Source organism: Antechinus flavipes, chromosome 4 (genome assembly GCF_016432865.1).
Source record: "Antechinus flavipes isolate AdamAnt ecotype Samford, QLD, Australia chromosome 4, AdamAnt_v2, whole genome shotgun sequence".
NCBI lineage: Eukaryota > Metazoa > Chordata > Mammalia > Dasyuromorphia > Dasyuridae > Antechinus > Antechinus flavipes.
The window spans coordinates 147,956,899-148,164,312 of NC_067401.1; the positions used below are offsets into that span (position 1 = coordinate 147,956,899).

The following is a 207,414-nucleotide window of genomic DNA, read 5'->3' on the forward strand; positions in this document are numbered from 1 at the left end:
AAAAAAAAACACAAGGAAAAAAAAAAAGCAAACAACAACAACAAAAAAGGTGAAAATACAATGCTTCAATCCACCTTCAGTTTCCATAGTTCTCTCTCTGGATTCAAATGACATTTTCCATGGGAAATTATATTTGTGACAGATTAGCTCAAATAGGTATGGTTTTGGTTTTGCCAACTTAATAGCTTAGACCTGGAAGTATTATTCTGATGGCCCATGGTGGGGAAGAGAATGAGGTTATGGACTTTTGATTAATATAGAAGAGTAAGACTTTTTTCTGAGAGGAATCTACAAGATTTAGGCTGTTCCATGTTTTTTCCTTGGGTTTTATCTTCTAGAAAGAGTGACAACCCTTACTGAAAGAGGGGAGCTGAAATTTAAGTTCTCATGGTCTTGGAGCCAGAGCTGAGATACCTTTATCTCATTCTTCCAGAGTGCAGCCTCTTCCATGCAGATTATGTGAGAGCCTCTTTTTCTCCTTTCTACCTCTTGGGAAATCAGGTGGCAGAAAGCAGGGAGAGAAGTGATTGCATGGGAGACAGCCAGGGAAAACACCCAGAATCAGAAGATAAGAGTGTGAGAAATATCAGAGTCCGGTGTTATTGTGTCACAGTTACAGGAGGGCAAGGAGTAAGAAGACTGGGAAGGTGTGACTCAGGCTGTGGAGTGGGAAGCTAGGTGGCGCGGTGACAGGCCTGGAATCAATCAGGAAGACTCTTCCTGAGATCAAAACTGGCCTTGTCTCTTTAACTGGAAAATGAGGATGATATTTGTAAAGTACTTAGTATAGTGTCAAACACATAGTAGAAGCTTAATAAATGCTGTTTCTTCTCTCTCTTTTTTTAAAAAAACAATAGCTTTTATTTCAAAATATATTCATTCTTGCAAAGCCTTGTGTTCCAAATTTTTCTTCTCCCTCCCTCTCTCCTCTCCCTTAACAAGTAATCCAATTTATGTTAAACACATGCAGTTCTTCTACACATATTTCTGCATTTATTGTGCTGCACAAGAAAAATCAGATCAAAAAGGAACAAAAAAATGAGAAAGAAAAACTAACAAACAAGCAAACAATAATAAATAAATAAATAAAAGTGAAAATACTGTGTTATGATCCAACATTCAGTCCCTGTAGTCCGCTCTCTGGACCCAGACTGCTCTTTCATCACAAGTCTATTGGAATTGGCCTGAATCACCTCATTGTTGAAAAGAAGCCCATCCATTTGGGTTGATCACATAATCTTGTTACGGTGTACAGTGTTTTCTTGGTTCTATTCACTTCACTTAACATCAGTTTATTTAAGTCTCTCCAGGGCTTTCTGAATTCAACAAATGCTGTTTCTTGTAGTTCAAAATGTCACAATAGATAAAATAACTCCCCCAAAAGTGGAAAAAAAAATAAAAATTAATGCTTGTTCTTTCCTTCCAATCTTAGTTCTGGAACCATGAATTATTATCAAAACGACTCTGCCATCCTAATATGGATATGTTTTGTATAATTTCGTATGTATAATGATATTGTATTTTTCTTTTTAATCTTCTCAGTGGTTGAGAGAGCTCATAGAGAGAAAAAACCTGGACCTAGAAGTAAAAATTAAATAAATAAACTACTGTCATTGCCTTTCTTTTGCCCTTCTTAGTATAAATTTAACTTCTTGAATAACATTGCCTCTTTGGCTATCACTCCCTTTGGTTTTCTCCCATTAGAATAAGGGCAGTTAGTTTTGTATTTAATGATAATAATAATAACATATATAAAATGTAATTTTTATATTCACACATATTCTACATTTACAGATTGGAATGCATATTACTATATGTAGATATGTATCTAGATACATATTTATATAGTTCTTATATATAGATATGTATTTAGATATATAGCTATATAGAGTTCCTCTACATAGATATGTACATACATATCTATATAGAGTTCCTGTATATACGCTGTATATTCCTTTGTTTCTGTATGTTCCTATGTGCATATTGCAATTCTCTCTTTCTATGTCTATGTCTGTGTATGTGCAATTTGTGTTGCTATAATGTCCCAGAAGGCTTAGTGCAACTTTTAAGCTTAAAATTGCAGTCAGATTTTTGTGACACCCAGTATATCAGGGCTATACAATATATCTTTTATTCTTCATATTCATATTATTATATGTTAATATATAGGATGATTTTGGGGATACTGCATCCTTTATACTTGTGCTGTTATATAGGCTAGTTTTTGGTATAGTACGCATATATTATTAGAAATAACTCTGGGGCAGCTAGTTGGATGGAGCAAAAACCCTGGTCATGAGGCCCTGAGTTCAAATTTTACCTCAGACACTTCCTAACTGTGACCCTGGGAAGTCACTTAACCCCAATTGCCAAAGAAAAAAAGACTCTCATCTCCATGGTCAATTTTCCTTATCTTTATCTGAGTTGATTCCATTCTTTAATTGTCGACGCCATATTTTGCACGTCTCGGGGAAGGCAAAGCCCGCCTTCCAACTTTTCGGGAAGTCCAGCCAGACTCTCCGCAGAGAAAGCTAGACCCACCCGCCGCCAACGCCATGCTGCGTTTGCAAAAAAGCAAGACTAGAGGAAGAGCAATTTTCAGGGCAAAACGGAACAAGCCCGGGACTTTAATGTCCCCGGGTCTCGGCTTCCTCCTCTATAAAACCGGGGGACTGGACTAGATGGTTCCCAGGGTCCTTTCTGATTACTGGAGCTAAGTCACGTCTCCACAAACACAGACGCGATCGTTTACTGGGGGCCCGATGGCGAAGATGAAGTTACGCATGCACGCGCCCGCCCGCACGTCTGTCTCGGGGGAGAAGCGGGGCGGAATTCGATTAGGGGGAGGAGCGTGAGCGCTTGCGGGATAGAATACAGACTAGCAGGGTTCAGATTCCCGGCCGTTTCGGGGGAGGGGCGGGGCTAGTGCTGCTTGGGGCGGGGCTGGTGCTGCTTGGAGCGAGGCCAGCTCGTGCGGGATCGAGAGCGCGGCGCTTTGGCTCCGCCCCATAGCATGCTGGCGTGATTGGAGTGGCTTGCCTTGCCCAGGTCCTGTTCGCTTCTGTTTGCGGCGGGGAGAGCACCATGCCTATTTCTCGGTACCCTGAGGTCCGTGGGGTCTTAGAAGAGGCCCGCGGGACCTTCCAGAAGGAGTTCGAATCTGAACCCACCCTGGCGGTGTCTGCCCCAGGCCGTGTCAACCTGATCGGGGAGCACACGGACTACAACGATGGCCTGGTGCTGCCCATGGTGAGGATCCCGGAGCTCAGGGGTGGTTGGGGGGAGGATACCTGTGAACCTTGCAGACCACTGCCCCTCCGACCCCCTTCTTTCCCCCGTCTTTTCTCTTAAAGTTTCTTAAGGAAAACTGCCGCCCCCCAGTTACTGTGGCTAGGGAAGGCGCTCTTGTGCGGGGGAACGCCGACTCCTCGTGCTAGGGGAAAAGCTCCTTCGGCGAATTGGGCGACGATCCCTCTTTGCATACAGTTTTGGTGTAGAGGAACTCTTGTGGGTGAGGGCCAGCTGGGCGAGTAACTGAGCTGGAATGGGATTGTGGCTTTCCCCCGCCATATCATTGGGAAGGAAGAAGAGAGATTTCCCGGGGAAATAGAAATTTGCAGGGGGAAAAATGTTTCGGGCTCCTACGGCCGAGCCTCTTCCCTCACTTTCTGTGGGCTTTTTTTTGGTTTTTTGAGGTTTTTTTTGCGCTGAGGCAATTGGGGTTAAGTGACTTGCCCAAGGTCACATGGCTAGGCAGTGTTAAGGTCCTCCTGAGTTCATGGCTCGCGCTCTATACACTGCGCCATCTAGCTGCCCCTCTGTGGGCTTTTTTTTTTTTTTTTTTTAAGAGGTCGGGATGAAATTCCTTCTGTCTCTGGATGCTAAGGGTCTTATACTTTAGAATAAAGTCATTATAAAAAGCTGAAGGGGGTTCGAGCAGGTTTCTGTTACGGGAGGGCATTTTATGTATATATATGTATAATGGCTGTATCTGTACTGCGCCATATTTTGCTAAGGCTTGGGGTTAAGTGATGTGCCCCGGGTCACACAGCTTGGAAGTGTTAAGGGTCCGAGATCAGATTTGAACTTAGACCTCCTGACTTCAGATCTGGTGCTCTTTCCTCTGCACCACCCAGCTGCCTCCGAGGCCTTTCTTTTATCGCTGGCTCGCTGGAATTCCTACCTTGCGGGTCCTGTATTTTAGAATAAAAATTTAAAGCCCCAAGGGATTTGAGCAGGCTTCTGTTGGGAGGCCTTTCTTTTATCTGAGGCTCTGTGGTGAGATAGATGTGACCTAGAAAGCCTTCCTAATCCAAGGTCTTTATGCTATCTCATGTTTAAAAAGGCACATGTGTAGGTTCAAGGTTATCCTCCCCATTCAAGAGATCTGGGCCCCTTTGCTCCTGCTCTCCCTCTGGCCTCTTCCGTTTGCAGTACCTGGAGCCCCTGCTTCATGGGGCAGAGTCCAGATCTGTGATTATTGTATCCTTTGGCCTCATCCCTGAAGACCCAGGAGAGGTGGGGGAGGGGGAAGGGTTAGAGCTTCCCCCATCAGTTCAGTGATTTTTAACTTTAAGTAAAATTTTAATGTTTCTGGGGACCAGTCGCTCCCCACCCCCATGTCCCATCAGGTTCCCATTTCAGCTGGGAATGCAGAAAAGTTTGGTGGAAGGGGGAATCTCAGGCTTGGGCTCCCTGGATTGTCTGTCTTTGGCACTCTTCCAGTTTTTAAACCCTCAGGAGGAGCTTAATGGAGACGGTGGGCTAAGGCTTCTCTGTTCTTTCTCCCTCACAGGCTCTGGAGCTGGTGACAGTGATGGTAGGAACTCCACGGACGGATGGGCTCATCTGTTGTGTGACAACCTCCGATAATGCTGATGAGCCAAAGCGGGTGGAGTTCCCAGTACCCACTGCAGAGAAGCCTCTGGAGCCCGGGGAGCCTCGTTGGGCCAACTATGTGAAGGGGGTGATACAGCATTACCTAGGTCTGCGGCTGGGAGGAAGGAGGGAGATGGTTCCCTTTGGACATTAGTTGTGAGACAACACAGTTCATAATGCCCACTTACTAGGCAGGGTGGGAGGTAGCTTTCCCAGATCCCAGTCCATTCTCCTCTCTAGGGACATGCAGTTCTTTTACATGCCAGTCACTATTACCTAATATCCCCTAATTCTTTCTCCCTAATTTTTTTCTCTAGCAACTGGTCCTCTCCCTGGCTTCAACGCAGTGGTGGCCAGCTCAGTGCCTCTGGGGGGTGGGCTGTCTAGTTCTGCATCTCTGGAAGTGGCCACTTATACCTTCTTGCAACAACTTCGCCCAGGTACCGTCAGGCCCCAGCTTCCCTGCCTTTTCTCACTAGGAACCCCCTAATTACTGGAGAAACCTTATTCTTACCTTGGCTCAAGGTTGGGGTTGGGAATCTTTGCCTGAGTTCCCCACTTTGGGGCTAGCTCTTCCCCTTACACCCCTTTTCCTGCCCTTCTCCCCTGGACCAACACTAGACAAGGGATCCCTAGGACCTCCTTCCTTGCTCCTGTGTACCTTACTTAGCCCCACTTTTCCCACTCCACCCATCTATGTGCCATAGACTCTAGGACAGCAACCGAGCGTGCCCAGGTGTGCCAGAAGGCAGAGCACACCTTTGCAGGGGTGCCCTGTGGCATCATGGACCAGATCATCACACTGTGCGGGCAGAAGGGCAACGCACTGCTCATTGATTGCAGGTCAGGGACTTTGTTCCTCTTCCACGCTCTGTCCTCCTGGCTTCCTCGCTGCTTTTCTCATTCTTGTGTTCTCACTGGGCCCCCAAAGGCCTATCGGTGACTTTTCCTCTGCCTCTAGGGCCAGATAGTGCCCCTTAAATGGGAAAAAAATGGCCTTTTTTTCTCCCCAGGTCCCTGGAGACGAGTCCTGTGCCTCTGTCAGACCCAGGGATTGTGTTTCTCATTGCCAACTCCAATGTCCGTCATTCCCTCGCTTCTTCCGAGTACCCTGTCCGGCGCAGTCAGTGCGAATCGGCTGCCAAGGCACTGGGCAAGAAGAGTTTGCGAGAAGTAGACATGGAGTATCTTGAGGGTAAGGACCAGGTGTTTTTGGGGAAAGGAGCTTCCCTCCTGAGCACCACTTACCCCTTGTCCTCCTGAGACCGCTTAGGGGCCCTTTTCCTAATTGCTGCTCAGACACTGGGGAAGGAGACTGGCTCCCTTCTTCAGGGTACCCCATGCACGTGAGGATTTGCTGAGTTCTATTTCCTCTTAGCTAAGAAGACGACATTGACCAAGGAGCAATATCGGCGGGCCCGGCACGTCGTGAGTGAGATTCAGCGCACCTCGGAAGCTGCTGTTGCTTTGAGCGCAAGTAACTACCAAGATTTTGGCCAACTCATGGTGGAAAGCCATAACTCACTCAGGTAGGATTGGGCGGCTTCCCACATCCAGCCTGGCTAGTTTCCCTGAGCCTGGGCTCTCCCTGGCTCCTTCTCCCAATCTCAGGTAACTTGTGCCTTTTCCAGGGATGACTTTGAGGTGAGCTGCCCTGAACTGGACCAATTGGTGATGCTGGCCCTCTCGGTACCTGGGGTGTATGGCAGTCGAATGACCGGAGGCGGCTTTGGTGGATGTACAATCACCCTCCTGGATGCTGAGGCAGTTTCCAGAACCGTGCAGCATATCCAGGTAGGTGGCCCTTTGGGGTTGGGGAAATGGAGAAGCAGGTTCTGGGCTCTTGTACTCAGGCCCATTTTCTTTTGCAGGAACACTACAAAGGGACTGTTACCTTTTACGTCTCAAAAGCAGGTAATGGAGCTAAAGTGCAGCCTCTGTGAAGAGTTCGACACCTCAGATCCAGGATGACCTTTCCCTGGGTGGGTGAATTAGGGCAGAAGCCATCTGTGTATGAACCATTAAATTGCAAATAAATGTCTACAACTTTGAGTGTTTTATGTTGGGAAAGCAATTGAGGGACGGGAGAGGGCATGCTATCAAATGATGGGCTCCTCTACTCCCAGGAGCCTGCCATCTTGTTGGGTCCTGAAGCCATGACGATGGAAGAACCAATTGGTAGCAAAAACATTTATTATTATTAAGTGGCAAGATGAAGATTAGAGGCCCCCCTCTAATCAGCTATTTGGTTACAGATTGAATTTGGAGCTGCAGGCCAGACCTGTTGGATAGTATTCTGTACCCTCATCTCCCCTCCCTCCCCCGGGAGTCTGTACCCCCACTTTGTCCCCTCGAGGATAATCAGGGTAGGGTTGGCAAAGAGCAATGATTCCCTCACTCTTTGGAAGTGCCATAGGCTGGTTTAGGGGAAAGAAGGAAGAACGGGGAGAGGTGCACTGGTGCCAGAGGACCTCTCATGTTTGGAAGAACTGGCGCTCGAGCTGCTTGGTCAGGGTCCCGCTAGACGTTAGTGTTCGGCTCACATATTCCTGCGTCACCTGACGAGTGAGGGAGCCTCCGGCCTCAAGCTGCTGGGTCCCTAGGACCAGTCCGTCTGCAGAGGACAAGTGGAGGTGGAGGTGAGTGCTCCCGGCCTCTCCCCTGTGCTTGCTGTGTCCCCCAGCCAGAAAGAACCAGGCCTGGCCAGGTGCAGCCCTCCCCCAGAGACCTGCCTCACCTGCTAAGAAGGGCTTGGTGATGCTAGAATGGGTTGCTGTGGTGATGCTGCTGTACTCTCTGGGAAACTGAGCCACCTCCTGCTGAAGCCCAAAGTGCCCTCCCAGCTGTGGAAAGGGACCTGGAATAGAGGCAGTGGGGGAGGTAAGAAGGGTATTTGGGGCTCAGCAGACCAGGCAGAGGGGCAGATCTGGGGGTGTTCTCGACCTACCTCCATTCTGAGATTCAATAGTGATGATGCCCTCACGCTCTGGCCCAAAACCTTGCGTTGTCTTTGCCTGGACTTTGAATTTGTAAGGCACGTTTTCACTCAGACCCGGCACTGTCAGCCGGTTCTCCAGGTGGTCGCCTTCCACCTGGAAGGTAGTGGATGGACCTGAAGAGAGAGGTGATCAAGAGCAAGGTTAGGAGCTCCTCCCCTTCTCAGATGTCCCCTCCTCTCCTATTCCCATTTCCTAGAATCCCTCCTTTTTCTCTTGAAGAGAGTATAAGTGTAGAAAAAGTTTGGGAATTTTGAAGCCATAGACAGCTACCTCCATGGGCCATCTCACAGGTCACCAGGTACCCCAGGATGTCCCCATTGGGTCGGCGAGGTCGTTCCCAGCTCATCTGCAGTGAATCCGGACTTAAGGCTGTGAATACCAAGGGACCTGGGGCACTGGGAGTGCTCAGAGTGAAGGGTGAACCTGAAGTGGGAAGGGGGTGAGATTCAATCAGTAAATAGAAAGGCGTAAGAGAGGGAGTAAGGAGTCATGCTTAGCCAAGCCCAAGTTAGCTTCCCAAGAAAAAATGGGGCAGGAAGGTCAGTCTCACCTGGCAGAGGAGAGAGTGGACTTTCGGGGTGCACCTGGGACTCAATGGTGATGACACCCTCACGCTCTGGACCCCAGCCTTCCTGGCTCTGGGCCCGGACCCGGAAGATGTAGGAGTGATTAGGCAGGAGGTCTTCCACGACCACAGAGGTCTGGTGAGGGTCATTGATGTGTAGCCTGTGCAGCTCACCTTGGAGAGGGAATGAACAAAGGGAGTGGGTCTCCACCTACTTTGGAATCCAAATCCAAGTGAGGGAATGTTTTCTTCCAGTCCTTTTCACTTTGTGACATGCTACCTAAAAGATGGAACCTAAGATTTTTATTTGTGAGCAAGTGGGTTGAAATTACTGGGGTGGTACTGGATCCAATGAGGATCCTTGAAATGCAAAATGAGAAGAAAAAGGAAAGAATAGTACTGGAAGAGGGAAAGGAAGACCAGAAACAGGTAGAAATGGGAAGGAATAGGGATGCCTTGGAGAATTTTTGGAGACCTTTTTCTGAAATCTGCAAATGAAGAATTCATTTCATTCTTCCCATAAATTTCTATGCTTAGCTCTGGGGCTTGCTGGTAGAAAGAAAAGTAAGGTGCAGTCTACTCTCATCACCATTTTGTTTTCTTTGTGGGTATTTGTGCCCAATCTGTGGCAGAGCATTCTAAGCTTGTGTTGGTCTGATCACACTGTAACTTGACTCTAACATTAGTGATGTCATTTTGGCTCTCTTGAGGAACAAAGGACAACCACCAGCCGGAGAACTTCATTAAAGCATTATGAAATCCAGGTTGAGAAATAAGGAGCTAATCTCACCATCTTTTGGCACATGCTCCCCAGAGCTGTACTGGGAGATTCTTAGAATTACAGAATTTCAACAGTTGTCAGTTCTGTCACATTCCCGACCAGGAGTCATGTAAAGTGAATATTTCCATGAGGAATCTTACTACCAAGGATTGTTATCTTGAATATTTCATTTTCTCATCTGATCCCAGCCCTTAGGGCTTCAGTAAAGTCCTCCAGAAAGTATCTGTTTATTGCCTGGCAACTTGTGGCCCAAATAGCCAGCCCTTTGATCTAGATTAGGAGCCATTAAATTTACTCTTTACCCCTCCTGTGTACACTCATATAGATCAGTCTGAGGCATTAAAATATATCCATCCTACACTTAACACTTCCTGGCTGTGTGACCCTGGGCAAGTCACTTAACCCCAATTGCCTCAGCAAAAAAAAAAAAAAAAAAAAAACTCCCCCAAAAGTCCATCCTATAGGGTGGCTCTAGGAGTCCGATAAGGTCCTGTTGGGGGACCCTTACCTCCACTCAGCAGCTGGTACTCCATGCTGTAGCCTTGCAGGGCCCGATCACATTGTGGCTCCTGCCAGCTTACTTTGAGGGATGTTGGTCCCAAGGCCGAGAATACCAGGCGGGTGGGGGTGTCAGGTACCCCAGACGGCAGACGGGATTCTGGAGGAAGGAAAAGTGGAGGGTAGAATGGGGAGTTGGGCAGGCAGGGAGTTTGGAGTCAGCTCCTATAAGAGGCCCCCTCATTGCCACGGTGGGCTAGGATCCTGAAAGCATCTTGCACCTGTGACCAGTCCAGGATGGCTCATTCGCCTAATTAATAACGCCTTCAAAAGGAATTGGAACTTGTGCTTGCCCACCAGTCTGTGACCCCTCCCTCTAGTCTGCTTTCCATAGTGGAACAACCACTAAGGAAGGCCCCCCACCCCTTCCTTAGGAAATAGCTATCAGAGTGTCATTAGGCTGGCAGCACAAGCAGGAAGTGAAGGGTTAGCTGCTCTGGTGGGCCCAGCGTGGAGTCTGCCAATGGAATGAGGGGTTGGAACAGGTAGCTGGGGCACAGCAGCCAGTGTGCTACAGGGCGGACCGCTGCGCCTCTACCTGGGCCCCAGCGTGCTGCTGGTCTGCTCAGAATTACAGAATCCTGAAAGCCACTGTAGGAATGGACACCCTTCACCCGGACTCGGTCCTTGGGCACAGAAACCCGAGCCCCGGGGGGCCTGCTCCCCCCATCTTCCTGAATGGGAGCCAGGCCTAAGATGGATAAAATGGAGAGAGTGAGTAGTTGGGGCAGTGTCCGGCCGCTGCGTCAGGCCTGTGGAAATCTAGAAAAACAGGATTAACAGGAGGACAGCCGGCGCCCACATGAGCGCTTGCCCCTCCCTCGCCCCGCGGTGCGTCCTGGTCACTCACCGTAGGAAGAGACGGAGGCCAGTGTGGAGTAGTCTCGGGGGAGGGTTGCCGAGTGCTCTGTGCGCGTCAGGGAATGGTAGTCTTGGGTGAGAGTGGAAGAAGTGCTTAGTATTCGGTGCTGTGGGTGGGGGCTCAGATGGGTGCCGTAGTTGGATGTGGTGGTGGTCATCCTGTGCAGTGAGTTGGCACTGCCCGGGAAAACGAAGTCCAGCCTCCCATTCAGTAAGTGCTCTGTGAAGGGAGGGCAGGGGACCATCAGGCAGTCCAGCTCGGGACTGGGAAAGGATTTCAGAACTCATTTGGCCCAGCCCTCCTGATTTTACTGATAAAGAAACTGAAGCCCCCCAATTTGCCCAGATTTGGCTCCACACTAGGGCGTCTTTCCCCTCCAGCAATGTCTCAGCCCAGTGTTTCACCTGGGTGAACTTCCAGGTTGTAAAAACCTAGAGCTGATTCAGGTCAGATTACTCTCACTGGGGCATGGGGGAAAGGACAGGGAAAAGCAGAGAACCAGATTCCTGAGAGTTTTTGCCCCAAATCCAGTTTTCCTGGAATTCTCTGACCTTCCCTAGAAACCTGTGGGGTTCTGATTTGCTTTGTGTTTTGGATAAATTCCCCTCCCAGGGAGCTGCTTCAGGCAGGCTGCACACTCTCCTCTGGCTGCTCCTGAACCATTCTGTGAAGCCCTGGAAAGAAGGCTTTCATTCGAGCAGAAAGGGTTGGCAGTGACTTCAGGGAAGTCTTGCCAGCCTCTGCCTTGGTAGCTCTGGGACTTAGAGATCAGCTCTTCTCGTGAGCCAGTCTTTGGTCTTCCCCCACACCAGCCCTGTTCCATCACCCAGAATACTGTGACCATTCTGTCTGGGGACAGGGAGTGGACGTGTGTGTACCAATGTTTTGTGGGTATGTGCGGGCGCTGCCAGCTGTGCCAGCTTGTCCATCACATTACAGTGTCAAGGGAAGAGGAAGTGGGGAAGCTGTTTAAGGAGCAAAAGTCATGTGTGCCTGACTCTCGGACAGCAGGGCAAGGGCTTCCTCTGTCACCTGCTGGGGGGTGGGGGGTCCCCCTTCGGGGAAGACTGTCTCCTGGGTTGCTATCATCCTGGGGCAGGATGAGCCCCTCAGCCTCAGAGGAGAGCCCGCTGCTGCTGGACAGGCGGGGGATGAATTCTGGGGGCAGCTGCCACGTGATCTGCCGGAAATTCAGGTTCTCCCCTGGCAGTGGCTCGAACTTCCAGCAGGAGCCTTGGGAACAATGAAGGGGCAGGTTGGCACTGCCCCCCGGGATGGAAATAGATCTGGATTGATAGAAGTGGCGACCTATAACTTTTTGTCAGAATTGGGTCAGAATTAGCTACCTGCAGTGGTTGGACAATTAGTATCCGAGTCATCCGCCCATCATTTGGAAGGAAAATGCAAGGGGTTTCTACATTTGATTGTTGATATGAAAGAAAAGGTCTTTTTTTGGCAATAACACCAAAAGGACCTTGCAAAAGGATAGACAAAGAGGGTAAAAGATTGAGAGTGTTTTCTCCTCTGTTTGGGACCAGAGTCCTGGAATATTGTAGCTGTGGGAGTGAAGAAATAGGCCAAGAGGGAAATTACATAGTCACACAGCTAATTATTATTAGAGTTGGGACTGGAATTCTCTATCCCAAACTGGGGCTCTCCACCATTGAACCCCAGTTTCTTAAAACAGATCAGCCATCTTCTTTGGCTCAAATCCCTCCCCATAAAGCTAAGCAATGCTTATGGAATCTCCTTACAAGGCCAGAGGAAGTTGAGGGTGGTCCTGCATATTGGCAATAGCACTTTATTCTCTTAAAAATCTTTTCAAATCTATTTTTCCCCATGTGGTAGACAGGAGAAATGTTACAGACGTTGGAATCCTCCCAGAGATAAAAGTGATCCTATTTAGAAAGGGGTTAGAAGTGATGTCAAGGGTGGATCTTTTTGCCACTTTTGGCAGACAGGAACAAAGGGACAAGAGGAAGGCAAAAAAAGAAAGAAAAATGTGTCTATGGCAGTGAGACTGAGAGTTGTCTCAGATCCTGCTAGGAATAAAAGACTGGCTCCACTCCCGAGGCTCCCAGAGCCCTCCCCGCTAAGAGCCTGGACAGGTGTCCTGTTGGAACTGGAGACAAGTTGGGAAGTCTGTTTTCCTGCCAGCTAGGGCAGAGGGACTTTTGCTATGTTTCCCTCAGATCCTCCTGCTTTGGCTACTGGTGAATCTGAGGGTGACAGGCAGGTGTTCTCCCTGAATGAATCCCAGGGTCCTTCTACCGGTCCCTTCAGGCTATGTGTGCTTCCTCTGTTTCCAAACACAGCCCACTGTCCGTTTACGGGATGGGGTACTCTGGTCCCATGACAGCTCATGAGGGGTTGGAAGAATGACCAAAAATCAGGCGCTGTCCTCCCAGTTCTGCCATCCGTCTGCCCTCCTTTGTCTAAGAGTCTCCCCACTGGGATCTCCCCCTCCCCGCCCTTTCCTTCCAAGCTCAACGTACCTGTGTCGTCAGAGACACTGGGTCTCTGGCTGCTGGCAGGGGAACGCAGAACATCATCGCTGTACATGAGGAAGCTGTCGTAATCTTCCCCACCTTGGGCGTCCACGATGGGGATGTCTGGGATGATGGGGACTAGGGATGGGAGGGGGGAGAAGTAAGCGGGGTCCATCCTGCTATCCCTTTCTCCCTCTTGGCCTCCCGACCTAGGCCATCTACTCACTGGACATGGGCCGTTTGGGTTGGGTGGCAAGATTGATGATGGCTTCTCTCTCTGGCCCCCAGCCTGCCCCATTGCGGGCCTTTACTGTATAGCGATAGGGCTGTGATTCTCGAAGGTTCTCAATCAACAATGTCCGCTTCTTGGGTGTATCCACCAGTACTTTTTTCATGGGCCCGATGGGTTCTAGGACAAGAAAGAGAACATCATGCTTTGAATCTTGTCTTAGTTCTTTTTTTATTAATTAAAAAAAATTTTTTTTGGTCTTAGTTCTAACATAGACTAATTAGGGGACCTCAAAAAAGTAATTTCAGCTCTTTGGATGTCCATTTCCTCCTATATGGTAATGGAGTGAATAAATGCTGATTTTGCAAAAAATATCTCCTTCCCTTTCCTTCACATATCCTATGTGTATTGTCTTTCCTCATTTGAATGTAAGTTCCTTCGGAGCAGGGGTTATCGTATTTGTATTTATATATACTTAGCGTAGCGCCAAATACATAGGAAGCACTTAATAAATGCTTGTTCTGTCTGTTTCTATATATGTATCTATCCATCTATCTATATTTGTTTGTCTATTAGGAATAGATAGAATTAAGTTCTATATAGTGAATATATAATAGTGAAGATAGAATTAAATTGGATTAAAAATCAATATAAAAACAAAGGGCACTTGATTACAGTCACTCAGTTTTTACTTGATTCATGAATTTGCATGATATCCTTGTGTAGGGACCAGGCTAAGTAATCTTCTCTGCCAAAGCAAACACTTGATGCATTCATCACATCATCTATACAATTTCATACCAGCTTCCTTATGGCTTTTCTTCCCCCTCTATGAATCCCACTTTTTTCTGCTCCGGCATGATTCAGTGTAATAGTACTTGACCCTAGATATGTGACCAAGCAGAGCCAAATGTACTGTAAACTAATAAGAAAACAACAACAGGGAATGCATTTCGCTCTCTCAGCCCTATGATTTCTGGATTATAAATCAGTCAGGATTAACTATAGCATTGCCCTCTCCACAGAGCAGAAAGCTAGACACGCTGCTGCCATTAGACTCTTGAAGCTTCAGCTTCTACTCTTCTTCCTTCTCTCCCTTCCTATAGCTGCGTATTGAGAGGCCCGCCATTCTTCCTGCAGGGCCTTGGGTAGTGGAAGCCGGCACTACAGGTTTTGGAGGAGAGGGTCGGGGACACAGAATCCTTACTGTTCTCCTCGTTGACTAATCCGTAGCAGACCTCGTAGGCTGTGATCTCCCCATTGGTCTCAGCAGGCTCGGCCCAGCTTAGCTGGGTGACGGTGGAGGAAACAACGTTGAAGGCCAGGCGTCCAGGTTCACTGGGGACTGTGGGGGAAGCAGTCAGTGGTGGGAAAAGGAGCAGGGGTCTCTAGGGGTCAGCATCCCTGAGAATGTGGGGAGTGAAGACAGAAGGGCCCGGACTTCCGAGAGCAGGTATCAAGGGGAGCCATGGAGATGAGGATGGGAGGAATTTACTCTTGCTTTTAGACAAGAGACAAGAGAGTTAGGAAGGAACAGCCTATGCAAAGAAGTGGAAATTGCAGGGAAATTGCCCATCAATTGGGAAATGACTGAATACATTGTGGTGTATGATAATGCTGTAAAACTATTGTGCATAAGAAATGATAAGCCCAGTGATCTTAGAAAACCATAGAAATAATGAACAGAACCAAGAGAGCATTGTATATAGTAACAGCAATATTGTTTTAAGAAGGACTTTGAGAATTGTGCATGTTTAAACTATATTGGATTGCTTGCTGTCTTGGGGAGAGGGGAGAGAAGAGAGAGGAAAATTTGGAATACAAGATTTTGCAAAGGCGAATGTTGAAAACTATTTTTACATGTATTTGGAAAAATAAAATACAATTTTAAAAAAAGAGAAAAATTCATGGACAATATGGTTCATGGGGTCACAAAGGAAAAAAAAAAAGGACTTTGAATGAATAAGTTATTTTGACTATTATAAAAACCCAAATTAGCCATAAAGGGCACTATCTAAAGCAGAAAAAGAACTGATAAACAGAATTGTGTGAGGAATAATTTTGAATAGATATACTTATTTATGTCTAATGGTGGTCATCTCTAGGCAGGGGAGCAGGTGAGGAGGAAAGAAAAAAGAAATTTATATGATAATTTGTTGTATAAAAGGAATAACAAGTTGCACATAGTTTTCCTATGTAATCATCTTTGTTATTATATTTGTTATGGAAATGTTTACTTTAGTCTATATATTAAAAATAAAAGTTTTTTATTTTTAAAGGAGCAACCTTGGTAGAGAGTCTGGGAAAGACTTACCTTCTTCATGGGTACGACAGGATACCAGGGGACTATAAGGTCCCTCACCGGATGGCCCATAAGCACAGACCTTCATCTCATAGTCACAATATGGGTATAGGTTGTTGAGCTCCACTGAGGGTACTTTGCAATCAAGGAACCGAGCCTCAGATTCAGGATCACCCTGTATCCAGTATTTTACCTGTACCCAAAGTAAAAGATGTCAGAAGGAAAAGGACCTTCTCTTGGATTATCATATATAGTGGCTTATGTATAAAAGGCCATACATAAGGAAAGAGCCCAGGACCATCCATCAGTCAATCAATCAAACATTTATTATACCTACTCTATGCTAGGTACTATGCTAAGTGCTTATACATTTCCCGAAGGAATTCACAGTCCCCTATGGGACTTCTTCTATAGGGCAGGGCTTTAAAAATGTGGGGCAGACAGTAGCTTAGAAAAGGAAGCACAGAAATGGAAGAAAACAACTCCTTTAAAAATGAATTTGGTAAAATGGAAAAAGAAAAAAACTTTTTAAAAACTAGTATTGGCGAACTGAAAAAAAGAAAATAATTTAAAAAAGAACTGATGAAATGGGAAAAAAAAAATCCACTGAACAAAACAACTCCTTTAAAAGCACAATTGGCTAAATGATTTGGAGATAGGAGATAAAACAGTTAACTGAAGAAAATTCACTAAAAATTAGAATTGGGCAAATGGAAGTAAATGACTCAATGAGATATCACCAATCAGTTAAACAAAAATATGAACAAAAATGCTCACTCAAAAGTGATTCAATTGAAAGCAAGTTAAAATAGTCACAGGACCACAGATTTAGAGATCATCTAAACTAAACTCCTTAATTTATAGATGAGGAAAACAGAAGTCCAGACATGTAAAACCATCTATTTTAAGCCAGAATGGTTAGCCAGTAATTGACCCAAGGGGCAACTAGATGGCGGAATCTTCTTCCTTACCCTGTATCCAGATGGCTTGCCAGGAGGTGGTATCCAATTGAAATGGATCCTACGGGAACCAACAGCCTTGGCATTGGGGTTCTGAGGGGCACCTGGTTCAGCCGGGGTGAAATATGAGGAAGTCGTCTGTCCAACCAATCCCTTATCCAGACTTTCTGCAGTGAATGGGAAGAGATATTAAGCACAAAGCACCTAGAATTGGGTCATTTCTGTGCCACTAGTGGGAGCCAGACTCTCAATTGATGACCCTACTGGGCAAGGTAGGACGGAGTTGTCTGAGGGCTCTGTTTTGGTTTTGAATCTTGTTCTTCAGTAAGGGGAGGCTCTCCGTGTCAGACAGTCTCAAGATCCCTACTACCTATAGGGCCCCTAAGATTTCAAGATGATAAGAAGCAAATTTTGTTTTTAGCTCCTTTATTCCATAGCTCTGATGGCTTTCCTTCCATTACTCAGGACTTGTCAGTTTTTTCCACCTTTCTCTAGGGTCTCAAACCCCCTTAGTCATAGGGCATAAAGGTATTCAGAAGTAAAAATGGCTTAATGTAATTCACCTTTCTTTAAAGGGGGGAGGGGATCAAAGCCCCTGGTATTTGAGGCATTTTCAATGGGAATTTGGGAGGTAAAATCCCCCAATTACTCTTCCATCCAGGCAGGGTCTTCCCCAGAGCTTCCCTCTCTGTCCCTTCATCATTTAAATTACCGATGAGGACCGTGGCAGAGTGCTGCTCGCCCAACCGAGCGCCATACTTGGGATTAGTTAGATGGATGTGGAAACGTCGGGGTTGATGGCCCAAAAGGAGGGAGTCCATTTCCTGTAGATCCAGCAGTTTCACTTGCAGCTCCTTCTTTGTCTCCCCTGGCTGGAAGAGCAGATCTCCTTCTACAGGGATGTAGTCCTGGGGAAAAAGTAGGGTTAGAAGCATAGTAAAAACTAACATTGGGAATGTGGGCACATGGGGAGCAGGAGAAATCACAGAGCCACCCAGAGACACTCATCCAATCACACCCAGAGATGGCTGAGTGCAGTCACAGTCATACATAGTGCCCTTCGCCTCTGCTCTTGCTATGGGGCTCAACTTCACTCTAAATGTTCTTTCTAACCTTGTTTCTTAATGATGGTGAGATCTCCATTGGCAGCAGGGACTCTCTTAAATAAGTATTTGAAAACACACATACATAGGAAAAGTACATCATAAATTTGGTGAAAGGGAAAAAGAAAACAACTTCTTTAAAAATTAGGATTGGCAAAATGAAAAAAAAAGCAAACAATTTAAAAAATAGAATTGACGAAATGGCACGTCTCACTGTCTCATGAACAAGCCCTGCTGTAACAAAGTTCTTACCCGGTTGGCCCGGGCTGTATTATCCTGTGTTCGGTAGGAGACTTGACACTTGCCACTGTCCATGACGCGTCTGGTCACAGGAATCCGGGCTACCTGGTCCATGTGGTTGAAGGAATACTCTGGCTGATCAAATGATACTATCCCGCTGGCTGCAAGAAACCATGGCAGTGGGTGTGGGCCAGGGGAGGTCTCAACCTTCCTTTACCCTGTATCTCCTAACCTCATTTCTGAAACCCCATGGGCAACCACAGAAAAACATCATCATTCCCATCGAAATGAGATGAATGATATAACAACAAAATAGGTCGAGACCAAACTTGTAATTTCAGTGGATAACAAAACTCCCAGATGAAGAAAAGTTCCTTTAATCAATGCAGGCTGATACCCTCCTCTGCAACCTAGAGAACTGACAGGTTAAGTAGCTTGTCTAGGGGTCATACAGACAGGATGTATCAGAGGGAGAACTTGAACTCCAGTTCTTCCTGGCATTGGACAGCTTTCTCTCTACTGTATCAAGTATTCATATATATATATATATATATTTTTAACATACATATTTATATATTTTTATTTATATATAAATGTGTATACATATATATATACACATATCATACACAATATGTTTTATACACATATTACATATACATGTTTAAAACTATATACATTATCATTTGATCTTCATAATAACCCTATGCAATTGCTACTCCAGACATGGAAACTGAGATTTGGAGAAGTTGTGACTTGCTCAGGTCAGGCAATAAAGGAAGTGTTGGAGGTAAATTAATATTCATCAGAAGTGGGAAGCAACAGACCAAGCATTGAGACAATGAGTCCGATAGCAGCCAAAGAACCAGGCCCATAGAAAGTGGAAGAAAGGGTCCTATGCCCTTCTCTCCTCCATCCTGCCACCATGTTCTATTTCACCCTGAATGCCAGTTCTAACCTTGTTCCTTTATGATGGTTATGTTGACCAGGCGACGCCCAATGGTGGCAGTGCCCACGGGTACATCAATTGCCTCTACCACCAGATGCTGATCATCATCATTATCTGGACGGATGAAAAGAGGGACTCGAACATCTACCAGCTCTACTCCTTCCTGAAATTCCACCATGCCCCGGGCATCTGGATGGAGAAAGTATGGAAGGGGGAAGATACACTGGATCAGAGGAGCGAGATGGGGGGGAAAAAGGCAAAGAATATTGTTGGAATCCTTACAAACTGCTAACTCATTAGAGTTGATCTAATCTTACAAGAAGATGTTTTGGGCAGAACCTGAAATAAGGTATACATGGTATACGTAAATCCATCAATATGGGAGGCATTATACATAATTTACATAAGCACATAGCAATATAACACAGGCTAGTAGTAATGTAAATAACATGAATCATCTGAAAATTTACACATGTCCATAAGTCCTAGAAACAGTCCATAAGGAATCCATTGTCCATTAGTTCATGTGCCAGGAATCTAATCATTCCTGTAAGCTCTGAAGTACTGCAAAAAGTCTCATCAACAATATTTCATCTCAAGGAATCCAATGATTCTTGCTGTTTTTTTCAAGAACTAAAACAGTTTCATCTTGTGTTAGGAAATCCAATGATTCCTGAAGATTTTAAAAGTCTTTTTAACAGTCTCATTGTCAGCCATCTGACTCTCCATCTGTGGAAATATAAGCAGATCCTCTTCCCCAAGCAGTTAACCTAATGTATTTTCTCTCTTTTTGACCTGAGGAGTTGAGCTCTTCAATCACAGGATATGCATTTATAAAATCAGATAAATCGAGTTATCTGATTTTATAAATGCATATCCTGTGATTGAAGAGCTCAACTCCTCAGGTCAAAAAGAGAGAAAATACACTCCTTTTAATTTGGAAAAAATTAAAGATTTGAAAAAGGGTTGCACTCTTTATGGGGCTACATCATCTTATGTGAAGATGTTACTGGATAATTTGTCTTATGAAATCTTAACCCCGAATGACTGGAAATCCATAGCGAGAACATGTCTAGAACTGGGACAAAATTTATTGTGGCTTTCGGAGTTTCATGAATTATGTAGGATTCAAGCCCAATGCAACAGACAAACAGGAGCTATTGGACAAATCACTTTTGACCAACTAACTGGAGAAGGTCAGTATGCAGAGAATTCAGAACAAATTTATTATCCCATAACAGTATATGAGCAAATTTCTAAGGCTGCAATAAAAGCTTGGAATTCTCTCCCTGGACAGAAAGATGGAAATAATGCTTTCACAAAAATAGAGCAAGGTCCCAATGAACCTTTTGCAGATTTTGTGGGACGTTTACAAACAGCTGTAATAAGAACCATTGGAGATAATGCAGCAACAGAAATAATGACTAGACATTTGGCTAAGGAAAATGCCAATGAGGTTTGCAAGAGAATTATATGGGGGCTAAACAAAGATGCTCCTTTGGAGGAGATCATAAGACACTGTGCCACAGTGGGCACAAATGCTTATTATACCCAAACTATGATGAATATGGGAAGACAGGGTCCCTCTTGGCAAAGGAATTCTAGAGAAACTCGTTGATGTTTTCAATGTGGAAAAGTTGGACATCTAAGAGCCCAATGTAGAAATGGAGATAGAGTGAGAAGACAGGGTGAGAGAAAACCCAAAACCCCATGTCCAAAATGTAACCGAGGCTTTCATTGGGCCTCTAAATGTATATTGACCCAGAAAAATGAGAGGCAGGGCCCAGCTCCAAAGTATCAATCAAAGGACAGGTGGAGCATGATAGCAGCTGAGGTTACAGCCAGAGAAACTTTAGAAATTCAGAACTCTGATGTCATCAACCAACAGAAAAGCAATCAGGATTACAGTTGGGAAGAATACAGGCCTTTTAAGACAACAAGGCAATATCCAGTGCAAATGGCTCCAATGTAATTACCAGATGATGAGGAGAAATCCCAAATTTGGTAAATAGAAGGGAATTAGGTTAACTGCTTGGGGAAGAGGATCTGCTTATATTTCCACAGATGGAGAGTCAGATGGCTGACAATGAGACTGTCAAAAGAACTTTAAAATCTTCAGCTTTCAGTTCCTGAAAAAAACAGCAAGAATCATTGGATTCCTTGAGATGAAATATTGTTGATGAGACTTTTTGCAGTACTTCAGAGCTTACAGGAATGATTAGATTCCTGGCACATGAACTAATGGACAATGGATTCCTTATGGACTGTTTCTAGGACTTATGGACATGTGTAAATTTTCAGATGATTCATGTTATTTACATTACTACTAGCCTGTGTTATATTGCTATGTGCTTATGTAAATTATGTATAATGCCTCCCAAATTGATGGATTTACATATACCATGTATACCTTGTTTCAGGTTCTGCCCAAAACATCTTCTTGTAAGATTAGATCAACTCTAATGAGTTAGCAGTTTGTAAGGATTCCAACAGAATATCATATGATAGGATTGGGAGAGGGGCAGGAGCTTTGATTTTGATGATGATGATGAAGAAGAAATAACAGCCAGCATTTACACACCATTTGCAAAATGCTTTACAAATACAGCTTCCTCTTCTGGGATTCCACTGTCCATTAAGAGTTTTGGGACACCCTGAATTATCTCATTTATTCTCACAAGAATCAGGTGCTATCATTATCTCCTTTGTATCAGAGATTGTGTCTTTTCCAAGGTCAGAGAGGTAATAGTGTCTGATGTCAAATTTGATTCCAAGTCTAATACTCTTATCCACTTTTCCATCTAAATGCTTTAGGGACTCCAACCCTCAGTTTTATAGATGAGGGAAGCAGCCTCGAGACTTGGCCAAGACAGCAGATAAGAGATGCCAGAGGCAGGATTCGGATTCGGGACCTCAGCCTGCCATGCAGGACACTCAGAGGACAGCGTGTGGTCAGCATCCTCTCTGTGTGGCCAGGCAACCTACCCTGGTCTCCAGTGAGGGTGTAGTAGCCAGGGGCCACCTTGAGCTCATGGAATGCTCCCTGGGAGACTTGCTTCTCTGTTAGCTTCAGCAGAGGCAACTTAGCTGACCGGGGGGCCATCAGCACTGTGTCCACAATTGTGTGGTCCTGCCTAATTCCAGGAGAAGAAAAGAAGATCACTGAGGTCCAGATTCCATGTGGATATCTTATTGCCACCCACTAGAAGGATCTGTAAGATGGGCAACTTTCTTATTCTTTATCAAGGATCAATACAACCCAGCACTTCCTAACATAGTTTCTCTTGGATAGAAGGAACTTAATCCAGGTTTGTTGACTGACTCTCAATTCTGTTAATTCTTCCCTGATTTTCTGACTTCCTACCAACACGAATGTAGGTCACCAACAGGGAATAGTGGGAGGTCATGAGTGAGATACTGGTTGCTTTTCTTGCTAACCTCTCAAAGAGAAAGAAGGAAGAAAGGAGAGAAAGAAAGAAATAAAAGAAAAAAAGAAGAAAGGAAAAAGAAGGGAAGGATGCTAACCTGTTTTTTGGGGGGCACCTGAGAAGATTGTTAAGGTCCCTTGACATCCCTAAGCAATTCTTTCTTGGTGGAACCCTCTATATTTCCCATAATCAGACATATAATGACATACAGGAATGCCCAGGGTCTGGGACTAAGAAAACAAAGCATTGTGAGGGTTCAGATGCCATATGCTTTTTTGGATAATGCTGCCAGACACAGGACCCCTCAGTTGGCATGAAATTAGTGGAATGCAAGCTTTCTACTGCAGCTGTAGATCCATTGCTCTTTTCTTTCCCTCACTCCCTTCCCCACCCCCAAAGGAGAGAAAATGCTAAGGCAGATAAACAGAGAGATAAGCAGGATAAAGGGACAGATGCCCGAGAGTGATGGTCCTAGGGCTACCAGCTAATGCTCTACTCACTTTTTCCCAGCATTGGGCTGTTGCCTGTGGGAGAAACAGAAGAAATGAATGAGCTGTGTTTTCCTTAGCCCCTTGAGAAGGGCTGGAGGGAGTGGGTGGGGCAGGGATATTCAGGACTTTTGGTGTTTTCCTGTACTAGCAGCCTGCCTCATAGTCTACGACCAGGGTGGCAGAATTAGTATAGGGCCCATGGGACGGGCCATCTTCTGACATGCCATCCGGAAAGCCTGGATCAGCATGGTACAGGCAACCAATGGGCCCAACCAATGGTCTTTGTGGTATCTCTGTCTCTACAGGGATGTTAAGTACTCACCGAAACTTGGTGTGCTGAAGCTTATGAACCCCCGGAATCTGTCTGTAAACTTCATTCAGCTGGAAGAGAACAGAGGAGAGGGGGGATGAGGGTGCTCCTGGGGACAATCTGGCACAGGAAAACCATGGCTGCCTTTGTTCTCACTGTCCTCGTGCCTGAAATGCCCTCCCTCTTCACCTGTGCCCCTTGGCATCCCTGGCTTCCTGGGACACTTAGGAGGCCACGCCTTTCCCTTTCTTCCCTTCCCCTCCTTTTTATTCCTTTTTTCCCCCCTTTTGAGCCTACATCTCCCTACCTCATCCAGCCTGGAAGGGCAACAGCCACTCATAATAGGCTTCCTCTTGACACTGATCAGTAGGGAAACTTTAAACTGCTCCATTTCCCTGACTGGCCCAAAGCATCTCCCCTGGTAGCCTGGTTGCCTTTTGCCTGCTGCCATTGGGAAATCCAGACCCCACGCGGTCCCCCAGCCTCAGCCTGTCCCACGGAAGGAGCTCCAAGTGTGCACCTCATGCCTTTCTTGTTCCCCTCAGCGGCTAGTAATCTCTTCTCTAACCTTTGCACTTTTTAAGTCGCGCACATCTCTCCACATTGTCTCTCCCTTAGAATGTCCTTCTTGAAGGAAGGACAGTTTTTGCTTTTTCTTTGTATCTTTGTGCCAATCAAAGAGTAAGCAGTGAATAAATGTTGATGAACGGATTCAGAACCAAGAATGGACCCGCTAATCAGAATCCTCCCGGAGCGAGCAAGGCCAGGGAGCAGAGTTCCCAGGAGCTCAGACCATTGCAGCTTCATGTTTTGGAAAATGCAAAGGGCAGATTCCCTAACAGGAGCCTCCTGTTCCTGGACTAAGTCTCCAGAAGAGGCCTCTCCTTGAGTCCTCTCCTTCCCACAGGCTCTTCTCCTCCCTGCCACCCTTGCCGGGAGAATCTCCATTCTTTCCCCTCCCGCGGGCACTGCCCTCAGTCTTACATTCTCTTCCACTTCCTGGCGCAGCTGATCGCACTCCCGAGTATCAGGTTTCAGCAGGTTCTCGGTGCAGAGGCGGGCAAGGCGCAGGGATAACCTATATGGGACTGGGCGGGAAAGGGACAGGTCAGGCCTTTCCTGGAGCCTAGAACTCTGTCATGGGCCTGGTGGGATAATAAGCCTGGTAGAGGGCGGGGATTTTTAGTGGCAGGAGGAAAATGGAAGTTGGTGCCACAGTTGGCTGCTCTTGGCTCTTAGAACTCTGTCAGAGGTCCTTAGGGAATTAAGATGAGCGTCCTTTGGAGCCCCGATTCAAGGCAAGCAGCATCCACAACCCCCCTGGCTCGGGACGCCTTTCTGAGACGGGCACCCCCGGTTACCCCCTTACCCAGCTCTTTGGGATTGGCAGCATGGCTGGTGATGCCATTGTTGATCTTCCAGCGGACCATGTCGCGCCCTTTCAGGTTTCCACTGCGTACCATTGGCGTGTCCAGGTGGTCCGAAGCCATGAGGTTCTCCCTCAACACGTAGTGATCTTCCTTGAAGCCCACCATGTGGCCTGCAGGAGGGGCAGAGGGATTTCAGTACCAGTGTCACCTTCATGATGCTTATGGAGCCCAGGAGACCAGACAAAGGTATCTGAAGTCACTTTCTCAGCTTCCATTATGCTGAGATTAATCTACCATCCCATCTGGGGATCCCTGCTTCCTCTTTCCTCCCTCTGCCCTCAGGAAGTGAAAGTCTTCAGCCAGAGCCCCCCATCCCCATGCCAGAGGCCCCCATCCCCATGCCAGAGGCCCCCATCCCCATGCCAGAGCCCCCCATCCCCATGCCAGAGCCCCCCATCCCCATACCAGAGCCCCCCATCCCCATGCCAGAGGCCCCCATCCCCATGCCAGAGTCCCCATCCCCATGCCAGAGGCCCCCATCCCCATGCCAGAGGCCCCCATCCCCATGCCAGAGCCCCCCATCCCCATGCCAGAGGCCCCCATCCCCATGCCAGAGCCCCCCATCCCCATGCCAGAGGCCCCCATCCCCATGCCAGAGTCCCCATCCCCATGCCAGAGGCCCCCATCCCCATGCCAGAGGCCCCCATCCCCATGCCAGAGCCCCCCATCCCCATGCCAGAGCCCCCCATCCCCATGCCAGAGGCCCCCATCCCCATGCCAGAGGCCCCCATCCCCATGCCAGAGCCCCCCATCCCCATGCCAGAGCCCCCCATCCCCATGCCAGAGCCCCCCATCCCCATACCAGAGCCCCCCATCCCCATGCCAGAGCCCCCCATCCCCATGTCAGTGCCCCCATCCCATGCCAGAGCCCCCCATCCCCATGCCAGAGCCCCCCATCCCCATGCCAGAGCCCCCCATCCCCATGTCAGTGCCCCCATCCCCATGTCAGAGCCCCCCATCCCCATGCCAGTGTCCCAGCAGTACCTTTGTTGCAGCAGGGGAGCAGGGCCAGGCAGGCCTGTGAAATAGAAAGAAGGAACAGAAAGGGAAGAACGCTTAGAAACCTGAGCTGCTCCTGCTCTGGGTTACCTGCTTCTTACCTCAGGGGCAAAGTAGTGATCTCTCTCTTGAGAAGCCTGGTAGTGCCAACTGGTGCCAGGGTATTAGAAAGCGGGTATTAGATATTATGATGGCAGGAGAGGACAGAAAAATGTCCATGAAGGGCTTGTCCCACTTCACCTAGCCTAGTCTCTATCCTACCATAGGCTCTCCAGGCCTTCCAGGTTATTACTCCTGTTCTGCCTTCCCTTTCTCCCCTTCCCAGACCCCAGCCCTTAATTAACCAAAACAGTCTATACTGCTGCAAAACCCTGAAAGCCTGCTGAGCTCTGATTAAGGCAATCCCTAGTTGTGCTTTCAGGAGGCCAAAGTGAACCATGCCTCTTACCTCTTGATAGAAAGGTGGTATAAGTGTGGAAGGGGACATGCATTTTAGTTAAAGTGTTTATTTTGTTAACTGTACTTTATTGTTACAAAAGAGGCTTCTATTGAAGGTAAGAAGTAATCCTTGGAAAATGAGAGCAATATAAAAACATCAGTAAAACATTGAAAAAGAGAATCCTTTTCCCTTCTCTTTGAAATGATCTTGAATTTTCTTTGTACATATTTTTAATATCCCTATAGAAGAAAAAGGAAAGAAGGAAGAAAGGAAGGATAGATAGAAGGAAGGAAGGTAGGAAGGAAGGAAGAAAGAAAGGAAGGGAGGGAGGGAGGAAGGGAAGCATTTAAGTGCCTACTGTGTGCCAGATACTATGCTAAGTGCTCTATAAACATTGTCTCAATTGATCCTTACAATAACCTTAGGAGGTAGGTGTTATTATTATCCCCATTTTATAGATGAAGAGACTAAAGTGTCTTTGCCCAATGTCACACAGTTAGTGTTTGAAGCCATTTTTAAATTCAAGCCTTCTTGACTCCAGGTTTAGTATTCTATCTACAATATGTACCTACTATCTTCCTTGGCTAGATTGTAAGATCCTTGTATTCCTAGTGCCTGGTACAGTGTCTGGCACATAGTAGTTGCCTAATAAATGCTTCCTGATTGACTGACTAAAGGATGGATCTGTGTGGTCACAGCTTCAATGGTACAGATTGCAGCCCATCCATACCTTTACATCCTAAACGTTTTATTCTTGAATCTTTTCATTGTGTTTCCTATCACTATCTTTCCTCACCAAACTTAGACCATTTCCTCACCATCCCCCCTCCTCTGCCCTTACTTGAGCTGACTGAAGGAAGTCATGCAAGCCAACTGACTGGGTCTGCTACAAACTGATTTTATCTATTAGATATGGATCGTATGGATCCTCCCTATGGTAAGGAAATATACTCCTCCCTGACTGATCCTCTAACTCCTCTCAGCTGCCGATCTAAACCCTTTTTCCCTCTGCTCAAGTCTCCTCTACTTCCCCTTTCTCTCTCAATTGACTGCCTCATTCTTGAATGAGAAAATCATGGCTCTCTCTTCTCACCTACATCTCATAAGTTTTTGACTTCACGCTTCCATCTGTCCCCCTGGAAGTCTGATGGTTCTTATCTTCACCAGGACAAGCTAAATATGCCTGATTCAAACCCTTCTTATCTTCTCAAGCAGAATGCCCCACAATCATCTCCACTGCTTCTCTAATCTTCAATCTCTCCCTATCTTCTGGTTCCCTCCCCACTGCTTGCAAACTCGTCCAAGTCTCCACAAAACCAAAACCCAAAACTAGCCTATCAAGCCCATCTATAACTTCTCTCTTTCTCTCAAACCCCTAGAAGAAGATGTCTACACTCCTTGCCTCTGCTTCCTTTTAACCATTTGGTTTCTAATTTCACAACTGGAATGGCTTTCTCCAAAGTTGTCAATGATCTCTTCAGGACAAAATCTGATTTGAATGGCATTTTCTCAATCTTCTTCCTATTTGATCTTCTTGATGCTTTTGATTATCTCTTGTTTTGGATACTTCCCTCTCTGACCCCAGCCTACTGGGGTTTTCCTGACCCTGTTCTCTCTTGGTTCTTCCACTTTTACTGCTTCTCAATTTCTTTTGCTGGATCATCATCCCCTAAGTGGGATATCACACCCCCAAATGTGGATATTCCCTGAACTCCCTGAAGAAAAGGACCATCTTTAATTTTTCTGTAGATTCCCAGAATTTAACCTAGTGCTTGGCACATAATAAGTGCTTCATGGGTTTTGTCCTTTATCCTCAGAGGACCAAAATGTTCGTTGATGACTGTGGCTGATGAATGCTCTGCCGCACGTCGTACAGAAATCGTCCCTCTGAATATTTGGGATGGCTTTTCTAACTCTGCAGATCTCACATTTTTTCAGAACTAATTCACTTCTGCTTTGCTCACAGAGCACAGCACCTTCTCTGATGAGGGCACATCATGCTGGAGGTCCTGTGTCCGGGCTCCCACGTCACATAATCAATTCCCAGTCACCAATGGAGTGAAACAAGACTGTGTGCTTGTTCCTATGCTTTCTAGCATGCTGTTTTCAGCCAGGTTATCAAAAGTTTTCATTGTAGACAAACATTGCATATATATGCTTATCGTGGTAAGTAAATACTTCAACCTGAACAGACTGTGAGCCAGAACTAAAGTGGAGGGAGCTTTGGTGCATGGTTTTTTGTTTGCAGATGATTGTGCAGCCTCCAAAGCCAAGATGCAACAAGGTGTGGTAGAGTCCCTGCTGGTTGCACCAATTTTGGTCTATCAATTAACATCACGAAATCACAGGTACTCCATCATCCAGTATCACACCACCAGCTGCTTCATAAATGCTTATTGCTGGTTAGTTGATGCATTAAGCTCTTGATCCCATGAGCCCTTCAGTCTAACCCCAACCTCCTTTTAAGATGTGTTACATCTTATGCCTTTTCATTCAGTCTTTAGTCTAGCCAAAATGGGCCACAATGCCCTTGTGTCCAGTTAGTATTCTCTCCTGATCTTTACTTCTTAGCTCCATAATTTTCTTCCGGGCTCAGCTGAGAGTGCCTTCCCTGATCCCCCAGATGCAAAGCCTCTGTCCCTCCTAACCTTCTACAGAATCTTGTATTATCTTTACATGTATTTTATATATGTACACATGATTGCCTCTGGCTAATTCCTTGCATATCTAGTACCTAGTATAATGTTTGGCACATAGTAGGCTCTTAACAAATATATATACACATGGTTGCCCCTGGGTAATTCTTTGTATAGCTAGTATCTAGTATAATGCTTGGTACATAGTAGGTACTTAACAAATGCTTCCTGAAATAGATCTAGGAGAAATAACCTGAGGATCATTGGACTACCCAAAAACTATGATGAACAAAAGAGCATAGATACTAATTTACAGGAAATCATCAAAGAGAACTGCCCAGAAGTAATTGAACCAGAAGGTAAAATAGGCATTGAAAGAATTCATCAAAAACCTTCTGAAAAAGACCCTAAAATAAAAACTCCAAGGAATGTTGTGGCCAAATTTCAGAACTATCAGACTAAAGAAAAAATATTACAAGCAGCCAGGAAAAAACAATTCAAATACCGAGGTCACAATAAGGGTCACTCAAGATCTGGCTGCCTCAACATTAAAGGATTGAAGGGCCTGGAATCTGATACTCTGAAAAGCAAAAGAACTTGGAATGCAGCCAAGAATAAACTACCCAGCTAAGCTGAGCATTTTCTTCCAGGGAAGAAGATGGACATTTAATGAAACAGATAAATTCCATTTGAAAAAACAGATTTAAACAAAAAATTTGATCTCCAACCATAGGACTCAAGAGAAGCAGAGAAAGGTAAAAGGAGCTCTTGAGAACTGTATTTCTGTTGTAGATGTACATAAAAACCACATGTATGATTTGGAAAAAACAAAAAACAAAACAAAACAAAACAAAAAAAAACCAAATGCTTCCTGATCAATGGATCTGTTATCTGATCAGTTTGGATACAGCTTTCAATGGTGCAGGTTGCGACCATCTCTACCGATATCACATCCTCAATGACTCTTGATTATGTCTTCTATAGGTGTCTCCCCGATGTAGTGAAGCTTTCCTCTAGCTCTCTTGCCATTTCGTGGGTACCAGTGACACGTGTGACTTGACCACTGGTTATTCCTTTTTTGCTGTATAAACCACTCCACCTCTTTTTTCAGTCTTACATCAAAGAGATATACCTTTTACACCTTTTTGCTACTTTTTTAAAGTCTCCTGTATGCCCATCTTCTGTAACCAACAACACTGATTTCTTACAGGTCAGGAGCTACATGTCTTCCATATCCCCATGTAACTTGGCAGGTATCTTACAAATGTTGTTAGACTGACCAGCTGACTGATCTGGGATTGTAGGAAAGGACACAGTAAGACTGGTCCCCAAGGTCAGAATGATAAGGTGGATCAGGTCGGGGGCTTACCTTGCAGCAGGCACAGTACTTCCAGCAGAGCAGCAGCAGCAGGGCCAAGAGCAGCAGGAGGAAGATGAGCAATGGGATGAGCCACCAGAAGGTTCCAGGAGGACAGTCTGGGACGGGGCAGAACACAAAAAGGGACGAGATGGGGAGGTGTGGAAAGGAACCATGAAACAGACTTGTAGAACTGCAGAATAATAGAGACCTTGGAAAGCATCTAGTCCAAATCTCTCATTTTAGAGATAAGGAAACTGAGGAATAAAAAGGGAAGTAAGTGACTTGTCTAGATTGACCAAGAGTGTCTTTGGGAAACCTCTTGGGGAAAAGCAGAAGGAAATCAACTTTGTTCTAGTAGCCCCTTGGGACATCCCATCCTGCTTCCTTTCCCACGCGGGACAGGAGCTCCCTCCTTCTCTCCCTTTCTCTCTCTAGGCCCCAGATCTAAGTCATTTTTCTCTGTGGGTCTCAATGGCACTCACCTTTTTTCTTATGCACAAGGACGGTGCTGTTGGGTCCGATGGCTTCGTTCCCTTCTACAGTATAGCTGTATGTGCAGTCATCATCCTCATCACGGAAGGAACAGTATTCCAACACTTCTTCTGCTGTATTCACCACAACATGCTATCCCGTTAGGTAGAGTCCCTAAGAGCACGCTGCTCCCACCCTTCTGCCTCCTAATTCCTTCCCCAGGGAGAAAGATGAGGTAAGGAAGTAAGCACCATCCCGGAGAGCAACGGACAAAGGTCCAGGCCTAGGAGAATCTGACTTGGGTAAGCTTTCCTGAGTGGATGAGAGGGGCAAAAGTGGTCTGAGCCCCTAAAAAATGCCCAATGTGGATGCCCTGGACATATTTTGAGAACGACAAATCACTTTAATATGTAGAATTACACTAAGGTGGGTCCCTAGCTTTGCCTAGGGCCATTCTGAGAATATTCCTAGCCTATAGGGAAGAGCTTGCCTAGCCCTGAGATACTATGTGCCTTGTCCCTCACTCTCCCAACCTCCCTAGGATATGCTCACAGTGTTCCTATTACCTTTTTTTTTTTTTTCCTATTACCTTTTGGTTGTTGTTCTGCTTTATTGTATCTTGATTTCTCATACAGTCATTAGATTCTATTTGCTCAATTCTAATTTGTCTTTTTTCCCTCTAGTACATTTATTTATTTGTTTTTAATATTATTTCTTTTTAATTCACACTATTTTATGGATCATGTTGGGAGAGAAAAATCAGAGCAAAAGGAAAAACTATGGGAGAGATTTAAAAACAGAAAAAAAGAAGTGAACATAGCATTGTTGATTTACATTCAGTCTCCTTAGTTCTTTTTCAGGATGCAGCTGGCATTTTCTGTCCAAAGTCTCTTACCTTTCTTCAGCTCCTCCACCATCTTCACTTTGAAGTTACAGTTAGCACACTTCTGCCCCTTCTTCACCCCCGTGCCCCAGGCTTGGCACTGAACACAGGAACGCAGGTCCTCACATACCCCTAGGAATGCCTGAGAGGAGAAGCAGTCAGACACAGTGATGGAGGGGTGAAGAGGCCCCTGGACCCCAGAACCACCTTCAGGAGAGGGTCAAAGGCACCCACTGCCACATCCGTTCCTTCCCTCTGCCCAGGCCCTGTCCGTGCTCACTGCAGAGTAGCTGATCTCACAGGTGGTATCAGTGTAGAGGGAGACTTGGTCACAGTGGCAACGTCCACACTCACAGCGCCCTCGCCCGTTACACAGGCCCTGGAGAGAGAGAGTCTATTAGCCTGACCCTCCCTCAGCAGCCAGAGAGATCCGAGTTTGGCCAGCCGTCTCCTGAGAAGAGCACCCCGCGAACCTCCACTCTCTCCCCAGAATAAAGCTCGGTACAGTCCTCCGGTATTTTGCCCCAAATTCTAGGAGACTCCCAACCCCCATCCCCAAGAAATAGCTTCAGTTCATTCCAGCGACACGTCCAGAATGACTGGGCCCGTCCAGCTCCCAGGCGTACCCCGTTGCTGTCGATGCAGGTGGCATTGCTGAGTGGACACTCACAGCTCTTTCCTGTCCAGCCCCTTTCACAAATGCACTGGCCCATGGAGCAGCGGCCCCGGTCTGCAGGGAGTGGGGAGCAAGGACAATAGAACTCATACTTCCAAAGTGGCTGGCTTAGTTCTTTATTTTTTGTTGAACTGAATAGAAAGGCTATAAAACAATCTTCCCCGTAATTCATGGCCCTTTATGCCATTCCCAGAGTCCCAATGCTTCAATCTCCCTCTCTCCCTTCATGAGCAACTTTTTTTCCTAATCTCCAGGAAAGCTTGGGAAGTTACTAGTCTGTACTGCTGATATGCCCTATTCCACCCTCTCAATACCGGAATGTCTAATCTCTGTGTCATTACCCAATCTCCCTAGATTTTTCTCTTTTTCCCCCCTTTATTAAAGCTTTTTATTTTTCAAAACATATGTGTGGGCAATTCTTCAACATTATCCCTTGTAAAATCTTGTGTTCCAATTTTTCCTCCCCTACTCCCTCCTCTCGTTGGCAAATAGTCCAATATATGTTAAAATGGTGAAATATATGTTAAGATTTTTCTCTTTATAATTACTATCAGAGTTGTCTGCCTCAAGGAGATTTTAATCTTGAGGGAAAACAAGAACTATCTGACAAAATAACAACAATGGGTTAAAATGTGTGCAAGAAGAATTCAGAGCAGGGAAAGATTGATAGTGATTGGAGTAATGAGAGGAGACTCCCCAAAGGAGGTGAGATTAAGAACCACAGAATATTATAATTTGAAAGGACCTTCAAAATCACTAATACTAGGATGTCTTAACTTTTTTTTTTTAAATCATAGAACCCTTTGACAGTGGTGAAACCTTTCTCAGAATAGTGTTTTAAATGTGTAAAATAAAATAAATAGGATTACAAAGGTAACCAGTGATATTAAAATACCTTTACAAAAATATATTTTTTAAAGAACAAAGTTCACAGACTTCAGATTAATAACCTATGGTCCAAATCCTTCACTTTATAGAGGAGGAAACTGATTTGTCCAGAGAAATACAGTAGTTAGTGGTAGGGGCTAGAATAAACTTAGATCTCCTAATTCCCAGTTTGGTATACTTGAGGTAGCCCTTCTTAAGAAAATCTAAAATTTGGACCAATGATTAAAGGCCATAGTTGGTACAAGATCCCAGTATTTAGCTGACTTCTTTGAACATAGTAAGTGGTTTAATAAATATTTTTTTGTTGAACTGAATAGAAAGGATATAAAACAAATACTTCACAGAAGAGGAAGCATATATATTTAACATACTCGAGAAAATGTTCAGCATCAATGCTAGTTATAGAGATGCCAATAAAAACAGCACCCATTAAGTGGAAAAATTTGAAATATATATATATATATATATACACACACACACACACACACACATATATATATATAATATATATGCACACATATTAACTAAGGCAGAAAAGAAAAACCTACAGTTATCAGGGTTATAAGGAAACAGACACATTCAGAGACTGCTGATGGTTATGTGAATTTTCATTATCTTTCCCAAAAGCAATCTGACTCTGTACAACAAAGCCACCAAAATAGTCTCACCATTTGATTACATGGTTGTATTGCTGGGGGTAATGGAAGTTGTGCGAGTAGAAATAGTACTTTATATTTTTGGTCATGTGGGTTGCAAAGAAGTATAATTTTCCCAGAAACCTAAATGGCAGATATAGTCTACATTTCAACACTTTAAAACTCTCCGATTTCCATTTGTGTGTGTATTTGTATGCCCTAAACAAACATAAATTTCAATCTTTTTCATGAATTTTTGTGAATGATAAAAGCACCCCAAATGAAGGCAAAGAAAAGAAAAATCTATTTGTACAAAGATGTTTATAACTATCATATTTATAATAGCAAATGAATAGAAACAAAGTAAAATCCAGTGGCTGGAAAATACTGTACTGTAATACATTGATGTATGAAAAAGGACAAATATGAGAAATACACAGCTATGTAAAATGTCCACATTTGGAAATAATGCATCAAAATTATTGTAATAATATCTTGTAATGTGTAAAAATTATGTATGTATATATTATATGTATATAAATGTAATCCTCTGTCATCAGCAAGGTCTGCTAGAAAATAGTTTTCCCAGAGGGAAGAAAACTGAAAAATTAAGAGATATGGGAAGCAAAGAGGAGAGGAGCCTGGGAAACTATGGGTTTCTGTGGAGAAGTGAAAGGAGCTAGGGACGCAGGTCAGTAAGGAGAGTTGACTAGAAATGAAGGGCTGATTGATTAAAGAATTGATAATTCTGAGAAACTAGAATTTTGGTTCACTTATTGACTTAAGGAATGATATCTGGACAGAACTTGTTTTTGCCTAGAGTGTTCTTAAATGCTGGAGACCTGGTGAAATTATCTACTCTTTACCTCCTCTCTCTCCTGCCCTGCCTTATTACTGCCTGGCAAACCAACATTGCGTTATTTACTATTTGGGAGTTTTCAGTTCTTTTTTTATATCTTTTTTTTTTTCTATTTTCAGTTTAAAGCTTTATAATGGATTTATCTAGATAAAGATAAGCTGACACTGCATTCTGAGTATTAGCTCTGGAGGAATAAGTACTAAGGGGAAACACTGTAGTTAGAAGAGATTTTTTTTCTCCCTAAATGTACTATAGAACAATCCACTTTCTGCTCAGTGGATAAGGAAGATAAAGATTTCTTCTGTGATCTAGGAGCTCTGACATGACTGAATACCAAGAATTTGAGGTATAACTCTATCCCTGAAATAGCAGGAGTAAGAAGAGGAAGGGAGAAAAGTGAACCTACATATCCTGGACTTTAAAGATAAATATTTTGAACTAATAGTAAGGACATAAAAGAGAGTTTTATCTTTTATTGACACACATGTGAATGTATTGTTATGATGACTGGAAGAGATTATAGTATTATCTATTAGTTAGCTGCTATTGATGACTGCATTGGGAGTTTATTAAGGCAGAAAAGAAAAAAAAAATCTGATGAAGAGGTAGATCTAATCACCATAGCCAAGCTTTCTATTGATACTCTTCTTGATTCTCAGTTTCCTCATTTATAAAATGAAGGGATTATCCTGGATGGCAGTCCTGGATCCAGCTCTACATCTGTAATCCTGGGGTCCTACTCTCACTTTTTTCAGCAAATTGCTCTTATATAGTCACCTCCTCTTTCTCTCTGGTCTTCAATCTCTCCCTATCCAATGGTTTCCTTTCCACTGTCTACAAATCTTCCAAAGTATGCCTCATTCTTTTTTTATCTTTAATAGTATTTTATTTTCCCAAATACATCAAAGATAGTTTTCAACATTCATTCCTGCAAAATCCCTGTGTTCCAAATCTTTCTTCTTCTGTTTCCCCCTCCCCCCTCCATATTTCCATATTTGTCATGCTGCACAAGAAAAATCAGACCAAAAGGGGAAAAAAAAACCTGAGAAAGAAAAAAAAGCAACAAGCAAACAAACAACAAAAGGTAAAAATGCTATCCCTTATTCTTAAAAAAAATACAACCTAAAAAAAACCTCACTAAGTTATCACTGTATATTCTCTTTTTTTTTCAGTCAAATTCTTAGAAAAAGTCATTTCTATTCCTTCTCTTCATTTCCTCTTAATCCTTTGTAATTTAGCTTCTAACCTCATTACTCAACTTAAATTGCTTTCTCCAAGTTGGCCATTGATCTCTCAATTGTAAAAGCTCATCTTCCTTGACCTCTCTATAGTCCTGGATACTTTTGATTACTTCTCTTCTTGGATTCTCATTCCTCTCCAGGTTTTCCTGACACTGATTTCTTGGTTTTCTTCTTATCTGTCTATCCCTTCTAAGTTCCCTTTGCAGAATGATGATCCAGAGCACCCCCTAAATGAGGGCAAACCCCAAGTCTCTGATCTGGATCCTGATCCAGAGCATCCCCTAAATGAGGGCAAACCCCAAGTCTCTGATTTGGATCCTGATCCAGAGCATCCCCTAAATGAGGGCAAACCCCAAGTCTCTGATCTGGATCCTCTTTGTTTCTCTATACTTTCTTGGTGATCTCTTCAGCACCTCATGAGTTTCATTATTATCACTGCTGTTGACTCCCAAATCTATACATCCAGTCTTTATCTTGAGCTCCAGTTCTGCAACATCACATTCCTGTCTCACATTTTGAACAATATGTGACTCAGGTGTCTATCGCTCAACATGCCCCAAACAACTCATTATCTTTCCCCTTCTTCTGAACTTCTCTATCTCTATTGAGTGCAGTCAGTTGATAAGTGCCTACTACTTTATTAAGTTCTGGCCATACAAAGAAAGTTAAAAGAAGTCCCTATCCTTGAGGAACTCACAATCTAATGGCAACAACATGCACACAATTATTACAAATAAGATTATTGTTTTTTGGTTATTTCATTCCTCATGACCCCGTTTGGGGTTAGGATAAGTTGGAAATAACCAACAGAGAGAAGGTACATGCACTGAAGTAGAACAGAAAAGGCTGATTTGTAGAAGGTGAGATTTTTAAATCTGGGACTTGAGGGACTTTAGAAGGGCAGAGTATGTCTCACTGTCACTGGGTCACAGAGTACATGGTGCATAAATTGCAAGAAGATTGGAGCTTGGGTATGAAGGGCTTTAAATGCCAAAGAGAGAATTTTATATTTGACTCTGGACATGATAGAAAGCCACTGGAAATTACTGACTAGAAGGCAGACATGGAAAGACACTTTAGGAAGATTAATTTGGTAGCTGTGTGCAAGATGGATTGGAATGGGAAGAGACTTGGGATTCATGAGCTGAGTGAGAAATAATGAGGGCCTGTACCAGGATGGTAGCAGTGTCAGGGAAGAAGAGACATCTATAAGAGATAATAAGGAAGGTTCAATGAATAGAACTTGACCACAGATTACAAATGGCAGCTGAGAGAGAGTGAGGAGAATGCTTTGGTTTTGAGACTGGAGACTGGGAGGATGGTGATACCTTCAACAGTAATTGGGAAGTTCTGAAGAAGAGAAAGTTTTTTGGGGGGAATAATAAATTCAGTTTTGGATACAGTGAGTTTAAGATGTTTATTAGACATCTAGCATCTACGAGATGATTTCATCTATGAATTGATGAAATCAAAGTGAAATAGTATAGAGGGAGTGGAATAGTGTCTAAGACATAGTCCTAGGGGATATCCACCTTTATTGTATGTGTCCTGGATGAAGATCTAGTCAGACAAGAAGTGAAGATGCAATCAGACAAATAAGAGAAAAGCCAGGATAGAGTAATGTTGTGGAAACCTAGAGAGAAGAAAGCATCAAAGAGTTAGAAGCTGTAGAGAGGTCAAGATGATAATGACTGAAAAAAAGGCCGTTAGATTTGGCAGTGAAGAGATCATTGATGACTTTGGAGAGAACAGTTCCACTTGAGTAGAACTCAGAAGTTCCACTTCAGTGAGGAACTTATAGAAGAGAGTGGAAAGACAGGAAGGGGAAGCATTTATTATAAACATCCAGGCCTGACATTCTAATCTATTTTGCTATCCTGCTGTCCCAGTAAATTAATTAGACAGGCACAAAGGATTGCCTTGCAGCAGTGAGGACCCAGGTGAATTTAGGTAGCATCAGTATGCAGTGGACCCAGGCTCACGATTTTGCGATTTTCTCCATTTTTGTTCATCAGCACTTGAGTATCTACTCTCCTCACCCAGGTTTGCCACCTCAGGATCAACCTCCAGACCTCATTTCTTTTCACTAAACTAAAGCAAATCTTGTTGCGCAAGATCTCTTGCATCTGTCCCTTTTTCTCTATCCCCATTTCCACTATCACCCAAATTCAGGCCCTCACCATCTCTCACCTGTATTACTGAAATAACCTCCTAATCCTCTCTGCCTCAAGTGTCACTCTAATGCTTCCTCCACACAAGTGCCAAAGTGATTTCCCTAAATGTCACTTCTCTACCCATAACTTCCAGTGACTCCCTATGACCATTAGGACCCAAATGGAGGCTTCTTGGTTTGACATTTAAGGCCCTTCATAACTGGCCTAAACCTAATTTTTCCAGTTTTCTTCCTTTACATACACTATGGTCCTGTAAAACTGGCCTTCTTATTCTTCACGTATAACTTGCCTTCAGTCAAGTCAACAAGCATGTATTAAGCACCTATTGTGTGCCATTTGGAAAAGGTGGGGAAATTCCTGTGTGCCTATTTAGAGAGCAGGGGATCACCATTTGTTTCCCAGATTTCGCTCACTAGGGGATACTGAGTATGTCATTCCATGCCTCCTTCATCCTATTTCTATCATTCTTTCTAAAATCAAAATCAAAAGTCTAAGAGCGTGCCTTACTAAAACCACCCTGGTTCTCATCCATCGACAAACAGGTTTTCAGCCGAGCCCCACTTGGTCATTGTTTGGGCCTTGATTGGCTCAGAGTGAAAGTAAATAGCAATTGTTTCTGTTTTGGACAGAAATTCTAAGGGTTTTCTTCTCCCAGATTATGTGTTTTTTTTTTTTTTTAAACTAGGGAAAAGAGGCCATTCTCTGCCTCATTTCTTATCTTGCCTTAATCACTGATTGGTCAAAATGAGAACTGGGAAAGACATTAATTTTAAAAAGCCAAAGTCTCCCACTACGTCCAAGGCCATCTCCTTTTGTCCTGATCTCTATCTGGCCACTGGACCCAGATGGCTCTGGAGGGGAAAGGAAGGCAGGTGACCTTGCCCAGACCTCGCTCACAGTAAATCTCCCTGAAGTCATGGTCGTCTTGGAGAATGAAGGATAAACAACAACAACTATGTACTAAACACTGAGCTAAAATACAAAGAAGAGCTCTCAAAGATGTCCCTTCTAATGGGGAAAACAACATGTTAGCAACTATAATCAATGATTTCTATTTATACACACACACACACACACACAACATTGATTTAGGCCGCCTAAGATCCAAATTGTGAATTCCCTGAGACTTTTGTCCTTGAGCCCCCAACTCCTAGCGTAGCTCCTGGCACATAGAGGAACCTAAGAGTACTTGTGGATGTAGTGACTGAAGGAAGGCATGAAGGGAAGGAGAAACGTGGAGAAAGAATGGGAAAGGAAGAAGCATCACGAATGAGTCTGATCATGAACGAGGGAGCTCAGGGTACACAGGTACTCTTTGTTTCTTGTTCTGATCCCCAGCCACCCCCCGGCCCCGCTCACCATTGCACAGGAAGCCCGAGGTCCTAGGACACTGGAAATTATCATGCTGGCAGAACTGTCCCTCGTAGCGTCCGTCTCCATAGCACACGCAGCGCCCACACTGGCATTCTCCTCGCCCAGAGCAAACCTTGTCCTCCCCCTCCGGGATGCAGGGCTTTGTGTCGCTCAGGGAGCCCGTAGAGCAGTTACAAGACTTGCCACTCCTGGGAGGGACGGAGGAAAGACCAGCGTTCAGATGAGGAGTCCCTCCCTTCTTTGCTTCCTCAGTCTTACCCACCCCGAGACCTGTCGGAGTCACAGCTTCTGTGCCCTGCGTCTCTTTTCATCAAGGGCAGGGGATAAGCTGGGCCGCCAGTTGCCCCCTGCCCTGCCCTGCCACTCACCAGCCCTCCTTGCACACACAGTGGCCACACGTGAAGTTCCCGTGGGAGCTGCACTTGGTCGACAGAAGCTCCTTTTGCTGTAACAAGATTGGGGACTTTGATGGGACTTGAACCTCATTTCTCCTGCAGGAACCAAGCCCAGAGCCAGGGTGGCAGCCGGCAGCCGGTGGCTGCCACAGGAAGGGTGGTCATTGAAGACCCCCCTCCCCAGTTCCAAGTCCTCGGGTGGTCTCCCCCACAGCGCTCACTACCTACCAGCTCACAATCACACACATCACAGATGATGCTGGCGTCGATTCTGAGTCCGTCGGAGAAGGAGGGCTTGAGATGGATTTCTCCTCCCTGGTCCTCGGGAGGTAGCAGGCACACATGCTTCCCGTCCACTTGCTCCACTGCCCGCAGCTGCACGTGGTAAGTTCCCTGTAGCGGCAGAGCTCCATCAGCGAAGCTTTCCTTCCCCCAGAGGGACTCTGGAGGTGCATGGACTTGGGGGGCTTTTTCTAGACAAAAGGGAGCTCTCAAGATATATTCTGCCCCCACTCTAGTTCTCTGAAGTGGGGACTGGGGGTAAGGACTCCTTACTATCCTCAATCCTGGAAAATAACTCAATTACACTCAGGAAAGAAATCCATGACCACCTACTCTTTATCAGGGCCTGATTCTGCAACAAATTCCTGCCCCGACCCTGTGGCCAGCAGGTCTCTCACAGGCCAGCCCAAATGGAACATACCACTTCTCCACGCTGGATTTGGAAAGACCCGGCCTTTGTCTTCTCGTATTTTTTGGAGGTGACTTCGGTCCGCAGGCCCCGGGGAGTATTCAGAGCCCTGATATCCAAGTTAGATTTGATACGCTGGTGGGGAGATATAGGAACACTAAAATGAGGAAGGAACAACCCTTATCCTACCCTAAGTCTTTACTGATAGAGTGACTATTTTTTTTTTCAGTAGTATTTTATTTTTCCAAATACATATAAGGATAGTTTTCAACACTGACCCTTGCAAAACCTTCTGTTCCCACTTTTCCCCTTCCCTCCCACCCCCTCCCCTAGATGGCAGGTAGTCCAATACATGTTAAATATGTTAAAGTATACAACATTTACTTTTGTAAAATTTTGTTTCCAAATTTTTTCTCCCTTTCTCCCCAAGACAACAAGCAATATGATATAGGGTAAACATGCACTAATCCTTCTAAACATTTTTCGTGTTTGTCATGTTGTGCAAAAAAAATCAGACCAAAAGGGGGGGAAAATAGGTTAAACATGTACTAATCCTTTTAAACATTTTTCATGTTTGTCATGTTGTGCAAGAAAAACCAGACCAAAAGGGGGGAAAAACAGGAGAAAGAAAAAGCAAACATATATTTTCCATTCCAAGTCTATTGGAATTGCCTTGAATCATTGCACTGCTGAGAAGAGCTAAGTCAATCATATTTGATCCATCTGGAAAATGCCATCCACATCTAGAGAAAGAACTACAGAGACTGGATGTGGATCAAAACATGGTATTTTCCCTTTTTAAATTATTATTATTGTTTGCTTGTTTTGTTTTCTTTCTCATGATTTTTTCCCTTTTGATCCAGATTTTTCTTGTACAAAATGACAAATATGGAAATATGTTTAAAAGAATTGTACATATTTAACCTATGTCAGATTGCTTGCTGGTTTGGGGAGGAGGCAGTAAGGGAAGGAGGCAGGAAAATTTGGAACACAAAGTTTTACAAAAATGAATGTAGAGAACTTTATTTACCATACTACTATCTAAATTTATTGGAACTGGAATGATTAACTCATTCTACAATAAATTTCTGCCCCAATCCTGTGGCCAGCAGGCTGTTTTGGGGAGTTCTCCTTGCACACATGCTGCCCACACATTTATCTTCATCAATAAGTATTTCTAATCATTCCAATGAAAACCGTAGCCTCCAATGTTAACCAGAGATGCCGCACCACCGGAGGGTCCGTGGTACTTTGGGTAGATACCGGAGCCTCTAAGGCAAGAGAAATTGGAGATGGGAATGTCGGTTTTTTTTTTTTTTTTTTTTTTTTGCTGAGGCCATTGGGGGTAAGTGACTTGCCCAGGGTCCCACAGCCAGGGAATGTTAAGTGTCTGAGGTCACATTTGAACTCAGGTCCTCCTGGCTTCAGGGCTGGCGCGTTACCCACTGCGCCCCCTAGCCGCCCCCGAGGGGATGGCATTCTTTAGAGACTTGCAGTCCTGGATCTCAGACTTCCCCTCATTAGACTGAAGGTGGGAGCCCTGGGTAAGGGTCTCGGCCGAGAGCCAGCCCTTCAGAGACCGGGGATCAGCTCAGCACAGGGAGAAGTCGTCAGGGAGAAGCATGAGGATGAAAGTGAGGCTCCCCCGCCCAACCCCCCTCTCTGGCCCTCACTCTGAGCCCCTGGCCCTCTCAGCCCCCTCTCAGGCCCCCAAGCCGCCTAATCCCCACCCCCTTACGTAAAAGGCCTCTTCCAGTAGTTCCACGATGTTGGCAGAGTCCTCATACAACAAGCCCAGGGAGGAGACTGGGAAGTAGCTGTGCAGCTTCTGTTTTTAAAAAAGGAGAAAAAAACCTGGTGAGGAAGATGAAGACGATCTGGGGGGCTTAGCGGTCCACATGAATGCATTTTGGAAGTCGGCGAGAAGGGGCGAACGGGGTCTCCGCGGGGGCTGGGGGAGGAGGCGCTCGGCGCGCAGAAGCCCCGCGGAAGTACCTCGTAGTAGCTGAAGGAGTGGTTGGTGACGGCGAAGATGGGGATGATGTTGTACTGCGCCAGCACGCGCACGAGAGTGGGCACGGACGGGTAGTCCTGCTGGCTGTACTGGGTGTAGGTGCCCGTGGAGTCCAGGTGGCACTCCTCGCTGTTGCGCTTCATGATCCCTGCCAGCACGTTGGCGCCGTCCGCCTCGTAGTGGAAGGCCGACTCTGTGGAGAACACCAGCAGGTGGGTGCTGTCCTTCCTCCAGCCGATCTCCTTCTGGGGAGGGCAAAGAGAAGCGAGCCCAGTGAGCGGCGCCGAAGCGGCCCCCGGTGTCTCCGGGGCTGGGGAGCGTCCGTCCCTCAGCCCGAACCGCTAATACTGCAGTGTGAGAGGCAGGAGAAGCCCAGGTCCCGGTCAGCTAGCGGACGCTGCAGGGGCTGCAAGTAGGAAGTCTGCAGTCCGAAGTCGGTCTCGGGGACTTGGGCTCTGCCTAGAGGCCCAGGGGCTAAGAAGCGGCCTCCGGCTCGCTCAGAGTCGGGAGCTCGGGCCCCTCGCAGAGAGGGGGTGCGCAGGCCGGGGCTCACCGTGCACACGGCCGTCTGCAAGATGGCATCAAAGCCGCCCTCGGGGGCGTCCAGGTTGCCCGAGATTCGCTCCCTCTGCAGCTTGTGCCGGAACTCCTCCAAATCTTTTGTGAGGCTGATCACGTTCTTGAAGGAGAAGGGAGGGTCACTGTTGGGCCAGGGCTCCTTCAGCCTGGGGTGGGGAGGACAGAGGCATCGGGTGGGAGAGGGTACTAGACCTCTAGGTCTCCTCCCTGCCCTCTCAGGGAACCCTTCCTTCCACTCCCCAAAACGGTCCTTATTTGTTACTATTATTTTCTGAGGCAATTGGGGTTAAGCGGCTTGCCCAGGGTCACACAGCCAGGAAGTGTTAAGTACCTGAGGCCGGATTTGATCTCAGAGCCCCTGACTTCAGGGCTGGGCTCCATTTACTGCCCCACCAGCTGTCCCATCCCTTACTTCCTTCTGCAATGGGGTGTGTGGGAACTGGAGAGCAGAATACCTGCCCCTCTACTTTTCCTTGTCCAGCACAGCCATAGGGCCTCCTCATTCACCCTGTCTCTAACTATTATGGGGCAACTGAGGCTTGGTCTCCAGATCAGTTCTCCCCGAGGGACTTCCACAGGTGGGACAGGTTTTACCCCGTGCTGGGGACTGCCGGAGAGGACACCTGCTGGCCCCTGAGGGAGGGAGTCCCTCCTTCGCCCCCTCCTGGGCAGCCACTCCAAGCATCCCCCGCGGGCAGACTCTGTCTAGCAGAGCACCTCTGTGGTTGGTCTGCCGGGAAGGGGAGGATGGGGTGGGCGCCCCTGCCCGGGGACCTCCTATTCCAGGGACCAGCGATGGAGGGGAGTAGTTCTCCCCCAGTCTTACCTCAACTTGTACCAAGGGTAGGAGGCTTAAGGTGAGCTCACTTACTTGGCCGGCCTCATGTCTGTCTGTGGGACGCTGACTTTATCCACAAATTTCCCAAAGCCAATAGTGTAGTCACTGGTGAGCTGGCTCAAGACCCGGGCTGAGGATACAGGACAGTGAGAGGGGACAGGGACAGAACCCCACTCTGCCGGCTCCAGCAGGACAATGGTCCAGGGCTAAAGAGTCGGGACCCTGCAAACCCGCCCCCCGCACCCCAGGGACCTCAGGGACCCCCACGGACTGGCCGGGGGAGAAACGCGGGGAGGGCTGAGTCTCGGGGGGGACAGGGGGTACGCGCCCAGGTACCGCCCGCATTTCCTCAGCTGCGGAAGGAAACAGCCCGACGCTTTGCCCGTGGCCTGGCCCAGGAGGTGACGCCCGCCCCCCGCTTGCGGCCAGGTGCCCCGACATACCTAAGTTGTGCCCCATCTGCTTGAGGTTGGCCAGATCGTCAGACATGGAATAGGAGAAGTCCATGAGGATGTACAGGTCCACGGGGCTCTCCAGGGGTTCAAACACTTGGAACTGGAAGCTCTTCTCCTCGCCGGGCCTGAGGCGCACGTGCATGGCCTGGGGGGACACCTGGCTCTTCTTCAGGGTGGTGTCGATCTCGGTGTACTGCCAAGGAGGGCAGAATGTCGGTGAGTGTGTGTGTGAATGTACCCGACCCACAGGGAGAGACAGAGCCCCTCTCCTGCCGGCCCCTCTCCTGCCGGCCCCTCTCCTGCCGGCCCCTCTCCTGGCGGCCCCTCTCCTGGCTGCCCCTCTCCTGCCGGCCCCTCTCCTGGCGGCCCCTCTCCTGCCGGCCCCTCTCCTCTCCTGCCGGCCCCTCTCCTGCCGGCCCTTCTCCTGGCGGCCCCTCTCCTCTCCTGCCGGCCCCTCTCCTGGCTGCCCCTCTCCTGCCGGCCCCTCTCCTGGCTGCCCCTCTCCTGCCGGCCCCTCTCCTGGCGGCCCCTCTCCTGGCGGCCCCTCTCCTCTCCTGCCGGCCCCTCTCCTGGCTGCCCCTCTCCTGCCGGCCCCTCTCCTGGCTGCCCCTCTCCTGCCGGCCCCTCTCCTGGCGGCCCCTCTCCTGGTGGCCCCTCTCCTCTCCTGCCGGCCCCTCTCCTGCCGGCCCCTCTCCTGGTGGCCCCTCTCCTCTCCTGCCGGCCCCTCTCCTGCCGGCCCCTCTCCTGCCGGCCCCTCTCCTCTCCTGGCGGCCCCTCTCCTGGCGGCCCCTCTCCTCTCCTGCCGGCCCCTCTCCTGGCTGCCCCTCTCCTGCCGGCCCCTCTCCTGGCTGCCCCTCTCCTGCCGGCCCCTCTCCTGGCGGCCCCTCTCCTGGTGGCCCCTCTCCTCTCCTGCCGGCCCCTCTCCTGCCGGCCCCTCTCCTGGTGGCCCCTCTCCTCTCCTGCCGGCCCCTCTCCTGCCGGCCCCTCTCCTGCCGGCCCCTCTCCTCTCCTGGCGGCCCCTCTCCTGGCGGCCCCTCTCCTGGTGGCCCCTCTCCTCTCCTGCCGGCCCCTCTCCTGCCGGCCCCTCTCCTGCCGGCCCCTCTCCTCTCCTGGCGGCCCCTCTCCTGCCGGCCCCTCTCCTGCCGCTGCACTTGGCCTCCCTCTCGCTTTGGCCGCTCCTTCTCCGCACCCAGCGCAAAGCGACCCCTTCCTTTCCCATGGACGGACACTCTCCTCTTCATCCCTCTATGGCCCCTGAGGGAAGCTGCCCAGGAGAATGTCACAGCTCGGGACAGAAGGTCACAGAGGGAGGGCTGAAAAGGACCTGGAAGGTCAGGTAGAGATGAGGAGCCTAGAGTTCCAGACAGACCAGCTGCCTTGGCCTTGACCAGGGGCTGCTAGGAGCAGAGCTGAGCTCAAACTGAGCCGTTCTTTTCTAATCCATTTTACAGAAGGGGAAACTGAGGCCCAGAGGAAGGAAAATGACTTGTCCAAAATCATCTGATAAAATCATCTGACAGTAACAGAGCATGGGACTAGCCCTAAAATCTCTTTACTCTCTAGGCCAGTGCTTCCTCCACTTGATTAGGTTTCTTCATCATCTCACTTAAGTCTTTTTTTTTTTCTTTTTAAAATTTTTATTTAATAATTACTTTATATTGACACTCATTTCTGTTCCAATTTTTTTCCCTCCCTCCCTCCACCCCCTCACTTAAGTCTTTTTTAAAATTTTATTTTATTATAACTTTTTATTAGAAAATATATGCATGGGTAATTTTTCAGCATTGACCCTTCCATTCCAAATTTTTCCCTCTTTCCCTCCCCCCCCTCCCCCAGATGGCAGGTAGTCCAATACATGTTAAATATGTGAAAATATATGTTAAATCCAATATATGTATAAATATTTATACTCATTTAAGTCTTATGCAAAAAAAAAAAAACTGGGAAAAAAGGCATTATTATGACTTCCATTTTATATATGTGGAAACTGAAATCAAAAGGTTAAATGTCACAACAGGTAGGCAATATTTAAGGCAGAATTTAAACTCGGGTCTTTAGACTTTGACATTCTTATCCACTGGGCCACCGGGTTGCCTCTAAGGATATGACTTCTTATTTCTAGTGCATGACTTCCCTTTCACAACCAGGCTGACCCCTCATCCCCGGATCTCACCTCTGTGATATGGAAGCTGCTTTCCTTGAACACCACACTCCCGGACTCACAGCCCATGGCCAGCAGTTCCTCTCTAGTGTTACAGCGACGGTCCTTGAATGTCTAGTCAGTGGAAAAATGGATAGGATAGTTCTCAGTGCCTCTTGCATCCTCAACTACTTCTCCATCCATACACCTGGTCTTGGCTTTCAGCTGATAACCTCCCTAGGAGCTGTAGCTAGGGCTTTGTACCCAGGCCACCTGACACTGGAGCAAGGGAACATATATTTCATATTTCAGTCTTTTTTTTATTGAAGCTTTTATTTTCAAAACATATGCAAGGATAATTTTTCACCACTGACCCTTGCAAAAACTTGTGTTCCAATCTCCCCCACCCCTTCCCCTCACTTCCTTTCCTAGGTGGAAATATATATTAAACATGGCAAAAACATCATATTTCAGTCTTTTGCCAACTCTGAGCCCAGAACCCTCCCATATGAAGCATGATTATCTTTTCTCTTCCAGTCTTAGGCTATTATATTATCTGGAATATATACTATTGCATCCCTTTTCTTTTCTGGGGCTTGAGGCCCAGTGTTGAAGAACATGCATACTGGGGGCTCTTCTCCCGTAGGATCTTGTTTGCTAGAACTGGAAAATGAATAGATGCCCATTAACTGGGGAACGGCTGAAGAATTTATGATATATGAAAGTAACAGAATATTATTGTTCTATTAAAAAATGATGAGCAAGCTGATTTTAGAAAGATTTACATGAATTAATGCTGAGCAAAACCAGCAAAACCAGGAAATCTTTGTACACAGCAACAGCAAGACTGTGAAATGATCAACTATGACAGTCTTGCTTCCTCCTAGTGATTCAGTGATTCAAGGCAATCCTAATAAACTTTGGATGGAAAACATCATCCACATCTAGAGAGAGAACTATGGAGATTGAATGTTAACTCAACACATGATATATTCGCGTTTTTCTTTTTCTTATGTTTTTTTTTTTCCTCTAGTGGTTATTCCCTTTTTTCTTTCCCAACATGATTTCATAAGAAAACATGTTTTTGTGTTTTTTTAAAGTAATGTACATGTATAATAAAAATTTGTTTTTAATCTGTAATTGAGGAAAAAAATTAAAGGATCTTTTTGCTAAGGAGATTTCTCCTGTAGTCTTCTTTATTACCTTTTTTAACCCTCTGCTTTCCACAGGTGTCAAAAATACTAATTATGGTTCTGATCACTCCCTCCCTTTACACAATGTATTGCAAACACATATTTTTTCCTTGTTCTGGATTCTATCCTGAGCACCACAGTCTTGTAGAGGGCAGGAGAAGTGTGGATCTGGCCACAGGTTTGTAGGAAGAAATGTGAGGGAAAGCTGGAGTCCTGCCCCAGGTTTGCATGGGAAGGTACATATCCCTGCAGACCTCCCGCCAGGAAGGACCAGGTAGGTAGGGACAAGGGGTGGCTGGGTTCTCACCTCATCAGTGCAGTAGGCACAGTCCTTGTCTATACGGATGCACTCGGTACAGCTCTTCACCAGGGCCTTCTTGCAGCGATTAGCTAGATGGGGAATGGGAATTAAAGGCAGGGATGAGGACAGGCCTGGGAGGGAGAGACCCCTGGGTCAATCAGCCACTTCCATGGCTGAACAGCAGGGTACCTTAAGCTTCAGCATGGCTTTTTACCTGTATAGCAGTTTCCTGGTCATGTAATGAGGCCTCTAGCTGACCATATGGTACTTTGAGATATTTGGGAAGGGACTAATTATTGTACAAATGATCTACCTCTTTTCCCTCCTCTGAATGCCTATAGAACTTTGCTAATTCCTCTCTTATGGCACTTACCACATTTACTCATCTCTTAATTTTATTTATATATCTTCTAAATTATATATATATACATATATATGTATATATATACACAAATATAGAAGATATTTATTTATCTTCTAAATTAGACTTTAAACTTCCTGAAGGGACGGCCTTTGTCTTATTCATCTTTGTACTTTCACTGCCAGACTATATACAGGGAGTGTCTGGTGGGTAGATGGAAGAATGAATGAATTAAAGTGGTGTGGGAGGCCAGCTGATCAGACGCTGGGTAACCCTAGAAATGCTTAAGGGGAAAGTGTCCAAACAGAATCCTCTAACTTACCCGTGTTCCCTTGGAGGCTGGTGCACAGAATTGCCCAGAAGAGCAGCCCAGCCCATGCCCCTGGCCAGGGCATCCTCTTCCTCCTGAAACAACCAGAGTGTTCATGCTGTTAGCTGGCGTCATGAGCACCACATGGCACACAGTGCCATTCCCTGAGATCTCCTGAAGAAGCCCCTCTGCTCAGATAGTCTCCTTCCTAGCAGATCACAGACTTGCAGAACTTTGACTCCCATGCCCAGCCGGGTTTACATGTAGGTTCCTACAGAGTCACAGCGTGGCCTGGGAGAGGGAAGGGCTGGGACTTCTCGGGAAGGGCACAGGCTCCACCAGTGGGCTGCTTGGACCATCTGCTCTTCAATGGGAGGGGCAGTTCCAGAAGGGTTTTGCTCAAGGATTTCCCAATGTGATATAAGGACCAAGGCGGGGAGGTAAAAGAGAGAGAGTCAGTCTGGTCATGGGCTAGCTCAATAGGATGAAACCTAGTGTTTGCTTCAAGCCTCTGTGCCAGCCCCAAAGTGGAGAGTAGAATCCCAACAAGACATTGGAGAGAGAAAGAGATTCTTCAGAAAACAGTCGGATAGAGATGGAGAGAGACAGAGAAAGACACAAAGTCAGAGAGACAGGGAGACAGAGAGACAGAGATGGAGAGAGACAGAGAAAGAGAGACAGAGATGGAAAGAGACAAGGAAAGACAGGGAGACAGAGAGATAGAAATAGAGACAGAGACAAAGATGGAGAGAGATAGAGACTGAGACAGGGACACAGAGAGACAAAAAGACAAAGTCAGAGATGGAGAGAGACAGAGAGAGAGATGAAGGGAGGCAGAAAAAGACAGGGAGACAGAGAGACAGAGATGAAGAGAGACAGAGAAAGACAAGGAGACAAAGACAAAGAGAGAGACAGAAAGACACACACACACAGATACTCAGATAGAAAGACAGGGAGACAGAGATGGAGAGAGATAGCAAAATAAGGGAGACAAAAAGAGAGAAAGAGACAGACAAATGGAGAGAGACAGAGTAAGACAGGGAGACAAAGAGATAGAAGAGAGAGACAGAGACACCCAGAGACAAAAAGGAGCACATTCTTTCCTCCAATGGGCACACCAGCTCTGTTACCCAGTGACATCCCCATGTTGGGCTACTCTTTTATAGTAACTCTTACTCTTCCACCTTGAAGATTTATCTTTAAACAACCAGGAAACCACAATTTCTTATTTATTTGTTTAAAAGAACATAGGGGATTCTTTGTAAAAGTTGGGGATTATGAGTATGAAACAATACTACATATACATTTAGAGCCAACTGATGTTGATTTTACTAATCTGCTTCCCTTTCATTTCCTTTTTATTCTTTGCTATGAGTAATGGCTCGATGGAGAGGGGGAGGAGGAGGGAGGTGTATTTCCAAATTAAATTGGTGGAAAAACAAAAGACATCAAGGAAAAATGTTTTTTAATTTGAAAAAAGAAAAAAAAATGAGAGAAACAAATTAGGGAAGCCCAGTATAGTGGAAGTCAATGGTGAAAAAAGGTATTTTTGAGATTGCTTTAAAATATAAACCGACCTGGGCAAGTGCCACATAGGCTAGTACAGTTGAAAGAAATTTAAAAAAAAAACACAAAAAAAAAACAGAGTACCCTACCATATTTTCCTAGAACCCTTCTTCACAGAGAGACTATATAGTCTTTCCATCTCTTTCTTGAGGATAGGTTTCTAAGTAAAGTCAGGTTATAGTCCCTGCTGTATCTCTATGAAAAGCATGAGATGAATAGGTTTTGGTATCCAAGGTACCAAAACAGGTGGGGTATCACCCCTACTGCCACACCGACTGTCCTTTCCATCACAGGACAGTTGGCTGTGCTGCTATAACCCATCTCCCTCTAATGTTTTTGCCCTGAATGAAAGAATTCCTAGTTCCAGCTCTAATCTGTGGGGTAGGGATCCTGAAAATATAAGATTAAGGACTGCAAGAGATCAGAGATTATCTGCTTCGGCCTCTTCATAATAGCAGCAATTTATATTGTCCTTTCAAGTTAGAAAAGCACTTTAGGGGCAGCTAGGTGGCACAGTGGATAGAGCACCAGCCCTGAAGTCAGGAGGACCTGAGTTCAAATCTGTCTCAGACCACTTCCTATCAGTGTGACCCTGGGCAAGTCACTTAACCCCAATTACCTCAGCAAAAAAAAAAAAAAAAAAAAATTTAAATTGTTGCTGAGCAATTTGCCTAAATATTTGTTGTTCAGTCATGTCTAGCTCCTCCCAACCCCATTTAGGATTTTCTTGGCAAAGATACTTGAAGTGATTCGCCATTTCCTTTTCCAGATCATTTTACAGATATGAGGAAACTGAGGCAAACAGGGTAAAAGTGACTTGCACAGGATGACACAACTAGTGTCTGAGGCTAGAAGTGAACTCATGAAGTTTTCCTGACTCCAGGTCTGGCATTCTCTTCATAGTGCTTTAAATAGATTATTCCATTTCAGAAAGAAGGGGACCAAGTCTTAGAAGAAGTGACTTACTCTCCCCAGGTCACCTAAGCTGAGAGCAACATAGTAAAGATGCTTAATTCAGTGAGAGAATTCTAAATTCTGTAGCCTGGGCCAGCGGTGAGTGGTGTGTGGCTGAAGATTCAGGAAAGAGGGATTCAGTTTCTTGAAAGGGTTTGGGTCTAATGGGAGTGATCCCTTCAACTCCTGTCTAGGTTCCAAAGGGCATGGAGGCGGCAATGACTGTATTAATATTATATCCAATCTAGAGAGAGAGGGAGCTCTACAGGGCCAGAGAGCAGGAAGGGGAAATAAGGCTTTGCCCAAAGGTGCCTAAAGGTGCCTAAGGGAGCAAATAACAGTGGGATGGGTAGTCCCAGAGCTAGTCAGGGTGTGGACTCCAAGGCTAAATGACTTCCTTGCAGCCAACGAGTTTGAGAAGGGCCACACCCATACCCACCCTTACTTACACTGAAATAAGGCAGACACATACCTACAGGCAGTATTACTCAAGAATCCCAGGATGTCAGTGTTGGAAAGGACCTTAGAACTCATTTAATTAAACTTCTTTAACAACAACAATAATAATAATTAACATTGATATAGTTCTTTAAGTGAGCAAAGAATTTCATATTTTGTGTAAACTTCTTATTGTATAGAAAAACTCTCAAAAGGGTAAAATAGTTTGCCCAAAAGGGAGGAGGTGGGAAGGAAGGGAAAAAATTTGGAACACAAGGTTTTGCAGGTTTGAAAACTATCTTTGCATGTATTTTGAAAAATAAAAAGCTATTATTTTAAAAAATAGTTTGCCCAATGTCACCCAACTAGTCAGTCCCAGAGACAGGACTTCTGACCCCAAGGGTAGAGTTTTTTGCCAATGTGCCACAAATTTTCACAATAAACTCCTAACAAAAGTGTACTGCCCTTTACAATCTACAAAGCTCTTTCATGGGCACTGTCTCATTTAACACTCATAACAAATCCTGTGAGATAAGCAAGGGCTAATCCTATTAAACACCCATTTTCCAGATGCAACCCTTGTCAGAGATAGTTTTTCCCCCCTGATATGCAGGAGCTAGGTATATTCATATTATGGTTCAGTTTTTTCAGTTTTGTACTACTTTTCATGATACCATTTGAGATTTTCTTGCAAAGACACTGGAGTGGTTTGCCATTTCCTCCTCCAGTTTGGAAGCAAACAGGGTTAAGTGACGTGCCCAGGATCACTCCTGTGCCATATACTGCACCATTTAGCTATATTTTAGGGGTCTTTAAAAAAAGCTGCAGACAGAACAGAGCCTAGATGAGAACCTTGTTTCTTCTCACTTTCATATATATAAAACATGGGAACACACCTATAGGTGACATACAAACTTATGTCTGTGGGTATATGGCTCTACCAGAGAGACTAACAACTGAAGTTCTATAGGTAGTCGTGTTTGCCGAGTGCTTCTCACACGGAACTGCAATAGGAGGTCCTCTGGGCATTCTTACTCCCATTTTACAGATAAGGTAACTGAGGCTCAGAGAGGTTAACTACTGGCTCACAATAAATGTCAAAAGTGAAATTTGAACCCTGATTCAGGTCTAGCACTCTGTGACTTCTCTGTGGTGGGGGAAGCTTCCTTCACATGCTGGCTCTGTCTGTATAGGTGTTATGGGCTGAAATCCCTGAGTTAGGAAGGGTACTTAAGAGGTGGGCCTCTTGAAGGTATCAACTGCTCCTTCCTTTATTTCCTAATCCCCCTCCTCATACAGAGATGTTCTGCAGAACCTCTGAGAGGGGCTGGCTCTTAGCTGAACCGCAGAGGATTGTCTGGGTCTCCATCCTCAGCCCCCTAGAACTGCTTCTCTAACTCTGGGACCCCGTGGCTAAGGTGCTCTTACCCATGTACCCTCAGGAAATGGAACTTAGCAACAGCAGCAACAACATATGACTTCCCTCCATCTTCCATTGCAGAGGTTCTTCATGGATCCCTTCATTCCCTCATCCCAGCTTCATTCCATCCCGTGTTCATGGGCTGAGGTTAGGAACTTCCTCCAGTCAATCTAACTCCTCCTCCCATACTACCCCCTAAATCCCAGAAGAGTACCGGGTCATCACTTTCCAGCCTTGCCTAGAGGAGTAACTACAGCTAGACAGAGCAGATATGAGGCTGGAGGAAGAGAAGCGGGTCTTCCCCTACCCCGCTGCAGGGGGCTCACCATCCTGTGGGTGCCCCCACATAACCCACCAAGGCATCCTCTTCAGTGGGGAAGGGCCTTTGGAGAAGGCGGAAGGTTCCTGGAGTGGGGGGGAGGTGTTACAGGAATGACCCTAGGGATGATAGAGGGACGGGGTGGGTAGGGGCCTTAATCTTGGAAAGCTTTTCGCAGTAGTGAGTCTGGAACAGATTTTGAAAGAAGAGGAGGAGGTTTGGCAGAGGGGAGAAAGGGGTCACTCGGTCAGAGCGGGAGCTTTCTCCAACCACGGGCCCCTCTTGGGCTTGTCCCATGTACGGCCAGTAGGGCTGGGCAGGTCTATCTTGTTCCTTGGTAAAGAGCCCCATGGGCAGCCGACTCAGAGTCCCTAGCCCTAGGCAGCTTCCTCGGTGACTAAGTCCCTCAATGCTTCCTTCCAGGTGAGCCACCTTTCCCTGCCTTCTCACTCCACCAAAGAAAAGGCATAAAGTGCTAGACATGAGTCGGGTCAAATCTCCCTTTTGACACTTATTGTGAGCCAGTAGTTAACCTCTCTGAGCCTCAGTTCCCCTATCTGTAAAATGGACTAAGAATGCCCAGAGGACCTCCTACTGCAGTTCCGTGTGAGAAGCGCTTGGCAAACTTGAGTTTCAGTTGTTGTTCTCTCTGGTAGAGCCAAGGAGCAGGGGCCGTGCCTCTTCCTCCCTGTTCCCTCGCCATCCCCTCCCCTTTGAGCGCCCAGCCCCCTGGGATGCCCAGATCAGTTCAATACCGAAGCCCTCCGCCGCTCCCCCATTATCTGTTGGGGACAGCCATTACTCCGCTGGCAGGACCAGCCACAAGGTGCCGGGGCCACTGAGCACAGGGCGTTGGCAAATGCCAACCTTTCAGGAAGGAGATGAGGAACAAAAGACCCCGTCAGGGATCTCGGGAGCAGAAGAGCGGTTGGGGAGCAGCTTTACTCCCCTTTGGGGGGGTAGGGTGGTAATTAATAGAGTGGGCGGCTAGTTAAATCCACCCACCCACCTTGCGTGCGTGCCTGGACTCCCAGGCAAAGTTCCTGCAGGAACTTTCAGCAGGCAGCCGCCGCCAAGCCCGGTTGCCCCCAGCCTCCCCGGTGCCTCTTCCACCCCAACGCCCTTTCTCCCTCCCCCGCCCCAGTGCCCGGCCCCTAGGAGAAGGGGGGCAGCAGCTGGCAGACCCCACATACCTTTCCCGGGGTCTGGTCCCTTTTGCTTCTGATGATCTTCCCCCCTTTCCTGGCTAGTGGGAGCCGCTCTCCTGCGTGTGAGTATGTGTGCGTGTGTGTTAAAGAGCGAGAGCGCCCGACACTGTCAGAGAGGGAGGGAGGGAGGGAGGAAAGAAAGCAGGAAAGGAGCAGAGAGACATCGGGCGGGCAGAGGAGAGGCAGCTTTATCCGGCCCAGGTACGAGGGCGCTGGTGAGTCACCCGGCGCGCATTCCTGTGCGATGCTCACCTGTTCAGGCAAGAGTGGAGCTCGGCAGTCTGCGCTAGGCTGACCCCCCTCCCCTGCAGGAAAAGGGTTGGTGTTGCAGCAGGGCATCACCCCACCCTGTGGGCACTGGGAGGGAGGGCGGTGGGAGCGGGGCTGTGCAGAGGGGCGGGGGAGTGCTCCCTACTCAGGGGGAGGAGGAGGAGGAGAGAACAGAGGAGGAGGAGTCAGCCTTCTCTCTCCCATCCTTTCCCCCGGCTTGGGGACTCACCCAGCAGAGACTTCCCTGTTAAACTTCTGGGCCCTCAGCTCAGGTACCTGGGCTGTTCTGACTTGCTGCCAACTTTTTGTCTCTCTTGCTGCTGGACTTTGTTGGTAATATACAGAAATGTTGATAACTTCGGTGGATTTATTTTGTATCCTGCAACTTTGTTGAAGTTGTAAATTGTTTCTAGTAGTTTTTTAGTTGATTTTCTAGGGTTCTCTAAGTATACCATCAGCAAAGAGAGATCATTTGATTTCCTACTTACCTACTCTAATTCCTTTAATCTCTTTTTCATCTCTTATTGCCAAGGCTAGCATTTCTAATACAATATTGAACAGTAATGGTGACGGTGGGCAGCCTTGTTTCACTCTAGTTTATCTCCATTACATGTGATTTCTGCCAACTTTTGAAAAGCTCATTTGCTGCTCACTGTCCCTCGGCTCCTCCTCAGTGCTTTTCCTCCAGACTTCCAAGGCGGTGCCTGGGATAATTAAATGTCTCCCAAGACTATGTTCTGATGAGTCCCGACCTTTCAGCTCTGAACTGTCATTAAAAGGTGATCTAAGTGTTTGGATCCCACTTTCTGTTGGAGAGGGATGTTGACAATTATGCCCCTTTCCTCACCTTATCAGTCTGAAAAGGGAGCTTGGATTTACCAAGGCTGGTACAAAGTCGGGGAGTTTGGGATTTTCCATGGGGAACTGGTATAGAGTTGAAAGAACATTGGAGTAAAGTCCCTGAAGAGGTTATGATCTCTAAGTCACTTCATCTATAAAATGGGGACAATATTTCCTCTGTCTGTCTCATAGAACTCTCTGGTGTGGGGAGCAAATGAAACGATGTATGCATAGGAACCATGATAATTTATCTAGCCTTTTACTATTCCCCTCCATAGATCCCATGAGCCAAACAATCTGGACTGTTCACTGCCCCTTGCAAATCTCTTGTCATTTCCTGCCTCTATCATGCCTTTTACTAATGCTGTTGCCTAATGCAGACAATAACATGCCCATTGAATTTCTAACTATTCTCAAAATCCAAATCGAATGTTACCCTTTCCAGAAGCTTTCTGGGTTTGCCACTTGTTGGGAATTAGTATTTGACCCTCACCTACTATACTATATTGCACCTGTCTTATGCACTTAAATAATATTTTGTTTCATAGTTTTCTGTGTTCTACAGGCATCCTGTATCTGCAATGCACTCCTTCCTCACCCCTACTCTGAAGAATCCCTACTTCCTTTAAAGCATGGCTCAGGTGACATTCCTATAGGAGGTTTTGTTGAGTGCCCCATTATTTGGGCTCTTCCTCCACCAAAATTACTTTGTAGTGCAGTGGATAGAGCACTGGACCAAGAAGAACCTTGAGTGCAAACCTGTGTGACTCTGGGCAATTCCTCTAACCCTTGCCTCAGTTTCCTCATTTGTAAAATGAGGATAATAATAGCACCTATCTGTCAGGATTGTTGTGAGGATCTAGTGAGATGACAGTAAAATGCAAGCGAGCTTTATATTTGATTCTAAAAGTAACAGTAGAACAGGAGTGACATATTCAGGTCTAAATTTTTTTTGAAATTAAATTTATTTAATATTTTCCTCCAGTTATATATAAAAACAATTTTTAACATATATTTTCAAACTCTGAATTCCAAATTCTCTCTTTTCCTCCTTCCTCACTCTCTCATTGAGAAGGCAAGCAATTTGATATAGGTTATATATGTATAATCATGCAAAATATTTCCATAATAGTCATATTGTGAAAGAAAAATAGCCCACACCCCCCCCAAAAAAAAACTCAATAAAAATAAAGTTAAAAAAATAGTATGCTTCAATCTGTATTCAGATATCATTAGTTCTTTCTCTGGATATGGATAGATGACAGAATGCATATCATAAAATCTTCAGAGTTCAGACTATACTTTTTCCCCGCTTAATAGTACTTTATTTTTCCAAATACATGTAAAGATAGTTTTCAACCTTTTTTTTTAAACAAAGGCTTTATTTTCAAAACACATGCATAGTTTTCAACATTCACTCTTGCAAAATCTTGTCTTCCAAAATTTTCTTTCTCCCTCCTTTCCTCCTACCCACTCCCCTAAACAGCAAGTAATTCAAAATAATGTTTAACATGTACAATTCTTCTATATATATTTCCACAATTATCATGCTACATAAGAAAAATTAGATTAAAAAGGAAAAACATGAGAAAGAAGTAAAATACAAGCAAAGAACAACAACAAAAGTGAAAATACTAATGTTTGATTCATACACAGTCCCTATATTCTTCTCAATTGGTGCATATGTCTCTCTCCATCAAAAGACCACTGGAACTGGCCTGAATCACCTTACTCAATATTTATTTTTGTAAGATTTTGTGTTCCAAGTTTTTTTCTCCCTCCTTTACTTTCCTTCTTTCCCAAGACAGCAAACAATCTGATATAGGTTATACATGTACAATATTTTAAAACATATTTCCATATTTGTCATGTCATACCAAAAAAAATCAAACCAAAAGGGGGGAAAAAAACATGAGAAAGAAAAAGCAAACAAAAGGTGAAAATACTATGCTTTGACCTGCCTCCAGTCTCCACAGTTCTCTTTCTGGATGGGGACGCCATTTTCCATACCAAGTCTATTGAAATTGTCTTGGATCACCATATTGCTAAAAAGAGCTAAATCCATCACAATTGATCATCACACAATCTTGCTATTACTGTGTACAATGTTCTCTTGGTTCTGGTCACTTCACTCACAGTTCATATAAGTTTTTCCAATATCAGCCAGCAGATCTACATTTTAGCAAAATTCCTGTGGCAATTGAATGGAGGATAGATTTGGGTGTTAAAGACTGGAGGCACAGGGAGACCACTAAAAGACTATTGCATATAAAGAACTGACTCAAATCTATAAGAATACAATCCATTCTCCAACTGATAAATGGTCAAAGGCTGACAATTTTCAGATGAAATTAAAATCATTTCTAGTCATATAAAAAAATGCTCTAAATCACTATGAGTCAGAGAAATGCAAATTAAGACAACTCTGAAGTACTACTACATACCTCTCATATAGGCTAAGATGACAGGAAAATTTAACGAAAAATTAAATTTATTTAATTGGGGAAATTGGAACACCAATCCATTGTTGGTGGAGTTGTGACAACCATTCTGAAGAGCAATATGGAAATATACCCAAAGAGCTATCAAACTGGCCATACCCTTTGATCCAGCAGTGTCTCTACTGAGCCTGTATCCCAAAGAGATCTTAAAGGAGGGACAAGGACCTGTATGTGCAAAAATGTTTGTGGCAGCCCTTTTTGTAGTGGCCAGAAACTGGAAACTGAGTGGATGCCCATTAGTTGGAGAATGGCTGAATAAATTATAGTATATAAATGTTATGGAATATTATTCTGTAAAAAACGACCAACAGGATGATTTCAGAAAGACCTGGAGAGACTTACTTGAACTGATGCTGAATGAAATGAAAAGAACAAAGGGAATACTATACACAACAACAAGATTATGTGATGATCAACTCTGATGGACTTAGCTCTTTTCAACAACAATGAGGTGATTCAGGCCAATTCCAATAGACTTATGATGAAGAGAGCCATCTGCATCCAGAAAAAGGACTAAGGGGCTGACTGTGGATCACAGTATAATGTTCTAACTAGTTTTCTGGAGGTCCTCAGGATCAGCCAGAGAAGTGATGAAGGCAGGACAGCCATCACAAGGCTGGTGCAAGATGGACTGTCTCTTTTCCAGTCCTTCTTAGCCCTTATACACCTTAATATAATTACATCATTACAGCATTCTGAATATGTGTGAACTAGAGAACCATTACATCACCATACTAAGTACTAAGTATATATGTGAATTAGAGAACCATGATCTCATCAATTCCACTTAGTTAACACCTTGTTGTAAGTATCCTTGTTCAAGTATACTTCTCCAGAGTTCTGGCCCTCTAAATCTCCCACTTTCTTTTGTTTTAGAACACAGGTGGTCATGCCCTCCCTAACTTCTCAAGAAGAGAGGTGAGAACACCAAAAAGGAGGTGAACATGTCCTCCCTGACTTCTCAGGGAGGTGAAAACACCAAACCAGATATTGTTAGCAGGTTTCTTCTGGGCTGAAGGGTCTTACTTGAAACAGGTATACACAAATCCATCAGCATGAGAGGTATTACACAAGTATATAGTAATATAACACAGGCTTGTAGTGATGTAACAAATAACATGAATCAACATGAGGAATTACACATGTCCATAAGTCCTAGAAGGAGGGTATATAAATAATAATCACACATACATCTCTTTCAGCAGCCAAGAGATAGTCCAAAACCAATCTATTGTCCATTACTTCATGTGTCAGGGAATCCAATGATTCCTGCAAGTTTTGAAGTTCTGCAACAGTCTCATCAGGTGTTAAGGAATCCAATGATTCCTGAGGGTTTTCAAGTCCTTCAACAATCTTATCATGTCTCAGGGAATTCAATGATTTCTGTAGGTTTTGAAATCCTGTACCAATCTCATCAACAATTTTTGATGCTCATGAGTCAATTGCCATACACATAGGGTTAACTGTCAGGCTCTTTCAGTGGCACATGTTGTCAGAGATGGAACCACTTGATGTTTCTTGGGTCTTCTCCTTTATTTCAAGGGCCTTTTCTTTTTCTGTCTCTCTAATGGATAAGGCGAATATGGCTTATTGGCACCCATCTGATTCCTTCTCCATCTGTAGACATACAAGCAAACCCTCTGTCCCAAGCAGTTAACCTATCTGGTCCCTTCCATTCACCACTTTCTGGATCTCTCCATATCACCTGGCAATTATCTAAAGATAGTGGAGATGCTCGCACTGGACACTGCCCTTCTGGCAGGTTATAAAACCTGTCTGCTGGAACCAGTGCATCTTTGTCAAAAATTTAAAAAAGTAATGTAAAGAGAGCCAATTCATGAGTGAAGAAACTTCTTTTATTATTGCCAACTAGAACCTTCTCTGCAACTTACAGTGTTAGGAAGTTGCCTAGAGTGCTCAGAGGTTAAGCAACTTGCGAAGGGCCACACAGACAGTCTATTTTATTTTTATTATTTTTTTTTAGGGTTTTCTTTTTTTTTAATATTTTATTTTATTTTATAATAACTTTATATTGACAGAATCCATGCCAGGGTAATTTTTTTTACAACATTATCCCTTGCACTCGCTTCTGTTCTGATTTTTCCCCTCCCTCCCTCCACCCCCTCCCCTAGATGGCAAGCAGTCCTATATATGTTAAATATGTTGCAGTATATCCCAGATACAATATATGTTTGCAGAACCGAGCAGTTCTCTTGTTGCACAGGGAGAATTAGATTCAGAAGGTAAAAAACAACTTGGAAAGAAAAACAAAAATGCAAATAGTTCACATTCGTTTCCCAGTGTTCTTTCTTTGGGTGTAGCTGCTTCTGTCCATCATTTATCAATTGAAATTGAGTCTTTGTCAAAGAAATCCACTTCCATCAGAATACATCCTCATACAATATCGTTGTCGAAGTGTAAAGTGATCTCCTGGTTCTGCTCATTTCACTTAGCATCAGTTCATGTAAGTCTCTCCAAGCCTCTCTGTATTCATCCTGCTGGTCATTTCTTACAGAACAATAATATTCCATAACATTCATATACCACAATTTACCCAGCCATTCTCCAATTGATGGGCATCCATTCAATTTCCAGTTTCTAGCCACTACAAACAGGGCTGCCAAAACATTTTAGCACATACAGGTCCCTTTCCCTTCTTTAGTATTTCTTTGGGATATAAGCCCAATAGAAACACTGCTGGATCAAAGGGTATGCACAGTTTGATAACTTTTTGGGCATAATTCCAGATTGCTCTCCAGAATGGTTGGATTCGTTCACAGTTCCACCAACAATGCATCAGTGTCCTAGTTTTCCCGCATCCCCTCCAACATTCATCATTATTTTTTCCTGTCATCTTAGCCAATCTGACAGGTATGTAGTGGTATCTCAGAGTCAGACAGTATATTTTATTTTATTTTATTTTTATTTTTTTAAATTTAATTTTATTTAATAATAACTTTGTATTGACAGAATCCATGCCAGGATAATTTTTACACAGCATTATCCCTTGCAATCACTTATGTTTCGTTTTTTCCCCTCCCTCCCTCCTCCCCCCCCCAAGATGGCACGCAGTCCTATATATGTTAAATATGTTGCAGTATATCCTAGATACAATACATATTTGCAGAACCGAACAGTTCTCCCGCTGCACAGGGAGAATTGGATTCAGAAGGTAAAAATAACTCGGGAAGAAAATCAAAAATCAAATAGTTCACATTCATTTCCCAGTATTTCTTCTTTGGGTGTAGCTGTTTCTGTCCATCATTTATCCAATGAAACTCATTTAAGTCTCTTTGTCAGAGAAATCCACTTCCATCAGAATACATCCTCATACAATATCGTTGTCGAAGTGTATAATGATCTCCTGGTTCTGCTCATCTCACTTAGCATCAGTCCATGTAGGTCTCTCCAAGCCTCTCTGTATTCATCCTGCTCGTCATTCCTTACAGAGCAATATTATTCCATAACATTCATATACCACAATTTACCCAGCCATTCTCCAATTGATGGGCATCCATTCATTTTCCACAGACAGTATATTTTAAAGGTAGGTCTTGAATGAAGTCCTCCTGGTCTCAATGCTGGTTCTATGTCCACCATGACACATTTCCTCAGGCGAATCATGTAAAGCCACTCTCTTCATTGCTCCCCAATTGCAATCCCTTTTCCCCATCAGGTTGCTTCTCAGCTGATTGATCATGTGGAAGTACTGAATTTCTAAAGACACTCTGGGTGGCTGCCATCATGCCCCAAGTGTTTTTTTTGCCTGGGGCCCTGCAGCTGAGCCCAGCTTCCCATTTCCCTGAATCAATCTATATTCTGATGCCCGATGGAAGCCTCTATTGCATTTTGGACATAGGGTTTTGGGTCTTGTTCTCCCACCCTGTTTTTTATGCCAACATTGAGCTTTCAGTGCCCTACTTTACCACATTAAAAGCACTGATGAGTCTCTCCGGAAGTCCCTTGCCAAAAGGGACCCCATCTTTTCATGTTCTGCATATAAACCTCATTAGCATTTTCTCTAACAAATTAACTTATCATAATTTCTGTTGCTATATTTTCACCAATAGTTCATATGACAGCTGTCTGCAAACGTCCCCCAAAATCAGCAAAGGGTTCATTTTGACCTTGCACTATTTTTGTGAAGGCTTCCCCACTATCTTGTCTTCCTGGGAGGGTGCCCCATGCTTAGATAGCAGCAGCAGCAATTTGCTCATATGCTGCTGTAGGATAATTAATCTGCACTAAAGTGTCTGCATAATGACCTACACCTGTTAGTTGGTCACATGTGATTGGTATATTAATTCCAGGTTGCCTATTTCATTGGGCTTGTATTCTTTAGAATTCATTATACTCAGAAAGCCACAACAAGTTTTGTCCAGGTTCTAAACATATCCTTGCTAAAGATTTCCAGTCATTAGGGATTAAAACTTCAAAAGTCAAATTCTCTAATAACATCTTGACATAAGACAATGTAGATCCATAAAGAGTGCAACCCTTTTCCAGATCTTTAATAATTTTCATATTAAACAGAATGTATTTTCTTTTTTCTTGACCTGAAGAGTCAAACTCTTCAATAACAGGGTACACTCTGAGTCCTTGGTCTTAATGGAGAAGTGATGAAGTCAGGACAGACACTAGAGGCTGGTCAAAGATGAAATGTCTCATTTCCAGTCCTTCTTAACTCTTATATATCTTAGTACAATTACATCATTACAGCATACTGAATATGTGTGAACTAAAGAACAATTACATCACCATACTAAGTACTAAGTATATATGTGAACTAGAGAACCCTCATCTCATCAATTCTACTGAGTTAACACCTTGTTGTAAGTATCCTTGTTTCAAGTACTGGCCCTCTACATCACAGCATGGTATTTTTTATCTTTTGTGTTGTTTGCTTTTTGTTTTCTTTCTCATTTTTCCCTTTTTGATCTGATTTTTTTCTTGTGCAGCATGATAATTGTGGAAATATGTATAGAAAAATTTCACATGTTTAACATATATTGGATTACTTGCTGTTTAGAGGAAGGGGAGGGGGAAGGAAGGGAGAAAAAATTTAGAACACAAGTTTTGCAAGAATGAATAATGAAAATTATCTTTGCATATATTTTGAAAATTAAAAGCTATTATTTACAAAAACAAGTCAATTTAACTAACAAAAAAAAAAAGACTTGCAATATTCTAGGTGAAAGGCAGTAAGAACTAGGACTATATGTGGCCATATAAATGGAGAGAAGGGGATGTATATGAGAATTGTTGTGAATATAAAAATGCCAAGATTAAGCAAATGATTGGATATGTAGGGTTACAGAGAATGAGGAACCAAGGTTACTAGCCTGGAATAGCTATTGGCACCTTCAAATGTAATAGAAAAGTTGGGAAGAATTTTTAATAATGTTGGATTTGAGTTGGGTTGAGATTGAAATGTCCAACAGGCATCTGGAGATGTAGGACTGGAGCTCAGGAGAATCAAGAATATATAGATCGGGAAAAACATTTTCAAGTAGTTGATTATTGAACCTCAAGAAGACAATATGTGCTACCAATTGGGTGGTACAGGAGATAAAGCTCTGTGTCTGGAGTCAGGAAGACCAGTGTTTGAACCTACCCAGAAATACACACTAACCTGTGAGACTGAGCTAAATTACTTAATTTTTCTCAACCTCAGATTCCTCAACTGTAAAATGGGGATAATAATAGCACCTACCTCACAGGATTATCTGGAGAAGCAAAATGAGCGATTTGTAAAATAAAATGGTTGGTACATAATAAGTGCTTAATAAATGCTCATTTCTTTCTTCCCTCCCATAGGAGAGATTAAAGAAAAAAGATCACAGGATCATCATGTGATGCCCACCCTTAGTGGGATATGATGAATATCCAGTCAAAATGACTGAACAGTCCTAAATGGTAGAAGGAGAACCAAGACCAGAGGGGAGGAAGTATCCAGGTGATCAGAATAGTAAAATGAGGCAGAAAGGTTAAGTGGAAAATGAGAATTGACAAATAGACTTGTCAATTAAGTAATTCTGGAGAGAGTTTGAGTTGAATGAGAAAGTGGGAAGGGGTAATTAGAGGGGGATTTAGGAGCTGACAGAAAAAGAGGAAATGGAGGTCAAATATATTTGACTATTTTTTTTTTTTTTTTTAGCTAGGGGAAATTCCTTGAATAAATACAGAAATATGGAGAGCAATTTGGAATTATGCCCAAAGGGCAATCAAGCAGTGCATGACTTTTTATCCAGCAATATCATTACTAGACCTGTATCCCAAAGAGATCATTAAAAAAGGGAAAAGGACTTACATGTTCAAAAATATTTATAGCAGGTCTTTTGTGATGACAAAGAATTGGAAATAGAGGGGAAGGCTATCAATTGGGGAAGGCTATCAATTGGAGAATGGCTGAACAAGTTATGGTATATTGACATAATGGAATACTATTGTGCTATAAGAAATGATGAGCAGGCAGATTTCAGAAAAACCTGGGAAGACTTACATGAACTGATGCAAAATGAAGCAAATAGCATCAGAACATTGTACACAGTAACAGCAACATTTTACAATAATTGGCTATGATTGCCTTAGCTCTTTTCAGCAATATGATGATCCAAGACAATTCCAAAAGACTCATGATGGAAAATGCTATCCACATCCAGAGAAAGAACTTATGGAGTTTGAATGCAATTGAAACATATTATTTTTGCTTTATTATTTTTTTTCATTCCCCTCATTTGTTCTGTTTCTTCTTTCACAACATGACTAATATGGCAATATCTTTTACATTATTACATATATATATATATATGTGTGTGTGTGTGTGTGTGTATGTATATATATGTGTGTGTATATATATATGTATATATATGTGTGTGTGTATATATATTTGTATATATATAAAACCTATATCAAATTGCTTATCATCTTAGGGAGAGGGGAGAGAAAGGAAGGAAGAAGAAAATTTGGAACTCAAAATTTTATTAAAAATCAATGTTAAAAATTGTCTTTCAACTCTGAGATACCACTACACACCTCTCAGATTGGCTAAGATGACAGGAAAAGATAATTGCGAAAGTTGGAGGGGATGTGGAAAAACTGGGATATGGATATATTTTACATTATTACATATATATATATATATGTGTGTGTGTGTGTGTGTATGTATATATATGTGTGTGTATATATATATGTATATATATGTGTGTGTGTATATATATTTGTATATATATAAAACCTATATCAAATTGCTTATCATCTTAGGGAGAGGGGAGAGAAAGGAAGGAAGAAGAAAATTTGGAACTCAAAATTTTATTAAAAATCAATGTTAAAAATTGTCTTTCAACTCTGAGATACCACTACACACCTCTCAGATTGGCTAAGATGACAGGAAAAGATAATTGCGAAAGTTGGAGGGGATGTGGAAAAACTGGGATATGGATATATTGTTGGTGGAATTGTGAATGGATCCAGCCATTCTGGAGAGCAATTTGGAACTATGCTCAAAAAGTTATCAAACTGTACATACCCTTTGACCCAGCAGTGTTTCTGCTTAAAGGAGGGAAAGGGACCCACATGTGCAAAAATGTTTGTGGCAGCCCTCTTTGTAGTGGCAAGAACCTGGAAACTGAGTGGATGCCCATCAATTGGAGAATGGCTGAATAAATTATGGCATATGAATGTTATGGAATATTATTGTTCTGTAAGAAATAACCAGCAGGATGAATACAGAGAGGCTTGGAGAGACTTAAATGAACTGATGCTAAGTGAAATGAGCAGAACAAGGAGATCATTATACACTTCAACAAGACTATATGATGATCAGCTCTGATGGATGTGGCTCTCTTCAACAATGAGATGATTCAAACCATTTCCAATTGTTTAGTAATGAAGAGAATCAGCTATACCCAGAGAAAGAAATATGGGAAATGAGTGAGGACCACAACATAGCATTTCCACTCTTTCTGTAACTGTTTGCTTACATTTTTCTTTTTTTTCCCTCAGTTTCTTAAACTTTCTTTCTAGAGACGATTTTTCTTGTGCAGCAAAGTAACTGTATAAATATGTATACATATATTGGATTCAACATATACTCTAACATATTTAACATATATTGGACTACCTGTCATCTAGGAGAGGGGAAGTGGGGGGAAGGAGGGGAAAAGTTGGAACAAAAAAAACAAATAAAAGTTTTATACCCCTCCCCCCAAAAATTGTCTTTATACATAATAGGAAAAAATAAAATATTCTTCAAAAATATTTAGTAGTATTTTATTTTTTCACATACATGTAAAGATAGTTTTCTTTTTTTGTAATATTTTGAGTTCCAATTTGTTTCCTTTCCTCCCTCCATCCCTCCCTTTATCCCTTTCCCCAAGATAGTAAGCAATCTGATGTAGATTATACATATACAATCATTTTACAAAACTTTTGTGTTCCAAAATTTTCTCCCTCTTTCCCTCCTCTCCTCTCCCCAAGACAGCAAGCAATCCGATATTGGTTAAACATGTGCAATCCTTCTAAACATCCAAAATACTATTTGAAAGGAAAAAATAAACATAAAAACAGCACAGAGCAAACAGAAGGAGGGAAAATCTTTGTATTGCAACCTAAACTTCCCAGCTTCAATATGTTTGAGTAAAATATGATTTTGAAAAATGGAATTTACAATTTATTAAGTATATAGTCATTCTGAAATAAATCATTAGCCACATTAAACTGTATGAGGAACCAAAACCCAACAATTTTTTAATATTCTGCTCTATTTTCAAGTACCAGAAATGAAGCAATCTATGTATCATAATAAGATTCAAGAAATAATAAATCATTCTGACAGTAATTACAAGAATGTGCTTGTTTGTTTTTGTTTTTGTTTTTCAGATTCTACATTCTTAAAGATTTCAAACACTTTCCATGTTACTTCACCAATTCACTTAGATGACTTTTTCAGGTATAGTAGAAAAATAACAGAAGCAGCAAGGATCATAGGATAAGTTTTTTGAGGATGGGGGAGACATAAGTATGTTTGTAATCATGAGGGAAGAGAAATAAAGATGAAAGGGGATAAACGTAGGGACAATCTGCTGGAGAAGATAAGAGGAAATGGAATCAGATTCATCTGGAGGGGTTGGCAAAGAGAAGGGTTACCTCTTCTCCAGAGACTGGAAAAATATGGACAAGATGATGGAGTATGTCAGAGGGATGAGGTGAGAAGGGGGGAAGAGGAAGCCCTTTGTGAGTTCCCTCAAGCTCTTCAGCCATTTATGAGGCAAAGTTCTCAGCTTAAAGGGTGGGTTTAGACTTGAAGACAGAGAAGGAAAGTGGGGGAAAAAAATCAATTTGGCAGTAGAATTATTTTGATGTAGTCTTTCCCAACGTGAGGCTGGATTAGAGATTTGGGTTTTTGTTTTTTTTTTCCTTTTTTTTTTTTTTTAGCTGAGATCATGTAAATAGGAGTAAAGAAATCAGATAAGAGGAGCAATTTTGGATTGGGGTTTGGCAAGGTGTGATTGGATTAAAGAAAAGGGGAACAAGGAATCTGATGACTTATGTGGGTTTATTTTGTATCCTAAAGGTGTGGATTGTTTCTAATAACTTTTTAGTAGAATCTCTGGGGTTCTCTAAGTATATCATCATATCATCAGCAAAGAGTGATAATTTGGTTTTCTCATTGTCTATTCTTATTCCTTTAATCTCTTTCTCAACTCTTATTGCCAAAGCTAGCATTTCTAATACAATATTGAATAGTAATGGTGATAGTGGGCAACCTTGTTTCACTCCTGATTTTATTGGGAATGGTTGCAGTTTGTCCCCATTACATATGATGCTTACTGCTGGTTTTAAATACCGTGTTTCCCCAATAATAAGACCTATCCCGAAAAGAAGCCCTCCCCTTACTGTGTAAGATTCCTCTAAAATAAGCCCTGTTGAGATTGCTACTGTAGTGAAGGTGATCCCCTGTGCTACATGCTACATTATGGTACCCTCTGTATGCACTGTCCCTCTACCCCCTCCCTTCCCCCCCCCCCCCTTGAAACGCACGCCACGCTCCAAGCTGCATCCAATCAGAGCTGCAGCAGTGAGCGCGTCATCCTGTTCTTCCCCAGTGATTTACTTGCTGGCGCCGTTGAGAGCAGTGCCACGGAGGAGAGCTGAGGCAGGACAACATAAAAAGCCGGTATGTAAGCGGGAGTGAGGGGGCATGATGGAGGATAAAAGAAGAACTCAGGGGGCATGATGGAGGATGAAAGAACTCAGCCAGCACTCACCGCGCTAAAGAAATGAAGAACTTCCTTGCAGAGAGAAGAATAGATCAAGTAATGATTCCTGCAGGAATGACTGCCTATCTCCAGACCCTTGATATTGCAATAAACAAGCCATTCAAGGACCATTTGCGCATGGAAGTCAATGACTACATTGAAAATAGAAGAAATCAGTGTGGAAACTTTGTGAAGCCCTGTCTGCAAGAAGTCAAGACTTAGGTGAAGAAGTCATGGGATAAAATTATTGATAGCCGTCGCCAAGGCACTATGAGCAGGTTACCTGGACAAGACATGTTCATTTAAAGAGAGCTATATTGCTGGACATGACAGATTGGGGCCACTTCTTCTGAAGGAAATAGAGGCGCAAGACATCCAGGATGGAATTCAGGGTATGGACACTTATGACGATGTTGTTGAAGAAGATGACATGATCATTATTGAATAAAGGTACTTTTTTTTGTTCACATTTACCTGTTTATTAAAATTGCTGTCAATGTTCATTAAAATAAGCCCTCCCCTGAAAATAAGCCCTCTGGTGTTTTTCTGTCCAAAAAAATAATAAGACTGTGTCTTATTATCGAGGAAACACGGTAGATACTACTAATTATTTTAAAGAAAAGTCCATTTATTCCTACATTCTCAAGAGTTTTTAATAGGAATGGATGTTGGATTTTATTAAATACTTTTTCTGCATCTATTGAGATAGAACAAGGAATCTGAGAGGAGAGAATAGTGTTGAGCTGAGCTGGCTCACCAAAGAGCTTAGAATTGGGAAGAGGAGAGAGTACAGTTGGATTAGGGGTCATGGCTTGGGAAAGAACTGCAAGATGGAGAGACTGGAGATCCAATAAAGATGAACAGGATTAGAGGTCAGAAGGCAAAAGGAAGACAGAATGATAACAGATTATAAAATAAACATGGAATGTCGTAGCAAGACCAAGGATATGACTATTTCTGTGTATTGCTTAGGCTAAGAATTAAGAGTTGAGGTAATTATGTGGAGGAACTGGGAAATTAAGAGTATTTGAAAGAACCTAAAGTGCATGCTGAAGTCTTCTAGAATGAGGGCATGAGTTGAGGTGGAAAGACAATGAGCTCGACACTGATCTAAAGAGAGTGACTTGGGAGTTTGATATGGATTGGATGACAAATTTAGATTATATGAGCCTCAAAAGTGAAGAAAATACTGAGTGGTGGTGATAGAGGGACAGTCTCAAGTATTGTGGCAGAGTATTGTGACTCTCCATCATGACCAGTGATTTGGGGGTATGAAAGTAGGCAGTGCCAAAGAGTAGCCAAGAAAGCAATGTTCTCAGTGAGTGCCAGAAGATAAAAAGGAAGTTTCAATTGCAATGAAGTTTGTTAATTATAGAGCAGGCATTCCAGTGGGAAAGGGAATAAGTATTTATATGGTACTTACTATGTGTTAGGCACTATGTTATGCACTTATACAAATATATCATCCAATCCTCTCCACACTTCCTAGGAGGTAGCTACTATTATTTGTGCTATTTTACAGTTAAAAGAAACTGAGGCAGAAGTCGGGACATGGCTAGAGTCATACAACTAGTGTCTGAGATTGGATTTGTACTCAGGTCTTCCTAATTTCAGGTGCAGCACTTTAACCACTGTGCCAGGAGCTGCCTCAGGATACAAAGATCTGGCAAAATCTAGGATGGAACACTGGGATTGGAAAAGTGTTGAGATTGATGGAAGGAAGGAAGAAGACACCTAGGATAGAAGAAAGGTATGTGTTCTTCAGCAGCCAGGTGTTGGGAAGGGATGGTGTAGGGACTATTCCCACTCTCAAACTCTAATACAGCCCAGACATAAAAAAAGAAAGGACAGCCAAGGGAAGAATAAATGGCAGTTAGAGTAGGTCAACTCTAGCAGAATGATGTAATTCCAGTAAAGCAGACGATTCAAGATTGTCCCTCTCTATTCCTTGGGATGTACTGTTGTGGTGACTCAGGAGAAGGTACAGTTCAGGGCATTTTGAGAATACAGTTCTGTGGCAAGTGGTAATGGTATCTTGCTGGAGCAAATTGAAGGTGTACTTTGGCTTTAGGGTTCCTAGGTAAACTTAAAACTCCCTAGGACAAGCAACAGCATGGATTAATGTGCAAAGTCAGGAAGACATATGTTCAAGGCCTATCTCTGATGGTGGTAACCATGGATAAATTGCTTAACCTTTCTTGACCTAGAAGATTCTCTGAGCTTAGTAACATAGGTGTGGGCAGCATATTTTATTAGGGTGTGCACTCAGGGAATTTTCATCTTCCTTGGAAAAAATTCTTTTTGCCACCAAGAAAACATTTTCATATACAAAATGGAACAGAAAAAGATGTTTAATATATGAAACAATCTCTTGTCCATGTCACCAAGCACATTAAGAAAGTATATTTATATATTTAACACATTTTAAAATTCAATTTTATTTTCATTTTCAAATTTCATCCCAACCTTCTCCTCCATTCTTTGAGAAGACAAAAACAAAAACATAACCTATTACAAATGTGTAGAGATGCAAAATAAATTTCTGTATCAATCATGATGTTAGGGAAAAAAATAGAGAATATGCTTCAATCTGCATTCTAAGCCCAGCTTTTTATTTGAAGTTGTATATCATACTTTATCACAAGTTCTTTGGAACTGTGATTGGTTATTTGTTGAGCAGAGTTCAACATATTGCTTTCAAAACTGTTCTACTTGTTTAATTCTAAATTTTTGCTATTTACTTTGTTTGTTTTAAAAATGCTTCAGTGACTTTTCCTCCTTTGGGGGGGGGGGCAACAATATCACTAACTTTCCTTCCTTTCTGCATATTGAATCCATCTTTTTCTCTGAAAGTTGAGCATATATTTCATCATTAAGTCATCTGGAGTTACAGTTGGTCATTCCATTGATCAGATAAACTTTCAAGATTTTCTTTACAATATCATTGTATAAATTGTTCTCCCAGTTCTGCTCATTTCACTCGACATCAGTTCATACAAATTTTTCTAAGTTTCTATCAAACCATCTCTCCTTTCACGATTTATTACAGTGTTCCATTATCAATCCGTAATCATGATACGTGACTGTAATCCACAATCTGTTCAGTCATTCTCCAGTTGCTGTTCACTCAGTTTCCAGTTGTTTTGTTGTTTGAGCAGAGCTGTTTAATGTTTAGGTTTAGTTCTTCTTTCTGTGATCTCTTCAGAGGACAGGCCTCAAGTGCTATTGTGGGTTCAAAGACACAGTTTAATAGTTTTTGTGGATAGTTCCAAATTGCTTTGAAGAGTGGTGGCACTAATTCACAACTTCAACAGTGAATCTTATAAGCCTGTGAACTTCCCATAGTCCTTCCAACAATTGTCATCTTTGTTAGTCTGAGAGGTGTGAGGTGCAATCTAAAAGCTTAATTTGTAATTTTTCTAATTAGTGATTTGAAGTATTTTTTTGATAGAGCTACTGATAGTTTATAGGTTGTCTTTAGAGAATTATCTGTTTAATGTAAAGGACTGCTTGCCATCTGGGGGAGGGGGTAAAGGGAGGAAGGGGGAAAATCAGGACAGAAGTGAATGCAAGGGATAATGCTGTAAAAAATTACCCTGGCATGGGTTCTGTCAATAAAAAGTTATTAAAAAAAAAGAATTATCTGTTTATAGCTTTTGACCATTTGTTTATTGGGAAATGCTTGCAATTTTTATTTCAATCAGTACATCAGCTCTATATAGATAGGTATGCAGCTACAAATTAAATTAAATCTTTATCTGGGAAGTTTGCTGCAAAGCTTTTTTCCAATTAATTTTTTCCCCTCTAATTTCAACTGAATTGAAATGTTTGTGCAAAATCAATTTCATAGAATCAAAGCTTTCCACTTGTTCTGTGATTGATCCTCTCTATCTTTTGTCTTATGAATTGGTTATAAACTCTATACTTGTTAAAGGTATTTTCTTCCTTGTTCTTGTATCTTGTAGCTGGTGAGGGAAAGAGAATAAGCATTTATTAAGCATCTACTATATGCCAGGCACTATGATAAGTGCTTTACAAATATTTTCATCTGAACCTCACAATAATCCTATAAATTGGTGGTATTATCCCTACGAAATAGTGGATGGAACTGTGTTAGAGGTTAAGGACTTGCTATGGGTCATACAGTTCATATGAGTCTGAGGCTGAATTTGAACTCTAATACCTCCTCTAATTTGTTTATATGATGTTTTACATCAAAATCATAAATCCATTAGGAATTTATTAAGGCAGATAGGTAGAACAATGATAACACTAGACTTGGAGTCAAGATGTGATTTTGAATCCTGCCTGAGACATGTATGACCCTGGTCAAGTCACTTAATTTCTCTCAGCCTCAATGATTTCATCTATAATAATTGAAATTATGTAAATAAGTACAATAATAATACTAATTCTTAGGGTCCCTGTGAGAATCATTATTATATTATATATATTAAAGCACTTCATTACATAAATGCATTATTATATGGGGGGAGATCTTGGTCTACACCTCATTCCTGTTATTTGCTTATTTATGTGCAGACCTAATCTGTCCCACTGATTGACTTCTCTATTTTTTTTGGCCAGGACTAAACTATTCGAATGATTACTTCTTTGTCATATTGTTTGAAATTTGGTACTGTTAAACCTCTTTTCCCCATTATTTTTCTTGGGAGTATTTTTAAGGCAAACATTTGTTTTACACTCAATAACAAACATTATTTTTATTCATCAAACCAGAGAAATTAAAATTTAACTAAGCTTATTTTCCAAAAAAATAACAACTAAACTTTGTTTTAAAAACAAAACTTGAAAAGCAAGACAAAATATCAAAATGTTGTGAAACATTAGCATCTGCCTGGGCAAATCTGCCATACCTCCAACCTCTTGAAAGCAGATGTGAATTGTTGCCACCTGCATCTGGTAAAGAGAATTTCCACATGGGGAGTTTAAATGACAATGACAATGACAACGAAAACAACAATAGATCACCAAAGCTAGAAAACACATGAATTGGTTACAGGAATTCAGGTCAGTGCTCAAACTCAGAATGCTAGGAAACACTTACACCTCTGTACTTACTTAGTCTGGTCATAGGTTCATAAATTTAAAGTTGGAAGGAATCGTACAAGTCCTTTCTTTTAAGGAAATTTCAATGCCTGCAGTCTGTTTCTATATATTTTAAAAATTTCCTTTCAATTCAACTATTTACTATACATCTCTATTTGCAAAAACAGTGTGCTAAGTAAGCCCTGGGAAGGTACAAAAATAAAAAGACTCTTGACTTCAAGGAGTTTCTACTCTTCTAGAGACGTGCACACAGATAAGTAAGTACAAAGTACAGAAACAAAAGGTGGTTGTGAAGAAGGGGGAGAGAGAATATAACTGAAGCAGGTGAGGGAAGTGGTGCAAGGAGGAGCAGAAAAGGTCTTTCATTGATGCCTTTTGTTTTATGAGCAGGGTGATGGCAAAGTAGAACAAAGCATTGCACTTGTAGGCAGGAAGATCTGCCTTAGAGATTTACAACCTGTGGGACTTTGGACAAATCACTGTGCCTGTCTCAGTTTCCTCCCTGTAAAATGGAGACCATAATAACATCTACCTTCCAGGGTGGTGAGGATAAAATAAAGTATTTGTAAAATGCTATATAAATGTTATTACTGTTATTTTTGCACCAGTTATTTCTCTGTTCTTTCATTATACCTTTTCTTGTAACAGAAAAAGAAGAAAATCTACAAACAAATGTTGTCCCTTAAGTACTGATAGTCTCTTGCCTCACTGCCAAGAGAAAATAATTTCATTATCTGTGTCTGAGATTTTTCAGGTCATTTTCATTTATAGTATTCTAGCTATTTTATTTTTCTCTTGGTTTTTCATTCTGCAGTACTTCTTAAATGTCTTTCAACATTTCTCTGAATTCCTCCTATCATTACTCAAAACATAATAGTTTTTCATTACATTCCAAAACTCCAATTTGTTTAGGCATTTTCCAGTTGATGGGCAACCACTCATTGTCTAGATTTTTGCGACTTTGTCTATTTTCCCTCTTGTATGTGGATGAGAATCTAAGCTCTTTTCTAGAGAAATAGCTAGTTCCTGAGCGATGACAACATAGGTTTTTCTGTGCTTCTTTAAAGACCCCTCTAACAATCTCATTAAAAAAAAAAAACAAAAAACAAAAAAAAACTAGTTCACAAGGATTAATCTTTGCACGTAGCCTCCTTCAATAGAGTGAGTTCCTTTAAAGTAGGATTTTTTTTTTTTTTTTTTTTTTTTTGCTTTTCTTTATATCCTCAGCACTTAGCACAGTGTGGGCCCATATTAAGAATGGGACTTTATTAAGAATGCTTGTTGATCCTGAGAAGGGTTATTCCAGAGGTAATGAACTGATGGCTCTGAATCCTTTAGTAGTATGGATGTAACTGCACTTGGTGGAGTTAACATTTCTTAGCTCTCTTGAAGTCACATAGGACTCTTCCTTCCCTACCTCCTAAAGACATTTGATGAGAGCTTCCTCAATTTCACTCATGTGTGCCTCAAAATCTGTCCTCGCTGACCTGACTTTCTTCTTGAGAGAACTATTATATTCTGGACAAAGACTCGTCTGTGTTGAAGATTTCAGCTGGCTTCTGTCCAAATCCAGCCCAGGATCTGAACAGCAAACTCCAACCCCTCTGCTAGGAGACAGATCTAGAATAAGCAAACCTTAATTCAGACCTTTCCTTTTTAATCTTGCCTTCTCTTATCTCCCTATCTTAACTTTACAGCACCCCCAATATCTGCAATAGCTTCTCCCTTCCCCCAGTTTTCTTTCCTTCCTTCAAGTCTCACCTCCTGTCAAGCTTTCCTGATCAACTAGCTGGAAATGCCCTAATCCTCCTTAGCTTTCTCATAGCACTTTGTATGGACCATTCCAACTTAATTTGCATTACATTGATGCAGCTCCTACTGTGCCAGATTGTAAGCTTCTTGAGAGCAGGGATGCTTATTTTTTCACTGCATCCTCTGCCCCTAGCACAGTGCCCCACAATGTGATTAATGTTTCCTGAACTAAATACTCATGTTGATGACATAGACTGGGGCTCACTGTATCTCAACTACCACTCCTAGCTTTATTTCACAGCCACCCATCAGGAGAATTCAATCCAATTTATTAGCATTTATTAGCCTCCCTTTACTTGTAAGGCATTATGCTAGTCACTGAAGACACAAAGACAAATAACAGACCTGCCCTCAAGGAATTTACATTCTACTTAGAGGGAAGGGAAGAGATAATAAAATATATACAGAAAAGTAAAGAATATAACCAAAAAAAAAAAAAAAAAAGGAAAAAAAAATTTGGTGGAAGAGAGCATTGAACTAGAGAAGTTGTAGGTAACATCCTGATCAAAGAAATCTGGAGTTCCCATAAGGCTGAGGGAGATGGGGGAAATGTGCTTCTAGCAAGGGGTCAGGAGATAGAATGTTGTGTTAAGGGCCACACAGCAGGTCAGTTACAGGGAGCAAATCTGACAGTATAGGATGGAACCCAAACTGGAAAGCAACTTAAATGGCAAAAGGAGAATTCATATTTTATTTTCAGAGGCATGAGGAACTTCTCCTGCTTCAATAGGGAGCAACATAGTTGGACCTGTGCTTTAGGAATGTCAATTTGAGGCCTGTATGTCAGGTAGCTTGGAAAGGGAATGATGGACTAGAGGCAAGACAACTATGGAAACTCTGTTAAGGAAACTAAGCATTGATAATGGCTTAAACCAGGATGGTGGTTGATGGGAGGGAAGAGATAGGGAATCAGATGTAAGAGATGAAGAGGCAGAATCAACAGAATTTAGCAACTGATTGGAAATAGGGAAGGAAGGGAGGGAAGAAGGAATTGATTGCTAATCTGGGTGGCGGTATCTTCAACAGAAATAGGGAAGGCTTTATTTGATGATGAGTTTTCATGACCTATGGGACACCCAATATGAAATGTTCCAGTAGGCAGCTGAAGATCCAAAGCCACACCTTCTAACTACCATAAGAATTATTCCAGCTCCAAGATATTGAACTCTGAAATTTTCTTCTCCTCACACAATCTCCCACACCCTTTATTCCCACAGCTGCTGCTGTTCCCTGATCCTCACTTATCTTCCAGGGACCCCTCCCTCTTCTCCCAGTTCATCACCCCTATTTGGCTTTACTAGCCTCCCTACCCCATTCTTGACCTCTTGGTCAATTATTTCAACAATGTACTTTTATCCACCCTTGAAACTCTGGTCCTCTTGACCTTCCTCTCTCCCCATGGACCATACAAAACCTTCTCTTGGCCTAATGTAGGCAGGGCTGACAAGCTCTGCTAGAGAATGATGAAGATAGGTTGACTGAATCTACCACACCTTCATGCCACTGGAATTTCATATGGGGGAGCTCACTGCCACATCTCCACACTTAGTCCTTAAAGTCTTCCCCACATCAATAGAATTTAGCCATAAAGCTTCCTTTCTCCAACCCTTTTCTTTTTCTCTTTATTGCACATGGCCTTGCTTCCTACCAGAGCTATCTGATGTGAACCCCCAAGCCTGTCCTTATTCCTCTGATTTCATTTCAGACCCAATTTTTAGCAATTCTTTTATTCCATCTCATGTCTTTGATCTCCTCCTTATTCTAAAGATTGTTTTCTGAAAATTCTGTTATAACCTTAAGCTACTGTGATCCCTTTCACTGGCAAACAGCCACAGAGAGAAATCTCTGCTTTCCCAAGAACTTGGCAAGGCACTCCCCCACCTCATTCCTCAGACCCTCTACCCAGGTTTTAAACCCAGGTTTGACACGCCCTCCCTGCCTCCCCCACATCCAGTTACTTAATCAAGCTATCTGTCCCAATGCATCCTTTTACATTGATTGCTCCTTTCCTTTTCCATCACCACCTTCCTAAAAATCAGGCTTGGATTCATGGCCTCTTGCCTTCTATACCATACCAGTAGGTTTTGTAAATGGTCTCTGCTTCCAACCTCTCTTCTCCCCAAAGAATATTACACATTATTGGCAGAAAGTCTTAATGTACAACTTTGATTACAAGCTCCCTTGGTTCAAATCTTTCTCACACATTTAACACATATCTTAATTATACTTATTTTACTTTTTTATCTTCTCCATTAGATTAGGAGTCCCTTGCGAGCAGGGCCCTAATCTTATTTGTCTCTATATTCCTGCTGGTGCCTAATATAGCTTATGAAATGTTTTAGTTGAGTTTTTGCTGTAAAATCTGTAAAATGAAGGAGATGGGCCAGATGATCTGGAAGAACTTTTTCAGTCTAAACTTCTGCAATCCTTCTGGGGTCTGGAAGGGTGGGCAGCAGCACAGTAGTCTCTCCAGAACTAGATTCTTATCAAGAAGTCTGAGACTGGGAATCATGTATGTGGGAGAAGTTTGGGAAGGGACACTTCCTCTTGTTGCCTCTGGTATCCAATGGGTGTGGGGATGGTGTCTGGATTTCAGGTTTTGATTTGGGTCCTTCCTGGGCAGATGGAATAAATACATAAATGGAGCCAAATAAGCTTGTAGGGACTTCTGAATTCCCCAGTGAGCAGAACCTGAGTCAGCTGTTTAGATGAAACACATAATCCCCTAATTTTCTGTGTTAGACAAAGGGAAAAACACTGACTGTTTTCAGACCTTAATTAGAAATACCCATAAGCCATAGACAACCACATCCGCAAGGTAACTATCCATATCTAATGAACTACCAAGAATGCAACTCAAGCCAAAACAGCTGGCAGTGTAGTGCTTATCACAAATGCTGTGAATTCTCTCTCCAACAAGACAGTAAGCTCCTTGTGGGCAATGCCTTTTTGCTTGCCCTCAAATACCACAGGTAACAGTGGTCTACACATACTTAGCTTGACTGAATTGTTGCCAGTGCGAAGGGCAGCTGCCATCAGTCACTGGCCTCCATACAAGGTAGCAGCTGAAGGATGAGTCAAGTCACAATCACAAAGCAGACAGGGATGCTCGGCTGGATCACTTCTTCAAGAGAGATTTCCAGGCCAGGCTGGTACATGCCAAGTGAGCATGGGGGCCAGCTGAATGGGGGAAGAATGATGGGGAGTCAGAAACGAGAGCTGGGGTGCCAAACAAGGCTCTGGCCCCGGGTACTGCATAAGGCCTGCTTCAGGAATGCACCCAGGCCTCAAGCGGGGCTCTCTGCATCATGGAAATGATACTGTTCTTTACAATGGAGCTTCCTTCACTTGACACTCGGCTTTCCCCCCAAAGTGCAAAGTTTAGTTACCAGAGAGAAAAATAAAAATAAAAGATTTCCCTCCGGGATTAGGCTGGGAAACCTCATTTAAAACAGGGAACAACTCTAGAGGTTGCTGTGGGGCAGAGATAACATGGGGAGAGGAAGGGTGGGGCGGCTAGGAATTCTCACATGAGATACTTTTATGTAAACAATGAACAACTACCCCACCACAGCGGAGGTGATTCATCTCCCCAGCTACTTTAGAGTCTGAAAGGCCAGGAGCACACTGGGCATCCAAGGGCTCGGGAGAGCAATATCAGCAATGAAGAGAAGGCCACACCCTTCTCCTAGAGCTCTGTCGTGCCAACCCCACCTCCCAAATTATACCTGGCTTTTCATGGACAATTAGGAAGCCTCACCTACCGTGAGCTGGAGATGTGGCCAGGGCAGCATCGCCAAGACCCCAGAGGTGGGGAGGGGGGAAAGGAGAGGGTTCACTGACAAGGTTCAGTGTTCAGGATATTCCGTGAGAGAAAGATCATTGGATTGTACCTGCTCCCTCCTACACCTTCTTCTTTATTTTCAATTCTACCACCTGAGGTGGTAACAGGAGCCTCTACAGCCACTTTGCTGGCTGCTCTTCTCCCTAGCTTGCCTTGCACCCAACCACCTCCTCCAGAGCCATGCTTCCTCTTGAGGTCCTGCACGAGCCCCACCCCAATCCCCATGGAAGCACAAATGCTGCCCCCCACATTAGCAAGATTCTAGAGCGCTATTTCACATCTGTTTAAAGACTGGGTCTGTAGAACAAGAAACTACCTGGGATGCTGGGCTATATTGATATAGCACTTTTAATAGAGCAATGGATGCCAAATTAACATGGCTGCAAGCAGTCTGTACTACCCCGATGGGCAACAAGAGTCCTTCTGGATGACTGGGCAATCGATTCTCTCGCTAGGACTAGAAAGAGAATGTTTTGTCAGGGTTGGCAAGACAGAAACCCGTCCCTCGTTGATGGGAAGCTCTTTGGAAAGTCTAAGTCCGCTGCTTGCATCAGTTGATATCCAAAGGGGCATTCCACATCTTGGGGTCACAGTCTTGGCAGGGTCCCAGGGTAGCGTTTCCTGTCCTTCCACAAAAAGTATGTCCAGCACCAGGCCCCCGCACCAGGCCCATCACTGCTTGGCCTTCTTCACAATGGTGCCTACGGCTGAGATGACTGTGGTCTTGGAGCCACTAGCACTGGTTGTCACAGTGACCACGGCCGGCAGGGTAGCTGTAGTGGTGAGGATGGTGGGCTGGGCTATTGTCGTCACTGGGATAGCAGAATCCCATTTACTCTTTCTCTTCTGGGCATCTAGATGAAAAGCCAAAGAAAATGTTTAAACACAGAATACACAAAAACCAATGTTCCTTTTTGTCGCAGGGGACCTGCCCTGTGTAATCCAGACAGACCTCAATGTCCCGTACTGATGTCCCCAACACTGGGCCAAACCCAGGCACCCAGGACTCCCTGGGATCTAATTTTCCCTTTGGTGACCTGGGATAAGAAGGGGGCCTCAAGGGAAGACACTATCTTAGAAAGTCCCAGGAAAGCTGCTTGTCACCTGTGGCTGCGGTGCTGGCAGTGGTGGTGGTGGTGGCAGAGGCATTGGTCGTGGTGCCCTTCTTGGTGCCTGTTACAAACTCAATCTAGAAAGGGAAAGGGAGGAAGAATGAGAGATGTAGAAAGTTATCTGTTCGTGTCCTCTTGTAATCCATCTGCTCCCAGGGGACAAGATTTTGGAGTGGTGTAATATAGGAGACACTGATAATCAGCTCTGGTTTGACTGGCAATGTTTGGCTGGGGGCAGGGAGTGATGTCAAGGATATCAACAGTTTCAGTCCTAAGGGTTTATTTATTTATTTTTTTAAAACTAGGTTTAAAAAACTTCCTGAATAGAAGCCAGTTCCCCTCTCTCTGTCAGGTATTAGCACAAATCCCAGACTTCCCTCCCACACTGCCCCACCTCACATGCCCAGAACCATTTGGCCAGGCCCCTCCTCCTCACACCCAGGAGGAGGTGGTGCCTGCACAGGGGAAGGACAGCTCCGGTCACCTCCCCAGGCGCTGCAGACACGTCCCTGCAATAAGCCTGAGGTTTGAAGGGGGAGGAGGGAGAGAGAGAGAAGGGAAATTCAATCAAGTGTTAAGAAAGAGAAAATCAGATTATTCCCCAACACCAGTCCCCACATGCCTGGCCCAAAACAGTGCCTGAAGAGGTATTCTAGCAAGGCCTGGAGGCCCAGCCCCTCGACCCTAGGGAGTGGGAGGAGGCCCACTGGGGCTGGAGGTGTCACTACTGATTGCACAGGAGGGGTCAGGCCCAATCAAAGGCAAGAGGGGGCTGATGACCCTCATTGTCCCTCTCTCTTCCTTCAAGACAAAGCGGCCTCACAGGATGTAACACTCAGGGACAACCAGCACGCGCTCAGCCCTCCATGCCTGACATAGAGAGCTGCTGAGTGAGGGATCAACTAACCAGGCTGGGGAAGAGAAGGCTCCTGAAGGGAGAGGTGACGGCCCATTCTCTGGGCTCAGCTAACTGGAGAAGACTTAAGGTTCAGAGATATCTAAAACTACGGGAGGGAAATACTCTGAGGACAAAGCTGACTAGGGACCTGAAAGGAGTACCTATGAAAGAAAGGATAAGTATCAGATGACAGAGAAATGGAAAAAACTGAGGAAAGGCAGGGCTACATATGCCAAGGATGGAAGTTCAGCAGGCCTCAGAGCAGGACTACATTGACTAACTACATAGCTGGATGGCAGAAATGTCTTCTTGGGGGGAAAAACAGTATTCCCCAGGCCAAGATCTTGAAGCTGGGGGAACCTCCTTCCTTAAGCATGAGTACCAGGTACTTCAATTATCCTTTTCTATCACCAAGCCTCCAGGGGTTCTGCCACTTACTTTTGTTCTCTCCTTTTTGGCTTTTTCCAATTTGTCCATTTCAATTTTCTGTGCTTTGGCTACAAAGAAAAAAACAAACTGTCCAAAAAGTAGTTCCACTTTTTTGCCATGAGTTAAGCCTACTCTCCTCTGTACTCCCTCCAGAGGTTCATAAAGCAATGAATGAATGAATGCATCATCACAAAAGAAGGAACTCAATCATGAAGACCCCTATTCTCATGTAGCTTGTTACCATTCACTAAAGATTTTCTTCTGTTTGGATACTTTATATTTCTCTTAGAAGAATTTCCTATCTGACAAGAATTATCAGGAAAATATGAAAGTAATTTAACAGATTGGTCTAAGTTTAGACTAAGATGTTATACCATTATCAAAAAGAATATAAAATACATGTGGAATCTGAATATTAAAGGTCATATTCCACAAAATTAAGAAGCAAAAATAAGAATAAAGAATTCTTAACCAAACATGAGTCCTCAGCAATCACAAATAATCACAAAAAGATATTAATAATAATCACAACAAAAAATAGCATTTGCAGAGCACCTTACAAATATTATATCATTTAACTCATTTCAACTAAAGATCCTACTGCTATGATACTCATGTCCTCCAATGGGATTAACAACAAAAAGAAAAGCTCCATATAAACTTTCTGCAGTTCCCTAAATTTATCCCCTAAAAATACCTAGAGCCTCATAGTAGGAGTCCTCAGACCATCCATGGGGGTCAAACATATCCTGAAAAAGAAAGAGTTAAACTTTTAATCAACTAGATCTCATGCTAGCATACTTTTCACCAGGGATATGAATTAGCAACCAAAGTACATTTCCCCAATAAGTTTGAGCTTAAACTACACTGTTGTCAGTTATTAGCTTGTGGATGAGCACTAGAATTCAGCAGTCAATTCATAACTATTAGTAAAATTCCCTATAGGACATAATCTTTTTATGAACAGGATCCTTTCTAAGTCTAAGCCTGGTTTTTTGTGGTTCTTGTGGTGAAAAATGTGGTTCATTTTTCAGTTGTGCCAACTCTTTTTTACTCCACTTGAGGTTTTCTGGGCAAAGATACTGGAGTGGTTTGCCATTTCTTTCATCAGCTTATCTTAGAGATGAGGAAACTAAGGCAAACAAGGTTAAGTGATTTGCCCAGACTCACACAGCTAGGAAGCGTCTGAGGCCAGATTTGAACTCAGAAAGATGAGTCTTATTCCAAGCCTAGCACTCTTATCCACTGTGCCACTTAGCTGTCCCTAAGCTTTATTAGTCTGCTGTAATTAAGGCATACGTTTAAGCTCTAACATAACCAATGTGATGGTGATTGTTCTGGTGCAGTCTTTATATTTTTAAAGCCAAGTCTTTAGGTTCGGGCAATTTCCATGGAGAGTGAGAAATAAGAAATATGTGTGGGATGGGACAGAACACAAAGCAACATTATGTTTGCAGAGCTTTGCCTCTTACCTTGGGATAATTGGTGCCAAGCTCATCAATTGAACAGTACTGGATAAGTTTCTCATAGATGCTGAAACAAAGATGCCAGAGAAAATTGATTTGAGCACTTACCATGAAAAGTAAAATCCTAACAAGTCACTCAAAATTAACCTCTTCTAATTCCTGGACTGTTGGGATACCACCTTAGCAAAAACCACCCAGTATGTTCTTAGAAAGTTTTCTAAGGTAGAACAACAACAAAATCTACCAATCTAAAAAATCTCTGGTCCTTTTTAGTCATCTCAATGTTATGATAGGAATGATACTATTGATTAGGAATGGGAGTAGGCAGTCTGAACAAGTCTAATATTAACTTGGCAGATTATACTTTCATGTTTTAATCATTTGTCTTTGATTGGATTAGAGCCACTGTACATTCAAAGGCAGAACTCTGATGTTACCATATCATGTTCCATTGTCAATATTATTTTCATGATCAACTAAGGTCCAAGTACATCTCTGATCCAAAAAAGCACTGTTCATTCACCTGTTCACAGAATCATTGGACCTTAAGAGCTAGAAGAAACCTAAGAGAAGAACTAATTCAACTTCCTTATTTTGCAAATGGGAAAACTGAGACTGAAAGAGGGGGAATGATTTGTTTAAGTCACAAAACTAAAAAGGTCTCCTGACTCCTGGTCCAATGATTTTTTTTTTTTTTTTTTTTTTGCTGCTAACATACTGTCTTAAAGTTTTTGATTAGTAAGATTTTTGAATCCTTAGAGAGTAAGTGTTATAACAATCTACTCTGTAGATTTCCTAACGAAATGCATTTTGGCATAACACAAGACTGGGGGCAGTGACTTATCTGATGTTAAGCTGGGCTCTTTACAGTTTCTCCACCATTAATAAGAGATACCTTGACCCATTCCCTTCCTAGATGGGAAGCAAAAACCCAAGCTGATTTTTTAGGCACTAGAGAAGTTTACCTGGGATTCCGAAATTCCTTCTTCCTTTGGATAATGTAGTTCATATCCATCCCTTCCTTTATCTTCCGCTCATATAATTTCTGTATCTTGTCCTACAGAAAAGGTACAAAAACTGTCATGACATATAATTCCACCACTTCAATTCTATTTATGGCCAAGTAGGCAGGGGAGAAAAAGTGATATAAATAAAACTGCACTTAAGTCACAGTTTTAACCTATATCCCACCAAACCTTTTGCTAGAAGTTCTTGCAAGAAAAGAGACAGATTAATTTGATTGAGTCTTTTTAAAATTTTTCCAGATAGCCTTTTACTACATGTGCTAAAGAGCACTGAATGGGCAAAGTAAAACTATTGGGAAGGAGTCCTAGAGAACCTGCAAAATGATTAACCATTTCCTGAATTACTAATAAAACATCAAAGCTTTTCTGTAAAGATAAAATCCAAGTCTTAATTGAAAAATTAAGCTGACATTGAATGGTTGAAATATGACCTACAGATGCCGGAGAGGGCCTGAGCTTTTCCCATTGGAGAAAGAGTGTACCAATACCATCTGGTTTGGGCTCCAGACACTTCTAAAGTGGCCTGTTGGAGGATTCTCAGGGGTGGTAGCTAACCTCTCAGACAAGGGAAATGCACTCATCTCTCATCAAGACTTTCCTACATTATATTGGTCAGGGCCTTTGTTACAGTAATGAAAGGACAATATGGCAGGGAGCCCAGCAGGCATGCTGTTATCATCTGCAATGCTTTCTTTGGGGGAAGCATACCTGGCACATACCAATGCAGACTACATTATCAGGCAATGTATCAAGTTTTGTCCAGGGTCAGGAGAGAGTCCTAGGAAATCTGATTCTGGGGTAGGAGACATGGTAGAGAAATCTACTAAACTTCAAAATACAAATCCTTTTTTTTTTCTCTCGATGTATGTATGATTTATATATATATATATATATATATATTTAAATAACTTTTTATTGATAGAACCCATACCAGGGTAATTTTTTACAATATTATCCCTTGAATTCACTTCTGTTCCGATTTTTCCCCTCCCTCCCTCCACCCCCTCCCCCAGATGGCAAGCAATCCTTTACATGTTGAATAGGTTACAGTATATCCTGGATACAATATAGGTGTGCAGAACCGAACAGTTTTCTTGTTGCACAGGGAGAATTGAATTCAGAAGGTATAAATAATCCGGGAAGAAAAACAAAAATGCAAGCAGTTTATATTCATCTCCCAGTGTTCTTTCTTTGGGCGTAGCTGCTTCTGCCCATCTTTGATCAATTGAAACTGAATTAGCTCTTTTTATCAAAGAGATCCACTTCTATCAGAATACATCTTCAAACAGTATCATTGTTGAGGTATATAATGATCTCCTGGTTCTGCTCATTTCACTTAGCATCAGTTCATGTAAGTCTCGCCAGTCCTCCCTGTATTCATCCTGCTGGTCATTCCTTACAGAACAATAATATTCCATAACGTTCATATACCACAATTTACTCAACCATTCTCCAATTAATGGGCATCCATTCACAAAATGCAAATCCTGAATTGCTCCAAGGAGAAACCAAACACAGTCAAATGCTGATTACTATGAATAAGGAATCCCTTGAAGAAACTACATGTATTCAAATCTGTATTATTCCAAGTTATAATTGGGTAATGCACAATAATTGGTTTCAGCCAAATAGAAATAACTTTACAACTTCTGGAAGATGAAAACACTTCAGTCAGTTACTACCTCCTTGGAAGAAGCAGCAGGTGGTAAGGATAAAGATTACTTATCAAATAAGATTTCCTTCAGGGATGGGACAACAATGTTTTCATGTTCCTTTTTGGAAGGGTCATTATAAACTGAGACAACATTTCAGAAGCAAAGGGAAGTCTATTATATTATCAGCAGGGAGAGAAGCTAAGAGTGATGAATTGCTTTCTTTAAAGAGTCAATTTGTCCTCAAAGAGAAGCCTCTACAATCTGATCAAAGGTAAACCTATCCCCCACAAAAGACTTCTCCGTCTTGGATCACTGAGATTGTGCCAGTTCAGCTGAAATAAAATGTTCTCAGGAAGAATCAAACTGTTTGGAGTTCTCGCTGCCTGAGAGATTGCCTGAATTACATGTTGTAACTTGTCTGGTTTGCTAGGATAGAAGGAACCTCCATCCTTTAGGATGGTGGGTGGAACGCCTACTCAGCATGAGGTGGAGACTTCAGCGAAAGGGAAAAAATAACCCCTATTTTCTGAGTGTCCAGCCCTGCCACAGGTCCCTCACACCAGCATGCTAAATTCCTCAGCCTCAGGCCCCATAAGTTAGCCTTTGTCAGGACAATAGCACACACAAATATGACTAGAGGTGGCTAGTGCAAACTATGAATTATAGCCCACCTTTGGCTCAAAGGCTAGTCACTAATTTGTTGTGGTTTATTTATCACAGGATCAGAGATGGAAGTTGGAATGGAATTAGAGGCCATCAAAGTCCAACCCCCTTATTTCTAAGAGGTTAAATGAGTTGCCCAGGGTAGCCCAACACTAAGAAGTGTCTAAGGAGAGGATTTGAATCTAAGTTTTAACAAATCCTTTCTTGTAATCAGAATCACTCAAGAGGAGGAGGAGAAAAGAAGAATCTAATGAAATAGCCCTTCTTTAGGCAAGCAACTAAGTGTGTGTGTGTGTGAGAGAGAAAGAGAGAGAGAGAGAGAAAGAGAGAGAGAGAAACTAGAATCAAACAGATAAATAAGACAATAAGGCTGTGAGACCCAACAAGCTAATGAAATGTTGCTCCTACCTGGAGGTGATTTGAACATCTGCCAGGTGGCTCTGGAGGGATTTTAATCTCATCAGGAGACATGTTTCTGACTCTCTCGGAAAAGGAGGCTATGGAGAAAAGAGAGCAACAACATCACAGTCTGACTCTAGATCCCAAAGGAGGCATTCAATGTCTAGAAGGATGCTGGAAGGTAAAACTTCTCTATACCAAATAGCATCACCATAGCCCAGCCTAGTTTTCCAGGGTATTTGCATATGTCAAAGTGAGACTCAAGAAACCTCAAAATACTTGAGGTCAGAGTTCCTACTTCATCTTTTAGAAAACAAAAGGTTTGACCATAGTGGGGAAGAACTGTAGATGAAAAATAGCAATTTCTCCCCAGGGGTTATAAGCTCCCCCTCACCCCTCCACAGTCATTAAGCACTGCAATGACTTCAGTCCTGCTTTGAATGCTTTGGACAATGGGGTATTTGTAGCAGGAATCTGTCCATGCTGTTGAAAAACACCCTCCCATGAAAAGAATCATACACTATTCAAATAAGAGGCAGGGTGGAGTAGGATAAGAAGGAAGGAAAAACCAGGACCCTGTTATTTGCTTTGAGGGTATTTGAGAAGACCCCCACATTTTCAGCAAGAACACATCTATAGCAGGAGAAGTGGAAGCAAGCAGGACTGCCTGCCATTGCTAACCTTGAACCAAATACCAGGGTTAGGTTGCTTCTTTGATCCTGAAGTGGGTTAATATTTTCTTAGTGCTTTGATCTCTCTGCTTACAGTTCAAATGTTACATTAAAGAGCACACTGTTAAACTCATGAACCTGAAGTTTGGGTCTTCTAAGTTCTAGTTCCAACCCACCTTTCTAGATTACTTTGTTTCCCTTCATTTATTATAACCAGGTTGAACTAATTGTACCCAAAGTATACAATGTCGAGAACTGTGCATTTGCACAAGCCCTCCGTCACTTTGGTGACAATTACTTCTCTTCTCATCTGTCTCTCAGAACTCTTACTCTTTCTTTGAGACTTATTAGTTTAGGTCCCACCACTTCCTCCATGAAATCTTCATTGATTCTCCCAGATATTAATGATATAACCCACATGAGGGACCTTGTATTTACTTATTTGTATACATACTACAATTTCATAATAGAAGGGCAGGATTTTTAAAATTTTGACTATTTCTAGTATGAAGCATAGTACCTTATATATAGTGGTGGTTTTGTTGAACTGAAACAAATCTGAGGCTTAAGAAGAATGACTACAAATGGAACTCAAAGTAAGACCACAGTCAAATTTACCTATGCTGCTAGCTATTAATAAAGAATGATGTACTACAGTAACCACAACATCGTATAATGATCAACTATGATAGATTTAAGTCAGCTTAGCAATACAATAATCTAAGACAACTCCAAAAGACTCACAATGGAAAATGCTATCCACATCCAAAGAAAAAGCTATGAAGTCTGAATGTAGATTGAAGCACACTATTTTCACTGTTTTCCCTTTTTGTTCTGATTCTTTTCTCACAATGTGAGTGAGAGACTAATGTGAGCATATGCTTAGTATACGGGTACATGTATAACCCATTGCTTGCCATTTTCAGGAAGTGGATGGAGGAGAAAAAAGTGGAAATCAAATTTTTTGCACTAAAGATAAACCTAATGCAAGAGTCACATTCTGCCAAATAGTGAAAGAGGGGCTATAAAACCACTCTATGTGATTCAATTGTCACGGTCATCAGTCATAGTCATTAAACACTCTGCAAGAATGGGAAAACACAATAGTCACAGTATAGTCTTTGACCAAAAGCAGCTTATTCTCTATTCATCCAACGTACAGATCAGGAGGATTCTAATGTTATGGTCGTCTTTACATATTAGCATGACTATACATTAAGTGCACAGAATTGGGACCTCTCTCCTTCTTACCCCCTCTGCACTGTTTTCTATTAACCTATATCTCTATATCTATTAACCATCACAGTCAGCAGTAAAGCCTGCCAGAATTAAGGAACATTTTTAGGAGCCTTAAAGTAGCAGCAGAAATACAATCAAAAAACTGTAAGCTGGTCTCAAATTTCATGAATATCAGTAACAAAAGCAAAGGTCAAGCAATAAAGACATTATTAAACTGTACTGTTCTGGTGTCAGAGACACCAGATCAGCACAAGGTAACAGATTTAGACATCAACTGAGTATTTCATCTAACATGCCAGCTGTCTTGTCTGGATTCTTGATTGTCATTATTATTAATACCTAAGACCACCAACATAAATAAGGTTGCTTTTTAGTCTGAGGTACGTAGATTTCAAATGTGACATATGAAAATATTTGAAGAGCTGGATAAAGTGCAAAAAGTTGACAGAGCACTTAGCAATATGGAAGGATTTTGAAATTCTTCCCTTTAGTGGACATTATTCTGGGCTATGCCTTTGGGTAACGGCCTAGGATTAGGAAGTCAGGGGAGAAGATTGAAAAAGCCATATCATCTCTGTCTCTCTCACTCACACATATTAACACATTATTTTTCTTTCTATCTCTTATGTTTGTCTGTCTTTTTTTTCTCTCTCCCCAGATTCTAAAATTCACAAATTTTTTTTAGCTGGCCCTCTGTCTGCATTCCCCTGCCCACAATGTCAACTGCTATGTTTCTAGAATGTTGTTTTCTATCAGCAAAATCTAGGGTTTGGTAAACACTGGCCTTTATAGAGATTTGAATAAATCAGAACTTGTGTAATAGGGATGAACAAAAATTAAGGGTAAGCAGAAATACAAAATCCTTTCTCAAATGTCTTCCTTAATTCTGTGGATCTAAGCTACTCAAAATTCCCAACTATATCTTTACCAAATCCCACCAACTAGCCATTTCTTCTTCTCCCCTTCCCAACGCCCCCCTTCCCCTGCACCCAACCATCTTACCCCACTCTCTCCTCAATCTCTTTTTCTAGTCTTGTAAGGTCAGAGTTTGTCGAGGGCTTTGTTTAAAGAGAGAAGGGATTTAGATCCCACACAGAGAACCCAAACAGCAAAACTGGTTTGATTAAATCCTTGATTTTGAAACCCATCGATTCAAAATGAATTATGAACTGAGGATCAGAAAACACAAAATAATACAACAAATCTGTTGGGAATAGGAGTTTGTTACTATAAAGATTAATAAGTCAGACGACACATTCAGAAGTCAGTAAAGGTTAAGAAGTAGCAGAAGCAGTATTTACTAAGATCCCTTCCATGTGGCTAGGATAAAGCAAATTAACTTAAAATTAGACCATTTTAGGGACTGGAAGGTTCAAGCCACTCACAGATCCTGCTGACCAGATAGATGCATTTTTGCAGACACAATGGGGATTATATGTACCTGAACCAGTGTTGTATCTTTTCTGAGTATTTTTTCCATGTTAGGCCTAAGTAAACTTCCTTTTGTTGATTATAATCCACAAGTATTCATGCCTACATTTTGGTGAAGGCAGGGTTGAAGGAAAACATCATCATGGCTATAGTGGGATATAGAGAATGGTACGACTGATGGCTAGATATGGTAATATGGATCTCTGTGGCAAGGGGTCCGTTTAGTGGCATATGGAGAGCCCTCCAATAGAACAGAAAAAAGGCTCCCAATGAATTGAAGCAATAACCTTAAATAGATGCTAAGCAGTTAATATGGAGGATAAAGAAAATATCAAGTTGAACATTCCCTTATCATTGTTAGAGAAGCACAATTTCTGGCACAAGGAAAATCAAAGTAAATTGGCTCAATACATTCAGCAACTATAGACAGAAATCTTGCTTTTTAAGGATTGTGCTTTGAAGATAGGACAGCTGATGCACTTCATCAAGTAAAAGGGAGATAGGGACCAAGAGAGACCAGGGACAGAAAGTAAAGTCTATGTGCTATAGTTTCCACTGGAAAATTTGTCCCACAGACTGCACCTGTAGTAAGACAGTTTTGGGCATTCTTTTTTGCTAATTTATAGGAGAGACTATTTATAGGTAGGCATATTTATTATTATTATTATTATTATTATTTATCACCAAAGAACTGGGGAAGCTTCAGGAGAATTTAAAGCAATAACCTGGGAGAAAAAGTGAAAAAAGGAAGGAAAGAAAGGAAGAAAGAAAGGAAGAAAAGAACCTGGGGGAAAAAGTGAAAAAAGGAAGGAAAGAAAGGAAGAAAGAAAAGAAAGGAAGGAAGGAAGGAGAAAATAATTTAAAAAAAGAGAAAAACAAACAAAAAACAAACAATAATCTGAAGTGTTACTGGAATAAAGATTGTTGGAGGTATGGTTTAGTGGAGTCAATCTGGAGACTTTCTTTGTGCCAAAGTTCTATGGTTGGGGATATGGAGACTATTAAGTGTCCAATGGGGCTCTTCATATCAACTCTAGACGCAAATGGTTCTAAATCTGTCCTCAACTATTAGAATGGTCCTCAACCCCCAACTTGGGGGAAGAGTTTCAGTCTTCTTGAACAATAACTTTGTCATAATGTCCACCAGTAACAAGTATCTCACTTCCCAGAAGCTATGTCTACTATGAATCAATGCCATTTTAGGAAGGGGAGGAGGAGAGACTTTTTGGTTCCATAATCGATCAGATTCAGACTCCAGAAAGACTTGGCTGATAAGAACAGTTAAGAACATAGTTCTGGAGGACCTTCTTTTGAGACTTCCCATATCATTGCAAATGAAGTTATCAAAGCTTTTGTCCAGACTAAGAGCCACAAACACCAAAAGAAAATAGCTCAGTTATCGCTCAATTGGCCGATTTCCTCCCTCCCCCGACCCTTTCCCAATGGTTAGTGTCCACTCCTTCCTAGAAAAGGGGATGGAGAACACAAGGAGTGATATTGTTGGGAGGAGACATGAAAAAGGCAAAACTATGAATAACTATGTATGTTCACAGAAGAGAGGGGATCCCCTCGCCGAGCTGGTGGCCACCCTAAGTTCCTGGATGAAGGTGAAAGATTTTAATCCCTGGTAAAAAGATAAGGCAGCTTTTAAAAAGGTACTACCACTCCTTTTTTCAACCACCCCCTAACATGAGAAATGCTGACAGAAGTGTCATATTATTATGTGCTATAACCCTGATGTTTCTGGTACTGTTCTTGCTGTCACAACTTTACATTGGGACCTGTGAACAACGAAGATCTGGCATCACCTACCACATGGACCACATTAAGAATTTGGTCCTTCTGAAGGAAGGAGGCAAGGCCTGGAATTTCTCATTTCTCCATATTCATTCCTTTAGTGAATCCAAGGAGGCTAGTTATATTGCTTTTTGTATTTTTCTTCTAGTTTTTAAAACTTGAACTAAGTTCCTTTTCCAGATATTTGCACTAGGCTTTTTGTGTTTCTGAGACTAGGACTTTCACGTGATGGCTCTTAAAACTATTTAAGTGGCAAAACTTCTTTGGAAGACTATTAAAACTTTATCTCCAAGGGATGAGATGAGATAGGCTGTTAGCTAGGCTAGTTTTCCCCCCTAAAAGGTGAGAAAGCTGTTCTCAAGACTTGATTCATCTAAAGAACTAAGAGTCAAGCCACTACTGTGGCTTTCAAAGTCAACAAAAAGCATAAAAGAAACTAGCTTACAAAGTGTTTGTGCACCCCTTATAATGATCCAATATTGTGCAAGTTATTCTGTCTCCATGCTCTCCTGGCCAGATATGTTTCTAGAGAGAGATGAGGTAGACTGTCTTTACCTATACCAGCCAGTGTTGTATTTTTATTGAGTAGTCTTTCCATAGTATGGCTAGGTAAATCTCCTGTGTTAAATGTTAGATGGTCTACAAGTACCTCATTTAGTTCTAATCTTGAATCTGAACTACCAGACCTGCTTGAGTAAGGCTAGCCTTTGACTATCTTTTCAGTAGTTTCAAGATATGTTTTGATGGAACACCAGAATTTCTTTGTGTACAAAGATGGATATAATGTTTAAAAATAAAATAATAAACAAGTATAAAAACTTGTTATTTAATACAGATCTTAGAAGGTTCATGGCTAAACTGGTGTGTCAGGATTTTTGAAGGTTTAAGGAACCAGATGTTTAGGACATGGACTAGACAGTATGGGCCAAATACACTCCTACATATTTGACTCTGGTCCTCTGGATATCCAATAGTATGTTTCCTTCACTCACAATAGGGTTGCTTACTCTAAGGCTGTCTGGCATTTCCCTTTTGTAGTGGTATGGCTGGTACAAGAGGCCACATGCTTACCCTCTGAACAATTTCCAGTACATAAGGGCTGGAGAGGAGGGGAAGGCAATAAGAAAAGTCTAAGATAGGGGTTTTGGCCCAAGACACAAGAGGGATTGAAGCAAAGAAGAAGAAAAATCTTTTGGTTAAATGAGGCTCTGATTCTCCTACTGACAGAACTGGCAACTAACCAAAGGCTGACAAACTGTTTCATGAATACAACATTAGTTCCTTTCATGTCTCATACATCCTATAAAATTCCAAGTGGAAGCACAGTATCAAGAGGCTGAATATAAACTTATCTCAGAGCAGCTGCTCAAGACAGAGCAGGAAATATTTGTATCAAGCAGAGGTTTACCCTAAATGGCTATAATTTAACCTATTCCTTCTCTAAGCTGTTCTATGTTTAACCTAACATAAAACTCCTTATACTCCAGAATGCAAATAATATACATACATACCAACCAGCTCCTGGGGATCTCGCTTTTCCAGTTCTGAAAACTCCTGCAAGAGACAAACAAAAACAAGGGAAATTAAGATCGAGGACTGACATTTCCTCTTAACATATATATTAGTGTTCACTGCTATAGCATCACCTTTCCCAAAAGGAAAAAAAAGTGAAAATATTACATGGAACATTTACAATGAAAAACCAAGCTCATGCCCTAACAACTATTCCAATGCATTTTTTTCCTTCACCATCTACATTTGAATGACAAACTCCTGTTCTGGCCTATTCAACATAATGCTTTCACCAAGACACAAACTAGCATCAGGGAGAAACAACTCACATAAGCCTTTTGTGACCAATGAAACCAATTTCATTCTCACCAGTTTTCTTTCCCCTGGGCCTGTCTGGACTTTTACCTTCTTGTACAAGGCATGTCATTTCACTGCTGCTGGAGCCTGCTTGAGACTATCACAGTTACTGTAGACACCAGAAAGTTGGAAGACAAAGACAAACAATTCTGTACCAAGAAAAGAGCCACACAACAAAAAATTGCTCCCCAAAGGTTTAAAAAATATATTTTTTTTCTGTCCTTACTTTCAGCCCAAGCTCCAAGATCCATCATCAAGTCCTAGCATGTTTCTGACAGTGAATAGTATATCCTGAAAGCAAGTTCTTTTCTTTACTGGTATGTTTTCTTATTTGTAAGATGGAAATCACAAATCCAACTTCTACAACTGGGTTGCTACTGCATATCCACTTAAGATACAATGACTATAGGGATGCAAAGTGTGCCCCATAATGCAAAGTCAAAATGATGGAAACTGATCCCATAGAAAATTACCAGTCTTCCCTTTCCTTCTTTCCTTTTATGTTGGGGGAGGACAGTGATGAGAAGACAGTTATACAAGCGCTGTGGAGATGAGGCCTTCAAGAGCAAACTGCAATACTTCCAAGGGGAGAGCAATTAGGTTCCAGTATGGTGGAACAGCAGTATGTCACTATATACTTCAAATCTCAGGCAGGTCACCAAAAATCCTCCCCAAAGCATGGCATTATGTTACTGAGACAGCACCAGCTATATCTCATTCCCTTCCTCAGGATTCTAAAACACTCCAAAATTTCCTAGATCCTCAGAACACTGCTGCTATTCATCCAACCTGAAAAGGACACAATCCTCATGCCTGGCTGCTTAGCAACAAGACCCTTGCAGCCATAATCCTACTGCTAGTCAGGTGGGCAAATAAAGAACTCTTACTGGGCTGAGATAGGGAAAGGTTGAAAAGCTGCTGCGCCAAGTTCAAGCTGGCATCGTAAACCAGCTGCTTCACCAAATGCACCAGTCTCTCTGGGGACCCAACAACAATCTCTTTGTAGCAGAGAATGATGAAGTTAATGGTGAATGGCCAGTTGGGAGGGAACTGTATGGCTAAGAGACTTCCTTATAAATTATTCTGGAGTTTTTTTGGTGTTAAATGTGAGAAAACATCAGTAAAGTGTATTGTCCTATATTCATAGTCTTTCCCAAGTCAGCTATTTAGGAATAGGTCTTGTCTGGGTAGAACAATCACAGGCTAGATAAACCAATTGCAACTTTCCTACATGTAGCTCCTACCAACATCTTTTCCAAGATATCCCACTGAATGAATCAAAAAAGTAAAGTATCTTAGGTTAACACCAGAATTTTAAAAAATGCTTATCTGCCTCAGAATCATAAGTTAACTCAGTATCATTGACATTTATAGAGTACTTTTAAGATTTAAAAAATACATGATATAAATGATCTCATTTGTTCCTTAAACCAATCTTGGATTATTATTCCCATTTTACAAACAAGGAAAATGAAGCTGTAAGAGATTAAATAACTAGTTTTACAGCTAGTAATTGATGCAAAATTCATCCAGCTCTATCCTGCTTCCCAAGTTTATTTTACCAACTCTGTGCACAGAACAATATCTCATCAAAGGACAGAGGCTTCTTCCGGACAGGAACAGCGCCCAATTCAGTCAACTTGTACCCAATGCAAAATTTGTCAGGGTTGCTACTTTAAGAGCTGTTTACTTTTAGGGCTCTTTTGTGAGCAGGTAGAAAGGTAAGTACCACACTTTGATCTCTCAGAGCTTCTGAACCTGACAATTCCTCCTCTAAAGGAGCTCATATTCTAATTGCTGAAGCATTCTTGTTTTCATATTGTGAACAATGTTGGAGCTTGTTAGGTCCTGGAGAAATAAAGTTTGTACATCTTGCACTTTGGGGGCCAATTCTACAACCTGCAACTTGCTTTGCTTATTTGAGTATAGGGAAATGCAGAACAAACAGTATCGCAAGTTGAGCAGACTAATCATGTGGAATTCATGCTACCAGTTTCTGAGTTCTATTCTCTGGAGACTAGTTCTATCTTCAAAATACTTATCACTAAGATAAAGGCACAAATTTTCCTGGTACTTAAGGAATCAAATCTGTCCTGTTTAGCAGGATACCAAATCATAACATGTCTTAGGAAAACCCCCTATATCAATGGATTGATTGTATACTGTAAAGAATAGCTTGGAAGTGTGTGATGTCTAAACAACCTTTTCTAATATAGAAATGGTTGCATGGCTTCAAAACAATGATGCAAAAGGAGCTGCAGTGGTGAAAATGAGGTAGAGGGTCTTTCACCCCCAATTACATTCAAATATCCAAGAAATTACAAAGATCTATTTTCCCAAAGGCAAGGTAAGTTCATGCAATGAAAATGGCTTGTTCTGACTTTTCATTATGATTCTCAAAAACCAGTCCAAAGTATGATTTCTGGGGGAGAGGATAAATTAAAGTAGGTAGTATAAGATAAAAGCCATGCAACAAAGTATATCTGAAATCTCTAGGAATTTAAAAGAAAACAAATATCTGCCTAACTCTTGTATCTTCTGAACTCCAGTACCAGAAATTAATCCCAAATAATTACCAACAAGAGTCCTCTTGGAAATAAGGATGACACAATTCAAAAAAATTTGTACAAATTTAAATTCTTGACATATTTCATTAGCACAGGTAGCTAAGTTTCACAAAACTTCTTATTGAAACAGATTTTCATTCATTTGTTAAAGAAACAGTTAAGGAGAACAAAGATGCATAGAGAAGTTGGTATGTCATCACTTTGGCCTTTTCTTCTCCACCCTCACCCCAGAGCAGTATTTGGGAATGCTCTGAGTATGACTGTCTCAACTTGTAAAAATCTCTTTGCTTCTAGGTGAGTATAATCTATTAGTTAAAGCAATGAACTTAACCAAGTCCTCTACTCACCAGACAACTGTCTACATAAAAATTTGCGTTAGCTGTGAGGAAAGGAATCTACAGCCTAAAGACATTAAATTGTTATCCTTAAGAACTTTAGCATCTGTGCCTCTCAGATGCAAAAGCTCAAGAATACATTGTACCATTTGTTAGGGAGACTTAAAATAAGGCTGTCAGGCTACAAAAGGTAAGGAAACCTTGCAGAATGTTGGTAAGTCTTTAAAAAAAAAATCTTGTTTTATTGGTGTTCTTTGTATTTACATCAGTTATTTTTGCCCTGAAGAACTCAAGAAAATATTATGTCCCATTGGTCCCCTACCTTTCTATCTACCTAGGCCCTTTCTTGATTTCTTAGTCATTCAGAGTTTAACTCCTTTTAGATAAATTTTCCATTATGCTATTGTTGTCCTTGGGCCCTCTTAATTCTTGGTTTTGTTTATTTCACTTTCCACCAGGTCATGCAAATCTTCCCAAGTCACAGGTTATGGCTAAATATTCCAATATGTTGACACGTCAGAGTTTCTTCAATCCTTCTTCAATTAACAGGTACTCATTTTGCTTCCATTTTTTGACACCACACGAAGTACTGAGAATTCTGGTGTACACTGGACCTGTTTTTATCATGTGACCATGGCGCATCTGCCCAGGAGTAAAGTGCTTAGGTTAAAGGCCTAGACAGTGGAGTCCCTTCTCTATGAGTTCCAAACTGACAGTCCCCACAAAGTAAGACTGTTTTATGAGTCCTCTGGGAGTCAGTGGATCAGGATCCCTCTTCTTGGAGGCCACCCAACACTTATCTTTGTCAGTATATGTGGTGTGAAGGGGAACTTCCAAATCATTTTATTTGTATTTTAAATCACTAATAATGGGGCAGTTAAATGGTGTAGTGGATAGAGTACTAGCCCTGAAGTCAGGAGGACCTGAGTTCAAATGTGGCCTTAAGACACTGAACACTTTCTGACTGTCTGACCCTGGGCAAGTCACTTAACCCCAATTGCCTTGGCAAAAAGAAAAAAAGAAAAAAAAAAATCAGTAATAGTGATTTCAAGTCAATCAATTTTGTTATGGGACAGCTAGGTGGCACAGTGGGAAGAGCACTGAAGTCAGGAAAAACTGAGTTCAAATGCAGCCCCAGTCACTTACTAGCTCTGTGACAAGTCATTTAGCCTTTGTCTGCCTCAGCTGCCTCATCTTTACAATAGGCATCTAACTCCCAAGGTTGCTAATGCTTTACAAACAAAATTCCTAGATGAGGAATCTCATTTTACCAATGCAGATCAGAACCTTCTCAGCAAGATAATTATAGTTCTACAAAGAGATTAAATGACTTCTCCAGGGATATGCAGCCAATATGTGTCAGAGGTAATTTGGTTAGTATAGCACTAAATCTATTTACACATTTGGGTCATATTGTGTGATTTTTGTTATACTGGCATGTCCCAATCAAGGGCAGTGATTATTTCTCCAATTCCTTAACTGTCCTATAAGGAAATATTTTGTGAGTTACTTGTGCATAAAATATGTGGGTGTTAACCTATATATACTTTGAATATACTTATCTTTTTGCCTTATTTTTCCTAGTCTATATAAAAATGATGATGATTTTTTTGTGTATTATGAGTATCAGAATTTATTTTGTATGTGGCTACTTTGTTGAAACTTTTAATCACTTCAACTGGTTTCTTCATTGAATCTTTGGGATTTTCTAAGTAAGTCATTAAGTCATTTGCCAAAGGGGTAATTCTATCTCTTTTTATTGATATTTATGCCTTTAATTTTATTCTCTTGTTAGTATTTCTAGACATGTCAAATAATAATAAACAGAGGGGCAGGCTTTGCTTTAAAAAAGAAAATTCTTAGGAGAATTCAGATAAAGCTCCAGAGTTCATAATCTAAAATTCAATTTAGCCCTAAAAAGAAAAAAAAAATTACCTCCTTAGAAAAGGGCCAGGGCTGGGGTAAAAAGAAAAGAGAGCCAAACAATGCTAAACTGTTACAAACTCTGAAGCAATAACCACTCCCTTCTGAGAGTCAGCACTCTCTCACCCGCCCTTGGCTTCAGTTAATACTAACTTAATCACAAAGCTGAACATGCAGCTGCTAAGGCAAGTCAGGCATTCTTCCTCATTAAAAGGAGGCAACCATTAGACAAGTTAGTAGGGAACTAGTGTCCTATTTCAGTTCCTTGACCAGCGGTGGAAGAAACTTCAGAATATACTAAGTTGGTTACAAAAGACCAAGGGAAGGGTAGAGGTCCCCAAAAGAAACCCTGCAAAAGCCAACAGAGACTCTTCTCACAAATCCCCTGATGAAATTATGACTGGAAAAGAGGAAGGAAATGGAAATAATTGAAATCTGTAAAGCTACATGTTAGATGGCTATGTATGAGTTAAGGAAGATTTACTCAGAAGTATGTGGAACTGACTGGGAAGAATGGACTTTTATTTACAGCTAAATTCCTCCTGGAACAAAGCTCATAAAAAACTAATTGGAAAGTTAGGACACAGAAGTCTTTGGTTTCTGCATTCTGTCAAGTTCAAATGTCAACTTTGCCTTCTAGCTCTTGGGGTGTCAGACACACAAAAAGCATTTAAACAAAACAAGCATAAGAGCACGGACCCTTTCTTGGGTAATGACAGTCATGGTTAGTGCTTCTGCTCATAAATTCAATTCATGGCTTAAAGAGTCCTATCCTCTAAATCTCATCTTTTATTTGAAGAGCCCAAACAGTTATGAGCTCATGTACCTTGTAATATATGTAAAGCAATTTGTAAACATAAAAAGTGCTATATGAATGCCATCTATTATTATTATTGTTGTTAGTTACTATTCCAGCCTCTAGTTTAGGGCAATATATTCATCTCTCTGCAATGTCTGCTACTATATCCAAAAAATATTTATGTCTATTAAATTCAATCTAGTTTTAAAAGTCACAGATTCTAGCTTTCCAGGGAGTTTAGGGTAACTGAATAGATTCTTTACAAACAAAATTCCTAAATGAGGAATGTCATTTTACCAATGCAAATCAGAACCTTCTCAGCAAGATAATTATAGTTGTATAACATATATATATATATATATAAAACATCACACATATGTTGTTATATATATTATAGTTTATAGATGGAATATAACTGACTAAAGTTGGAATAACATAACATTTATTATAATGCCTACTATATGCCAGTCACTGTGCTAAGTGCTGGAGATACAAAGAAAAGTAAAAAGTCCATGACTTCAAGAGGCTCACAGACTAATGCAGGCGACAACATGGCAACAGCTATATAGAAATATCTACATATCAACACAGCACAGAATAAAGGAAGAGGTTACTACTATGTTTTTAAGTTCAATGATCTGTCCTTCCCACTATGCTTAATACCTATCCCTTCATTTACCACTAAATTATGACTTGGAAGGTTCAAGGCCATCTCCAGAAGCTATTGGTATGCTGATCTCTGGGATAACTCTTGCAGCATACCCAAACTGATAGAAAAAGATTTTTAGAGGCGGAAGTAATGGTATTTCAAGTGTCCTTGGTTGCAAAAATGTCTCAGAAATCCACCATAATAGTCATTTCCATTTTATAGAAATATGACTAAGCATGTGCGTAACAAGGAATGAATCTGTCAGAGGCTACAATATGAAATCAGAGAATCTAGTTCAGTTAGCTAACAAGCAAATGTTAAGCAGCTACTTTTGCCAGGTATAGGGATAGAAAGGCAAAAGACAATCCCTATTCTCAAGGAGCTAACCAATTGAGAGAGAGAATAGGTATACCACCATATACAAACAATATATGGAGAGGATAAATTGGAGATAAAAAAGATGAGAGCACTAGAACTAAAAGGGTCAGGAAGTAAGAAAAGACTTCCTGTAGAAGGTGGGATAATACCTGACATTTTAGGGAAGGCAAAGATGAGAAGGGAAAGAAAACCAGCTTAGCTATAAAGCCTGAATCTTTTTTATTAACACATACACGAACTTAGGAGCCCACTTCCTTCAGTTGTATCCTGTTGGTCGGTTTTGGAATACTGCCTTGGGCAAAGTGCCCATTAAGAGAATGGAAACACTTAATTTATCCAAAAAATGGACGGAAGCTGGTGGGGCCACTGTGAATATGATCGAATGTGCCAGTGCTCTAAGATAGGTTAGCCACAGGAAGATTCCACTAAATCAAGGGCACAACTCACCAACCAGGGAATGTTTTATAGGAACGGATTAATTAGAAAGATCTACCAAGACAAATCAAGTAAGTCTTTTAGAATTAGGCTGATATACAGAAGAGAGACAAGTAGGAGAAAAAGGAAATGGTTGACTTCTATCTGAAAATAAAAAAAAAAAAACTTACTAAAATAAAGCAGACATTGGGATAACTGGAAATTAGTATGGCAGAAATTAGGCAAGGACCCACACTTAACACCACATACCAAGATAAGATCAAAATGGGTCCATGACCTAGGCATAAAGAACGAGATTATAAATAAATTAGAGGAACATAGGATAGTTTATCTCTCAGACTTGTGGAGGAGAAAGAAATTTGTGACCAAAGATGAACTAGAGACCATTATCAATCACAAAATATCAAATTAAAAAGCCTTTGTACAAACAGAACGAATGTAAACAAGATTAGTAGGGAAGTAACAAACTGGGAAAACATCTTTACAATTAAAGGTTCTGATAAAGGCCTCATTTCCAAAATATATAGAGAACTGACTCAAATTTATAAAAAATCAAGCCATTCTCCAATTGATAAATGGTCAAAGGATATGAACAGACAATTTTCAGATGAAGAAATTGAAACTATTACCACTCACATGAAAGAGTGTTCCAAATCACTATTGATCAGAGAAATGCAAATTAAGACAACTCTGAGATATCACTACACACCTGTCAGATTGGCTAAGATGACAGGAAAAAATAATGATGAATGTTAGAGGGGATGCGGGAAAACGGGGACACTGATGCATTGTTGGTGGAGTTGTGAACGAATCCAGCCATTCTGGAGAGCGATCTGGAATTATGCCCAAAAAGTTATCAAACTGTGCATACCCTTTGATCCAGCAGTGTTTCTATTGGGCTTATACCCCAAAGAGATACTAAAAAAGGGAAAGGGACCTGTATGTGCCAAAATGTTTGTAGCAGCCCTGTTTGTAGTGGCTAGAAACTGGAAAATGAATGGATGCCCATCAATTGGAGAATGGCTGGGTAAATTGTGGTATATGAATGTTATGGAATATTATTGCTCTGTAAGGAATGACCAGCAGGATGAATACAGAGAGGCTTGGAGAGACCTACATGGACTGATGCTGAGTGAGATGAGCAGAACCAGGAGATCATTATACACTTCGACAACGATATTGTGTGAGGATGTATTCTGATGGAAGTGGATTTCTCTGACAAAGAGACTTAACTGAGTTTCATTGGAGAAATGATGGACAGAAACAGCTACACCCAAAGAAGGAATACTGGGAAATGAATGTGAACTATTTGCATTTTTGATTTTCTTCCCGAGTTATTTTTACCTTCTGAATCCAATTCTCCCTGTGCAACAAGAGAACTGTTCGGTTCTGCAAATATGTATTGTATCTAGATATACTGCAACATATTTAACATATCTAGGACTGCTTGCCATCCTGGGGAGGGGGGGGGGGGAGAGGAGGGAGGGAGGGGAAAAAACGAAACATAAGTGATTGCAAGGGATAATGTCGTGTAAAAATTATCCTGGCATGGATTCTGTCAATACAAAATTATTATTAAATAAAATAAAATTAAAAAAAAATAAAAATAAAATAAAGCAGACATCATTAAACACTGTGTTCTTAGCTACGCTGAATGTGTTAAAAGCAACTTTAATTTGGTGTAAAAAGAAAACTATTTTTAAGGGTGCTCTTTGGGTCTGATTAGTCTAAAGTAATCACAGATATAATTAGGGAAGATTTAGGAACCATAGTTCCCTGAATTCTACCAAAAGAAAAAAAGGCCATATTTCATCCTTCTCACTGTTTACAATCTCCAACAAAAAATAAAAATAAAGGTTTCCTAATGACAAGAATGGGATTTACCTAAGGCTTTGCATCAATATTATACTTACTAGTCATTTAAAAAGGCTTCCACAAGATTGTTACCTATATGCTTGTGGCTGATACTTCAGGAGGAGTGCCTGGAGTTAGGCAAAGATAAAGCTGATAGGATAGGAAAATTTTGTCTCAGGTTTTTGAGAGACAAAACTACTTGCCGCACAATTATTGTGGGTTTATCTTGGGGGGTTGGAGAGAGAAAAGGCAAAGGCAACTTACAATGTGTGCCCACCTAATATCCCACAAAAAAAGTTTCTTATTGGGAATTGCTACTTCATTTGATGCTTTTTATCTTGATTTGTGGTGTGGTAGGAAAAAAGTTGGATTTGATGGCTAGTGGATAAGTACAAGGTGCAGAGTCAGGAAGACTCCTCTTTTAGGGTTCAAATCTGGTTTCAAACACTTAGTAGTAGTGAGGCTCTGAACAAGACAACCAATCTTTCTGTTTTTGCCTGCCTAATATCTCCCATATATTCTCATTCTCTCTAGACACCGCCACCCCTGGTCAGGCCCATATCACTAATACCTCGACTACTGCAATTGCCTGTGGTGGGTCTACTGGTCAAGTCTCCTCTTCCTTCAATGCAGCTCTGCTGTGGTGCCAAATTGATCTTTCTAAAAAGGCAGCCCTGGTCATGTCACCTATTCAATAAAGTCTAATGACTCCTCTAAGATCAACCGAAATCTGTTTGGCATTCAAAGCCCTTCCCAAACCTGACCCTCTACTACCCATCTAGTCTTCTCACATTTAACTCACCATTAGCACTGGCCTCCCAACTCTTTTTTGAACACAACTCCATTTTCCTGTCTCTGGATATTTCCACTGGCTGTCACCCAGACCTTGAAATCTCTCTTCTCATCCCGGTTTCTGACCATCCCTGGCTTCCTTCAAAGATCAGCTTTTTAAAGAAGCCTTTCCCAGTTTTCCTTGATATTAATTCCTCTATGATTATCTTTAATTTATCCTGTATATAACTTTTTTGTGCATAGTTATTTGCATATTGCTTTCTCCATTGAGATTGCGAAAGGGCCAGCTAGATGGCACAATGGATAGGGCATCAGTCCTTAAGTCAGAAGGATCTGAGTTTAAATATGACCTCAGACACTTAATACTTCCTAGCTATGTGACCCTGGGCAAGTCACTTAATCCCAACCACCTCAGGAAAAAAAAAAAGTGTAACTGGGTTTCCAGAAATCTAGAGAAATGGGAATATCCACTGATCATCCCTAGCACATTAACGGATCGCATTAGATAAATATCAGTATTTCTAAGGTCCTGGTCAGGGAAAATTTACCTAAATTCAAAGCCAGTAATAGAAGTGAGCACAACAAGCATGCTAAGTCTAGAAGTCAAACAAACTCCTTCCCCAGATCAGTCACCCCCTTCACCCACCCATCCCGAAAGGAAGACACCAAGAAGGTAAGAACTTCAGAATGCTATAGCTTTCTGCAGTATGGTATTCTGGAAAGATAAAGCCCAATAAGGTAAAAGGAGGCCAGGCACGCCCAGGTTAGCAATCTGTGGTATCTGACCTGACGGGAAGGAAGTATGTTGGGGCTTGTCTGTCTGCTTAGAGGAAGGATGACTGGGCATGCAGCAGCTCTGGCGGCTGTGACAGACACCACCATCTGGGGGTTGAGTGCCTTTTTTCAGACATACAGCATACCTTTTGACCCAGCAGTGTTTCTACTGGGCTTATATCTCAGAGACCTTAAAGGAGGGAAAGGGACCCACATGTGCAAAAATGTTTGTGGCAGCCCTCTTTGTAGTGACAAGAAACTGGAAACTGAGTGGACACCCATCAGTTGGAAAATGACTGAATAAATTATGGTATATAAATATTATGGAATATTACTGTTTTATAAGAAACAATCAGCAGGATGATTTTAGAGAGGCCTGGAAAGACTTCCATGAACTGATGCTGAGTGAAATGAGCAGAACCAGGAGATCATTAAACACAACAAGAAGATTATATGACAATCAGTTCTGATGAATGTGACTCTTACAACAATGAGATGATTCAGAGCAGTTCCAATGATTTTGTGATGAAGAGAGTCTTCTACCCCCAAGAGAGAGGACTGTGGGAACTGAGTGTGGATCACAACATAGCATTTTTACTCTTTTTGTTGTTGTTTGCTTGCATTTTATTTTCTTTCTCATCTTTTTTCCAATTTGATTTTTCTTGTGCAACAAGATAATTGTATAAATATGCATGCATATATTGGATTTAACATATATTTTAACATATTTAACAAATTTAACACCCACCATCTAGGAGATGGGGCAGGGGGGAAGGAGGGGAAAATTTGGAACAGAAAGTTTTGCAAGAGTCAATATTGAAAAATTACCCATGCATATGTAAATAAAAAGCTTTCATTAAAAAAAAATCTAATGAAACACATACCAAAAAAGTTTACTTGGCAGAAATTCAAAGCCAGGAGCTTCATGAAGAAAGGGTATCTGTGGGAATATAGTCAAAGGATGGAATGATTTGGGAAGATGCCTAAGCTTTGTGAGATTATTACCTGCCAAAATTTCAATCACTAAAAATGGGACATGGGGATCAAAAAGACAGTTAGTTTATGATGCAATGAGCCTTTGTTTTGAAGGAAGTAGAACAAAGGGACCCAGACTAGATTTGGTTACAAAATAGGTAATAGCTGACAGATTACTTGCCTACCCACTGCACAGTACTCTGTCATTCTTAGGACTGTCATGCCACTGACTTAAGGCATTCGGATGCCTTTTCAACTCAGCACTTATGACCAAGTTTTACAACAGCTGACATTATAAGATGCTTTAAAAAGGGATATCTATATATATATATATGTACACACACATTATTTCATATATATATACACATTATTTCATTTGATTTTCACAACCACCTTGGGAGATAGGTCCTACAAAAGATAACTCCCAAAGAATGGTATTTATCTTGCTAAGAGAAGAAAAGTGGCCAACTACTTACTAACAGTAAAAATGCTGCAAATTTCTAGCCATGTATCAAAAGCTCATGGCTCACAAGCAAGACATTTTAGTATCAAGCACTGTTGCCAGTTCTTTCCTCTGAACTCCAGAGTGCTCTACTTTTATAATGTTCCCTGATTAAAAAAGGAAAGATTTATTATCAGTAAGCATTTATTTGTACCAGGTACTGGGAATCAAAAAGGGCAAAAATGAAACATTATCTTCCCTCAAAAAGCTTATTTTATCCAAAAAATAATATATACATTTAAAATAATGTACATAAATTATTTTGTAAAATTAATAGAGAATAAATACAAAATAATTACAAGGTGGTTTGGGGAAGGAGAGTCATGGGGGCGGTAGGATAACCAGGAAAAATAATCATAACCAATAAGTAGTATTAAACTCAATTAGAAAGTAGAACTACTACACTCTACATAAGGATCCTTGTTAGCAATATTAACTTAGAAAAATCACCTATTAACGTCATCTATGTTTCAATGTATCTTTTTTTATTTTGTTAAATATTTCCCAATTAGATTTTAATTTGTTTCCCTTCATATTTGATCTAAGTCTTAAAAGAAATAAGGGATTCTCTAAGGCCAAGGTGAAAACATTCTATACACTTGGGGATCAGTGCTAATATGCAAAAGATATGTGAATAAGCACAAGGAGGCTAATTTAACTAGATCATGGTGTGGGAAGAATGCTGCATAACAAGGCTGTAATAATGCCTTGAAGAGCTTCAGATGTCAAGAAGGGGAATTTCTATTTGATTCTACGTATAAAAGATCCCAGAGTTTGAAAAGGGAACCGACATGATAAGATCTGTGCTTAAGGAAAATCTTTAGCAATCACATGGAATATAGATAAAAGTAGAGAGGAGATGCAGATGTATAGAAGACTACTGACAAAGCTCGGATGAGAGATGCTGAGATGTAAATAAGGATAGCGGCCATGTAAAGGAGGGTGGGGAATAGATTTAAGATAATATGGGGGTAGAAAAGGCAAAATTTGACAATTTATTTATTAGATATGCTAGCTAAGGTATAATGAGAATTTGAGCATTACCAGAATGTTGAGAACCTGAGAGAGACAGGAAAGTGGTACCCTCAAAGAAATAAGGAAGATAAAAAGATGAGTAGGTTAGGGGGCAAAAAATAAATGAGCTCTATTTTTAAAATACTGAGTTTGAAATGTTCATGGGACATCCAGTTTAAAATGTCCAAAAAGCATTGGTGATTGAAGATTCCGGAAAGAAACTGGGGTGAGATATAAAAATTTGGTAATCATTTGCATAGAAATGACAAGCCTATGACATTTGATGAGGTCATCAAGTTCAAGAGTATATACACTGGGGGTAAACCCACAGTCAGAAGACAAGGTATGAATGAAATTTCAGGAAAAGAAATGAAAATAAACAGACAAATGGAAAGAGAGCCAGAAATCAATAGCAACAAAAGCCCAAAGAAAGTGTCACAGAGGAAAAAGGAGGTCAAAAGTATTAAAAGCTATAGGAAAGTCAAGTAGGATAGGGTTTAAGAAAAGGTCAATAGATTTGGGAAATTAAATGATTAGTAAATTTGGAAAAAGCTATTTCAGCTAAGCAATAAGGTTAAAAATCAGAGTGCTAAGGTCTAAGAGTTAAGTGGAAGAAGGCAACAAGCATATAGTTTTTCTAGGAGTTGGCTTGTGGAAAAGCCTGAATGAGTGGTGGACTCTAATGAAGCACTGTTTCTTTTTTCTTTTTTTAAAATGATGGAGAAAAGGTATGATCACAGTTGGGAATGAACCAAAAATGAGGTTAAAGAAAGAAGAATAATTGTGAGGGTCACTGGCTAGAGAAGATAAGAAGGGATTATGTCAAGAACAGATTTAGCTGGAAAATGAATGGATGCCCATCAATTGGAGAATGGTTGGGTAAATTGTGGTATATGAACATTATGGAATATTATTGTTCTGTAAGAAATGACCAGCAGGATGAATACAGAGAGGATTGGAGAGACTTACATGAACTGATGCTGAGTAAAATGAGCAGAACCAGGAGATCATTATATACCTCAACAACGATATTGTATGAGGATGTATTCAGATGGAAGTGCATTTCTTTGACAAAGAGAAGATCTAACTCAGTTTCAATTGATCAACGATGGACAGAAGCAGCTATACCCAAAGAAAGAACACTGGGAAATGAATGTAAACTATTTGCATTTTGGTTTTTCTTCCCAGGTTATTTTTACCTTCTGAATCCAATTCTTCCTGTGCAACAAGAGAACTATTCGGTTCTGCACACGTATATTGTTTCTAGGATATACTGTGACATATTTAACATGTATAGGACTGTGTGTCATCTGGGGGAGGGGGAAAGTCAGAATAGAAGTGAGTGCAAGGGATAATGTAAAAAATTACCCAGGCATGGGCTATGTCAATAAAAAGTTATAATTATTTTTTTAAAAAAAGATAATTTCTTGGAAAAAAAATAAAATTAAAAAAGAAAAAAGAACAGGGAGATGAAATGACGGGAAATTATGATCAAAAGTAACGTTAGTTCAATCATGAAAATGGAACATGTATGGATGATTTATCTAGAAAGGGCCTAGCTCTGTGTGGGGCTGATGGAATGAAAAGGCTATCATGGGATTTGAGAAGTTTGAGGAATATCAACATATGATGAAATTAAAATTACCTTCAATGAATGAAGTAACAGAAGAGAAGTAATCAAATAACCTAACCTTACTCAAGGATGATCTGGGAGCTAATGAATAAAAAGGCACCATGAGTGACAAATTTTGACAGAGAATTGCAAAGGAAGAGATTTAGACTGAATGTGGATCATGCTATGGTCCCAGAAAGTCAGTATATCTGTCATGGATAATTTAATTAACCAATATGAGTACTTCAAATCCAAGAAGGAAAAGAGATTTTCTAGGAAAGATTTTCTTTAAGTAGGATTCCAAACAGGACAAGAGGTATCAAGTATGCAACATGAAGGGGAAAGAAACAGATTTATTACTGATTAAAAATCAATCTTAATCAACAAGAATTAATAATTTCTCAGTGAGTAATGGCTAAACTGATTTGGAAGCCTTGGCCCCAAGACAACTATGCTAATAGAGGGTCTTTCTCCCTCATCCCCAACCTTATCTATAGAGGGCATCTGGAGAAACGAACTGTGACTACCTTGGGGTTTCAGGGATATTTTCAACTTTCTCATCTGTTGTGACTTTCAATAAATGCAAAGTAAGAAATCACTTTTTTATCCAGAATGTTATATACACCTCAAGGTAGGTCAAATAAACTGTCTAGAAAATATAGCATTTCCATATTTTTACATGTTAAAAGTTGTAAGCTCCTTCAAGAGACACACTGAATCCAGGTCCAGCAGTAGAGGGCAACTTTAGAAGAAAATAAATAATCCAGAGCAGCTAGGTGGCGCAGTGGAGAGAGACCAGAACTGAAGTCGGGAGGACCTGAGTTCAAATCTGAACTCAAGACACTTAACATTTCCTAGCTGTGACCCTGGGCAAGTCACTTAACCCTACTAAACTCCAATTGCCTCAGCAAAAAGAAAAAAAAAAAAAACTATTCCAAATTCAAAAGGCATTATTACCCCTTTCACCTAAAGATGACTAAAACAAAAATCTTAAGTGATGTCTCTAAATGGAAATAATGGAAGTAATGCTTATACTACTTTCAATAACAACCATTGCTAATATTTATATAGTATTCATCATAATTTTTCTTTTTTTTTTTTTTTTTTTCATCATAATTTTTCAAAGAGTTATTATAGGTATATAAATTCCTCATTAGTACTTCCTTCTGATAAAGGTACATCAAAGTGCTTGATTCACACCAATGTTTTTATTTCATGGAGGCTCCCACAATGATTGACAAATGTTTTGGAGATTCATTCCCTATACACAGGGTAAAACAAAAATGCTATCAAATTCCAAAAACAACTTAAAGGCCTTTTAAAAATCAACACAAAGCAAAGCTACCAGTAGTCTCACCAGTCTTCCTAACTTCTAATGGCATTTTATAAATCTGAATCCACTTGAACACAATAACTTGGAAGATGGTTTTGCTGAGAAGATGATTTTGGAGTTCTGAGCTTTGTACACTGAGAGTTAGGTGCCATCGGGAGCTAGCCCTCCTTAAGTTTACAGGAGGTAGAGGCTCATGTTACCAGTAAAGAGCACTGCATGAAACCGGTCCCATTCACAACATTCTACATCCTCCTGGCTTTCTACTCCCTCCATGACTGTGCTTGTAAAATTCCTAGCTTTTTCCCACCTCTAGGGAAATCATTCTATGTAACAGGCATGTGCTTTGTATGTAATTACTCATGTACATGTTCCAACCCCCCACGTTCTCCCATAGAATTTAAGCTTATCTTTTAGTCTTGCCATATCCAGCATATCTAACTCAATACCTTGTACACAGTAGGAGCTTAACATATACTTCTTGAATAGTATTTAATATGTGTGAACTATTTTCTCATTTATTTTCTCTTTTGAACAAATAAAAAGGAAAGTAGTTAACCAGATTTATATGCTTCTCATCCTATTATGCTTTTATTCAATGCCACAAACTTTCCCAGAAATCTAATTCTGCCTTTACAGAAGCCTGCTCCTAGGAAGAGCATTCATTTCTTAGGTCAGTGTCTCAAGTGTGAAATCTCTCCATTGAAGCCTGATCCTCCCACACTCTCAGTCAGTTGGTAAAAGTCCATTCCTTTTTGTTTTCTCCTGGCCATCAATCCATCTATTTGTTTTCAAAGGAAGGGAGTGTCAAGAACAATAAATGAATGGAAATATCTTCATCCACAGGAACTGTGGCAATGAAGAAAAAAAAAAAAAAACATGGGAAAATGTTACAGGGCAACTAAGCTAAAAACATGGACACTGAGATTAAACCCAGACAGAGGGAATAACACAGATTTAGGAGGTAGAAACACAAAGGATATATATATGAGATATCAGGCCCTTAATGTTATTTTCAAACTGAGGATTAGGAGTGAGAACTTCCATCCTTGATTCTGAGATTCTAGAAAAGGACTATTTGAAGATAATAGTAACCCTTGCTGTTGATTAAGTCAAGGACATAAGTGAGAGAATATATTCTCGGGGGACAAGAACAAGAATAACTAAAGGCCAATGATCTGGTTGGAAAGTATTTTAACTAAGCAGGTGAATGGCATGGCTCTGCTTAACTCTCAATTGATTAGGAAGTATTCAGGCTTCTCTTTGCTTGTAATTCATTTAAAAACCTGGGATCTTCCTATCAAGTGGAAATTCCAAGTTTTTTGACATTATCTACTCTCTACAACAAATTTACAAATGAGAATGAGGATTTGGGGATGATGATCTTCAGATGTGATTCTATAACCATTCTGAATGAAAGAACCAATCCAATGTCCACAATATACATACGAACATAAAACACTGGGCTTTTCTAGTCTTAAGATAGATTGACTATGTAAAACTCTGTTTACATTACTTTCAATAACAATCATTGCTAACATTTATGTAGTATTCATCATAATTTTTCAAAGAGTTATGTGTATATAAACTCCTCATTAGTACTTCCTTCTCAAAACAATGCAATGAGGGAAAGTGCAGGCTCTAATGTTACAGATGAAGAAAACATAGGCTCAGAGAAGTTAAGTAATTTGAACATGATCACACAGCTTGTATTAGAAGCAAGATATGAAACTTAAGTCTTCCTAACTCTTAAGAACAGCAAGAAAATAAGAGATAAATACCTTAAGTAAGACTTATACGCCAATGAAAATAATTAGTAGCTTGGGAAAGGCAATTATTTATTGTTCTACACACACAAACAATTTAAAGTTAAACGTTTTGAGGAAGATCATAAGGTAGAATACTTTTTAGCATAGTGAGAAGTCAAAGTAGGAAAATCATTGCCACCTTGTGGAAGGGAGATGTAACAACTCTTAATTTGCACTTCTTGGGGAGCTAATTTTATCAGAAGAAATAAATTGGATGCTATTTGGTTATACATAGGTGGTTATAGTATAAAGGAAGAGATTGAGAAAGGGGCTACACTTAGTGGGTGAGGAAACTCCCTCTACTAATGCTGATTAGACCTGAGTTACCTAGAGCAGAGGTGTCAAATATAGGGTCTGTGCAATGAAAATGTAATTAGGAAAGATTTAACAAAATAATAAAAATACAAAAGACAGATAGTATTACTATGTAGCAAACTAAGTTAATATGCAGAGATCCTTATACTAGGTGTAATGTGTTCTTTTTAATGACTTTGGGTACAATGACTTCAGAGTCAAGACACAGACAGTAAGTACTTGAGAAAGGACTTGAACCAAGCTCTTCTGCTTTTGAAATTGGTTCTCTATCCACTATACCACATTGCCTCTCTTGGGCAAAAATGACTCTACATGCTAATTAAAATAACTCTAAATATTCAGGGAATCTTGAGGTAGAAGTTAAGATCAAACATCTGTTCAGCTTGGCATGTACAGAAATCAGAATTAACAGGAAGATTTCCAACAAGGGGATACTGAACAATGGCATAGTGAAGATGACTCTGGAGCTCATTCCATGCTATTTGGAGAAGCAGAGAAAAGCCAGGAGCAGCTGATCTGCTTCTTGTACGTGGTGATCACAACTACCACAATACAATATAGCAGATTCTGTGATACTGGCATCCTTCCCAGCAGTGGAAAGCCTGCATTAGATACAAGAGTGCCATTACAAGCACTGTTCTACAGGGCCATCTATCTCCTTGACCCCATGACCAAGAAAAAGGAAACTTGAATGACCCTTACCTTAGTCCTAGATAGCACAAAACAGAAACTAATGATGTCCACTAATCAATGGCTCTACTCTGGGGCTTCACTGCCATTCAGTACACTTCCAGATATGTTTTATTTCTAATCCTCCTTCCTCTAGTGAAAATGTTCAAGACCTGAACTAGAGCAGGGACCAGATACTTTCCAAGAATTCCTCAGAGATCGCATGCTGCAGCCAATCAAAAAACTGAAGTTGGAATCTTGACGGCTACTTTCTAGTTAAAATGCCACAATTTCTCTGGATTTTAGTTTCCTCCTTTATAAAAGGAGACTGGACTAAATGACCTCTAAGGTCTCTTTTCAGCTCTAAATATATGATCCCTGGTCACCATCCCCCCTTTTTGGAAGCCCTTGTAAAAATTTAAAAACCTAACTCCTTCAGAAAATAAAAATAAAAATACAAGGACTAAAACAGGTTTATCTTCACAGCACATTTTCCATAGGGTTGCCTGTTCTAAAACTTTCTGCTTGATTTATGTCTGAAAAGTGAATAAATACTTGTATTCTATAATTCAGAGATACCTTATTAAAATAATACTACTGTAGCTCATTTACAAGAAAATATAACCAAATAAATAAATGCTGTCAGGCTGTCTACCATTTTTATATAGAAGAATGGGGGAAGACAAGTTAGCAATATTTCCCTTTCTGTTATATTCAAAGTAAAAAATCATGCCTATAGCAATTTTCAAGTAGTCTCTGAATATCCTCTGAATTTTTTCTTTTATCTAGAACATGTTCTGTAGCTCCAGGTACCCTGGACCAGCACTTATGGGCTCCACAAATAAATTGCAATGCCAAGGGTAGCCCATGGCCAAATTAGTTTGAGAAATTGTAGGTAATCACAGGGAATATTACTGAAAAACAAAATAGCTTACCATACAGAAGAGAAATCAGCATAGAAAGGAAAGGCTGGATTGTTCCTGGTCACCTTTAGCAAAACAAAGAAATCAAGGCTATGTGGTAGTGGGAGTTCTCCTGAGAATACTGTGGTTGAGCCATGCTAGATGGAAAACACTACTACGGTGTAGGGAGAAATTTCTGCTACCCAAGGAAGGTGAGAGAGAAAAATAAATATACTAGTTAGACACCAAAACTGAGCTAGTTTTTAACAGGAAAAAGTGAATTGATCTCTTTGGGTAAGCATATTTTCTCTTCCAATTCTTTGAATCTTTGTGATTCAGATTCAAGATGGAAGGCTGCCTTTCCCCTACTACTACATCAGATTCATTTATTTCAGGAATACCCCCTCTTACCCCGCTGTATCTCTACCTGCCATTGCATTATCTGCAACAAGGTTCTATTGTTAACAAACCAATGTTCATATTTAATTTTTTCCTCACATATTCCAATTGATCTAGTCCTCTGGGAAATCTGGCTTCCCTCAAGACCCAATATTCTTGATCACCCTCTCCATTGCTGAATGTACCTTTTCTTGTGCTTCCTGGCACATCAGGAAGAAAGAGGGGATGGTGATGTCCTGACTGTTAAAAGTCATTTTCAGGCCACCTCCCACTCCTATCCCCAGCCTTACTTGGCAACTTTTCTTCTGGCTTATTCTGTTTCTGTATCACTCTTAGCAGATCTTAATTGTTATCTGTCAGCACCCAGGTTATTTCCCTTCCCTTACTAAGGAATCAATAAATTCCATAACTGGATCTCAGACGTCCTCTATACTTGGGGACTTCACTATAGATGTGGATGTCTATATAACTAATATGGCCTACCAGCTCATCAACCTCACTAACTTCCATGCTTTACACCTTGACAGCAACTTCACTGCTTCTATGGATAAGGGCAAAGTTAATAACCAAACAAAGCATAGAAAGGATCACAAAAGACAAAATGGACAAACTTGATTATATAAAATTGAAAAGGTTTTGTACAAACAAAACCAATGCACTAAGGAAAAAAAAAAAACCCAATAGGGAAAAGAGGCAACTGGGGAAAAAAATTATAGGCAAGTTTAACCAATAAAAATCTTATTTCAAAGACATAAGGAACTGATTCAAATTTTTAAAAAAGCATTCTCTGTAATAAATGATTAAGGAACACGAATAGGATGTTTTCTATGGGAGAAATCAAAGCTATCAATAGCCATTTGAAAAAATATTCCAAACAACTATTAAAGTAATACAAATTAAAGCAACCCTAAACCATCAATGAAACACCTGAACCAAATCATCAGATAGGTACAGTCGACAAGAAAAATGATAAATGTGGGAGAAGTTTGAGGAAAATAGAAATACTGATGTACTATTGGGAAAGCTGTAAACCAATATAGCAATTATGAAAAGTGATTTGGAATTATGCCAAAAAATTACTAAAGTGTGCATATTCTCTGACTTAGGGATAGTTTCTTTAGCTATACTCCAAAGAAGGTCTTCTTCGATGTTTAGAGGAAAAGGATCCCTAAGGGCAAAAATTTTTATAACAGCTCTTTAAGAACTAGAAATTTAAGGGGGTGTGTATATGTGTATACCAACTGGGGAATGGATGAAAAAATTATGGTAGATTCTGAATGTGATAAAACGGAGGAAGGGATGGTTTCAGTACAACTTAAGAAAAGTTATGTGAAATAATACAAAAATGAAATAAATGAAACCAGGATAATAATTTACACAATTACAAGAAAAACGTAAAAACAATTTTGAAAGTCTTAACAATTCTATTCAAGTATGGAATATTCATGATTCCACAGGCCCCAGGTTGCCAAGCATGTTGCCCACCTCCTGACTTAGAAATGATAAGACTCTGGAGAGGTGCAGAAGGAGAAAAGTTTTAGACATGGTTGCAAGATTTTGTTTCGTTTGTCTCTGAATATCTGGTAAGAGTTTTGTTTGACAAAGTCTTACAAAAATGAAGTTGACAACTATCTTTACGTGTATTTAGAAGAATAAAATACTGTTTTTCTTTTTCAATAGTGAGGGAGTAAAAGGAAGAGATTTTGAGTTGTTAAAAACATTTTTAACTAAAAAAAAGATTTAATAAATTATATCCTTTATCTTATCAAATCACCCAACTATGTAAATCAGAACTGCTATTCCCCCAACCATAATTTCCTGTCCAAATCTCTCCCAAATCCAGTAATTATCCAGATAACCTCCAGTTATTCCAACTATCCTTGCTTTGGCCTCACATTATTCTCTTCATTACTTTTTTTTTTTTAATTTGTTCTTTATAGATCTATATATACACACATCTCCCTGGTGAAATGGAAGCTTTTTGAAAATAGGTTTTTTTATTTCATTTTTTTGTCTTTGTAGAATGGTGTAGTGCTTGACACACAGTAAGCATTTAAGAAGTACTTGTTGATGGAGCTCCATCCTGGAATCCTCACTTTCTTAAAGGATGTTTCTAAAGTAATGTCTCATAGGCATTTAAGCCTATGTCAAGGGATAAAACAAGTTTAACTTAATTTTGCATATTCTTATCCCCTAGACCCATGCTTCCCAAAGTTAGGCAACTAAATAATTATGGAAGTCACTTATAATTGTCTTCTTTGGGTTTTAACTTGTTCTAAAGCCATAGTAGTCCAGCTTCCTAGAGCCCTTTGCTACAAAGGCAGAAGAAGAAATGTTGGCTCTTTTCTTTTTAAACAAATAGACTAATCTGGCTTACCTAGAAACTTGAGTATATGATCACGTTGGTATTATCCTCTTGAGTAACATTTTTTTTTGCTGAGCCAATTGGAGTTAAGTGACTTACCCAGGGTCACACAGCTAGGGCATGTTAAGTGTCTGAGACCAGATTTGAACTCAGGTCCTTCTGACTTCAAGGCTGGTGTTCTATCCACTGCACCACTTAGCAGTCCCTTGAATAACATTTTATTTTATTTTATTTTATTTTTATTTATTTTTTAAAATAACTTTTTATTGACAGTACCCATGCCAGGGTAATTTTTTACAACATTATCTCTTGCACTCACTTCTGTTCTGATTTTTCCCCTCCCTCCCTCTACCCCCTCCCCCAGATGGCAAGCAGTCCTTTACGTGTTGAATAGGTTACAGTATATCCTAGATACAATATATGTGTGCAGAACCAAATAGTTCTCTTGTTGCACAGGAAGAGTTGGATTCAGAAGGTATAAATAACCCGGGAAGAAAAACAAAAATGCAAACAGTTTATATTCATTTCCCAGTGTTCTTTCTTTGGGTGTAGCTGCTTCTGTCCATCGTTGATCAATTGAAACTGAATTAGATCTCTTTATTGAAGAGATCCACTTCCATCAGAATACATCCTCATACTGTATCATTGTTGAGGTATATAATGATTTGAGTAACATTTTAAATGAGTTATGAATGTCACTTAGATCTGGGTTCCTCACAAAAAGTGCAATGTTTTAAGAAGGTTCAGCTAGCACAGTTACCCTAGATCTTATCAGATTACTATAAAGCAAGGTTATTTTATTTAACTTTTTATGTCATAGACTTCTCTGGAAGTCTGATGAAACCTATGGACCCTTCTTCAAGATGTCTTTAAATGCATAATAGAGGATTAAAATGGAAATGAATTATGTTGAAATATAATTTTCAAAATATTTTTAAAAACAAGTTATCAGGCTATAAATTAATAACCCCTGCCATTAAGGATTAAGCTAGTTTTATAGAAAATCTTTGCCTCTCTTCTCCCATGTTCTGGGAATATGGAAATACAATTATTCCTACTACATCACAACTTTCCCCACTGAAGTTTCAATACATTGTGAGTTGGCATAAGAAATTAAATGGAAATTCTCGGGTAGTTTTACAGAAGTTGCAGACAACACACAAAAGCCAGTAGAAGGCACAGAAAAAGTTCAGAAACTCAGAAATGCATAAAGTAGATTTACAGTAGTATTATAGAATACCAACATATTTTATCTTTTAATACCATAATAATTCAGACTTCTTTTCTGGTATGAAGGGAGGATCTAAAAATTTTATAGAGATTTTCCAGATCACAGAGGTACTACATCCTAATCCCTTGAATGTGAAATAACTTTTTTTTTCCTTGAGAGGAAAAAAGATTTTCATTTCTTTGTTGCTTTGTAAAGCCCATTAGCTGAAGATTTTGCCTTATACTTCACAGAAAAATTTAAGGTTATTTGCCAAGAGTGCTCCCTTCTGCTCTCTTTATCTCATAGCTTTCAGACATGTTCTTCCAATTACCTCCTCCTTTATTCCAATACTGGGTGAAGAATGTCTTCTCTTTCCCTTTTTTTTTTTTTTTTTTTTTTTTTGCTGAGGCAATTGGGATTAAGTGACTTGCCCAGGGTCACACAGCTAGGAAGTGTTAAGTGTCTGAGACCACATTTGAACTCAGGTCCTCCTGACTTCAGGTACTCTATCCACTGCACCATCTACCCACCCCCTAGTCTTCTCTTTCCTAAAACTACCCCATTCATGTAAGCTCTTGATCCCATCCTTTCTGTTTCCCCAGAAGATCACTGCCCTGACATTCATCCTTACTCTTTAATCTTCAACCTCTATCTATTGACTTTCTCCCTAGGACCTGCAAACATACTCATGTCTTCCCCATACTTAATCCATGCTAGATTCTACCATCTCCAATGGCGATTAATAGTCTTGTATCGCTTCCCTTTAATAGTAGTTTAGCCACTTTGAGTAAGCTAGCCACACCAAGACTCTCTCAAATGGGCTTCCAACCTCATCATTCAACTTAAACTTCTCTGTCCAAAGTTATCAATAATCTCTTGATTGCCTGATCTGATGGCCTTTTCTTACTCCTTATCCTTCCTAACTTCTCTACAATATTTTACACAGTTCATCACCTTATCCTCCTAGATACTCTTTTCCCTAGGTTTTAGTGACACTTATTTCCAAAGCTCTCCTTCCATCTATCTTGCTGCTCCTTCTCAGTCTCTTCTGCTACATTTTCACCTATGTTATAGCTATTGACTGGATATTTTCCAAGACTCTGTCCCGGTCTTTCTTTTCTACAGCTAAAGGTTCTAAAATTGGGGTTCTCAACCTGGAGTCTATGGATAGATTTCAGGGAAGACTGTCAAATGGAATGGAAAAAAAAATTACTTATTTTCACTAACTTCTAACTAAAAACTGAATATTTTCTTTAATTATGAAATTTTTTAAAAACTTAAGTTTTTATAAAAAAGGGTCCATAGGCTTTAGACTACCAAGAGTTCAAGACACAAAAAAGTTTGAGCTCACTGCTCTATAATCAAAGCTTAAACCATGGGGTTTGACTCCTTATGGAGCCTGGTAACTGAATGTGGAGGCTGCAAAAAAAATTAGCAACAGTAAAAGATTTTTGAAAGCAACTACCAAAAATTAATTCAAAATCAAAATGCATAATGAATTCTAGGTGTTTCTGGCAATACTTGCCAGTTCCACATCAAGTGATTACACTACACTTTGTTCTGAACACACACTTTGCACTCTTCCAGAAAACACTTTGGCTTAGCTTTGAGATGGAATCTCACAAAAACTTCTCAGGTGAAAAGGGGTTGAGATTAGAAAAAGTTGAAGAAACCTTGCTCTATACAATCTTACTTAATGATCTCATTAGCTCCTATGAATTCAATTGACATCTTTATGTAGATAACTCCTAGATCTGTATATCCAGTTCCACCCTCCCACCTGTGCTCCAATCCCCATATCATCACTTTTTTGATAACTCAAAATAAGAATTTTAAATTTAACATAGAAATCTTTCTGTGTCCTAAACCTCTCTCTTTCTATGGGGTTCCATCAGTCTCCTTTTAATCCCAAACTTTCGTGTTATTCTTAAAATTCCTCATTCTCACATACCTCACTTACCTAATCTGTTACAATTTCTACCTTCTTAAGAACCCTCATGTTTCTTATCTGGCCACATAGCGACTATTCAAGTTCAGGCTTTTATCATCTCTCAGTTAGACCTTACAAGAGCCTTCTAAGTGGTCTTCCCACATCAAGATTCTACCTACTCCAATTAATTATCCAATTTCCTATCAAATGGATTTTCTTAAAACATAGTTCTTATCACATTATTTTCTATTGTCCATGAAGGAGGGGGAAGAAAAAGGAACAATATTCATTAAGTGCCTATTATGTGACAGGCATGTGCTAAGTATTTTATAAATATTATCTCATTTGATAATTATTAAGATCTAGTAATTATAATTTCCAGGATCAATTATCCTGGATCCTTTCTGGCATCTAAATTCTTAATAACTTGGCACTTATTCACTTATTCAGCCGCCTTATATTTTTCTACCCTCTATTCATTCTATATACAATAGCAATCCTAACCTTCTTGCTCCAGCTGCTTACTGACGCCAAACTTTTTCACTGGCTGTCCAATATGTACTACTCCCTTCTCACTTCTTCACTGCCTTCAAGCTAAATCTCATATACCCTGTATAAATCTATGTATCAAATTATTGACATGTCCTCTTCCAAATTTGAATGCTCCTCTAAGGCAGGGATTGTTTTTGCCTTTCTTTGTATCCTAGTTAGGAGCTACAGTGCCTATGATACAGTAAACGTTGAATGTTTGTTTATATATTTGCTTGACAAAATGTTTCTCCTCACAAGTACCCTTCTGCTAATACTCAAAATATCCTTATCCAATAAAAAGTCAATGAAATCAAAGCAAATGAAGTTTCTTGTATTAAGAATAACTTCAGTGGAAAAAGATAAAAGTGATGAAACAGAGAACACTCCACAAGTTGGAGATTTAAAAGCATTTCATGGAAGTGGCAATAATGGGATTTAAACTTTACATTTGGTATAGAGGAGTGATAAATCCGTTATGTTTGTATATTCTCTTTTAGTGTTTGGCCAAACATCCTATATAAATACCGGATTATGAACAAAATCAAGATTGCTTACAAAGCAAAGTAGATACTTACAAGTAGACACTTCTAAAGAGCTTTTGGAACATGTAAACCAATCAGCTAACAAGTTAATTTATAAAGTGATAAAAGTGCTGATAAAACATACTGCTCTACTCCACAGTTTAAAATTAAATACTTTTGTAAGTTCTTTCTGCAGGCTTCTCTCTGTTGCTTCATAATTTTGATATGTGACACTTAGCTAATGCCAAATGCCAAACTACTGATCACAAGATGTACAATCTAGAGCTATCATCTTTATAAAGAATTCTAGAAATATGCTCACTGCCAGATAACAGAACTTGCCCTATTGCCCTATTCTATTATCACAAACTTTTAAGGAGATAGTCTGGATAGTCTAGTGGATTAAGACTGAATCTCTCATTCTCTCTGTGTGCTATTCATCTCTGATACAGGAGCTAAGACTGGAAGCCCAATTTGTTAAGGCTTACTCTTGGCTCCTAAGCTGAGTTAAGTGTTCTTTCCATTTTCTCCCAAAATATTTATAAGTTCTTCTACTGTATATGTTAGTGGGGCAAAACACTGCTCAGATACTGAGCGATAATGTTAGCTTTGTTTATATCCAGCCACCCCACCACAGCAAACACCAAATACCTTTAGGTCATCAGTCTCAGGTTTTTCAGTCTCTGAATCGTCATCTTCCTACAAGACAAGAATTTACAGGATTAAGCTTAAAAGATCGGGCCTGGTAGTTACTACATGCATAACTAGGGGCTAGAGGTGAGCAGCCCAGTAACCCAGCCTGAGTCTCCCCACCAATAACAGCCCCTCCCCTGCTGTATTACCCAAAGCTAAATAAAGAAGAGAAGACAGAAAGATACTCAGATAATAAGAACATTAGTATTTGAAGGCCCACAAAGGTAGCTCAGAGCCTTAAATCCATGTTACAATAGAAACCCTCAAGAGATTCAAAACTACATAAAATGAAGAAAAGCTGAAAGATACTTTGGAAAGGCACAAGACCTGGCCCACTAAGTAAAACTAGCTTTATTTTATCAGGAAATTGAAAATTATTTCTAAAAGTTCAAGTAGCTACTTACAACTTTCTGTGTCCTAGTTCAACTTGGGCCTACCATAATCTTTTATTGCAAAATTATTGTGGGACCCACATACAGTTAAATTCCAACAACTCAACCAACTAAAAGAACAGCAACACAAGACATAGAAAGTCTGAGGCATAGAATGGCTACATTATATGAACAATCAAAGGCAGAACCAAAAGTTCACACCCAAATTCTTGCCTTGTTTAGTGCATTCTCTTTTCTACATAGATCCACCACTAATCTAATCTGCTAAGCACTGTTCCTTGAGAGGAATCATACATAAACATCGATGAAGGCTATTCTAAACAAATACCAGTAACACAAATACAAAGTGACCAACTGTCAGACATACATCCAAGGGCCCACAGATCAGTGAGAAATGATAATAAGTAGTAAGAACAGACTATACATCTCTTGGGGCGGCACTGCTTCAATTCCCATCAAAAGGAGGATGCTTGCGGCACACAGCAAAGAATGCCAGCTAAATGCTTGGACAAAACCCACGAGAGTTTACCTAAGTTTATTTTCTTCAGTCGGAGCCAAATTTTGCAAAAATTCTTAAGACAGACAACAATCCAGGTGTTGAGACAAATACTACATAGGAGGACTTTTAACAAACTATACTCAACATTTGCCAACTGTTTTTTAAAATGCCTATAAACAGAGGGGATTTTATTTTAACACAAATACTTAAAAATAGATGGCACAGTACCAATCTCCAGGAGCTTAAAAAAAAAAAAAAGAATCATGTCTATTGGAAAAACATATTCAAATATAATTACATTTTATAATGTCCATGTTCAGATCAGAAAACTTAGTGGCTTCCAAATGAAAAAATATACAAAAAACTTATTAGAAACAAAATGAAAAGTATAGGCAAATGAATATGGCACAATGATTACAAAATAGCTGTTAAGCAAGTACCTACTTGAGAAAAGTAGAAAACAGCATGCAGTACTTTATAACTATAGACAACTCTTGATTATCAGGACAAACAGAAGCAAAGCATTTGAAGGGGAGAGCTAAATTTGAAGGGGAGTTAAATGCAGAAGATAATACAAATTTCCTTTTTTATTTGGGTTGAAAGTAATTTTTATACTTTATGGACATATCTAAACATTCTAGCAATTCATGTCTGCTGTTTAGTTCTTTAATTGCGTTTGACTCTCTACCACCCCATAGACTTGTCTAACAAATTTTCTTGACAAAGATACTAGAATGGTTTGCCATTTTTTCTCCAGTGAGTTCCTATTTTACAAACAATGACCTGAGGCGGAGAGATTAAATGACTTGCCAGGGTAATAAATCTAGTAATCATGTGAGACTGGTCCTGATCTCGGATCTTCCTGACTGCAGGTCTAGGGCTCTATCCATTGCACTACCTAGGTTCCCCTAATTCATATAACCATCCAAAACACATTATTATAAATATGCAATTCAGAAGTTAGTAAAGCTGCTCAGTATTCCATCCTGTTTCTTACTCAACTGCTCTCTTTTTTATTTAGCTTTGGGTCATATAGCAGGAGAGAGTCTGTTACTGATGGGTAGATTCAGACTAGGTGGAGAGATTCATTCAACAGCCTGAAGCTTTAAGTAATTCTCACTCATTCTGTCAATTCTGGCCCATATTATCAAGAGCTATTTTGTTACAGCTAAGTTAGAGAGGGAACATCAAACTTCTTTAATTTCCAGTTCTGTTTGTGCTTCAGGTTCAAGCAAGAGTAATGGGCAAAAAGAAGATATCAAAAAGTTATTAAGCAAACTGTCAACAGCATGGTAACAGATAAAGCAGTAAATTCAAATATTTGAAATAAAACGTTTCCTCCCTGAATTTTCAAATTAGAACTATTAGAAGTTTTATATGGCACAATGGAAAGAATTGAGAGACCTGGGTTAAAACAGCAACTCCAAAACTTAATAGCTGGGTGATTTGAAGTTAGAATCCCTCCAGCCTGATCTCCTGATATGGAAAGTTGGGACAATAAAAGTGACTGCCTCATAGAAATGTGATAAGGACCAAATGAAATCTTTGCAAACCTTAAAAATTTTATGTATCTAGGAATAGAAAGATAATAAAGAGTTGACTTCAGAGACAGAGCATCATGATGACAGAAACTGAAGCACGATTGGAAATGGAATGGTTTATATAAATAGGCAAGACCAACCCAACACTAAATGTCTATAGATAGCTGGGTCAAATATAATAGTCTTATCTGTCATTTTGCCTGATAAGTTTGATTATTAAGGGCAAATTAGACAGGGAAAAACCCACAACCAAATCCACCACTCAAATTTAACCCAGTATCTTCATCTAATGGAGGTGTTGGAGAATTTTAAAGAGTGACTCAGTCATGAGAAAAAGGAAGGACTATGGATCTCTCTTAGAAAATAAGTTTCCAACAAACAGTAGGTGATTGCTTTGGGCAGTTTTGGAGTGTAGAACAAAAGTACTTACCGATTGTCTGCTGTTTTCTTCGTCCTCTTCCTCATAACCATCTTCATCTCCCTCAAGTCGAGAAAAATCATCATCTCCATAGGCTTCAGACACTAAGCCACCTTTTTCCTCTAATCCAGAGGAAGAAAGAAAAATGAGTGGGAATGGGGAGAGCATAAATATTACTACCAGTGATCTGAATGGCTGGAACCGTCTCTGCAAGTAAAGGGAACTCGGTGCCTAAGCTTCACTACACTACGTTAGCATAAGTAGCTAAAAAGTCTGGCTCTTTCCTTAAGTTTGTAATTTAGTTGCGAGTACAAGACTAATATTAAGCAAACTAGTCAAAAACTACCTTCTAAATTTTGGGTCTTGATTGACGTGTTCTCTAGTCGCAAATTAGATGTTTTAATAAATGATCAGAGGCCCGTGGAACTTCTTTAAGGTTCCCATCTTAACATAAAGAAATGAAGATGGGAATGAAATCACAGTGCCCACCACTTCTTAACCGTGAATGCCTTGGCAAAGCTGCAACTACCCGGAGTTAGAGTCCAGCCACGTCCAGTGCGAGATGGGGAAACTGAGGCCCCGGGAAAATAAATGAGCTGCTTTGGGTGCCTCCCCCCTAGTTTCGCAGGGCTTGGGGTGGGGGTTCGGTCTCGCGGGCGCAGGAGGGAAGGCTCCGTCTCCTTCCCCAGCAGCCCCCTTCTCTTTCTTTTCCTTTCTTTTCTACCCGGGTGGCGGGCTCGGGTCAGAGCTCCGCGTCCCGTCGCCCTCCAAGTCTTACCCGCTGCGGTCGCGCTCCCAGCCGCTTCCACTCCAGCTTCACTGTCCGACTCGGGCTCGGAATCCTCTGCGTAAACCGCCAGCGACGACAGAACGTTCTTCTTGCCAGCCATCTTCCTCCCTCCCGGCGCCGTCGCTCTCGGATGATGTTAGGATGATGCTCACGCGATTTCGAGAGCGCGCGCTCTTACTACCCGGAAGTCCGAGTACAAGCTCACTTCCTCCCTCCCTGATCTATTATCCCAGACAAGAAGCCAATCAAAAAAGCGTATCCTTTCTTGTTCCCTCCCCCATTTTACTCATTCTACCCTCCCCACAGCAGTCCTGTGACGCCATCATCGTGCGACGTGAGAATTATGTGTGGGGTCTGAGTCAAGCTGCTGTGCGAGCCAGGAGTTTGGCTCGTTCCGGACTTCTGAGGTTTCTTGGCAGCGGGGCTCCTGGGGCTTCTAGAATAGCTCCCAGGTGGTGGGCTCGTGGTCTGCAGCGGGACCTCGCCGGCACCGATATCCTGGGCTGGGGGCGCAAAGAGTAGTCTTTGGAGAGGAAGGGAATAGAGATAAAATGTGGGGGCGGGGCGGGGTGTGCCTCTGCCTGCGTCTTTATGTATGTGTTTTTGCGAGGCAGAGGGTAAGGTTCGGAGGAGAAAGTGAAAAGAGGGAGGGGTTAGAGGAGAGTGGTCAGGAGTGGGGGTTGGTGCGGAAATAAAGGGATCAGGGTGCCGGTGAATGGAAGGTTGGAGTCCTGGGTTGAGAGGAGATAGAGAGGTAGGATGTGAGATGAGGAACGTATTACGGGATAATTAGAAGTGTAATTAAAGGGGAAAGGGGAGGGGCCGTTCAGAATCTGGGGGATTAGGACAGGAGGGTCTAGGCGTTCCTAATCCTGTAACATGGATAGGTAACCTTCAGAACTGTGCTTGTGACTGCTAAGTACCCCTCTTCCCACAGTAAGAGTGGGGACTACCCGACCCTGCTAGTCCCCAGGGCTAACTAATCACTGAAGATTTGAGTGTTTGATTTCTTTCCTTGTGTTTAGAGAACATGACCTGAAGGAGAAATGTGGGTTGGTTTTTTACTTTTCTGATGAAGTTTTCCTAAATGATGAGATTGAAAGAAATGCTGGTTATCCAGGAAAGGGTAGTTTGGGATAGTTGTGGCCTGTGAACATGCCATAATGAAGGGGGAAATAACTGAAGAGGGGCTCTCGTGCAATCATCCTGTCTTCATTTTTGCCTTAACTTTTCACCACCCATCTCTCAAAGATGAGTGCCTGCCCTTTTTCTTCCCTCTCCTCTGGTCCTGAACAACGTGTCAGGAGGACACTTAAGAAGATCTTTGGGTTTGACTCATTTAAGACGAACTTGCAAGAGAGTGCCACTCTGGCAGTAGTTAAAGGTAACATACTACCAACCTTAGTGGAATCCCAGAGATACCATCCTTTGGGGCTGTGCTAGCAGTGCCTCTGCTCTGCAATGACCTCTTCTTCCTTCCCAATTTAACTCTTCTAAGTCTGGAAAACAAACTGTCCTCTTAGCATAAATCCTAGATAACATAGCCACGAGTAATCTATTTCATTCACTTTAGAGGAGTAGAGTTGCCTCCCAAATAACCCCCAAAATAACTGTTCTCCCAGTGTTTATAGTTTTGTGAATTAGATACCAGAATAACTAGTTTTGGTTATCAGCTTGCTGGGTTGTCTCTCAAGCATCATGGGTTATTTCACTATCAAAGGGAAGGAGGGAACATTAGTGCTAACTTCTGAAATGATGTAAGATGGCTAAGACTAAAGCAGAAATGCTTATATTGATGCATTTAGAAATCAAAGGTACTACCCCTTGAGAAGACATCATAGTTAGGCATCCCCATGCCAACACTATCCACTTCTCTCTAGCCCTACTTTTTTACTTTAATGGATGTTCTATCTAACCATTTATGAACCAGCTTATTGGAACTTTTCTGGTTTAGTTTATGCCAGAAAAGTTAAGGAGTTACAACCAATTTCCTTATCTATAAGAGGTAGATAATAATATATGCTCAATCTTCACAGTTGTCTTGAGAAAACTTATTATTGCCTCCAAATGAGATGTGAGATGAAAAGAACTATACATATCCTAAAGCAGCTTTATAATCGTCAACTATTACTATTGTTCTCTGTGAAAATGTTTCAGTGGTGCCAGACCACAGAGTCCCCTGACTCTGTCCTTAAGGAGTTTTCTTCTTCCAAAAGTAAAAAGGATAAAAATACTATTGTCTTCACAGGTGAGAAGGATGTGTTTGTGTGCATGCCCACAGGGGCAGGGAAATCCTTGTGTTACCAGCTTCCTGCACTGCTGGCAGCAGGTATCACCATTGTGATCTCTCCTCTCATTGCCCTGATTCAGGTGAGACATGGGGTAATGGAGAAATGAAACCAAAAAAGGGGAAGATTGTCCAGGTGGAAGTTTCATTTTCTTTCTTTGGTTTTCCCCTTCTTGCCTTCTCTGATTTGCCTGTATTGCTCTCTGTATTAGTAGTTGTCAATTTTTACAGAACCAAAGATTTGAGTACAGTTTATATAGTTGTTGTATCCTCAGACTTAGATGTGTTAAGAATGTATCTTTGGTGCATTTCAATATTATGCTTTCTTGTTCTCCATAGTCCATTTTTGAACAGACATGTGAAGTAGTAATAATGATCATGATAAAGAGAGGAAAAAGGAAAAGGACTCTTGGAATTGATGGGGGAGAGAGAGAATGGGAGACTAGACAGAAAACCCTCGGTGTTCCTGATAAGGATGTCACAGAATAAAAAAAAGCTGAAAAATCCTGGCTTCAAGTCTCATCTCCATCTGCTTGCATGTTTTAACTGTTCAGATAGGCTCATTATTGGGGCCATTTAGCTTCAGTTCCTTTCTTGAGGAACTTTTCTTCCTTCAGAAGATTGAGGATAAAACATATTTTTCATCTCTTGGCAAAGAGATGGATTAAAGGACCAGAACAAAACATGCATCTCCGGACATGGCCACGCTTGGTTTGTTTTGGTTGCTTTTGTTTCTGTTTGTTCCAAGGGAAGGGAAAGTGGCTTAGTGCAGTAATAGTGGTAGAGATGAAAAAAAGAGCATCAATAAAACATTTTTTAAAAAAGGGATAGATGTCAGTGAAAGGGAAGGGCAAAAGGAGGTAGAGCTAAGATAATTTTTTGTTCAGTCATGTCCTCCTCTTTGTGACACCATTTTCTTAGCAGAGATACTGAAGTGGTTTGCCATTTCCTTCTCTGGTTCATTTTACCAATGAGGAAACAGACAAATAGGGTTAAGTGACTTGCTCAGAGTCATACAGCTAGGAAGTACCTGAGACCCAATTTTAATATAGTTGAGTCATGTCACCATGTTGCCAGGTGGGCCTGGAGTTAAGACGGTTCATCTTCATGAATTCAGTAAACTGACTTTTATATCTCCTTACTTTTTTTTAAGCCACTAAAAACAGTCCTCTTTCCTTTTCTGTATCTTTTGAAATGACTGTATTCATGACTAAGTTCGCAATTAAAAAGGAAAATTTAAAAAAACCAAAAAACAATCCCTCCTACTTGAAAGTTCCTGTTTTCCTAGGTAGAGAATAGATGTGGTAGAAAGGTGGCATCATGAAAACATTCTAAACTCTGCTCTGTGTATAGAGCTAAGATGTGGTGTTCTTCTTTTCTCAAATACAGCCAGGAGTTAAAATCCAATCTTTTATTATCTCTTCCAAAACAGCCCGGTTAGCTTTCTTAGAGGCCTATCTCCCTCCTTGGTTCCAAGAACTCTTGCAGCTTGTCTGCCAGTTCAGCTTCCAGCTCTCTCTGAATCTTGGTTCCACTCCTCCGAATCTTTCATTCTGTTCTGCCCGACTGCAGTCTCTAGCTTGTCAACCTCTTGAACTGAACTCACTTCACTAATTCAGCTCCTTTTATGTTCTTTGAGGTGTAAACTCAAAGGTTGACTCCTCCTCCAAGAGTGGGATTATGAAAGATGTGAATTCACAAAGTTACAAAGTTAACTTTGTGTATCTCCCATACTTGTGAAGTTCAATGTGTGAGCTCTAATGTGTAAACTCTCTTAAAAGTGTGAGCTCTAATGTGTAAACTCTTAAAGGTGTAAGCATTGTTTCTATCAATTCTAGTGACTTAATACCTTGTAAAGATTTGCTCTAATGTGTGTACCAATAAGCATTGTTTCTTATCAATTCCATTGAATTAACACTAGGATTCTAACACTAAGGTTAGTGTATTCTTTACTTTTATTTGTCCCTGTTCTTCCCTTCCAGCTTTTCTTTCACTATGTGGTAGTCATACACTGAGCTGGGTTCTCTGTTGTTCACTGCTTGGGTTAGGATGTTGGAAGGAGGTATAGATTTTGAGAAGCTTGAGCTTTCCTGTTTTCTGTTTACTGATTATCTGGCTTATCTGCATATAGGTTGGAGAGGAAACTGTCTAGCAGAGAAAGTGAACTGGTGTGGCTTTGTGCTTTTCCTTCACTCTGCCTAATTCTTCATCTTGCTGAGTTTTTTTTCCCCATTCTGATCTTGGTCACCTTAGAAAGGGCATCAGGATATCAGCACCATAAAAGTAATTTTTTTTTCCTTTTACAAAATTTTAGTCATAAGCATGAGCAATTTGAGTGGTAGGAGGGGAAACTTGTATCCTTTAATAAAGTAGAGGTGTCTTATACTGGAAGAGCTTATTAGAGGTGGGAAATGTCCTTGGGGATTTATATGAGTTATTGAGAACTAAGAGCAGAATTTGCCTTTCTCTTTATTTAGGACCAGGTAGATCACTTGTTGGCCCTGAAGGTGTGTGTATGCTCTCTGAACTCCAAATTATCTGCTCAGGAGAAAAAGAAAATTCTACTGGATCTGGAGAATGAAAAGCCACAGACTAAGCTCTTGTATATCACTCCTGAAATGGCAGCCTCTGCCTCTTTTCAGCCCATTCTGAACTCACTGGTATCCCGACACCTTCTCTCTTACCTGGTTGTAGATGAGGCTCATTGTGTCTCCCAGTGGGGGCATGACTTCCGACCTGATTACCTCCGGCTGGGTGCCCTGAGGAAACGCATACCCCATGCCCCTTGTGTGGCTTTGACTGCAACAGCTACCCAGCAAGTTCAAGAAGATGTGGTCACTGCCCTTAAGTTGCGACAGCCAGTTGCCATCTTCAAGACACCCTGTTTCCGGGCGAACCTTTTCTATGATGTACAGTTCAAGGACCTTCTTGGCGATCCCTATGGAAACCTCAAGGATTTCTGCCTGAAGGCACTTGGGCAGAAGAATGACAAAGGGGTAAATGACTATTGGGAACAGATACAGGGAAACTACTAGATCTTTGGGATATTACTTATAGGTCCTATATTTTGTATTACACAGATGTAATTGGTTTTCTGTGGCTGTTTCTCTTGTAGCTTTCTTGGTTGGTAGTGGTGAAAGCTTTTAAAAAACTTATAAGAGTTTTTTGTTTTCTAGAATTTTCCTTCATTCTGATACTCTAATCTAGTTTCTCACTTGAAGGGTAAAATAATAGATCCTATTGCTGTGTAGGAGCTTTGAAATGTGAATGATGAAAAGGAACAAGATGGGATTAAAAGGCTTACATTCAATTTTTTTTTTCTCCTCTTGCATCCCAAATCAGAATGGCCCCTGCTAATGTTGATTTCTTGCTTGCCCACATAGCGCACATAGAATAGATTGTAAGGACTATCAAGAAGAAAAAGCCAATGGTCATTTTGTTCTTTTTAATGCTGATTGCACCCTATTTTCTTTCTCATATAGGCTTTTCCTGGCTGTGGCATTGTGTACTGCAGGATGCGAGAAGCCTGTGAACAAGTGGCTAAAGAGCTCAGTTCCAGGGGCATAAAAGCCAAGGCTTATCATGCAGGTACAGGGTTACATGGAGTCTAAACCTTTGCATTTTCAGAACCCTGTCTAGTCTTCCTTGCTTCATGGTAGTCAAGTTGTATATTATCTCTTGCTTTCAGAAAGAAAGAGAGACCTGGGCTTCAAGCCTCAAAGAGAAGGAACTGGGACTAAAGTAAAGTTTATTTCTTTGTTTTTAAGTTTATTTTAAACTTAAATACAAAAGATGAAAAAATTGCCATGAACGTAGTAGAACAATAAATAAAAATAAATAAAACAATAAATTTCCATTTCAAGAAAACCTACATAATAAAATACTATACGTTGTTTTCAAACTGTCCAGCTTTTGCTTCCTTGTAGGTTTTCTTTGTACTTTTTACTTTATTTTTTCCCCCTTTTCTACCTTTATCTCCCTCCCCCAAAAAGCTACAATTAATCATTGGTTCATACACATGCATATGTAAATATCTATAAATGTGCATATATACATATAATACAGTCATTCACATGTGTGTAAGACTGTAGTATGCTTATTTCCATTTGTCATCTCCTCTTTGAAGGTGGAAAGCATCTTTATATAACAAGTCTTTCTATGTTTTTCTAAATCAATACAGCTCATCATTTCTTACACCACAGCAATATTCCAACACATTCACATTCTGAGAAATTATCTATGAAAGTTTTTCCCCCAGTTTTCTGTATTCTTTCCATTCTTGGCTGCATAGATTTTATTCATATTTTATTCCAAGATCTATGATGCTTTAATGTGGTAGCTGCTAGGCCTTATATAATCCTTATGATAGCTCCATTGTATTTAATTTTTGTTGTTGTTGCTTCCAATATTTTTCTCCTTAACCTAGGAGCTTTGAAATTTGTCTATGTTACTATTCCTGTAAATTTTTCTCCTGGGATTTCTTTCAAATGGTGATTGGTAGATTTTTTTCTATTTGCACTTTGCCTTTTTGTTCTAGAACTTAAGGACAGTTTTCCTTGCCAGTTTCTTGTAGTGTTGTATCAAGATGCTTTTTTTTAAAAAAAATCATAATTTTCAGGTAGTCTAAATATTCTTACATTATTTTTCCTCAATCTGTTCTCCAGATCACTTGTTTTTCTGATGAGATCTTTTCACATTCTCTTCTATTTTTTCATTCTTTTAATTTGTTTATCATTTCTTTGTGTCTCAAAAGGCCATTAGCTTCCCTTTGCCCAATTCTAGTTTTCAAGGAATTATTTTCTTCCTTAGGTTTTTGATTCTTTATTTTAAGTTGGTTGGTTTTTCTTTTCATAATTTTATTGGATTACTTTTTTTTAATCTTAAAAATTTGATTTTTAAAGTTCTTTTTAACTTCTTCCAAGAAATCATTTTGTCCTTGGGACTATTTGGCATTTCTTATTGAAAAAGGGGTAGCTTTCTTAGCTCCATTATTTTCCTCTGAAAGTGAACCCAAAAAAGTAAGGCTTAAAATGAAATATGTGGGTCTGATTTTCTCTCAGATTCTCCTCTGAGTGCCCTGTCACACAACTGGTTAATACTTCAGAATCTCTAGGACACTAATAGGGGATGGGAATCTCAAGTGGAACTCCAAGAACTTCATGCTCCTTTCAGAGCTCTCACTTTTCTTTGGTTCTTTCACAGGGCTCAAGACTGAAGACAGGATGTTAGTTCAAAATGAGTGGATGGAGGAGAAAGTTCCTGTCATTGTTGCAACCATCAGTTTTGGGATGGGGGTAGACAAAGCAAATGTCAGGTAGGCAGTTATCCTGGCTCAAGTGGTTGGTTGAGTCCTGTGGGACTGTCCAAAAGCTGGGCATATAATATCTTACCCAAGGGAGCTAACTGGTGTTCTTGCTTCAGTGTCAAAAAGGGAGCAGCTCCCTCAGGAGTCCAAAGGAGTCTGCTGTTCTTTACTGGGCCAATTGAAGTACTGTGTTGTGGTCAAATAAAAAAAGCAGGACTCTCTCCACCGTCATGGAAGGGATAGAGCATTCACCCCAGTGTAACTAAATATAGATACTGTGTATCCTCTTATATAACTCTTCTCCCCACAATGCTACCCATTCTTTATTGACATTTTTCTCCTAAATGGTTAGAAAGGCAGGCAATTAATAGATTATTGGTGACATTAAGTAATTGAATAGTACTTTAGAGTAGTTGGGGGTAAAGAATTTATCTTCTCATTACTATTTACTGGTGACCAGAGAAATATAGGATAAATGTTAGCTTTCTTAAGTCTACATTTTAAAATAGTTCTTAGTAATATTTGATCAACTATTGAAAACAGTTTGGTCTGAAGGCTAAAGGGGATTAGTATCTTTACTCTTTGTTCCCATATGTACACTGGAATTCTTAAAGTTCCACTATAATTAACTCTTGTTATGGCTAAATTTTAGGTTAGGCTGGTGTATGGCACTGAAATTTGCAGACAAGATACAGGTGCCTATTCTCTCCTTACCCCAAGATCATTACCCCTTCTCATATTAATATACTATACCCTCCTAGCCTATCTGTCAGTCTCAACATTGAGGAGAGAGGCTTGCTATGTTGATAATAGTTAGCAAACACTTATTAATCACAAATCCAAGCACTGTGCTAAGACATGGGAAAGAAAAGTAAAAACATAGTCCCTGCCTTAAAGGAGCTCTAATTCTATTGGGTAAGACAACATGCAAATAACTCCATACAAAATTTATACAGTGTAAATGGGGAGAACCTCTACTACCAAAAGTAGGATTTGAGTTGAGTCTTCTGAGGCCTGAAAGAAACCAAGAGGGAGAGCACTCCAGATGTGAGAGTCACAGCCAGTGCAAAGACATAGTGAGAGGAAGGGATTGTGTTGTTCAAAGAATAGCTAGTAGGCCAGTGTGGTTTTATAAAGTTAACATAAAAGAATAAAATATGATATGCTAGAAAGATAGGAAGGATCTAGGTTACAGAGTTTTAAGTGCCAAACAGAGCATTTTACAATTTATTCTGGGGTAATCAGGAGACACATGGGTGGGCTTGTTAGAAAAGTCAGAATAGCAGCCAAGTAGAGGATTGATTGGAATAAGGAGAGACTTGAAGCAGGGAGACCAACCACAAGATTGAGTCACCCCTTCTTTTCAGCTTTTCATTTCTTCATTGATTTTTACTCTGTGTCCTGCAGATTTGTGGCCCACTGGAATATTGCCAAGTCAATGGCTGGGTATTACCAAGAATCTGGACGAGCTGGGAGAGATGGACAGCCTTCTTGGTGCCGCCTCTATTACTCCAGAAATGATCGGGATCAGGTCTGCTTTCTGATAAAGAAGGAGATCTCAAAACTGCAGGTGAGGCTTGGGTATCAATAAGTTAAATTTTATGCCCTCTTCTCAGTCTGAACCTGTCTGTCTATTTATCTTGTCTTTTTCTCAAAATTAATTTTTTTCTCCCAAGAGTGAGTCATTATTTCTGCTAATATTTAAAGTTGTGGTGTAAGGTAGTATTTGAGCAAATGATTCCTTTGCATTTATTAATATAAAACAAAATAATTCCTTTATGAATTGGTTCATTTAAAGTCTAAGTAGATTTTTTTGCAACAGCTAATTACCCTTAACATATTTGTGGATGACACTTATTGCACTTAGTCCTCAATCCTGAATATGTTCTAGGGTCTGTTGAGTTCAAATAAATGTACCAAACCCTTAAATTTTACAATTACCTCACAAGTATTACACAGAGAATATTGCTTCAACTATAAAGGTCCTACTGAGATCTTTGTTCTTTCGTTTTTTTACATCAAGAACAAAGAATGCAACTAAAAAGAAGAAAAAAAAAAGACTGAGTTGACCTATCTTGCCCAGACAAGGAATGCAGGGGCCATTTATAATTCCAAACCCACTAAAATTTGCATGTAAGCTTTAACTTAACTTTGTTTCTGATCTCAACTGTATTATCCTTGCTTATGCAAGTTGGTGAATCAGCTTCCAGAATGAACCCTTCCTTTTGGGGCTCATCATATTAATTAATGTTGAACTTACTGCATGTACCTGAGCAGCTCTTAACCATTAAAATAGTATAGAAGAAAAAGTTAACATTCATTGATATTTACCAGTTTCATGCAAATTCACATGACATTTGACATCTTCAACAGCCTAATGAACTTTTTAATAGAACAAAACATTGGGAAGATATTGAGAAATTATTTATCAAAAAGATCCCAAAATGAGGACTACTGTTGTCCAATAGCAAGTTTGACATCTGACGTGGATAAGGTACCTTGTTCTATAGCTATTCTTTGACAGCTCCCTTATTACAGCCTGCATCAGAGTATTGAGTCCATAACTAAGCAACAAGAATTTGTGATCACTTACTCTTTGAACTGTCTTACTTTGGAACCATCTTTACCAAGTGTTCTGACTTATTCCAGGCATTGAAGATGACAACTTAGGCAGGTTTAGGTATTGGCTACTCAAGCTAATTTTCCCCCCTTCCATCAGTCTAGGCAGAAGGCAGTTCCTCAAAACTACATCCAATTTCAGTAGTATTGTTTGGTTGGTTATGTAGTAACCCTGGCTCAAATTTCCTGCAAAGTAAGAATCTTATGATTTTATGTAATTTGATTCTTTGCTTTTTTCCCCTGCTAGTTGGTGGTTTTGAAGAGTTTGTTATGATTCAAGATTCAAGGAATCCCTTTAGAATCAGCCTCTGATAAGGATTATATTTCAAAAGTTTTAAATTAAATCCTTAGTCTTTTCTGTGACAAATTCAAAGAATTAATATTCAATCCTTGAAATGCTCCTATAAGTTTCTTGATATTTTCTGCTTTAAAAAGAGACTAGCATCTGATTCCTTTGCATTTATTCATAGCACAGAACTTCATAGCACAGAACCCTAAGATTCCATAGGTTCACCTTTTCGTCATGTATCCTGCCTTCCTGCATACAATACAGTCTCTCAGGATAGATAGTCAAGTATAAACTGAAGAATAGCCCTAGATGATGGAGGATACACTGACCTGTCCAGGCTGTCAATCTTCACCTCTCCTATCTAAGCCAAGTAGCTAGTTCTCCAGTTTAATATCCAGGTAAGTCACCTTTTTCAAGTACTAGTAAGATAAGGCCCCTTCTAACAGTCTGAACCTTTCTTTTTTTGTCTTACTGAGTCCATAGTTTCTGGTTAAGGGGGTGTTCTTCAGTCTAGGCCTCAATTCACTCTTTGATCTGGGCCTCAGTTTAGCCTGGAAGATCAACAGATATTGATTAAGCAGTTAATACGTGCCTAAAAAATATAAATGCAAGCAAAAATAAAGACATGGAGCTTAGAAGAGAATACAATACATAAAAAGAAGTTGAAAAATTGGGAAAAGGTGAAGCAGTGATAGGTGTGATAGAGAAAGCAGAGAATCTTGAATGGAGCTCAGAAAAGAATGAAGGAGTGAAAATAACTGGCCTGAGCATTTTCTTTAAAATGATGGTTCTAGGAGGTACAGACCAGTCAGAGGAAGGGACTGCAGAGGAAGTGTAATCTTCCATGGCAAGGACATTTTATTGAAGGGTATCTCAGAAGCCATCTAGTCCAACTTATATCCTACATCTCCCCAATAATTGGATCTTTGCTTTGCCACTGCCTCCTGAGCCATCCATCTTTTTTAGGTCAAGTCTAAATTTGTCTCTCTGTAACTTCCATTTCTTATGTTTAGTTCTCTTTTCTCTGGTGTCAAGAACTCACCTAATCCCTCTTTCATGTGGTAATCTTTAAAATAGCATATATTTAAAAGTCAAGAAGACTCATCTTCTGGATTTTAAATCTGGTCTCAGACACTGACTGACCCTGGACAAGTCACTTAACACTGTATGTCTAAATATCTTATCTGTAAAAAGAGTTGGAGAAGGACAAGGCAAACCACTCCAGTATTTCTGCTTTGAAAACCCCAAATGGAGTTGTAGAGAATCAGACTCTACTGAATTTTTTATTTAATAACAAATCCTGTTTTATCTTTTTTCTACTATATCATGAATTTAAAATCTGGTCTAATCATTCCCCATTTTCTTTTATGGCATGGTCTCCAGACCCTTCACCATCCTAGTTTTCTTCCCTTTGGACATTCTGAACACACTATTCCAGAGAGGGCCAGGTGGAGCTATCACCTTATTAGACCTCTATCTCTCAATATAACCTAAGATCTCATTTGCTTATATTTCTCACTCAAATTTCATCTTATTCAATGAGGCTCCTTATTCCTCTTTGGTGAGATCTTTTTGTACCCTATCAGCTTCCAGCAAGTTTTTATTCCTTCTAGTTTTGTCATTTTCAAACTTTATAAGTTAATCAACTTTGCCTTCATCTAAGTGATTAATAAACATTGAATAACAGTGCCAAGGACAGGTCTCTCGATCACTTCACTAAGATATTTCTCTCCAAGATTTGATATCAACTCATTAATGACTATTCTTTGGGTTTGATAATTCAGTAAGTTCCAGATTAGCTTAAGAAGAATTTTGTTAGATATTCTGAAATCTATAATTATAGCATTCCTGTGGTCCTCCCAGTTTGATGACCCTTTTAAAAAAACAAGTCAGTCTGACATGATTGTTTTTGATATAGCCAGATTAAGGCTTCTTTTTGTAAACCTACATAGACTGTTCCTTTCATGAGACAGTCTTGAGTTTTAAAAGAATCTAAGATTATAGTTTTAGATTCCATTCTCTTCCCTTTTGCAAAAAGTAAAGTACAAAAGTTATAGAAAGATTCATCTAATATCATTGAAATGGTTAATAATCATATTTTGTTTCATAAATAATTGAAAGTATTAAAGTGGGGACAGCGAGGTGGTGCAATGGATAGAACACCAGCCCTGAAGTCAGGAGAACCTGAGTTCAAATTTATTCTTAGACACTTCACACTTCCTAGTTCTGTGACCCTGGGCAAGTCATTTAACCCCAATTGCCTCAGGGAAAAAAAAATATTAAAGTGGGCTAAAACATTATAAAGTGGTCAGATTTGTGAAGAATTTTGTACAATTCCATGTCAGGCTGCCCTTATACTGTGTGGAAAAAACATCAGGCATGTAGTTTGAAAGGCTCAGTGCTCACTCTTGCCTAGTGCCCATGCACAGGGCAGATGGAACTTGCACTGGGCTGGGAATTCTTATTTCATTGGCCTTTGATTACCTCTAGGAAAAGAGAGGGAACAAGGACTGTGATAAAGCGAGCATGGCAGCTTTCGAGTCCCTGGTGGACTTCTGTGAGAACGTGGGGTAAGTAACATTTCTTATTTGGAATTGAATGAAATTAGTTTGAGTATTTCCCTCCCCTAGAGTAAGTATTGTTAATATGAAAAGATCAGAAAAAGCAACTCTTTTCCATTAAGGTGGGACTTCTGGAGGAAAACAGTGCTGCTTCTCCCCAGTCTACCTTTGGGCAGCTTTTTCAGTAGAATGGCAGCTTACTTTAAGACCCAAGTAATCCTAAGTACCTGACCCAGTTCATCTCTTGGGCTGCTGTGATTTAGTTTGAAGAAATTGGCTGTTACAACTGAGAAGCAAATTAGCCTTTTCAATTCAAATTAATTCATAGTCTTCCTTTATTGAACAACTTTTTTTTCAAAAAGCCTCTATGCTAAGTGATGAGGGTGACACAGAGATGAAAAAAATACATTCTCTTCTGACCTCATGGATCTTACAGTATAGTCTGGAAGAAAAGACACATAAAACTGGCTAGGAATGGGATCTCTTCTGTCTGATGGAAATTAGGAAGCATTGCATGTTCATGAAATGTTCCATTTGAAGTGGTTCAGAAAGCATGGATAGGATTGAAACATAAGAAATTTGGGACACAGGCTTTTTCTCCAATAAGATAAATGGTATAAGAGCTACAGGGTATGGATTCTATTCTGAGAATAAGGAATGGGGTTGATAAAGGGAGTAGTAGAAGATAATGAAGGTTGGAGCCAAATTGTGGAGGATTCCGAATACAGCAAGCAAGTAACAGGAAGAGTAATGTGATCAAAGCTGCTTTTTTGGAAACGTAATGGGGCAGCAGTTGTTGGGAAGTTTGGGTAGAAGAACCATGGAGATTAGGGAGGCCAGGACAGAGGGTGACTGCTGCCAGAGCTGACCAAAAGTGGTGAGACCAGAAAGGAGGGGAAATGTGTGTAACAGATATGACTCACAGCCTCTTACCTTCATGGGGATGGGATGGGGCAGGGCCCAAGAGAGGGAGGAATCTGGGGGCTGATGATCAGCCTGGGTCTGTAGAGGGCATGGATTACTTCTGGAAAGAAGGCATTAAGGGAGTGGTGGAAGTCAGGGCTGCCTCTGGAAACTAGAGCTGTTCCATGTGAAATGTATGTTTTGGGTGATTCCCCTGCAGCAATATGTAGAAGGATTGGGGAAAGGAGATGCTGAAAGCAAGGAGGCCAGTCAGGGGGATGCTCCAGTGGTCTTGAAAAGATCCCAGGAGCCTATACTAGGCAGATTTGTGGCAGTGAGAAGAGAAAGGAGGGGATATTTGTCATTGGTCATTCCAAACCCCCCAGAAGCTCTAGTATTCCTCTCACCCTCTTTTGTTCTTGGCTCTATTACTTTCTGATCTTCTCTAATGAGAAAGTGGCTCCCAGACGGAAGTAATTTCCTTCTCCATAATTTGACTTGGCCAGATTATGAACCACACCCAACAGGCAGGACTAGTGGGTTGGAGTTCAGTAACTACCCTTTCCCACAGCTAGTGTTGGCCTGTGTTCTCAGTGCCTGAAATTAGAGGGAGCTGCTAAACTAGGTCTTTTGAGGCTCTCTGGAAAAGGCTTTCATTTATGCTAAGAGATGAAAGAGCCAAGTGTTCTTGCTAATTGTCAGACCCGCTTTGGACTTTGGTTCTGCTTCCTGGAAAAAACTCTGGATGCCTCTTTGGGCGGTGGGGGACATAGGGCCAAGTTCTCCACAGGGGTTCAGCTCCTTGCCACAGACACAGAGGCCTTACAGAAGGGGCAGTCCAGGGAATCTGCAGCTGGGCTTCCTTTTTGGAGTCAGGGACACACTAGTCCTATACTGCCTTTGGCATTTTCTTCTCTTTGCCTCAATGGACATGTCTGTCTATGGTCTTTTCTCTCTCCATTCTGTCCCCCTTCCAACTCCACATACATTTCTCCCTGATTTCATCTCTGAATTTCCTGCCCAACTTGTCCATGGGAGGAATCACTGAGTCTATCATAGTACTCAAGGGTCAGAGAGGCAATTCTAGTCCCTGTGTCCTGAAGAGCTTTCTGGAATTAAGGGAAACCATTCATTAAAATGTACAATGTAAAGGTGTGGTGCAGTGGATAGAGCACCAGTCCTGAATTCAGGAGGACTTGAGTTCAAATCTAGTCTCAGACACTTAACACTTCCTAACTCTGTGACCCTGAGCAAATCACTTAACCCCAATTGCCTCAGCAAAAAAAAAAAAAAAAGTATTAAAGTGGGCTAAAACATTATAAAGTGGTCAGATTTGTGAAGAATTTTGTATATTTCCATGTCAGGCTGCCCTTACACCGTATTGGAAAAAACATCAGACATGTAGTTTTACAATACCTGTATTTTCTAAAACAACCCACCCCAATTTTAAGTTAGAGTTGCCTTGGCTGCTTCCTTTAATTAAAAAGTCCTTAGAAAGGAACTTTTAGGACAGAGGTAGGAGAAAATGGTGTGGGAAGCAATTAGATAGAGCAGGGATATATTAAGCACATCACAAAAAACAGTATACAGAATGAGTATAAGTGAAGGATAATAAATTTCTCTTTTATTATTTTAGCAGAGCATTATTTTTTTAATCTCTTCTTTTAACCAAGAAGTAACTTTTCCTTGTGTAGGGATATGCTCTTAATAATTTTATATCACTTTTATTTTTAGGCAGATATTGATATACTTATTTTAGACAGATGTTGATTCTAGTATATATAGATTCTATATATATATAGATTATAGTTTTTGTTATTTATCACATGCTTATTCAGGAGAAAATTTCTGATTGGAATTATTGTAATTATGATTGAATGTCTGCATTTAAAAATATTCAAACAAATTCAAAATATCTCTTCTCTGGAAAAATAAAAGAGGATCATTGGACTCTGAACACCTAGAATCAAAAAATCAGTTGATGTTTATTAAAAAGTAATGGGGAGCTTTCTGCTGTGGTATCCTTCATGGTAGAGTAGAATTGCATAGGGCAAATGGGAATCTGTAAGTGGCAGCTCAAGCCTTAGGTTCACATGTGGTAAGAGGAGATGCTCAAGGTAGAGACTTGAATAAAAACAATTATTGGTTTTTTTCTGTCATTCTCGGATTCTAGGCTACAGGCCTAGGATGGAAACATTGATTTTTCATGATGGGGCTTTTTATTTGATGTTATTGTAATGAACACCATTTAGTTTCCATTTGGGAAATATTAACACTTTGAGGGGAAAGGGATTGTGCTGTTAGCCCTTAATTGAGTTGGGCTACAGGCAGTGAGGACCCTGTAGTCCTATCCCCATATTAACTTTATGAGTGAATCTTCCTCAGGAATTTGTGGCTAAACAGAAAATTAAACTCTCAGGATTTGAAGAATTTAAAGGAATTGGTTTTATTTGTTTTTTGCCCCTAACCATCCCTGCCAAGATGTGTTGTCTTGATCTTTAACTGCTGTACTCAGCCTTTTAGAGTCTTCAATAGAAGTAGTCTAAAACAGGAGAAATGTGGCTAGGTGGAAGGCCAGGGTGGAGGAGCTTGCTAGATGTGATTTTTCCTGCATTATATTCTCCTCTTCCCTCATCTCTCCCCACATCTTTAGTGAAGACATTGAAGGACTTATCCTGGAGCAGGAAGACATAAGACTACAGGCCAGATACCACAGAACATTCTCCATTCTCAGAGAATCATCTTGTCCAACCCTCCAAAAACGATCTCTTCAACTTCTATTATTTTAGAATCTCACAGTATCCTCGGTGGAGGTCATTGACCAGAGGACTTGACTTTGGGTAGAGGTGATGGCTTTCTGGCAGGGATTGGCAGACAAATTTCTTCTCTTTTCATAAAAGTTAATTTGCTTCATTTTTTTGAGATTTGGGAGTCAGACATCGCAGGCAGAGGTTGAAAAAAATTGCAAAGAGTAAGAAAACCACAATTGTGAGGTAGAACAAGAACATTACCAGCAAGGGCCCATACGACCATGGGTCACTTAAGTTCTTTGATTTAGGGTTCTGGATAAAATCTTCTGCAACAGATGATACAGATTCCTCCATTGTACCTGCAAGGGAAGATGTAGGCTGGTGGGCAAAATCTATAGCCAAGAATATGCTTCTGTACCTCTACTTCTGTGCTTCTTTTCTTAATCATTTAAGTAAAATGTTGGCCTATTTGAGTCATTGGGCATAAGATGGAATGACTGTCAAACAGCTGAGAAAAATCAGGGAATATCTTAAAACACATTGTCTCCCTATATTTGCTTTTTAGCTACACTTCCTTATATTAAACGGAAATGGAAGTGAACAACCCAACCCCAACTCATTTCTTGAGTCCTTCCCAAGTGAAGCCCAAGTGCCACTTCATGTCCTTCACCCCATATGATTCCTGTCCTGGTTACCGGGTCATTTGGAAGATTTTTAGAGGATATGCATGGGAACCAAAATGGGGCGGTATCTTCAGAATCATCTTGGGACTGAGATCTAAAAGGAGATTCTCAGAAAACTGTCCATGGGGGCAGACACCCCTGCCATGGAGTCCTTTGGGAAGGGAGCTGACATAGCCAGAGGGTTGGGATCTGGAAAACCGACTGGAGTAATTGTTACTTAATTCTGTTGTCACTATTGTGTATGCTCTGTCCCCCCCACCTACGGCAATTTGAAGTTGTCAGTCCAGACTTCAATCCACTGCACAAATAAGCTCGCTGGAGCTGTTCTGAGACATTGAGGAGACAGCAGGTAGAAAGGGCTGGTATCTCTAATCAATGTTAGAAAGAAGAACTAGATCCCTCTGTAACTACTTCCACACCATTGTTACCAAGGCAACAAGGCAGAACTGCATGTGGCTGCCTGGCAACAACAATCATTTCCCTTCAACTTTCCATATTCATCCCTCAGGTGGTGTGCTGCCCTTTTATGACATCTTATTCCCTTGTCTCCCTCTCATTGTCCTTGATGTTCATTTTAAACAAATCACTACTATATGACAACATTCAAAGTGTGGGGAGGATGCTGTGCAGTAGGATTTCCCCCAGCTAACGTGCCTGAGGCCAATTCCTTACCTGATGATGACTGTCTAGGTGATCTAGAAGACCTGCTGTACAGCACAGGAAAAGCCCGAAGCCAGTTCTGCCCAAGCCTTTGAAAATGTCCTTTAAGTGTTGGGGTGAATGATTAACTATAACCCTGCCCAGTTCTTCCTGGTACTAGTTTCTGGGGAAAGAAAGAATTCTTATCACAACAGAAACCTTATACTTCATTTTTCTGGGCAAGACGTTTCCCTAACTGCCTCTCCTAAGACAAGTCCACATATCTCTTTAATGATGTGATTGAGAAAATTGAGAGAACTAAAACGGTGTTTCTTTGTGCAACCTAGGGATTTCCACTCTGGCTACAATATAGCCTTCAAGAACATCTGTGTGTTATTCCTTCCCTAAACATCAGTCATCTATTGACTAGGATTAGGCCTTGATATGTTTGCAGCCTATTGCTATTTCTTTTTTGCAAAGAGTAGCTCCTCAGAGTTACTTCCCTGTTCTTGTTCTCCATGTTCACTTTTCCTTAATTAAAAAAAACAAAACAAACAAAAAAAAATTTACCAGCTTTCCCAGAATTCAGAAGGAATCTGCTAGTTTCAGTGGTTTGACAGGTACCTGCCATGTTGGCTCAAACCAAGTTCACTAACCTGGGTGCAATTTAAATGAACCTGGAGTTCTTTCAGAGTCTTGTGAAATATGACAACCAGCCAGGGCATTGCCCTTAGGGTAGAGTGGGAGACATCTGCCTGTAACCAAGGTCCTGTGTGGGCAGGACTCCTGCTTCTAGGATTTGGGAAGAAGTGGTCAACACCCCTACAAGTTATATTAGTTTTAGCAGTAGAGCTTTATTTGACTATCTGATAGGAAGAGAGAGTCCTAGTACTGAGGAAGGGCTTATATGTAACAATATTTAGGGCAGCAGCAACATTAGATAAAATCCAAGGTAAATTAATTCAAACCTCACTACCATCACCTTTCATTGCTTCTCCCTACTCTTTTTATAGAAGGCCTCCTCCCCTATCTGCCTGCTTGGCTTTTGTTTTTGTTTTTTTCCTGAGAAAAAAGGAGACTTTACCCTTTTGAGTCCCACCCATTCATGTGGTGGTTATTTTGAGAAAGAGTTGAGAGAGTGTGTGTGTTTGGGGTGGGAACTGATCGACTTCGATGGAGATAGCGAAACCAGATCCTGGGTCTATGCTTCAAGTTGGAATCCCATAAGTGGAATGAATTATGGGATTTGGAATTGGGAGGCTGATCTTCTACATATATTCAGGTGTGTCGACTCATAAAGTACTACTGTTCCCCTTCTTCCAAGCACAGTTGTTTGTAGCCTTTATTGCCAAAGCCCATTGGATTCTTGTACTGCTTTTAAAATTTTTATTGGGCTGTTGGGGGGTAGGGGCAGGAAAATATTTGTGTCAGATGAAAATAGTTCCTCCCATTGTCTTTAGTCTTAACCTGTCCAACTAGTGCATGAAAATCAGGAAGTGAAACCAGCAAACAATGCTTGCCTTTCCTGATCTGGTGAGCATAGCCAGGTTCCTGGACTAAACAGAGGCAGTAGGGAGAGGTAGCAGAGCTCTGTGGGGTTAAGTATTTATTCTCAGGTAGCCAGGATAGTGACTAGGAACAGAAAAGGAACTAAATTAGAAATGTTTTTCATTTGGTGGCTTTGGGTAATTATTGACTTGAAAAAACGAGAAATCACATGCTCTTGGCAATCCCACCATTTGTGGAATCCCTTTCCTCCTTTCACCTTCAATCCTGTGTTTATATCTTTTTCCACCTGAAAAATTCCTTCGAATAGGAACAGAAAACTAGCTGAGGGTAGGAGGGAAAGTAGTGTGCTGAATTTTAGATCCAGTTCTGAAACTGCTTTTTAAGACTTCAGGACCAAATCTAGAGACCAGAAGTAGCAAGAGACCATTGACACTTCCATTCATCTCTGAAGTTTGGGCAAGATGTTTTTGTTGCCTCCTTCTTACATTGCAGTTGAGGGAAAATAGGAGATGAGACAGGAGTTCCATAGAAATCCTAGTTCTAGCTGAATGCCTCTGAGCCACCCTCATCTGTATTCCTTCTCTAGTGAGTGTTATTTTAACAGATGTTTTGTTCCATTGGGATATTTGGCTTTGATACAGCAAATGGGCAAACCAGTCCCCCCAAGAGCACATTCCCCTGAAAACATTAGGACAAAATGGAATGATTGTGACTGTCGTTTCCCACGTTTGTATTTACCATTTGTTAACAAAAAGAATTTATATTTTAATAATTTGGTGACAATATCTTCTGTTATATTTGATCTGAGTTTTGCTGCCTTTTTACTATTTAACAGATTGTTCCACATTTATTCAAACCAACCTTCTACATGGTTCTTAATTCCTCTATTTGGGTGGTTTTCATGCGCACTTGTATAGGAAAAGGATAGAGAAGGCAGCACCAATTAATTCCCTTGAAGCTTCTTAACCTCCTTCTCCCCTACTAATAGACCAGTCCTGAAACTCCATGGTACCTGTTACCTTAATAGCACTTTTACTTAGAAGACAAAAGCACATCCTAGAAGAAAGGCATTTTCTCATTCACATGGGTTTCAAGACATGTTAATCATAATACAATCTGGCTGCTTCTTTGGTATGGATTAATTGAGTTCTTCCATGGCTGAGAATGAGATTGTCCTTCTCAAGGCCCTGGGGACAGGCCTACTTCCCTTTCTTTATGGTAAGGCACAGACCAAGAAAGGAATGAAGACCATTTGTCCATAGTCTCTGGCACTGTTGGCTTATCTTTGGCATCTCTTGTTCAGCTGAAGGTTCATCTGGACCTAGTGGCTCCCCACTTTTGTCGTCAGGTCCGTATCTGGAGCCGGAGCTGGGGGGGGGCCTTTACCTAAGTGGCTGCAGCTCAGCCTGTTGTGGGTCCTCTCAGCAAGCTGGAGCTCTCTGTCTGTCCCTTGTCTCACCTGTTGCAGGGCCATGGCCAGAAGCCCTGGCAGGATTGGGCAGCCTTCTGCTCTGCCTCCTCTCACGATGGTGTCATGGGCTGGACCTGAATCTTCCTGCTTCTCTGGTCAGGGGAGCAGCACTGGGTACAGCAACAGCTGCAGGCTATTACCAATAACAGCAGCACCGTGGCTAGGGTGGGAGGACGGGGGAAGGGAGGAAAGAAAAGGAAATCTGCATTCCTTGGTTTTTCCGAAGAAAAAATCAAGGGGTGATTGGCCAAGATCAGCCCAGGGTACCCGGAAACAAGGTTTAAACTTTGAGGTTACTTTAGGGCAAGGTCAAGGCAGGGAGTTAGACTCTGCCTGGTTCAAGGTCCTTGGAGCCAGACCAGGCCAGAGTTCTCTGGCTCCGAAGGAACATTTCATTCCGTTTCACGCCAGAGTTGTGCGGCATAGCTCATGTTCATTAGGGCAGCTAGAGCTCTTATTTATGAGTTCTCTGCTCCTGGAGAAGCTTTCAGGCTGGGTGTTGCTCTCCTCAAAGATCTGGGTGAGATGTCATAAGGGTGGCACAGTGGAGAGAGTGCTGGGCCTGGAGTCAGGAAAACCCAAGTTCAAATCTGTCCTCAGAGTCTTAGGAGCTCTGGGACCCTGGGCAAGAACCTCACCTCTGGCTGCCTCCATTTCCTCAAATTGTATATCAAATAGGGTTAATAATGGTACCTAGCACAAAAAATTGTGAGAATCAAATGAGAGGATATTTGTAAAGCACTTAACCCAGTGGCTGGGACACATTAGGTTCTATATAAATGCTTATTTCCTCTCCTTCCTCCTCATTTCCCAGTTATAGGTTGGAGAATCTAATAAAGTTAGTTCTAGATCTGTTCTCTGTTAACTATGGTTACTACCCCTGCTCCTCCTCCCATATACCCCTGGCCTCTTTCCTTACATCTGTCTCCCTATTCTTGCCTCTTGCCCCAAATTGCCACACCTCCACTGCTGTCAGACTGACTGCCCTCACTTCTCTTCACTCTTTGATTACCAAGTTCAAGTTTCCCCTTAGCTACCTCCATTCTAGAAGACACAATCTTGAAAGAAATCTTTTTGTGACCTCTACCCCCAAATCTTCCCTTGGGCCAACCCGGGGCTAGGCCATCAACTCAACCCATTTGCTGGCTGTCAGTTTCTCGATGCTAAGAGATCTGGATGCCAAAGAAACCTGAAGTCCCCTAACTTACCAATGAAGAAGAGAATGACAGAGAAGGCTGCAATCTCAACGGGCTCGGCCTGAGGCAGCTTCTGTAATTTAAGAAGGAACTTCTGGCCCATCGAGTGCATCTCCTGCAGAAAGTTCTGGGTTGCCATGCTCACCACACCTCCTTCTAGCCTGTACTGAGAAAGACAGAGAGGCTGGAGTGAGTTAGCACAGTGCCTCCATACAACTCGGGAGCACCAGAGATCTGCCTTCTACCCACCCTCCACATCGGACTGCCCCATATCTCACTCACAGAACAAGTTTGTCAGGTCTCAGCCATCCTTTCCCTCCTGGGTCACATGGGGAGTTGATCAGGCATTTACCTGCTTGGTTTAGCCCCTCCCTGGCTGGGAGATCTAGACCCTTTTCCTCCCCAGACTTATCCCCTGAGTGATGAAATTCAGTGATGCATGTACAGAATTCCCTTGTTCTTTTCCAAAGGTTTCCTTCTAGGAGAAGAGTTCTACTCCTACTCTGCTAATGGGAGTCCAATTGGTGAACTCAGTCATAAGGATAAGCCTCCAGCTGTGGTCCTGAAGCAACCTGATAGTCATTCAAGGATGTGGATGTGTTTGTGTACTAACTGGACATTGCTGTTGCATTCCTTTGTCTCTGGACAGCACTTCTTGGTTCTGTCTTATACTTCCAACTGGCAGAACCACACTTCAACATCTTAACATTAAGTGACAGGTGGCTCTCCTTGGTCCTATTAGTGAAGTAGGAATGGAATTTTTTCCCCAGAAGTAAAGCATTGGAAGTGAACAAGGACATTTGGCTCATGGATTATTGAATGTCATCATTTCCTGGGAACAATAGGGAGAAAAAGAATACAGATCTCCCAAGAATGTGCTCTTTTAGGAATTCAGTTAGTGTTGATCTTTTTGTGAAGGGTGATTAAGTCTTTTTTCCAAAGACTTAAAAAACTAAAGCATACCCATGTTTTTAAGCGTCTAAGCCAAAATGGCTCTACCCAGGCTTTCAGCAGCTCTAAGCTCTTGTTCTCATTGCTGAGGACTCCTCTTATCACTTTTCCTTGCATCCTGTGCTCTCACAAGGAGAAGAGGATGGGTGACAATTTGTCCTTCTAGTTGCCACAAAGAGGTTTTCTATCTTGGGGCTGGGGTTTAAATTCCAGTCTTTCAAGTCTCAATTACAGGGGCTGGTTTGATTAGTGCCAGTCCTTCCTTCCTGTCTGACATGGAGGAAAACACCCTTAGATAAATAGCTGTTTAGCCTCTCCCAGCCACTACCAGCAAGGCTCATTCTTATTCATAGTAGCCTCTGGGAGCCTGGAGCATCTCCAGGGCCTAGCCAGAAAACTAAAGTAAGATCTGTGGGAAGGTATTTTCCTTTGGGGAAGAAGGAGTGTTTTGGAGATCAGTGTTGCCCTGCTGGAAACCTGAGAACAGAGCCCTATTTCAGTCCAGTACCCTGCCCAGACCTATTACACCGAAGGATGTAGGCAAGAAGCAATTGGAGACAGGAGCCGACACCTAGCTGGTTTTTGGCCTCTCTTGTTTCTGCTTGGCACAGGATTGGAGTGTCTGTCAGTTGGATTGTGGTGCATTCTCTGATGCCGCTCCTCAGCCATATTTCCTCATAGTTGATTAAGCCCACTTGGCCTTGTTGTTTGTCCCTAAATAGACAACTTCATTCTAGGAGCCTTGGCTGTGAATTCGAACTTAGACACTATGCTGGATATGATCTGGCTAGGGAGCAAGAGCTGACTGCCTTTCCCCTTCTCTATCCTTTATGGTAGATCCCCTCTATCTTTGCTCATGCTTCTGCCTCTGTTGATTGCCATTTCCTGTAGATGATCATTAGCGTAGCCTTTGATTATGTTCAAAAATGTCTTTAAAGATCTGGGTTGCCATGCCAAAAGACCTGCCCAGTGGGCTATACTTTGGACAGCAGAAAGGCGTTTTGTATGGACAGCAGTCTACTCCAGAGGATCTTTTTGGAGTAGTCAGGGTAGCTCAAGAGCTTGAGAACATAGTGCATCCAGATCCCTTGCCTCACTGTGCAGCTAGTCTCTTCACTTTCTTTAAAGAAGAAATGCAGATTGGCCTCCTGGATCCTTCCGAGAATGAAAAGTAGTAAGGAACTGGAAATTGAGTGGATGCCCATCAGTTGGGAAATGGCTGAATGTAATGGAATATAATTGCTCTATAAGAAATGATGAGCAGGCTGATTTCAGAAAAGCTTGGAAAGATTTATATGAACTGATGTTGAGTGAAGTGAGCAGAACCAAGGACATTGCACACACTGTAACAACACAATTATCTGATGATCAACTGTGATGGAGTTGGCTCTTTTTAACAATTAGGTAGCCCAGGGCAATTCCAACAAATTTGTTCTGGAAAGTGCCATGAGCATCTAGAGAAAGAACTGTGGAGACTGTGGATCAAAGCATAATAGTTTCCACCTTTTTGATGATGTTGTTTTGTTTGCTTGATTTTTTTTTCCCTTTTATCATGTTTTTTTTTTTCCCATTCCCTTTTGATCTGATTTTTTCTTATGCTGCATTATGAATGTGGAAGTATGTTTAGATGAATTATACAGGTTCAGTCTATATAGGATTGCTTGCTTCCTAGAGAAGGGGAAGAAAATTTGGAACACAAGGTTTTGCAAAGATGAATTTTGAAAACTCTCTTTACATGTATTTGGAAAAAAATACTATTAAAAAAAAAAAAAAAGGCACACCAGCCCTGAAGTCAGGAGGACCTGAGTTCAAATCTGGCTTCAGACACTTAACACTTCCTAGCAGGGTGACCCTGGACAAGTCACTTAATCCTAATTACCTCAGGGGAAAAAAAGGAATAAGGTCAGAAGCTCCAAGCAGCCACTGATTAATGCCAACATCTGCTCAAAGGACTGACCAGCTCATGAATAAGTAAACTGCTGTGGGAATGCTGAAAACCAGTGGAAAATTGTAGCAGCCATTATTTCCAAGAAAGCAAAAGGAGTCCATCCAGTGACCTTCACTTTGTTCTTGCCCCCCTGAAAGGAAGAAGGCTTCCAAGTAGATATCAAGAGAATGCAAAAAATGTACACAAACATGCACTCCCATCCATGTGTCCCATATTTTCTAGCAGGCTATTTAAAGAGTAGTTACTAATGCTCTTGGTCTCTAGTTTCCCAATGTAAGGAGCAGTCATCAGGTGACTGTCATCTGTGGCATGTGTTCTGACCAGTGCTTCTCAGTGAGCCCCTAAATATTCCCAGCTGCTAGCACAACTGCCAGAATTAGTGCGCTCTCTCCTCTCTCTCTTTCTCTTTCTCTCTCTTTCTCCCCCTCTCCCCCTCCCTTCCTCCCTCTCTCCTTTTCTCTCTCTTCCAAAGAGCTCTCAGCTCTCTGAGGTTTCATCTTCAGGCTAGCCATTATTGTTGTTATTATGTAAAGTGTACATTTCCGGCACATGCTGGAATAGTCTGTTCCCATCATGTGCTGCCTGACTATTCCTTGAGAGTAGGGAGTTGATACTCACATTCTCATCTGTTCCTACTCATTTGATTCAGTGCTCTTTCAGGATTGGGAGAGACTGGAAAATTAGGAGCAGCCGCCTACCCCCAGCATCAGACACTAAGGAGGAAGGTTCCCTGTCTCAGAGCTGTCGTGGGTTCAGGGCTGCATTGTGTGTCCCAGTGGTTCCCCTGGAGCAAGTTTTGACAGCTGAGAACCCGTCCCATGCAGGAAGTCAGAACCCCTCATGGAAGAGTGGTTTTAGTTAGCGGTTTCCATGTGGCAGTATCTCAATGGAGACAGAGAGAGCGATGGCTTTTTTTGTCATCAGTACCCTGCGTCCCTTCCTGTCAGGCTCCCTGAAACTCTGACCGAGAGTCGTTTCCCTCAGTTGACCACGTGGTTCCCATTGCTGCAGAAGTTTTCTTCTCAACTGCTGGTGGAAGAAACCTTGGCTATATCCCATCCCCTCAGCAGTGCCAAGAACACTTGGCCTATTCCTTGGTCTCCACTTTTCCCTAGTTGTTATTCTTTCCTATTGGAAAACAGCTCTGTTGCTTTGGAGAAAAAAGGAACTAGAAAAGCGACACAGGTTAAGGGGTGTGTGTGTGTTCATTCCTAGGGCTTGGGGAGGATGCAGCCTTTACTCATTAGGGCTCTCAGCCAAGAGATTTGCTCCCAGGCTAGGACTCCTCTGTGCTGCCTGAGAGGGCTACTTCAAGGCCTGTACCTCACAAGCTGCCACTATCTTAAGCTTGAATCTCCCATGTCCAGGCTGTTCCTGAGGCCCCTGCTTTCTCTCCCCCAAGTGGGGGAGTGGTGCCCAGGGTGAGGCACCCATGATGAGAAAACAGGCCTGGCAGCAGACCAGGAGAGTTGGGTTTCTCTCCTTTCCCAACCACTGCCCCTCTAAGGCACTGGCACGCTGGTTGTGAGGGGAGGGAAGTGGGTCTGGGTCTTTTGCTGCCAGAACAAAAAAGGAAGGACAGCTAGATACCAGAAGCAGAGTTGGCTAACTGGGGAAGCTTGTCTGGTGAATGCCAGCCCTTGAGCCCAAGCTAGGAGAGTCTCCTTAGCTGGGAGAATGAAAGGAAGGGCTCTGCTGTGAGAAAGGTATTTTGGTCATTCAGAAAGCAGTCCAATGGGTTTTCCACTGCACATCTTTCATTTGGGACTTCTTAACCTACTACTGATAGTAAGCTCTCCTAAATAGTAGAGATTCTCTAACTAACCTGCAGACATCCCTTAGGTGTCTGCGGGCCCCAGTGCATCCCACTCTGCTGAGGTTGAGGTGATTCCTGCACTTGCTCTTACCTGCAGTTCAGCAAAGCAAAGTGGGCCAAAGAAAGGAGAAAATCAGCCACCCTCCCCCGCCCCCAACAATGTTTCACGATTTTTACCTTCTTCCAAACCAGCGCCCAACACCTTAATCAAGAAAGGAGGGAGTTGGAGCCACCAGTGTGACTGTGGGAGTGGTCGTGGGGTCCTTTGGCACTCACTGATCCTTCACAGACTTTGGTGGCCCCTTGTTCTCTCCCTCCTGAAGGACATCTTGTAGCCCCCCCCCCTCCTCCCAGCCTGCAGTCAGCACCACTGAACTCAGGGCTCCGACTTGGGACAATTGCCTGTCCCCAGTTTGCCTCTGAGCCCTGAGAAGCGCGCCTGCCCAGCCTTACCCCAGGAGAGTGCGGCTCTCTTCTGCCGTCGGGCCTTCACCTCATCCTGCCCCTCTCTGGCGTCTCTCTCCCAGCTCCACTTCCCTGAGATCCACTCAGAGGAGCTCTTTTCTCCTGCTGACAACCAGCTGCTCTCTCTGCCTTGGCTTTTTTGTTGTTGGTTGTCCAGGAGATGTGAAGTTTCAGATTACAGGGGAAGGGGGAGGGAAGGGGCAGAGCCAGCTGGTGGTGGCTACTCCCCCAGCACAGGCATCTCACACTTGCTGGGAACTTGGATTTTACATTTCATTTACTTGGATCCACAGCCTGTCTGAGTGGGGGGAGAGGGGACAGAGGAAAGCAGAGGGAAGAGGTGAAGAACCGCCTCTCTTCTGCTGCACTGCTTCCTGTGCCCATTTTGTGGTGAGCTGTTCTGGGGTCTGGCTGGGCCTGCCCACTTCGGGATGTTGACTTGAACTGTTTCACTCTGATTAGATCAGAGCAGTTCCTAGAATTCTCTTGCTAAAGACAACCCGAGGGATTTCACCTCAGACAGGGTGGGGAAAGAAGTGAGATGCCCAGAGAACAGGCTCCACCTGGGGATGGGTTTACTTCTCTATTTTTTGCCAGATCCCCTTCTTTTTGCCTACCAGACCCCCTTTGCCTTTTTGCCTAGCTTAGACCACTCTTTTAGGAAAGTTAGAGCATTGGAATAAGTAGATTGCTCAGACCACCCATGTTTAATCTGTCTGTCTTGTTTCTCCAAAGCAGTTTATCCTCACAGATCCCTGGGAAAGACCTCCTTTTAGCTCTTGTGATTACTCAGGATTAAAGGACATGAGTGAAAATCTGGACTCTATATCCTCCACATTTTTATCTAACCCTAAGATTAGCAGATGTATAAATGGTGCTGTGGTATCCCTATATGATTCAGAAGGTCCTTCCAATAGAGGAAAATAGGTAGTTTCCTCGGAAGTCTGACCGAAGGCAACAGCTTACCATGTAGTGTGACTGTAATAATAAAGGGATTAGTGCCCAGGAAAGTCCTTTCTATTTTATTTTTATCAGATTAGGCCTAGAATCCTTAGTGTCATCTTCAGGCTCCTCAGTGACCTCTTCCTTTTCCTAACTGAAACTCAAGAGCAAAAAAACAGAAACAAAAACAAATCAATTTGAGTGGCTTTTTTTTCCTCAGGGTCTAAGTAGGCTAAGGAAATTTCCATCATGTACAGTGGGGCTCATTGCCCCACATTCCTATCTCCCTGATCTCATCCCCCACCCCCAGTCTCAAGGGTGAGTCCTTTTGAATTGAGGGGATGGAGCCTTTTAACATTTGGCTGTCATGCCACAGTGGCAGGCCAAGCAGTCCCCAGGGCAGAGAGAGGAATTGAATGTGGACCCACTCTGCCCAGCTGTCAAAGGGGCCCTTTTTCTGAAGACAAAACCTCAGTGAGTCAGAGCTCAGTGGTGATGGGAGTGGTGGAAAGAGCCTTCTTTGTGGAAATACTGCTTAGCCACTAGATTTAGGGAGAACAGCACAGTCATCCCACTGTCCAGAAAACTCTCACCTGTGATGGGGCAGAGACCTACAATGAATACATCCATGTACGTAGGCAGCAGCCTAGCAGTTCTGCCTCTGTTCCCCCTTCTTTGTCTTAATCAATATATTGTTTGAAAGCAGAGTGATAGCCTAGGATTATGTTCCAAAAGCCCAACAACAGCTTTTTAAAAATTTATTTTCAATGAACAAAAAATATTTTTCTCTTTTTTCCATCTTCTTCCTTTGGGGGAGAAAAAAGAAAGAAAGAAAAATAAATTACTGTATTGGCCATGTCCAAAAAATAAATGTTTCATTTTCTTCCCATTCTATCACCTCTCTGACAGGAGATGGGTAATAAGTGTCATCATTATTTTTGTGAAATTGTGAGTAATCATTGTATTTGTCAGAGTTATGAAATCTTTTAAAGTAGTCTGTCTTTACAGTGTTGTGAATATTGTATGAATAGTTCCCCTAGTTTTGCTTACTTCACTCTGCCTCATTTCATAATGCAGGACTCTGAAATAGTATTTCTTCTCATTTTTTGTGCCACAGTGAATTTTATTACATTCATATTCCATCATTTGTTCATTCATTCTTCAATACATGGGCATCATTCTTTGCCACCACCAAGATTGCTACAATGAGTAGTTTTGTTTATATGGATCCTTTTCTTTTTTTCTTTCTTTCTTTTTAATCTCTTCCAAGGAGGTATCCCAATGGTATCCCTGGGTGAAAGGGTATATACAGTTTGATAACATTTTAGGCATAGTTCACTTGTTTTCCAGAATGTCAGGATCAGTTCCCAGCTCTACTAACAGTGCATTAATGTTCTTCAACAATGGCTCTTTTAAAAGATAGCGTGTGTGTCCCTTTCCCAGGCCTTTGCATGTGTCCCAAAGATTGGTTCTCTGTTCCTAATTCAGAATCTGAGGATTCTCTGGAGAAATAGGACCTTATTCCAAAAGTTAAAGAAGCCTGTATCTGTTCCCAATAGGATAGCCAAGAGCTTTAAGGGCAAAGCCTTAGACAGAAAAGGTTTTGGAAAGAGAGACAGTCAAAGGGTGGGGCTGGGACTGCAGAAGAAAGAATCCTGTTCCTTGCCCCTAAAGTTTGTTTATATTTTTGTAAAGCTACTATTCAAAACTACCTAAATACACACACACACACACACACACACACACACACACACACACACACACGTTTTTGAATTAAGTTGTTTCTCTTGCTTTGAGCAGGCCTTAATGGAGTCGCATTTACAGATCTTGGCCTAATGGGATGACTTCCTAAAAGGAAGCTGCCAGGAATTCAGATCTTTGGACTGAAGTTCTTAGAGTCCACATTCCTGCAAAATATAAATGGTACAGGTTATCCCTGGGCACATATCCTTGCTGTTTGTTTCTGGCAAGACCCCAAATTGGGTTACTTTGAGTTCAGGAAGTCTCTGCACATTGGCACTTTGCTTCCAGCCCTTCCTTCCTAGTACTTCATTGAAATAAATGCTCCTTGGATGGCATTTTTTTAATACTGCTTTGTATTAGGGCTATTTGTATGCATACCTTATCTCTCCCACAAAAATATAAGTCCTTATAAAACAGGAAGGATGTCTCATTAACCTTTCTCCCCCTCATAGTAACTTCATTCCATGTTTTTTGAATGTATAAATGACCCTCAAGTGGTTTCCCCTTAAATACTACATATATCTTCCACAGTATGGCATTTGACTTGTTAAATACAGCCCAGATTCCTGCCTCCTCCCAGTCTTTACCTTTATTACCTGTTCCAGGTGCCGCCATGCTGCCATTGCCAAGTATTTTGGGGATGCACCCCCTTCCTGCTCCAAAGGCTGTGACCATTGCAAGAACCCTGGGGCTGTTAGGAAGCAGCTCGACGCTTTGGAGAGGAGCGGTAGCTGGAGTAAGACACAAATCAGAAGCTCTCGTGGGAATGACTCTGACTCAGAGCTGTATGAGGGTGGCCGTAGGGGCTATGACGGCTTTGGCAGGTAAGGGGAGCTTGGTAGCCTGCAGGTGGTGGAGGGAGGAAGAGCATCCTAGCCCATTTTGAGGAAGCTCTGTTCATTTTCCTCAGTATTGTTGGCCCAGGCAAGGGATTTTCCAACTCGTTAGTTCCTGGATCCTGTAACTGGTCGTGCTGGGCAGTACTTGCAGTCTCATGTTGCCTTGGCTAGCCTGGGCCGTGGACTTCAGGGAGGCTTGTTGGGGAAACCTTGCCAGATGACCACGGAGGTTGCTGTGAGGAGGGTGGAGGAAGCCAGCTTGGGACTGGAGATCCTCACTCTCAGCTTGACATTCAGGTACGATGAGGACTCAGAAAGCAATGGAGCCGAGGGCAGCGATGAAGCCCAAAAACGGGAGTGGAGCCTTTTCTACCGGAATCAGATGAACCTTCGAAAGGTAAAAACTGGAGGTTGAGCATGGAGAAATGTCTCATTTGACTGGTTTTTGTCGCCCTAAGTTGATAGTACAGGACACTGCCCTGAAATGAAGGCAAGCACTGGTTGTGTAAATATTAGAAAGAGAATACAGTTCTTGCCTTCGAGGAGTTTACATTCTAATAGAGGAACAGTGGCCAAGGGACTGTTTTGGTTTAGAAAATTACAGGGATGATGAATGGAGCCATAAAGAAATAGATTGAGGGGCAGCTAGGTGGCGCAGTAATCAGAGCACCAGCCTTGAAGTCAGGAGGATCTGAATTCAAATCTGGTCTCAGACACTTAACACTTCCTAGCTGTGTGTTCCCGGGGGTGTCACTTAATCCTAATTGCCTCAGCCAAAAAAAAAAAAAGAAATAGATTGATACACCCTTTTTGGTAGCCATGGTAGTATGAATTTGATATCAAACTGAACAGAGGGAAAGAGACATGAATGATATTCCTTTGGTAGCAAGATGGCTGCCAAGAAGTTGGCAAGAGATGTCCTAAGTGTGGCTCAGAAGATGGCACCCACCCTTGCAGAACTGAAAGGGTTAAGTCACCCAAGGTGTGGCCAACAGCTAGAAAAGAAATTTCTTGCCCTTCTGACCTCTTCAGTTGCTGGGTTAGGAGATGTCCACTGTAGGCTAAAGGTACAAGAAGGCTTGATGAGTTCACTGTATCTTTCCATAGGGTAAAGAACCCAAGAAAGAGGAGTTCATCCCCCCAGGTGGGTGTATGATTGGCCCCAGAGCTGGGTAAGTAGGGAATTCAGGGGAAAGACTGAAGGAACAGGAACCCCAGGTCTTAGGTCATGGGCAATGAGGAGAGAGCCTGTTTCCTCCAGACCCTTCCATTCCATCTCCAGATGATGACTGTCCCCTAAAGGAAGCCTCCAGCAGGAAGATTCCCCGACTTACTGTGAAGGTGAGGAATAGGCCTGCTTGCTGGCCCTTCCTGCCCCTCTAGCAGCTGCCTGGATTTGTCTGACTCTCCTTTCTTCCCGGTTCTCGGGTAACAGGCTCGGGAACACTGCTTGAAGATGTTGGAAGAGGCCCTGAGCAACAATCTGCACACGGTCTGCCCTGCTGAGAGGTAGGATTCATAATAACAGGAATCACAGCCATCTGCACTTTTTTCCTTTATATTCAGCCTGCAGAGAGGCTAGAAGCTCATAAATTTTAAGTCTTTGTGGTATCCAGGGAGAGCCACCTGTGGCCCTCCTCACCGAGGAGAGACCATTCCCATCCTAGACTCCTCACCACCAATCCACCTCCACCAAGCTGGCAAGATGTCCTAAGTAAAGTTTATTTCCCAATTGCTCCACTAGGGGGAGACCTTGACTAAAGCTGGACTAATTGAAAGAGCCAGCCCTGTGGACAGAGAAAGGAAGGAGAGGGTCCTCCCTGGGATCTCTCCTCCTCACGGCCCCTGTGGCCTGTCCCAGATACCAGATCCACTTGGACCATAGTCAGAAAGTCTGTTTCATGCTCTGTCCTCCTGCCTTGGTCTACACTTGCCTGGAGACCTCAGCCATAGAAATCAGGTGGATGACCACCCAGCAGTGACCTTCCATGGGGGAAGTTCAAGGACTGACCGTGACCCTCTACTGCACATATATGCAGGGCATGCCTTGGGGGAGTCAGGGGCAGTGTAAAGACCTCTTCTGGTCACAGTACTATAAGGGGACTTGGGAGCTGGCCACAACTCTCCCTGACATTTCCACATATGCACACACAGGACTGACCAGAAGGCCCGTGCAGTGGAGCTGGAGTATGAGGCGTTCCAAAGTACTAAGATGGCCAATCTGTACAAGGCCAATGTATTGAAAAAGGTAGGCATATCAGTGAAGAGCATGGGACCCTAGGGAAGAGGAAGACTGCCTGGTTTAGCTCTGAGCCCTTTAAGGTCCCTGACCCTAGGACAATTGGAACCCCCTTTTTACAAAGTAGCCTCTTTTCTTTGATTCTTCCCAGCTGATTACTTCTGCCTTGTGAGCACCAGGGCTTGAACAGAGTGTCCATGTAAACCATTCTTTCTATCAGATGGCATCTTGACAGATCACAGATCACTTGGGATTTTTTGCTTTCTTAATTGCAAGACGATTGGAATGATATGCTGTATTCTATACTCATCTCTTCCCTTTTTTGGCCCCAAGGTGGCAGAAATCCACAAAGCCTCCAGTGATGGCAAGCTCTATCCTTCTGGTGATGGTGGGGACCAGAACCACCAGGCCCAGATTGTGCTGCTTGAAGAAGACATCCGACCAGCCTCTCAAGTATATTCAGTGAGTGGGATGGAGAGGGATTAATGAAGGCACCTTGTTTGGTTTAGTAGGCTTCATGGCACTGAACCAGAAACAGATGTGTTCATGACACCACTCAGTATGTGCTTTGTTAATAAAGAAAAGATTTTATCCACTTCTCTCATGATATGTCCCCTTCTCATTTGAGGCATCCCGAGGTACCTCATTTATCACTTTCAAAACTGCCTCCATCTTTTCTTTGTGATAATATAACCCTGATTCCTTGGGCCCTGCTAAGGAAAGGATTCTATCCTTCCAAAAGGTGCTATCTTCTTTCTTCCTGTCCTCTATATTGTTTCCTTCTTCCCCATAAGGGAAAAGCTTGACAGGACTACAGCAGGTAGGGCCAATTAGCAGGTTGGATGGGATCCTGATAGTCAGACTCCTGCGTTATCTTCTTTTCATAGTTCAAATCAAAGCGGATAGGAGCTGGCTTCCGGACAGGCTCCAAGCCCTTCCAAACAGCCGCTGAGCTCTTGCAGAGACCCTTGGTTGATGAACAGGTACCATCTGTTGGTCCAGAAGGAGGAGACCAACCTTGCCCAAGAGACACCTCCCAGCCCGAAAAGAAGGCAGACCCCTTCCCAGAGCAGATAGTTCTTGGGGAAGGCCTTGAAAGAAGTGGACCATTGCCTGAAAAGAAAGCTAAAAGATCCCCTGGGGACCAGCCTGTCATCAAGTCTCAGGCCAGCAAGAAGCAGCAGTTGCTGGCCAAGGCAGCAAAGAATTCTCAGGAGATAACCCGGTTCTTCTCTCACCAAGGGGCAAAGAGCCCACCCCAGCCTGGCCCATCATCCTTGCAAACAGTGGACTTGAGGCCCTCTCCTGAAAGGACTCAGGAATCTGAATTAGCTCTGGGAAATAGTATAATGGAGGAGGACAGAGCCCTAAGGCATTTGTCTGCCCTGAGCCAGGTAGAGCCCCCTGGTGAGCTGGAATCAAGGTAAGGAAGCTAAGCACCTCAAAAGCTTAGAGACCTCCAAAATCACTAAGAGTAAACTCATCATCACTTTTCTGAGCAGGAGTGGAGGGTGGAGAGAACTACTCATAGTGACTGGGAGGGTGGAATGAAAGCCCTAAACTGAGACTGCTGAGGTTTGAGGAGGAACTTGTGGAAAGAACCAGGACACCCACTTTCTTTTCCCCCAACTTCCCCACTTAGCATCAAGGTCAAATCTGAGGTCCAGCCCATCCTTGCAGAGGACTACCGGCCAAGGAAACGGTCCAGATCCCCTCAGGTATCATTCTAGAACTCAGTCTCTCCTGCCTAAAGATAGGCTGGGACAAGGAGAATGGGGGAGGGAGTCAGCTGCCAGAAATTTGCTAAAGGATTTTTGGAGGGTCTGCTAGAGTCTTTAGAGTTAATTTGAGATCCCCAAGCTGGTTATGCTTCTGCCCTGAAGGACCAAGATTGAGGTTAGCTCAGGTCTAATTCTTGTCTGATGAAGAAATGGAACCTAGAGTTGACAGGTCCACTGTGGGATTCCAGGCCCAGGAGATTCCAGAGGAGCAGACCCAGAAGAAGCCTCGACCTACATCTAAACCCTCCATCTTGATACCCCCTGAGGTCAAGATCAGCAACCCTTCCAAAAAAGAAGTGATTTTTGACCAGAGTATAGAGAACCAAGGCCTTACCCGGCTCCTAGACCCAAGACCCAGGACTTCAGGTGTCTCTCTGAAGGAGACTGCAGACATTGTAGTCAAATACCTGACCCCTTTCTACAAGGAGGGCAAGTTTGTGTCCAAGGTAGGGAGTGTAAACCCCTTCCTCCTCCAGTGCCCTTAGTACACAGGTGTTAGGACCGGGAGGTGCGGGGAGATGAGGAATAGTCCTGAGGGTGGGCAGCTTCCCTTCCTTGAGGTCTGTCACTCCCTCCCCGGGCTACAGAAAGGGAATGTTCCCCAGGTGAGGGGTTCGTGGGTAGTTTGGGGAGATGGTGAGGCTTATCACCTTTTTCTCTGGCTTCTGGCTTCCCAGGAATTATTTAAAGGGTTTGCCCGCCACCTTTCCCACTTGCTGACCCAGAAGACGCCTCCTTGGGGAAGTGGTGAGTGCCCTGGGCCTTGCTTTGGGAGACTGAGGGGAAGCACCCTGTGGGCAGGAGACGCGGCCTCACCCTTCCATCTATTTGTAGTGAAAGAAGAGGCCCAGAAGCTCATCAAGCAGTTTTTTCAAAACCGGACTAAGTGTGAAAGTGAAAGTGACTGGCTGGACCTGCCTGGCTCAATTCAGACATAACTGATGCTGGGAAGGAGGAGGACTGCTATCATCTGGAGAGGCTCCGGGCCTGTCAGTGACTTCAGCCCTGAGCCTGACCAGCTTATGGGAGACAGGCTATGGGCCATGGGCCCGTGGCTTTGGAGAACTGGGGTGTGGGTGGAAAAAAGTGCTATAGCTGCTGCTGCTAGGGGAGAGCTTCCTCCTCTCCCAGGGTCTCAGGTGCTGCCTGTGCAAGAGCCCTATTGGAGACGGGCTGACTTGAATACCTCCATCCCTTAGGACTGAGGGTAGAGCTCAGCCCGTACTTTTCTACCTGTAAAGATAGAAGTCTCCTCTGTAATCGTTGCTTCCTCATTCTTGTGGTTGACCTTCATTGATTGGCTCTCTGGAAGAAGGGACTAGCTCTGGGGGAGGAGGAGGGAATTTGGAGGGTGTCTCCCCTCTGCACTTTCTAATGTGTTGGTAATGTGTTGTTAGTACTGCTGTTTGTCTATGTGCCTATATTCCACCTTCACACCCTCTACCTCCCTCTGAAGCCATATCTACCAGCTTTGCTCCCAGGGGTGAATGAGACCCTGGGACCCTCTCAGAAGCCATACTTGTCCCAGGTCCATCTGCTAGAGCCAAGATGGCCTGTTAATGTTTACAAATCAGAATAAAGGTTTTTATTCTGTTCAGGCTTTTTTCTTTGATACTTCTCCTTTCTGTTATTCATATAGATAAGACACTTTGATTTTTTGAGCTTTTATTTTTGATGCATCTGCTCCCACCAGGCCAGGACTGGACCTGAGTGAGGATGAATGGGAAAACAGGTCCTGCACCCTGATGGCACAAAGAGTTGGGTAGGATGCATCTGCCTAGCCAAGCACATGTTGCCTGCAGCTCCCCCAACGTCCGAAGGAGCTATCAGCCTCATACCCGGCCATCCAATCCCTTCTGCTCTAGCCCGGAGCAGAGGCAGGGACACCAGAGGAGATCGCTGAGGGTAGGGGTCCAGGAGAGCCGGAAGAGGAGAAAAAAGGCCTTGTCTCCCTTCCCCCCCCTCCTCACTCTCCCCCCATCCCTTTCAACTTGGAATGTACTGGACCAGGCTAGGTTGAAGTACTGTTCTCCATTAAGAAGTTGAGGGTGTGCAGTAACTCCTGAGCCTGTAAGAGCAAACTGTGCATTAGTGGGCATCCCTTCTGATGAGGGCCTGGGCTGTGGGCACAGATGGATCAGCCACTTGCTGGCATCAGTGGGCTCTCACCTGTGGCAACTCAAACCAGATAGTCTTGGGGTTGGCAGAAGACCCGTAGTTGAGCTCCAGGCCTGGGAGGTCGTTCAGAGCACTGAGCTGACGTAATTTTTGTATCTCCTTCAGAGCGATGGAATGGCACTGTTCCTAGGAGGGGAGAGGATGTGGGAAGAGGGAGTGACTGGGAACGGCATGGCAGGCCAGGATAGAGAGTCTGGATCTTTGTGGGGATCAGAGTGGAGAGAGTTAAGAGTGGGGGGAAGAAGGAGGAGAATCACACCCACCTGGGAGCTGGGATTCACCAAGATGAGGCGATGATGGTTGAGACCCAATAAGCAGGGGGTGGCTATCCTTGGCTCACTCACCCGTAGCACGATGTATATGGTATAACCAAAGAGAGGGAGGTTTCTCATGGCCTCTGCAGGCAAACAGCAAGGATGGGGACTTAAGCAACATGTCAGTGAGTCATCTCACTGCTCAGACATTGATCGGGCCTGCTTCACCTGCCTACAGTGCAGTTTGAACAGAGAGCGTAGAAGGGAGAGGGCTTTGAGAGTTGGTGAGGTGGGAAGTAACCCCTGGGCCACTGTAGCAGGATGGGAGGGAGTACTACGGGGTGGGGAGATGGCATGTCCCTGCAAGCAGGGTAAGCTGTACAAGGAAGAAGGCAGAGGGGGAAAACAGGGAAGTCTGGCAGGTTCCTCTACAGCTTCTTCAGCCTGCTCCTATTCTTGAAACCTCCCCCCCCCCCCCCCAGTTTATTGGCCAATCCCACCCCGAGGCAGTAGCTCACCAATGAAGCCGATTTGTGCTTCTCTGCGACTGTATCTCTTTGAGGTGTTCAGCTGACTCATCACTAAAGTCCCCAGGATCCTCAAGTTCACCTGCTGATGCAGTGGCCCTGGGATGTATTTCAGCAGGTCCTGCCTGAGAGATGTGTGGGCATTGAGACTGGCCCTGCCTGAAATTCAGACCTAAAAGTGTTGGAGGGCCTGGAGACACAAGGGAGGGAGGCTTAAAGGGAAGTGATGGGAAGGATGGACCCGTGGCAAGTACCCCCGGGAAAATGGGCCACCCCTCGACCTTCGGCTCATACTCAGAAGGCAGATCCCCGGTCTCTCTGCTCAGGTGCTGCAGGACCACCAGGGGAGCTAACGAAGTTTCCACTTGGGGTTGGGTGCTGACCAGCAGCTTTCCCTGCAGGTAGTCCCGATGTACCTAAGGAAGAGGGCAGGTGAGGGACAGCCCTGATGGCAAATCCATCCCTTCACCTCTGCTTCCAATTCTCACCCATCCTCCTCGCCATCCGCTTGCCCCTAACTCGGGGAGAATCAGTGGGGGTGGTGCCTTAACTACCTGGCTGTAGTGTGTGCTGACGTAGACTTCATTCTCATAGTGCAGGGGGCTGTCCCAGGTGAGCCGGCGGCTATGCAGCTCCACATTGGTCTCCCGCACCACGTCGTTGAGGTACTCGTTGGGGTGCAGAGGCCGCACTAGTGCACCTGCCGAAAATGGCCCCGCCTCAGAGGAGGGCTTTCAGGCAAAGAGTGCAGCGCTCGCCTAAAGGCCACCTAGCCCCTTACTTAAAGTGAGCAAGTGAGCCTCCCTGGTCCCCACACACAGGAGACCTTTTTTCTGCTCCTTCCATGTCACCTATGTATCTCCCTTAAGGTTTTCAGCTGGTCCCAGATAGTGTTCCCCATCTCACCTTGTTCCTTAATGAGGAAGATGGCAAACTCTTGAACCTCCAAGAGTTCTCTAATGCCCATCTGGATACACATCTCTTCCAGCACTTCTCTCACCACCTGGTGTGTGTGTAAGATCATAAGTGAAGAGGAAAGGGGGTTCCGCTCCCCACAACCTCCGTTGCTAACCTCCTGGGACTCACTGTAAAGGTCTGGATGACTGTCTTGTATTCTGTACCTCCGGGCAGGTGGAGCAACAACGGTCGACTTATCTGCCCCTTCTGCCAAGGAAAATTGCAGAATGAGACTATATACCGGTGATTAGACAAAACTATGGGGACAGTGATGCTGGGCCCTTTCCTTCCCCACAGGGGACACTCAAAATGTCCTCCCTCCCAGACCAAGTACCAGGAAGGCTTGTATCTCGCCAACGGTGGGCAGGTACTGGCGACCTCCATATTTGACTGTACGTTGCAAATGTTCTTGGCATTTCTGGGCCAGCTCTGTGTAGATAAGGAGGCCAAAACAGATCATAAACCGCCTCTTGTTTTCTCCCCACCAACAAATGTTTTATCTGGCACTTTGGTCTTGTTTCCCACTATCCCCTTTGCCCTTTCCCTCCACCCCTGCGAGATACCTTGACCAGGGGCAGCGTCCTGCAGAAACTTGATGACATATGGCATCAGGGTGGATGAAGGGAGGAAGTAACCAGTGAGGAGGCTGAGGAGGTTCCATCCCTGAATGCAGGATTTCCTGAAAGACAGATTAAATTCTGGATCATCTGTACCTTCCCCAAACCCTGCCGATTTTCTCGTTTCCCAACTTCAACCTTTGCACAACACTCACTGTTGGGGGTTCTCTGTGACCTGTTTGATGAGTTGGCAGTAAATTTCATCTTTCAGTTTGTTTTCCTGGCACAGCTGTGGGAATAGGAATGCAGTTCTCAGGGAGAGTTTGAGGGCTTTTGTCAGGATAGAAAAAAGTTTGGGGAAGGAGGAGGGTACAGATTCTGGGGCTGGGGACAGGAAGGCGGAAATCAGAAAATGGAAGAGTAATGGTCATGGGTCACAAGATTAAATTCAAGGCCCTGAATATGGCAGAATCAGATGCTCCAGGGCTCTCCTGTCTTCCTGAACTTCTAGCTCTGATACTCACCTTCAACATCTCAAATAATATTTCCAACTCATCTTTCTTCTTGGGCTGATCACCCATAAATTGCATCACAGCTGTGGAGCAAAAGTGGGAAAAGAGAGAGTTTAGGGGGTACACTAGGGGGCACCTTATGGCCTAAGTCCAGATATGACTGCTCCCTCAGCCTTGTCCTTCACTTCTTATGCCTTCTGAATATGAGCCCAAAGGTCGAGGGGTGGCCCATTTCCCCGGGGGTACTCGCCATGGGTCCATCCTTCCCATCTCTTCCCTTTAAGCCTCCCTCCCTTGTGTCTCCAGGCCCTCCAACACTTTTAGGTCTGAATTTCAGGCAGGGCCAGTCTCAACACCCACACATCTCTCAGGCAGGACCTGCTGAGATACATCCCAGGGCCACTGCATCGGCAGGAGGGCCGAGAGCCACGAAAACCCATGCACGTTGGTAATAGCGCGGTGGGCTGGGAGCGGAGACTCACCACGGAGGGGAGTTTAGGCTCCCGGCTAATAAATACATTTGTCCAACAATCAAGGATGACTCACCCCTGAAGTTCTCCACAGCCACATTGTTCATGGAGTTGGTCATTAACTTGGTAAGAGAGTTCTGGATGGGAACCTGAGGATCAGAGTGTTTGTGCAGTGACCGTGGGGCAGGAGTGCAGAAAGGGAACGGACTGAGTCTGTATGTGTCCGCCCTCCGGGCCACAGCCGTCTGGCAGATCACTCGGGAAGGGGGCGGGTTCCCCCTCGCCCCCGGCCCCTTACCTTGGTGTGCTGCACCAGGCACCTGGCGTGTTCCTCCGACATCACCACGCTGCCCTCCCTAGATTAAGGACAAGGCCCGATCAGGGCTTCACAGGGAGGAGGCTGGCCAAGGCCTGATCACAGGCCTTGGGCGTTGGGGAAAACGGGGCACCCGCTTTTTGTTTCTGCTCTTGGGGTCAGCTGAGCAGGGAGCACCAGGACAGCCCCCGCAGAAGGCAGAGTCCTACTTACAAGGTCTGCACTGGGCGGAAGTGTTTCAGGGCATACTCCCACATGGTGTACGTGCTGGTCTCGGCACTCAGAGTGCTGCCGCCGTCCAGGAAGACCGAGCTGGTCCCCGCAGAGTACTCACTGGGTTCCTGGCTGGGGCTGTGTTCCCACTGAAGATACAGGAAACCTAGAGTCAACCAGCCCCCTGGTGCCTGGCCCCGGGCAGCCGTGGTTCCAAGCCTCAGAAGCGCAAGACCCCCAATACAAGGGCATAGGGAGCAACATCAGAAGTCTGTCAAGCTCATGTTTAACATGTATAGGACTGCTTGCCCTCTGGGGGAGGCGGTGGAGGGAGAGAGGGAAAAAGTCGGAACAGAATGAGTGCAAGGGATAATGTAAAGAATTTTTTTTCAAAATAAAAAAAAAAAAGAAAAAAGGGAAAATAATGCAAATTTAAAAAGAAGAAGAGGAAGAAGTCGGTCAAGCTGAGGAAGCTTTTATTGAGCAGCTGCCCGGCCCCGCGCCAAGCTCTGAACCAGACACAAGAGAAGCATGCTAACAGTTTCCCTGCTCTTGGAGAGCGTACAGTCTAGTCGGTGAGATAAGACATGAACCCTAGGAGCCAAATCCCCTTCCCCAAATGCAGTGAGGTCACCCTGCTCCTCGAGGACAGGGAGTACGTCTTCAATGCCTTCCCTATTTCTTGGAGCACCAATCTCAGCTGAACAGGTTGGGTGGTGTTTTTTTCTGGTGGGTCAAGAGTTAGAAGAAAGGATTCCTTTTTCCAGGACTTGATTCTGTTAATTCAGGCCAGGCCAAAATAACCTCAAGAGAAGAGGGCAGTGTTCATAATGCCAGAAAAGTTCAAGAATTGCTAGTTAGGGCTCAGCCCGTCAGTTCTTCCAAGCTCCCTCACCTCCATGGCCCGGTTCTGCGGAGACGACCCTGGTTCTGCTCTTGAGAGACTCCTTTGCCACCCGTCCTTCTGCTCCTTGGGGAAGGTGATGTAATCGGGCACAGCAGCCACTGTCACCATGTCCGAAGGGAAGAGCCCAGATCGACCCCCGATGGAGCCAAATTGCCACCCTGCAAGTGTCAGATGGAAAGAGTGTGAGGGCTAGATCCCAGAGGCTTCCAGTGCCACGTTCTGACCCCGAATACCACCCAGCTAAGGCACCATCTCCAGCTCCTCAGTCCACATTGTAAGGACCCTCCCTTCTGTTCCAATGAACGCAGATAAACATCCTTCCCTAAGCTGGGCATCGGGCATCCAGGTGGCACAGGGGGTATGCCAGCCTGAAGGCTTATCTTTGTGAGTTCAAATTTCCCCCACACCCTGGGCAAGTCACTTCATCTTATTTGCCCCATTTTCCTCATCTGTAAAATAAGCTGGAGAAGGAAACCCCAAATGGTTCTCAAAGAATTGCACACGACTAAAAAACACTTGAACAGCAGCACACTATGCATCAAGTCAGGGCATATATGTATACCTGGCTCCAGGGAGGCCATGGGCAGCAACTTGATGATGTCTCCATGGCGGAAGCTCAGGAGGCTTCGGTCATCGGTGACGTAACTCCGGAGGGCAATAACGTAGCTCGAGTCCTGGAGAGGGAGAAGCAGATGGAGCAGATGGAGCCTTCTCTGCCTGACTGCTCCCTCAGCCTCGTCCTTCAGTTCTTACAATCTGTCTCCCTTCAAAGCCCTACTCAAGGGTCCTGCGGGAGCCTTCCCCTAGGTCTTGATCTACATTCCTGAAATTACCTTGTATTGACTTTAAATGTGCAAACGTTTGTAAGTGTGCAGGTGGCCCCTTCTCTCTGCCACAAAATGTAAACCCATTGAGGGCAGAGAGACAGATCCACCTTGCACAGTGCCTGGACAGCAAGCATTTAAATGCTTACTATGTACGGGAGCTGGGGATACAAAAAAAAAGGACTGGAGCTCCTGTTCTTAAGGAGTTCATGCTCTAATGTTTGTCTAATGGAAACAACTAAGTACAAACGAGCTAAATACAAGATAAATTAGAAATAATCAACAGAATCAAGGCACTTACATTAAAGCAATCAGGAAAGGATCCCAGCATATAGGAGGAAGTGCCTGATTAATATCTGACTCTTCCCCCTCCTCGCCCCTGCCTCTGTGTGGGCAGGCTGCTTTCTCCTTGCCTTTTTCAGAGCTATAGCACAGAATCACCGGGGCTCTGAATTGGAAGGTCCCTTAAGTGGCCTTCTGGTCTACCTGAGACAGTTCCAACTTAAACATACCATACAGAGCATCACGCGGCATTTACTCAAAGGCCTCCAGTAAGGGAGGACCATAATCTCCCCAGGCAGCCCATTTCATTTTCAATAGCTCTTCTTGTTAGAAGGGGCAATGGAAAGAGCATCCCAGGTTGGTCAGGAAGATCTACGTTCAAATCTGACCAAAAACTCTGCTAGATGTGTGATCCTAGGACCACATCTCCATTTGCCTTAATTCCTCATCTGTAAAATGGGGACACATGGGAGAAGGCCATGGCAAATCACTCCAACATCTTTTTCAAGAAAACCCCATGCATAAAAGTCCATAGTCTCAGAGAGTCCGACTGAATGACTGAACTAGTTCAATGGCTGAATTAACTAGTGAACTAACAAGTTCCTAACAACAACTTGTTAGGACGTTTTTTTCTTATACTTCTGCTATTATGGCAAGCAGTTTTACCTTTCTTAATTAGTATTATGTCCCTAGAAATCAGGCTCTTTAAGACATTTGGAGTTCTTACCTTAGAGCCCACTTGTCCTGAATGGTGAAATTTCACTAGATCTTTCTGGACCCAGACCCAACCATGTTCTATTTTTTACCTGCAGCTGTAGGTATCATCCCCATCACAGCCTTTCCATCTCTAATTCCGGAATAATAATGGAAGCAACACTATCTTAGACTTTCCTATTACTTGCCACTCATTATCTATCTCTACCTTCTCAGATCAAAACACCCTGTTGTGTGTGTAAAACCTGCTCAAAGGTAGAGATTGTCTACAATTTTTTCCCCATTTTTTGCAATTAATCAACAAGCATTTTTAAAGCCCCTACCATATGCCTCCTTGCAACTTCCATCCAGTTCCTGGTTTTGCTCTCCAGGGTTAAAGAGAGTTTAATCTAATTCATTTTCCACATGATAACTCTTAAATATTTAAAGGCAGCCAAATATCTGAGTATCTTTGCATCAAATCAAGTCCAAACTCCTGGACTCTAGGCAAACTGTTGGATCTTGAAATCTAAATATTGAGAGGGGTGGACTAACTCAGGGCTTCTTAACCTAAGAGTCCTTGAATAAATTCCAGAGGGTCTATGACCTTGGGTAAGAAAAAAATGCATCTTTATTTTCATTAACCTCTGACTGGAATTTGATGTTTCCTTGAATATGATTTAAAAAAAAATTTTTTTCCCTATGAAGTGGTCCATAAACTTTACCAAAAGGGTCCATGACACACTAATTTTAAGACCTTCTAGGGCAGCTAGGTGACATAGTGGATAAAACATCAGCTCTGGAATCAGGAGGCTCTGAGTTCAAATCCAGCTTCAGATATTTAATACTAGCTGTGTGACCCTGGCAAGTCACTTAATCCTGATTGCTTCACACACACACACACACACACACACACACACACACACACACACACACACCGAAAACCCCCAAACCAATTTTGCCTAATGTCCCTCTAATATTTTTCAAATATTCTATGATTCCATAACCTATTGAGGAGTAGAATGTCTAGTTATGACATGGTATAATACACCTTCCACCTTCCCTGGAGTAGGACAACCTATTATTGTCCCAGTAGCCTCCACAAGCACTGGTCTTCCTTCTCCACACCTACTGTCCAGCCTCCGGGTACCCCCATCATCTACAGCCATTTCCCAATCTGCCACTAATGACCCCTCTTCCTCTTCTTCAACTCTCCCCTTCCGCCCCATCCCCACTCACTTTTTTGAGCTCACTCAGGAACAGGTCCACCATGGACTTGATAGCCTGTGCTTGAGATGTGTGCAATATTAGTTGCTCATTTTTCAGGGTGAGTTGGAGAATGTTGTGTCCTGGAGCCTCCACCTCCAGGACTTCTGCAAAACTGTGAATAAATCAATCAGGGGTAGATAGTCCGTTAGAGTCACCAACTTTTCCTTGAGGCATGGGAAAGTGACCAGACTGCCTATGTTCTCTGCTCTTCCCACTCCTCCTGACCTGTAGCTGCAGAGGGTCTTGAGATGGTCTGCGAGGAAAGCGGTGTTGTTCACACTTTTGAGCAGGCGAAGCCCCCGATGAGACACAGCCAGGAATTGTACATCATTGCTACTCTCAGCCTGGGATAGAATTCGAGGTCACAGTGTTGACAGGGAAATCAGGGTAAGGTCAAAGAAAATCCCCAGGCAGAGTGAGGAGAGGGCCACAGGAGACTGGGAAGATTCTCCACTCAAATGCTTAAATGTCCTTCCCTCCATTCTGTCACTGCCAGCACGTTCATGGACTCTGTCTCCCTTACGTGATGAGGGGCTCCTTCCCCAAGGGCAAGGTTAGGGTGGGAGGTCCTTGAAGGAAGGAATCACATCTTTCTGATTAGAGTAGAAGCTTCCTTCTGCCCTTCCATAATGCCCAGTACATAGAACACTGCATTCACCATGGTGGGAGAACATGGGATGACATTCCAAAGTACCAAAAAAAAATACTCGGGCAAACTAGGACTCTTGGGGAATAACCCCTTTTCCCCCAATCTTGGGCAGTCCCAGAGTGGGGCCCCACCGGGGAGTGTGTAGGGTTTGCACTGACCGAGACGTTGAAGATTCTCGAGAAGTAATTGGCCCAGTTGTCCCGGGCAGCTACCACAATTCTCTTCTTGATACTATCTTCAACAATGGAACTGGCATCCATGCCCACCTGCAAGTCCGCTGTGGACGAGAGACTCTCTGGAGTTGGCCACTGTCCCCATCTTCCCTGGCAATGCCCTTCCCTATCTAGTAACTGCCCTCTCCCATCCTGATTACTCAAGGTCTTGGGTTCAAGGATTATCCTAAATTGTGTGTGGGGGGAGGTCCCTTTCCAGAGACCCCCACAGATACCTCCATCACCATTTTCCTGGCTTTAGCTTCCAAGGTTTAGAACACAAGATTCTCCCCCTTTTTGACCACCACCAGCCCCAAGGTTCCCTGTACCTAACATGTCCTTCATCTTGCTCCGTTCATCTGGTGAGATTCGGATACAGGACTCGGTGAAGGTGTCACGTAAGATCTAAAGATATAGCAAAATCATATTACAATAGGGATCTCCAGGGTGAGAGTCACCTCCCAAAGAATGACCACAGGGACCCTGAAGTCAGGGGGACTGAGTTCAAATCTGACCTCAGATACAACACTTCCTGAATGTGTGACCCTGGGTAAGTCACTTAACCCCAATTATCTCAGCAAAAAAAGAAAAAAAAAAAAAAAAGGAAAGGAATGATCACAGACAGAAATACCAATAGTCCCAGCCTCTTCTAGAGTAATACTTCTGTTCCCCCATCAGTCTGCCTCTGGCTCGATCTAGATCCTTATCCCCCTTTGCCTCTCAGTATTCCTGTGGATATCTTTGTGTCTCTCAGTGTCTAGCTCTCATGGGTGTGTCTATATCTCTATGTCTTAGAACTCCCCTTCCACCAACTGAAAATCAATCTTAAACATGAACATGTTTGGGACTGTGACTTAAGAAATACTATGAAGGGTCCTATATTGCCTGGGTTTCATATAATGCAATGTTTGAAGTATTACCAACCATGATCAATGTAGCTTATAGAGCATCCTTTAAAGTGAAAATGCTCCTTGGAAAGATAACTTGAATTAGTTTTGTCAGATTGCTTCATAATCTACCCTACCTCCAATATGTAAATGAAAGCAAAAATGCCCATTGCCTAGGGTTTGGGGGAGAGATGGAAAGGAAAGGGACAGAAGGGAGGGGGAATTCTGGAAAATGGACCATAAATGATAGAGTAGAGCAGATCCAGGAACCAGAGCTGAGATTTTGAGCACCTAAAGCAGCGTAAAACTTACTTGGAAGATCATGCAATGGAGAGTTATTTTTGACAAGCTTACAAATTTTCCCTTTCAGTGAGAGGAATAAAAAGAATCTAGGACTCACTTGTTCACAGAGAAGTTTCAAACAGTAGGGGTGGCTGAAGTTCTCCCGGGGATAGAACACCTGTGGGAAGTATAGGGGGATATGAAAGAAGCCCAAGGAAGAGTGGAGCCATTGTCCAGATGAAAATGGAAAGGCTCCACTTCTGGCTAGCAGCCTCACTTCCTATCCCAGCCCAATTTTTTCTCCAGAGAGCCCAGACCAGGAGCATTGAGAAAAGGGGACAGGACTAATAACAAAATAGGACAAAAACCCATCGCTTTCCTACCTCTTTTCGAAGGAACAATCGCCAGGTGGCACTGGCATAGGCAAAGGAAACACTGCTTGAGGGATGAAGCAACTGGGTACTGATGTGCTCATCTCCCATAGACTGAACTGGGTCTAAAGATCAGAAAAAGTAAATCCTGTACTTTCCTGTCATTTCACTTATGCCCAACTTCTTGTAACCCTATTTGGAGTTTTCTTGGCAAAGATACTGCAGTGATTTGTTATCTCCTTCTCCAGATCATTTTACAAATGAGGAAACTGAGGCAAACTGTTAAGTGACTTGGCTAGGGTCACACAACTAGTAGTTGAGGCCAAATTTGAACTCTATTTATTGTGCCCATGAAGTAGCAAGGCAGCATGGTGTACAGAACTCTGGACCTGGAGTCAAGAGAACCTGAGTTCAAATCCAGACCCCGATATGGCTTACTTGTATCACTTAAGTCTACCTCAGTGTCCTGATTTATAGCACCTATGTCCCAGAGAGGTTGTGAGGATTAAATGAGATAATATTTATTATTTTTTTGGGGGGGAGGGGGAAGGCAATTGGGGTTAAGTGACTTTTCCAGAGTCATATAGCTAGTAAATATTAAGTGTTTTAGTCTGAGGATTTGAACTCAGGTCCTCCTGATTTCAGAGCCAGTGCTCTATCTACTGTATCATCTAGCTGCCCTGATGAGATGATATTTGTAAAGTGCTTTTCAAACCCTAAAGCACTATATAAATGCTAACCATCATTATAATTATTATATCCAATATATAATTATTGTATCCAATTAATTGCCAAATCCTATCCGTTTTACCTCCATGACTCTTTCTTCCACTTTGTTTCCCTCTCATGACTATTGCTTTATCTACTCTCAAAGAGATTCTGGTAATAGTCTTCTTTAAAAAAATAAAAAAAAGATTTATTTATTTGCTGAGTCAATTGGATTTAAGTGACTTGCCCTGGGTCACACAGCTAGGAAGTGTTAAATGTACTTAGGTCCTCCTGACTCAGTGCCAGTGCTCTATCCATTGTGCCATCTAACTGCCCCCATAATAGCCTTCTAAGTGGTCTACCTACTTCCAGTCTCCCTTCTGTCTCCACAAAACTGACAAAATTGTCTTCCTAAGACTACATGACTGCTGATCAGGCCTTCCAGACTCATTTCTCACTATCCTTCATCCTTCCTTTGACACTGATTTCAGGCAACCTGGACTCTCCAGTGTTCTGTTTGCCTAAAGTCTTGGAGCTTCCCTGCGTCTATGGTTGATTCCTTTTGCTAGAATGCTCACCACCTCATTCCTATTCTCAGAACCCTCATCTTTTAGCCTCACCTGATCCCAGCTGTTAAGAGTGTTTTCCTCTCTTCTATAATTTTCCTGGAACATTTTGTTTGAATTGCTTCCTTCTCCCACCACTCCCTATCTTGGAAGACATCTAACTGTGTGTACACTAATAGAAGGAAGAGATCTTATCATTTGTTTATTGGCAGTGACTAACACTGTGTTGAAATGAGTATTTGTTATGGAAATGTGTTTTGCATGACTACACAACTTATATCAAATTGCTTGCCTTCTCAATATGGAGGAGAGAATAAGAGGGAAAGGGAAAATTTTGAACTCAAATTTTCTTTGGAGGGGGTTGTTGTTTTTTTAATTTCTGTCTTTTTAAAATAGTATTTTATTTTTCAAATAAATGTATAGTTTTCAATATTCAATTTGGTAAAACTTGAGTTCCAAATTTTTTCTCCCTCACTCCCTTACCTCTCTTCTCCCCAAGACAACAAGCAATTTGATATATGTTAAATATGTGCAATTCTTTCAAACATATTGGAACAAATTTTGGGGAAAAAAAGCTAATTAAAAATTGTTTTTACATGTAATGTAAATGGGGAAAATAAAATGTCAAATTTAATAGAGAAAAGTAATTGTTAAATAAATGAACTAAGATATTAGTGGGGACATGTGCAAAAAATGTTTGTGGCAGCCCTTTTTGTAGTGTTGTAGGAACTGGAAAGTGAGTGGATGCCCATCAGCTGGGGAATGGCTGAATAAGTTACAGTATATGTATGTTATGGAATATTATTTACTGTTCTGTAAGAAATGATCAGTAGGATGATTTCAGAAAGGCCTGGAGAGACTTACATGAACTGATGCTAAGTGAAGTTGAGTAGACCCAAGAGAATGTTGTACACAGCAACAAGACTAGGTGATGATCAACTGTGATGGACTTGGCTCTTTTCAACAATAAGATGATTCAAGGCAATTCCAATAGACTTGGGATGGAGCGAGCCATCTCTATCCAGAAAGAGGGCTGTGGGGACTGAATGTGGATCATAACATAGTATTTGCACTATTTTTATTGTTATTGTTGTTGTTTGGTTGCTTTTTTTTTTTCTTTCTTTCTCATTTTTTTCCCCTTTTTGATCTGATTTTTCTTGTACAGCACTTGTTTAACATAAACCAGATTACTTGCTGTTTAGGGGAGGTGATAGGGAGAATGGCTGGAAAAAAAACTTGGAACAAAGGGTTTTTGCGAGGGTGAATGTTGAAAACAATCTTTGCATGTATTTTGAAAATAAAAGGTTATTTTAAAAAAAGATATCAGTGGGGAATAAGACTCTTTGAGAAATGAATTCAGTGAGTACTGAGTTCAAATTTAACTGTAGATACATACTGACTGTATGACCCTGGGAAACTTAACCTCTCAATGCTCTAGATCAAGTCTTCTTAAACTTTTTCCATTTGCAAGTCTTTCTTGCTGAAAAATTTTTTTATACCAGCCAGTTATATAGGTATATAAAATAGGCATGCAAATCAAACATTTACTGATAATAAATCAAAATTTCACAACCCCCACATTTATTCACAAGATTTTATATGGGGTTGTGTGATCCACTTTTTAAGAAGCTGAACCCTAGGTAACTCCAGGACTAAATTGCTTAGAAAATGACAATTTACAAGAGAAGGAGTTCTCTTTACCAATGAAATCAGAGATCTGGTCACTGAATCTAATACAAAGTAATATAAACTAACTTCAAGAGGGAGAAATCACTAATAAGAATGGTAAGTCATATACATGAGAATAGAAAGAGATCCAGAAAGATCAACTTATTGGTTATGTAACGTTGGGCAATATTATTTGACAAATACTGGGCCTGGAGTCAGAAAGACCTGTGTTCAAATATGTTCTCAGACATTTACTAGCTGGGCAAGTCATTTACCTCTATTTGCTTTAGTTTCCTCATCCATTTAGTTTCCTCTAAGATTTTTACTACTTTTAATTTTCTTGGTGGGTGGGAATGGCTCTCTCTATCTCACCCAGACTGGAAGTACAATACCATTTATGGCTGACTACTGCTCAGTATAGAAGCTTTACTTGATTCCATTTTTCTAACTTCCCAGTTCTCTCATTCTTCATCAACCTGGTGATTCCCCAGTCTTCAGGCTCTCTCATCCTATTGGTTCCAGATTAATTATAGACACCTAATTATCTTTGGCCCAAATTTAAACAATCTTCCAGCCTCTCCCAATAGCAGGAATTACAGATACTATTGCTCTGGCACAATTCTATATCCATGACCAAGTAAGCTAGCAACCCATCCCTGACATGGATTTAACTTATGACAATTTAACACCCTCCACAAAGTCCAGTACTTCAGCCTAGCTCTCCCATATTTAAAAATAAAAATTTCTCTAGCTAGTAAGATGTAATCAGTTCCAAATCCCATCTGTTCAATATGGCTGTCACTTGAGGATGGAAATAAACTTGATTTAAGAATACCTTCTAGAATTAATTATAAAACAAACAAAAAAAAATCAGAAAATCTCAGAGTCAGAAGTGACTTTAGAGTTCCTTTAATCTCACCTCTCCTACCATGTCAGGATAGCATAACCTGAAAACCTATTCCTTCCCCAAAAGGTTGCGAGAAACCTGCCTCCCTAGAACCCCAGGATGCAGATGACAACCCTGAAAGACACAACTGAGAATGACTCAGATGGGTCCATAGGGGTTTCCTCACCTGAACTGGGTGAGACCAAGTTCTCTGATGGAGGAAGAGGTGGAGGTGGAGGTGGAGGTGGTGAAGGCTCAGGAATTGAGGAGCTAGATTGAGTTGGAGCAAACAAATGCATCAGGGGTCTCTGCTTCTCTTTAATGGAGCTAGAAGATTTAAAGGGCCGAGGTGAAACAGGTGGTGGTGAGCCCTTCTTAGGGCCCAGAGCTGATGGCTAGGAAGAAATTGAGAAGAATTATTCATGTGCCCATGGGACACCTTTCCCTTCCCTCAGAGGCCCACAAGATGATAAGTCGGTCTAAGTCCAGGAAGGGATGGGAATGGGAAACACAAGACTTTTGCTCCTCCACACACAGAGAATTTCCCAAGAAGGAGAAGAAACAGAAAAGAAATTGGAATTGTAAACCCCAGAACTTCGGGTCCCAGCCCTCAAGTTCACCAAAGGAGGAAGCTGATTGCCACTAAGACCCAGCTTGGCCAGGGCTTCATCTTTGGGGTCGTTCTTCTTTATGAAAGATCTTTGGGGCTTCCTGGGGAAGGAAAAGGGAGAGAGAGGATCAGTATCAGGGAGCCCTCCCCAGCATCCCTTTGGAAAGCTTTCTTCCAGCTCCTGGCACCCTCTGTGGCCCCGACCTGGTGGGCTGTATTGGTTCGGGCACTGGTGCAGGACGGCTCTGATACATCTTGATGATGTTACGAATTTCTCTGCTGGGCTCTGCTCTTTTGACAGCTGGCTTTGAGCTTCGCACCACAGTTCCTTGATGCCTTTCTATACTTTCCTTTTGGCTTTTGGCTTCTGGGGTAGAGCCAGTTCTAGCTTTATCTTCTGCTTTGGCTCCTGCACCAACTTCACTCTTAGTTTTGTCTCCTCCCTCCCTTTTTTGAAGTGGTTTCTTGGCCACTGGGGGAGGGGGACAAGGAGGTGCTATGAGAAGGAAAGAAAAATAATTAGGTTAGTTAATAATGCTGGGAGTTTGAAAGGGGGAAAAAACTAGTCTTAACTATCTGTTCTTTCCTCTCTTCTAGCTTAAGTCCTATTTCATTTAGTTCCTCCACATACTATGCTATATTAGATACATTGTATCTTTTTTGTTGTTTGTTTTGCTGAAGCAATTGAGGGTAAGTGACTTGCCCGGAGTCACACAGCCAGGAAAGTGCAAGAGTCTGAGAACGAACTCAGATCTTCCTGACTTCAGGGCTGGTGCTCCATCCACTGCACCCCTCTAGCTAACCTGATACATAGTATCTTTAAGAACCAAATGGAACATTTTGGAAGAGCTTATGCTTATGCTCGCAATTGGAAGTCCATTGCATAAAACATCAAAGTTTTAAAAATGCATGGATTGATCTTTTTTTTTTTTTTTTTTTTTTGGAGGGGGAGAGGAGGCAATGAGGTTAAGTATTTTGCCCAGTGTCACATAGAACACAGACTCTTCTGATTCCCTGGTGAGTGTACTATCCACTGTATCATCTATCTTGTGTGTTGATTAATTCTGATATTTTTTTTTACTTAAAAAATTTTTTTTATTATAAAGAATAGTTCTTTGGGGAGGAAGAAGTAGAAGGATACAAGGGGAAATATAGGTAATATAAAAACAAAAGATGTTAATAAAAATCTAATTTTTAAAAAATAAAAACACATCTTTAAAAGAAGAAATTAAAATGGAAAGTAATTCAGAAACTAGAGTTTGTTTTCAAATAAGATAAACAAACTAAAAAAGTTAAAATATATAGTAGAAAACTGTTCCAAACTAATCACCACAGAGATGGAAGAGAATTCAGCAGAAAAGAAGCAACAGCAAGTTTCTTTAAAAGTATAAATTGATTCTATACAAGGCAAAACAAATTAACTTGCAGATGTACTGCACAAAGACCAAAAAAAAAAATCCAATTTTTAAAAATGTCCTGCTGTGAGATACTTTATCTCCTTATGGAGATAAAGAGAATTAGATTTGTTTTATATTTATTCCATGAGTATCTATGGGGAATCTGTGGAGAAGACAAAGGAGAAAAACTTCTTCCATGTCTGAACTGAAAATTTTTTATATTAGGAAACATTATAAAGAAAATTTTAAGAAGAATCTATGAAGATCAGCAAGTATTCAAGATTTTCCTCCGATGACTGAAAAGAGGATACAGAAAAAAAGACTAATCTAACATTTCCTGAAGAGTGAATTTAGTTTTTATCCTAAGGAGAAATATGAAATATTTTAAGAGTCTTTAGTTAGCATTTGGAATGAATTGAATAGTGAGACTGTTTTTTTCTGGAAGTGAAATCATCTACTATTACAGTGAGAGTTTAAAGATGACTGTGATTGTCATAGCCAACATGTCATATATGTTGTAGTCATTTGCTAAGCCTGGGTGGGAGTAAAAGGGAAAGAGCAATCCAGGTAAGATAAGAAATCCTGCTAAGAAATCTTAGCCTTTTTTATTGCTAATTTCATTTGTTAATAAATTGAACATAAATAATTTCTCCTGGAAAAGGAGTGTTCTTCAGTTTATTCAATAAATAATATTTAATGAACTGGAATAAGGGTTCTAGTCAATTGATTATTTAATGAAAAGAGCATATAGTAAGTACCTAATAAACCCTTGACTGACCAACTGACAAAGTTACAATTTTATTAATTAAAAAAATATCCAAAATGCTCTTAGATTTCTTTAAAGCTTGAGATGATAAATTAAATTATTAGATGAGTTCAGTGTCAGACTTAATGAGAGGTAACATACAAATAAGTGGGATCCATCTATCCATGTATGCATAATCTACACACACACACACACACACAGACATACACACACACACACACACACATATATATATTAATGTATATATCCCAGAAATATGGAATATACATATATATATGTATATGTGTGTATGTGTGTGTGTGTGTGTGTGTGTGTGTGTGTGTATCTCCCATGGGATACTTATGAGTATCACAGAACCATGGAATGTCAAACCTAAGGGAGATCTGAGATATCTTCTAGTCCAATTCTTTTATTTTACAGAAGAGGAAAACAAGACCCAAAGTTTCACAATGAGTTAGTCCAATAGTAAGGGCCAATGCCCAAGATTCCCATTTCCCAAACTGGGGGTCTTTCTACAACCTCACCTTTATCTTTGATTTTCTCCTCCTCTTCTTCTTCCTCCTCCTCCTCTTCCTGCTCTATTTCCACCTGGGGAATAGACACCTTTGCAGGTGGTTTTACCTTCTTCGTCTGAATGGGTTGCTGACCTGCAAGGAGGTATCAGAGTTGACACTAGCCCATATTTTTTGTTTTCTGTCCTTTGTATTCTGTATCCCTCCTTTAATGTCATTTTTGCCATTACAACTCCTTCCATTCCTGTTGATGCTGGCCCCAGCCCTTAGTCAATAGGGGCCCTATTGCCAAGCCAACATGCCCCACTGGGCCAAAAAAAAAAAAAGAGGATCTGAGCTTGCTCTGCCCTGTCATGATTGTGCCAGAATGATGGTTTAGAGAAGTTGCCATCATCCCAGCCTTTGAGCCCATCCTCCCAAATGTGAGGTTATCTCTGCTTATAGGACCATAGCCTTTGTCTGGGATCTTTTACCTATCTTCTGGAAATAATCCCGTTTCTGCTGGAAGGTACTGGGATGCCCCAGTTTTTCCTTAACCTCTTCCGGAGTCTTTACCTGTTGGGAACAAGATAATGGATAGCTAGAACCAGCAAAATACACAGGAACAACAAGATCATGCGATGATCAACTATGATAGACTTGGCTCTTCTCAATAATGCAATGATTCAAGATAATTCTAATAGACTTGGGATGGAAAATACCATCCGCATCTGGAGAAAGAACTATGGAGACTGGATGTGGATCAAAACATAGCTTTTTCACCTTTTTGTTAATTTGTTTTTCTTTTTCATGTTTTTCTCCGTTTTGGTTTGATTTTTTTTTTTGCACAATATAAATATAGTTAAAAGAATTTTACATACACCTATATGAGAGGTCTTGAGGAGGGAGAAGTAAGGGTGGAAGGGAGAAAAATTTGGAACATAAAGTCTTACAAAACTGAATGTTGAAAACTATCTTTACATGTATTTGGAAAAATAAAATACTACTGAGAAAAAAAGAGATAATGTCTACCTCCTTTGCCCAGAATCTTGCTCTACTTTGACAGAATTCTGCCATGCTCATTATTTGTTCCACTCTAGCTGGGAGCTGGGACATGTTATCATCTCCTTCCCTCTTCCTTCTTTTCTCTTTCTTGGCTAATTAATGTTTATACCCAAAAGGTAAGGCCCTAGAATCTTCTGTCCCGTTTCCACCACTGGCACTGCTCCCTGCCTAGTTTTGCTCTGCTCTAACCTATCCCTGCTGGGAACTGCCATTTATCCCCTTCAGGTCTGTACCAGTGCCGGGCTATCTTGGGGCTCTGCCGTGGGAGCAGGTGAGCTTTTGCTGACAACAGCCGGGAGCTTCTTGGGTTTGCTGGGAGCAGTCGGAGGGGTAGATGTGGAGGCCCGGGCAAGGCGCTGCTGTTGGGCCTGCTGCTCCAGGGAAAGAGTCATGGCCTGGGTAGTCATTTGCTGAGCCTGGGTGGGAGGAAAAGGGAAAGAGCATCAATAAGATGAGAAATCCCGCTGGGTTTTCTCAGAGCAGAAAACTAGGCTCCCAGCTAGCACAGTATTCATGGAACAAGAAGTGACTTAGAAGCCCTCTGCTCTAATACATTCATTGTACAAATGAGGATGAAGTTATTACTGGAACACAAGGCTTTGCAAGGGTCAATGTTGAAAAATTATCCTTACATATGTTTTGAAAATAAAAAGCTTCAATTAAAAAAAAAGAAAAGAATGAAGTGACTGGCCCATTATTTTGTAGAGGTAATTTCTGTTGGACTTTAGATTTGATTTTAGACTTGGATTTGACCAGGCCCTTTAATTCCAAAGCCCCCCTCCCCCCTATCCTCGCCACTCGAGCCCTTACCAAGATCATAGCCTGCTGGTTGATAAAGCTCTGCTGCTGGGCAGCCAGCTCTGTGGCGCTGAGTGTGGGGACCAGAGGCTGGGACTGGGATGGCAGCATCATGGCTGAGAAGAAATAGGACAGAGTAATTATAGGCAATTTGTATACAGCGCTTTAAGATTCATAAATGACTTTCCACACATTCTCCTCTGATTCTTACAACAATCCTGCAACATGGATATTATGGGAATTATTATCTATACTCTACAAATGAGGAAATTGAAGCAACAGAGAGCTTAAGTCCCTCACCCAGGGTCACCTAGTCAGTTAATCTCAGGTGAGCTAGAGCCAGTCCCACTGACTACCACTGTGGCCATCTCCCTGACAGGTCATTATCCTCCTCACTCCCAGGGGGAAGCTGAAACCCCCCACATCACCTTCTCTCCTTCAGTAGGCATTCTGGTCATGATCCTAGAGAAGAAGTGCCCACCTGAACACTAGCTCTTCCATCATACCTGGCATGATGGGAACCCCACCCACTGAAGGCATAGGGGGCATCGCTGACATAAATGGTGCGGGAGCCGGCATCATCGCCCCCATGGCAGGCTGATAGCTTGGCATCTGTGTCATTCCTGGGTACACTGGGTGGGGGGAAGGAGAGTCATTGAGGATGTGTATCTGCCACAGTCCCCAACTTGTACCTGAGGAGCAATCTCCTAATGTAAGAAAGACAGCTCAGGGAATCAGGAGCGAGGAGACAGAGGGGAAAGATATGCCCAGCCACTCGGGTATCAACTTCCTCCTGGCGCTCCATTTCCCTAGCAGCCAAGGGACTTCATCCATGTGTCCGAGACCATGAACAGATCTCTTGTGCTAACCTTTATTACCATGGCATCCACTGGTCCCTGGTACTTGAAGCCTCAGGGGAAAACCTCAGGGAAGAGATCAGATAATCCTAGCCCTAGTGATAAACACTGAGGAAGACCCCAGGGTGGCTGTATCTAAGAAAAAGCCTCAGAGTGATGAGGGATGAGGGTACCAAAGAAGAGGTTAGGTAGGAATGGGTGAGGTTGTGTGCTCTCCAAGGCCCGGGTTCCTGGGAAGGAATTCGCTAAACCCAAAGGCTATGGTAAAAAAAAAAAAAAAAAAAAAAAAAAAAAAAAAAAGCTTTATTGTTAAAGAAATACCAAGAGGGATTCTCTTGGTGGGCATATCATTCTCAAGAGAGAAATGATCTGCAAAGTCATTTTCTGAAGAGCCATTTTATGCATGGGCCTAAGGGAAGTCTCAAATAAATATGAAATCTTGCCAGATGCAAGACCATTTGGATTTATAGATCAAAGGAGACTTTTTTTTGGTGATTTTACATAATTTTACAGGGTTCACTCAGATCATACAGAGTTTTACTCTCATCAAGAGGAAGACCTCAGGGAAGGAGATCAGATAATCCTAGACCTAGTGATAAACACTGAGGAAGATCCCAGGGCCCAGGGCTCTGTGAGGGGCCCGGTATTTCAGAAAAAGCATCCACAATGGCAGCTCCTGAATAAGAAGAGCTTGTGTCAAGGTGACCAGACCATACTCACTCATGGGGAAGCCTCCCTGCTGGGTCCCAATGCCTCCGCCACCTTTCATTCGGCTGTTCAATGCCCTGGTTTGTGTCAAGTCCTCCTGGGACAGAAAGCCAACAGCACGTCAGACTTGGCCTCTTGGGGCCGTGGAATGGGGGAAGAGTCAGGAGAGACGATCGGAAGGTGGGTGGGGGCCGGGAAGAGGAGCTGGGAGAGCTATGGGGGAGTTGGCAAATTGTAGACTCACCCCGGATCCAGATAGGAGCACAGGTTCAAAAAGGTTATCCAGGAAACCATCCAAGCTCCTAGCATTCTGAGGCTCCCCTTTTGGGAAGAGAGGTAACAGGAATTGGTTTTTGTTTTGTTAAATTTATTTTTTGATTTACAAAGTATACACATGGGTCATTGGTAACAAGTATTGTTAAAGCTGCTTCCAGCCCTAGGTCCCCTAAGTCTGGTCTGATTTCCCCCCTCCTTCCTCCCAATCCTTGCCCTCCGTCTCCAGCCCTGTAATAATGCCCTTCTGGCTCAGCCTTGGGAAGCTAATTGCAGCTCTCACTTGGATAGCTCCGTTGAGGTAGACTCGGGGCAGGACCCGGAGGTGGCTCGGGAGCCAAGGGGGGTGCCTGGATTCCTGGCGGTGGGGGGATGTCTTGGTAAGTCCTGGAGGAAACAGTGGTCCCATCACAGGCTGCAATGGCAGGGGAGTGGAGTTACCGCAGCCCTGGGAGATGAGTTGGATAGGGCGAGGGAAGCACTCACACATTGTGGGGCGGGATGGGGTAGCTGCAAGGGGCACTCAAGTCCCCCAAGTCTTCAGTCTGCCCAATGAGATCTAGCACAAAGTCACAGCCGACCAAATCCTGCCAGGAATCTCCAGAGAGCAGAGATACCGACCAGCCCCGAATCGGCTGCTCTATGCCCCTGCAAGAAGGGAAAAAATGGAATCAAGTGCAAGGGGAAGAGGGGAGGCTCTTGTCCCTCCTCCCTCCATATACACATATATATGTATATAAATATGCACACGTCACATACAAGCCTACATGTATGCACATATACACACCTGCACCCCCCCACACACACACAACACGTACATACATTTACCTAAAAAAGAAAAAATGTTTTTTGTTAGTTAAAAAAATTAAACTAAAGTTTTAAAAATTAACTCTAAAGACCCCGTGACCTCTAAAATCAAATATAAACTGCCATTGTAAGTCCTTCACAATTTGGCTCCAGTCTACCTTTCTAGTCTTATTTAATCAATACTTCTCAACACGCCCTTTGAGTCTGCCAAATTCTTGCTTTTATTCACACGTGATATTCTATGCCCTATCTCTGTCTTTTCCTGACATGTCTTCCCTCTTCATCTCCATCTCTAAGAATCTTTAGTTTCCCTCAAAGATTAGCTGAACAATCACCCCTTACAAGAAGCATTTCCCGATCTTTCTAACTGCTAGGGTCTCTCCCACCCCAAAATTACCTCCTATTTGTTTTAAGGAAACATAGGTTCATAGTATTCAGAGCTAGAAGGCACATCCAAGACCATCAAGCCTTACTCCTTCATTTTACGCATGAGGGAACAGTTGATTGTCTTGCCCTTGGATCGCAGAGCTTCTAAGTATGAAGTAGGATTCAAACGCTCTATCAATTAGGTCAAACTGTTGTTGTATATGTTTAACATGACTGTACCTGTGTAACCTATATCAGATTGCTTGCTGTCTTGGGGAGTGGGTGTTGAAGGGAGAAGAAGAAAAATTTGGAATTCAGAATAATGCAAAAATGAATGTTGAAAACTATTTTTACATGCAATTGGAAAAACAAACTATTAAGTAAGCTATCATTGTAATTTTTTCCAATAGATTGTAAATTATTTGAGGATGTGGGTCATTTTATTTTTTTCTTTGTATAGAGCTCAGCACAGTGCCTGGTCCATAAAATGGCTTAATAAATACTTTTAAATTATTTAAATTTTATAAAAATTGTTTTGAATTTTAAAATAATTTCAAGGTTTTAAATTTTTGTTTTAAATTATTTTGAATTTTTGAACTTTTGAAATTTAATTTAATTATCATCATAAGATTCTCTCAGTCCCCCTATTTCTCTCCCTTCCCTCGAAAAAAAAAAAGAAATACAAAACCATTAATAAATATAAATATAAATATAATAAATTTTTAGTCGATAGGAGGATTGTCAACCATTCACTAAGACTCACATAAGAAATAACTTGCTTTTAGAGGTCTGTCTTCTTTGTCTATGCATATTTGTTACAAGTGTTTTGTTTTGCATTTTTAAAAATGTGATAGGTGGGAAGAAGAGAAAATAAATGCTTATTAATTTAAAAAATAATTTGCACCTATCATTTTTAAGTTTTCCAAAACATCTAACTTATTTTATTTCATGTGTGTACATATATACTTGAGACAATTTCATACAAACTCATACAACATACACATGCTCACACAATAACTCTCAGTTATCTTGGAGTTTACAATGTACCCCAGGTACATTATTACTTCATACATATACACACACACACATATATATACATATATTGCTGAGACAATAGGGATTAAGTGACTTGCCCAGGCTCACACTGCTAGGAAGTGTTAAGTGTCTGAGGCCAGATTTGAACTCAGTTCCTCCTGACTTCAGGGCTGGGGCTCTATCCACTACACTAACTAGCTGCCCCCAGACACATATTTTAGACACTTTTCCATTTACATATGCACATGAAATCACTGACATACATGCCCTTTTATCCCCTAGCCTTATTAATGAGACTGGTTTAAAGACTCACTCCCAAGAAATGCAGAGGCAGCTCAGTGCCTTTGCCTGACTTTGCCAGGCTTCCTAGGTTTCCTTACCTGCTCTGTAGAATCCATCCAGCAAACTCTTCTCCCGTGGTCCAGGATTTGACTTCTGCTGAGTAGCACTCTTCTGCAGGAATGGAATAGCCAGGGGTTAGAAGCTGGGAGAAAATGGAATAAGGCAGGGCATTCCCCGGGTAAGGGGGGTCCCCAGGTGAGTGCTATGCAGGCGATGAGAAAGGAGCATCATGGGGAGAACTGGAGTCATCAAGGGAAGGCTGGGGATGCTGGGGACCCATACTTTGTGAGATCAAAAGGCAGAAAGGAGGGAAGAGAACCTTGAAGGCTGGAAGGGGGTGGGAGGAGGAAGGCATTGGGAAGCAGTACTGGGAAAGGAGGATATGACTCCAGAAGTAGCTTAGGGGGAGAGGGTGCTCAGTCCCACTTACCACTAAAGGTGAAGACGTCAAGGGCCATACGCCCACATCGCCACCCTGAAACCCACTCCAGCTGGGTAGGTGGGTAGGCACGGACAGTGTTGATGGCTGCCTGGGGTCGTCGCAATGCTCCCAGAATCTTGTGCTGGCACACGGCTGCAATGCCCTTGGGAGCATGATCAGATACAAACCTGCGGGACAGGAAAGAGCCTAGAGTGGGGACCCTGGCCCTGGATCCAGCCATAGCAGGAAGGAGTCACCCACAGACAGCCATATCCTCCCAGAGTCTTGTCCCCTTATGTAGGCTCTCCCCTCATCACTACTCTGCTCCCACACCCTCTCAGCCCCTATTCTCTCTTCTTCCTCTGCCTCCTTGTTTCCTGTGTCCCCTGCCCATCCTCCCAGAGGCTGCCCGGCTCCAACCTACTTGAGCAGTGGCTTCTGAAGGGTCAGAGTCGGGGTGAAGGCACTGAGCAGAATGGCCATGAGTGCCCAGCCTCGATGGCACTGCTGTTCGTCCGGATTGTGCCATAGCTGGGTCACAAGTTGACAAAAGATCTCATTCCTCAAGGTGGGGTGGCGCAGACCCTGTTGCACCAAATAGGTGCCCATGGTCTGTTCCTGCCAGGACTGAAGTGATAGGTCGCCCAGGAGCCGGAGCATCTATTAAAACAAAGGGGTTGAAGGACAAGAGGGAAACTTGATATCAGGATGGGAATAAAGTGCTAGAGCGAGGATCAGGAACAGCAGAGTTCAAATGCTACCTCAGATACTTTCTAGCTGTGTGATCTTCGGCAAATCACTCAGTTTCCTCAACTGTAAAATGGGAATAATAATAACACTACCTCATAGAGTGGTTGTGAGGATCAAATGACACAATATTTGTAAAAGTGATTAGCACAGTGGTTGCCCCAAGTGCTATATAAATGCTGGCTATTGGTGTGGTTGGCAACTATTATATTAGATGGGGAGAAGGGAGTCAGGGATGGAAATCAGAAACCTGGGTAAGAAGTGTTGGAAAGAACAATGCGTTTGTCAATCAAAGAGCCTTGTTCCCAATCCTAGCTCTGTCAGTCACATAATTGACCTTGGGCAAATCCCTTAATCTCATTAAACTTCATTAAACTTGCTTATCTATAATATGAGGATTTTGGACTAAGGAACTTGGAAAATTATTCCCAATTCTAGATGATCCCATGAAGAGGGAATGGAAATGAGGGACAGGCTCTTGCTGCCCTGTCCACTCCTGCCTGACTCAGTGGCACTTAGACTGGCTTCCCTCCTGGCCAGGACCGCTCGACTTACCACTTTGTTGATGTCCAGGGCAAGCTGAAGGTTAGCCCCATCCAGATGAGTCACGGGGGAGGTCAAGGGCTTTCCTGGACTGGGCAGGATTGGTTTCTGAAAAGGAGAATGTATTAATAGCTAGTTATGTATGTTTATACATGTTGGATTTAACATGTATTTTAAACACATTTAATACATATTGAATTGCTTGCCATCTAGGGGAGAGGGTGGAGGGAAGGAGGAGAAAATCTGAAACACAAGGCTATGCAAGGGTCAATGTTGTCAAATTATCCATGCATTTGTTTTGAAAATAAAAAGCTTAATTTTTTTTTAAATAGCTAATTATGGTGGGTGCTAAAGTGAAAGCAATCTGAGGTGGCTGCCCAGAGGGTGCCCCACCACAGGGGAAGTATCACACAAAAGAAAAATGAGGGTAGTATAATGTTGGAAAGGGCTTATAATTCAATTCAACTTGGCAAGCATTTATGCTATGTGCCAGGTGTGTGCCCATGGCACTGGGATAAATACAAAGATAAAAACCAATGCAGCCCCTGCCCTCAAGGAGCTCACAGACTACTAGGAAAATGTATACATAGGTAAATTAATATAAAAGTAAATAAATAGTAATTTGAGGGGAGGGGACTGGGAGGAAAGCACGAGGGGAACCAAGTGGGCACTGGAACTGAGTTTTGAAGAGACCTGGGGGTTCCAGGAGACAGAGGTGAGGAAAGAGAGACCCGAGAGGAATGGAGAGCAGACGTGGAGACAGGAAAGATAACAACATTATTTTGGAAGAATAGCAAATAAGCTGCTAGTCGGAATGTACAGAATATGATGAAACCAGTGGAGGCAAATGGACAGGAAAGAGGTGAGGGGGGAGCAAACAGTACCTCAAAGTTTTCAGGGATGAATCTGGAAAAGGGGAATCTATCGATGTCAGGAGGGAGAGCCAGTGATTCCTGAGCTGTGATCTCGGGGGGCAGGGCTTCTGTGATGTTCTCAGCCATGACATGCTGGCGCCCTAGGAGCATCTCAGAAGTGTAAGTAGCCAGTCACGGGGAGGGTCTTCATATTCCCCCTTCTCCCTCCTACTTTTGCCTACTCCCAGGATCCTTGTCCAGCCCCTCACCACTAATGGAAAGTCATTCATCACAAAGTCACATCACTGCAATGATAGCTGAGGGAGACAGAACCACTGAAGGTGGGCAAGGAGCTTGATGGAGGGGGACAGACAGGTGAGAACAGCAGCCGACTCCAAATCCAGCATAGACACGCAGTGGAGAGAACTGAGCATCTCAGGTACTGATTCTTCCCTCCCTGCTTCCTCTTTTCAAAATATATTTATAAAGTTTTATTGGTGCCTTGTTTTTTATGTCATAGCTACAGCTGTCTCCAGCCCCAACTCTATCAATGTGTCTTCCCTTCTAACAAAGGAAAAAATTAAAGCAAAACTATCCAACAAAGTGACTTAGTTGACAATGTAATAGTCAACACCCTTGGCTCCCAACTCTCCAGTGAAAGAAGGAAAGAGTGTGCAATACTCACTTTCAGCTATCTTCAGCAGAGCGGACAGCTCGGCCGGGATCTCCAGTCGCCCCAGCTCCTGGGCAAGAAAGGGGGGAGCAATTCATCCAAGTGCTGGGAGAGGGAGAACTGGGGGGGGGCAAACCCGACCCTCTTGCTGCCTGATGTCAACTGAGTCCTTCAGAGTGTAGGGGAGGGATTGTTCAGGCTTAGCAGGAACACAAAAGCTAAGGCGGCCCCCACGAGCGGAGCCCTCTGTGATGAGCCTCTGGCAGAGAGGAGGCGGACAGGGTACATAAAGGATCACAGGGGTGTAATACTCTGGGGTGCCCCCCTTACCCAAGCTGAGCACAGCCTACCAGAAGGGCACCGCACCAGAATGCTGCCCGCGGAAGGCAGTGTCCCACCTCCCCACCCCCACTGCTCTTTGCCACCTACCATCCTTGACTTGGCTGCCCTCGTCTCTTCGCCTGGAGATGGGTTTTTGTGCCAGCTTGGCCAGGATCTAAGCTACAGGGAGAAATAAGGGCATGTGAAGCAATGCTAGAAAATCCACCAAAAGCCTCCTTGGAGGGGGTTCCAGTGGCCCACAAATTGCCCAGTGGTTCCGGCATCGGCTCCTTCAAGCCGAGCCAGCTGCTTCCTGTACCGGACTCCAGGGAGTCTCTGCAGCTGGGAAATGATGACTAAAAGCATAGGAGCAACCCTACTCACTGATCCCAGAGCCCCTCATACCAAGCCCTTACCTGCCTCCACCTCTTTGTTTGTTGTATCTCAGCACCTGAGAGTGAGAAGAAAAATCTATAGGGGCAAAGTCTAGCTAGGGAGGGGCAATGGGAGGAGTGGGGTAACAGCTATGAGCCCCGGACTTTGAGATGCTTTATGACACTTACGATGGTGTCACCAGGTAAGAGAATAGGACCAGGAATAGGAGGAGTCAGGAGGTTGGAATGGAAGGGAGAAAAAGAGGTATTTCGCATCAATATACCAATGGGAGCAAAATCTCAGCGTATGAGTAAGAGTTAGCTGCGCCCCAGGAAGAGTGATTCCCAAAGAACAAGCAAAAAGATCTGGTCATCTGAACATGTCCCCCATCTCCCTCCATTCTTTCTTTCTTACTTTTTTTTTTTGCTGAGGCAATTGGGGTTAAGTGACTTGCCCAGGGTCACACAACCAGAAAATGTTAAGTGTCTGAGGTCAGATTTGAACTCAGGTCCTCCTGACTTCAGGGCTGGTGCTCTATCCACTGCACCACCTAGTTGCCTCCTCCATTCTTTCTAAGCCTGGCTTATCTTGTGCCAAGGGACCCTGTTTGGGGAAAGCTGTGAGAAGGGAGCAGATGGGCTGGGCTGGACGAGAAACCAGTCTCCCAGTGATTCACACACTCCGGGTCCTGGGTAAGGCCCAAACACTGACTAAGCCTTCACTAATACAAAGAGCTGAGCTCTCTTGTCCCCTGCCATGACTCTCCCTTATTATAGGATCATTGATTCAGAACTGGGAAAGAATCAGAGTCCAGTCCCCTTATATAGAGATGCGGAAACCTGAAGCCCAGTGAAGGGAAGTAACCTAATCACTTGCTTCAAACTCTCCTCACGACCCCATCTCAAATCCACCCCTTGATATCTATGCTGCTATCATAACACATGGTACCGGCAACAGTATGCTTTTTAACAGAGATAATGCTTCCACAATAATAGTATAAATATGTATACGTATATTGGATTTAACATATATTTTTTTAAACATATTTACCATATATTGAATTACTTGCCATCTAGGGAAAGGGGTGGGAAGAGAAAGGGGAAATTTGGAACAGAAGACTATGCAAGGGCCAATGTTGAAAAATTATCCATGTATATGTTTTGAAAATTAAAATCTTTAATTAATAAAAAAAAGAAAATAAAAGGCTTTAATAAAAAAATTTTTTTAAAGAGATAATGCTTCCAGGAAGAAGCTATAACTTGTTGATAAAGGGCAGCCAGATAGTTCAGTGGGTGGAGTAACTGGGACTGGAGTCAGGAAGACTCATCTTTGTGAATTCAGACACTTAATAGTTGTGTGACCCGGAGCACTTAACTGTGTTCAATGAGTTGGAGAAGGAAATGGCAAATCACTTCATATTTTTGTCAAGAAAAATTTAAATAGGGTCACAAAGACTTAAATATGACTGAACAACACCAAATACCTCCATAAATCCAAAATTATGGGGGGTAGTCATGGAGATATTTGTTGTTGCTCAGTCCAAAGACTCCAACATAGTTTCAGTCTCATGACCCTAATCTGATGTGAAGAAAGGGAGTCACCTTCCTTGAATTTCTATAATACTAGTGTTTACAACCCACCAATGATCATTTGATTTTATATGGTTCTGTATCCAATATTGTTTTGAATGTTAGTGTGATCTTTTCCAAACTACATTAGAAATTCCTGGAGTACAGGGACTATGTCCTATACTTTTTTTTTTTTTGGGGGGGGAGAGGAGTGTAATCCTTCAAAGTGCCTAGCATAGTGCTAGGAACGTAATAAGCACTCAAAAGATAATATACTTGCCCTCTTGCCTCCTATGTCACAGTTTTCAGTGATATAATCCAGGAAGTGCCACATTCCATACTCTGCCCAGGGCACTTTGCAAACTAGAACTATAGATGGAAGGAAATAATAAATAAATAAAAATGAAAGGGCTATACTTCAATAACTTGTGAGACCTTCCACAAGTTCTGGGGATATTTCTTGGATTGGATGTATTCCCATACCATTCCATTTCTTTTTTGTCCTTTGGACCTAGAAGAAAACTCTTGATTCTTTGTCCATCATTCCTGCCCAGAAGAAGGTAATTCAGGCGTTTCACATTAGTGACCTATGGTCCTGGACAAAATCTGACTTTAATGCTGATATCCCTTTTCCCCTGAGTCCTCCGTGAATCTAGCCAACAAAGGCTAAGAAGAAAGGCAGATGGGGAAGCTGACTCTAAAGGTATGTGCAGCCTCCAGGATGCCCAGCTGGGATAGTAGGTGAGCTACCATTGCAATAGATGGTGAGCTACATTTTCCATTTTGGTGAGCCACATGCCCCATGTCAAAGAGATTGAGGAACTGCCAAGTTGACCAAGCAGAAGAAAGTGGGGTTGGAGAAAGGAGGTAATGGGGTATTGAGGTAACAAGGAGAAAATGGAAGAGGCAATGGGAAACATCATGATAAAAGGCTGGGGGGAGTCCAATTTCTCCCCTTCAAAGGGTTGGGGGAATAGCAAGAATGATGGCTATACACTCAACTGAGAAATTGTGTAAAGTCTCCCAGAAACTTCTAAGAGGGAAAGGCTGTTACTCTCCATTTGATTGAGTTCTCATCCCCTAGAATTGACTATCTATCTGTTAACTGGAAGAAAAAGAAAAAGAAAGGAGGATAAACATCTTCCAAACTCCATCATTCTAAGAGTTTCCGCAATAGTTGTTAATGGGCCAGAACTTGAAACAATATGCAATCATGCTAGCTCTTATTTATTATCCAGAAGATAGAACTATAATATCTGATTCAGTCTATTCAGTAGGTGTGGTACAAAGAATTGCCACAGCCCAAATAAAATTTGCAGCTTCTAATATTTATCAGCTCTTTAAGGAACTTCAGGAGCAAGTGAGAAAGCATCCAGGTAAGATTTATATTTTGCATGTCCACTCATATAGTGGACTTCCACATCCTATTTTTGATGGAAATTCAAAGGCAGATAGCCTTTTAACTATGTTAGCCAGTACTCCTTAATTTCAGGAAGCCCAAGAATCTCATTCTAAATAGCATCAGGCTGCTCGAGCTTTACGTTTACAATTTGGGATAACAAAAGAGGAAGCTAGGAGCATAGTAAAAAGCTGTACAGCTTGCCTTCCTTTCCATGCTCCTACACTGCCTCCAAGCATTTGCAGTTATGGGTGTGCCACAAGCAATAAAAACAGATAATGGACCTGCATATACTTCTAAACATTTTGCACACTTTTGTGCACAGTATAAGATTTTACACACCACTGGCATACCTTTTAATCCCCAAGGTCAGGCAATAGTAGAGAGAAGAAACAGAGACTCCTCCAAAAACAAAAGAAAGGGGGAGCCATGGGTAACCCTAGAGAACTTCTAAATTTAGTTCTCTATACCATTAATTTTTTAATTTTTGATAAAGATGCACTGTCTCTGGCAGACAGGTTTTATAACCCATTGGAAGGGCAGTGTCCAGTGTGAGCAACTCTACTATCTTTAGATAATCACCAGGTGATGTGGAGAGACCCAAAAAATGGTGAATGGAAGGGACCAGACAGGTTAACTGCCTGGAAGAGAGGGTTTGCTTGAATTCCTCCAGATGGAAAAGGAAACGGATGGAGAAGGAAAGAGATGGGTGGCAACGAGCACCTGGAGAGAGACAGAGAAAGAGAAAAACCTTGAAACAAAGGAGAAGATCTAAGAACAAAATCCTTGTAGGAATCATTGGATTCCCTAACACAAGATAAGACTGTTGCAGGACTTGAAAACCAGCAGGAATCATTGGATTCCTTGAGATGAAAAATTGTTGATGAGACTATTGCAGGATTTCAAAGCTTGCAGGAATTATTGGATTCCTGGCACATGAACTAATGGACAACAGATTCCTTTTGGACTATTTCTAGGACTTATGGACATGTATAAATTCTCATGTTGATTCATGTTATTTGTTACATCACTACTAGCCTGTGTTATATTACTGTGTGCTTGTGTAATTTATGTAATTATGTGTAATATCTCCCATATTGATGGATTTGTGTATATATGTTTTAAGAGTGAGCCCCTAAAAAAAAAAAAAAAAGAGTGAGCCCCTTCAGAAACCTGCTAATCTGATTTGATTTCCCATTTCCTTTGGTGTTTTCCTATCCCTTCCTGAGCAGTCAGTGAGGGCATGATCACCTTCTTTTTTGAGATTTCTCACCTCCTTGAGAAGTCAGGGAGGTCATGATCACTTTATGTTCTAAATCAAAAGAAAGTGAGAGATGTTATGGGCCAGAACTTGAAACAAGGTGCTCAGTCACTGTAATTGATAGAAACAAAGCTTATGTACTTAGTTCACACCTTTGGAGTTCACACTTTTGGGAGAGTTCACACATTGGTTTACACATTAGAGTTCACACCTTTAAGAGAGGATATATAAGGAGGAGCTCCCACAAGCCCAGTAGAGACTTTGGGAAATTCACAAGTCAGGATTCAGTCCAGGAGCTCCCACAAGCCCAGAGAGAACCCACAATCCACTCTCGGAGGTGGAGCCAGATTCATTCCATATTCCAACTTTGTGCTGGCTGGAGGCTTTGGATTCGGAGAGAGCTAGAGGCTGAAGCTAGCAGAGGCAAAGGACTAGCAACAGGAGTTCTTGGAACCAAGGAGAGATAGGCCTCTACTAAAGCTAACTGGGCCCCAGGAAAAGATTCAAGACTTTGAAGGAGAAAATAAAGGATCTGAATTTTTAACAGCTGGCTGCATTTGAGGTGATTATTACTCTGAACTGAAACTAAGGCTGCTCCAGAAGCCCCCCGAGAAACCTGCTCCCAGAGAACGATTTAATTTAGAGAAGAGAACATTATATTTTAGAGAAGAACATTACAAACAGTGGCTCAGATACGATCCTTATTCCTCAGATGTTACTAGATAACATGAAATGAATCCAGGGATTCTACTCTGCCAGGAATCATCCCTAGAAATTCCAATATTGACATCAAGCTTTCCATGGCTCCTAAAATGACAATTTGCTGGAGAAGAGTCTCTCTGTCAGAAATATGTTGGGAGGAGAATGAGATAAAAGCAGCAGAAAGTATGTGATTCTCCAGGTAAATTCTCCAAGGTGCTAATGAAAATGAATGATATCAGACACCTTGAAGCTGTTTTGTTTGAACAACTCCACCCTAGAAGGATCCAGATGGTTATAGTTCTGATTCAAAAACTTGTGAACTACATATATATTGATATCACATTACTTACCTTCTCAATAGGTGAGGTAATAGTAGGAAGGAGGAAAAGAATTCAGAATTCAAAAGAAAATTTTAAAATAAGTGTTAATATTTAATGTATTGGATTACTTGCCATTGAGGGGAAGAGGTGGATGGAAGGGAAGAAAAAAAATTTTGCAAAAGTTTTGCAAAAGTGTATGTTGAAAATTATCTATGTATATGTTTTGAAAATAAAAAAGCTTTAATCAAAAAAAAAAAAAAGAAAAAGAAAAAATGTTAAATGAGAAGCTAGGTGATACAGTAGATACAAGCACCTACCCTTGAGTCAGGAGATCTGAATTCAAATCCAATCTTTAGACCTTGGGCAAATCACTCAGCCTCAATTGCTTCAGAAAAATGAATATTAAAAATAAGAAATGAATTTATTTTTAATTACTTGTGAATTTTTAAGAGATATTACATTAAAGATAGAGAAAGTATATTAACGAGCTCATTTGCCACCTCCTACTTGAAGCCTTTCCTGAGGTGCCTAGGAGTTAATATTCTCTTCCTCTTGAAATTATACTGTACGTTCTTTATATTCACTTGTCTGTGGATGTTGATAGTAGAATATAAGCCATTTAAGGGCAAAGACTGCTTCATTTTTGTCTTTAAATCACCATTGTTTTTCATAGTGCTTGTAGTCAATATTTAATATATTTCTTGAATTAAATTGAAAAATGTGTTCACAGTTACAGAAAAATTATATGATGATCAACTATGATAGATTTAGCCCTTCTAAGCAATGTGGCGATCCAAGATAATTCCAATAGATTTGGAATGGAAAATGCCATCCATAACTAGAGAGAGAATTATGGAGATGGAATGTGGATCAAAGCATAGTATTTTTATTTTTATTTTTATTTTTATTTTTTGCTTACTTGTTAGCTTTTTCTTTCTCGTGGTTTTTTCACCCTTTGTCTGATTTTTCTTGCACAGTGTGACAAATATGGATGTTTAGAAGTATTATGCATATACGAATATTATACATCAGATTGCTTGCTGTCTTGGGGAATGGAAAGGTAAAGGAAGGGGAGGGAGAAAATAATGTGGAACATAAAATCTTACAAAAATGAATGTTGAAAATTAGCTTTACATATAATTGGGAAAATAAAATACTATTGAAGGAAAAAAAAATGTGTGTTGAAGGAAGCAAAGCATGTAGAAGCTGGATATATGGGAAACAGATGTAATGTTTGTCTAAAGAGTATATTGACAATCAACCATTTTTCAAGTAGAACTTCCTCATTACCCTGTATTGTACAGACAGTATCTTTCTCCTGATTACAGTCTTTCAGTGTTGGTAAGTATATCCCTCTAGTTTCTGTTTCCTGTTAGATTTATTGTTCTTGTCTGTCCTTTATTCTCAAAGAGGACCATGCCCTAAGGGAGGTGAGCCATGACATACAACTGAATTAGATTTAAATAAAGAAGGGTTATGCAAGGCTGGGGATTCTCTGAAGGTGAAAGCTATTATTATTATTATTATTATTAATGCTTTACAAACATTATCTAACTTGATCCTAATAACAACCCTATGAGGTAGGTACAACAGATATATTCTCTCCATGGCAGAAAAGAAACAGAGGGTATTGTTCAGTCCTGTCCAAGAATCTTATGAGATTGGTACCACAGAAATAGTATCCCTTTTTGGCAGATAAAGAAATTGAGGCTCTTGTTCAATCATGTTCAACTTTCCATGCATATAACTTGTAAATAAAAAGCTATAATAAAAAATTAAAATTAAAATTAAAAATTAAAAAAAAATTCCCATTATAAGTATCCCATTTAATCCGTACAACAGCCCTATAAGTATTACTACTATTCCCATTTAACAGATAAGGAAACTCAATCTGAGTGACTGGCTCACTGTGATACAGCACAGTGACAAGCAGTATTTGAATCCAGGATTTCCTAAATCCAACTCTTGCACTTTACCTAATAGGTCACTCAGTTCCCTAAAATAAAACAAATGCACACATTATTTCCCATGGATGGAGGTCATACATATTTTCTCATTTGAACCTCACTGAAATTCTGGAAGGTAGTGCTATTATAATCATCCTTTTACAGTTGAGGCTAACAGATGTTAAATGACTTTTCCAGAGTCATACAGATAGTATGTGTTTGAGGCTGGATTTTAATTAAAGTCTTCCTAACTTTAATCTTACTACTCTACCTATTGAACTACCTAGTTGCCTGGAGCAGAGCTAATTATGAGAAGCTAATGGCACTGTCCACTATTACCCCTGATCAATCAATCAACAAGTGTCTACTGTGTGCCAGTCCTGTGATATGTTCCAAAGATACATGAATGAATGAATGAATGAATGAAATAATCCTTACTCATAAGAATTTACATTATTATTTTTATTACATATAGTTTATTTTATTTTTCTTCAATTACTATTAGATCATGTTTTTTTTTTTTTTTAACATTTTAAAAAAGTTTTGAGTTCCAAATTCTATTCCTTCTCCCTCTTCCCTCTTCCTGGGATAGTAAGCAATCAGATATGGGTTATGCATGTGCAATCATATAAAGCATTTTTATATTAATCATGTTGTACAAGAAGACTTAATGGAAAGAAAGAAAATTTGTGTTTAAACAATATTAGTTCTTTCTTTGGAGTTGGATAGTATACTTCATCATTAATCCTTTGGGATTGTGTTGGATCATTGTATTGTGGAGAATTGCTAAGGCATTCACAATTCTTCATCATACAATATTGTTGTTATTGTGTACAACAATATTCTTGGGTTCTGCTCACTTCACTCTGCATGTGTTCATGTAAGTATTTTCAGGTTTTTCTGAAATCATCCTGTTTGTCATTTCTAATAGCCCAATAGTATTCTATCACAATCATATACTACAGTTTGTTTAACCATTTCCCAATTGATGGGCATCCCTTAGATTTCCAATTTTTAGCCACCATAAAAAGAGATGCTGTAAACATTTTTTGCACAAATATGTCCCTTCCTTCCTTTTTTGAATAACTTTGGAATATAGACCTAGCAGTGTTATTGCTGGATCAAAGGGTAGTTTTATAGCCCATTGGGGATAGTTCCAAATTGCTTTCCAGAATGGTTGGATCAGTTCACAAGGAGTTTTTTAGTGAGAAAACAAGGATATAAATAAACATACACAGAAAAAATGTAAAGAAAATAAATTCAAATATACACAAAATAGTTAAGCATAACACATTTAAGGAGGGGATGACAAAAGGCTTTATGTAGGTGATCTTTGAGCTTTGTCTTGAAGGAGGAATTCAATGAGATAATTGGGAAGAGAGAATATATTTCAGGCAAGGGGACAGCTGGTGCAGGAAGATGCCAGCCTTATGTTCTAGGAGTACACCCATATCATACTTAGCTCAGGAAAAAGATCCAAGTCACAAGCCCATCCCAGCAGTACTAAAGTAGGCTTTCCTAGTGCACCTACCTTACCTCCTTCTCTGGGGCAGGACGATATCAATGGAAGAAGAGCTGAATCCAGCCACTAGAAAGATTTGGGGAGATGCAGGGCTAGTTCAAACCATCTGTTCTCAGGCCTGTGTGGCTAGGATAATAATAATCATGATCTACAAATCCAGTACTTTAAGGCTTAGAAAACACTTTCTGCACATGAATGTAGTAGTATCTTCCTTCCTAGACAGAGGTGGTTATCTCTCTCTTCCCCTCCCCAAAAGGGATGGATACCTATCCTCTCTTCCCAGACATCAAGGAGAAAAGAACCCTTTACTTTCTTTAAAAAAATTTTTTTTGGTTTATTAAAGCTTTTTATTTTTCAAAACATATGCATGGAAAAAAGAACAAAAAAATTATGCATGGATAATTCTTCAATATTAACCCTTGCAAAATCTCGTGTTCCAATTTTTTTCCCTTTCCCCACCCCCTCCCCTAGCTGGCAGGTAGTCCAATAGATCTTAACATACTTAACATGTATTGGACTACCTGCCAGCTAGGGGAGGGGGTAGGGGGGAGGAGGGGAAAATTTGGAACAAAAGGTTTTGCAAGGGTCAGTGTTGGAAAAATTACCCATGCATATGTTTTGTAAGTACTTTAATAAAAAAAAGAAATCTATGTTAAATCCAATATATGCATACATATTTATACAATTACCTTGCTACACAAGAAAAATCAAATCAAACCAAAAAAAAAAAATGAGAGAAAATAAAATGCAAGCAAACAATAACAAAAAGAGTGAAATTGCTATGTTGTGAACAACAGTCAGTTTCCACAGTCCTTTCTCTAGTTGTAGATGGCTTTCTTCATCACAAGACCATTGGAACTGGACTCTTGACTCTCTATATTACTAGGTACATGTTGTTCAGTCCTTTTTCAGTTGTGTCCAACCTTTTGTGACTCCATGTAGGATTTTCTGGGCAACAATACAGGAATAGTTTGCCATTTCCTTCTCCATTTCACTTTACAGATGAGTAAACTGAGGCAGAGGGTTAAGTGACTTGTCCAGGGTCACCCTGTAGTAAATATCTGAGATCATATTGGAACCACAAAGGTGAGTCTTCTTGTCAAAGAGCCAGGAGTATGGGAGATTGGCCATGACATCTCTGCCAGAAACAAGACCAGTAAGTTGAGCAGAGTCTAACCCTGGGCTCTCTGCCCAGATTCTTCAAGGTAATAAGAGGCTACCAGATATCCATGGCATTCTCCAAAGGCAGAAGCTGGGGACTTCAGCCAAATAATGTCTCCTAGAGGAAAGGAAGGGCTCAAAGTCAAAAGTCAAAGTTAAAATTAGAGCTATATGTACATACCTCACTGTTTACAAATGAAAACAGACATTACCACATCACTAGTCTATACTATATTTGTCTATATGCGTGTATGTGTGTGTGGGGAATTGCTAGTTTCATACATCACCTTCCAGTATAATTAACATAGATTTACCAGACAAGCATCAGTGAAATGTACTACCGTTTCTAGTTTTGTTATTGTACAATGCAGCCCATTCAATGTAGCCAAGAATAATGATGTATACACTTAGGTACTCATAGGAGATAGGAGTTCTATATCAGTGCCCACTCCCCTAATCCCACTTCCACTTTAATCATTCTGATTTTCACTGTTATAGCAGCTGGTGATTTTAGAAAAAAAATTCACTATGATTCTTTGAGTAATCCCTCTTACTCTCTTCATTCTGTAGGTATTCTCAGCAGCCTGACAAAGGTGTCCTCTTGGATCTCTGTCCTCTTGGCCATTGACCCAGGTTCTTGGTGTCTAATCCAAGGGTTTCTGACTTCTTCTGTGTCATGGATCTCTTTTGGTAGTGAAACCTACGGACTCCTCAGAATACTATTTTTTAAATGTATAAAATACACAGGATAACAAGATAAACCAGTTATATTTTTATTTTTTAGTGAACAAAAATCCATTTTCTCTCCCACTTCCATAGCCTATTGAAAAGAAAACAAAACAAAACCATGTTAACAAATATGTTAAGCCAAAAATAAAATTCTTGCATTGACCATGTCCCAAAAAATATCTCTCAATTTGTACCCAGAATCCAAGGCGTGAGTAACATATTTCATTATGGGTCCTCTAAAATCATAGTTTTTCATTGCATTGATCAGAGTTCCTAATTGTTTCAAAGTTAATTGCTTTTATAATTGTGCACAGTAACAGCAACATTGTGCCATGATCAACTATGAATGATGTACCTCTATTCAGAAATACAATGGTCCAAGACATTTCCAAAGGATTCATGATGGAATATGCTATCCACTTCCAGAGAAAGATCTGGTGGAATTTTAATGTGGATCAAAGCATACTATTTTCATTTTATTTTTTCATATTTTTTTCTTTTGGTCTCTTTCTTCTTTCACAACATGACTATTGTGGAAATTATGTTTTACATGATCACAGATAGATAACCTATATCAAATTGCTTATCATTTTAGGAAGGAGAGGACAGGAGAGAAAAAGAAAATTTTGGAACTCAAAATATTTTTAAATGAATCTTTAAAATTGTCTTTATATATAATTGGAAAAATTATTATTTAAAAAAATTATTTGTCTTTCCAAATGTTGCTGTTATAATATAAATTGTTCTCCTAGTTAGCACTGTTAAATTCCTTCCACTTCTCCTTTGCTAGATCTTTGCTCAGGCCATGTCTGCTAGTGGTGGATGTCCCTCAGGGCTTTTTCTCTTTCTCTCCCTTTCTTTTTTCTCTTTCTGCTATTTTTGTTTGGTGATCTCTTCAGCTTAGAGGGACTCAATCATCATCTCTATGCTAATGGTTCTCAGATCTTCTTATTTAGCCCTAATCTACTTTCTAATTTTGAGGGTCTCCTACTGCCTTCTAGACAACTTGAACTTGATATTCCATAGACATCTTAAAACTCAATATGTCCAAAATAGAACTCATTATCTTTCTCCCCAAGCCCTCTGAATTGCCACCATCTTCAGTCACCCAGGCTCACAACCTAAATAATATCCTCAACTTTTCACTCTTTCTCACCTCCCTTATATACAATATATTGCCAAGTTCTGTCTATTTTACTTTCATAACATCTTTTGCATATGTCCCCTTTTTTCTTCCGACCCTGCATCCTGGTGCAGGCTCTCCCCACCTGGTGGTTGGTCTCCTTGACTCAAGTCTCTCCCCACTCCAATTCATCTTTGACTCAGTTGATCTTCCTTGACCATGTTAATCCCACTTCCCCATCTCATTCAGTAAACTGTGGTACTTTAATTACTTTTTTTTCCCTGAGGCAATTGGAATTAAGTAACTTGCCCAGGGTCACACAGGCAGGAAAGTGTTAAGTGTCTGAGAACAGATTTGAACTCAGGTCCTCCTGACTTCAGGGCTGGTGTTCTATCCATTGTGCCACATTTATTACTTCTAATAACTATAAAAGCCTCTATCTAACATTCAAAGACCTTCCCAATCTCCCCCCGCCATCTTTGATGGGGTTATGGGGTACAATTAGACTCTTCCCATATGAGCCTCAAATGATGGGGTTACCCATCAAAATGATGGGAAATAGGGTGATACCCCAAAAGTTGGGATTACCTATACAGGGATTGTAGGTTTGTGGCACAGTGGATAGAGCACCAGCCCTGAAATCAGGAGGATCTGAGATCAAATCCGATCCCAGATACTTAACACTTCCTGGTTGTGTGACCCTGGGGAAGTCACATAATCCCAATTACTTCAGGGGGAAAAAAAGAATTTGTAGGCTTAGACCCTCTCCAACTCAAGGGGCATAGATTTTATTATTCTACAAAGAGAAGACTAAATCCATCAGAATTTTTTGCAAGGACAAGGGGATTTAGCAATTAATTCCATAATGGAATTCACAATTAACCAGGGTGGGGAAGACATCATTAAGGCAAGGCATTTGGGATATTATACCATTGACTTGCGGGCTAACCCTAAAAAGGAGTTAGGGTCCTAATAGGCATGGGGGAGTAGGGAGGTTACAATATGAGTAGATCTTTTATAGGGAAAATATATCCTCAGGGATTGACATCATATCTTGGCTTTCTGATTGGAAACAGAGATTATGTAAGGTTATGATGATTTGATTAATGCAAGATATTTGAGGAGGAACAAAAGACGGCCCACTTAAGACCCAGATGAGCCTATCAATACTTCTCCCTACTTGCCTCAGAGAGTAACTAGGCTTCCAGATTGTTTATTGTAATTCAGGCTTTTTCCCTGCCTTTTACAACAAGCCTTCCCCCACAATGCTAGTGATTTCCCTCTGTAGAGTATTTCCAAGTCATTCTTGTATATCTTGTTTGCTCATAGTTATTTGTATATTGTCTTTCCCATTAAATTGGAAGTTGTTTGAACTCAAGATTGTCTTTTTGCCTTTTTGGGTATCTCCATATTTTAGCAAAGTGCCTGGGACACAGTAGGCACTTAATGAATGCTTTCTGACTTTACTTACCTTGACTTCTATTCTGTTCCTTCACTCAGCAAGTCTTATCAGGGTTTCTCTGAAACCATCCTCTTCAACATTTTTTACAAAACAAAAGGGCTCTGTTATACTTATATATCATAGACAGTCTGACTATTTCCCAACTAAGAATTCAATTATAAGGAAATGCAGTTATCAAAAGATTTTTTAAGATTAAAAACAAGTTCATAGGCTCCAGGTTAAAGACTCTTTGGTGAATTCTTTTTTTTTTTTTTTTGGGGGGGGGGGAGGAGAGTGGAAGGACCAAGACTAGCCTTGTCTCAGTTAATTCCTGACACCTGCTACCAATAGGCCCTTTTCCCCATGGATGGATTCTTCCTGGAACCTCCATCTACCACAATTCCAGAGGTACCACTTTGAGTACCAGGAATACAAATGGAACACAAATATGTTGTGTTCTATCCCAGAACCAGGCTGGCTATGTCATTTTCCCAATGTTTTTGGGATATCTCCAAGAGTTTTGGAGTGTGTCTTCTCTAATGCCATCTACTTGAGTTCCTACCAGTTTTATCCTCTTAGTTGGATGAGAATAAATAATACTGCTGTTTCATTTAACCATTTAACATCAATTAGGTTTTAAAAATAGATATTTACTTCAAAGTTATAGCAAGAACAAAAATATAAACCTTTCATCCAATCCTTTGAAAGCAGACTCTTTCCATCCTACCTCAATATCTGAGGAGAATAATTTTATTCTTAGTGTTGAGGTGTGAGAAATGAGGATTGAAAGATCTCCTCCTGGCTGGTGTGGAGACTTTGTGAAAGAATTCGCAAGCCCAAATGTAGGCGAGATTTGTGGCAAAAAATGGGTTTATTACACTGAGAAATAACTTTCTCAGTGGGCTTTCCTGATTAGGAATTGGTGACGGTTTGGGGGTTCAGCCTTTGATTATATTGGGTTTTTGTGGCCCAGAGCTAGGGACCAATCTCCAGATGAGTTTGAGGGACTAATTTTCAACTCAATAAAGGGTGGTGATTATGCCCCAGGCCAAGATCTCCAATTGAATTGTAGGAAATCACCATCTGAGAGTTTTCCCTATGAACAGGAGGCGGGGCCCTCTCAGAGGTCTGGAAAGGTTTGAGATTTTAGGGTTTCTCTAACCCAGGTCTGCCCTCTCCCCTCCCCAAGATCAAGGGAACACAGTTTACATCATTTTCCCCTCAAACATTCCCCCCAAATTCTTCTGGGGCAAAGGGATGAAGGTCTCAGCTTCTAGAGCTGCTTCAAGCTGACAAAGGTATACAGATGTCCTTATACTTAATAAGGGTTTAGACCAGGTGGGGAAGTGTGAGATCTGAAGATGACAGCCAGAACATCTAGGGGATGCTGAGTGTCCAAGTCAGTTGTCCCATGATCTTCGGATTCAACAAGTAGCTGGAAGTTTGTAGCTTGGAGCCTGGAGGAAACAAATCTCAGGAGCAGGTTAAAAATGGGATGGCATCCAGGATGGAGATGGAGACATTTGGGAAAGGGGCCTTTGCAAATAATGCATCAGGTCCCACCTGTGGGCTGCCCTGAGGATGCTGATGGCCCACCCAACAATCCTGAATGCCCCCACTGCCCAAGGAGCTCCCTAGCTGAAAGGCTAAGAAGGAGTTAACTACTGGCAGAGGCCATAGAGTGACATCAAGAAAAATAGGAGAGAAAATGCTAGGAGCAAAATTCTCATCTTTGGAATGGGAAAGGTAGAGAAGACTAGAGTGAGAAAAAAGGACACAGACCATTTCATCCTTCTTTCTCCAGAGTGTTTTCAGGGATCCCATGGAAGAATAGCTTCAGGTCCTCTAGATATTCACAGGAACATTCTGAAATATCTGAAGGAGAGGTAATAGAAGCATCATTTTTAATCTAGAAATCTGAGTCCAGCTGGGGAACGCTTCCAGTTTGACTGACTTTGGAGTACTTAGAATGGTCCTTTCCATTTTACATGAGTATCTGTAGCTTTAGGGAGATGCTCCTTTGTATGTTCTGAAAGGGCTTTCTGGATTACACCGAGCTTGTGGCGAACTGGGTGACCAGACGCTGTTCTGGATCTACAAGAGTGTCCGAGGCTAAGAAGGGCCTCTCATAGAAAAATTCAAAGGGGCTCAGCTTAAAAGTGTCCCCAAAGACCAAAAGCAGCTTGAAACCTCTGCAAGGGGGCATATGTGCAAAGTCTATTTGCCAGCCTTCCCCTGGGTATGTGCCCTTCTCTGAACAGGCTTCAGGAGAGGGGGAGGTTTAACAGCTCCTCCAGGATTGACTTAGGCACAAACTGGGCAAGCCTGGCAGGCCGGCCTGCCCATTTCTCCCAGCTTGTGACCAGTAAATATGAGTTTCTTCCCAAGTGTGTAACCTAATGAAGACCAAAAATAAGTTTCACTGACTTGTCTCTGGGATTAAAAGTTGGCTTGAGGGTGTTTGAGACCATCCAGAAGGAGAAAGATTTGTTCCTGTGGGCTATAAGAAGGGGTGTAAGAATCAGGGAGCTGGGGGATTACAGGTGCCATGGTCAGGGGTGAATGGGCAGCAGCTGTATCTGCACACTTACTCCCCTTGGCTTGAGGTGAACCTCCCTTCTGCTGTCCTTTACCAAATATGACTGAAACCTCCCTGGGTTTGTGGACAGCCTGTAGTAACTGTAGAATTTCCCCTGCATATTTAATAGAATTCTTTGCTGTCAAAAGTCCATTTCTTTTTATATAGCCCCATGAGCATGCAGAATAGGAAAAAGCATATTTGGAGTCAGTGAGATGCTCACCCCAGTTCCAAAGCTCCAGTTAGGGCAATGAGTCCAGCTTTCTGGGCAGGAATCCTAGGGTGGCTTAGCTTCCCTATTGAGGGTAAGCCTCCCACTAGTAAGCCACTGATGCCCTTTGGCTTCTAAAATGCTCTGGTGCCCTAGGGTACCAGAGACTTCTTCAATTAGAAGGGCTGTAGCAGCCACTGCTCTAAGGCACAAGAGCCATTCTAGGGAAACTGAGAAGTAGGCAACCGGGCTGGGATGGGGTCCCAGAGTTAAGACCCCCAGGGGCTGGCCCCACTTTTCATCTACATACAGAGTGATAGTTTTTCCAAATTAGGCAGAGCCAGGGCAGGGACAGAAATCAGTTTGGCTTTCAGGGTAAAACTGAAGGTTTTTATGACTCCATCTGGGGATGCCTCTCGGTGGGATTGCAGATCAAGATAAGACTGCAGTTAAGCAGTTCTAAATCTCTTAAATCTTTAGCTAAAAGTTTATGCTTAAGAAATCTTTCTCAATCCTGACTAAGGCTGGAGTGGCTCGCCCAGGCATTCCTTGGGCCCAGGGAGAGGAATCAATTTTCTCCCAGATTTCAGAGGGAAGCTTTGGGAGCAGCACAAAAAGATCACTTGGAGGTCTGAGAAAAGAAAATTGGGCCCCCAATTTCACCATTAAATTAAGCCCCAATAAGAAAGCAGGATAGGAAGGAATAACAAAGAACAAATGTTTAACAGATCACCAAAATGGCAAGGCAGAGGAAAAGTCTCCAAACAATTCTTAAGTTTCCCTTCAGTCCCCATTCTATGGGGGCAGGGGCAAGTGAGACCTGAGTGCCAGAGCAAGACGGAAGGAAAGTCCCTGTATCAAAAAGAATTTCAGTAGTCTTAAAATTTATAAAGTCAGAATCTCCAGATTAATTTCTTTCCCTACAATGGAAAAGAATAAAAGCTCAGACAGTCCCATTTTTCACAGGGCCACATGATCTCAGAAGGAAGATGGCCTAAGGCTCTCCCTTTATTGCATTATATCTCACCAGATCTTATTATCAAAGGAGTCAAAGATAAATATAGAAATATGTTTAAAAGAATTGTACAGGTTTAAGCTATATCAGATTGCTTGCTCTTTTGGAGAGGGGGATGAGAGTGAGAAAGGTAGAAAAAATTGGAACACAAGGTTTTACAAAGGTAAATGTTAAAAACTATCTTTGCATGTATTCTGAAAAATAAAATATTATTTAAAAAAAATCAAAGGAATCAAAAAGATATACCAAGATCCACTGGATAAATAGAATGTAGCCCAAGAGAAAATGATGGACCCACTAAGGCCTTTTGGAAGACACCATGAGTTACGGCTATGTAGGCAATGAGAAGCCTTTTCCTAACCATGTGGTTAGCATACTGTAACTGGTTCCAAAATGTCGACACATATTTAAGCCCCTTCCCTACTGTCCTACCCTGTTGACCAAACCAGAAACTTAAATTCCACCCCTGGCTCTGATAAGCGAGTTTTGCTTTATTTTGTATTCTTCCACAACACTTCCCAGATGACTCCTAACTACATTCCCAAGGAGCACTTCTCTTTCCCTCCTCCCAAACTTTCTAACGCCCACTTATATATTGTTTCTCCCTATTAGAAAGTAGATTCCTTGTGTTCTTGATGGCTTGGATTTGTATGGGCCAGTGTTGCCGTGCCTGGGAGTTAATAAATGCTTAATAAATGTGCTCTCTCTCTCTCTCTTTCTCCTTTGAATCCTCTCTATCTCCCTCTCTCACTTTTTCTGTCTCGCTTTGCCTCTGACTGTTTCTCCTCAACAAGAACAATTTTAAAAACTTTGCTAAATTAGAATTCAACTATGTTCACAGCAACATTCCCCTCATCTACTAGTTTAGTAATCTTATCAAAAATGGAAATGAGATTATTTTAGCATGAAGTCACATTGCATCTTTGTAATGATCACTCCCCTTTCCAGAATGTGGCTAATGATCTCATATTGATGATCTTTTCTTGATTATTTTCCAGGAATCAAAGTCAAACTCACTGACTTAGAGATTATACACTGTACTCTTTTTTTTTTTGGAAAATAGGATCCACATTTACCATTCTCCAAATTTGTGTTACCCATCTCTCTCATTTTCCCTCCTATCTTCATTGAACTTTCAGATATCACTGACGGGCTTAGCAATCACATATGCTTGTTCTGAGATTATTTGGATTTATCAAGGTAGTCAGGTGCTCTCTTACTCATCTTGGGTTTGACTCCCTCTTAGTTATTTTTGTTCTGTCATTTCCGGGATAAAAGTGATCCTCTTTTACAGAGAAGACAGAAG

At 42.0% G+C, this 207,414-nt stretch overlaps 6 protein-coding genes and 2 long non-coding RNA genes across 16 annotated transcripts; 3 read left to right on the plus strand and 5 right to left on the minus strand.

Moving 5' to 3' along the window:
- The first annotated feature begins 2,972 nt into the window (after positions 1 to 2,972).
- On the plus strand, positions 2,973 to 6,924 carry GALK1 (galactokinase 1). Its single transcript, XM_051995073.1, has 8 exons — positions 2,973 to 3,249; positions 4,796 to 4,985; positions 5,196 to 5,318; positions 5,586 to 5,721; positions 5,892 to 6,073; positions 6,257 to 6,407; positions 6,510 to 6,672; positions 6,750 to 6,924. The coding sequence occupies exons 1-8, from the start codon at positions 3,085 to 3,087 to the stop codon at positions 6,819 to 6,821; spliced, it is 1,182 nt and encodes a 393-aa protein (XP_051851033.1). The 5' UTR covers positions 2,973 to 3,084; the 3' UTR covers positions 6,822 to 6,924.
- Positions 6,925 to 7,053: 129 nt separating this feature from the next.
- ITGB4 (integrin subunit beta 4) lies at positions 7,054 to 54,674 on the minus strand. 2 transcript variants are annotated; one of them, XM_051995071.1, is made up of 40 exons: positions 54,373 to 54,674; positions 48,495 to 48,577; positions 47,818 to 47,900; positions 46,351 to 46,452; positions 44,166 to 44,370; positions 43,756 to 43,852; positions 42,859 to 43,030; positions 42,287 to 42,550; positions 42,030 to 42,119; positions 40,304 to 40,426; positions 39,829 to 39,993; positions 39,574 to 39,650; positions 39,191 to 39,393; positions 31,985 to 32,088; positions 31,639 to 31,737; positions 31,371 to 31,500; positions 30,487 to 30,609; positions 30,014 to 30,120; positions 25,555 to 25,588; positions 24,510 to 24,680; positions 24,125 to 24,228; positions 23,153 to 23,211; positions 22,840 to 22,863; positions 21,897 to 22,045; positions 18,921 to 19,100; positions 17,978 to 18,126; positions 17,335 to 17,530; positions 16,635 to 16,789; positions 15,676 to 15,856; positions 14,569 to 14,706; positions 13,359 to 13,541; positions 13,139 to 13,270; positions 11,676 to 11,876; positions 10,632 to 10,862; positions 9,732 to 9,881; positions 8,428 to 8,616; positions 8,148 to 8,300; positions 7,826 to 7,990; positions 7,616 to 7,735; positions 7,054 to 7,492 (listed from the first exon to the last, which is right to left on the minus strand). In XM_051995071.1, the coding sequence occupies exons 2-40, from the start codon at positions 48,565 to 48,567 to the stop codon at positions 7,353 to 7,355; spliced, it is 5,421 nt and encodes a 1,806-aa protein (XP_051851031.1). In that variant the 5' UTR covers positions 48,568 to 48,577; positions 54,373 to 54,674; the 3' UTR covers positions 7,054 to 7,352. The 2 variants fall into 2 exon arrangements, with proteins under 2 accessions (XP_051851031.1, XP_051851032.1); XM_051995072.1 differs by lacking the exon at positions 11,676 to 11,876 and having other exon boundaries at positions 54,373 to 54,672.
- A 10,606-nt stretch (positions 54,675 to 65,280) lies between these two features.
- LOC127558960 (uncharacterized) lies at positions 65,281 to 68,724 on the plus strand. The gene is made up of 2 exons (XR_007953044.1): positions 65,281 to 66,948; positions 68,105 to 68,724. It is a non-coding gene; the product is annotated as an uncharacterized LOC127558960 (long non-coding RNA).
- Positions 68,725 to 79,313: 10,589 nt separating this feature from the next.
- SAP30BP (SAP30 binding protein) lies at positions 79,314 to 124,700 on the minus strand. Of its 5 annotated transcripts, none has more exons than XM_051995079.1 (12): positions 124,548 to 124,700; positions 123,782 to 123,891; positions 120,878 to 120,925; positions 93,280 to 93,322; positions 86,640 to 86,728; positions 83,854 to 83,945; positions 82,895 to 82,955; positions 82,120 to 82,171; positions 81,432 to 81,490; positions 80,532 to 80,615; positions 80,088 to 80,172; positions 79,314 to 79,837 (listed from the first exon to the last, which is right to left on the minus strand). In XM_051995079.1, the coding sequence occupies exons 1-12, from the start codon at positions 124,657 to 124,659 to the stop codon at positions 79,656 to 79,658; spliced, it is 1,017 nt and encodes a 338-aa protein (XP_051851039.1). In that variant the 5' UTR covers positions 124,660 to 124,700; the 3' UTR covers positions 79,314 to 79,655. The 5 variants fall into 5 exon arrangements, with proteins under 5 accessions (XP_051851039.1, XP_051851040.1, XP_051851041.1 ...); XM_051995080.1 differs by having other exon boundaries at positions 80,580 to 80,615; positions 124,548 to 124,698; XM_051995081.1 differs by lacking the exon at positions 120,878 to 120,925.
- Positions 124,701 to 124,868: 168 nt separating this feature from the next.
- RECQL5 (RecQ like helicase 5) lies at positions 124,869 to 161,092 on the plus strand. Of its 2 annotated transcripts, XM_051995077.1 has the most exons (20): positions 124,877 to 125,052; positions 125,798 to 125,943; positions 126,808 to 126,929; positions 129,324 to 129,842; positions 130,329 to 130,434; positions 132,049 to 132,160; positions 133,559 to 133,721; positions 137,550 to 137,629; positions 155,242 to 155,460; positions 155,773 to 155,872; positions 156,583 to 156,619; positions 156,758 to 156,816; positions 156,911 to 156,984; positions 157,630 to 157,723; positions 158,048 to 158,176; positions 158,602 to 159,137; positions 159,357 to 159,432; positions 159,684 to 159,941; positions 160,173 to 160,242; positions 160,330 to 161,092. In XM_051995077.1, exons 2-20 carry the CDS (start codon positions 125,811 to 125,813, stop codon positions 160,431 to 160,433), a joined length of 2,991 nt encoding a protein of 996 aa, XP_051851037.1. In that variant the 5' UTR covers positions 124,877 to 125,052; positions 125,798 to 125,810; the 3' UTR covers positions 160,434 to 161,092. The 2 variants fall into 2 exon arrangements, with proteins under 2 accessions (XP_051851038.1, XP_051851037.1); XM_051995078.1 differs by lacking the exons at positions 160,173 to 160,242; positions 160,330 to 161,092 and having other exon boundaries at positions 124,869 to 125,052; positions 159,656 to 159,750.
- On the minus strand, positions 140,945 to 142,622 carry LOC127560469 (uncharacterized). The gene is made up of 2 exons (XR_007953339.1): positions 142,220 to 142,622; positions 140,945 to 141,632 (listed from the first exon to the last, which is right to left on the minus strand). It is a non-coding gene; the product is annotated as an uncharacterized LOC127560469 (long non-coding RNA).
- Positions 144,808 to 152,345, minus strand: SMIM5 (small integral membrane protein 5). 2 transcript variants are annotated; one of them, XM_051995085.1, is made up of 3 exons: positions 151,940 to 152,345; positions 146,784 to 146,932; positions 144,808 to 145,735 (listed from the first exon to the last, which is right to left on the minus strand). In XM_051995085.1, the coding sequence occupies exons 2-3, from the start codon at positions 146,908 to 146,910 to the stop codon at positions 145,626 to 145,628; spliced, it is 237 nt and encodes a 78-aa protein (XP_051851045.1). In that variant the 5' UTR covers positions 146,911 to 146,932; positions 151,940 to 152,345; the 3' UTR covers positions 144,808 to 145,625. The 2 variants fall into 2 exon arrangements, with proteins under 2 accessions (XP_051851045.1, XP_051851044.1); XM_051995084.1 differs by having other exon boundaries at positions 146,784 to 146,937.
- Positions 161,093 to 161,143: 51 nt separating the features above from the next.
- On the minus strand, positions 161,144 to 188,952 carry MYO15B (myosin XVB). Of its 2 annotated transcripts, XM_051995074.1 has the most exons (42): positions 188,866 to 188,950; positions 188,449 to 188,506; positions 187,794 to 187,924; positions 186,922 to 187,017; positions 186,044 to 186,279; positions 185,629 to 185,807; positions 185,237 to 185,309; positions 183,135 to 183,296; positions 182,932 to 183,035; positions 182,620 to 182,696; positions 182,388 to 182,472; positions 181,317 to 181,442; positions 180,823 to 180,926; positions 180,246 to 180,428; positions 179,442 to 179,523; positions 178,981 to 179,103; positions 176,498 to 176,789; positions 176,304 to 176,394; positions 175,871 to 176,078; positions 171,868 to 171,980; positions 171,603 to 171,662; positions 170,645 to 170,720; positions 170,262 to 170,380; positions 169,680 to 169,798; positions 169,425 to 169,566; positions 166,949 to 167,060; positions 166,375 to 166,544; positions 165,480 to 165,628; positions 165,249 to 165,306; positions 165,027 to 165,099; positions 164,493 to 164,563; positions 164,184 to 164,257; positions 163,975 to 164,090; positions 163,746 to 163,840; positions 163,541 to 163,618; positions 163,361 to 163,457; positions 163,009 to 163,154; positions 162,749 to 162,870; positions 162,446 to 162,579; positions 161,937 to 162,070; positions 161,665 to 161,799; positions 161,144 to 161,563 (listed from the first exon to the last, which is right to left on the minus strand). In XM_051995074.1, exons 1-42 carry the CDS (start codon positions 188,866 to 188,868, stop codon positions 161,507 to 161,509), a joined length of 4,863 nt encoding a protein of 1,620 aa, XP_051851034.1. In that variant the 5' UTR covers positions 188,869 to 188,950; the 3' UTR covers positions 161,144 to 161,506. The 2 variants fall into 2 exon arrangements, with proteins under 2 accessions (XP_051851034.1, XP_051851035.1); XM_051995075.1 differs by lacking the exons at positions 161,144 to 161,563; positions 161,665 to 161,799 and having other exon boundaries at positions 161,969 to 162,070; positions 162,446 to 162,613; positions 188,866 to 188,952.
- Between the last annotated feature and the right edge of the window lie 18,462 nt (positions 188,953 to 207,414).

What these genes read in the sequence shown, in the direction of transcription:
- ITGB4 (XM_051995071.1), bottom strand. Translation starts at nt 48,567, where the DNA reads ATGCCCTGGCCAGGGGCATGGGCTGGGCTGCTCTTCTGGGCAATTCTG. An exon ending in GTGCCTACTGCACTGATGAG is followed by an intron (nt 46,453 to 47,817) that starts GTGAGAACCCAG and finishes TCCACTGACTAG; the next exon opens with ACATTCAAGGACCGTCGCTG. An exon ending in GCAAGCCATCTGGATACAGG is followed by an intron (nt 15,857 to 16,634) that starts GTAAGGAAGAAG and finishes CTTTGGGTACAG; the next exon opens with GTAAAATACTGGATACAGGG.
- RECQL5 (XM_051995077.1), top strand. Translation starts at nt 125,811, where the DNA reads ATGAGTGCCTGCCCTTTTTCTTCCCTCTCCTCTGGTCCTGAACAACGT. An exon ending in ATCAGATGAACCTTCGAAAG is followed by an intron (nt 155,873 to 156,582) that starts GTAAAAACTGGA and finishes ATCTTTCCATAG; the next exon opens with GGTAAAGAACCCAAGAAAGA. An exon ending in AGGCCAATGTATTGAAAAAG is followed by an intron (nt 157,724 to 158,047) that starts GTAGGCATATCA and finishes TTTGGCCCCAAG; the next exon opens with GTGGCAGAAATCCACAAAGC.
- MYO15B (XM_051995074.1), bottom strand. An exon ending in CTTGGTCTCACCCAGTTCAG is followed by an intron (nt 171,981 to 175,870) that starts GTGAGGAAACCC and finishes TCTGATCTTTAG; the next exon opens with ACCCAGTTCAGTCTATGGGA. An exon ending in GGCTGTGGAGAACTTCAGGG is followed by an intron (nt 164,564 to 165,026) that starts GTGAGTCATCCT and finishes TTTGCTCCACAG; the next exon opens with CTGTGATGCAATTTATGGGT.
- SAP30BP (XM_051995079.1), bottom strand. Translation starts at nt 124,659, where the DNA reads ATGGCTGGCAAGAAGAACGTTCTGTCGTCGCTGGCGGTTTACGCAGAG. An exon ending in AAGAAAACAGCAGACAATCG is followed by an intron (nt 120,926 to 123,781) that starts GTAAGTACTTTT and finishes CTTGTCTTGTAG; the next exon opens with GAAGATGACGATTCAGAGAC. An exon ending in AGATCCCCAGGAGCTGGTTG is followed by an intron (nt 86,729 to 93,279) that starts GTATGTATGTAT and finishes TTTTCTCCATAG; the next exon opens with CCTCCTTTTCCGAGAGAGTC.
- SMIM5 (XM_051995085.1), bottom strand. Translation starts at nt 146,910, where the DNA reads ATGGCAACCCAGAACTTTCTGCAGGAGATGCACTCGATGGGCCAGAAG. An exon ending in TGTCATTCTCTTCTTCATTG is followed by an intron (nt 145,736 to 146,783) that starts GTAAGTTAGGGG and finishes CTCCCACCCTAG; the next exon opens with CCACGGTGCTGCTGTTATTG.
- GALK1 (XM_051995073.1), top strand. Translation starts at nt 3,085, where the DNA reads ATGCCTATTTCTCGGTACCCTGAGGTCCGTGGGGTCTTAGAAGAGGCC. An exon ending in GGTGATACAGCATTACCTAG is followed by an intron (nt 4,986 to 5,195) that starts GTCTGCGGCTGG and finishes TTTTTTCTCTAG; the next exon opens with CAACTGGTCCTCTCCCTGGC. An exon ending in GCACTGCTCATTGATTGCAG is followed by an intron (nt 5,722 to 5,891) that starts GTCAGGGACTTT and finishes TTTTCTCCCCAG; the next exon opens with GTCCCTGGAGACGAGTCCTG.